We start from the raw sequence: 288,358 nt of genomic DNA, 5'->3' as shown, positions 1-288,358 counted from the left end.
TCTGCTGACTTTAGGTTTTGTTTGTTCTTCTTTTTCTAATTCATTTAGGTTTTGGGTTAAGTTTTCGATTTGAGATTTTTCTTTTTTGAGGAAAGCCTGTATTGCTATGAATTTCCCTCTGAGCACTGCTTTTGCAGCATCCCATAGATTTTGAGTGGTTGTCTTCATCATTATTTGTCTCAAGGTATTTTTAATTTCCTTCTTGATTTCCTCATTGACTCATTGGATTTTTAGTAGCATGTTGTTTAGTCTCCACGTAGTCAGTTTTTTCTCATTTCTTTTCCTGTGGTTGATTTCTCATTTCATGCCATTGTGGTTGATTTCTCATTTCATGCCATTGTGGTCAGAGAAGATATTTGAAATAATTTCTGTACTCTTTAATTTGTTGAGGTTAACTTTGTGCCCCAGTATGTGATCAATTCTTGAGAATGTTCCATGTGCACTTGAGAAAAAAGTATATTCTGATTTTTTTGGATGTAATGTCCTGAAAATGTTAAGTCTAACTTTTCTATTGTGTCCTTTAGGATTTCTGTTGCCTTATTGATTTTCTGTCTTGAGGATCTGTCCATTGATGTGAGTGGGGTGTTAAAGTCTCCTGCTATGATTGTCTTCCCATCAAATTCTCCATTTATATCTGTTAGTATTTGTTGGAGGTATCTGGGTGCTCCTATATTAGGGGCATATATATTGATGATTGTAATATCCTCTTCTTGAATGGATCCTTTAACCATTAAACAGTGACCTTCTTTGTCTTTCTTTATGGACTTCATTTTAAAGTCTATTTTGTCTGATATAAGCATTGCAACTACTGCTTTCCTGTCTTGTCCATTGGCGTGAAATATGTTTTCCTATCCCCTCATTTTCAATCTATATGTGTCCTTTGCTCTAAAGTGAGTTTCTTGTAGACAGCAGATTGTAGGGTTTTGCTTTTTTATCCAGTCTTCCACTCTCTCTTTTGATTGGAGCATTCAGCCCATTGACATTTGAGGTGATTACTGATAGATATGTATGTATTGCCATTTTAAACCTTGTTTTCCAGTTGATTCTATGTTTCTCTTCTTTTCTTTTCTGGGTTGGATGGTTTCCATTTATTTTAGGCTTGAGTATATTTCTTTTCAGTTTTTGTGAATGAAATGTTAGTTTTGATTTGTGGTTGCCCTGTCTTTTTAAGCATGTTAAGCCCTTGCTATTTCTGCTTGCTTTTGCCTGATAGTCATATAGGCTCAAATACATCATTAAGATAAAAAAATAATCTATATTTTCTTACTTTCCTTCCACACATTTATGATTTTGATATCTTTTTTGTTAACATCTTCATGTTTAGATCTGTATGCTGGCTTCTTCAAGTGATTGCTTTCCAATTGTGGTTTCTTCCATCCCATTCTTCTTTTCTCTTTTTTCTCTCTCTCTCTTTTTTTAATTTAGAGAAATCCTTTAAGTATTTATTTTAGAATGAGTTTAGTATTGCTGTACTCTTTTAGCTTTTGTTTGTTGGAAAAATTCTTTATTTCCCCTTGTATTTTAAATGAAATTCTTGCTGGATAGAGTATTCTAGTTTGCAATTTTTTTTTTCTTTCAGCACTTTACATATATCTTGTCATTCCCTCTGTCCTGTAGTGTTTCTGTAGAGAGATCAGCTGATAGCCTTATGGGGGTTCCCTTATAATTAATGCTTTGCTTTTCTCTTGCTGCCTTTAGAATCCTCTCTTTAACTTTTGCCATGTTTATTATAATATGTCTTGGTGTGGGCCTGTTTGGATTCAAATTGTTTGGGGCCCTCTGTGCTTCCTGTATCTTGATATCAGTATCCTTTATATTTGGAAAATTTTCAGTCATAATTTCTTCAAATATATTTTCAATCTCCTTTTTCTTTTCCTTCTGGAATTCATATTATGCATAGACTGGCCCACTTTATATTATCCCATAGGTCTCATATTGCTTTCATGTTTTTTTCATTTGGTTTTCTGTCTGCTATCCTAATTGGATTATTTCCATTATTTTATCTTCCATGTCACTAATTCATTCGTCTCCATTATTCATTCTGCTCTTTATTGCCTTTAGCTCAGTTTGTATCTCTGCAAATGAATTTTATAGTTTTTCTTGGCTGATCCTTATATTCTAGTTCCTTTCTAGGGGAATCTGCATTACTGTTCAGATCCTCTCTTAATTCCTTCAGGATTTTCAATACCTCCCGTTTGAACCCAATGTCTGCCAGACTACAGAGGTCTGTTTCATTGTTGATTGCTTTAGGAGAATTTTCCCGTTCCTTTAACTGGGAATGGTTTCTGTGCTTCTTAATCTTGCTTGTGTTTTTCTTTTTCTGTGAGTTCAGGGAAATCAAACTGTAGTCTTGTAAGGCTACTTCTATGCAAGAATGACACTTTGTATTTTCGGGGGTGTTACTATTTATTTTCAGGTGAGAGTTTGAATATTTGCTGTCTCTTTCTTCAGTGTGAGCAGGCTGTTATTCCCAGGATGCTCAGTGTATTTTCGGGGAGAAGGAGGCAATGGGTAGTCAGTTGGTGCCTGGTAATTGGGCTCACAACAGCAGCAAAGACCTGCAGGGAAGGTGGCATAGGCTACTCCAAGTTGCAGGGCCCTGGGAAGTGGTAATAAACTCTAGGCAGATCTTCAAGGTGAACAGAGCATTTGGCAGTAGCAATAGCAGGTGTGTGAGTTTCCAAGGGAGTGAGAGCAACAACAGCTCATTTTTTATTGCAGTGCCCTCCTCTGAGGTTATTGGAACCACAGGTGGTGCCTGTTCAGGGACCCCTATTGGGAGCAGACCATGACCATCTCTAGAGTCAGTGAAAAGTGCATTGGTTTGCTCCCACCACCTGTAGACCATGCATGAAGCAACCTGTCTCACTTAGCCCACATATGAGGTATTGTACAGGGTGCTCCTAGTTGCAGGATCCTGAGAAGTAACAGAGATCAGATGTGTGGGTACTGCGTGGAATGTTTGGCAGTGACAGCACCAGGGCAGGTGTGTTTCCAGGGGTGTGAGGGCACCGACAGATGGTGTTTGGTCACAATGCCCTCCTCTGTGTTGCCCTTTAGGTGAATGGGGCTGCAAGTGATTTTTGTTCAGGTATCTCCAATGGCAGTGGGCCATGCCCACCTTTAGAATCAGGGATAACTACAGCAGTTTGCCACTGCCACCTGCAAACCACACAAGAGGCACCCTGTCCCACTTAGCCCACACAGGAGGTGCTGCACCAGCTGCTCCTAGTTGTAGGATCTTGGGAAGGGACAGTGACCAAGTGTCTGGCCACTGCCCAGAGAATTTGGCAGTGGCAGCTGTAGGGTGGGTGTGTTCCCAAGGGAGTGAGAGCAACAGCATATGGTGTTTGGTTGCAGTGCCCTCTTTTTTTCTTTTTTGCCAACCCCTGAGGTGACTGAGGTTGCAGGTGGAGCCCACTCACAGGCCCCCAGTGATGGCAAGCCATGCCTCACTCTGGCCTCTGAGATGACTGCCACAGTCTGTCCCTGCCACCTGAAGATAATTCAAGAGTCATCATGTCACACTTAGCCCCTTTATGCCCTTAGCCCACACAATAAGTGCCTGACCACAAGAAGCCTGCACAAGAGGTGCCTAATCTCTCCTGAATGAGAGCAAGGGGCTTCTCACTTCCCCTAGCCTCTGTAGAACTGCCCCGCCCTCTAAGCCTGTGGGCATGTGCATGCTCCAGAGCAGGGAGTTGGTGGAAACTTCCCATGATGCCTTGCCTCTCCTGTGGGTCTGGACCTTCTCCCAGTTTCCCTCTGCTGTGGTGTTCCCCTCCTTAGCCCATGGTTCACTGCTCCTTAGCCCCTCATGCCATCCCCAGTTATCTCCCTGGGACTAACCTCCCTAGTCTGAGTCTCAGTGCCCAGCCCCTGCCCAAGCATCTCAGGCTGTGGTGTCTTGGCCTGTGGTTCCGATGATCTGTGCTGCTCTCATTCTGTTTTGCTGTTCTCAGTCCAGCTGCTGCACTTTTCTCAGTGACTTTGAGGTCCTGCCAACTCGGCTGATCTTTCGTTAGTTAGGTAGCTTCCCTGGAGGTGGGTTCCTTTTCTCCTTCACAGCTCCTTCTCAGGAATGCTAGTCCTGTCCTGTTTCCTTCTCTCTCTCTCTTTTTCTTTTGTTCTACCCAGTTATATCAAGAGTTTCTTGCCTTTTTTGGAGGTTTAAATTCTTTTGCCAGCATTCAGTTGATGTTCTGTGTGAGTAGTTTTACATGTAGATGTGTTTTTTTGATGTGTTTATGGGAGAAGTTGTGTGTGACCTCCTCTGCCATCTTGCTCCACCCCCAATTGGGTAATTTTAAATTCAGTGTAGCAAAAGATAGAATACAGTAATTTTACATTCTTTTTTCCCCCAAAGTTATCTGCCATTACAATGGAAACTGAGAGAATATGGTCTGCATATATTCACTAATACTCTTACATTACATATGTTCCTTAGTATATAGTATAATAACCTATATATCGAAACTCGGCTTACCAAAAATAGTTTCTTCATTTTCGACTCAAATAATTGAACACAGCTGAAAACAGACTTTAAAGATCTAATTCAATTTCTATGATAATTAATGTGTGTGTGTGTGTGTGTGTGTGTATGTGTGTGTGTGTGTGTTCCATTCTAATGAAATAATTTTCCTTCATACATACAATGAATTTCTGGATACAAAATCCCATAATATTTTAAAGTCTCATTCATCCTAATTTTTAAAAAAATTATTTGATACTTTGAAAATTGTCAAATTCTAAAAGCTTATATCCTCCCTAGTTTCTAGGAAGATGTGCTTTCTTGAATCTCCTCTTTTTTGTCTTCCTCATATTCATACTCTGCCATTTCCATGGAGATATTGTCAGTGTTTGTGGTCCCTGGATTCTATTGCTTCTCTGACTTCAACTATCACCTCTGTATAAGTGGTGTACAAATACATATTTATTGTTTTTGACCACTGACTAACATTCAGCCCTTACTTTCTCTCTGCTTTAGCTACACAAATATTTGTATATCCAGGGAATCATTTCAAACACATATTGAATAAACATATATTCTAATCTAAAGATCTGCTTTTACAACATTATTTGGATTTTTTATTACTTGAAAAATATTATTTAAAGTCAACAATTCCAATTTTTTTTTTCTTTTGCTTTTTTTTAGGGTCACACCTGCAGCATATGGAATTCTTCAGGCTTGGGGTCGAATGGGAGTTACAGCTGCCAGGCATGACACATGCACAGCAAAATAGGATCCAAGCCACATCTGAGACCTATACCACAGCTCATGGCAACACTGGATCCTTATCCCAATGACCAAGGCCAGAGATCAAACCTGCAAAGTCATGGTTACTAGTTGGATTTGTTTCCACTGTGCCACAATAGGAACTCCAATTACTCTTAACTTTTTAGAATCAAATTTAACTCTCTACACTTAGAATCTGATCTGAGCATCACATTCTATGAAAATGCTACCCTAAGAACATTTCATGCTAAACAAATAAGACCAAATATTAATTTCCATACAATCCATTCATTTTCTTGTGCTTGCATTTGATTATATCATCCCCATTAAAAAGCGCCTTTCTCTCCTCTGTAACATCTAAAGTTCACTTTTGCTTAAAGATCTACCTCTTTTGGAAGCCTCTTCAAAGGTCTGTAGCTCTCAAGATGAGTGTAACATATACTCTTGATTTTTTTCTCTTCATACCTTATTTCTTCAACTATATTAAAATTTCTTTGATATTCACTATGAGGTGCTAGAACTGTACACTCCCAGCACAAAGCAAAACACTCTATACACATATATTAGATACTCAATAACTATACATTATCAGTGCTGATTAAATCAAAGTAGTAATCTTTGGGGTAGGAAACAATTACCAAGTAGACAAGACAAATTACTTAAACATTTACATGTAACTCCAAAATTTAAAACCTGGGCAAAAGTTTCTATCATCATTGCATTCATCATCCTTTTCATCACCATTGATTCTAGGATACCATATAGTGCTCCACATACACTGTGTCCTTTCAATCAACTAATATTTATTCAGTTCCTTCTGTCTTTTAGGTAATGGACATAAAGAAGATAAATAGAGAGAGAGAGATGTTTCCTTCTCTTATGACACAGCTTAGCAGGAGAGATGTATGTTAAACAAATGATCACATAAGTAACAATAGTTAATATTTCCTAGATATTCAGTATATGTTAGACACACTTTTAAGAGTTTAGAGAAATTAACACTTTCAACATCTATAGTAATCCTATAATGTTAGTATTATTTTCCTAATGTATAAATAAAAAAAAAATTGAGGAACTGAGAGATTAAAGAACTTGCCCAAAGTCATCCAGTTGGTAATTGACTGTGTCAAGATTTCAACTTAGGCATTTTAACTACAGAGGCTGCACTTTTAAGTCAGGGGCCTAAGCTCAATTTTTCATTTTTAAAAGTAAACCTGTATTGATTAACAATTGTTGTGTTAAAATAACAGTAATTATTTGTTCATAATTCTGTAATTTTGGGATGACTCAAAGAGGACAGTTTAGTCATGTTCTTATGGCATCAGCTACAGGAACTGGACTGGGACTGGAAAAGCTACCAGCTTAATTATATGACTGATAAATTGACATTATCTGGGGATTTGGAGCTCAGATGAGGCTACAGGATGGATTCCTCTATTTTTTTTTTTCCTCAGCTGGATCTCTTGGTTTTCTCTACATGACCTCTCCATAAGTTTAGCTAATGCTTATTCACAGTACAGTGTTGTCAGAGCAGCAAAACTTCTTATATGGTAAATGCCTTCTAAGAATATAAAAGTCACAATTCCCAGGGCCCAGGACTTTATGCAAAAAACTTGAAGTTGGTATAACATCACTTGTGACACTTCCTGTTTGTTAAAGCAAATATTAGCACCAGCCCATATTCAGTGGTGAGTTCCACTGAATCCATAGTTTTGATTCATTGAGGGCTACCAAGAGTCTGTAACAACAAGTGAAACTGGGGTGGCAAAGACCATATAAAATATAAATGACATTGGGAACTTTAAACTCTGAATTCATTGATATCAGCTAATAATGAATATTTATCGAGCACCTATGTGGCACCCTACTATGTTCATTAATGTGGGGAATATATAGGAAACATGAATGTGAGACATTTATAAGTATTCCTACTAGCCTCCAAACACAATTTTGTAACTTTTGAAAAACACCTGCCCTCATGAAGGAGTTGGAGAATAACACATGATGGTTTATATTCTCTTATTAACAGATATAGAACAGGCTCTCCTCTAGATGCTCCTAAATGAGCTAATAATAAAATCAGAGGGGCAGAATTGATGCACATTAACTTGAAAGTTAGATTATTAGTCAAAAATGGGAACCAAATTATTGACATACAAGTTTCCATGATCTAGTCATGGAGGGAGCAATAAATACCACAGATGACAGAGAAGGTAGAGGAAATCACAATCCAGATTTATTGGTGATGAACTTTGCGGACCTAAGATATCTGGGTGTAAGACAGTAGGCATGAATGAAACCATTATTGACCCTTAGCTAAGAGAATGTTCACAAATCCAGGCACTCTGTACCTGACCATTCAGTAAGAACTGATCCACTTATGAGACAGGTAAAATTATCCCCATTTTGCAGATAAGGAAAATGAAATGCATATTAAATGATTAATTAAATGAAGTTCTGAGATTCCTAACCTTATCCAAGTTTTCAAATCTAGGAAGGGGCAGGGATGAGAGTCAAAACCAAATTTACCAACTCTAAGTCCAGGTTCATTCTGGCTATAACACTATTGCCATTTGAGTAAGAAAAGAGAAAACTTAAGCATGTTTGAATTTCATAGAAGGATCTCTTTTTATCTATTCTTTCAGTAAATATTTATTAAATAATTTCATATTTAATCATGGTTCCAAACACTTTGATGTATAAGATCTGGGCTCTGTTTTTTACCAATTTATAATATGGTTTTGATTTAAGCCATGTATATCAATACCTAAAAAATAAGGCAGTATATGACAAATCTCATGTGACTATTACAGAATTTTGAAGCAGTACCTTTTATAAGGCAATATGATAGAAAATTCTTTTTTTCTACTATTTAAAAATTTTATTATAGTCAATTTACAGCTTTGTCAATTTCTTCTATACAGCAAACTGACCCAGTCTTTTTCTTATATTATCCCCCATCATGTTCTATAACAAGTGATTGGATATAGTCCCATGAGGTAACTATCCCTATTTTGCAGGTAAAGAAGGACCTCACTGCTTAACCATACTAAATGTAATAGTTTGATCTATTAACCCCAAACTCCAAGCCCATCCACTCCCTCCCCCTTCCCCTCAACAACTACAAGTCTATTCTCTATGTCTGTGAGACTGTTTCTGTTGCATAGATAGTTTCATCAGTGCCATATTTTAGATTCCACATATAAATTATATCATATGGTATTTGTCTTTATCTTTCTGATTTACTTCACTTAGTATGATAATCTCTAGTTTCATCCATGTTGTTGCAAATGGCATTATTTTGTTCTTTTTATGAGTAGTATTCCATCATGTACATCTTCTTAATCCATTAATCTGTTGATGGACATTTATGTTGTTTCCATGTCTTGCCTATTGTGAATAATGCTGCAATAAACACAGGGGTGCATGTAAATTTTTGAATGAAAATCGTGTCCAGATATATGCCCAGGAGTGAAATTGCTGGATCATATTGTAGTTCTATATTTAGTTTTCTGAGGTACCTCCATGCTGTTTTCCATAATGGTTGTACCAATTTACATTTCAACCAATAGTGTAGGAGGGTTCCCTTTTCTCTACACCCTCTATGACATTTATTTGTAGACTTATTAATGATAGCCATTCTGAGGTGTGAGGTAGTACCTCACTGTAGTTTTGATTTGTCTTTCTCTAATAATTAGTGATGTTGAGCATTTTTTCATGTGCCTGTTGGTCATCCATATGTTTTCTTTGGAGAAATGTCTATTCAGGTCTTTTGACCATTTTTCAATTGGGTTGTTGGCTTTTCTGCTGTTAAGCTATATGAGTAATTTGTATATTTTGGAGATTAATCCCTTGTCAGTTGCATCATTTGCAACTATTTTCTCTGGTTCCATAGGTTGTCTTTTTGTTTTTTTATGGTTTCCTTTGTTGTGCAAAAGCTTGTTAGTTTGATTAGGTCCCATTTATTTATTCTGGATTTTATTTCTGCTGCTTTGGGAGACTGACCTAAGAAAACATTTGTATGGTTGATGTCAGTGAATGTTTTGCCTATGTTCTCTTCTAAGAATTTTGTGGTGTCTTGTCTTATAAGTCTTTAAGCCATTTTGAGTTTATTTTTGTGCATTGTGTGAAGTTGTTTTCTAGTTTCATCAATTTATAAGCAGATCACCAGTTTTCCCAGCACCACTTCCTGAAGAGACTGTCTTTTCTCCTTCTTTATAAACTTGCTCTTTTTTGTCAAAGATTAATTGACAGTAGGAGTCTGGATTTATTTCTGGGCTCTCTATTCTATACCATTGGTCCACACTGTCTTGATTACTGTAGCTTTGTAATATTGTCTGAAGTATGGTAGAGTTATGGGTCCTGGATGATTTTTCTTCCTCAGGATTGTGCTGGCAATTTTTGGTCTTTTATGGTTCCATATAAAATTTTGGATTGTTTGTTCTAGCTCTGTGAAAAATGTCATGGGTAATTTGCTAGGGATTGCTATGTGTAGATTCTAAATCTGTAGATTGCTTTGGGTAGAATGGCCATTTTAATGATGTTAATTCTTCCAATCCAGGAGAATGGGATATCTTTTTATTTCTTTGAATCCTTTTAATTTCCATGACTAATGGCCAGAATTTTTTTTTTTTTTGGATCTTTGCGTTTTAGGGCTGAACCTGTAGCACATTCAGGTTCCCAGGCTAGAGGTCCAATCAGAGCTGTAGCTGCTAGCATATGCCAGAGCTACAGCAACACAGGACCTGAGCCATGTCTGTGGCCTACACCACAGCTCAAAGCAATGCCAGATCCTTAACCCACTGAGTGAGGCCAGGGATCAAACTGGCTTCCTCATGGATGCTGGTTGGGTTCGTTAACCACTGAGCCACAATGGGAACCCCTAGCCAGAAAATTCTTGAATGATCTTCTGATCCAGCTCACCCAAGGGATTTCTTGACCATTTCCTATGGCAAGTCCAAAAGTTAACAAGTGAACATTGTCTTCAGTTGTTAACTTTTGGACCTGCCATATGTGTCACTAGAAGAGCATCAAATAGGATGGTGTAGACTGTTTGAATCCTGTAAGGTCTAATATGGAGGTAGGACAAAAGCACAAGATGTTCCATAGTATTTATGCCTTTCACTATGTTTTCAGAGTGCTATTTGGCAAATTCAGCAATACTAACAAGAATTAAATCTTCTACTCTGAGCCCCAAGTGAGGAAGGAGAATGTCAGTTGTCAAACATCTTGGCTATAAGAAAAAAGTCACTTCAAATGGAAGACATAAAGACCACAGTGGTCAATCAGTTCTGCTCAGATTTCTGAACATGTTCAAAGGGAAATAGCTACCACAGGGATGAAAAGATAGTATATCTGATTATAGCTTAAGGTTATCTTAAGTTAATTTGTTTTTCCAATCATGCTGAATGATGTCTATTCCTTTTTTTTAACATTCAAAGTACTTATTATTTTTTATGAGTATCTCTACTTTATTTTTTAATTACTTCATTAATTTTATTTAAAGGTGTGCAACAATCATCACAATCAAATTTTAAAGCATTTCAATCCCAAACCCTCAGTGCATCCCCCTACCCCAACTTGTCTCCTTTGGAAACCCTAAGTTTTTCAAAGTCTGTGAATCAATATCTGTTCTTAAAAGAAGTTCATCATGTCCTTTTCTTATTTATTTTTTAATTTTTTTAAAGTGGCATTTTATTTATTTATTGTCTTTTCTAAGGCTGCCTGCACCTGAAGCATGTGGAGGTTCCCAGGCTAAGGGATCTAATTGGAGCCCCACTGAGCAAGGCCAGGGATCAAACCCACAACCTCATTGTTCCCAGTCAGATTTGTTAACCACCGAGCTATGACAGGAACTCCCGAATTTTAAGTTTTTGTTTTTTGATTTTTTTTTGTCTTTTCTAGGGCCACACTCGTGGCATATGGAGGCTCCAGGCTAGGGGTCTAATCAGAGCTACAGCTGCCAGCCTACACCACAGCCACAGCAATACAGGATCTGAGCCATGTCTGTAACCTACACCACAGCTCACAGCAACGCCAGATCCTCAACCCACTGAGCAAGGGCAGGGAACCAACCCGCAACCTCATGGTTCCTAGTTGGATTCGCTAACCACTGCACCACGACGGGAACTCCTGTTGTGCAGAAACTTTTAAGTTTAATTAAGTCTCATTTGTTTATTTTTGTTTTTAATGTCGTTACTCTAAGAGGTGGATCTGAGATGTTGCTGGATAATGTCTATTTCTTAACACTATTTTATTAGTCTCCTATAAAGAGCTAATTAAACAATGTAGGGCCTAAAAATGAGAAAGGTTGCTCATTCCGTCCCTTTCCTCAATCCCTTAAAATACTCAATTAAGAAAGAACTCAAAAAAGGTAACTGTTAATAAATCATAAAGAAAGAATAAGATTTTGTTAGCCTAGAGGATATAAGGAGGTGTTAAAGATAGAATGTTTATATACCCCCCAAATTCATGTGTCAAAACCTATCCCCCACAGAACAGTTTATCGAGATGAAGCCTGTAGGAGGGTGGAGTCCTCATGAATTAGTTTCTTGACAAAAGAGACCTCAGAGAGATCCTTCACCTTTTCCACCATGTGAATACACAGCAAAAAGAAAACTGTCTGTGAACCAGGAAGTGAGCCCTAATTAGACAGTGAATCTGGTTGCACCACGATCTTGCACTTCCAGCATCCATAAATGTAAGAAATAAATTTCAGTTATTTATATATCACCCAGTATATGGAAGTTTGGTATAGCAGCCCAAATGGACTAATACAGAAATTGAGGACATGAACAAAGATGGAAAGTTTGTAAAGCTCATTGTTTTGGGAAATGACCATCATATGATATCAAGTCCTTGTTTGTTTACAGAAAAGATGTGAGTAATATGGAAGAAAATACAGGTTATAGTCAGGATGTGGAATATAAGGAACTAAAATGATTTTGAATAATGATTTTTAAAATATATCTATAGATAATGGTCAGTCACTCAGTATAATTATGACATGATCCATGATATTTCTAGAAAATTTGGATAAAACTGAGTTGGTATGGAGTGAATGATGAAGGAAAGATAATCAAAAGAGGAGAAAACTGTTAGCATCAATTGTCTAAGTACAACAAACCTGGTATAAGCAGGTCATAACTGAGAATGGGGGAAATCTTTGGGAATGAAAATAATGCATATGAAATTTACTGAAAAAATAAGAAATCAGCAGGACTGACACTTTTTCTGAAAGTGAGGAGAAAAGGGGATGGAAGAGCAAAATGGGTAAAGCTAAAGATGAAGGGCAAAAAGGAAAATTATCGAAAACTGAAGTGTCAGGAGTAAAAGCAAGTGAAGAAAAAGGGGATAGAGACAGAATAGTATTTCTTGATCTTGATATGCTATGTGGACATCTATTTGGAAATGTCCTATAGAAATTTGGAATTTAAGAACTGGTATACAAGAGAAAGATGATGGATTACAGTGTGTGACAACTTTAAGGAAAAAGAGAAGGACTTAGATAAAGAACAAGAGGAGTCATCAAAGAAACAGCTTAGAAAGTTCAGAGAAGTTGGAGGAAGATCAAAATATTACGTGTAGGGAAGAGCCCTTTTTAAAAATATGAATCAAAATTCATTTCAGCAATATGTAATTAAATCTTCATGCTCAGAATTTAAATTTCTCTCTAAAACTCTCAATTATTTTTCATTAAAAATTATAAGCAATTGGGTCAATTTAATTGCAAAGGACATTGAAAGAAAATGTAGTTTTATTCTAGTAATGATTCTTGCCAAAATTATTTTTCCTTGGGATTCCTCAAACTGGAAGAAACTTGCACATTACAATAAAAAATTGTATATCAGCAGATTGATGCACTAAGATGTGGTCTGCGTGTGTGTGTGTGTGTTTGTGTGTGTGTGTGTACGTACATATACACACAATGGAATACTAAGCCATAAAAAGAAACAAAATAATGCCATTTGCAGCAGCATGGACACAACTAGAGATTCTCATACTAAGTGTAGTAAATCAGAAAGAGAAAGACAAATACCATATTATATCACTTATATCTGGAATCTAAAATATGGCACAAAAAAACATATCTATAAAACAGAAATGGACTCAGGGACATGAGGAACTGACTTGTGTTTGCCAAGGGAAATTGGGAGGGAGTGGGACGGATGAGGAATTTAGAGTTTATAGATCCAATCTTTACAGGAAACTATATCCAGTCTTCTGATATAGATTATAATGGAAGGTTATATGAAAAAAAAGGAATGTATATATGTATGACTGGGTCACTAATTGTATACACAGTGATTGGCTCAATACTGTAAAAACTGTATCCTAATAAAAATAAATTTAATTAAAAATTTCACTCAATAAAAGAAAGTTTTTTAAAGACATTGATTCTAAACTATAATTCTAATTTTAGAAAAATATATGGCTTTTAAGTACTTTTAATTTATACTGTATCTAAACTGAGATTTCCAAAGCAAAATCACCTTTTGAATTCTAGAAGAGTAAACATAACTTAAAGGCCATGACCTCTCATACTAAAATATTCCACCAGTGATGACATAATATTCTCTAAATACTGTGGCCACTGTGCCAGACACATTACACATATTATTTTATAGCTTAAAATATCATGTAAATATAATATTTTAAATGAATGCTTGCCTAGGCATCATATGCTTGTCCATACACTCATTGAAAAGTATTTATTGAGCACTTAGGAAGTGAACAAACAGAGAAAACTTTTTTCGCTCTCATTAAACATGGCTGCAGTTCAGACAATGAGATTGAACTCAAACAATAACTTGACCCTATGATTTGTGGACAATTGGCTATAAAATTTATCAATGCATTTATTCTCTATATGTGTAAAAGTTATTTTTCCCCTCAGAAAAATCTATGCCTTTCAAGTGTGAGGGAAACAAAATGACCTTTACTCCTGTCTACTTTAATAATACTTGGATGGTTTATTCTCACTAAAGAGTGCCTCATATCCCACTCTTCAAAAGCAAACATATTTATATTTTAACTTAGATTTTGACAAAAGATAAAATACAGATCAAATTCCAAACAAGTGACCACTGAGCTTCCACATCTGAACTTTGTCCTTCCTTGAGGGACCATAGGTTTTGCATTTAATTAAGTAGTGACTGAGCAATGGATTAGTGTTCTCAATGATTTTCTGATTTAGTTGACTAACTGAAAATTTCCACAGGGCAGAATGCAATTTACTAGTGTGCCCCAATTAGCACTGCTAACTGGGGCACAAAATTGGCGTAAAATTAGACCCTGATTTTGTATTAGCCACCATTCAGAGAATGGCAAATAGCCAAAAGATGCAAAAGGAAGTCCTTAGTATCTTTTCTTTTCTTATTTGTTAAACCAAACAGTAGTCCAATGTTATTCTTATAGGAAAGTTTACCATTTGTAGACCACTGTGGATTATCAAAAGGGATGTGGTTCATTAGGAAAAGTATGAAGATTGAAAGCCTTATACTGATTGAGAGATATAAGGGTATCATGGCAATAGAAATTCATTTCTACAAGTTCTTGAGTGGCAAGTTGAATTACAAAAGCATCCTTTTTTTTTTTTTTTTGTAGATAGAAATACATGGAGTTCCCATCATGGCTCAGTGGTTATTGAATCTGACTAGGAACCATGAGGTTGAGGGTTTGATCCTTGGCCTCATTCAGTGGGTTAAGGATCTGGCATTGCCATGAGCCATAGTGTAGTTTGCAGACATGGCTCAGATCCCACATTACTGTGGCTCTGGCGTAGGCCGGTGGCTACAACTCTGATTAGACCCCTAGCCTGGGAACCTCCATATGCCATGGGTGCAGCCCTAAAAAAGACAAAAAGACAAAAAAAAAGAGAGAAATACATTAAAATGTTGCAAGTAATTTTGTATCTGACAAAGTAAATGTGTGTCAGATTTTCATAGTTTGTGAGGTCTATATAGCCATAATGACATTTTCTATCTAGTGTCACAGGCTTTTTCTGCCATTTTGATAGACTTTAAGAGACTCATAGAGCCACACATAAAGAACAAGACCTTTTAACACATTTGTTTGTCATGTGAAAGCCCAACATTTTCTTTAATCTAATATTGCATTCCCCTGCTATTTATTCATTTAATAATAGGCTTCAATACAAACACATAGTAATGTTATCAAAAGGGCAAACTCAGTAAATAGCCTTATGAAAGAAAGTGTGCCAGCTTTTCATAATGAAAGTTGGGAATCTTGTTAAAACATGACTGTGCATAGGACCTTTACCAAATGAAAACAACTCTTCTTCAGCAACACATCTTGGCTTTGCTTAAATTATATTAGAGCACATGACCAATGTTGTCTCTTTCATTAGCCTCTACCCTGTTCTACCGCTCTTCTGTGGATTGCTGCAGCACCAAGCCAGTGCTAATACTGGTGAATGGTACTGGTGAATGCAGGCAGAGCAAAAATGAAGCAACAGACTTCAGTTTACGAAAGCATGCAGGTATGACTCAGCCATGGCCTCTAAAACTTAACTAACCATCTTACACAACTGTGACACTAACACATTATCTCTACACTAGCAGACTCAGAGTTGTAGCTCTTGACCAGTCTTGATATTCTACCATACACATTCTTTTCCATGTGATGGATAATGTTTGCAATCCTTTACATTTTTTGTGTTATAATTACCTTAGTAACTGCCAACCCTAAGTTGACTTTCCATTGGCAACATCATATAAAAACATGTTTAGGACACTTTGAAAATTTGTTAGAAAAAATATAATTCAGTCGAAAGAGACCTCAGATGAATTCAAGGCAAAATGAAGATGATTCATTATGTTCAGTGTACTACTCCTACAATTCTGGACAGGTAGTTAACACTTTGCTCCTGACAAGAAAATAACCCATAGAATAATAAAGAGAAACATAGGTAAATAGTGAAATTTAGGATACCATAATACTATAATATGCTAATGAGTTAACCACAAAACTATAGTATAAAGGTTAAAGAACAGAAGAATTAAAAAATAGCTATAGTGGAGTTTCTGTTGTGCCACAGTGGAAGCAAATCTGATTAGTATCCATGAGGATGTGGGCTGATCCCTGGCCTCGCTCAGTGGGTCAGGGATCTGATGTTGCCATGAGCTGTAGTATAGGTCACAGCCTTGGCTTGGATCCTGCTTTGCTGTGGCTGTGATGCAGACCGTCATCTGTGGCTCCTATTAGACCCCAAGCCTGGGAATTTCTATATGCTGTGGGTGCTGTCCTAAAAAGAATAAATAAATAAATAAATAAATAAATAAATAGCCCTAGCTACAATTTTGGATAATGGATACAGAAATATAAAAATATATAAATTGTGACATTAAAAATATAAACTGGGGGAAGCAAAGGGGTGGAGCTTTGTATGCGACTGAACTTAAGTTATTATAAGCTTAAAATAGATTTTTATAACTATGTAATATTTCATGTAAGCCTTAGGGTAACCGCAAAGCAAAAATACAAGATAAAAAGAAGAAAATAAAAGTATATGACTACAAAAATCATCAATTTACAATGAGAAGAAGCAAAGGAACTACAAAACATCCAGAAAACAATGAGATGTCATTAGTAAATCCTTACCTAACAATAATTACTCTAAATGTAAAACGACTAAATTCTCCATTCAAAAGGTACAGAGTGACTGAATGAATTAAAAAAAAATGAAGACGCAACAATATGTTGCCTACAGGAGACAAAGTTCAGCCTTAGGACACACATAGACACAAAGTAAAGATATAGCCAAGGATATTTATATGATGAAAAACAAAAGAGAGCAGGGGTAGCCATACTTAATATCAGACAGAATAGTCTAAGTCGAAAAGTGTAATAAGAGATGAAAAGATCATTTTATAATAACAAAGAATGTCAATTCATCAAGAGAATATAACAAACGCAAATATATATGCACTGAACATCAGAGCATAAATATACTAAACAAATACTAACGAGTCTGAAGAGAGAAACAGACAACAGCCCAATAATAGGAAAGGACTTCAATACTCCACACTCAACAATGGACACGTTTCTACTATGTTGTCTATTAAATGTGCAACAGCATTATGCCTAAATAATGTACATATCTTAATTAAAAATACTTTATTGCTAAAAAATGCTAACCATAATATGAAACTGCAGTAAGTCAAGTAATAACATTAAAGATCACTTATCATAGATCACCATAGCAAATATAATAATGAAATAAGCTTGAAATATTGTGAGAATTAATTACCAAAACATGACAAAGAGACACAAAATATGAACATGGTTTTGGAAAAATGGTGCCAATAGACTTGCTCAATACAGGATTGCCACAAAACTTCAATTTGTTAAAAAAAAAGAGCAGTATTTGTGAAGCACAGTAAGATGAAGCACAGAAAATAAGTATGCCTGTACACATTCTTCTCAGAATATCCAGAATATATTGTAAGACAATCATATATTATTTCCCAAAACAAGGCTTAGAAAATGTAAAAATATTGAAATCATACCAAATATCTTTTCTGACCACAATGGCATAAACTAGAAAGCAGTAAGAGGAGGAAAATTGGAAAATTAACAATACATCCCTTAAAAAAAGTGTTAAAGAAAAAAAATTTTAAATATCTAGAAACAAATGAAAATGGAACTCTACCATAACAAAATGTATGGGGAGCAGCAGAGGCAATTATAAAGGGAAATTCTAAAGGGATATTTATGATAAATGCCTACATTTAACAAAGAAAAAAAGAAATAAAAAGAAAAATATCAAATAACCAAATTTTACACATCAAGGAACTACAAAAAGAACAACGTCCAGAGATGGTAGAAGGTGATAACAAAGATCAGAGCAAATATAAATGAAATCGAGTATAGTAAAACAGAGAATACTGAGGAAACTAAGAGTTGATTTTATGAAAAATAAAAACATTTGACAAACCTGTAGCTGAACTTAACAAGAAAAAAAAAAGGAATAAGGACTAAAATAAAGTTATAAATTAAATAGGATGTATTACCTCTGATACCATAGAATACAAAATATTAAGAGAAAATTATGCACAAGTATATGCCAACGATGGGCAACCTTGAAGAAATGGATAATTTCTAGAAACGTACAACCTACCAAGACTGAATCATAAATAAATGATAAGTAAGATGATTGAATTAATAATCAAGATCTCCAAACAACAACCAAAACAAGTCAGGACCAGATGGATTTATTGGTGAATTCTACCAAACATTTAAGAAGAATTAATGTGAATCTTTCTCAATCTTTTCCAAAATCTTGAAAAAGGGACACTCTCAAGTTTAATAAGGCCAGCATTACCCTGACATCAAAGTCAGATAAGTATACTACAATAAATATATAGGCCAATATAGACACAAAAATTTTCCTCAGAATACCTGTAAACCAAATTCAAAGGCTCATTAAAAGGATTATATACCATGGTAAAGTGGAGTTTATCTTTGGGGATGCAAAAGCAGTTCAATATATGAACATCAATAAATGGGATACACTACATGGAAATAAAGATAAAAATTATATGATTGTCTTGACAGATGCATAAAAAGCATTTGACAAAATCCAGCCTCTTTTATGATAGAAAGTATCAACAAAGTGGGTATAGGGGTAATACACCTAAACATAATAAATGGCATCTATGACAGTCTCAGAGCTAACAGCATGCTCAATGCTGGAAAACTGATAACTTTTCCTCTAAGATTAGAAACAGGACAGGATGCTTACCCTGCCTACACTTTTATTTAACTAGAAATCATAACCAGAATAGTTATGCAAGAAAAATAAATAAGAAGCATCTAATTCATAATGGAAGAAGTAAAATTATCTCTATTTACAATGACAGGATATTATATTTAGAAAACCCTAAAAAGTCAACCAAAAAACAGAACTAAAAATAAAATCAGTAGCTTCAAGATATAAAATCAACATAAATGAATTGGTTGCATTTCTCTATACTAAAATGAACTATCTGAAAGAAATAAAGAAACGTACAGGGAGTTAGTTCCCATTGTGACACACTGCAAAGGAATCTGACTAGTATCCATGAGGATTCAGGTTAGATCCCTGGCCTCTCTGAGTGGGTGGGGTATCCAGAGTTGATATGAGTTGCGTTGTAGTTTGCAGACATGGCTCAGATCCCGTGTTGCTGTGGCTATGGTATAGGCTGGAAGCTGTAGCTCCAATTTGACCCCTAGCCTGGGAACTCCCATCTGCTGTGGGTGCAGCCTTAAAAAAAGGCAAAAAAAAGACCTCTCTTTACAATAGCACCAAAAACAATGAAAAACTTGGTAATATATATAACCAAGAAAGTGAAAATTTTATGTACCAAAAACTATGACATTGATGAAAGAAATTGAAGAAGATACAAATAGATGGAAAGATATCCCATGTTCATGGATAAGAGTCAATATTGTTAAAAAGTCTCTACTACAAAGTCATCTACAGAATCAGTGCAATTCCTATCAAGATTTTGTTTCACAAAAATAATAAAAAAATCCTAAAATGCATATGGAAGTACAAAAGATCCAAATATCTATAGCAATCTTAAGAAGAACAAAGCTGGAAGTATCACATTTACTGATTTCAAACTATATTACAAAGCTATAGTGATCAAAACACTATGGTACTGACATAAGAACACACACATAGAGTAATAGGGCAGATTAGAAAACCCAGAATAAACCCACACATATAGGCCAGTTAATATTTGACAAGAGAGCCAAGAATACTCAATGAGGAAAGAATAATCTGTTTCATAAATACTGCTGAGAAAAATTAGAGAGTAATATGCAAAAGAATGAAGTTGGACTCCTGTTTTACACCACTCACAAAAATTAACTCAAAATAGATAAAGAGTTAACATAATAACTGAGACATAAATCTCCTTGAATAAAACACAAGAAAAATGTCCTTGACTTTAGGCTTGGCAAGGATTTTTTGGATATGACACAAAAACACAAGCATCAAAACCAAAAAAAAAAAAATGGGACTACATCAAGCTAAAAGTCTTCCACAAAGCAAAACAATAAAATGAAAAAGGAAACCTACAGAATGGTAAAAAGAAATTTAGAAATTATATATATATATAAAGAGGTTAACCTCCATATGTTCAAGGGACTCATACAACAACAACAAAACCTGATAATCCAATTTAAAAAAAGGGAAAGGATCTGAACAGACATTCTCTTAGGAAGGCTTACAAATGGTCAATATGTACTTGAAAATGTGTTCAACATCACTAATCATCAGGAAAATGAAAATCAGTTCCAGCCTTAGACCTGTTTAGAATGCCCATTATCAAAGACAGGAGACAGTAAATGCTGGTGAGGATACAGAGAAAAGGGAACTCTTATGCAGTTGAGTTTACGAGTACACAAGAGTTTCCTTGTAACCCTTATGCATTGTAAATTGGTAAGCCTCTATGGAAAACAGTATGAAATTTCCTTTAAAAAATTAAAAATAGAATTATTATTTGAACCAGCAAGCCCACTTCTGAATATACATCTGAAGGAAATGAAATCAATATCTTAAAGAGTTATCTATAATCTGCAGTCAATGAAATCTTATTCACAATAGCCAAGACATAGAGGAAAAAAAACTAACTATTTATTGAAAGACTAATGGTTAAATAAAATATAATGATATATTATTCAGCCATAAGAAAGAAATCCTGAGATTTGTGACCTCATGGATAGACTGTAAAGGCTTTTTGATAAGTGAAATAAGTCAGACAGATATGAGAATCTCTAGTTGCATCCATGTTGCTGCAAATGACAATATTTCATTCTTGTTATGGCTGTTGTATTCCATTATGTATAAGTACCACATCTTCTTAATCCATCCATCTGTCAATGGACATTAAGGTTGTTTCCATGTCTTCACTATTGTGAATAGTGCTGCTATGAACATACGATTTTATATGTGGGATGTATAAAAATTAAATTCATAGAAGCAGAAAAGAAAAGTATTTTCCAGAAGCTGGAGTTTGGGGGAAATGAGGAGATATTTGTCAAGGCATACAAACTTGCAGTTATATGAGGAATACGTTCTGGGGATCTAATATACAGCATGGTGACTATAGTTAACAATACTGTATTATACACTTGAAAGTTGCTATGAGATTAGATTTCAAATGTTTTCATCCTAACAACAACAAAATGGTAATTATTTGTAATGAAGAATGTGTTGACTAAAATTACTATGGTAAATACTTCATAACATATACATGTATCAAATCATTCCACTGTAAACCTTAAACTTATACATTTGTATGTCAATTATACCTCAATAACTCTGATCCAAAAATCTGCAAAACAATTGCAAGCAAAATGTGAAGAAAGTGGATCTTATATATATTCTGGGCGAGCATGCAAAATAGTACAGCCACTCTGGTGTGTCTGGAAATATTCTTAAAAAGTTAAAAATTTGCTTACTGTATGATCCACAAATCTCAACCCTCGTTATTTTTCCCATAGAAATAAAAACTTATGTTCACAGAAAAACCTGCATATAAATGTTCATAGCAGCTTTATTTGTAATAGCCACAAACAAGAAACAACCTAAGTGTTCTTCAACAGGTTTAGGTTAAACAAACTGTGGTACATACATATGATGGATGTCTACATAGCAATAAACATGAATGAATTATTCACATACGCAGAAACAAAAACAATTGACTGTTGGGCCATGTGGTTGTATTTACATTTGTGTTTTTGTCATCAGGACCATATTTTAACTTATAAAATTATTCAGTCCCAGGTTCATACATTTGATTGTGTTTGAGAGAGACAGAGAGAGACAGAGGAGAGGAAATGGGTTACCAACAGATAAAGAAGAGAAAGATGAAAAAGGATAAAGAGAAAGGGAAAAGGAAGCATGAAATCTTTGCTTTACTTCCACCATGAAGTCACATATATATAAAATCACCTCAGTTTAACATTAAAAAGCTGAAAATTCCCTTTTTCAACTATTGATTGGCAACTAGAATTTTCACTTCTGTTAATGCTTCTGAATAGTAGTGCAAATATCACTGGGACCCACACCAAATGCATGAATCTGTCATATAAAAGAGAAGAAAATTTCTGAATTCAAAAAGAAAATTGAAAGTTTCTATTTCTCTCACAAGCTATTGTATAAAAATCATTTGGATTTCTAAATTTCATCAATTATATCATTCTACTCTAGTTATTAAATCTGTATAAAATTTTCATTCAATAGAAATCAGACATGACCGTAACTTAAAGATGATGATGAAGTTATAATTCCTTCATTACAATATACTAATATATCTTTGTCTCAATAATTGCTATAGATTTTGGGCCTTTGTGATATTAACTTTAGTTATCAATATTTTTTATTTGTGAAACTCAGATCTGATAAATTCCTTAAATCCAAAATATATGAAGAACTCTTAAAACTCAATAACAAAACAACATAATTAAACAGTGGGCAATAGTCCTAAGTAGACATCTCCTAAAAGAAGTTATACAGGTAGAAAATAGCACCTAAAAAGATGCTTGCAGAGTTCCCACTGTGGTGCTATGGGAGCAGTGGTGTCTTGGGAGTGTTGGGATGTAGGTTCAATCCCTGGCCTGGCAGAGTGTGTTAAGTTTCTGGGATTGCTGCAGGTGAAACTTAGGTCTCAACTATGGCTCAGATCTGATCCCTGGCCTGGGAAATCCATGTGCCTTGGCCAAAAAAAGATGCTTGAAATCTTTTGTAATTTAGGAACTGCCCCTTGAAATAATGAGATACCACTATACATTTATGAGAATGTCTAAAATTCAAAATACTAAAAACAAAAAAAAATGTGAGTAAGGACATGAGGCAACAGGAAATTTCATTTATTGCTGGTAAGGATATAAACTGGTATAAGCCACTTTGGAGTCAGCTTGGCAGTTTCTTATAAAACTAAACATACACTTATAACCCAGCAGTCATGATCCATGATATTTACCCAAATGAGTTAGTAACTTATATCCACATAAAAACCTACAGAAAAATGTTGATAACAGCTTTATTCATAATTATCACAACTTTGTAAAAATCAAGATGTCTTTCAATAGGTGAATGATAAGTTGTGGAACCTTCATGCAAATGGAATATTAATTATAAATAAAAAGGAATGACCTATCAAGCCACAAAAAGACGTGGAGGATTCATAAAAAATAGAATTCCAAGTGAAAGAAGTCAAACTGTAAAGACTGTGTATATGATTCCACTATACAACATTCTGGAAAAGGAAAAACTATGGAATAGTGAAAAAAATTAAAAAGAAAAAAAAGATGAGAAGTTGTTAAGTTTTGATGGAGAGGAAGGAATGAGTAAATGGCACACAGGGGAATTTCGGAGCAATGAAATTTGTCCTGCATGATACTTTGATGGTGGTTACAAGTCATAATACATTTGTCCTATACCTATAGGATATACAAGTAGTGAACCCCAATGTAAACTGAGGACTGGAGTTAATAATAATGTATCAATAATGGCTCATTCATTATAAGAAATGTACCATGCTAACGCAAAATATTAATTATAGGGGAAACTGGCATGTGGGGTGGAGGTGAGGGGACATGTGAGAATTCTGTATTTTCTGCTCAAATTTTTAAACCTAAAACTGCTCAAAAATCATCTACTAATTTTAAAAATACCATTATGTCATAATATATATAGCATAAGTCCTTTCAATTTTTTTTTATTAGTCAAATGAATTTATCACATCTGTAGTTGTATAATGATCATAACAATCTGATTTCACAGGATTTCCATCCCACAGCCCAAGCACATCCCCCCACCCCCCAAACTGTCTCCTCCAGAGACCATCAGTTTTTCAATGTCTGTGAGTCAGCATCTATTCTGCAAGGAAGTTCAGTCTGTCCTTTATTCAGATTCCACATGTCAGTGAAAGCATTTGATGTTGGTGTCTCATTGTATGGCTGACTTCACTTAGCATGATAGTTTCTAGGTCCATCCATGTTGCTAAAAATGCCGGTATTTCGTTCATTTTAATGATTGAGTAATATTCAATTGTGTATATGTACCACAGCTTCTTGATCCACTCCTCTGTAAATGGACATTTTGGTTGTTTCCAAGTCTTGGCTATTGCAAAGAGTGATGCAATGAACATCAGAGTACATGTGTCTTTGCGAGTCATGGTTTTCTCTGGATAGATACCCAGGAGTGGGATTGCTGGATCAAATGGTAGTTCTATTTTGAGTTTTCTGAGGAATCTCCATATTGCTTTCCACAGTGGTTGCACCAATGTAAAATCCCACCAACAGTGTACTAGGGTTCCTTTTCTCCACACCCTCTCCAGCACTAATTGTTTGTAGACTTTTGGATGATGGCCAGTCTGGCTGGTGTAAGGTGGTACCTCAGAGTGGTTTTGATTTTCATTTCTCTAATAATGAGTGATGTTGAACATCTTTTCATGTGTTTCTCAGTCATCTGTATGTCTTCTTTGGAGAACTGTCTGTTTAGATCTTCTGCCCATTTTTTGATGGGGTTGTTAGTTTTTTTGGCATGGAGCTGGAGAAGGTGTTTGTAAATGTTGGAGATCAATCCCTTATCAGCTGATTAACTTGCAAAGATTTTCTCCCATTCTGTGGGTTGTCTTTTCCTTTTGTTTAGAGATTCCTTTGCTGTGCAGAAACTTTGAAGTTTGATTAGGTCCCATATGTTTATTTTTGTTTTTATGGTCGTACTCTAAGAGGTAGATCTGAGAAGATGTTGCTGTCATTTATGTCAGAGAGTGTTTGGCCTATGTTTTCCTCTAAGAGTTTTACAGTGTCTGGTCTTATAACTGGACAGCCACATGGAAAAGAATGAAATTAGAACATTCCCTAACACCATACTCAATTTTCTTTAAAACTTGTTTATACAGAATTATTAAGGGGAACCTCTGATTCAACAAGCCCATAACCTAACTGCCCAGAATGAAAGATCAAGACATTAGTTAGTGACTTTTCTTCACTAAAGAATTCCAAATCCTTTACTCTTAAGCTGTTCCATCTATAATGGTTAAAAACAAAAACTGAAATCTTAGGCGCAATGAGCACTAAATGCAGCTAGTCATCACCTGTATGATAAGAAAATGTTTATAAGTGATATCCATGTGTATTTAGTACTGCATGCTGCATAGGATTTTGATGTGGAACTTCCACTTAATACAAGTATAACCACACAAGAATAATGGGTAGATGTATCCATATGCAAAAATACATATATATATATATATTCAAACACATATCCAAGCTTATGAAGGCAAAAATGCATGCTATCAATGCATTTCAGCATAATTTTCCACAGGCAATTTTATCTGAATTATAATTATATACATGAAAATGATAGAACTAAAGCTTTTCAGCCCTTTCTGAGGTGAGATTAATATCTATGCCTATTTAACTTTGATCATGAAGCCCTAGGAAAGGGATCATGTCATCTTTCCCATTGAGAATAATGGTAGGAATTTTATCAGCACCCCCCCATAACAATTAACAATAATAATAAGTAATGTGAGAGCCAGTTTAAGCTGTAATGATACCCTAGATGAAATAAAAATCTGCCATCCTCTCTATCACTGCATTCAGCCAGCTTGCTAATCAAATACTGGCAGGATGAACTGGAGTTTAAATAGCATCATTATTATGATTTAAATGTAAGTTCTTGTGAAAGACTGACAACCTTGGAAAGTAAAGTCATCCATTTATCCACAAAATAGGCAGAGCCCTTGCAGTGACAATACTTGCTTCCCTGTCACTGACCTGCCAAGCAGTTTGAACTCTTTTCCAAAAGACCACATCTGGTGAGAAGAGATTCTTAACCATTAGGGATCAAATGCCCACATCGTCATAACTGAAATAATAATGCTGGCAAACTAGAGGCATAAAAGAGCCCTATGTGCTGTTCTCAGAAGACCCACAAATGTTCAGGCTACTGCAAGTCTCAAGATATTGGTATATTATACTTCCTGTTTCAGGAAATTTGCATATAATTCAATGTAATTAAACTAAAGATGGATGATGTATCTCAGCCTGTATTCCATCTCCAAATGTTACTGTGTGGGAGATTCTGAGGATATAGTGTACTATAGGGGCGTGGTAGGAAAGATCAATATAATCTAGCCTTTATTTACTTCCTGTGTACCATCTTATCCATCTTCACTTTTACATCCTAAAAATCATGAAGTACAATATAAACCAATTAAGCATCAATAACTAAATTTTCATTACACTTTTTCTTACTGATCTAACCAACATCATCCCACATTATCATCATGATAGATTTCCTTTGAGCTTCCATGATATTCTCTAATCATTCTGCAGCCTTTACTTTTTTTCTTTTTTTTCTTTTTTTCCCTGAATCAGCAACCTCAGGAAAAAGATTATCTTTTATTGGAACAAAAGACAACTACACATACAAGAATACTACAGATAGATTCTGTGTTTCCCTTGTGATAAATTATTCTATGTGCCCTATTTGTATTAATTCAGCTCTCAAAATCTCCATGTTACAGATGATGTAAATGAAGTCACTGTATAAAGCTAGTAACTGGTAGAGCCAATATGCAGAGATTGATAATCATGTTCTTCTTCTTCCCTTAACAACAATTTAAGCAGTATAACAGCAAGTCCTCAAGGTGACCAATACATTAATGGTCATGAAATTCCACTTGATTCAAAATTAGGTTCAAGGGAGACAGATTTTTACCCATCAGGGTAAATATTTCCATTGTCAGAATCTCCCCCCTTGCACTATTTGGCTTCTCTCAATCCATTGCAGGTATGTATTTGATTAATGAATAAAATGGAGGGGAAATTCCTCAAAAATCACTATTTCAAAGTATTTTCATGTCTAGAAATACAATTTACATGTACAATAGTAAAATTATGGATCACGTCATAGAGAACATGCCGCAAAAATATGATAAATGCCATGTATAATTAATAGCTAGGTCCAAGTTCTTCATGTTCTACCTTCAGCTTCTTCAACCAAACCAAATCAAGTATCACCAATGTCATCATCAAATCATACACATACACACACATAAATTATGAACAGATATTTCAGATGAGCTTTTTATAATTAGATAAGCTATAAGTGGTTCTAAACAATAAATTTTCTCATAGAGGGAGGTGACATAAATGTCATCACTTACCCCTTAAATATCCATGGAAAATACTGATAAACAATTATTAATCTTTCCTATCAAACTGTTATAGGGTGTTAGAATCATTCTTAGAAACTCTACATGTAGCAATATCTGGAATTAAATTATAAAATGAATTACATTTCCTCTACTTCCTGAGAAAGAATACTGCACCAATTGAAATATTAATGGCAAAGGAATTATTATTATAACCCTAAATATAAAAGAAAATGATGTATTTTATTCTGCTATGTCTCTTTTCAAAATCACCTGATACAGCTGGTGTTGGCATATTGAGCTGGGTAGAGGGCTTAGCAGTCATCCTCATAGAACCCTGCTTCCAATTCACATGGTTTTAAAATGATTTATTTAAAGCTTGCTACCATATTCAGTGTTAATCAATATTTTATTTTTTTGCTTGTCTTCTTTACCATATTTTCCTTCTTCAGGAGAAAAAAAAATGTTCCTTTTCCTCAATAAAATCTTCCAGCCTTATTTTTCAAGGGACAAGCTACTTTCTGAAGATTCATTTTAAAGGGAAGCATAGAAAAAAAAATCTAGGGGGTTCCTGTCATGGCTCAGTGGTTAGAGAACCTGACTAGCATTCATGGGGTCAAGGGTTCACTCCCTGGCCTCACTCGGTGGGTTAAGGATCTGGCATTGCCATGAGCTGTGGCTTAGGTCACAGACTCGGCTGGGATCCCGTCTTGCTGTGGCTGTGGTGCAGGCTGGCGGCTACAGCTCTGATTAGACCCCTAGCCTGGCAACCTCCATAAACCACAGCAGGGGTCATACAAAAGACAAAAACACCCCCCCCCAAAAAAAAAAAAAACGAGAAGCTGAAATCTATAAGTCGTCAGCATATAACTGCAGTAAAGCAAGGAGTTTGCTTATACTGCAAAGATTCTATGTGGGATATAAATGCTTAAGAATTTTCAATATCACTCTTCTATAGAACAGGTAAATATGTAAACATGAAAACACAACTATTCTCTGTAGACATCAAAAAAGAAACAACTTGAAGTTAAATTCATATTTGTTGGAAATTCTATATATTTTGAATGGTAAAACAAGGCAAGAATTGCACATATATTAAACCTTAAATCTAACCTAATGTCATTAGACTCACTATCATCTTTCCAAGAATTATACTGCTTTCATTTTGTGCTGGGTTAGTTTTTTAAAATGTAATTACATAGAAATGATCATTGTTTTGGGATGCTTTTTATTTAAAAACCCTGTAAGAATGGAATATCCATTTTATACATTAAAAGTCTTGATTTTTCTTCTGCCTCGTGTGAAACTAGACATATTTTCCTCTCCTAACTGAAAATACAACAGGGGAAAACTGGCTAATCAGGAGAGGAACTTTTAGGACAGTTAAATGATTTAAGTAGTTGTGGTCACACTAATAATGAGTCTCAACATTTATTGTATCACCTTTCCCTTTAAACTTTAATCACATTGCATTGGAGGGAAATCAGGATGGATAGCACTTTTTTTGTTCTCAAAAAAACTAACAATTTTTTTGTTGTTGTTGTCTTCTTAGGGCTGCATCTGTGGCATATGGAGATTCCCAGGCTAGGGGTCTAATCAGAGCTACAGCTGCTGGCCTATGCCACAGCAACACCAGATCTGAGCATTGCCTGTGACCTACATCACAGCTCACAGCAATGCCGGATCCTTAACCCACTGAGCGAGGCCAGAGATCAAACCCGCAACCCCATGGTTCCTAGTCAGATTCATTTTCACTGCACCATGATGGGAACTCCAACAATTTTGGATCACTGATAGGAAGCTCAATCCTGTCGATTTTTTCCTTAAAGAAATTTAGAGATGGAAAAAGACTTACAGGGTATCTCATAAAGCCTCTTATTTCACAACATAAGGAAATGAGAAATAAAGGAGATAAAGGCTTCAAACAGTGTCATGTAATTAAATAGATGGTTGACTCCAGATTGCCATTCTAGTATAATTTTTATTCACTCCTATTGTCAACTGAAATATTTTGTCTTTTTTTTTTTTCTAGTGCTTTCATTGACATCATCTTTTATTTTTTATTTTTATTTTTATTTTTTGGTTTTTAGAGCCACACCTACATCATATGCAGGTTCCCAGGCTAGGGGTTGAATTGGAGCTACAGTTGCCGGCCTACACCACAGACATAGCAACGCAGGATCCAAGCCACATCTGTGGAGATCAGGCAAGCTTGCAGCAATGCCTGATCTCCAACCCACTGAGCAAGGCCAGGGATCAAACCCGCATCCCCATGGACCCCAGTCGTGTTTGTTAACTGCTGAGCCATGAAGGGAACTCCCTTGTTGACTTCTTCTATTCATTTCTTCTTTCCTTTTTTCTCCCTACTTGTATGAAAGAGGCATATATGTAGTCATTTACTTATCAAATGGAATATTTGTGAAATATGTCATTCTGGATTGTAAGGACTGAGAGAAAAAACATAGTCATGAGACCAACATCATCTTTAGAGATATTATACCATTTTTAAGTCAATGTAACATTAAAGCTATTGATTCTCAAGAGAAAATGACCATTCATTTGGATCTAAAAATATTAATCAATCTTCACAGTAGAGCAGACTTAAGAAAAAATGTGAGTACCTTGTCAATATAGTCAACCCAGATACTGTTGGTTTTGAGAAAACCATGGCAGGGGGCTGATTTGATCTTATTAATTAACCAAAGACCCATAAGGATAAGAGGGATTCTCCACTCTGTCTTCAATGCACAGAGCACTTGGCTTTACCTTGGAGATCTCCACTTCAGAGCCCAACTAAGCCCAGCAAGAAAACTAACTGATGATCTTCACTCAGCCTATTTATCAAACTTTAGTTAATTCTGATCAAAGCCACTAATACTCCTTTACTGCCTTATTTCTTAGAACCAGTTTCATATTTCCTCTCAGACATCAGTTCTCTTTTTATCACATCTTAATATACCAGCATTTGATGGTCTTCAAAGTCTTGGGGAACATTCTCTGCTTATGGATATTTACTTATCTGTCAAATAATAATTTATAAATTATTCTAATAATGGCTTCTTTATAATTAGAATATATATAAGACAAGATATCTTTAAAGGGTGAGATGATGATAAAGTAAATAATATTTTATATACTTTCTATTTTAACTTTCTATTAATTTTCTATTACATAGTACTGATAGCTCTATGTCCACACAAAAATATTATCCACCTATTTTAGTGAGAGCAATGTAGCTGATTTCATTATATTATCTGTGAAAATACTTTTAATACTTTAATGAGAGCAGTTATTGGTTCAGTTTATTCTCATCATTGGTTCTATTGGTTCTCATAACTTAAAAGCATATCATACAAGAATATGTAGAAATACACAAAAGGAATGTGCCAGGATTTGCACTTTATATATATTTTCTATCTCACATTTATGCAAAGGTTATTTGTTTGAATTTATCTAGCAAATATCCACTCTCTCTGATGTCACTCATTTTTTCTTCATAAACTAATGGGAAATTATAGTATTTTTTTATAATAATGCACTCAATATTTGTTAAACTTCTTCACTTGGTGGATTTTAAAATGTAGTAAGTGTCCAAGTATCTAATAGTCATCATTATCATAAACAACAGTAATTGAAAACCTCTCAGGGTCAGGAAGTCTCAAATTTTTTTATCATGCAACTTTGTAAAATATGTACTATTTCATATATGTATATTAATCAGATCTGATAGGTGACAACCCAGCGTCTTCTAATAACTTCCATTGTTATCATGTTTTTTTTTTATAAACCTGTTCTTTCTCAGTCGTGTACTGTATTTTGAAGGAAGAACAAATTGTGAAAGAGTGAATGTGTATGTGTGCACTATGAGCGTGTTTTAACAATATTTGCTACACACTATAGTATTGAAAGCCATCTATCTTCTGAGAAAATCACAGCAAATTCAGTGTATCTTTTCCCTATAAAACTGAACATTAGCTTTAAAACACTTTTATGCACTTGGTCACAAAATAATGAAGAATTTATGTATATAATAAATATTTCCATGGTCACTCTCCATCTCTTCACATAAAATACAGATATAAATACAGATATCATAAAATACAGATATTTTCATCAAAAATATACCCCAAAATCCATCACGCCTGGCCCATGAGAACTGCAACTGGCTTTAATACAGTGAGATAAAGCATGGAGGACAGGGGCCACCATGAGGAGTTCCTCCTGCTCTTCCCTCTCCAGCTCCAAGGACAGACTTCTAACACTAGTGTCAGGCCATATAGAAATGCAGAACTTTTCTCTGATTTTTAGCTTAAAATGAATAAAACAGATGTTTTAGTTGTTTATTTTTATACTTTATCCTATATTTCCCACCACCACCACCAGCATTTTGAGCTCCACATGGTGGGTGTGTCCTACACTTGTCCTATCGTTGGAGGCAAGACTATGTACAGAAATTTCTAATGTCTATTGTGGATGACATGAAGACCTCCAGAAACCAATGATCTTTTCTGGAGACACTAGAGGTTTTTTGAGGTCCAAGGTCAATTTTCATCCTCCCAATTGCCATGTAAATGAAATTAAAAATCTCACATAGACCTCACAGAAATCCAGCTTTCTCCTTTCAACGATAAAATGAGAGGGGATGGCTGGTGAAGGAGTAGCCTGATACTCCTCATCTAATCTCATATTAGACTCCATAATATTTTGAAAGAAGATTAGGCTGAAAATATATGGCACCCTTTTCTCTGGGAATAAAAGTGAATACTGAAAAGATCCATATTTTAAGAGATGTGGGTTTTCTCCTCCTTTTATTGTGACATAGAATAGATGCAGGTAGAATTCTTGCTGTGGCAAAGTGGGTTAAAAATCTGACTGTAGCAGCTCAGGGTGCTGGAGGCATGGGTTCAATCCCTAGCCTGGTATAATGTGTTAAAGGGTCCAGAATTACTGCAACTGCAGTGTACTTTGCAGCTGTGGCTGGGACCCAGAACTTCCATATGTCACAAGTGCAGCCATTAAAAACAAACAAAAGAATAGCTGCAGGATCTTGACAAGGTCATCTTACTTATGATACCTCAGTTTCTTTAAGTGTAAAATGAGAGTGTTACTTGTAGCTCAGTGGTTTTCAGACTTTATTGTACCAGCAAAGGCTTTTATTACATGACATCTTAGGGGGCACAATAAACATGGAGAGGGATGAGGGCCCCACTTGCCTCTTTCCTCTCCTATAGCAGCTTGCAGGGTCACTCTGAAAAACCTGAAAATGCCAAAGAATACAATTGAAAAACACCAAACTAGGTCTCAAGGGCCCTCTGTAGCTCTAAGACACTATGATCGATGAGTCAGGAAACCTAATTCAGTTTTATACCTTTTCCTTGCCTCAACAGACGATGACTCAATATTATAAAATGGGAAAATTTATGTAACTCTGTCACTTAAAGGCAGAAAAACTGTAGTCCAGACAATTCTTCTGAAATATTTTCATTCACATGGAGTTAATCCTCAATAAGGTCACTGAGGTTATTAACTAGACCCCTTGTACTCAACTATCCCCAAATAAGTTAAGTCACTATTCATTAACCTTTCCCTTTCTTGTTAAATAGCAGCATTAGAAATCATCAATAGATGAGTGCTCAGACTATACTTCTCTTGATGTGTATTCTTATTTTTGCCTTGCGTTTTGAGGTCAGCAAACAAGCCAAAAGCCCAGGAAGGCACAGAGGCAATGGGGACATAGCTATATAAAGAAAGCTTTCATTAACCTTACTGACCCACTATAATTTCAAATGTCAGCAGCTAATCAGAGACTCAGCTGACATCATCAATGGATGGAGAAGAGAGATATCCTGTGGGATCAATCTTTTAGTCTGAAATATATATTTATAACACCATGGGGGTTACTTTTGCTCTGAAGTGATGGTGGGAAAATTTCCCTCTACTATTGAAATACATGCTTCTAATGCTGAAGTTAATCATTAATTTTGATGGAATGGCAAAAACATTTATTTAAATGTCAGAATCTGACTACATTATTGGCTTCTCTTCTACTAAATTCTTTCATAGCATTTTGACAACATGGGCAGCTGTAATGTTTGGCTCACTAATCCAGAAAAGAAAAGGTAAGGTAAAGCTATAGTTTTTCTTATAAAGGATTTCTCTCCATGAATTTTGTCTCAAAAGGAAAATGAAGAATAAAATGTTCTTAATCACCTCAACTGCTAAAATTTCTAATATACTGACCAAATAATTTGTCAATTCCCCCAGAAGCATCACTGTAGGCACATGAGTTCAACCAAATCCAAGAAAGCAGTTGAATGCTTAAGACAAGAATTTAAAACCTAAATTCTATTAATTTCCTACCTTATATAAAACTTATCTTTAAAATGGGTTTCCCTTAGTAAAATCCATGCTTGGACCACTACTGACCCAATAGTCATAGCCAAATATACAAACAAATATGAAATAGTACCCAAGGTTTTCAACACATAAAATGTAAAACTCCTGCTTCCTACAAATGATTTTAGATCTCAAAAATATTCATAAAAAATATTCCCTCTGATTTGAGACTCATTTCATTTTTTCAGCATCTAATTTTCAAAGTTAAAAAAAATATTTTTATGATGAAGCATAAAAATATTCATCTAAAAAATATCTTCAGTTTGGAGAGAATTCTGGTACAGTCACAATCCACTAACAGTTTAATCCTAATAGAATAATCAGTATGCTTTATTTTTTTTATCAATTCCCTTACAATAAGGCTGGAATGAGTAGGCTGCTAAATTATGACAAAATTGCTAATGGGTTAACTACTTAAATTAGATTCCACATTTTCAACAGGTATAACTAGGCAGTGATTCCTTCTGTATAGTTTTAGACAGTGAAAGAATTGATCTAAACTCATTTCAGCTTCAACTCATTTGAAAAATCCAAGTTGTTGATTTCATCATGGAAATTTTTCATTACAAAATAATAGCATAACAATGTTCTTGCAGCCTGAGTTCAGAGTTTGCCTCTCACAAATTTTGTAACCTCATGTGAATCACCTAATACCCTTGGTATTTTTATGAAGGGAAAAAACATCATTCATAATCATTCCATAATTTCATATGAAATTGAAATTATTCCATAATAATTTCATATGAAATAAAATCATTCCATAATTTCATATGAATAACTTAATATCTATGGAATTATTTTAAAGATTAGTTAAAATAAAACAAAAGGCTCTAGAGCACTTGCACACTTCTGCTCCCACCTTTGAATCATGTGCTTACACAAACCAGCTTCTACCAGATGCATAGTTTTTACCATGGATAGTTTAATTAAATATGAAAAAACCCTGATAAATTATTGGTATAAATAATATCTAATTGGGTATAGGAGAGACAAGTATGGGGACACTTTTCAAGATAATATTCATTCATATCATACCACAAAAATTTATATATAATGATTTTTATTTTTTCCATTATAGCTGGTTTACAGTGTTCTGTCAGTTTTCTACTATATACCATGGTAACCCAGTTATACATACATGTACACATTCTGTTTTCTCACATTATCATGCTCCATCATAAGTGACTAGACAACATAGTTCCCAGTGCTACACAGTAGGATATCATTGCTAATCCATTCCAAAGGTGATAGTCTGCTTATATTAACCCCAAGCTCTCTATCCATCCCACTCCTTGCCCTCAGCAACCACAAGTCTATTTCCAAGTCCATGATTTTCTTTTCTGTGGAATACTACTCGGCCATAAAAAAGAACAAAATGATGCCGTTTGCAGCGACATGGATGGAACTACAGACTCTCATACTGCGTGAAGTCAATCAGAAAAAGAAATACAAATACCATATGATATATCTGGTTTCTAATATACAACACAAATTGACCTTTTCACAATGATATTTAAATGAGTGACTCTTTTAAAGAAAAAGCAGACTAGAACCCATAAAACATTTAACATTGCACATTTTTATGTAAGAAAATTAACTTCAAATCCTAATCAGCACACTCATACTTTAAGAAAGGACTTAGGCCCTATATTAAAAAGACTGCTGAATAGATGTGCCCAATTTGAATTAATATTAAATATTTAAGGTATTGGGTATTATATTTTATACCTCCTCACTTTTCAACTAACCACTTTCAGATTCCAATATCTATATAGAGGTATTCTATGTACATATATGGATAAATACTGATATAGAAGATGAATATAGATTTTTCTCTCACTGTACACATATGCACACACAACTATAAAGTGTTAAAGCTAGTGTCATTTTCAATGCATTCACTATAAAATCTATTTATTTGCTCAAATAATGTAGAGGGGCAGTATACTATCTGTCTCAGTCTATTATTTTTTCATAGATTAGTTCTAAATATTTAAATATGTGAAATAATGTGATAGAATTCTGGGGATTTAGTGCATAAAATTTCAGGTTGTCTAAGCCAAGGCAATTATTTTGTATAGGAGAAAATGAACAAACTCCAAGCCCAAGATGAATTGCCTTATGTAAAGCATAGAGAAAAATATAAGGGCATGTAAAAGTTTTTTCTTATGGATTATTCAGATGTTGTGATACCCAGTTCATTCTATGACTCTTTATTTATTTATTTATTTATTCATTCATTCATTCATTTATTTATCGCTTTTTAAGGCCACATATGTGGCAAATGGAAATTCCCAGGCTAGGAGTCAAATAGGAGCTACAGCTGCTGGCCACAGACACTGCCACATGGGATGTGAGCTATGTCTACAACTTAAACACCATAGTTCACAGCAATGCTGGATCATTAACCTGCTGAGCAAGGCCAGGGATCAAATCTGCATCTTTATGGATACTAGTCACTAGTTGGGTTGTAATTCACTGAGCCACAACAGGAATTCCTTATAGCACAGTTTTGCTCTTACAGATTGGAAGGTCTTGGAGTTCCTGTTGTGGAACTAACAAAACCAACTAATATCCATGAGGATGTGGGTTTGATCCCTGGCCTCACTCAGTGGGTTAAGAATCTGACATTACTGTGAGCTTTGATGTAAGTTGCAGATGTGGTTTGGATCCTGTGTTGCTGTGGCCAGCAGCTGCAACTCTGATTCAACTCCTAGCCTGAGAACTTCCATATGCCGCATGTGCAGTCCTTAAAAGCAAAAAAGAAAAAAAAATTGAATGTCTTGGCTCAATTCCCTCATATATATGAGACTATAGAATATTTGGCATGCTATTAATTTACACACAGAATGAAAAAAACTATTTTTGAAATTGATATCATTTATAATATATTATTGGTATACTTGGAAAAGATAGCTTTTATTTCTTCTAGACGACTGATACAAACTTAGGGATTTGGAAAAACATTTTGGGATAGAACTTGAATGCCCTGAGCATTAAAAGTATATCTTCAGGACAAACTCATGAACAGTGTCTATCTTCCAAGATCTGATTTAATTTCATTTTAACTTAAATGAGTGATAAGTGTTTTATTCATAGTGTTTCCAAGCATCTGAACTTAGGTATCATTTTAAGTAAAGGAATGAATGCATTCATTTATAAAAATAAGATATGTGGAAACAAAATCTGGCCTTTGTTCATGTCCTGTTTCCCAAAGATGACTTTCTACAGCATATATGTATTAACTAATCTCTTTTCTGTTTAATGTTTCTGTGATCTTAATATTCAATTAATAATGTTCGGTTTTATGTATTCTAAGCTAGCAGTTGTTATTTTCTTTTCTGACAAATGTTGGCATTAATTTCTCTGCGTAATTTCATTCTGCCTTCAAAAGATCCGTAGAAAAAGATTCTTACATCCATTCATTACCCACAACTTATTTGGGCATTAAAATTTCTTAAATTATCATTAGTGTTGTTGTGCTGGTGACTCTTACAAGTTTGTAAACAAATATATTTGTTCTCTATATGTTATGCTTTGCCTTATAAACAGAGTGAATATGGACATAGAATCTTTATCATATTTTCAACAGGCTTTGATGATACAATTAAAATACAAAGTAACCAGAAGTTAAATTATCAGTAAGAGTCATTTATTTTGCATTTTTACTTTAAAGAACACTTAAGAGAATTGTGATGAATTAGCAGTGACAAACTACTTCTTACATGCTGATTTTGGTGGAGAGTTTAATTAAACATTGCAGCTGTTTATCTCTATGGTGATTAAATTTTCATATGTAAATTACATGTATTAAGATCAAAATACTTATGTAAATGTCACTTGCCTTAATGTTTTGTATTTCTGTTGTTAACATCTAACCATCAGTTTATAATCTTCCTGTATTGCAATATATTGGCATGGCTATATTGTTAAGACAATTAGATTTAGATTCTAAGAACAAACAAGTTTATTTTGTATTTTTATTCACAGCATAAATTTATCATGCAATATCAATATATTTAGAGAAAAGTAAAGTGTAAAACATTTAGGAAGAATACCTAATTCCAAATTCTATTCCTTAAAGGATGCATTTTGAGTATCACCTAAATGTATATAAATAGATGATGAAAAATACCAACAAAAGTAATAATGCATTTTTAAGAAATATAGAACATGTAGACAGTAGCCCCAAACAGCATGGCATATATTTTGAGTTGCCATGAGAGTATTATCAGTACTTTAAAAAATGTAAGTCACTACACATCACCTCCATGTAAAGCATCTACTCAGCTTATGCTTTTCAGATTAGCTCTTTACTCCCTTGGCAGAGGAAAGGGAATATTTAAAGCAAAGTTACTAAGAAAACCTGCAGATAACAATGATGATCCTCATATTGCTCAATATAGCACCCCAGACACCTAAATCAGCATACTCTTTAACCATAAGTAATTTGATCTGTAAGTGGAATGAGAGTAGCTTACTAAATGGAAGCCACTCAAAATGCCATTGGCAACTGAAAATCATTCCTTGCAGATATTAGAGATGGTTGTGAACTAGAGAATGCGTTGCCTTTGTGAAAATATTTATCCTGTCATATTAACCACATTTAGAGTCTCCCTTCTATATAGCACATTATGTTCTACCATCATATGTGAATTATAACAATGATCTGTTCTGTATGGTTGCAACAAGATCCTTAATAAATCAATATGAAAATGAAAACAAAAGAATAATTTTCCCTTCACTTGATGAGTACAGCAATTTATAGCAATGGACTCCAATGTAAATTTGAGTTTCTTTAAAACATATTTGTGCATATATATATATTTTCATAAATGACAAATGTTGATTGGTATGCTATATAATGATAAAGCCTTATATTCTCTATATAATATGAAATGCAAATAGATAGAAGTTCTAATATTTCCTTTCCACAACAATTGGTGATTACATATTTTAGTGTAGCAACCTCAGGTCTTATTAGGTGTTCATGTTTTTCAGTTAAGCTAAATATTTTTAGCACTTCCATGTTTATTGATTTTACCAACTCTTACATCTATATTTTAGACATATTATGTTTACAGAGTATAAGAGGATAGGGACAATAAGGGAAAGTGATAGATTTGGATAGATCGCTACTACTATATTCCCCTATATATATATAAAAAAGTCAGTATCACAGTATAAGTGATTCTGAACTTCTCCAGTACGACACTAAGTATTTTTCAAAGGATCATATGTCCATTTTATTTATGGGCAGTGTTCTAGGTTACTTGAAGTAATGATAAATATTTGTTATAATACTGCTGAATATTCAGTTTCTATGACTCTTTACACCACCATGTTCAAATGATTTATTCTCTCTTTTTCCACAGATTTGAGAAGCCAAAGTTAAAATGCAAGTGATAGTAACAATTTACTTTCCCACAACAGTGTAGGAGGGTTCCCTTTTCTCCACACCCTCTCCAGCATCTATTATTTGTGAACTTATTAATTATGGCCATTCTGACTGGTGTGAGGTGGTACATCATAGTAGTTTTGATTTGCATTTCTCTAATAATTAGTGATGTTGAGCATTTTTTCATATGCTTATTGACCATCTGTCTAGCTTTGGAGAAATGTCTATTCAGATCTTTTGCCCATTTTTCAATTGCGTTGTTGGCTATTTGCTGTTGAATTGTGTAAGTTGTTTGTATATTTTAGAGATTAGGCCCACATGCACCCACATGTTCATCGCAGCACTATTTACAATAGCCAAGACATGGAAACAACATAAATGCCCGTCTTCAGATGACTAGATTAAGAAGATGTGGTATATATACACAATGGAATACTACTCAGCCATAAAGAGAACAAAATAATGCCATTTGCAGCAACATGGATGAAACTATAGACACTCATACTAAGTGAAGTAAGTCAGAAAGAGAAAGACAAATACCATACTTATATCTGGAATCTTATATACGGCATAAAGAATCTTCCCACAGAAAAGAAACTCATGGACTTGGAGAATAGACATGTGGTTGCCAAGGAGGAGGGAGGGAGAGGGTAAGGGAGCGGGATGAACTGGGAACCTGGGGTTAATAGATACAAACTGTTGCCTTTGGAATGAATAAGCAAAGAGATCCTGATGTATAGTACTGGGAACTACATCTAGTCACTTATAATGGAGCATTATGTGAGGAAAAGAATGACTGGGCACATTGCTGTACAGTACAAAATTTATAGCACTGTAAACCAACTATAATGGAAAAAATAAAAATCATTTAAAAATTTAGAAAAAATAAAATGCAAGTGAATTTAGTTCTTGATGAGGTCCATTTTTCTCAGCTGTCTTCTTGTATCTTTAAATGCTAGAGAGTCTTGGTCTCTCTTCCTCTTTTCATAAGGATGCTAGTCTCATGATGAGACCCCATTCTCAACATGTGCTATGTCTGCACACTTATCACCAAACTCAGGTGAGTTGTACTCACTAAAAATGTTCATTTCTACATGTCAATCACACCTCAATAAAGTGACTTTTTTTTTTCTTTTTGGCACAGCTCACCTTCTCATTACCTAACTATTTTCAAAATGAGCATATTCTACTTACATGAAGGACAATATCAACATGGGCATTTATTCCTTCAGTGTTTTAAAAAAGTGACACACCCAAATTATGCACCACATTTTCCGTAAAACTGAGATGAATCGGTAGCTAGCTTTTCCTAAGAGGAAAAAATATTCTACTCACCATTAAAAATGACTACATATTCATCTAGTTACATTGAATTTAAATTTCTCTAGTGGTTAATCACGGGTGGTATGATGGGAAAAGTATGAATGTGGAGGTCTGTGTAGAATCTCATTTGTACTATGGTCTGGTTTAAGGCAAATTATTTAGCTTCTATGAGGCAGAGATTTTTCATCTGCTTTAAAAAAACTAGAAATAATAGTTTTCTTTCTTTCTTTTTCTTTTATTTTTGTTCTCTTTAGAGCTGCACCTGCAGCATATGGAAGTTCCCAGGCTAGGGGCTGAATCTGAGCTGCAGCTGCAAACCTATGCCATAGCTACAGCCACAGGGAATCCGAGCCACATCTGCAACTCACAGCAACACAGGATCCTTAACCCACTGAGTGAGGCCAGGGATCAAACCTGCATCCTTATGGATACCAGTCAAGTTCATAATCCACTAAGCCACAATAGGAACTCCTAAAGTGACTTTTAAAAACTGTAAAATGACTTAGGGAAAAATATCCATGATACATCTAAAAAAATGCAAGTAAACAAAAACTTTGGAAGTCAGTTTTTGGTTTTATGTCTGTGATATGTATATATGTACATATGGTATAGTTTAATAGTTTAAAAAAAGTGCTTCTCTAAACAAAAAGAACCATCTGAGGCAGAGGGGTAAGGAAAAGGTTACACCTAGTATTACAAAAGCCAAAATATCAAAGTATTTTAAGAAAGAGAAAATGATGAAGTCAAAGGAAGACTGAAGAATGTCTACATAGCAACCCGAAGGACATTGGTGACTTTGACAGTATAGTAGAGATCAACAATGGATTGGACTAAGAGTACATGGAAGGCACATATGTGGGACTGTGAGTCTTTATAAATTTTAAGACATTTAAAAAATAAATGGAAGGAAAAGTTTAGACAATAAATGGAAAGTAACAGGGGAATCTGGGAAAGATTTGTTATTGTTTTTTCAGATGGAAGTGATGATGATGATAGGTAAAGGAAGTGCATCCATTAGGACTGGGTTTGGTTGTGAAGCTGCCGTAAACTGGATCTTTGCTTCCTCTCAAAGCTCATTAATTTTGAAGCCCTAACCATCAATGTAATGATGTTGAGACATAAGGCTTCTGTGACAGTTAACTCATGCCTGAACACAGTCAAACATTCCTTGTATTTTTTCCAGTTTCATAATTTGTTCTTATGTATGCTGTGAAGGTTATTCCTTGACCATTTACTGCATCATGGAGGAATATAACATCTTCATGTTGTATTTATCAATTTCCAACCTCAAGTTTGTTAACATATTTTATGATAGTTTTAGATTTGGCTATGTAATAAAATAATTTGCCTCTTTATCCAAATTATTTTGGTAGGTTTTGCTTTATGCATCTTGAGGATGTATTATTATTCTGCACATAGCTTTAGAAAATTTCTTTCATTAATGAATTTTTAATTTGATTTTCCTCTCACTAAGAGATTGTTTTACCTTGCTTTGATTTGAACTCTAGTCTAGTTTATCTGGGATGCACACAGCTCTTCTAGGTTCCTTGTGATTAACTTTCATAGGTACAAATCTCCCAATTCTTAATTTTCAGTTTTACTGGCAACATTAGTAGTTGGTCTTTGAGACAACAGAGTGATTTCTGAGAAAGAGGAGGTAGTTGTAGAAGGAATTGGAGATGGGGACAGTATGTTTAAAAGAAATGAAGAGGCACCAGAATATGGTGAGAAAGCAGATTCTGGAGCCAAAAATCCACAGTTCAAACTATGTCTTGATCAGGTTCCAAATAATGGCCTTGGTAAATTCATTTAACCTTTTTGCATCTCATTTTCCAAGAGAGGCACATGGGTGATACTAGAAGTACAAGGTATTTTGGTTATAAGAATTAATTTATATTTGTAAAGCACTCTAAATGGAGCCAGAAAAATAATAACTAATCTTTTCTTGTTATATAAAAATAAGGGTTAGAAACCATACAGAAGGAATAAGGGGGTTTTAGGTTTTTGTTTTTCAAAAAAAATGCAGCTAGATTTTATTTCACCACTTTGAGAATATTTCACTTTCTCAAGTAAAGTTAATTTGACCACACTTTTCGTGATTAGTTATGCATTTGAATTGAATAGAAGCAATTTAATTTTGCCTTCATTTTTTATCCACTTGTTCATAAATTACGCATTCTATTTTTAGTTTTTTACTGGATATTTTAGATGATTCTTCATAAATCCCTTGCTTTTCTACATGTTCTGTAAGCAGAGCCTTTGCACCAGACTATCTCCCCAACAATGTTTGTGTAGAAAATAGCCTTTGAAGATAGACATAGGATCTCCCTTTGGAAAAAGTTGCAGGTTTACTGTCTGTCCACTATAATAAGGATCCTGTCTTCCTCTAGAGCAAAAGTTAGACTGGCTTCCTGTCCAATATAAAATACTCATGTTCTCTAAGTTTAGGACTCCTTAGCTATGCACAAGACCCCTCTACATCATCTTCATGGGCCTAAGGGTAAATGTGAGCCAATGAAAACATAAAGCTTAAGCTATTGGTTGAACCTTGAGTAAACAAGTTCTTGGCTTCTCACTCATGAGGCTCATATCTTCTACTAGCATCCATAAAAAAGAACTTGACAGGCCAGTGTTAGAGTAGAACAAGAGAGTATATCATCCAAGTGCAGGATAAGATGGTGCTTCAAATGTTTACATTTTGTTAAATTTTGATATTGATATCAATATTGCTATTTTGATATGGAATTTTTGCATTGTTTTTATATCTTTTAAAATATTTCCTTAAAATATTATTTATCTTGATTTCTCATTTTTTGGCACCTCTTTAAACATTTTGCCCAAAGTGAGTGCCATGCTCCCTCACTCTTGTTCCAGAACCGCTTCTGAGTCAAGAAACCCCTAGAACAGAAGTGCTATCAGCAATGATGATACCAGGAATTTGGTGAATACAAAACATTAGAAATTGGAGTTCCCATCATGGCTCAGTGGAAATGAATCTGACTAGCATCCATGAGGACTCAAGTTTGATCACTGGCCTCACTCAGTGGGTTAAGGGTCTGGCACTGCTGTGAGCTGTGGGGTAAGGTGCAGATGTGGCTCAGATCTGGCATTGCTGTGGCTGTGGTATAGGCCAGCAGCTACAGCTCTGATTCAGCCCCTAGCCTGGGAATCTCCATATGCTACAAGTGTGGCCCTAATAAGACAAAAAATAAAAGTAAAAAATAATAAAACATTAGAAATTAATGTGATTTTAGCTGTGAGCTGCTGCCCCCACCACTGAAAACGGAAAGTAAATGTCTCTCTCTGGTATAGAGTTGCACTCTCCCTTGCCACCTCCTGATACCTTCCGACTCTTCTAGTCTTAATTTGGATGCTTTAAGATGAAAGATTTAGTGGTAACACTTAGATCTCCTTGTTCTCAGAGAAGAGCAAGTCATCCTCATGTATCATGGTATATGAGGTATATAGTCAGGTCACTCAAGGTAGCTGTTCTCTTGCTCTCTGTACATCCCCTGCTCCACCTGCACACCATGCACATGACTGACCTTCCTACATACTTTCCTCAGGCCCCAGCTAATGACTGCTCAAGGTTTAGATGAGAACCTCTCCATTACGATAGCTCAGCAAAGAGACATGCCACTTTGCTGGTTTCCCTGGTAACTGATGAGACAATCTGCCATCAATTTCCCCTATAACTAGTAACTTTATCTCCCTTCCCCAGCAAAGACTGATGCCACCCTCTATGTCCTGTCCACATTTTGCCACTCATGGTCAGGTATTGAGCTAGGACATTGCTTCAGACATTTACGAAACTGCTACCCATTAAACCACTGATGTTTCTGTCACTGACTATGGGCTCTTTCTTCTCAAGGCTGCGCAAGTACAGGGCTTGTAGTCCTCCAGGTTGTAGCCCAACACTGGGGAGCTGTGAGGAAGAAATGGAACACAAACTTGTAAAGCTCTATTTGACACAGGCTATCAAAATAATGTCTTATCCAGGCTCACAGGGCAGTGAATGTCCAAAACCAGCTAATGGGGTTTGGGCAGAGTTCATAGTAGGAAAGGAAAGATAATATAAGCCTATGTATGAGACTCTCTGGGTTGATTCAATATATTATTGTTGTGGCTTCAAATGTCCAATATAAAACTACTGTTAATAGTTACATGTCTTTACTGTACATGCTTATATATGGTGGAGGAGATTGTATTGACAGGGAAGACCAACATGCATATTTATGCTACTGCCTTTAGGAACACACAACCCTAATACCTCTTTGAGTCATAAATCTCCATGATGTCTTGGCTGTTGTAAATAGACTGAGTGCAGTAAGTCAGAAAGAGAAAGAAAAATACCATATGATATCACTTATATCTGGAATCTAATATATGGCACAAATGAACCTTTCCACAGAAAAGAAAATCATGGAAATGGAGAACAGACTTGTGGTTGTGAAGGGGAAGGGGGAAGCAGGATGGACTTACACTTTGGGATTAATAGATGCAAACTATTGCCTTTGGAATGGATTAGCAATGAGATCCTGCTGTGTAGTACTGGGAAATACGTCTAGTTACTTATGACGGAAAGTGATAATGTGAGAAAAAATAATGTATACATGTATGTGTAACTGGGGCACCATGCTGTACAGTAGAAAACTGACAGAATACTGTAAACCAGCCATAATGAAAAAAATAAAAGTCATTATATAAATTAAAAATAAATACATAAATAAATAGAGTCAATGAATAAATGTCAACAATTAAACTTTAAAAAAAAAAAAACTTCCATGATGATTTCACTAATTGAAAACGCTGACAAATGAAAGTAGCCTCTGCCAGGAGGCAACACTTTGATGTTGGACTCATTGTCTTCTTGATGTGGCTCGGCTATTAGCTTCCCACTAGGCTCATGTGTGACATATGGAAACATGTGATTCTCCAGTCTGATGTCATATTTTGGAGTAGATCAACTCAGACTCAACAACTAACAAGGTAGAAAAGGCCTAATTAGCCATATTTGACAAAGGGAAATGATGTATTCAGGAGCACAGTCAGCCTTGCCCCAACAAGGCAGGAAATTTTACCTTCTGCTCTGCTATGTAAAGCAAAGCCACTGGTTAAAGAGAGTTCTTGATTCACAGATGTCCTCTTAAATACCTGTGACATAATCTATATTGATGATTTCGCTAAGCTGAAAGCCGATATTGTGGACTAAACTGCTGCGGATATTCAATCTCATTGCCAGATATGCAGAATAGAAGCAGATGTGGTCACTCCCAGTTGCCAGAACTCAAGGTTGCTCCCATAGCTCTTTTCTTCACTTTAAAAATTTTACAGCTTTAATGACTCTTGGATTATTGCCAATAGCCTGGCTTTTTGATTAGCCACTTGGAAAGCTACAGACTGTCAAAGTAAAGATATCCCTATTTGAGTCCATAAACTATAGAGAAACAAGTTTCAGCTGCTATCAGACTATGTGAGTCTGTGTGGATATCATAGACAGGATCCATTTCCTAATAATACCAACCAAAATCAAGCTGCAAATTGAGTCTACATTCCCTAGATTATTATCATTGCTACACAGACCCACTGTACCAGAATGGTAACGTAGCTAATATCACAGACAGGGCATAAATTAAAGGACTATGATTTTTGAAACAGAAGCTACCACTGCATGTCAGATCTGTGATTCCTACCAAAAGTTGACACTTGGCACTGTGGTGAGGGAAGTCACATTGAATTTTTTCACATAGTACAGGGATTTGCCCCTGCCCACTCCTGGGGGATTGACTATATCTGATTTTTAATCCCTTCTAAAAGTGAGTGCTGCTTCAACATGGCTGACAATATCTCAAGTTATAATGTTGCTGTTTTAGTCTAATCGGTTAACTCTGGCTATACTACTATGACCCTTGAAACTAAGTTTTGCTATATTTTCATTTATCATTTGCATTTTAATCAGATCATTTGCATTCATTCAGTACAAATTTAATAGCAAAACAACATGTAGATAGTGAAGAGATTTGATGGATATGCTACTCTCCCTACCATACATGTGAATCTGTTATCTTGAGCATTATAATGACCCCTCAAAAATGAACTCAGAAAGATCTCTGACTCCACCTTCCTCACCTCCTCTTCCACCACAAACTTTCATAATGTACTTTGGTAAAGCAAAGGATCATGTCCTCTCAGCCACTTCCTGGTCAAAAATCAAGACAAAGGAGTGGGGGTCATTTAGATCTATGTTGAAAATTTGGGATTTCAAACTGACCATTCTGGGGCATGATATTTCTTTCCCTTTTCAGAAACCCCAATTTAGATTACTTGATACTGTCTATTGGTGGTAACACAGCTGAAAGGGAACCAAGGAAATTGAAACTTAATTATGATTTAGCATTTGGATTTTCTTGTTCAATTTAAATGGAATTTGATCATAAGAATAATGACCACTGCTCTGAGTACACTGCTTACCAGGTACCCCATAACTAGCCCATGTGGGACAAAATAGAGTAAAACTGTATCTCAGTAAGTTTTATATAAAAAAGTCCCTTTTCCAGATTTCCTGTCATGGCTCAGCAGTAATGAGCCAAACTAGTATCCACGAGGATGTTGGTTTGATCACTGGCCTTGATCAGTGGGTTAAGGATCTGGCATTGCTGTGAGCTGTGGTGTAGGTCCTGGATGTGGTGCAGATCCTGCATTGCTATGGCTGTAGTGTAGGCCAGCACTTGTAGTTCTGATTTGACCCCTAGTCTAGGAACCTCCATATGGCATAACTTCAGCCCTAAAAATAATGCCCCTATTCCTTTAGCACCAAATATTTTGGGATTAAATGTTTGAAGGTGGGTAGGAGATGATTGGACAAAAGGTAAAGTTCATGCCCCTATGAGCCTGGGACATTCAAATTTTGTGGCACTGTAAGAAAAACACTCCTGGTACAAGAAAACTGAAAAGCTTCAGGAGATAGGAGGTGTAGAAGAGATAGAGACTTTAATGATCTGTGCTTCAAGGGACAAATTCTGGAGATTTTTTTACACAATGGAGAAAGCTCCCTATATCAAATGGTGTCATCTAGGTCTGTTGTCTTCCCCTGGATGTTTATGACCATGACATGACTATCATTCTTTTAGAAGTCTACCAGAAATAGCAGAGGACAGTCCAAACTCTGTACAGATTTATGAATGTATTCCCCACTGTATTTCCACAGCCATCAGTCATTCTATGGGAAAAGTGAATGTCTTCCAGCTGGTGGCATGGACAAAGAACACAAATTAGATTATTAATACCTCCCAACAACAATTGCCACCAAGCAGCTAGGCTCAATCATTTAAAATCAATTGGAATCCCATAAGCTATGCCTGCCAACAAGTTGAGAAAGCATATTTTCAGCCTATACCCCTAATGTACCTCTAACTTGTATAGTTTTCATATTATGTAGTTCCAAACAATTATCAACAACACCTCATTTCCATGTTTACCCCAGAACTATACTGCTTCTGTGGAAACCAGATATTAAGTTGACTCCCTCCTGAAATCACAGTCATTTGCATTTTAGCAGTGGTCATAATATATTATCAAGTGGTTAAGAAAACACCATAGGATACTGTGTAGCCCCAAATGACTGCAGAGATGTCTTCAAAATAAGACTATTCTTCTGGAAGCACTTTGCAGAAAGATGAATGACTCATTACTTCTATACATTCAGATGGCAATTATCCCTGTTAGAAGAATAACTAAATTATAAAAAGCAATATATAATTTGTCCTTCACTTTAGTTTAAGTAATCAAGGACACTACCCTGGTCTTAGAATTCTTTCAGATCACTTTCAATTCATTGGTCAGAGTTGTAAGGGGTGCTAGAATAGCCTTAGATCTCTACTTTATCAGCTAAGGTAGAATCTGTGCAGTCAGTAATACATGTTGCAGATTTAATGCTTCCAGCTAAGTGGAAAAGTCAACAAAGAAATATAAGAAAGCCATCTGGCTTTCTAGTGTAGACTGAGATCTCTGATGATATAAGAGATTTACCCAGCTGTTGGTGATAGTTAAGGTTAATACTGCCATGAAACTCACCCTGCTGCTTGATAGTAAATGTAAAAAAAAAAAAAAGTTTTGTGAGACAAATTGATTAAATTTTGTCCCAATGTCCATCAGATTAATTAGAGTAATAAACAGTGTAGCATATTCAAGGAAAAATGTTCTCTCCTGTAGATATGAAGAGTGTATACTGTTGGAAGACAGCTCTTTCTGGGTCTTCCCCATTCTTCACATTTTGTGGGAATAGAAGACATCTATCTTTGTTCCAGATTATCTTTTCAAGATTATTTGTAAAGCAAGTAGTCTCAGAATATATAGTATCTCCTTTTGGAGCCCTGGGCATGTATACCAACTATGGTCCAATAAAAATAATGTATCCTCCAAAGCAAAGGGTAGGCAGCTTTTCAGCCTATTATAAAATATTAAGGTTCCTTGAGCTTAGGCTCCATCTTCTGCTATGTGATTCACTATGTATACAGGTCTCGCCTGGTTCTCATTACGTTGCCCTGTGAGAAATGGGCCTCTGGAAGCCATAAAAATATTCCTGATATATTGTCTATCACCATTATTACAAATTAAAAAAAATCCCTTATCTCTGACCCAGAAATCTCATGTCTTCTTCCAGAATTCATAAAATTTCAGCAAGCTAATTTGTTAGCTTACAAATCAGGTAAAATCTTGGATCCTTCAAAGCATTTGAAAGCAATCCTGAGAGTAACCATTAAAACCTAAGGAGGCACACTCGAAATTAAGAGACCAACAATTCAAAACATACTTGTATATATATATATATAGAGAGAGATCCTATATCAAATCATCATGGTAACTGCAAACCAAAAATCTATAATACACACACAAATAAGAAAGAACAACTCAAATACAACACTAAAGATAGTCATCAAACCAAAAGAAAACAAGAGAAGGGAAGAAAAAAGACCAACAAAAACAAATCCAAAAAAGTTAATAAAATGGTAATGAGAACATACATATCAAATAATTACCTTATATGTAAATGGACTAAATGCCCCAACCAAAAGAAAGAGACTGTTTGAATGGATACAAAAACATTGTATATGCTGTTTTCAAGAGACCTACTTCCCTTATAGGGACACATACAAATTGAAAGTGAGAGGATGGAAGAAAATATTCTATGCAAATGTGAATCAAAAGAAAGCTAGAGCAGTAATACTCATTTCAGACAAAATAGACCTTAAAGAATATTATGAGATGGAGGAGGAGACAAGATGGTGGAAGAGTAGGGGGACACGCTCACCCTCTCCCACAAACACACACACAAAAAAAACATCTACAGGATAAATGACTCGCACAGAACAGCAACCAATTGCTGGCAAAAGAACCTAAACTCCAATAACCACAAGAAGTTCGTGACATTACTAGGTAAAACAAGAGAAAAGAGGAGAGTGAGAGAAGGTGAATCCGAGCTGGGCGGGCACGCCTGAAAGGGAACTGTGGAGGAGAAAGGGATCCTGCACCCTGGAAAGTCACCTACTCGGAGGAAAGATCAAACGAACCGGAGGAATCTCCAGTTGCAGAGAAGAGTGTAGCAGTAAGTTGGAGTTCTGAAAAGCAGATTGAGAACCGAATGGACCATCTGAACTATGGGCACAGTCACCAAAACTTGAGATACCTGGGTGGGGGCTGGGCACCAAGACCTCGGCTCCAGAGGTTAGTCCCAGGGAAAGGGCTGGCGGGGGGTACAAGGTGGAGCGGAGACTGCTTGGGAGGTCTAGAAACTGGTCTGTCAAGTTTGGTTTGGTCTCCCAGAGACTGCCTGGGAGACTAGAAAACAAAGCTGTCGCAGAGGAAGGGAGCAATACTCTAGGGGCAGGGAAGTGGTAAGCCACATCAGAGGGAACCTGGGAGAAGAGCCTGGTCTGTGCCAGTGCTGGGGAAAGGAGAGAAGAAGGAATGAGTGCCCATAGAATACTCCCTACGCCACAGCAAGATCACCAGCCCACTAGCTAGCAGAAAGTTGTGCTTCCCAGTGCACCCCTCCCCTGACCCCCACCAACCCTTACCCACTCTCCAGACCTGGGGCTGCCTGCCATCCAGGCAGGCTGGCCTCAAAAATTGCCTGAAGCCTACCACTGCAGGGGCTGTCCCTGCTCAGGCCTGCTTGCCCTTTGGAGGGGCTACACCCCCACAGAGCAGCACCAAACACCGCCAGACCCCATAAAATGCCTGCAGCCCAGAAAAGCTAGAACAAGCCTAGCCAGGCCATGAAAAGATCTGGCTAATTCTCGGACAGTCTTTTTGAGTCTGCCAGCCCTGGGGAGGAGCCTCTTGGGTTTTCAGTGGCCCAGCTAGCCACCCAAGCCCTAGGGGGGTGCCGAGTTCTCTCGGATCAGCTGCATAGGACTGCCAGCCACAGGCAGGACCCCCTGCAGCCCAGAAAAGCTACAACAAGCCTGGCTGGGCCATGACAATATCTGCCTAAATCTCAGATGGTCTTTCTGAGTCAGGCTGCCCTGGGGAGGAGACTCTTGGGTTTTCAGCAGCCCAGCTAGCTGCTCCAGCCCTTGGGGGGAGCCGCACTCTTGCAGAACAGCTGCAAAGGACTGCCAACTCTCTGCAGGACACCCTGCAGCCCAGAAAAGCTACAACAAGCTTGGCCAGACTGTGAAAAGATCTGCCTACATTCTCAGGTCGTCCTTCTGAGTTGGGCTGCCCTAGGGAAGAGCCTCTTGGGTTCTCAGTGACCCAGATAGCTGATCCAGCCCTCAGGGGGTGCTGCACTCCTGAGGAACAGCTGCCCAACACCGCCAACCCTCTGCAAGAAGCCCACAGCCTAAAAACACCAGAGCAAGCTCTGCATGACCAAGTGAAATCTGCTACCATCGTGGTGTGGACCTCCCAGTCCTGTCTGCCCTCAGGAAGTCCTCCTTTGCTTCAAAGAAACCCTGTTAGCCCCATCAACACTCCAGAAAAGCCACACTTCCCCAAAAAAGAGTGACCAAAACTCCAGCCCTCAGGAAACATTCTACAGCAGTGACAAGGCAAACACTGCCCGATAACAGAGAGTACAAATCCCTCAGGAGAAAGAAAACAACAAGCAAGATGAAGCAGCTGAGAAACCACCCCCAGTCAAACCAACAGGAGAACTCACCTAAAACAGTCAACAATGAAACAGATCTCTGCAGTCTGACAGACCCAGAGTTCAAAAGAGAAAGAGTGAAAATACTGAAGGAATTAAGAGAAGATATGAACAGTAATGCAGATACCCTCAGAAAGGAATGAGAACATATAAGGAGGAGCCAAGAAAAACTAGAACATTCATTTGCAGAGATACAAACTGAACTAAGGGCAGTAAAAACCAGAATGAATAATGCAGAAGAAAGAATCAGTGATATGGAAGATAGAATAATGGAAATCACTCAATCCGGTCAACAGACAGAAAACTGAATCAAAAAACAGGAAAGCAATATAAGAGACCTATGGGATAATATAAAGCGGGCCAATCTACACATAATAGGAATTCCAGAAGGAGTAGAAAAAGATAAGGGGATGGAAAATATATTTGAAGAAATTATCGCTGGAAACTTCCCAAATCTAAAGGATACTGAGTTCAAGATACAGGAAGCACAGAGGGCCCCAAACAAACTGAACCCAAATAGACCCACAGCAAGACACATCATAATAAAAATGGCAAAAGTTAGTGATAAAGAGAGGATCCTAAAGGCAGCAAGAGAAAAACAGAATGTTACCTACAAGGGAACCCCCATAAGATTATCAGCTGATTTCTCTACAGAAACACTACAGGCCAGGAGGGAATGGCAAGAGATATTTAAAGTGCTAAAAGGAAAAAATATGCAACCTAGACTACTCTATCCAGCAAGAATATCATTTAAAAGAGAGGGAGAAATAAAAATTTTTTCCAACAAACAAAAACTTAAAGAATACAGCAACACAAAACCCAGGTTGAAGGAAATATTGAAAAGGCTTCTCTAAACCAAAAAGAAAGGAAGGAAAGGGAAGAAAAAAGAAAAGAAAAAAAAAAAGAAGAAGAAGAGGAAGAACTAGGACTGAGGAGACCGCAATCAGAGAGCAGTCACTCAAATAAGCCAGCATACAGATTTAATCATGAACAGGCCTCAAACAAAATAAAATTAAAAAGAAAAAAATAAAATGTGGGCAAGGGATGTTTGGAAGTAAATAACCCTTTTTGTTTGTTTGTATGTTTCTCTTCTTAATTTTAATATAGTAATGAAGTGTTTGAACTTACAGGACCATCAGGCTAAAACACACAATGATGGGAAGGGGTTAGCATACTTAAAAAACAGGGCAACCACAAGCCAAAACCAAATATTGCAATTGCAATAAATGAAAAAAAAATACACTCAAGCAGATAATAACAGGAGACCATCCAACAGAAAAAAAAGGAAGAATGGAGAACCATAGAATCAACTGGGACACGAGGTTCAAATGGCAATAAATAATCATCTATCAATTATCACCTTAAATGTCAATGGACTGAACGCCCCAATCAAAAGACACAGAGTGGCTGAGTGGATAAAAAGGCAAAAACCTTCAATATGCTGCCTACAAGAAACTCACCTTAGGACAAAGGATACATACAGATTAAAAGTGAAAGGGTGGAGAAAAATATTTCACACAAACAGACATGACAGAAAAGCAGGAGTCGCAACGCTCATATCAGACAAAATAGACTTTAAAACAAAAGACATAAAGAAAGACAAAGAAGGACACTACTTAATGATTAAGGGATCCATCCAAGGACAGGATGTTACTATCGTCAACATATATGCCCCAAATATAGGAGCACCCAGATACATACAACAAATATTAACAGACATAAAGGGAGATATTGATGAGAATACAATCATAGTAGGAGACCTTAATAACCCCCTCACATCAATGGACAGACCCTCTAGACAGAAAACCAATAAAGCAACAGAGATCCTAAAGGAAACAATAGAAACGTTAGACTTCATTGATATCTTCAGGACACTACATCCAAAAAAAAGCAGAATACACATTCTTCTCAAATGCTCATGGAACAGTCTCAAGAATCGACCACATACTGGGACACAAAGCTAATCTCAATAAATTTAGGAGCATAGAAATTATCTCAAGTATCTTCTCTGACCACAATGCCATGAAATTAGAAATCAACCATGGGAAAAGGAAAGAGAAAAAACCTACTACATGGAGACTAAACAACATGCTATGAAAAATCCACTGGGACAATGAGGAAATCAAGAAGGAAATTAAAAATTTCCTTGAAACAAATGATAATGAAGACACAACCTCTCAAAATCTATGGGATGCTGCGAAAGCAGGCCTCAGAGGTAAATTTATAGCAATACAGGCCTTTCTCAAAAAAGAAGAAAGATCCCAAATTGACAAATTAACCCTCCACCTAAACGAAGAAGAAAAAGAAGAACAAAAAAGACCTAAAGCCTGCAGAAGGAAGGAAATTATAAAGATCAAAGAAGAAATCAATAAAATAGAGACTCAAAAAACAATAGAGAAAATTAATAAAACCAAGAGCTGGTTCTTTGAAAAGGTAAACAAAATTGACAAATCCCTGGCCAGACTCACTAAAAAGAGGAGAGAAAGAACCCAAATAACCAAAATTATAAATGAAAAAGGAGAAATCACAACGGATACTGCAGAAATACTAAAAAACATAAGAGACTACTATGAACAACTATATGACAACAAGTTTGACAATCTGGAAGAAATGGACAATTTTCTAGAATCTTACAGCCTGCCAAAACTGAATCAAGAAGAAGCAGACCAACTGAACAGACTGATTACTAGAAATGAAATTGAAGATGTCATAAAAACACTCAATGAAGTAAAACTCCAGGACCAGAGGGCTTCACAGGTGAATTCTACCAAACATATAAAGAGGAATTGGTGCCCATCCTCCTTAAACAATTTCAAAAGGTTAAAGAAGAAGGAATACTCCCAAAGACATTCTATGATGCCACCATCACCCTCATTCCAAAACCAGACAGAGATACCACCAAAAAAGAAAACCATCACCCAATATCATTGATGAATATAGATGCAAAAATTCTCAACAAAATCTTAGCCAACCGAATACAACAACATAACAAAAAAATTATACACCATGACCAGGTAGGGCTCATCCCAGGTTCACAAGGATGTTTCAACATATGCAAATCAATCAACATCACACATCACATTAACAAAAGGAAAGTCAAAAATCATATGATCATCTCAATAGATGCAGAAAAAGCATTTGACAAAGTCCAACATCCATTCATGATCAAGACCCTCACCAAAGTGGGTATAGAGGGAACGTTCCTGAACATAATCAAAGCCATTTATGATAAACCCACAGCAAATATAATACTCAATGGGGAAAAACTGAAAGCCTTCTCACTCAAATCTGGAACAAGACAGGGATGCCCACTCTCACCACTGCTCTTCAACATAGTTTTGGAAGTCCTAGCCACAGCAATTAGACAATCAAAAGAGATAAAAGGCATCCATATAGGAAGAGAAGAGATCAAACTGTCACTGTATGCAGGTGACATGATGCTATACAGAGAAAACCCTAAGGACTCAACCCAAAAACTACTTGAACTGATTAATAAATTCAGCAAAGTAGCAGGCTATAAGATGAACATTCAGAAGTCAGTCGCATTTCTGTATACCAGCAATGAAATATTAGAAAAGGAATACAAAGATACAATACCTTTTATAATTGCACCTCACAAAATCAAATACCTCAGAATACACCTGACCAAGGAGGTAAAGGACCTATGTGCCGAGAACTATAAAACTTTAATCAAAGAAATCAAAGAAGATATAAAGAAATGGAAACATATTCCATGCTCCTGGATTGGGAAAATCCATATTGTAAACATGGCCATACTACCCAAAGCAATCTACAGAGTCATTGAAATCCCTATCAAATTAATCATAACATTTTTCACAGAACTAGAACAAAAAATCCAAACATTTATATGGAACAACAAAAGACCCAGAATCGCCAAAGCAATCCTGAGAAACCAAAACCAAGCAGGAGGTATAACTCTCCCAGACTTCAAGAAATACTACAAAGCCACAGTCATCAAAACAGTGTGGTGCTGGTATCAAAACAGACAGACAGACCAAGGGAACAAAATAGAGAACCCAGAAATAAACCCAGACACCTATGGTCAATTCATCTTTGACAAGGGAGGCAAGAACATCAAATGGGAAAAAGAAAGTCTATTCAGCAAGCATTGCTGGGAAACCTGGACAGCTGCATGCAAAGCAATGAAACTAGAACACACCCTCACACCGTACACAAAAATACACTCCAAATGGCTGAAAGACTTAAATATACAAACTCCATCAAACTCCTAGAAGAAAACATAGGCAAACTCTCTCTGACATTAACATCATGAATATTGTCTCAGGTCCGTCTCCCAAAGCAATCGAAATTAGAGCAAAAATAAACCCATGGGACCTCATCAAACTGAGAAGCTTTTGCACAGCAAAGGAAACCCAAAAGAAACCAAAAAGACAAATTTCAGTATGGGAGAAAATAGTTTCAAATGATGCAACTGACAAGGGATTAATCTCTAGAATATATAACCAACTTATACAACCCAACAGCAAAAAAGCCAATCAATCAATGGATAAATGGGAAAAAGGCCTGAATAGACATTTCTCCAAAGAAGATGTACAGATGGCCAGCAAACACACGAAAAAATGCTCAACATCGCTGGTTATAAGAGAAATGCAAATCAAAACTACCATGAGATATCACCTCACACCAGTCAGAATGGCCATCATTAATAAATCCACAAATAACAAGTGCTAGAGGGGGTGTGGAGAAAAGGCAACCCTCTTACACTGTTGGGAATGTCAACTGGTACAGCCACTATGGAGAACAGTTTGGAGATACCTTAGAAAGCTATACATAGAACTTCCATATGACCCCGCAATCCCACTCTTGGGCATCTATCCGGACAAAACTCTACTTAAAAGAGACACGTGCACCCGCATGTTCATTGCAGCACTATTCACAATAGCCAGGACATGGAAACAACCCAAATGTCCATCGACAGATGATTGGATTCGGAAGAGGTGGATATACACACAATGGAATACTACTCAGCCATAAAAAAGAATGACATGATGCCATTTGCAGCAACATGATGGAACTAGAGACTCTCATCCTGAGTGAAATGAGCCAGAAAGACAAAGACAAATACCATATGATATCACTTATACCTGGAAGCTAATATCCAGCACAAATGAACATCTCCTCAGAAAAGAAAGCCATGGACTTGGAGAAAAGACTTGTGTCTGCCTGATGGGAGGGGGAGGGAGGAGCAGGCAGTGGGAGGGATCGGGAGCTTGGGCTTATCAGACACAATGTAGAATAGATTTACAAGGAGATCCTCATGAGTAGTATTGAGAACCATGTCCATATACTCATGTTGCAACGGAACAAAGGGTGGGGGAAAAAATGTAATTGTAATGTATACATGTAAGGATAACTTGATCCCCTTGCTGTACAGTGGAAAAATAAATAAATAAATAAATATATAAATAAATAAATATATACGAAAAGCAAAAAAAAGTCCCAAACTTAAAAAAAAAGAATATTATGAGACAAAGATGCACATTATCTGGTGATGAAAGGATGAAATATATTCCTATATATTCAAAGAAGAATATATAAGAATTATAAATATATACAAATCCAACTTAGGATTACCTCAATATATAAAGCAACTTCTAACAAATTTAGAAGGAGAAATTGACAATAACATAATTATAGCAGGGGACTGTAAGAGCCCAATTACAGTAATGGACAGATAATCCAGACAGAAAATCAACAGGGAAACACAGACCACAAATTATATATTAGATCAGATGGATTTAATAAATATTTATAGAATATTCCATCCAAAAGCAGCACAATACACATTCTTCTTAAGTAAACATGGAACATACTCTAGGATTGATCACATTCTGGGCCACAAGTCAAGCCTTAGTAACTTTAAGAAAATTGAAATCAGATTAAGAATCTTTTCCAACCACAATGGTATACAAATCGACAGGGGAAAAAAAAAAAAAAACCTGCAAATAACACAAATACATGGAAACTAAACAACACAGTATAAAACCACCAATGGATCACTGATTAAATCAAAGAAGAAATTAAAAAATACCTAGAGTCAAATTACAAAAAAAGACACAATGATCCAAATCTATGGGATGCAGCAAAAGCAGTTCTAAGAGGAAAGTTTATAGCAATACAAGCCTACCTCAGGAAACAAGAAAAAACTCAAATAAACAACCTAACTTTACATAGAAAGAAACTAGAGAGAAGAGAACACACATTACCTAAAGTTTCAGGAGGAAAGAAATCATAAAGATCAGAGCAGAAATCAATGCGGTAGAAATGAGGAAAACCATAGAAAAGATCAATAAAATGAAAAGCTGGTTCTTTGAAAAGATCAACACAATTGATGAACCCTTAGCCAGACTTACCAAGAAAAAAGGAGAGAGGACTCAAATCAATAAAATTACAAATGAAAAAGGAGAAGTAACAATGAACATCACAGAAATACAAAGGATCATAAGAGACTGCTATATGCAACTATACGCCAATAAAATGGAAAACATAGAAGAAATGGACAAATTATTAGCAAAGTACAATCTTCCAAGAATAATCCAAAATGAATCAGAAAAGATGAATGAAACAATCAGAAGAACTGAAATAGAAACTGTGATTTAAAAAATTCCAACAAACAAAAGTCCAGGACCAGATGGCTTCACAGGCAAATTCTATGAAGCATTTAAAGAAGAGCTAACACCTATCTTTCTGAAACTATTCCATAATATCACAGAGGAAGAAACACACCCAAACTCATTCTATGATGCCACCATCACCCTGATACCAAAACCAGACAAAGACACCACAAAAAAACGAAAACTACAGGCTAATTTCACTCATGAACATAGATGCAAAAATCCTCAACAAAATGCTAGCAAACCGAATCCAACAATACATTAAAAGGATTTTACATCATGATCAAGTGGGATTTATCCCAGGGATGCCAGCATTCTTCAATATCCACAAATCAATCAGTTTGAGACACCACATTAACCAACTGAAGAATAAAAACCATATGATCCTCTCAATAGATGCAGAAAAAGCCTTTGACAAAAATCTAACACCCACTTCTGATAAAAACCCTTCAGAATGTGGACTTAGAGGGAACCTACCTCAACATAATAAAGACCATATATGACAAACCCACAGCAAACATCATTCTCAATGGTGAAAAGCTGAAAAAATTCCTGCTGAGATCAGGAACAAGACAAGGATGTCTGCTCTCACAACGATTATTCAACATAGTTTTTGAAGCCCTAGCCACAGCAATCAGAGAAGTTAAAGACATAAAAGGAATCCATATTGGAAAAGAAGAATAAAACTATCACTATTTGCAGCTGATGACACTATACCTAGAAAATCCTAAAGATGCTACCGGAAAACTGTTAGAGCTCATCAGTAAATTTGGCAAAGTCACAGGATACAAAATTAATACACAAAAATTGACTGCATTTGTATATACTGACAACAAAAGATCAGAAAGAGAAATTAAGGAAACAATCTCATTTACCATCACATCAAAAATAATAAAATACTTAAGGAATAAACCTCCCTAAAGAGATAAAAGACCTGTACTCTAAAAACTATAAGACACAGATGAAAGAAATTAAAGATAACATGAGCAATTGGAGACATACCATGCTCTTGGATTGGAAGAATCAATATTATCAAAATGACTCTACTACCCAAGGCAATCTACAGATTCAATGCAATCCCTATCAAAATACCAAGGAAATTTTCTACAGAACTTGAACAAAATATTTCCAAGTTTGTTTGGAAGCACAAAAGACCCATAAAGCCAAAGCCATCCTGTGAAAGAAAAATGGATTTGGAGGAATCAGGCTCCCTGACATCAGACTACAGTACAAAGCTACAGTCATCAAAATCATATGATACTGGAACAAAAACAGAAATGTAAATCAGTGAAACAGGATAGAGCCCCAGAATTAAACATACAAATCTACAGTCAAATAATCTATGACAAAGAAGGCAAGAATATACAATGGAGAAAAGATAGTCCCTTCAACAAGTGGTGCTGGGAAAACTGGACGCCTACATATAAAAAGAATGAAATAAGAATACTTCCTAATGTCATACACAAAAAATAAACTGAAAATGGATTAAAGACCTAAATATAAGACCGGATACTATAAAACTCTTAGAGGAAAACATAGTTCAAACTGTCTCCAACATAAACCACAGCAATATCTTCTCAGATAAACATCCTAGAGTGATGACAGTAAAGACAAAAATAAACCAATGGGACCTAATTAAACTCAAAAGTTTCTGCACAGCAAAGGAAACCCTAAAGGACCATCCACAGAATGAGATAAAATATTTGTGAATGAAGCAACTGAAAAGGTATTAATCTCCAAAATTCATAAGACCCTCCTATGGCCAGCTCAATACCAAAAAAACAAACAACCCCATCCAAAAAGTGGGCAGAAAATCTAAAAGGACAGTTATCCAAAGAACTCATACAGATGGCCAAAAAAAACATGAAAAGATTAACATTGCTAATTATTAGAGAAAAGCAAATGAAAATTACTATGAGGTACTAACTTACACCAGCCAGAATATCTGTCATCAAAAAGTCTACAAACAATAAATGCTGGAGAGGGTGAGGAGAAAAGGGAACCCTATTAGACTGTTGGTGGGAATATAAATTGGTGCAACCACTGTGGGAAACAGTATAGAGATTCCTCAGAAAACTAAAAATGAAATTACCATTTAATCTAGCATTCCCACTCCTGGGAATCTATCCAGAGAAAACTATGACTCGAAAAGATACATGTACTCCAATGTTCATTGCAGCATTATATGCAATCGCCAAGACATGGAAACCACTAAATGTCTTCCACTGACAGAAGAGTGAAAAAAGAATATTTGGTACATATACACAGTGGAATATTACTTGGCCATTAAGGAAAGAAATAATGGCATTTTTAGCAACATGGATGGACCTATAAATTATCATGATAAGTGAAGTTAGACAACGAGATACCAATGTCATATGCTATCACTTACATGTGGAATCTTAAAAAAAAAAGACAAAATGAACTTCTTTGCAAAACAGATACTGATTCACAGACTTTGAAAATCTTAAGATTTCCAAAGAAGACAGGTTGGTGGCTGGGGGATGGGCTGGGGGCTCTAAATTGGGTTTTGATGATTGTTGTACAACTATAAATGTAGTAAAATTGGATTAAAAAGTCAACCTAGGCAGGGAGGTCCTGTTGTGGTACAGCAGAAACAAATCTGACTAGTATCCAGGAAGATGCAGGTTCAATCCCTGGACTTGTTCACTGAGTCAGGGATCCAGCATTGCAGCAGCTGTGGTATAGGACAGCAGATATAACTCCAATTTGACCCCTAGCCTGGGAACTTCCCTATGCCATGAGTGTGGTCTAAAAAAAGAGAAAAACCTATGCAAACTGATAGAGCTAAGAAGCCTTAAATGGACTAAAATTAAAATTTTGTCTTTTTTTTTTTTTTTTTTTTTTTAGGGCTGCATCCACAGCATATGAAAATTCCTAGGCTAGGAGTCACAATGAAGCTGTAGCTGCTGGCCTACACCACAGCCACAGCAATGTGGGATCTGAGACATGTCTATGAGCTAGATCATAGCTCACAGCAATGCTGGATCCTTAACCCACTGAGCAAGGCCAGGAATCAAACCTCATGAATGTTAGATTTGTTTCTGCTAAGCCATGATGGGAACTCCTAAAATAAAATCTCTTAAAGATAAAATATTATAAAACGAAGTCAGAAAAGAGGAACAAAAATAAGGAAATAAAGCTGAGGGAATAAGTAAAAAACATACAAAAATGGTAGAATTAAATCCAACATTATCTAACATCGCGTTAAATGCTAATGTACAAAACACTCCACTTAAAAGACAGAAAAATGTCACGATCAATAACTTGCAAGATCCAGTGACACAGTGCATATAACAATGCATCTTGGCTTTTCATCCCATGTTCACTTTCATATCAATTTTAAGATTATTTCCAAATTCCATGAACAGATCTGTTAGGATTTTATAATGTCATTGCTTTGTAATTGATGCTATTTTTATGGTATTGAATCTTTGTTGATTGGTAAGCTCTCCATTTGTGTTTTATGTTTTGAAATAAAACAGTGACTTCCATCCAAAAAGTATAGAATGGAAAAGGAGAAAAAATAGAAACTTAGTAAGAAACTTGACAAACACTATCTTAGCCAGGTGATCAATATTAACATCATCAATAATGTCATGTTTATCCTGTATTTCCTTAATATGATATGAGAATGTTACCCTAATCTAATGAAAAAAAAAATATGACAAGCAAAAAATAGGGAAAATTCTGTAAAATTCCTGTACTGTATTCCTTAAAACTGCCAACATCATCAAAACCAAGGAAAAGCCGAGAAACTGGCATAGTATAAAGGAGTCTAAGACATGATGGCTAAGTGCAATATGGTATCCTGAATCCAATTCTAAAACAGAAAAATGACTTTAGGGAAAATTAAAGATGTATAAATAAATTACAGACTTTAGTTAATATTAATTTATCCAAGTTGTTTCCGAAATTAACGTATCAAAATATACTATAATGATATATTAACAATACAGGAAATACACTCCCTCATTTTCTCTGCTCTTTCCGAATAGAGAACTATTAGACCTATGCTGGACCTTTGCGTTATATATCCCAGGAATTTAAAAATTTCTCCTTAGTTTTAATGTCTATAAATTTCATTGTTAGAATCCAAGATTATTTTTAAATCTACCTGTTTCTTTTCTTACTTTCATCTCTAGATTCTAGATATTTTTTTAAATATGTCTTTTTAATATTTTCTTAGGATTTATAGATTTTTCTTATATCTCTCTCTCACATGACACATGCCAATTTTATAATTTCATACATGTTGAATCAGTATGGATAATCTGCTCTTTATCTTGCTGGGAAAAAAACCTAATTTACATGATTGTTTCTCTCTTGGAACACTACAGGTGTTTGCAAGTTTATGTCTCCATATTTGTTTGTTTTAATTATGTCAAACGACCCAATAATATCACCAGTAGGAGACCATTTTTTAAAAATTATTTTTGGTGATTCATGGACCAGTGAATACAGGCATACCTCAGGGAGATTTCAGGTTCAGTTCCAGACCACCACAATAAAGCAAGTATAAAACAAAATTAGTCACACAAATTTTCTGATTTCCCAATGCATGTGAAAGTTTTGTTTACATAGTACTACCATCTATTAAGCATGCAATAACATTATGTTTTGAAATGTATACACATTAATTAAAAACTAATTAATTTCTAAAAATGCTATCCATCATCTGAGCCTTAAGGGAGCTGTAATCATTTTGCAATTGCAACATCAAATATCATTGATCAAAAATCACCATAACAAATATAACAACTATGAAAACATCTGAAATGTTGCAAGGATTACCAAAATATAACTTGGAAACAAAAAGTGAGTAAATGAATGTTGGAAAAGTAGCAGTGATAGACTTGCTTGCAGTAGGGTTGCTGCAAACCTTCAATTTGTAAAAAATTCAGTATCTGTGAAGTGCAATAAAAAGAGGTATGCTTGTATTCTGTATTTGAAGCCTATATGTTTTGCAAGACAATGACTACATAATTTCATTTTTGAGTGTAAAGTTTATTTTTTTCTACCTAGAAACCAGAATATTTATCATTTGATCACTTCCTTTGAACACCCCATATTTATGCAAGAGTTTATATTCCACCTCCTTATTTTTAATAGGCCCAGGATTTTGTTTTCTCTCCTTTACACATTAAAAACATATCTTAGTAGCTGTGAACTTTTAAAAAAATAAAAATAGTGGCAAACCAACCAATTCCAATGAAGAGGAAAATAACTACATCCAAGCAACACGACCATGATTTATTAGACACTCCCTGTCTCATATTCTTTCCATAGTGCATTCTGCTTAATCAAGACAAAGGCTTATGTGGTAAAATTCATTAAAAACAATCATAAGATATGAAAATTGTTTCAGATGTATTAATAAAGTTGACAAAATAATGACAGACTTAAAATTTGTATTTTTATCTAATTATAAAATTGGTTATTTTAAATTGCTTCTCTACATTGAAGAATAAGGCAGAGGAGTAGTTCTTCAATATATACTGTTTTATTTTAACAAATTGATAATGTATTAATATTATAAAAATAATATAATATGTAAAATATTTAGTATTTTTAATTTTAAGTTAATAATTTACTACATGTCATGGTTCTAGGGTAATCTTATGACAACCAATTTTTTTCTTAGTTGATTCACACAGTCTCTTGCTGCTTTTTTTCTTTACTATTACACATTCTATTTCATTAAATGTGATAAAGGGTCCATATATGTAATCTCTATAAAATATCTCTTTCCAAAACTTGTCAGTCTGAGTAGTACTAGAAAATAATTTTAATCTTGGCTTTGTTACATGAACAATTGGTGAATAACCAATACCATGTTGTTCTGTGAGATTTGACTACAGTCAGAATTAATCTGAATCATTTGTGTAGCTCAGTTTTGTATATGAATCTTCACAATCCACATGCATTATAGTGAGACTGACTGACATAAAGTAAACAATTAAAAGAGGAGACATTATCATGGAAATGCTACTGTTTAAGTCACACATCTCAGTAAGCAATAATGAAAAGAAAAGTTCTTAAAAATTCCACTCGCATATGTGTGCATTTGCATATTTGTGTGTGAATGTAATATTTTAAGGAATTCCCTTATTTTTATATTGCTTTTATGGAGCTTTAGGTTCTTTTCAAATATTTATATATAGAAAATTCGTTGGTAATTTTTATATTCTCCAATGAGAAAGAAAACTTAGTTGACCCGCATTGCTTTATTTCTTATAGGCTTATTAAATTCTCTGCTAGTTGTTGGGAACTATAACAATGAAAAATAGTGTTACTCACTTGCAGATGCTCAGCAATTACCAAAAGTTAATTAGAATTATTAAGATAACAAACATGCACCCATAACGTTTTTGTTGATAAATTTTAACTACATTTAATAAGGAAATGCAAGACTGAGCCAATCTCATAATGCTTTCTCCGGATGGTCAAGTTAAATATTGACAGATTATCCTCTCATAAAGGGTTATACAAAGACATTTTATTAATCTCAAAGCCTAAATATTAAAATAGAGTCTTTTAGAAACAGTGGCTTTAATCAGCTAAGTTGTAAAAATGAACATGTTTATTTGTTCTCAGTTCTATTCTCATCTGATGAAGAAAAGAAGTAATATGTGACTGAGACCACACTGGGTTGTCAGTCATTTCTCATGTTATGTTTTAAGTGTCAGTAAATATTTAAATAAGATTTTTAGTTTTCTTTCCAAGCAAACAAGTTAAACGAGATTTGAATGGTAATTAAAAATAACTGAAAAAAAATATTACTTTTCTTGAGCATACATTTTACTCTCAACATGGTGGTGTGTCATAGATTTTCAAGGATATAAATGATAATGCACTTTCTAGCTGCTAGGAAGATTGATGCACAGAAGATAATTTATATTATATACTGTGAACATATATTGATACTTCTGTTTCATCTTAACTACTATCATAAGAGGCTCTTAAATAAGATGCTATAATAGTGTAAGAAACTGTCACAGTTAATAAGAATGATATATAAACATGTATTATAGATTATGTTCATTTTTTATGAATAATCCAATCTATTTTTTTATACTTCTAAGTGCAATTAATTTGCGTGTTAAAGAGCACAGTATTGCTTCGACCACCACCAAGCAAATAAACACAGGCACATTAAGTAAGAAGGTTTCTACACATTTGAATTCCTTTGTCCTCATTATCTATATTTGAATAAAGTAAAGAAAGTTCAAATAAGGTCCATGTTATTTGTCTATTTCTCCAGTTTCTTATTGTTCTTATAATATGATTCTACTTTCTTCTAATTCCAAAGCTTAATGAGCATCTTAAGTGTCACCCAGTTTCTGGAACTTTGTTATGACAGACCTGGGAAACTAATAAGTTACTAATTTTTATATCATAGATCTTTAATTTTTAGCAAGCTAGTTCAAGACTACGTGAAAAGAGGTATGATAACACTATCTCTACCTGAGATGGCACATAGAACTATGGCAAAATTAAATTTAAAAACAGCTTGATTGGGAGATCCCTTCATGGCTCAGTGATTAATGAACCTGACTAGAATCCATGAGGATGCAGGCTTGATCCCAGGCCTTGCTCAATGGATTAAGCATCCAGCATTGCTCTGAGCTGTGGTGTAGGTCGCAGATGAAGCTTGGATCTGATGTTGCTGTGGTGGAGGCCAGCAGCTGTGGCTCCGATTAGACCCCTAGCCTGGGAACCTCCATATGCCATGGGTGTGGCCCTAAAAAGCAAACAAACAAGCAAAAAAACAGCCTTATTAATTAATGACTACCATCACCACTTCCACCGTCCTTACCATTTTATCTGGCAATATTTAGCTGGAAGAAATGCTGTGATGATTTATTAAGCTTTGTAAATCTCCAACATAAAATTTTAAGTAGGTTTGATACTGAATAATTTCCCCTAGTATCTGTGAACCAGATTGTATTGTGCTTTATTTTACATCCTTAAATGTTTACTATTTATTTTATAATCGGAGAGGTTTTACATTTGCATATTCAGTTTAGTAAAAGGTAATAGATTTCCAGAGAGTTGAAGACTGGAATGTGTAATGTTTATGTGGTCATGTTTTCTCCCTCATTTTCCCCATATCTACTATAATGTAAGTTAGGAATTTCTAAGAGTAGCAATAGGGAAATGATATAAATCAGGATCACCTACTCTAATTCTCCTTAGTCAAAGTTAGCTTTACTCCACACTTGCAACATTTTGGGTATTTCATCAGCTTTGTCTCCCATTCTTCTGTGGGTATATGTGGCTAAACCGATGAATATAAGAGGAAGGTAGTTTCGTAGGCAAGGAGAAGGGTTTAAAAGAGAGTCTCAGAATAGAAATGTAGGTATGAGGTCAGAAACAAAGATGGAAGCACAATACTCTAAGAGCCTGATACTCTCTTAACTCTTCACCTTCTGCCTCTCACTCCCAGCCTTTATCTTTATTCTAGGATTAAAGGCACAAACGTCATATAGTTTAAGAAGGCTTCAGACTTTCTCTTGAGCCAAGCTTTAATATTAAGAGAATTAGGTAGCTATTAAAGTCTAATAGTCTATGTTTTCACTAAGCTTGTTGGTGGTTTAAATTTTTTTTAATTTTAAAATTGTCTCATTTATCTTTAGATGAGTAAACTATATTGAATATATTTTATATGACTTGATAAAGTCCAACAAAATGATTTATTTTGTACATGTTATGGATTCTCCAAAAGAGCTCTGAAATAGTGGGATCACAACAAAGAACAAGATACAATCTATATCTTTCAAGGGCTTTAAATCTAGAAAAGATTTACACCTCCTGCCAAAGATGATATATATTAATAAGTAGAAAATTGAAAAAAATATAAAGGGAATAGATAGTTGCTTTATTTGTGGAGTCCTACATTTGACAGAAATGTATATTGGAATTGACATTGGTGGATGGCAAGGTAAGAGGAAGCATTCTAGGAAAAAGCAGAGCAGAGCATCTTGATGGGGAAAAAAGCATACAAAGATAGACTGGGTTAAAAGGAGACACTCTCTAGTGAAGAACAAAGATCATTCTCAATGTAGTTCAGAATTAAAGACTCAGGAAAGATGAGTTTTAATAGTTAATATAGGATCAAAATAGCCCTTCTCCTTTCCTATTTGCCCATTTCTGTTACCCTCTAACCTTAAAAGAACCTAATTACATGAATGAGATCACTAGGCAATTTATCCTAACTCCTACTTTGTGCTTCCCTGATTGCACACCAAGCCTTGTCTAACCTGTCGATTCTTTTTCAAAATAAAAAGAATGAAGAATTAAGCAGTTAAAAAATGACATAGTTCTCTATACTCAACAACCTCCTTAGCAATCCTGAAGGCAGATTACACAGGCAAGATAGCATCTGAAGAGAGAGTCAGCCAGTCTGCACTAAATGTAGAATGATGCAGAACCATATCTCCTCAAAGGTTCACAGAGATTCTTCCCCACTTCCTCCCCCTTTTTTCCCCTATAAAAACTGCCATGGCTGAGCAGAATCTTCTGAGTTGGTCACTGGACACAAATCCATCTTCTCCCCAGATTTTCAGCTTTTCCGATTAAAGCAACTTTCCTTTCTACTGACACCTGCCCCTCTCAAATTATTGTTTTTTGAGCAGCAAGAAACTGAACCTGAGTTTGGTAACAAGACAGAGAGATTGAGGAATTTAGCCTGATAAAAAAACAGAAAATATTTAGAAAAGCACTGTTTCTCAGAAAAGTGTCTCCTTTTTGGATGAAATAAACTAGAGAGAACAAAGACTATATATTGCTGTAGGGACAAAGAGGATATTAAACTGGAAATGGAAGAACAAAAAAGTTTGTGTACCTGATTAGATGGTGAGCCATATAGATAAAGTCCACTAGTGTAGAAAATGACATCTGAATAGATTAGAATATTATGGTCTACAAAATATCACCCATCTGAGATGGCAAGTGGAGTATCTAAAGTCTATTTGATAAGCCTTGCACCGTGGGTTATGGGAGAACTCTATTTTTTGGTAATTCACTAGCTAAGGTTGGGGAGTACCTTTATTATTTATCCTCTTCCAGGCAGTACCAACCTTTAATTTGCTGGTGGTGATCAAAGAGAGTGCTTATCTTTTATTCAATACTGTATTTTCAGGAGCAGAGGAAAGTATAATATACAATAGATGCTCCATTAATATTGTATGACTGACTACTTATATAAAAAACAGCCAAAAATTAACAATGATAATAATAAAACTGAAAATACCTAGAGAAAGATTTGGTTGGTAATAGGAATTGGCTAAAAAAATAATATTGAGTTTGATATAGAGGAGAAAGATTCAAATTCTGTTGACTTTTCTCATGATCAACAGAAAATTAATAATAGAGGTATGGGCCATGGAAGGCAGATAATATTTGAGGGTAACAGGTAAAACATCAGTAGTGAAGTCAGAAGAGTTTTCTTTGGGAACAAGCTTAGAGGAAGAATAGAAGAGAAGGAGAAATCAGCCTTGAAATCTCTCCAAAGGTAAAGTCTGGGGCATTTAAAAGGAGACATAAATGATGAAAGTAAAGATACCATTGAAGAATAAGCAAAAGAAAAGGGAATAGGGAATGTTCAAAATATTAGAAACCTAGAAATTGCAGAGTAAAGAATATCAAAGAAGATAGTATGAATGGGAATGCAAATAGCAAAGAAAGATTTAAAGTGATAAAATCTAAATAGAAATTTGTTTTTCTTTTTATGCCTGCACGTTTACCATATGGAAGTTTCCAGGCTAGGGGGTCAAATCAGAGCTGTTGCAGCTGAGGTCTATGCCACACCATGGCAACATCACTGGATCATAGCCACATCTGTGAGCTTCTCTGCAGATTGAAGCAACAATAGATCCTAACCCACTGAGCAAGGCCAGGGATCAAACTTGCATTCCTCATGGAGACTACGTCAGGTTCTTAACCTGTTGAGCCACAATGGGAACTCCTAATTGGAAAAATTTTTAATTGGCTAGAAAAAAAATATGCTGGTTACCTAAAAATGTATTATAAAGGATTATTTTTAGATCCTAGATTAAAAATAAAATAAGAGGTAATTCTAAAGAATTTGAAATACCAGAAGACAAAGAGAGGAAGGAGCAGAAGTAATATTTGAATAAATAAGCATTTTGAATTTTGGAAAATTAATGGCAGACTACAAACAAATCTAGGAATGTCAGAGAATATCAAGAAGTCATTCAGAGAGAAGGAAAATGAAAACTTGGATCTAAAAAAATCTTAGAAAATTAATACATGAAAGCAAAATTTAGCTTTTTAGTTTCCTTAAATTTAACTGCTTGAATCAACAGCTATTATCTATTATAATAATTTAGTAATTATTTAAAATATTTTTAATGTTTTTAAAACAATAATAAAATAATAATAAAATTTATTGAGATCGTTTTAGCTTATGGATAAATGAAATAAGTATTCCAATGTTATAAGGAATAGAAAGAAGTAAAGGGAATTTCTAAGTTATGACCACTACTTGTGAAGAGATAAAGTGTTACTTGAAAGATAACATGTTTATTTTAAAAGCATTCTAATATCACTTATATCTGGAATGTAATGTATGGCACAAATGAACCTTTCCACAGAAAAGAAAATCATTGACTTGGAGAACAGAATTGTGGTTGCCAAGGGGGAGGAGGAGGGAATGGGATGGATTAGGAATTTGGGGTTAATAGATGCAAAATATTGCCTTGGGAATGGATAAGCAATGAGATCCTGCTGTATAGCACTGAGAACTATATCTAGTCACTTATGATGGAACATGAAGGAGGATAACATCGGAAAAATAATGTATGTATGTATGTGTGACTGGGTCATCTTTCTGTAACAGCAGAAAATTGTCAGAACACTGTAAAACAGCTATAATAGAAAAATAAAAACATTTAAAATAAAATATAAACTTTTAGCTCAAAAAAATAAAAGCATTCTACACACAGAGCCAGTAGTTTATAATAACTTTAAATGGAATATAATCTATAAAATTTTTGATTCACTATGCTGTATATCTGAAAGTAATACAATATTGTAAATCCATCATACCTCCAAAAGAATAAGTGAAACGAACTAGTTAAACTAAAAAATGCAATCTATAAGAGCTATGGCAATTATTAAAAAGAAAAATTAAAGTGTAAGTAATGTTAAAAGAGGACAGAAAATGGTATGATATAACATTGCTCAATTAAAACCACTAAAGAGAGAACAGACTTGTGTTCACAAAGGGAGAGAGGGGAGGGAGTGGGAGGGACTAGGAGCTTGGGGTTAGTAGATGTAAACTATTACTTTCAGAATGGGTAAACAATAAGGTCCTGCTGTACAGCACAGGGAATTATATCCAATATCCAATCTCCTGAGATAGAACTTAATGGATTATAATACATAAGAAGAAGAACGTGTGTGTGTGTGCTGTGTGTGTGCGTGTGTGTGTGTGTGTAACACTGGGTCAATTTGCTGTGCAGCAGAAATTATCACAACATTTTAAATTAATTATAATTTTAAAAAAGGAGAAAAAATAAAAAAGTACAATGAATAGAAAACAGTTATACTAATCTAACTACACAAAAATCATACTAAATGTAAATAGTCTAAATACACTAATTAAAATACATAGACTGATGGAATGCATAAAAAGTATGCTCCAACTACATGTTATTTACAAAAAAACCCACTATAAATATAAAGACACAAATAGAACACAAATAAAGGGATGGATATATCATGCTAACACTAATCAAAGACATGTATTTATCTCAGTCAAAGCAGAATTTGGAGGAAAAATAATTATCAAGGACAAAGAGGAACATTAACTAATGAAAATGGGGGGGGTTATTTCTCCAAACAGATATATCCTTAAAGAGTGTGAATTTACCGAACCCTAAGTTCCCATCATGGCTCAGTGGAAATGAATCCCACTAGAAACCATGTGCTTGTAGGTTTGATCCCTGGCCTCACTAAGTGGATTAAGGATCCAGCATTTCTGTGAGCTGTGGTGTAGGTCATAGACGTGACTTGGATCTGGCGTTGCTGTGGCTGAGGCATAGGCCGCCAGCTATAGCTTTGATTAGACCCCTAGCCTGGGAACTTCCATATGCCATAGGTGTGGCCCTAAAAGCAAAATAAAAGTAAAAATAAATGAATTTACTGAACCCCAACATATGCAAATCAATCAATATTATATGCCGTATAAACAAAAGTCAAAACCCACATGATTATCTCAATAGATCCAAAACGCATTGGACAAAATCCAACATCCGCTCATGATCAAAACTCTTACAAAAGTGGATATAGAGGGAACATAACTTAACATAATAAAAGCTATTTATGACAAACCCACAGCCAATATAATACTCAACAGAGAGAAGCTGAAAGCCTTTCCCCTATATCTGGAAAAAGACAAGAATAACCATTCACACCACTTCTATTCAACATAGTATTAGAAGTCCTAGCCTCAGCAATCAAACAAACAAACAAAAAACAAACAAAATAAAAAGTATCCAAATTGAAAGAGAAGAGGTAAAATTGTCATTCTATGCAGATGACATGATACCGTATATAGAAAACCCTAAAGGACTCCACACAAAAACTACTTGAACAGATCAATGAATTCAGCAAAATAGCAGGATACAAGAGTAACATTCAGATATCAGTTGTATTTCCATTTATTAACAATGAAATATTGGAAAAGGAATATAAACATGCAATACATTTTAAAATTGCACCCTAAAAAATTAAATACCTAGGAATAAACTTGACTAAGGATGTGAAAGACTTATATTCTAAGAACTATAAAATATTAATCAAAGAAATTAAAGAGGATTCAAAGAAATGGAAAGATATTTCATGTTCCTGTATTGGAAGAATAAATATCATTAAAATGGCCATACTACCCAAAGAAAGTTACAGATTCAATGTGACCCTTATCAAATTACCCATGATAGTTTTCACAGAACTAGAACAAACAACCCAAAAATTTATATGGAATCATAAAAGACTCAGAACAAAACCAAAGCAGTAGGCATAACTCCTCCAGACTTCAAGCACTATTACAAAGCTGCAGTAATCAAGACTGTGTGGTACTGGTACAAAAACAGATATACAGACCAATTGAACAGAATACAGAACTCAGAAATAAACCCAGACTCCTATGGTCAATTAATCTTCGACAATGGGGGCAAGAATATAAAATGGGGAAAAGACGATCTCTTCAGCAAGTGGTGCTGATAAAATTGGACAGCTGAATGTAAACCAGTGAAACTAGAACACATACTCACAAAATGCACAAAAATAAATTCAAAGTGGCTTAAATAGGACAAGATACCATTAAGCTCCTAAAATAGAACATAGGCAAAAATATTCTCTGACATCAACCTTACAAATGTTTTCTTATGTCTGTCTCACAAAGCAATAGAAATAAAAACAAAAATAAACCAATGGGACCTAATCAAACTTACAAGGTTTTGCACATCAATCAAAACCATAAAAAAAAGACAACCTATGGAATGGGAGAAAATAGTTACAAATCATGCAACCAACCAGGGCTTAATCTCTGAAGTATACAAACAAACCATACAACTCAACAGAAAAAAAAAAAAGCATTTGAAAAGTGGGCAGAAAAATTAAATAGACATTTCTCCAAGAAGACATATGGATGGCCAATAGGCACATGAAAAAAATGCTCAACATCACTAATTATCAGAGAAATGTAAGGTAAAACTTCAGTGAGGTACCACCTGACACTGGTCAGTATAGCCATCATTAGTAAATCTATAAATAACAAATGCTGGAGAGGGTATGGAGAAATGGGAACCCTCCTTCACTATTGCTGGGAATGTAAATTGGTACAGCCACTTTGGAAAACAGTATGGAGGTTTTTCAGAAAACTAAATATAGTACCACCATATGATGCAGCAATTGCACTCCTGGGCATATATTCAGACAAGACTGATACATGCTCTCATACATTCATTGCAGCACTATTCACAAAAGCCAACACAGGGAAACAACCTAAATGTCCATTGACAGATGAATGGATTAAGATGATATGGTACATATTCACAATGGAATACTACTCAGCCATAAAAAAGAAAATAATGACATTTGAAGCAACATGGATGGAACAAGAGACTCTCGTACTAAGTGAAGTAAGTCAGAAAGAGAAAGACAAATACCATATGGTATCACTTATTTCTGGAATCTAACATACGGCACAAATGAACCTATCTACATAAAAGAAACAAACTCATGGACATGAAGAAGATACTTGTGGTTACAAATGGGGAGGGGGTTTGAGTGAGATGGACTAAGGGTTAGGAGATGCAAACTATTGCATTTGGAGTAGATAAGCAATGAGATCCTGTTGTATACTACAGGGAATTACAGCCAATGACTCATGATGGAACATGATGGAGAATAATGTGAGAAAAACAATGTAAGAATATATATATACACACACACACATATATATATATGTCTTTTTCTGAATGGCAGAAATTGACAGACATAATATAAATCAGTGTTTTTTTAATTCAGAAGACATATAGTAGTTTCAAACACATTATAAACATGCTATGATTAAATTTTCTAAAACACTATATCCAACAACTGAAAAGTGCATATTTTTCAATACCACATGTATTATTTAACCAAACAGAATACATTCTGAGCTTTAGGAGTTCCCCTCATGGCTCAGTGGAAATGAACTGACTAGTATCCATGAAGACACAAGTTCAATCCCTGGTCTCTCTCACTGGGTTAAGGATCCAGCATTACTGTGAGCTGTGGTATAGGTTGCAGATGTGGCTTGGATCTAGCATTGCTGTGGCTGTGGTGTAGGCCAGTGGCTACAGCTCCGAGGCGACCCCTAGCCTGGGAACCTCCATGTGCCACAGGTGCAGCTCTAAAAATATTTTTTAAAAAAGAATATATCCTGGGCTTTAAAAGCCTATATCAATAAATTTCAAGGAATAAAATTCATATAATACATGTTCTTATAATTAGAACTCAATGACAGAAAAATAGTTCCAAATATTTGTAAATTAAAAATATACTTCCAACAAACTCTTAGGTAAGAGAAAAAAATCACAAACTCAGAAATTATTTATGCTAAATGACAATGAAAATATAATACATTAAAACTTGTAAAATACAGGTAAAGCAGAACTTAGTGTAAAATTCATAGTTTTAATTAACATACTAGAAAGTATAAAGGCAGAAAATTAATAATTTAAACTCAAGTAGCTAGATAATTAAAACTAAATTAAACTCAATCAAAAAAGAAAAATTTGTAAGAATTAAAGGTGAAAAAAAGACATCTACTGCAATAGAGAAAATCATGAATGCCAAAGTTTAGTTATATGAAAATATGAATAAAAAGATAAACATCATGCCTGATTTAAAGAGATTAATACTACAAATTATAATTAGAATGAAAAGTCATATATTACTATAAATCACAAAGTTATAAAAGGAAAATAACAAGCAATGATAAGCTACTGTGTCTTTTTATCCTCTAGCTTCTTTAAATTTTCTTTTTTTTAATTTTTATATAATGGTTTTTATTTTTTTTTTCATTAGAGCTGGTTTACAGCGTTCTGTCAGTTTTTTACTCTAAAGCATGGTGACCCAGTTACACATATGTGTATAGATTCTTTTTTCTTTATTTCTCTTTGGCTCTCAACAGTTTTACTATAATGCGTCTTGAGAAATTTTGTTTATTTTTGTTGTCCATATTTTAACTTTGTGTTGATGCTTGAATTTGTTACTTCAAGTCTTTAGCCTAGTTTTGGAAAATCCATAGTTATAAGTTACTGAGTTTAGTGTTTTTAGGGTTTCTAGAATTTTTATTTTTTACTTATTTTTTGTTTGTTTGTTTGTCTTTTCAGGGCCACACCTGCAGCATATGGAGGTTCCCAGGCTAGGGGTCTAATCAAAGCTACAGCTGCTGGCCTATACCACAGCCACAGCAATGCTAGATCCAAGCCGTGTCTGTGACCTACACCACAGCTCATGGCAACTCTGGATCCTTATCCCACTGAGTGAGGCCAGGGATCGAGCCCACAACCTCGTGGTTCCTAGTTGGATTTGTTTCTGCTGCACCATGATGGGAACTCCTAGAATTTTGAGTGTAGAATACCAGAGAGTTGTGAGCTGCAGAGGAAAGTCCCCAGAAATCTTCATTGTATGTCCACATAGGTCCTTGGCTGAGAGCTAGACTGTGCAGGTACAGTATAATCTCTGAGTTCTAGTGGAGAGTGGTCCTTGGGAACAGAGTAACTAACTATTCAGGTTTTCCTGGCACTGAGGGAGTTCCCAAGACATGGGGATTTCAGTTTTAAAACTGGAAAAGTCCTGGACAAATCAGGATGAATTTGGTCATCCTAACTGGGATGAAGAAAGATCTAGAGAGATATATGAGCATGTACAATGCTGGAAGACACTAGAACTCTGGTGCCTACAGAGTAGAGATGTCTGACAAAAATAATTCAATTAATATCCAGAAAAAGTTATAACTCAGAAGCAAAGATTACAAATTAGATCAAGGGACATTTAATAGAACAAAATATATATATACATAGAGAGATAAATTCTAACAGTCTAACCCAAACTTTACAGAATCAATGAAGTCAGGTGATAATTTATGCAACTGCCAAAAGAAAACTGAACACCTATTAAATGTGTTCTTCATCCTAACTGGGATGAAAAAAACTGCAGAGAGAAACATTAATTAATAAAAGGAGATTTAAAAGTGACACAAATGTTGTTAATTAGCAGATAAGGACATTTGTAGAAGCAGATCACTATACCCTATAATTTCTCATTCTTACCACTATTGATAATTTTGAACAAAATAATTATTTTCTGTGGTGGCTTTCCAGTGCATTATATAATGTTGAGCATCATCTCTGGCCTGTGTCCACCAGGTGACAATAATACCTCCCCAAGCTGTAACACCCCTAAAAGTCTCAGATATTGCCAAACATCCCCTAGAAAACGGGGGTTCCTCCCCCCATTAAGAACCATTGCTACACATTGCTAATAGAGTAATTATCAGGTTATACAGTTAAGCAAAAAAAAGCAAACTGTAGAATAACATGAATGGAATGTTCATATCTTTGTAAAAAGAAAGAGTTCTCCAAAGAAGACATACAGATGGCCAAAAAACACATGAAAAGATGTTCAACATCACTCATTATTAGAGAAATGCAAATCAAAACCACTCTGAGGTACCACCTTACACCAGCCAGAATGGCCATCATCCAAAAGTCTACAAACAATAAGTGCTGGAGAGGGTGTGGAGAAAATGGAACCCTAGTACACTGTTGGTGGGAATGCAACTGTGGAAAACAGTATGGAGATTCCTCAGCAAACTAAAAATAGAACTACCATTTGATCCAGCAATCCCACTCCTGGGCATCTATCCAGAGAAAACCATGACTCGCAAAGACACACGTGCTCCGATGTTCATTGCAGCACTCTTTGCAATAGCCAAGTCATGGAAACAACCTAAATGTCCATAGACAGAGGAGTGGGTCAAGAATCTGTGGTACATATCCACAATGGAATATTACTCAGCCATTAAAAGGAACGAAATACCAGCATTTTTAGCAACATGGATGGACATAATATAATGAGACACCAACATCAAATGCTTTCACTGACATGTGGAATCTGAAAAAAGGACAGAATGAACTTCCTTGCAGAACAGATGCTGACTCACAGACATTGAAAAACTTATGGTCTCCAGAGGAGACAGTTTGGAGGATGGGGAGATGTGCTTGGGTTGAGGAATAGAAACCCTGTGAAATTGGAATGTTATGATCATTATACAACTACAGATGTGATCATTTCATTTGAGTAATAAAAAAATTAAAAATTAAAATAAAATAAAAATAACATGGGAATAAGGGAATCTTTTCAACAAGTGGTGCTGGGAAACTTGGACAGCTGCATGTAAATCAATGAAAGTAGAACACCCCCTCACACCATGCACAAAAATAAACTCAAAATGACTTAAAGGATTAAGTGTAAGACAAGATACCATCAACCTCCTAGAGGAAAACATAGGCAAAACTGCCTCTGATACCAATGTAAAAAATGTTTTCTCAGGTCAGTCTCTCAAAGAAACAGAAATAAAAGCAAAAATAAACCTATGGGACCTAATCAAACTGACAAGTTTTTGCACAGCAAAGGAAACAATAAAAAAAGAAAAAAAATAAACTTACAGAATGGGAGAAAATAGTTTCAAACAATGCAACTGACAAGGGGTTAGTCTCTAAAATATACGAATAGCTTATACAACTCAACAGCAAAAAAGCCAAAAACCCAATGAAAAAATGGGCAAAAGGTCTGCATAGATATTTCTCCAAAAAAGATGCACAGATGGTCAACAAGCACATGAAAAATGCTCAACATCACTGATTATTAGAGAAATGCAAATCAAAACTACTCTGAGGTACCATCTCACACCAGTCAGAATGGCCATCATTAATAAGTCCACAAATAATGAGTGCTGGAAAGGGTATGGAGAAAAGGGAACCCTCATGCTCTTTTGGTCTGAATGTAAATTCATACATCCACTATGGAAAACACTATGCAGATACCTTAGAAAACTATATATAGAACTACCATGTGACCCAGAGGTCCCACTCTTTGGCATATATCCAGACAAAACTTTCCTTGAAAAAGACACATGCAACCGCATGTTCATTGCAGCACTATTCGCAATAACCAAGACATGGAAACAACCTAAATGTCCATTGACCAAGTGATTGGATTAGGAAGATGTGGTATATATACACAATGGGATACTACTCGGCTATAAAAAAGAACAAATAAATGCCATTTGCAGCAACATGGATGGAACTAGATACTCTCGTACTAAGAGAAGTAAGTCAGAAAGAGAAAAATACCATATGATGTCACTTATATCTGGAATCTCATATACGGTACCAATGAACCTTTCCACATAAACAAAAATCATGGACATGTAGAATAGATGTGTAGATGCCAAGGGGAGGAGGAGGGAGTGGATGAACAGGGATTTGGGGATTAATAGATGGAAACTATTGCCTTCGGAAAAGAAAAGCAATGAGATTCTGCTCTATAGCACTGGGAACTATATCTAGTCACTTGTGATGGAGCATGATGGAGGACAATGTGAGAAAAAAGAATGTATACGTGTATGTGACTGGGTCACCTTGCTGTACAGTAGAAAACTGACAGAACACTGTAATCTAGCTATAATGGAAAAAATAAAAATCATTCTAAATGAAAAGATAGATATTCTACAGAAAAACTCTCCTCTAACAATGACATGATAAAAAAAGGATGATTTTTTTTCATAGACTAAAGCAGATTTAAGAGACTGAACTTAATTACTTAAAGTAATGCATTGCTCTTATTTGAGTTGTGACTCTGAAAAGCCAGCTACAAAAAAAAATTTTTTTTGAGATAACTAGAGTAGTTCAATTATGTACAGATTATTAGGAGACTTTAAAGATTTATTTTAAATGTTTATTTGTATTATGGCTATATAAAATGTACATATTGCATCTAGAAACACATGCTACCTTATCTACAGAGTAAATTATTTGATTCTAGGATTAGTTTTTAGATATGATACCATGAGGGAGAAAAGGCAAATGAAGAGGCAAAATCTTGATAAATGCTGAATCTGGATGATAAGTATATGTGACTTCACTGTGCTATTCTTACTACTTTCATTTATGTGTGAGAAATGTTAACAGAAAGAGTAAAAATCATATCATCTTAATAGATGCAGAAAAAGCATTTGACAAAATTCAACATCCTTTCATGATAAAACTCTTAACAAATTACATACTGGAAGAACAAATCCTAATTAGAGCCATGTATGACAAGCTCACACTAACATAGTGGAAAACTTGACATTTTCCAAGATCAAGAACAATGTTGCCCACTCATATTGTTTCTATTCAGCATTGTGTTAGAAATTTTAGTGAAAGCAATTAGGCAAAAAAAAATAATAAAAAATAAAAAACATCCTAATAATAGAGAGACAAGTTATATTGACTCCATTTGAAGATGGCATGATCTTGTATATAAAACCCTAAAGATTTCTTACACACACACACAACTATGAGAACTAATAAATTAATTCACTAAAGTTTCAGGATAAGAAAATCAATACAAAAAATCAGTTGTGTTTCTATAAACTAACAATGAATTATCTGAAAAACAAATTAAGAAAATAATTCCATTTATAATAGAAACAAAAAGAATAAAATAATTAGGAATAAATTTATCCAAGGCAGTGAAAGAATGTACCCTGGAAAATACAAGACTGTGATGAAAGAAACTGAAGATCATACAAATAAATTGAAAGAAATCCCATGCTAATGCATTAGAAGATTTAATATTGTTAAAATATCTATACACCCTCAGCAATCTAGAGATTCCATGCAATTATTATCCAACTGCTAATGACATTTTTCACAAAAATAGGAAAAAATACAAAATTTATATGGAACCAAAAAAAATTAGCCAAAACAATTTCGAGAAACCACAAAACTGGAGAAATCACATTTCCTAATTTTAAATTCTATTACTGTAATAATCAAAACAGTATGGTACTGACACAAAAATAGACACCTAGACTAATGGAACATATAGAAAGCTCAGGGATATATCCATGTATATATAGTCAACTAAACTTTGATAAGTACCTGAAAAATATATACAACTGGGAAATAATAATCTCTTCAATAAATGGTGCTGGGAAAACTGGATATCCATCTGTAGACAAATGAAATTGGACCTTTATCTTATATCACTCACAAAAATTAACTTCAGATGGATTAAATAAAGACTTAAACAAAGATGATTACAGATTGGGAGAAAATATTTGCGAACCATATTTCTGATAAGGCCTTAATATCAAAAATAAATAAAAACATATGATAGCAAAATAAAATCCCAAACAACAAACAATCCAATTTAAAAATGGATAAATGATCTGAACAGACTTTTTCTAAAGAAGACATACAAATAATCAATAGGCATTTGAAAAGTTACTCAACACCACTTATCATAAAAATACAAATCAAAACCACAATGAGGTATCAGCTTATATCTGTTAGGATACCTATTATCAAAAAGTCAAGAGATAACAAGTGTTGACAAGGAAATGAAGAAAGGGAACTTTTGTACATTGTTGGTGGGTATGTAAATTGGTGCAGCCATCTTGTAAAACAGTAATGGAAGTTCCTCAATAAATTAAAAATAGAACTGCCCTATCTAGCAAAATCCCATTTCTGGGTATATATCCAAAGGAAATGAAATCAATATTTGAAAAAGTATCTTCATTCTCATGTTCATCACAGCAATAGTCACAATAGACAAGATATGAATAACCTAAGTGTCCATCAGCAGATGACTGGATAAAGAAAATGTTATATATATATAATTTGGCCATAAAAAAGGAAATCTTGTAATTTGTGACAACATAGACAAACCTGAGAACATTATGCTAAGTGAAACAATACAGATAAAAACAAATAATATATGATCTCCCTTATACATGGCATCTAAAATAAACTGAATTCACATAACCAGAGAGTAGAACCACTGTTGTGGGGTTGGGAGGATGGAGAAAAGAAGAGGATGTTAGCCAAAGGATATAAACTTTCATATATAAATAAGTTCTGTACAGTATGGCAATTATAATTAAAACTACTCTATTGTATACCGAAATTTTCTATTGGAGTGAATTTTAAGTGTTCACCATACACACAAACAGGTTATTACGTGAGGTGATGGATGTATTAATTTGATTGTGGTAATCATTTCACACTTTAAATAAAAATCATGCTGCACAGCCTTAAAAAAATTAAAAAACAATGTTTTCAAAGAATATTTCATCACATAGGGAAAATGATCATGGCACAAGAAGCTATTATATACGGCCCCATTTTATTGATATAATTATGATAAAATATCATTATAAATATTTTTTAAACACATTTTATATTTTTACTATATCATAAAATAAATATAATTTAAAGGCAATATTCATAAAGCCATGTGTAAGCCCTTTACTAACCTGACATAGCTTTTACATCTTTGTCTGCTATGCCACACCTTTGATTATTTTAGCTAAAATTAACTTGTCACCTTCCCATTAACAGAGCTGTCAGAAATTTCACCTTTGGTATTATCTACTCTAATATTTCAACATGTCTGATTATCATCATTATTAATAATTACAATTTTGTAGAGTTTGGTAATTTTAAGTCACAACACTATTCACTCAGCAAACATTTCTCCTGTCAAGTACTTGCCAGACACACTATTCTAGGCACTAGGGCATAAAACATTAAAAAACGAAGTCTCTGCTCTAGTTGAGTTCAAAATCTCGAGCTACTGTAAAAACAAAGGAATGACATAATCTCAAAGCTATCCAATAGCAATGCCACAAACAAACGCTAATATGACATCTCTAGTCCTACAAGATATCTAATTACCAAGACAAATAATATGAAATTCCAACATTCAAAAATTTGACCTAGAAAGTGTCATTTTCATATGTTTAAACCTACTGATTCTCTCAACTTGTATTTTTTTTGGGAATGAAACAAAATTTTGAGGTCATTTTTTAAATTCCTTTCTTTCATAGATGATGCAACTTAGACCAGGAAACTATAACCAAGACTTAGAGTCACAAAGCTAGTGAATTAGGAGTAGAAGATAGATATTTTGCATAAAGTAAATTAAAAGCACCCTTTCTTTAGTTATTGGTAGGATGAAGGAAGAACCAGATGCATACCAAAAAAAAAAAAAATCATATACCCTGAAATTGCCATTACTTAGAAAAACCATTAGTCCCCCAATGTTTCCATTCATACTGTAAACAGACTGACTCTTAGATCTAGTGCTCACAACTGTGGTAAGTGAAACTGGGTAACACATACAATATGTGTTTGTTCATTTGTAGGTGTGTCTGTATAGAGGAGTTTGGAAGGAAGGAGTACTTGTGTGTAAGCTTTAACAGGATGCTGTAGGTGGGTAGTCCTAACCTCGGGAAATGTAGCTGGGGACAGTGGGCAGCAGGTCAAGGGAATGATATAGGATTCTGCCACATAGAAAATACTGGCTACCACAGTTGAAGTAATTACTGAGTTAAAGAATTGTAAGAATTAGGGGAGACACATTCAGATAGCATTAAATTGTTTGTTTTTTTGGCTGTTTCTTTCTTTTTTTTTATCAAATCTCTCCAGCAAAGTTCAGAAAGTCATTTCCTACAACTGCCCTCCATATCAACAGGATACTGAAGAATGTATTTTGCAAATGCTATATGACTGTCCTCCATTTTCTCATGGTTTATATAAGCATATAAGAGTAAAAAGCAAGAGCCATAGAAATATAGTTGATTAAGCTGATAATTTAAATGCTGGTTTTTGAGTAGTTGCATGTACAATAACTCAAAACTCTGAAAATTATATATACATTCAGAGGCAGATATAGCCAGTCTCACATGAACCATGCTGCTTAAACTCTTAACCTCTACATGTGGTGAACAGCTAGTCAAACTCTATCACCTTTTCTGAGAAAAGATGGGTACCTAACTACAGCCACTCAGTGTAGCTACATCTGTTTTTTTTCCCCCACTTTTTAAACATGTTTACATCTAATTTAAATGGCTTATAATATTAAAAATTTTAAAAAGTAGGATTAGTTTTCTTAACAAAGACTCTTTCTTTTAGAAAATTCTAAGTAAAGACTTTTTTACTTGGAAGGTTACTTTAAGCCTCCTTATTGAATAACTAACAAGCTAATCAATTAGCTAATTCAACAACAGTTAATTAAATAGCAAGTGTGGAGCAAGCATTAAGTGGGGTGTTGGAGAAACAAAGGTGACTAGGATAGATGCGGATCCCTGCTTCCCACACCTCCACCAACACTGTTGAGCTTCAGTGACCACATTATTTATAATTCACTGGTTCTAATTCTTATTTTATGTAGTAAATGCTAATGCTCAGATTGGAAAGTATTTCTTCATTCTTCTTTAAAATCAATGTGATATGTGTAATTAATAGTATTAAATTGGGGAGTTCCCATCATGGCACAGCATAAACGAATCCGACTAGTATCCATAAGGGTGCGGGTTCAATCCCTAGCCTCAGTGGGTCAGGGATCCAGCGTTGCCATGAATTGTGGTGTAGGTCACACATGTGGCTCGCATCCTGCATTGGTGTGGCTGTGGTGTAGGCTGGTAGCTGTAGCTCTGATTTGACCCCTAGCCTGGGAATTTCCTTATGCCATGTTTGCATCCCTAAAAAGTAAACAAAACAAAACAAAAACAAAAATAGTATTAATTCATTTTACACATAAGAAATCAAGTAATTATTTTAAAGAACTGCAAGCTCTTGGCATCAGGAAAATAGGGGTATCTTAAAATCCAGTTCATGTTATATTGAAGTAATCAGTTTAATATATATTTTTGTTTCATTCATTTTACTTCCACTTAGTCTATATTTTCCTGATGGTCCACAGTCAGCTATCAGATAATTATAAAATAAGAAAAAAATGAAAAAAATCTAACTATAATATACAATAGGAACTTAAAAAATGAAAAATTTGTGATATAAGAGAAAGAACACCAAATTTTAGAAATCAGAAGGTCAGGGTTCCAGCATTAGTTAAGAAAAAATGAATTTATTTAAATCTATAAAATGTACAAATGTTAGTCTTCTTATATATAGCAATAGGGAGAGTAGTACCAACTTCAGTGGGTAGTTTTAATGGCCAAATTTGATTATGCTTGATAAAATTTCAATTTTCATACATTATTATAAACTAAGTATGAATTTTTCTTTATTTTTTATATAATGATTTTTTTTTCCTTTATAGCTGGTTTACAGTGCTCTGTCAATTTTCTACTGTACAGCATGGTGACCCAGTTACATATGCATGTACACATTCTATTTTCACACATTATCATGCTCCATCATAAGTGACCAGACATAGTTCCTAGTGCTACAAGCAGGATCTTATTGCTAATCCATTCAAAAGGCAATAGTCTGCATCTACAAACCCCAAGTACCCCATCCATCCCACTCCCTCCCCCTCCCCCTCCCCTTTGGCAACCATAAGTCTGTTCTCCAAGTCCATGATTTTTTTTCTGTGGAAAGGTTCATGCACTGCATGTTCATTGCACCACTATTCACAATAGCCAAGACATGGAAACAACCCAAATGTCCATCGACAGATGATTGGATTAGGAAGATGTGGTGTGTAGATACACACACACACACACACACACACACAATGGAATATTAATCAGCCATAAAAGAACAAAATAATGCCATTTGTAGCAACATGGATGGAACTAGACTCTCATACTGAGTGAAGTAAGTCAGAAAGAGAAAAACAAATACCATATGATGTCACTTATATCTGGTTTCTAATATACATCACAAATGAACCTTTCCACAGAAATGAAAATCATGGACTAAGTATGAATTTGAGTTTATAGCTTATGGGTGGCATAAAGTTTTATGTTTTAACTCATGTTGAAAATATTTTATCTAAGTTATAAGCTCATATTTTTACATTTTTCTAATAAATATGCATTTTTTTTAATTCATGTTTTCTTTTTAAGTTTTATTTATTTTATTTAGGTATACTGTATTTTATTTTTTAGCCTCACCTGTGGATATGGTAGTTCTCAGGCCAGGGGTTGAGTTGGAGCTGCATCTGATGATATATGCCACAGCCACAGCAATGCCAGATCTGAGCCTCATCTGCCACCTACACTGCAGCTTGTGGCAAGGCTGGATCCTTAACCAACTGAGCGAGACTGGGGATCAAACCTCCGTCCTCATAGGGTTCTTAACCTGCTGAGCCACAATGGGAACTCCTGAAGTTTTCTTTTGTGCCTATATTGCTTTTTAAATTTTTACATGATATTACCTATTATTTTTTATTTGTTCTTAGAAAATTTTATATTAAAAGTAATATAATGGCACCCTCTATGGCCCCCAAAAATGTCTTCATTCACAGCTCCTAATTTCCATTCTCCTCTTGCTTATATTATGTCTTCCAGTAAGTTTTTTAGAAGAACAGATGGACTATATAATTCCTGAGCCTTGTATATTTGAAAATGTCTCTTTCCTTTGCTTTGTTATGTAACTTATATGCTCGGTAGCTAAAAATTTCTCTCCCCCCTGCATTGATTCTGTATATATATTTTTTTGTCTTTTGTCTTTTTGTTGTTGTTGTTGTTGTTGCTATTTCTTGGGCCGTTCCCGTGGCATATGGAGGTTCCCAGGCTAGGGGTTGAATCGGAGCTGTAGCCACCGGCCTACGCCAGAGCCACAGCAACACGGGATCTGAGCCACGTCTGCAACCTACACCACAGCTCACGGCAACGCCGGATCGTTAACCCACTGACCAAGGGCAGGGACCGAACCCGCAACCTCATGGTTCCTAGTCTGATTCGTTAACCACTGCGCCACGATGGGAACTCCTGATTCTGTATATTTTCTTGTTTTGTTCATTATCAAGTTTTTATTCTCATACTTGGTGATATAAATAAGTCTTACAGATCCAAATCGTTAATAAATCTTTCCTCTCATTTAAATCCTTAGGGCATCTTCTCGATTATCTTCACTAATATAATTTTCTTAGGATTTATGATTTTCTTGACTAGTCATCTCTTTCAATAATTATGATTACTCAAGTATTTCTATTCTTTGCTATTGTAGTAAGTTTTAAGTCTGCCAAGTCATTATTTTTCTCCTAAATTTATTCCCTTGCTTCTTATAGTTCTTTCAGTTTTCTAAATTGCTTACATTCTTCAAATGCTATGACTCCAGACTATGTAATTTAAAACTAATATGTTTCCTAGAGTAAATTATTTAAGTCATTCTCTTTCTCTATTTTTATCTCAATATATCCATACTCTTTCTATATTTTCCCTGTAATCTATTGCCATAGTTTCCATGTAGTTCTTCAGTGTCACTGTTTTTACTATTACTCTCACTGCTACCACTACTATTAAAACTAATACTTTAACCCTTGTTAGTAAAAATTTACTGATAAAATTTTTCTAGAATATAATTGGCAACATGCACTATAGTTTTAAAATCCTTCAAAAATTTAACCTAAAAACATTTAAACATACACGCAAAAATTGAATACAAAAATATTAATGGCAATATTGTGAATTACATTAAAACATTGGAAACACACCCAAATAAAAGAATGACTAAATATATGCTAACACATATATTCAACTACCAGAGCACTAGTAGTAGTAGTTATATCTAAAGTCTTTTGCGTAATTAAACACAGAAAATGATTATGGTTTAAAGACAAAAGGTATGAAACTATATAAAAAATGTGGTCACAACTACAAACATGTATATATACATCAATATATATTTTCTCTAAATAAAATTATTTGTGAAGATATTCATATGCATAAAGATATCAGATTCAGACAAACCAATATGGTAAAAACAATTACCATGGAAAGGGGAGATTGTTGGTGACATACTTTTCTTTTTTATGTATTTTATGTGACATGTTTTCTTTTTTATGTATGTACTATTTTATTATAAGCATGTGATTTTTCCTTATATGAAAATAGTATTAATAAAAAACAAATCTACATTGTAAAACTACAAAAGAAAAACCATGGGATGAGTGGTATTTTTCAAACAGGGAAAATATCCAGTAGAAAAAAACAAATTTGAATGCTTACAAAATCCTTGGAAAATAACATTTTACAAGAAAGATGTAATTTTTGAGAAGGTAATGTTAAATTAGACTAACCTCAGGGCATGTTGAGAGAAGGGATATATATGTTAAGCAGATTGCATTCCTTATAAAACAATCATGCCAATTATGGCACTGGAATGGCAATCTTTATATTTTAAATTATTATCAATTTCTTTGTAAGCATTTGAAATTATTCCCTTACATTATGATAAATTTTAACCAAGCCATCATACTTGACTGCAACTTTCTGCTTACTAGAGTTTATGTTATTCTTTTGGCTGGTGATACTGCTTTTGTTTATTAGACCATCCAGCATTCCCCAAACACAGCAGTGGAGTGAGATATCTGTCTTCAAATATATTAAGAAAAAAAGATCTTGTGCCCAAGTTCAGAGGTAGCTTCATCTGAATAAAAAGTCTTTTTTGTTGTTTGTGAACCACTTAGTGTTCATTCAAAATTTTCCCTATAATGTAGAATACTTTGGATATTTCATATCTGACTTTGAAGCACAGCTAACTTTTCCCCGTGGTCCTGGAAGACCCCTAAACTAATAATAGAATGCTGTGTTCATGTGCTGATGAGTCCTATGACTCCAGATGCATAATCTGGTACGACTGTTCATTAGGACTTAACAGAAGCATTGAGACAGGTTTCTTCAATCAATAGAACCCACAGTTGGGGAACCTAAAAATACTCAGTGGGAATTTAACAATTTTGCAAGCTAATACCTTCCTATTGAGGTCTGAAAGAAAAAAGAAGAATAAGCTTCCTCTAAGAATTCTTCAGAAACAAAATGATCTAATGGGTTGGTGACATAGTTACCAGCAATCGTTTTCTTGTGGTTATGGACATAAAATATAATCTCAGAATATTTTTAGCATCCTATTACCACATGAGGGTGCTCTCTCCCCAAATATGTATCTGTAAAGTGAGCAGGCCTCAGCCAGGAAGGAAGGTTTTTTGGTTTCCTTCCATATGCATTTTGGAAATTATGAAAGGATTTTCTAGAATAAACATGTGTGAGAAGGAAAAAAAGTCTAGACCTAAACACAAATAGACATATACTCTGTATAAACCTGTACAATATGAATTAGGCATCCAAAAAATACCTTTTATTTAAAAATATGGATAAACATACAGGTTTACAGTGTTAGGCAAAACATGATGCATGCACCACATATGACATGATAGCCGCAGGAGGCCAAGGGTATGTGCTCATTAAATAAGCATGACACTGGCTATACTTAATGTATAGACTCAGGATATCTGGAGCTCAGGCCCAAGAATTGATATTTATATTTTGCTTCTTGGGTAATTCTCACGTACCTTAAAGATTAAAAAGCACTCAGATAAAGTCATTAAAAATGATAACTAATGTAAACACTGACACATATGTGAATTTTTAAATCTAATAGAGTAAATTATTCTTTTGACAAGTGTCATCAATGCTTGGAAGCAGTTGAATAACAAGGAAATTTTATCTGAAAATCAAGTGAAAATTCTCAGCCAACATTCTCACAAGCTTTATGGATATAATAAATATAACATCTGCTCTCTGAGACAATAGAGATTATAAACTTGACTCATCTTGTGAACTCATTGATTTTTCTCTCTTTTAGATCCAGTTCAGCAAATAAAAGATAACTTCATGTTTCAACATGTGAACTTCAGCCCCATAAGATTGACTGATTCTTGTCATTTTCAGAAAAAAGCCTGAAGTTTAAGAACTAACTTATAAGGTAGAAATTTGTCCTATAAATATACCTTAATTTTATTTGTATTTTCTATGGAAAATTAATTTATACTAGAGAAAATTTAAAATTTAGGTTAAGAAGTAATGGTTGGTAGAAATATTTATCAGCATGGACAGCTCTTTTAAAGACCCAAAGTTATGTTTATCATCCAAAGGCCTTGACTTTGTGCATGGAATTTTATGTTAGAGAAGAAAAACATACTAGAAGAGAACAGGATATAGTAACAGAGATCCAAGCTCAGGCAAAGGTTGATGAATTATATCTCAATGATGTGGTCTCTATGATGAAATAAATGCCCATAGAAATAAAATTGGCATATTGTTCTGATATGTGTACATATATAAATGTATATAAATTTTATATAAACCTAATCATACATGTACCTTCACATATAGCTATTTACATTGACATTTGTGCACAGAACTATGCTCATTGGTAAAAATTATAGAATATTAGAACTCAGATGGGTTCTGCAAAATAAGTTTGGGCTGGTGCAGAAAACAGGATTTTTTTGTCTCTTAATCTGGACTTAATTCCTATAAACCAAGATGTTTTTCTTTTGTCAATGTCTCAGCAACGATGAGCATTTCAGTTGGATGTGTAAATGCTTCATCTTTTTCACAGTAGCTTTATTTAGTCATTCTTTAATTTGCTCCCATATGCAGGCATTCATTTGAAACTAATTTCTGCACACCTAATATATGCCTGCACTACTCTAAAAGTAAGGAATAAAGTGGTGAACAAAATAGGCAGAAGTCCTTGACATTGTGGAGTTTTAATTTTAGGGGAGAAAGGTAGATAATAATAATAAATATATAAGTTATACTGTAATTTAGAAGGTAACACATGTCTTGAAAAATTAAACACACAAGAAAGTTTTGGATTAGGGAAAATTATTTTTTTTTCAAATAGGGGAAAGAATTAGGTCAGTCTGAGAAAATAATATCTAGATAAAAATATAAATGTTATGAGGGAGTAAACAACAAGTTATCCTAGGGGAAATAATAATAGGCAGAGCACAACACCTCTGAAATTAAAGCAGGTTTAAAGTGTTAAAGGAACAGAGAGAGGCCAGTAGGGTAGGGAATCATGTTAGGTCTGAAATGTAATGGGGTGGAGGGTGCTTTCAGACTGCTGTAGACACTTCAGAATTCTGAGTGCTAATAGGTCTGCTTTGAAGATTTTGAGCTAAGAAGTGACAGGCTTATATTTAAATGGATTAATCTATTTGGAATGACAGAGTTCAAAACACATAGAATATAGCAAGGGGGAAATGAAAAGAGAGGAAGCTACTGAAATACTCAAGTGAAAAATTATGATACATTGAATCAGGGTGGCAGAACTGAGATGGTAAAATCCTTGGAATTCTGGAAATCTCTGGACACACTTTTCTGACTGATTATATTTGGAATTTCAGAAAAAGGAAAGAGTCAAAGGAGACTAATTTTTTTTGTCCTGCTCTACAGGTAAAACTGAATTACCATTAACTGAGATGGGAAAAACTAAAGGTGGTATAAGTTTGGAAGAAAAAAATAGGAACCTAGCTTTAAGTATGAGTTATCGCCTAGAAATTCAAGAGAAGAGTGCCTATCCAAAGAGGCTACTTACTGGATATATTAATGATGCCCAGAGACAGGTCTAGACTTGAGATTTAAAACTAGGAAGTCACCACACATAAGGGAATCAATGTTATCTGTCAATGATTGCTCATGAAAGGAAAGAATGGAGGTGGAAATATGAAGAACAGACACTCAAGCTCTCTAATGCTGAGGTATAGGGAGATGAGGATTACCCAGTAAAGACTGAAGAGTGGTTCGAAGAGTAAGAGGAAACTAAAGGGAATTGCTACTTCCTGAAGCTAACTGAAGAAAGCATTTGAAGGAGGAAGTGTATCAGCATAGCTGGTTTTATTTTATGCTGAATATAAGGGCATTGACTGCTATGCACTTATTGAATTCAACCCAGAGTTCTGTGCTGTTAAGTTAGTTTGAATCTTCACAATGTCATAGAGAATGTAAAATTATCCATTAAACATCACCTTTAAAAAAAATCCCTCAACTCTAGTTAGACTAGTTTTGAGTCATCAAATCTGTTCAAATTTTAATTCTGACATTGCATATATTAACTTTTCCTCCAAGCTTTGTGTCATCTGATAATTTAATAAGCTTGCCTTCTATGAGTTCATTCATTCAAGTCATTGATAAAATATAAAGTGTGACACATCTCAACATATAATCTTCTGATTTTATGAAATGTCTCAAGAGAGCCCTTCCAAGTTGCCATCTATTTAGTGATTATATTTTAGGTAAAGATATTGACTGAGCTATAAATCCACCTAATTGCTCTATTTTCTTTTTTTTTTCTTTTTTTTTTTTTTTTTTTTGACTACCCCATGGCATGTGGAAGTTCCCAGGCCAGGGATTGAATCCATATCAGAGAAATGACAACAGTAACTCCTTAATTGCTAAGCCACCATGCAATTCCTAATTGTTCTAAATCTTGATTTCAAAAGTATTCTTATTTCAGCAGTGAAAGCATAATATTTTTGAACTTGAAGAGACCTTGAAGATCAACTACGCAAATCACCATTAGGAAAGACAATAAAATGCCTTCAATTTTTTTGATAAAGTGGTCTAATTTAATATGTATTCTGACATTGGTTCTTCTCACAAGCTGGTTCTCTATGAAACTGTTTTCTTAAGTATTCCTAAACCACTGAAATCCACTGGAGATCCATAATATGATTACATCCACCCAAGAATAATAAGTGCCCTTGTATATAGTTTCCAAGACTTTTACTCTTTTTGGGGGGTGGGAGTCCTCCTGGAAATCCATATGTTCATAACCTCAATTGTTGTCAATGGTATTTTTTTTTCATTCCATATGTAAATACTTCCATTTCTTTAGAATGAAATCTATTTGGATCAATGCGCTTAATCAGAGCCAAGGATATTTAGATTCTCTTTTAAATACTTCCTATTTCATATGATTTAATTCAGTGGGTGCTGGTGTTTACTTGTTTGTTTATACTTTAGCATTTCAGTTTGAAGTCTATTATTCATGGATTTTGCTTTAGTGACTGTCATTTGTAAAGATTTTTCTGTATTAGTATTGTCCAATAAAACTTCCTTTCCACATCATAAAAATATTCTCCATCTATGTGGAAGGACAGCTTCAAATATAATTAGAAATATAGCTAATGCAACTGAGCAAGCAAATTTTAATTTTTATTTAATTTTAATCAATTTCATTTTAAACAGTTGTATATGTCTAGTGGTTACCATATGGAACAGTATGAACCTAAACTATCTTTTCCAGCCTTTAGTCCTAGTAATTCAATAGGTTTAAGACAGGAAGTACCTACAAAACCAAAATCCAAAAGTGTTGGACAGATCATATAAATAAGTAAAGGCAACCAGTGGTGACTGTGGGGACTAAAAAATGTATAATCATTTTATAATCATTCTATAAAGTGACAGTATCTACTCCATCAAAATGGGGCCCATGACTCAGCCAAGTGAGCTAAGAAATTTTGTGTTTAATTTGTTTCATTTGTTCCTTATCTAATAATAAAATTGATGGGATTTTCTTGTAATAATGGGAAGAATCTGGCCACATATGTTCCACCAGAACACACTGTTACCATTACATAGTGGGAATGCTTAAAGTGTAAAACATAAACACTTTGTAGTACAATTTTTGTGCACCCCTAGAACAGTTGGTAAGTTAAAACAAATGAAATACAATTTCAGACAGCTGACTTGCAGAGAACTAGTACGTTCATGGTAATTATTCTCTTACAATATTCAAGGCAGACATACCTGAGGACTTGTTCTAGGTATTCCTAGGGAACATTATCAACAAAAAACAACAGAAAGAGAAAGAGTTAAAACCAAATTAAGGGCATATGACTTCACTTGCTTAATTACTATTTGCTTAATAACCCACTTTATGCATGAGCTCTCTCAAACATAATCCCAGAATTACTTAGCAAACAATCATTTATTAAAACAACATGTCACAGCAATGCATCTGGTACTAAGGAGGATTATTGGGAAATCTAAAATATTGCCCCTGACCTCTAGCTTAAGATGTTTAAAAAGAATCTTGCATGAAAGTATCAAGGAGTGTATAATACAAATGCATAAGAACATCCAACACAAGTTACAAAAAGCTTATGTTCATCTCTCTCTGAAACTATCATATACTTTTTTGCTGAGAAAAGGCAAGTCTCAAATCCAAGACACAGAATAATGATATGATTTGATGCCTGAATCTTTACTTTCAAGATAAAATGTTATGTTTAATTTAAAAAAAATACTACTGGAAAACCTCCTGAAAATCACCAATTCCTTCAACTTCTGAAAATAAAAGTTTACTTCTACTTGAATTTCTTGGATTTCTACCATAAAATGTAAGGGACTTCTCTGCGTAAGTGACCTCAATGTTCATACAAGGTGGCCCTTTCTATGTCTGTAATCTTTGGCTTGATTTATCATTTTAATAAACAAAATTTTTTAAATATCAATTTACAAAGGAAATTGACGGTAAATATTTATTATAGCATTGCACATCAACAGACTGTCCATGCAGAACCTATTAAAATACCAATATTTTTAATACTATCCTAGAATAATTTGGATGTTATTTGTCACAATCGCATTTTCTTGACAAAATAAAAGACAAAAAATAGTACTGCAGGGTACTAAATTATTTTATGATAAAATTATAACTATTTGGGAGCTTCAGTTTTCAAATTTTTATTAATTCTTCAAGATTTTAAAAGAAGGTTGGGAGACACACCACAGAAAATATTCAACAATTCCACAAATTCCTTCTGAAAAGTTTAAATGTACCTCTCTTACCTGTGAACCTCTTCTAAGAGTGTCTTTACATGTAGCTGATCTCAAAAGTCCATCAAGGTGAATTGACTAGTGATTGGATTTTGACACCAAGGCAGTGTTTTGCAACCTAAATTTTTATTCTCAAGACAAACTCTAGAATGGTCAATAACAAAAAAATTACTAGTGGTGATGTTCCTGAAATGACTCCTGAGTTTACCCAACCTAACAGTTACACCAGAAATTTATTGTGTTCTGTAAATCTTTCACCTAATTAGATTCTGTCTTCTTGAACTTGGAATATAGGACACACAAAGTACAAGTTAGGAAATGTGATGATCAAATTTGAATATATACAAAAAGAGAAGGCAATAAGCAGAATCTCTGAAATAATAAAAACCTACACAAGCCACAGGTGAACAGATCTCTTAAACAAAGATATATTACAAAAAAGGAAAATAAAGTAAGAAATTAATGTTTCCAGTGGAAAAAAGTTGAAACTGAGTGTAACTTGAGCCATCAAATAGAGCACTGGAGTAGTGAGGAATGCTCCCTACTGAAGTTCTTCCCAAGATGCTTTACATCTAAACATTTCATTTCTCAATAAGGATGACTATAAAATCTGTTTTAAACTGTAGACAAACATTTCATGGGGTCTGCTAAGAGAGTTTACTTTCATTGTTTAAGTCTGTGTCCATCTTATTAACATTTATAGTCACCTAAGCTAATTTGAGAAGCTCTCTGTTCTTTGCTATCACCTGTCTTTCTTGAATTTCTGCTCCATTTTCATACTTATTAATCCTTCATGGAAACCAAATGCTAACTATTTTTGTGAAGTGACTTTGTAATTTGTACTACGTTATTACCATTATTATTATCTTTCTAAGTATTTAACATTACAGATTTGAGGACTAATTTTAGGTTTAGGGATAACACATTGATAAATCTGTGAAATAATGCATGGCCATCAAAGTAGGTTATTTTGGGTGATTCTTCTCACCATAAGATATTCAAACTAATTACCAATAAATCCATACTAATGGTGTGTCCAATACTCATCTCCCACAAAACACTTGGATTTGCTTTTGACAAATCATTTTGACACCTAAACTGATACATAATACTGGACAATATGAAAATCATTTATTTTCCATATTAATATTTTACTAATTATGTTTCTGATGAATAAAACTTCTAATATTTTTTGTAAAAGGTGGACTAAAAGAAAGAAGCCACTATAGATTTCCTTACTTGGTTATGACTCTGTTTTTCTCTTAGCAATAGTTATATTTCAAGTAAACATTCATTCATTTTTTTAATTTATGCTTTCTACATTTAAAAAAATGCTTACTAAACACAAGATGCTAAATCAAATGAAGAAAAATGGTTTGCCATTAACTGGTTATGTGTGTTTTATTACTAAGGCAACGATACAAAATTTATTTTAAAATTTAGGAATTTTTACTTTTCTAGAAAGAGAATTATCACAATATATTGTATCTCATTCATTACTTAACTTTTGGAGAAGAGAAAGGAGAGGAAATATAGTAGCTGATCCCATGTAATCCTAAGGATCCCCAAACTCTTAGACCCCACTCCATGCCTCTTGCCTTCAGTTCCATCTAAAAATCTGTCATTTGATAAAACTGACAGATGGTTAAATAGGAAGAGAGTTGTAGAACATATAGGTTGATTGTGAAGAAGGGAGTTTAATAATGGAAATTGCAATGTAAACCTCAAAAAAGGATGCTTAATGTATTTCCTTTGCTTCTTTTCTTCTCTCTTTCCTCTCACTTCAAGCTTTGTCTCTATTAGATATACTGTTTAAACATCACTAGTAATCAAACAAATGCAAACAAAAATGACACAGAGATCCCATTTCCAGTCAGTAAAATTGGCAACAATTAATAACATGTGGCATTAGCAAGAGTGGATTGGCATTCTGATACATTGTGATGGGGTGTAAAATGTCACTGCTCCTTTATCAGAAATCTGAAAATATATCTGTTCTTTCTTCCAACAATTCTAGCTCTAGGAATTTTTCCTAATGATTTGCCTTTTCAATAAAACATCTAGATTCTAGTAGCTAAAATGCATAAATAAATGGCTGCAAATTTTGCCTGTGTTTTCAAAGTGTGAATTTTGTGGAGAAAGAGTTTTAACTGGTGAACATGGTTTGGTATAATAAAATGTGTTTTCTGAGGTAGTAATTACATGCAGTAGCTTTCTGTTTTCCAGTCCTGGAGATTCTACTTAACATTCTTCAGGAGCATTCAGCTCTGTAACAATAGTGAATATCTTAATGAAAGAATTCCACTAGTCCTACCACTTGGAGGCAGAAGAAGAGTAGTCAAAGTTCTCTTCATTAGCTAATAACCACCATTCCCATCAGTGGACCAAGAAATACCTGAAAGGTTATACAGCCTCATTTACAAAAGCCCAAAATGAAAAACACCCTGAAGTTTACATTAACTGTAAATTGGACAATTATGGCACATTCATAGGACAGAATACAATACAAAAATAAACTACAGTAACATGAAAAGGATGGATCTCTCAAGAATTTGAAGGAAACAAGTCAGGTATCTATATACAAAGATACATATTGTATTATGTATATAAAAAACTTTTTAAGTAGACAAAACTAATCTGTGATGTTAAAATCAAGATCATGGTTAAGACCGGATTAGTTAACCAACGACACAAAATTCCTAGATTTAAGCCAGAGAATTTCGGCCTCAACATACAGAGGTTTCCAAAGTCAAATTGATATACTAAACATATGAACTGTAGTCAAATATCTGTCTAGGGATTTGTCTGTACCTCTGACGGCACACAAAAACCTTCCAAGTGATACATAAGCTGTTATAGCCAATTTCTAGTTCTTCAATGGAAATACACACTGCTTCCTAAAAATGATCAGAGAAAATAACTGCAATAGGAACATCATGCAGGCTTTCCTTTTATACTTCAACTTTTACACCCGCACTTGTCATACTTTACCTAAGAGAGTAACCCGGCCCAACTACCTTGAATCAGCAGTGTTGCACAATGCCTTGGAATGTAAATATCTACACAGCACCAAACATATGGGAGGAAATTCAAATATTTTTATCAGAGAAGACTCCTTTAATTAAGATATGACATGGATTTTATATATTTTTATTGATGATGAAACATAACATCAAATACAATACCAAAAGAGGAGGAGGAGATATAACAAATTATGTTTGTGAATAAAACCCACAAATAATTCAGATATTCAGTTGGGTCTGTTTCTGTTTGCATACAGATTTCATTTGTAGTATGTTTTAGACTCCACATATAGATGGTATGTAATATTTGTCTTTCTGTCTGACTTACTTCACTAAGTATAATATTCTGTTGCTGCAAATGCATTATTTCATTATTTTCATAGCCCAATAACATTCCATTGTATATCTGTATCTACCACATCTTCTTAAGCCAGTTATCTATTGAGAGGCACTTGGGTTTTTTCCACATTTTGGTTATTTTAAATAGTGCTACATTGGGATGTGTGTATCTTTTCAAGGTAGAGTCTTCATCTTTTCTGGATATATACTTAGGATAGCTGGATCATATGGTAGCTCTATTTTTAGTTTTTTAAGGAACCTCCATTTCATCTTCTATAGTGGATACATCAATTAACATTCCCACTAACAGCATAGGAAAGTTCCTGCTCTTCCACATCCATTCAGCATTTTTTTCTAGACATTTACATGATGGCCATCCTGACTGGCATGAGGTGACACCTCATTGTGGTTTTGATTTCCATTTCTCGAGTAATTAGCAATGTTGAACTTCATTTTTTCATGTGCTTATTGGCCATTCTGTAGGTCCTCTCTGGAGAAATATCTATTTAGGCCTTTTCCCCACTTTTTCTTTAATTGGGTCATTTTTTTGGATATTGAATTGTACAAGCAGTTTGTATATTTTGGATATTAACTCTTGACAGTTTAATTGTTTGCAAATACTTTCTTTTGTTCCATAGATTGTCTTTCCATTTTGTTGGTGGTTTCTTTGCTGCAAAAACTTTTTAGTTTGATTAGGTTTATTTGTTAATTTTTACTTTTATTTCTTTTGCCTGGGGAAACTACAAAAATATTGCTACAATTTTCCTTGAGAATATTTTGTCTGATCTCATCTAGGAATTTTAAGTCTTGCCACCATTTGGCTGTTTTTTTTTTGTTTGTTTGTTTCATTTTTCTTAACTTTTTAAATTAGACATAGATCATGCCTAAACTAAAGAAAAAACTTTTAGTTAGATGTGAAATTGAAATTTTAATTTAAACTAGACTGAGCATTTTAATAACTAGAAATGAAATTATCCTTATAGTTAAAGAAGATAGGAATGACATGGAATCTTTTCGAGATGCCATATAAAGACAGGCAGGGGAGATTTGATAGAATATACTTAATTGTCCACTGAGGAGAAAAATAAAGGAATCTTCTGTTTGCACTTGCTTTGAAATCAGTCTGAGCAACTTACCATTAGACAAGGTTATGCTATTCATGTCCTCAATGCCAATGATAAGACACTGTCCCTAAACAGCTCTTCAGAGTTTATGAAAAGTAATATAAATTATGACTTCAACTTAAACCTTTTATAATATCAAAGCCTTCAAAGGCATTTATTAAGATTTGCCTAGCAATAAAACAAGCTACCCACACAATTTCCCATTAACAATTAAACATTCTGTGAGAATTCTTCCACCCACCCTCTACCCAGATTTGCAAAGTGAAAAAAAAAAATCAGCCTTACATTAAAATGCATGTACATTTCAATTGATTTAAGATCTTCTACAATTAATTCTACCAGTCATATGAAAAAGTGATCTATTTCTGATAAAAATTTTATTCAAATTCTTACATTAACTAAGCTATAAAGTTATTTTAGCTTTAGGCCTTTGTTCATTTTATCTCTTTTCTGATTTTGTGTTCTCCATGTACATAGGTTTTTTTAAAAATTGTTTCTCCCTAAAAATCTTTTGACTTCAACAACCTACCAGCCTATCTGCATTTGCTCATTAGGATTCAACATTTCCCTGTCTCTCAGACTCCAAATGATAAAGATCTCACCTCACTCAGTCATAGTTACTAAATGAGTGTTTAGTTATTATCACAAATTCTAGATATTTTCCATTTTCTTAACTTCAGATTCATCCCATCTTTTATCATTTTCCTTGCCTTTTTTTTTTTAACAAACTCTGGCATCAATATCATAAATATTATTGTGCATTTACCTCTACTGATGGATTTCACCATTTCAATTTTTCCTTGCCAATCCCTGGTCCAATAACCTCTGCAGTCTACATTATCCATTCTATCTCTGGGGCTGCTAATTATTAGTGGAAAAAATCACCTTACTAATGAGATTCACTATAAATCTTAGCTCCCTCATCACAACTTTGTGCTCTTTGCTAAATAGTGTACAAATACATATTTAGCTGTTGTTGGTACTAAAGTACATTTAAAAGGATGACTGTTGCAGACTTTTCTACAAGAGGATCCTGAACACGATCCTCTTATTATCATGTCACATCCTACTTTCTAAGGAATTCTGAATACAATGTGAAATATCTCCATAGCTTTATGGGTTTTTTCCTTCTTTCTTTGAAGGAGTGACTCCCTCAAAGTTGCCTCTGATCAAAGTTTCCTCTCACCACCTGTCACTTTGGTGGCTTCTGTTCTTAAGTAAAAGACTTGCTCTATTAGTTATTTTATTCTCTTATGTGTCAGTTGCTTCTTTGTTAGTATATTGACTCTCCTAAAATTAATTTTAGCTCTATAATCTCCTCAAACTACTTTGTTCTTTATCCTTCTTTTCACAACTTTGACTCCTCCCAGTTTTCTGGTCTATGGCAGCTTTGGGTTGGATGGTCTCCTGCCCCAAAAAGACACGCTAAAGTCCTAACTTCCAGTACTTCAGAATGTGAACTTATTTGGAAATAAAGTTTTCATAGAGGTTATCTAGTTAAAGTGAAGGTGGGCCTTAATCTAAAATGACCAGTGTCCTTATAAAAAGGAGAAATTTGGACATAGAAAAAGATACACACACAGGAAGGATGATACACTGGGAGAAGATGGACACGTGACAAGGAATGTCAAGGATATTGGCAAATGTCACAAGCTGGACGAGGAAGGGAGGAAGAGAAAGGGAGGAAGTTTTCCTTACAGTCATCAGAGACAGTATTGTCCCACCAAAAAACTTGATTTCAGACTTCTAGCTTTCAAGACTGGGAAAAAAAATAATTTCCATTTTGTAAGCCACCCAGTTCTTGGTACTTTGTTACAGCAGCCCTAGAAAACTAATATAATACCTTTCTCTGTCAGTCCATACTGTGGAACATACTGCTTGCTTTAAAGTTCTCTTCTATCTTGGGTTTCAAAGTCATTATAACAACCTGACCCTCTCCTTAATTATCAGTTGTACTCCTTATTCTCTTCACTCTTGAGATGTCTTCTATTTTTTTCCTGCTTTCAATTTTGTCACTCTAAAATCCACTACTTTCTAAAATATTACCCCATTTGATTATCTATGTCAAATTTTTCTGACTCATGCCTCCTGTCCTCAATATTACAGCAAAAAAAGGACACTCTCCTTTGTATTTGTAAAATATTTCATTTTTAAATATCTCTGCCAGCATTCACATTTTATAGTTCTTCTCTGACTATAGTTATATTTATTACTTATTGTAAACCACATATCAAATTTTTTCTTAAATGGATAAACAGTAAATATTTTAGGTTTTGCAAATCATACAATAGCTTAGCTTGTATATACACTGTTAGCCTCAACTTCACTGTTGTGAAAAAGCAGCATAGAAGATAACATAAGTGGAGGCATGATAATGCCAGCAAAACTTTACACAAATTGGCAGCCATCCAGCAGAACATAGTTTCCCAAAGTGTTCTAAATTATAAATTTCTTAGACACAGAAGTTATCTTTTTAATTATTTTATGTATACTTTACCCAATTCTTGGTGCTTTGTTACAGAAGCCCTAGAAAACTAATATAATACCTTTTTCAGTCTGTACTGTGGAACATACATTCTAGCATTGTCCTTCTTACTGCAAATAATCAATAAGTATGTCTTGAATAAAACTGAATTATTCTCATGCATTTCCCACTTCCCTTTCCCTGTATTTTAGCATCTAAAATTTTAAGAACAAGATGTATAAACAAATTCAAAACCAACCAAGATTTTGAAGGACATTAAATTACTTTTAAAACACAAATGGCCCTCTCTTTCTTTAATGTTTTCCAGTCCATAATAAAAGAGCTTACATTTTGCTTGGGATATAGGAGAAGTTTCTTAAAATATGAATAGGACTAGACAGCATTAGTTGATATACAAGTGCCATAATTATTCTAAGAAGGAAGTAAATGACCAGTGATAAAATATCAAAGAAATCATTATAGAGTGGATCATGCATCACTTATTTATTGTTTTAAAAATAATGTTTTGTTGTTGTTGTTTTTGTATAACAAACCATCCCCAAAATTAGTAGCCTAAAGCAATGGTTTATTTATTATCAAGATTCTGCAGATTGACTGGGGAATTTTTCTGCTGGTTTCTTCTGAGCTCACAGATGATGCTACAAGATGGAGGATCTATTGAACAAGAAGGACCAAAATTTGGTGCTGTTTGATTTCTGGAGCACTTGGTTCTTCTTCACATGTCCTAGGAGCTCTAGGAGATAACTCTACATAACTAGCTCTAAGAGAATAGACTGGCTTCTTTATAGCAAGTTATTCCCAGAGTCCCAAGAGGACAGGGTGGAAACTGCAAGGCATCTTGATGCATGGGTTCAGAATTCATACAAGATCACTTGTATTGCATCATACCAGTCAAGGCAATTCAAAAGGACAGTCCTGATTCCAGAGGTGAAAAAACAGATTCTACCCCTTGGAGGAAGGAGAGGCAGGTTTATAGAGAGAGGGCAAGGAGATTCACTGATGCCAGTACTATAATCTCCTCAACATGATCCCCAAGGGAGGCAAATTTGACTGACATTGTAAAGTTGCATAGAGGAGTAATCTAAGAAAAAACAGGAAAATAAGATAAAGATAAAATAATAGTAATTGGCAAATGCCAAGCTAAGGAAATCAAATTTATCCCATTAGAGTGAGAAGTCAGTGGATATTCAAGCAGAGAAATCCTCTCTCAGAAATATTTCACATATAAAAAGGAGGTCATGTATAATTTCAATGTGTTATTTTTATTGTTTTCAAGGGTAAGGGTGACAGGGGCAAAACAATGATGTCCAGCCTTCTAAAAAGGAAATAACCCTAAATCACAGCATATAGTAAAGATTTCTAGTTGAGAGAACTTCTGATGATGAGTATATATGCCTTAAACTTACTGAAAGATGTTGAAAAATTGCTTTTAAAATTAATCAAAAGTTCTTTTCATTTATTTGGAATGCCTTCAATCCATCACATACCTCAAGAGTGTGAGTCTAGCATTTGGGAAAAAGGAGAACTTAAAGGCTTCATAAATTTCAACATCTTCATTCAGGTTGTGAGATTTTCAGATTTTCTTGGCCATACCCTTACTTTCTATTTATTTGACCCTCCATATCAGAGCTGATAGAAATAAATCATCTTTCTTTCCCTTCACTTTCTATTGTGGGCCACAATTTTCAGAATATGTTTAATTCAAAATATCTGGTGTAGTTATTAGAAAACTCATAGGCAATAGCTTTATTGTACGTGACTCATAAATAATAAACTGTCCTGGAGAATGTAGCAGAAAGACAAAGAATTCTTGCTTAAGGTAATATACACAGCATGTTGTGACTCAACCATTTGGTCCACTGTTTTCAGTCTCTAAGCTTACACAAAACCAATCTGCTCAGTTAAAGTGGCTACTTTGGGGATAAATTCAAAGTTGTATAATTTAGTGGCTGCTATTAAAAAAAAAACAAAAAACAAAAAAAGGTTTCCCTGTTTTCACTACATGTAAGTAAGTGTTCTACTGCTTTGAGACAGGAAAAGACCTGATATATTTTAAGGTGATTGAAACTACAATTCAGATATCCTTTTTGAATGCTTATGCCAGATTACATACATAAACTCCTGTAGATAGCCCCAGGCTCTCTAAATACAGTATTTTGAGTAGTAAACAGCACCAATAGTGAAAGGATTTGTTGACATTCCTTGCTGGTTGCCAAAGGGATAAAACCAAATTGAAATCCTGAAAACATAAAGGACCTCAGATATTAACACTCAAGGATTCCATCTGAATTCAAAAATGACCTAATTCTATAACCCTCCAGGTATTCTCAATATGTCTGAATCCTAGTGTACTTTACAAAAAACTATGTGTAAATGTACATAGCAATTGGAAAGTTAGCACTGCAGTCATAAAATAAGGCTATAACTTCCTATTGATTCAGATTATAGACCTATTTTTTTAGTTTATTTTCATGCGATATAAAGTTAAGCTTGTTCACAAAGATTATTAATGCTTTGTGAGTTGCGTGTGTATTTGTGCACATATTATATATATATAATGTAGCAGCACTTACCAGAAAATATATCCTCTTTTTTCTTATTTAAACTTTCAAAAGGGAAGACTAATGGTTAAGCATCCAGCATTGTCACTGCTGTAATGTGGGATTAGACCCTGGATTTCAGGTGAATTCTTGGCCTGGGAACTTCCAAATACTGTGAGTGGAGGAAAAAAAAAAAAAGAGAGAAAGAAAGAGAGGAAAGGGGGGGGGGGTACAAAGGAAAAACACTTGCCTGAGATCATTATGCTGCATGATGCCTTGCAGGCAAAACAATCAAAGCTCATCTCAGGCTTCTCTTTTTTTATAGGGTAACTAAAGGTGTTGGATACTATCTGGTTTTTCTGATAAGTCACAGTCCTGGAAAGTGGAATCATGATATTCAAATAATACTGAAATTCAGAAAAGAATAGTGAAATAAAAATAAAGACCATGCAATTATATGATCTCACATCCACTAAGTATTAAAATCAAAAAATCTTAAATTTACCTTGTAAAATACAATGTAACAAGTTATATATATGTATATATATGACATTAATTAATTTTACTTCAGCTATCAAGCTTAAAGAACAGATGTCATTAATCACACATTTTTAATTCCATTAAACTTGTGTCTAAATCAATCTCTTCTTATAAACTTCACTATCTTGAATGTCATAGAAAGTCAAATGACAGATTGCTCTGTTTCATTCAAAAGAGTCAATCTACAAAGCTACACATGAGGATTTTAGGATTGTGTTGGTTGATGATGTACACATTTTATTTATAAGCACTTTCTGGAGTCACATAACTTTTATGTAGAATACAAAGCCGCAAAGATGAGCTAATTTAAGGACCTTTACCAGGACATACTCTAAGAGAATTTAAAGTCACCATGGTAACAAGTTACCAACCCTTAACAACCTAAAAGATGAATATTTACTCAACCCACCAGATAATCCAATTTGCCTTCGTTGTCACTAGGGCAGGCAGTTCCTATTTGCCCATTACATCATCATGCTGTTATTTCTTCAGTTTCTCACATCTCTATGCTCTCCCCCTATGGTCCAAATTACCCCTTTTCCTTGACAAATGCTTAAGACCTTCTATTTATCTTCTCAGTTCTAGTTCCTTTACTGCATTATTCTATGGATTTATTACTCTTTTCTATCCATCTTTGAGGCATAAATCCCAGTTTATTGAAATAATGCTAATAGTTACACTTGTTGAGTGTTCATATTCTGTCATATAACTATGCTTATTTTTCTCCAAATGTCATCTTGTTTCATTTTCATAATAAACCTATGAACCCAACAGTAGCCTGGATTTCTGGGTCAAAATCCTGACTTTGCCCCTTATTATCTCTACACTTTTGGATAAGCCACTTAACCTCTCTGTGCTTCATATCTGCCATTTGAAAATAAGTTATATACCTACTCAATGGGGTTTTCATGAGAATTAAATGAGCTAATACCTATAAATGATTCAGAAAAGTATCTGGCATATAAAAATAGCTGGCATATACTGACAGCATGATATTATCTCCAATATAATATGAGTAAATGGGATGGGAGGTGGCAGGTAATTTGCCAAGATCCTATCACTAGGAAAGGGTGAATATAAGATTCAAATGCTGATCTCATCACTCCTAAATCTTGGTGTCTTGGTGCCTGCTAAACTGTATTGCATTTTACCATTAGGCAAGTTTTCTTCTACAAACACATTTTTATGGTAATTTATGGTTTACAAAGATCTTTTATATACTTGTCTTATTTGATCTTTGCAAATCCTATAGATAATACCAGAGAGTTTTATTGGTGATGTTTTATTTGTTGTTATTGTTTTTATTTGTTGTTGTTGTTATTGTTATTTTTCTTCTTTTTATTGGTGAAGAAACCTAGACCTAGAGAGACTGTATGACCCTGCTCTCACAGAGAAAAAGGAATTGGTCCAGATTTGGGATTCAGTGTTCCTGATTCTTTGACTCTAATTGTTACAAGAGTTAAGAATTAAATAGAAATAATAGAAAATAGAAAAAACTCAGACCAAGAGCTGGTTCGTTGAAAAGGTAAACAAAATTGACAAACCTCTGGAGAGACTTACCAAGAAGAGGAGAGGAAAAACCCAAATAAAACAAAATCAGAAATGAAAAGGGAGAAGTCACAAAGGATACTATAGAAATACAAAAAACCATGAGAGAATACTATGAACAATTGTATGCCAACAAATTTGACAACCTAGAAGAAATGGATATCTTTCTAGAGATGTACAGCCTGCCAAAACTGAATCAAGAAGAAATAGATCAAGTAAAAAGACCGATCACTAGAAATGAAATTGAATATGTCATAAGAATACTCCCTACAAATAAAAGTCCAGGACCAGATGGCTTCACAGGAGAATTCTACCAAACATACAAAGAGGAATTTATACCCATCCTCCTTAAACGTTTTCAAAAGGTTGAAGAAGAAGGCACACTCCCAAAGACATTCTATGATGCCACCATAACCCTAATTCCAAAACGAAAGATACCACCAAGAAAGAAAACTGTAGGCCATTATCTTTGATGAATATAGATGAAGAAAATCTCAACAAAATTTTATCCAACTGAATCCAACAACATATAAAAATTATAATACATCATGACCAGGTGGGATTTATCCCAGCTTCACAAGGATGGTTCAACTTAGGCAAATCAATCAACATCATACACCATTATTAACCAAAGAACAATCAAAAACCACATGATCATCTCAGTAGATACAGAAAAAGCATTTGACAAAGCCCAACATCCTTTCATGATCAAAACTCTTATCAAAGTGGGTATAGAGGGAACATACCTTAACTGTAAAGCCATTTATGACAAACCCACAGCAAATATAATACTCAATGGAGAAAAGCTGAAAGCCTTCCCACTAAAATCTGGAACAAGAAAAGGATGCCTACTTTCACCACTGTTATTCAACGTAGTACTGGAAGTTCTAGCCACACAAATCAAACAAAAGAAATAAAAGGCATCCAAATAGGAAGAGAAGAGGTAAAACTATCACTGTAAGCACATGACATGATACTATATATAGAAAGCCCTAAGGACTCAACCCCAAAACTACTAAAACTGATCAACAAATTCAGCAAGGTATTAGGATATAAGATTAACATTCAGAAATCAGTCACATTTCTGTATACTAACAATGAAATATTAGAAAAGGAATACAAAAATACATTTAAAACTGCACCCCAAAAAATCAAATACCTGGGAATACACCTGACCAAGGAGATAAAGGACTTATATGCCAAGAACTATAAAACATTAATCAAGGAAATTAAAAAAAGATGTAAAGAAATAGAAAGATATTCCATGTTCCTGGATTGGGAAAATTAATATTGTAAAAATGGCCATACTACCCAAAGCAATCTACAGATTCAATGCAATCTCTATCCAATTACCCATGACATTTTAACAGAACTAGAACAAACAATCCAAAAATTTATATGGAACTACAAAAGACTCACAATTGCCAAAGCAATTCTGAGGAACGAAAATCAAGTAGGAGGCATTATTTTCACAGACTTCAGGCAATATCACAAAGCCACAGTCATCAAGACAGTGTGGTCCTGGTACCAAAACAGACATACAGACCAATGGAGCAGAATAGAGAACCCAGAAATAAATCCAGACACCTATGGCCAATTATCTCTGACAAAGGAGGCAAGAACATAAAATGGGAAAAAGACAGTCTATTCAGCAAGCATTGCTGGGAAACCTGGACAGCTGCATGCAAAGCAATGAAACTAGAACACACCCTCACACCATTCACAAAAATAAACTCAAAGTGGCTTAAAGACTTAAATATAAGACAAGACACCATCAAACTCATGGAAGAGAACATAGGCAAAACATTCTCTGACATCAACCTTATGAATATTTTCTCAGGTCAGTCTCCCAAAGCAACAGAAATAAGAGCAAAAATAAACCAGTGGGACCTAATCCAACTGACAAGTTTTGCACAGCAAAGGAAACCAAAAAGAAAACAAAAAGACAACGTACAGAATGGGAGAAGATAGTGTTAAATGATGCAAATGACAAGGGCTTAGTCTCTAAAATATACAGGCAAGTTATACACCTCAACAGCAAAAAAGCCAACAACCCAATTGAAAAATGAGCAAAAGACCTGAATAGACATTTCTCCAAAGAAGATAAACTGATGGCCAATAAGTACAGGAAAATATGCTCAACATCCCTGATTATTAGAGAAATGCAAATCAAAACAACCACGAGATACCGCCTCACACCAGGCAGAATGGCAATCCACAAATAACAAATGCTGGAGGGTGTGTGAGAAAGGGAACCCTCCTGCACTGTTGGTGGGAATGTAAGCTGGTACAACCACTATGGAGAACAGTATGGAGATACCTTAGGAAACTATACATAGAAGTACCATGTGACCCAGCAATCCCACTCTTGGGCATATATCCAGACAATACTTTCCTTAAAAAAGACATATGCGTCCGTATGTTCATTGTAGCATTATTCACAATTGCCAAGACATGGAAACAACCCAAATGTTCATTGACAGATGACTGGATTAGGAAGATGTGGTATATGTACACAATGGAATACTATTCAGCCATAAAAAAGAACAAAATAATGCCATTTGCTGCAACCTGGATAGAACTAGAGACTCTCATCCTGAGTGAAGTAAGTCAGAAAGAGAAAGACAAATGCCATATGGTATATCACTTATTTCTGGAATATGATATATGGCACAAATGAACCTTTCCACAGAAAAGAAAATCATTGACTTGGGGAATAGACTTGTGTTTGCCTGGGGGTAGGGGAGGGTGTGGGATGTATTGGGAGCTTGGTGTTATTAGATGCAAACTCTTGCTTTTGGAATGGATTAGCAATGATATTCTGCTGTGTAGCACTGAGAACTATGTCTAGTCACTGATGATGGAGCATGATAATGGGAGAAAAATGTATACATGTATGTATAACTGGGTCACCATGCTGTATAATAGAAAAAAAATTGTATTGGGGAAAAAAACAATAAAAAGTAAGAAAAAAAGAAATGAATAACTTCATTAACCTCTCTGTCTCTTTTTCTCAGCTATGTATCAGGAACAATATATATACTTCATAGAATTCTTATGATAAGTTAATCTGCGTAAAACTCACACCACACTACCCTCGCACATAGTAAGCACTAATTAATTGGAGGTATTAGGCAAAGGAATGAAATAAACAGGAGAAGGTTATTTAAAGAAGAAAAAGGCAAGATCTTGTATTATTTTTAATAGTTCTAACATCTTGTGAGGTTAATATAATTTGCACCAGAGCACTAGAATTCCAGTTTTTACTGGGTCCCTGCCCTGCTTCAGCAAAGCATTGAAATGGTGGGTACATTACAAATTTATTAAAATGAAAGTACATTTTCAGATGTAGAGCACACATGCCACTCCCTCCCCCCGAGTATAAAGATGGCCCACCTTTCTTTACAGTTGTTTTTATATTCCCATGTGGAAGACCTGAGTCAGGACCTGATTCTTCCTACTCCAGCCCACTCTGCGTGTGTAAGGCCTGAGTGTTGATTAGTCTTTGTATGGTGGCGTGTTTTGATACTCCAATTGGTTTTGGGCAGGATGCCTCATCTGCATGGGGAACAGGTGATATAGAGGCAGGTTGAGGAGTCCACATACATTTCCTAGTAGGGAGTAGGAAGGAGCAGAGGAGGTATCTCAAGGTGGGGGAAGGAGCATTACAATGAGATAGGTGGGAAGATGATAAGGGTTTGGTAATTCTTGTCTTGGCCAGAAGGTTTGGGTTTAATCATCTCAAAGGGAACTTGAAGTCTATAACAAGGGAATGAACTTCAATACTCTATCACAATTTTTCTGTGATTCATCTAAAATTTATTATTTATACGATATGAGGAAGAGGTAAAAACTTACTTTTTTTTTACATGACCACCCACTGACCTAGCATCATTTATTGAAAACATTATCTCTACCTTACTCTTCTGCAATGAAATCTACATTAATTTAGAACCCTACATATGTAGGTCTATTTCTGGGACTTTAGTATCTGTTCCCATGACATTTGTCTATCCTTTGGGCAATATCCCCGTATGTTATGTTGTTTGGGATAGGTTTATAAAAGGCTCTGATTTTTAGATTTTTTTTTAGATTTTTAAAGTCCTCTAATTTTGTCATCTTCAATATTGTCTTGGATATATTTTTCAATTTTTATTTTCATAATAATTTTATAATCAATCAGTTTATTAATTTTTCATACAATCACCCTGATGTTTTTATTGCTATGTCATTGGATTTGTTGAGACCTCTACAATATTGAACTTCCCAATCCATGAAAAGCACATAACATCAAATGGTACACCAAGTCATTTAAATCCTCAACTTCTCTAAAAATTATTTTGTGATTTTATTTCATTAGATTTATCCATGTTTTGTACATGGTATTACATTTTAAAAATCTGATTATTTGAAAGAAATATAATTAATTTTGTATATGGACTTGTATCCAGAAAAATTACAAAATTTACATTTTAAATTTATTCATTTATATTTCATATATATTCATTTATTTTCATTTTTTCAACACATAATTATGTAATCTGTTAATTATAATTTTTTATTCTTTACCTCATTCTCAATTGCAAAGTATTAATTTGCAGTTTTAACCATTAATATTGATGTTAACTGTTGGGTTTTTTCGTAGTTATATTTATCAGATTGGTTATGTTTCCTTCTGTTCCTAATTTGCTAAATTTCATCATAAATGGGTATTGAATTTTGTTACATAGTTTCTCTGATTATGTTGAGATAATTAAATTCCCCTCATAACATGTACTGAAATACACTCTTTAACTTCTGAAATTTTAACTATCTTTACATACATGAAATAAGCTCTACTTAGTGATGATTAGATATTATATTAATTAAAATTTTATATCTCTGTTTATGAGAAATATTAACCTGAATTTTTCGGTTTCGTTTGGTATAATTTCTATGACAGTTCTTGTAATTAGTTTATGCTGACCTTATAAAGGATTAGAAAGTGTTCCTTATTTTCAAGTAAATATTCTTTCAAGATTTGATTCCTCTACACTAACAATGAAAGATCAGAAAGAGAAATTAAAGAAAAATATAATTTATCATCACATCGAAGAGAATAAAATACCTAGGAAAAAGTCTACCTAAAGAAGCAGAAGACCTGTACTCTGAAAACTGTAAGATGCTAATGAAGGAAATCAAAGATGATATAAAGAGTTGGAAAGAAATGCAGTGCTCTTGGATTAGAATAAATATTGTCAAAATGACTATAATACCCAAGGCAATCTACAGATTCAGTTCAATCCCTATTAAACTACCAATGGCATGTCTCATAAAACCAGAATAAAATTTTTTTTTAAATTTGTATGTGATGAGGTCTGCTCGTCAACCCTGGTCCCGAAGTCAGTGGTGCCACAGAAATAAGAAAGAGACACAGAAATAGAGTGGGGATCAGGGGGTTACCACCCTCAAGAGGCAATAGCAACCATCTGAGCCAACTCATGGCTTTTATTTACTATTTTCTACTTCCTTTTATGTGAAGGTGATATATTGGTATATTACTTCAAACTTACTGGAAGCAAGATATGCTAGGACAGTCATTCCTAAGCACGTAAAGTAATCATAAATGTTTTAGCCCTCCCAGGCCATAATTTGTTGTTTGCTTCAAGCCATCTATGGCCTCTCCCACAAATTCCCCAAGGCTCCAGTCCTGAGAATGTCAGAGCTGATGGTTTTCCATCAGCAACATCAATGCCATTGTTGTTTTCAAGATGCCATTCTTTGATGTTGTTCTCATTCATTTTGCCTTAAGGGTCATGAGAGAGTCACAAGACTTTGTAAAGTGTAGACTGACCTTCTACAGCCACTCTATGGCACCAGTCCTTTCTTTCCATTCTTTGTCACATCACATATTCATTCCTCCAACATGTATGGAACAAAATAGACCCTGAATAGCCAAAGCCATCTTGAGAAAGAAAAACTGAGCTGAACAAATCAGGCTCCTTGACTTCAGTCTATACTACAAAGCTAAAATCATCAAAACTGTATTGTTCTGGGACAGAAATAGACATATAGATCAGTGGAACAGGATAGAAAGCCCAAAAATAAATCCATACACCTATGGTCAATTAATCTATAAGAAATCAAGCAAAAACATGTAATCAAGAAAAGACAGCCTCTTCAATAAGTGGTGCTCAGAAAACTAGACAGCTACATGTAAAATATAAAATAAGAAGATACTCTTACAGCATGCACAAAAATTAACGACTAAACTCATAATAGATTAAAAACCTACATACAAGGCTGGATACTATAAAACTCTTAGAGGAAATAACAGGCAGAATACTGACATAAATCACAACAGTATCTTTTTGGATCCAACTCTCAGAGTAATGAAAATAAAAGATAAATAAATAAACAAAAGGAACTTAATTGAACTTAAAACCTTTTTCACAGCAAAGGAAACTACAAACAAGATGAAAAGACAACCCACAGAATGGGAGAAAATCTTTTCAGATGAAGAAATGACAAGGGATTAATCTCCAAAATATAAAATATGTTTATATCTAAAAAGAAGCTTTATATCTAAAAAATAAACAACACAATCAAAAAGTGTTCAGAAGATTTGAGACGTTTCTCCAAAGAGGAGAGATGGCCAAAAAACAAATGAAAAGATGTTCAACAGCACTAATTATGAGAGAAATGTCAATCAAAACTACAATGAGGTATCACCTCATACCAATCAGAAACAAAAGTCTATGAACAATAAATGATGGGAAGGGTGTAGAGAAAAGGGAAACGTTCTACAATGTTGGTGGGAATGTAGGTTGGTTCCACCACTGTGGAGAGCATTGTGAAGTTTCCTTAGATAACTACAGAACTACCATATGATCCAGCAATCGCATTCCTGGGCATATACCCAGAGAAAACCATAAGTCAAAGACTACCTGAACCCCAATATCCATTGCAGCACTATTTACAATAGCCAAGAGATGGAAACAAGCTAAATATCCATCAATAAAAGATTAGATAAAGAAGAGGTGGTAAATATATTTGATGGGATATTACTCAGCCAATAAAGAATGAGATGATGCCATTTGTAGCAAGATGTATGTTTTTATTTTGAGAGATTATGTCTTTAATTTGGAAAATTTGTATGATATTCTTTTTGTTTCAATATACATTTAAAGCAATTTGTAAGTGTGTAAAATGACTAGCTGGGATTTTTACTGAGGTTTTTTTGAAACTATAGATCAATTGGTGGAGGAACATCATCATAAAACTATTATCTCCAAATGTATGAATATGTTTTCTCTCCCTATCAATTTATATCATATAATTTATCACAACAAATATTTTAGGGTTTATTATACAGGTCTTCCAAATATGTTTTTAACTTATTGATACTTTATATTTTTATATTAGTATAAATGGCATTACTTTTTAAATTTGAATTTTCATTTGTTTATTCCTAGTCTACATCAGTACAATTAATTCTTATATAGAGATCTTAAATTTGCTTATTGTTTTCTGGAACTTTTTATGTAGATTCTATGTAAGTTTAGACAATTGTGTAATCTGCAGGAGACAGTTTTACTTTATTTTTATTCTTTATTTACTTTTTTATTTTTTTTGCACACAGCCTTATAGTTTTCTTGGTAGGACAGTTTTATCTGAATTAGATGTCTTTAGTCAAGTTCTTAAGGAGAATATGCAGATTGCCTCTGTCTCTTCAGATCCTTGAGACTGCTAATTTCTATTTGAGTCCATTCATGCTACCTTCAGTCATAGCTTGTGCAATCTTTATTTTTTTATTATTATTTTTTATGGCCACACCTGCAGCATATGGAAGTTCCCGTGCCAGGGGTTGAATCAGAGCTGCAATTGTGGCCTATGCCACAGCCACAGCAATATCATATTTGAGCTGCATTTGTAGCCTATGCCACAGCTTGAGGCAATGCCGAATCCTTAACCCATTTATTGAGGCCAGGAGTTGAACCCACATTCTCACAAAGACAATGTTGGGTCCTTAAGCTGCTGAGCCACAATGAGTATTCCATAACTTGAGCCATTTTATGTTCCTCTTCTTGAGAATCACAGTATTATCTATGTTCAATATCTGAAACTAATTATAATTTTAATCTTTGTTATCCTATCTTGAGACAATAGGAGAGGTATCAGGTACTCCCATTATATAATATCTTCTATTTTTAAAAAAAGACTTCCTTTATTTGATCTCTCTTCCAAAGACACATCACACTGTTTTAAAAATCTCTTAAACCTCATTTGTTTTCAAACTAAATTTATATAAAGTATCATCTTCCCACCATACTGTAGAATTATTTCATTCTTAACTCTAAAAATGATTCCACGGTAATACTAGTTGGTAGCCTGATACAGAACTTTGCTATATAATTTTGAGGGGTTTGTATGTTTAAATTTGGCATTCACATTCAGTTTCCAAGCCTTATTATTTTCTTTACATTTCAGGTAATAGTGTAGGTAAAAATGATCTCTAAAAATATAAGCCTTCTCATTGTTTGGGAGTAATGGAATGAAACCTGGTAATAGTTATTATTCTGTCAATACAATGATATGTCACTAAATGAAAAATATTTTCTCTTTAGTCTTCTATTACTCTCTGACATAAGTGAAGGCAGATATCAAATCACTATCAAAAAATTAATTTTTTAAATCAATAATTAGCAAGAGATACAAATCTTCCTGGTCTCCAATCTCAAAGTTTAGCATAATTTAAGAAAAATTATTTTAATCTTGGTATCTTTAAGAAATATAAATATTAACATGGATAATTGTGAAAAATTTACATAGGCTGATGTGCGTGAATCAGGTATGTGTTAAATTTGGGGGAGCAGAAGCTGTTTTAGAAGTCATAACATCTCAGTTTCTGAAGTAACACTGTCTTGAACAGGTTGTTTGACATTCCTCACACCACAAACTTGGTGATTCTGTCTATAAGAGGAAACTTTTGTTTTGTAATGGTTAAATAAGAAAATCTTAAAAGACACTACAAAAATTATAAAGAAAAATATAAAGTCAACATAGACTCACTATTGCTAGCTATAATTTGCAATCCAAATCATAATTATAATTTTCATTCAATATATATCATGGATATAAGAATACCATAAATATTATCTAGTCATTATAAGCAGAGAAATTAAAATATGTTGCAATTCAGTGGGGGGAAAGGGCTTGACTGTTATCTATGTACTTTAAAAAATAGTCTTAAGGCAGCACCCTCATTAATGGCTTTGAGTGATGAAAACATGAGAAAAATTCAGGTATGTCTTTAGCTCCTGCCCAAATATATCTGATGCTTCCTGAGTAAGTATAAAATTAGAAGTGTTTTGAAGTAAATGGTATATGTAACAATTGTCAATTCATTCTCAGTCAACATTAACTAAAATAAATATCAAGTCAGAAAGCTTGGAATAGTGCATAATGAAATCAATATATAAGTAAGTGAAGCTTCTAGATAAACTTAAAACTCATTTTTCATACTGAACTTTACAGCTTTTGAAACCACACTCTTCCATTTCATCAATGCTTTCTTGAATAAAAGAATTCCATTTTCAGGGAACATGTCAACAGAAAAGAGAAAGCACCAAAATGAGGTCAAAAAATAAAGTGCAGATCCTGAACCAGGTACATATCCTTTCATTTAAGATCTATGAGATTCTTCCTCAGTAAAGATAAGTCAAATCAAATCACAGTGTCTGTTTCTTCAATACAAAACATTATAGAAAAATCAAGTCAGATTCAGACAAAATTTACTGACTGCACTGTCTAAAGAAGGAAGAACTACTTCTCACAATATATTCTTTGAACACAGGCAGCTAAAAGGAAAAAATAGAGATGATAATATATTTAAGCAGAGTTAATTATGATCACCACTACTCACAGGAATAATGACAGAAAAAAGGAGGCGAATGGATAAAATCCCATCAAAACCCAGTTTTGAGAGGAAATAAAATAGAAATTCAAGAGAATCCTAAGAAAAGTTCTTCAATCTGAGGAATAATCACAAAAGTAAAATCTCTTCCTATGCACACAACATTTCACTGCATGTGGGAGTTTCCAAAGGGTTTATCACTTATATCTTTATAGGCTGAAAGAAAAACAAGTTAGTGTAGAAAAAATAATCATAAACATCAAAAGTTAACTATTTTCAGAACTGTGGTAGTTTTTAAATATGCCCATAAATTCCTGGATATTCCTTCTTCACTGGAGTTTAATTCCTTTTCGTTGAGTTATCCTACCCCTGTCTCCACCAATAACTATTTGTGCATATACTGGAGGCAGATCCTTGTTCTTGTGAATTCATAGATCTTCAAATCAAAAGAAGATATACACGGGAGGCTCTGCCGAAGCACATACAGGAAGACTTACCTGTACCTGGACCTAATTAAGATAACATCAATTTTTATCTTTAAACTGAGAGTGCAAAGGGATAAAAATATGGGGGTCTTGTAGGAGGTTAGTGCATTTTTTCAGGTGGGAATAATGTAAATAATTGGAGGTCAGAAGCCTGACTATGGTGGTTCTAAATTATGGAAACAAATTTCTTTTATTTACTTTGGTGACAATCCTTGTTTCTTGTGGGCTATCTAAAATGATTTGCTTTTAATGAATAGATTCTGGAAGAAATGTTGGAGTATGACTTCTCAGTGTAGATCAGAGAGGCATCACAGCTTCCATATTGCTCATTTTCAGATTTTCACTTGGAGAAAGCTATCTGCTATGAAGGGATGATACTCTGTCAGCCCTGAGCAGTGCCCATATATTGAGAAACTGAGGTTTCTTATAAACAGCAAGCAAGGACCTGGAGCCTCCTGCCAACAACCACAGAAGTAAGTTTAGAAACTGATTCTATAGCCCCAGTCAAGCCTTTGCCTGCTCACCAGCCTAAGTAGGGAACCTCCTAATTTTCTGAGCATTGGCAAAGTACTTAGAAGACTTTTGCCTTAGTAGGAAAAAATTAGCCCTAAACATTATTCTGCTACCCCTTAACTGTGTTTAAAAGTAACACATAAAGACTCAAGTTGATTCCAATTAATTTCACTGTGCTCCAGAATAAAGCTCAAGAATAGTTATGAGTGCAAAAATAGAACCCAACAATGTAAAACTGATGATGACTAGAATCTAATAAAATTATTATACAACCAAAGAACCAGTTCATAATCTACAAGGGAAAAACCTTACTCAAAATAATGGAAAAACATAGATGACAGAATTAGTATACAAAGACACTGAAGCAGCAATTGTAACTATAATATGTTTAAGAAATTAGAGAACAGATCAATATGCTAAAAATAGACATAAAGGATTAAAAAAGACCCACATCAAACTTTTAGAAGTAATAACTACGACTATTTTTTCATGATGTGCCTATCTTAATATAGGCATTAATTTGGGTGTTTTTTTGCTATATGTAGGATGTCATTTATGTGTTTCAAAAATACCCACAAAATGATACCATATACAGTTGGTTCTGGTATGATACTTGTTTTTGAAATAATTTGTTATGACACAACTGATACATTAGAAACAATTTAAGCATTAATAAATGTTTAATGATTAATTCATGCAATTTCATCCATGAGAGACTAGGTTAAAAACAAGAACTACATTAGCCACATGGTAATCCATAAATCGCCAACACAGACATGTACCTCAAAATCCACCAGCCACCTATGATTTCTCAGATGAAAATATAGTAGACAGGATTGAAAGCCAATAAGATGTTGCAGAAGAAAAATTTGAAAAATTGAAAATAAATTAAAAAATACATAAAATAAAACTCAGAAAGAAAAAGACTGAAAAAAAATGAAAAGATCAGTTTTGTGGGACAACATTAAGTGATCTATATGTGAAAGGACACCTTAAGGAGAGAAGAGAGGCATAAAACATATTTAAAGAAAAATAATTCAAATATGTTCCAACTTTGATGAAAATAATAAACCCACAGATCCAAAAAACTCAACAAAACTCAAGTAGAAGAAATATGAAAAAAAAACCTACACCAAGACACATCATAAAAACCAATGATATGAAACAAATTTACACAGACAAAAAAAGATGCATATGTACAGAGGAACAAAGATAAGAATGAAAGATTACTTCCCGCCAGAAACAATCTAATCTGGAAAAGAGTAGAGAAATATTTTTAAAGTACAGAAATAAATGTTAACCTAGAATAATTTATTCAGAAAAAAAAATCTTTCACACTCAAAGTGAAAAAAAGGCATTCTCAGAAATGCAAAAGCTAAAAGAATTAATCACAGGCATACCTACACTATAAGAAAAATTAATAAATTAGACAATCAGGTAATATCACATCTAAACAAAGGAACGAAGAGAATTAAAAATAGATATTATGTAATTATAATTTTTCACATTGTTTAAATCTCTTTAAATGGTAATTGACAATCTAACAAGAACAACAACAAAATATCCTAGACAGAAAAATGTACTCTCCCCATCAAAAAATGCACACATTCTAATCCCCAGAACCTGTGACTATGTTAGGTAACATTGAAAAGAAGAATTAGGGTTGCAAATGGAATTAAGGTTGATAATCAGCTGATTATGAGATGGAGAGATATCTAGGTGGGCCCATTGTGATCACAAAGTTCCTTGTAAGTAAAAGAGGAAAGCGAAAGAGTAAGTGTCAGACTGATGCAGTCTGAGAAAGAGATGATCAGCTATGGCTGAATTGGAAGGCCACCACAATCCCCAGAATATGCTAGCTTCTAGAATACGGAAAATGCAAGGAAACAGATTCTGCCGAGTCTCAAGAAGAAACACAGCCTTCCTGAGAGCAGGGCTTTAGTTTATTGAGGCCTATTTTGGACTCCTGATCTCCAGAACTGTAAAGTAATAAATGTGTGCTGTTTAAAGCCATTAAGTGTGTGATAACTTTTACAGCATATAAGAAACTAATACAATAAGCAAGTGAAATGTACTGTGGAGTTTTAAACACATATAAAAGTAAAAAATATAAAAAATGGCATAAATGTTGGAGGGAAGAAATGGAAAGTACATTATACTTGAAGTAAACCGATTATTTTAATTTTATTTGTATTTTTGCCTTTTCTAGGGCTGCTTCCTACGGCACATGGAGGTTCCCAGGCTAGGGGTCTAATTGGAGCTGTAGCCATCGGCCTACACCACAGCCACAGCAATGCGGGATCCGAGCCGCGTCTGCAACCTACACCACATCTCATGGCAATACCAGATCCTTAACCCACTGAGCAAGGCCAGGGATCGAACCCGCAGTCTCACGGTTCCTAGTCAGATTCGTTAACCACCGCACCATGACAGGAACTCCTAAACTGATACTTTAAATACGTATAATACAAATCCCAAAATAACACAATAAAGAATTAGCTAAAAAAACTACAGTGACGATATATGGAATGACAAATATATTCAATATAAATGGAGATGAAGGAAATAGGGACAAAGACAAATAAAACAGACAGAAAACACACTGTCACTGTAGCAAAATAGCCTATATTAACACATCAGTTAAATTACCATTTAAAAATAAACCAACCAACAATATCACCTAGACAAAAAACCTTTATCTTTGTTTATTAATCATTTAAAAAAGTTCTTTGAAATAAAATCGAACAATTTAGAGGTAAACATACATAAATGAAAATAGCATTTAAATTGGAGAAGGTAATGCAAAAACCCTAGGCTTGCAAATTAGGACATGCTTTAGAATATTAATATTATAAATCTCAAGTTAAGAATCAGAAAAAAATGAATACAGGTGTGGAAATAAAAATATGTGTAACTGAAAATGTCTTCATTTTATCAGTCGCAGGAGTTAAACTATACCATATTTAAGGTAAGTAGTGTTTGACCTTAAAAATTAATTGTGGTATTTATAATCTTTTTAACATAGAGGAAAATTTAGGTGTTTATTACATTTACTACTTCTTACATTTACTTATATAATTATGTTCATGTGTTAAATTCACTGTAATGTTTATTCTGCTAAAATAACATGCAAAGTAAAATGTCTTAATCTCAGAGTTTTAACTATCAATTTATCTCTCTTGTTATCCATGTGTGAAGTTTGAGGGGGATGGTCTATGAGTCTACGAATGAAGCTTGAAACAACATCTATAATTTATAAGATTTACTTCTAGAGTTGAAGGAGTGATTTTCTTTACGTCTTCTTTTACTTCCTATGTTGAGGTGGTTTTCTTATGAAGAACATGCAAAATCACTAATTTTTAAAAAATCATTTAATCTTAAATGCATTAAATTGTTCAGACTCACCCTTTTAATGTTTTCATCAATCTTTTTTCTACAGATTGGAAAAAAGGAATCACAATCTCTTTCCTAATATGAGAATATATGAGGAAATGCAGTGCAAACTAGAATGTTATTAATAAATATACTAATTGAATTGTTAGTCTTGTGTTCTTGTTAACATAATATATTTAGAGACTTCCAGTCAAGGTGTCACACTAAAGAGATGGAGGAATTCATTCCTCTTCCATTTTTTTCTTCTTCAATTTTATGGCCACACTTGTGGCTGGGGCTACTTCTTATATATATTTTTAAGTTCATATAGAGAGCTCTTTTCACTATTTTCTGACATTTTTAGGATAAACTGATGTATCACGGCTTCCTTCCACACTCTGGAGCTCATATCCATTATTAGGAATTTGAGCTATGTCAATTTAGCTTTTCTCAAAGACTCAGATTCCATATTGAGAGAGTAGGCCGTCCCCAGTGGTTGTAGAAAATTGGGAGCTAAAGACACATTAAGGTCATCTTCATATTAAGAGAGAGATCTCTTTTAAATGGGAACAGGACAGAAGAGAATGTTGATCTAGACCCCTTCTCTAAAGATCTCTACTTGTCGAGATTCATATAACGTATTTACATAGATGAAAGTACTGGTACACAGGTCTAGCTAACAGCAGATATTAACAAACATTATTCCACAAATGAAAAATTATTTTCAATATACCTTGTTAACTATGTTTACCTCAAGAATAAATTCAGTAATCTGTGGGGTTTTGGCTTCAGCTACTTCTAGAATGTGGATGTTCATCAAGATAATTCAAATGCTAACAAACTACACTGCCACACAGTCTAGCCTCAAGTATTTTAAAGAATATATAGAGATAAAATTCTTAACCAAACAAATACAATGGTCACAGAGATTCCAGAGGTCTGATTTATGAGTAATCCATGAATGTCCAGTCCTGCCACAGCATCATTTTTTAAGTAACTCAAGCCTCAAGCTCCTGTTCGGACCACAAGTTTGGTGGGTGACTTATTTGTGTCAAAGTTGCCAGGTGCTTTGATGAATTCTCTTGTTGAGCCACTTCTCTGATCTCTGTGCCAGGACTATTCCCAGCAACCCACTCCCCAGAACCACCAGGCCAAAGTAGCCCAAGCATTTCTTCAAAGGGAGAGCTCAAACCTCAGTTTGTCTACAAGTCAGAGCCAGGACACTTTCCTTCACACCCATCCCACAACTTCCTATTTTATTACCTTCTGATCTTTAATACCAAAGATCTCTTTTTGGCAAATTTATTGGACAGTGAAGCTTTATTGCAGATAACAGGCTCTGAAATTTAAAGAACAAAAAAGTTTCATTATTATATATTTTTTTACAAAAAATCTTTTGCTTTTAGTCAGTTTTTAATTATTTAACTCTTAAATGCCACAGGATGTTTATTCCCCCTTTCCTAGATATCAGAGAATGCTGTAACAAGAACGTAAGGACCCACTTCCTGGTTCAAAGATGGCCATCTTCTTACTGTGTCCTCAAATATTATAAAGGTTTCTTTCATAAAGTCACTAATCCCTCAGGGACTAAGCACTTCTCACCTCCTAATAGCATCACATTTGGGATTAGGCTTCAATGTATCAATTTTGGAGGGACACAAACAATCTATAGTTTTGTGAATTTTACATTTTAGGTGATTTTTTAGTTACTGTAAATATGCTAGGTATTTGTTCTCGGATGTAATGTAGTTACTTTGAAACAATTTAATATGTTTGCATCTTGCTCTTCTGCTTACTTTAGGCAGGACCAGAGTAGAATTTAGTTTTAAGTTAATTTTCCCCAAGACTAAGCAATACCATTCTTGGTTCTGTAAATAATTCTTCATGAATTATGAGGCTTTTGGCGCTTTCAGAAATACTTACTCTTCTTGGCCCTGTGAGAACTTCAGTTACTCTATCTTTTCATCCTTTACAATGTTTACTATTCTGGACTCATGCATGCACTGACCAGTGCTCTGCTGCCTATTCTGGGGGGACCATCTGAAAATTAACTCTCTTTGCATCACTCACCTATCTGGTACTCTACTCTTTGAACTCATTAAGTTGGCTTCCCTGGTATCATAGTAAAATCTCCTCATCTTAAGAAAGCCACTGCACTTTATTAATGTCTGCATTCCCTGTGCTTTTTCTTGGAAAATTTCTCCAGGCAGTGAACTGGTTCAGTCAGAGGGAGTAGCTCATTGGTTTCCTATCTCAGGAAATGATGTCCTTTGACTGGCATTCAGTGTCTAAGTGTTGTTGTTTCTTATATATTTTCCAGGTTTTCTTATTGTTTCAGATGGCAGAGTAAGTCCCATTCCATTTTACTTCAATTTGACCAAATCAAAATGTCTAACTTATTTTTCCTGGCCTAAGTAGTAGATTTTTTTTTTAATTTATATTAGAGTTGGTTTGCAATGTTCTATCAATTTCTGCTGTACAGCAAAGTGACCCAGTTATATACAAATTCTTTTCCTCAAATTATCCTTCATCATGTTCCATCACAAGTGATTAGATATAGTTCCCTGTGCTATACAGCAGGGTCTCATTGCTTATTCACTCCAAATGCAATTGTTTGCATTTACTAACCCCAAACCCCCAGACCATCTTGCTCCCTCCCCCTTCCCCCATGGTAAACACAAGTCTGTTCTCTATGTCCATGAGTTTGTTTATGTAGATAGGTTTATTTGTGCCATACATTAAACTCCAGATATAAGCAAAATCATATGGTATTTGTATTTCCTTTTTTTTGTCTTTTTTTGTCTTTTCTAAGGCCACATCTGAGGCACATGGAGGTTCCTAGGCTAGGGGTCTAATCAGATCTGTAGCCTAAGGCCTCTGCCAGAGCCACAGCAACACTGGACCTGAGCTACATCTGCAGCCTACACCATAGCTCACAGCAATGCTGGATCCTTAACCCACTGAGTGAGGCCAGGGATCAAACCCACAACCTCATGGTTCATAGTTGGATTCATAAACCACTGAGCCATGATGGGAACTCCACTATTTCACCTAGGATGAAAATCTCTAGTTCCATCCATTTGCTACAAATGGAATTATTTTCTTCTTTTTTATGGCTGAGTAGTATTCCATTGTGTTTATGTACCATGTCTTCTTAATCCATTCATCTGTTGATGGACATATAGGTTGTTTCCATACTTGGATATCATGAATAGTTTTCAGTGAACATAGGGGTGCATGTATCTTTTTTTATGAAAGTTTTGTCTGGATATATGCCCAGGAGTGGGATTGCTAGATCATACAGTAGGTCTATATTTAGTTTTCTGAGGTACTTCCATACTGTTTTCCATAGTGGTTGTACCAGTTTACATTCCCACCAACAGTGTAGGAGGGTTACCTTTTCTCCACACCCTCTCCAGCATTTTATATTTGTAGAATTACTAATGATGGCCATTTTTTATTTGTTGACTTCTTAAAGATAGCTGTTCTGAATGGTATGAGATGGCACCTCACTGAAGTTTTGATTTGCATTTCTCTAATAATTAGTGATGTTGAGCATGTTTTCATGTGCCTGTTGACCATCTGTATGTCTTCTTTGGAGAAATGTCTTTTTAGGTATTTTTCCCTTTTTCAATAAGGCAATGTTATACACTACATTAGCAAAATAGTAGTCAAATCCCACATGATTATCTCGAGATCCAAAAAAAGCATTTGACAAAAACCAACATCCATTCATGATAAAAACTCTTACCAAAGTGGGTATAGAGGGAACACACCTTAACATAATAAAAGCCATTTATGACAAACCCACAGCAAATATAATACTCAATGGAAAAAACCTTAAAACCTTCCCACTAAAATCTGGAACAAGACCAGGATGACTACTCCAACCACCTTTATTCAACATTGGGAAGTCCTAGCCACAAAAATCAGAAAAATAAAGAAATAAAAGGCATCCAAATTGGAATAGAAGAGGTAAAATTTTCACTCTATGCAGATGGCATGCAAATGACTATATATAGAAAACCCTAAGGACTCCATACAAAAACTATTCAAACTGATTGATGAATTTGGCAAAGTAGCAGGATATAAGATTAACATTCAGAAATCAGTCGCATTTCTGAATACTAACAATGAAGTATGAGAAAAAGAATGAAAAAATACCTTTTAAAAATCACATCCCCAAAAATTAAATACCTAGGAATAAACCTGACCAAGGAGGTGAAAGACTTACATGCCAAGAACTATAAAACATTAATCAAGGAAATTAAAGATGATTCAAAGAAATGGAAAGATATTCCATGCTCCTGGATTGGAAAAATTAATATTGTTAAAATGGCCATACTGCCCAAAGCAACCTACGGATTCAATGCAATCCCTATCAAATTACCCATGACATTTTTCACAGAACTAGAACAAACAATCCAAAAATTTATATGGAACAATAAAAGACCCAGAATTGCCAAAGCAATCCTGAGGAACAAAAACCAAGCAAGAGGCATAACTCTCCCAGATTTCAGAAAAGATTACAAAGATATAGTAATCACTACAGTGCAGTACCAGTACAAAAACAGGCATATAGACCAATGAAACAAAATAGAGAACCCAGAAATAAACCCAGACACCTATGGTCAATTAATCTTTGACAAAGGAGCCAAGAATATAAAATGGGAAAAAGACAGGCTTCAGCAAGTGGTGCTGGGAAAACTGGACAGCTGCATGTAAATCAATGAAACTATAACACACTCTCACACCATGCACAAAAATAAAGTCAAAATGACTTATAGACTTAAACATAAGACAGGACACCATTAAACTCCTAGAAGGTAACACAGGCAAAACATTCTCTGATATCAACTGTACAAATGTTTTCTTAGGTCAGTCTCCGAAGTCAATAGAAATAAAAATAAAAATAAACTAAAGGAACCTAAATCAAACTTACAAGCAGACAACCTACAGAATGGGAGAAAATAGTTTCAAATGATGCAACTGACAGGGGTTTAATCTCCAAAAAATACAAAATGTTTCAATTTTTTATTGCATGTTGGACATTGTAGACAAAAACACGTAGAGCCTCAGGAGCAAGTTTCTTTTCCCAAATATAAATTTTCCTTTGGCAAGAAGAGAAGCAGCACATCACTTTTGATGCTGTCAAGGTTGGAGTTTAAGCTTCATTAGAACTTGTACACTTTATTTTTTCCTCCATTGTCCTAAAGTGTAGCACTTCTGAGGTTTCAAAGAAAAGCTGAACTATTTTACCAAGTACCTCTAACTTGGTAGGATATGAACCCCAAACTCCATCTTCTTATGCCTAGAATCTGCTAAAGTCTTTGTACAGCTCTTCATCCTCTAAGCTATACTTTTCTATGGAGTTTTTTATAGTATAATCCTATATATGCATTTTAAGAGTCAGCTAACAATTTGACAGGAATTTTATGCAGATTTTGGGATTCCCCTCTCTGTGGCTTCCTCTGATATTTTTCTCCTCAATTTTCATCTTCCTTTGCAAACTCTGACATTGCTGTTTTTTTAGTCTGATGAGAATGCTGCTTATTGTAGGGTTCTTCTCTACCCAAAATATCTGGGACATGCCCTCAGGGGAATATATTGTACTTACCTAGTATTTTACCCTTCTTTCAAGGATCAGGTCCTTTCTAGTTTACCCTCCCTACTTTAGTTGTCTCCAGTACCTTCAAACATTTGCCTTTTATATTTTGTCCAGCTTTAGTAATTGTTATTGGCAGGAAGTTTAGTCTGTTACTCTGCCATGACAACAACCACTCAGTATTCTTTCTGATATTTGGAAAGCTTTTAAAAAATAACAATAATTGGGCCTTTCTCCAGACTAATTAAATCAGATTACCTGAGTAGGGTTCAGGAATCCATATTTTTTTAATTCATTCCAAGTGATTCAAATATACACAGAGATCTGAGAACCACTGGTCTAGGTTGACTAGTATTGACACCTGGCTTATATTTCTTTAATCCAAATAAAAATTGCTGTGCTCCAAAATTTAGAAACAAATTTGATTACAAGAGCTTTAGTCAGTGCATAAAGAGCTCTTAGTCTTGAGGGGCAGGAGGAATTTCTTGCAGCCACATTCTTTCTGTCTCTCTCTAACTCCAATGCATTGATGGCAATTCCACAGAAGCTCATTCCCTTTATTAAGTGAGCTGGACACATGGTAATTGCCATAGATATAACTGAGAGGAGAAACTGGCACAGTTTTTTTATATCCCTTAAATTCACTTTCAGATTTTTCCCACTGCTCACCTCAACTTCTAACACATGCTTCCTCTGATATCAGAACTATTCAAGAGTTCTGATTGGAAAATAAAATTTTTGGATTTTTTTAAACTCAATACAATCTCAGGTTTCTTGGAAATAGGAAGGTTGGAATTCCAAGCAATTCTTTGGTTTTATTATTTCCAGAAATATGCTTAATATCAAAGCCTTGTGATAGAATTCTTAGATTTTTATCATATTTATTAATTTACTCAATTTTCTATTTCTTGTGTAATTGTAATAAGTCAAGTTGAGTATAAAAGGTACCAATCATAATGACCTGGTAGCTTTAGGCTACAAAACAGAAATTTTGAATCAGACTAGATGCTAAATTTTTATTTACTTTGAGTTTATGTATTTGCATTGCCTTTTCTCAACTCTTAGAGAAAAAACCATATAGATCAAAGTGGTTAATGATCTTAAGCGAATAGTCATGTCAAATAATTCAATACATTTTGATGGTTAAGTCATAAATGTTCAGGAATAGATCACGCTATTTTGCCAACTTCCTTCTCACAAAGTAATTTACTGGGGATAGCCATCTCTTTCCTTGCTTTGAATGTCCATTAGATTATCTACTTTATGTGACATATTTGAAGACACTGTTAAAATTTTTAGTTTTCCCTTGGGAAAAAGACAAAAAGCTAACTGCCTCACTACTAAGTAAATGGGTACTTACTGATTATTACCTTCTGAATTACAGGTCTTTATTGGCATTAAAGAACCATGTTCTTTAGGAAACACATCAGTTCACTTCCTGTGAACAAACAGTAAGACAGAATGCCTAAATTCACATGTGCACCATTTGATAAATCATAACCCAATGCTGAGATGCTTGTCCTAACAAATACTTTCATTTTCCTTCATCCACATAATTTTTTTTTATCTTTGTTTCCTTAAAATTCACCTTTTTTCTCAACTAATATGATGCCTGCTAATTCATCCAATTCATTCTAACTTTTATTGCAAAAGGCCAGAAACTTACCAAACAACAAGAACTTGGGGGGTGGGGGCAGAAAGAGAGCAGGGAGAAGACAGAATAAATTTAAAAAGATAAATCTGTGGGGAAATTAAAAAGAAATTTAAGATTATTTAGAATAAAATTTGATGAAAGTTTGGTAGCTCTTACAAGTATTTGAAATATAATTTCAATGTCATTGACACACTCTATTTCTTCTTTACTGAAAACTAAACAGGAAAAAAAGATGTTTAAAATTAATCCTTGGGGACTGTTAGACAAAGGATATAATCTCTACTCAATAGGTAATTAGCAAATGAATGATACTCAGAGCTATCCAACAGCTGGAAAGATTTCTAAGAGTTTGCAGAAAATTCCTGCCAGAGCTCCTTTGGCAAAGGGCATCCCAGGTGCCTCTAATGGCTGTTTTAGACACATTCACGAAACTGCCTCTTCAAGACCTTTTCTACTGAATAATACAAGCTTTTCATAGCTTACAGAGGATAACATATGTTTGAAAGAAACTTCACTGACACCTGCTGTGCTCAGACCATATAGCCGAGAGGAAGTAGGGAGAAAGAATAAAAGCAGATAAAGAAGGAAAGAATTTTTTAAAGAAATGAACAAGTGGTAAGAAAGGGAGGGAGAGAATCAAGTCCGAGGCATCGGAATCTATAAATCTTCTATTTCAGGCACTGGTATAGCTCTGAATGAATAGCTATGGCTCTGTCTAATGGATGTATTATAAATTCCTCAGGGATTTTTCCTTTTAAATCAAGACACTCATATAAATACATGTACATTCAGGCAAAAGAACTACTTGATATAAATACTAAGAAAAAGTATGGTAAGCCTCTGGAGACTTTTTAACTGAGAAGACTAGCAAATTAAAATTCCACCATCAATAACAAATTGAATGAAATCAGTTTGTTTTAATCAATGCCAATAGACAGAATCTCTTTGCAGTGATACTCCTAGGCTCCTCACTAGAACACATTTTTGGTCAAAAAATATAGCAGAACTTTTAAGAATATGTGCTTTCATTCTCATGATGATAAGAATGATCTTTTAAAAAGAAACATTTCTACCTCAGGGTAATATGGCTAAACTAAAAAGCGTGGGCATGATATCAAGGCATGAAAGTGTTGTGCCTGCCTCAAAAGTGAAAAATAATGGTTCATGTCAAGAGAAATCATAAGAAAAATAAAGAGTTTATACCAATCTGGAAAGTACCACAGGGCACTTGAAGTAGACAAATCATGTTCTCTGATCAATACAATAAAATGTCATCCATAACATGAGTGAGCACCAGCCCTTGGAAGGCACACATTTTATAACCTGCACCCATAAGTCATCTCAGATCTACTACTTTCAAGAAGCTGAGTATGTGTGTTCACATGCATTTATTGCAGGTATAATCCTGTTTTCTCAAAATTTTGATGAAATACATGCATCCTTGGCCCAAGATAATTTTGTTACTTATTTTAAATATAGAGGATATTTTAATAAAAGTTGCCCTTGACAGAGATCTAAGGAAGCCTATAGGATAAATTAAATATAGAATAATTTTAAAAAACAGAAACCACTTGAAATAGTTCCCAAAGGTGATCATATACATATAGTATTTCACCCAGCAGCAAGAATGAGATTTTATCAGATCAAAAGTCAAGGCTTAGATGTGGAAATGCAGTTTTTATAGATAAACTTATGGAATACGATGTGAAGGGTTTCCATGGCCCCTTAGTAGAGCACTGGCATATGGAATATTCAGTAAATTTTTTAAAAAAATTCCTTTTCATTGATAAAGAAGAAGAGATTGAGTGTTAGGAGGCTGGGGATAAATCAGGTCATGACACCTTTCTGAGCTTTAGCCTTCATATGGAAAATGAGAAGGTTGCATTGCATATCTTCCAATTAAGATTCAAAATCACATTTAAATCTATGCCTTTAATAACCATAATATGCAGTCAACTCACCATAATGTTTCTTGTGTTGTTAGAATCTTAGAAGACTGATAAAAAAAATAGAATCTTAGGTGACTGAGGAGGCAGCATAGCAAAAGTGGTGCTAGTAAAAGAGCTGCAAATTTTAAATATAAGGACATCCTATTACTCCATAAATTCATAATCTTACCATTCCATGTGTATATAAATTCCTCTCTCTATTTTTTATCTCCTGCTACCATCATTGCCACTTAAAGACTTTAATTTTCCTCCATATTTTAATATGGTTGCATCTATGTGTTAAAAGTGAATTAGGATGTATCCTCTATAAACTGTAAGTATCCTCTAAAGCTCTAACCGTTCCTTCTCTAAGATATATGGTTGACCAAGAGGAAACTCACTGAATTTTCTTCCAGTAAAATTCAAGGGAATTTCTCAACCTATATGCAAAACTTGAAAAATAACTTAGAATCCACTAAAAGGTTTTTATATATTTTTAGAGTCAGGTATGGAATCAATCTGATTGTTAATCTTATTGGTCATGTGACCTTGAGCTTGACACTAACTCCCAATTTTATCATGTATAAAATCCAGATAAAATATCTACTTCATAGAATTCCTACATTTAAATTAGTCAACTTTATAATGTATTGTATTTACTCAATACCTGTCAGTATCCTTAACTCAGGATAATACCTAAATTTTATTTTAAGAATAACATTAAAGAACTTAAGTTCCTAAGAGAGAAGTCATAGCCAAATCTTAGGACTGCCAAACGACTTCGCTATCTTCTGAGGAAAATTCTGTCCCTTCTCTTTGAAATCACCTTGGAGGTAGATAAGGAGAGTTGTCCTTTAAATGAAGAACAGTTATATGTACTTCCATTACATTGAGATGCTACCTACAAATCAAAAAATCTAAAGTAATCCAAACTGAGAGGTGTAACTCATCACCAATTCAAAAAGAAAAAAGAATAAAAAAAAAAGAATAAATGGAGTTACGATGCAGTCAGTTCAAATCACCACAAAATGCCTATTCTTCCATTTGACTTAACATCAATTCAATGGCTGGCAGAATGTATTACCTCCAAATTTACAAATTAACTTTGACCAAAGTTATTTGTCTTTCAAATACAAAAAGGGAGTTGGCATCTTCTACTCTAAAATATATGGAAAATATACCAAAATCAATGTACCAACGGTTTTCTCTATCAATTAAAAAATGCAGGTCAAGATTCAGTGACTTAATTTTTAAGTCAGAGGAAGCACTTATAATGCATGTTCCGACAGGCTGAAGTCAATACAATCATTCAAAACTAACTGAAATTCCACCACGCAAATATTCATTCTGATGACTTGCAAAAAAATGAGAAATCATGAAAAATTACTACCACAATTGAAATGATAGTACAGTGAAAATTCATGCATGCACCAGGTAAACATTCAAGTTACACAGGAAACCAAGGGGAAGAATATTTAATGGCCAATGGTTATAACTTAACTATTTTCTAATAAGATCATATCTTGTGCTTCTGTTGTCTAAATACACTGTATATTAGGATGTGCTGTTATCTTTCCTACATATTAAGGATAAAGGTACCTTTTATCTAGCCAACAAATGTCACTCAAGAAATTCTTCAGCCAGGAAGTAACTAATCATAATTGTATTATTGCTCATTTATTTTCCTAAGAGTTATCTGTATTGCTTATGTTGCTCTAAATTACACATTTTTTATATCACACTTTATTCATTTTCAGGTAGAAGAAATACAGTTCATATCCAATACTGCACAGCATTGTTGCACACTACACAGATAGGCCCACTTAAGATAAAATGATACATAAATAGGTAATCAGTGTTTTTCTTATATTCTGCAGAAATTCTTGGCAGATATTGCACACGTGTTTAAATATATCTTGGTGATATTTGGAAAATTGCTTAAGGTTTTAGGATGGACCGAGAATAAACTTTTTCTATTTTAAAAATACAAGATTCAACACTTTTTTCAGGAACAGAATAGATGCAGATGATCTAACTTTTTTAGATCACTCGTGTTAATGTTAAACAAAAGATGTATCTAGATACAATTAACAATCTTCTTAATTATAATAAATTATTTGAGGACTTCTACTTGCTATTTATATCAGATTGATAAGAGCTCAGATATTTAAAACTAACCTGTCTGGGTTCAAATCTTGCCTCTATCACTCACTTATCTATGTGAACTTTAAGTTATGTAATATGTTTGCACTTCATTTTTCCTCGCTTATAAACTGGGGATAATAGCATTACCTCATAGGCTTGCTATGAGGATTAAATAAGCTAATTTTGGAAATTATTTAAATAATGTCTGACACATATTAATCATTAAATGAATATTTATGAAAGAAAGGATAAAAAGAAAGGCCGTCTTAATAATGTGAAAATCTTTAATTAAAAAGTTGTTCAAATTGCTCTAAAGAGATTTACTTTTTCTTAAGTGGAAGATGGTGGATGTATAATGTAAGTTCAACTGGCAAGGGCCTGAGTTTATGAAAACTTGCCTTGAAAGTCTAAAGGAAAATTATAAAATGTAGTTATCCTAAGGAATACAGGAACAGGATGAAATTTGTTGGAAGACAACTGTATTTTGGTTACAAAAGTAACAAAGGTAAATCCAATTGGGTTTACTTCTTCACTGAGTTTAGTTTGAGTGGACTTTGTTTTTAAGGTTGAATGCATGAGACAAAAGTTTCATTGTATCAAGTCGGCACAGAAGAACAGACTCTTACATGGAAAAGAAAGTTATTGAAAAAAGAAATGTGGCTCTGCAGCTAACTACGAAGCAAACCTTGACACTTTTGCTAGTAATCAGAGAAAGTGGTACTTAGTACTCCTTGCATAGAAATTAACCAGAGGAACATAGCTACTAACCTTTAAAGCTAAGCATTTGCTCAGCTGAAATGACCATCATTCCTGTGTGAGTTTAGATTTGTCTTGATTCTTGTTTCAAATGCCATCACTGTATTAATGCATTTTAAGAATGAATTATGTAAAGAATGTAATAATAATAATTGATATTTTCATTAAAATAATTTCAAACAAATATATTCAAATATATTCAATATATACAAATAATTCCTGGAGACTCTTGGTTGGCAATGCTTAACAACAAAATAAAATGTGTTACATCTAAGGCAACAACGCTTTAACAGCACTGAAAAGAAACTAGAGGTCTAAAGGTACACATCTCTAAGCACATATCCAATGAATTGCATAGCCTACTAGAAGAATTTTGGCTATGACAAAATCATAAATTCTATTCATTGTGACTGTTTGTACCAATATCTTAAATAGGCACTTTTCTGATAGTAATTTAATGTAATCACTGCCTCTAATAAACTATATTAGCAATTAAATAGATTGTGATACACTAATACAATAGGATCTATTAATTTGCTAATCCATAACTGCATATCATGTGCATCTCAAATTTGTAACTATTAACTAAGATGATAACTTGTCATTCTTTTCTATCACTTAAGAGGTCTTTGGTTGCATGTAATAGCAGAGCATAATAATAATTACTTCAAATAATAAGGAAATGTCTTTTAAGAGTATGAAAACATTAAACATTTCTCAGAAGCCTTCTCTCATCTCCTTGGACACATAGTTGTAGAGTATCCATAAAAAGTAGTTCTCAAAGTGTAGTCTTCATCAGCATTAGTGGGAACATGTTAGAAATTAAGTTCCAGGAACTCAAACAAGTCTTACTGAATCAAAAGCTCTAGGGGTGGAGACCAAAAACCTGTGCTTTAACAAACTCTTCAGGTTGCCTACACACAAATGTTCAAACCACTCCCCTCAGCCAATCAGAAAATGAAATATTTGTTTAATAATTTGTTTAAACTATCTGAATACACAGCCTAGAGTTTCGGATAAGGGCCTCTCCTAAGGCATAGATAAATGAGGAAAAAACATTATTCTGTTAGAAAAGAGGATATCGGAGGATGGGTGTGTGGATAAATGTTGAGAAGCCAACCTTTTCACATTCCTTTCTCGTGGAACAGTAGAAGCAGTATAAAGACCTTGAGCTTTTGAACCCAAACAGATTCAGTGTGAAAACCAAATTCCACCCTTTAGTGGAAAATGGGAAATTATTTCATTTCTAGGCATCTCTGCTTCCTTAACTTAAATTTAGAGTAACATTATATTTCTCAAAGAGATTTTGTGATTGGGACATAGTAAGCAGTGAATAAGATGTAATTTCCCATCACAATTTCATCAATGCTATTAAAAAACAAGAATAGCACATTTGTGCTTTGTTTTTTATTCCATTTCTGACTACCCAGTTTAGATGGGTTAGCAAGGGTGCCTCAATTTGTGTTTATTTGTTATTTCTGCATAGACTAAAAGTGCTACCTAAAAATTAACTGGCTATTCCTTCTGCAAAAGGACTTTCACTTTTTATTAAAAGCTGGATTGGATACTTGATTTCAGCAGACTTTTACCTGAGCATTTAGAACAGGAATAGTTTATTAAGTATTGTCTATTTTCCAACATTATATCAAGAATACTAGTTATTAGTATCACCAGATTTAGTGAATAAAAATGCAAGATACCTTGTTAATTGTGATTTTCAAATAAGCAAAGAATACTTTTTTCAGTGTAAGTATAGGCTTATCTTGGAAATATTGAGGGTTCAGCTCCAGACCACCACAATAAAGTAAGTATTGGAATGAAGTAAGTCACAATGATTTCCCAGTGGTTATAAAAGTTATGTTTACATTATACTGTAGTCTATTAAGCATACCACAGAATTATTTCTAAAAAACAATATGCATGCCTTAATTACATAATTTATTATTAAAAAATACTAACATCATCTGAGCCTTCAGCAAGTTGTTAACTTTGCTGGTGTAGGATTGTGCCTCAATGTTAATGGCTGCTAACTGATTAGGCTTGTGGTTGCTTAAGGCTGAGGTGGCTATAGCAATGTCTTAAAATAAGACAGCACTGAAGTTTGCCACATTGGGTTGACTCTTCATTTTAGAAGTGATTCTCTACAGCCTGTAATGCTGTCTGGTATCATTTTTCCACAGTAAAACTTCTTTCAAGACTGGAGTCAATCCTCTCAAACTCTGTTGTTGCTTTATTGGCTAAATTTATTCTAAAACTTCTGTTGTCATCTCAACAGTCTTCACAGCATCTTCAGCAGGAGTCAATTCCATCTCAAGAAACCATGTTTTTGGCCCATCTATAAGATGCAGTTTCTCGTTAGTTAAATTTTTCATGAAATTGCAGCAATCCTGTCACATCTTCAGGCTTCACTGCTAATTTTAACTTTCTTGCTATTACTACCACAACTGAAGTTATTTCCACCACTGAAGTATTGAACCCCCTCAAAGTCATCCGTTAGAACCAAGTGCTTCCAAACTGCTGTTAATATTGATAATTTTGACCTTTTCTCATGAGGCACGAATGTTCTCATTGGCATCTAGAATGGTGTACTTTGTCCAGATCCATCAGAAGAATCACTTATTATGGCAATTATTGCCTTATTAAATGTATTTCTTAAATAATATGACTTGAAAGTCAAAATTACTTCTTGATTCATGGACTGCAGAATGGATGTTGTGTTAGCAAATCATAAAAATAATATTACATCTACATTAGAATTCTTGGGTGACCAGGTGCATTATCAATGAGGAATTATCATTATCAGTCCTCATTATCAAGGAGAAACAATTTTGAAAGGAATATTTTATTTTGATCAATAGATCTCAACAGTTGGCTTAAGATACTCAGTAAACTATGTTGTAAACAGATGAGCTGTTATCCAGACTTCCCTGTTCCATTCATAGAGTACAAGCAGAATAGGCTGAACATAATTCTTAAGGGTCTTTTTTTCAGAATAGTAAATAAACACTGTCTTCAACTTCAAGTCATCAGCTGCATTAGCACCCAATAAGAGAGTCAGCCTGTACTTTGAAACTTGGAAGCCAGGCATTGACTTCTCTTCTCTAGTTAAGGAAGTCCTAAATGGCATCATCTTCCAATATAAGGCTGTTTCATCTGCACTGAAAGTCTATTGTTTAGTGTGGTCACCTTCATTATTATTTTAGCTAGATCTTCTGGATACCTTGCTGCAGCTTCTACAGAAGCACTTGCTGCTTTACCTTGCACTTGGGTGATATGGAGTGGGATTCTCTCCTTAAACCTCATAAACAAATCTCTTCTAGTTTCAAACTCTTCTACAGCTCCTTCACTCGCTCAGCCTTCATAGTACTGAAGAGAGTTGGGGCCTTGCTAATTCTCTTCGATATAAGGGTTTAAGGGAATAGTGCAGCTATCCATCCATCCAGACCACTGAAACTTCATCCTTATCAGCAATAAGGTTCTTTGTCTTTCTTGTCATTCATGCATTTGCTGCACTAACATTTAATTTCCTTAAATACCTTTTCCTTTGCATTCAAAACTTGCCTATTTGGCACAAGAGGCCTGGCTTTTAACTATCTTGACTTTCAACATGCCTTCCTCATTAAGCTTAATCATTTCTAGCTTTTGATTTCAAGTGAAAGACCTGCAGCTCTTCCTTTCACTTGAATACTTAGAAGCCACTGTAGGATAATTAATTGGCCTAATTTCAATATTACTGTGTTTCAGGGAATTGAAAACATCAAGGAGAGCAAGAGAAGTGGCAGGATAGCCAGTCAGTGGAGCAGTCAGAACACACACACAAAATTTATGGATTAAGTTCATAGTATTATATGGGCACAGTTTGTGGTATCACTAAATAATAGAATAGTAATATCAAAGATCACTGGTCATAGATCACCATAACAAACACACTAATAATGAAAAGGTCTGAATATTATGAGTTACCAAAATGTGACACAGTGACACAGAGACACAAAGTAAGCAAATGTTGTTGAAAAAAAGCATCAATAGACCTTTTAACATAAGGTTATCATAAACCTTCATTTTGTTAAAAAAAATGCAATAGCTGTGGAGCACAATAAAGCAAAGCACAATAAAAACAAGGTATGCTTGTGTATCCCAAATATTATATGGAATGTATTTATATATTTTTTTTAAATTGTTTTCCTGAAACTCAAATTGAATAAATGCCCTGTCTTTTATCTTGAACTCTGCTGGTATTTCCATTTCTCTATTGCATGGTCCCACTACAGAGATAATCTTCTCAACTGCTTCCCATAGCTTCTTATCAGTAAGTTTAATACTCTTACAGTCATAAACACAAATAGTGTCAATTCTTTGAGGTTCAGTTTACTCAGTTGTGAAATTAGGCTATCGGACTAAAATATATCTGAGGTCCTATTTTTCTAAAATTCTAATGTGTAGAAAGTTTCATAGCATTTCTGGGAGCATGTAAAAATTTAGATGATGCCTTATTTTAAAACTATAAATTACTATACAAATAATGGTAGTCGTGATGATAGAATAGCCTATTATTTTAAAGTATATGTCTAACTATAAGACTATTCAAAGCCTTATATATTTATCTTTTTTTAAAAATTCCCCAAAAAGTATTGCTAAAAGAGAAGTCAATAGAAGTGATATCTCTGAATGTAAGTCTACTTTTATTGCCTATATCTGTGTTTAAGTATAGATATTTATGTTAGACCTTGAGAAAGCTTTCTCCCTTAAAATTCCTTAGTCTGATGGAATAAGCTACATTTATCTTAATCAACATATCTAGTAACAATCCATAACATAAAATAGATGTTGGCCAAATCTGCTTCTTGTAAAATTGTTTTCAAAGAATAAATAAAATATGGTATGTAAATAAATACAAATAACTGAATAATCAATAACTGAATAGTTACTTTTATCAATAGGTACATTCTAACAATAATGTAATTATGTTAATACTATATTTTAGCTATTTCTTAAGTATAAAAGTTAAACTTGGCTTTTTCTTCTATTTACTCACATTAAACCTATTCTGTCATGGCTCAGCAGTTAGCAAACCCGACAAGCATCCATGATGACATGGATTTGATCCCTGGCCTTGCTCAGTGGGCTAAGGATCCAGTGTTGCGATGAGCTGTGGTGTTGGTTGCAGACATGGCTCTGATTCTGCTATGCTGTGGTTGTGGGGTGGGCCGGTGGCTACAACTCTGATTGGACCTCTAGCCTGGGAACCTCCATGTGCAGGACTAAAAAGAAAAAAAAAAAAACCTTATACAATGTAAATTACATATTTTCTATATTTCTACTACATTAGTAATATATATTAAAGCAATGAAATAAAACTATAATTTTACACTAATAAAACAAATATCTCTGTGTATATTTTCTATGCTACAATGACAATTAAGGATAACATTCTTAGTAAACTTTGGGCACAGAAATTATACAGAGTTAAAAAAATGCATTAACATTCTTTCTCTATTTTGGTCATGTAACCTAAAAAAAAAAAAAAAGATCCCATAGCTTAATGTTCAAAAAATAGCCTCATTTTATTAATATTTTAAGGACCAATTCTCTTGAATTTTACAGACTGGTTATGTTTCTAAACATCATTCACTCCTGCCAACTTCTGGCAAAATAATGTAGGTGATATTATGTTTATGTGAAATAACATGATTAACAAAACTTTTGAGTATAATTAAATAAGAAATAAATTGAAATTTATTTCAATTTATAACATACATGTTTTAAAAAATAGATTTAAGAAATAGGATGAATTAAGGCATAAGATTATGAAGTAGATTTTATTTTAGATTTATTGATAGATTTATTTTATTTAAACTATTTAAAATAGCAATTTTTAAGATCAAATGTCACCAAGATATCAGTAACTCCTTGTGATTCAGTCTAATGGAATGACTTTCAAATGTCTCAGGAGGTTAAACTGAGTCTTTAATTTTACTCCAGATTTATAATTTATATTTTCACACATAAAGATGATTATTGCAGAAAAAATATAATTAAACAATTGGAAGCAGTTTTAATGTCCTTTAGTAGGGATGTAGTTTAAAAAAACTACAGTTCTTTATACACTACAGAATATTATTCAGGACTTGAGATAATTCTTATATAATTTTATAATACTTTAAAATTGAAAGTCTATAACAAAGAGAAGCAAAACTACATATGTAATATAATCTCAACTACTATATAAATACACACATCAAAGTATCATCAGTGGACTATTTATGAAAATTTCTTCTATGTCCCAGATTTTCTTCTATATACATCTAATCTTTTTTATGATGGATTTTATTTTAAAAGCTTATGATTCCTCTCCAATGGAACATGGACAGAAATGACCATGTGTTAGTCCCACATGGAAGCTTTGCAAGTTTCTATCTTGCTTGTACTTTTGCCCTCCACCATGAAGACAGATGCTCAAATTAGGAGCTCTCTCTTCAGCTTAGTTCTTGCACTGAGAAAACATGTAAAGTAAACCTATACTTGACTCACAGCCTGGAGCAAAGCCACCACAGCTGACCTGAAGATCCCTGTTTAAAAAATAAATATTAACTGTCGGAACTTACCCATATTTAGGGTTTAATGCTATTGGATCATTATTACACCGAAAATAGATTAATATAGGAGAAAGATCATTACATTTACGTTACATTTGGGGTCTATCAGACCTCCAAGTATGAATACGGGTATATAATTGGATATATGAGTTTCACCTGTCTTTGGGAAATAGGCACTGCCCTCCTTTTAGGTATCTGAGGCCTCAGATATGGCCTCTACTGTGAGGTTTTCCCTACCTTTGCTTTGGCCTCCTCCCAGATCTCTCTGTCCTTCAATTTTCTGTTTTCATTGCGTATTCACTTCTCATCCTTCCCTGGCCACTTGCTCTCTCCATACTACACAAGAGTTGCAGGATCAAATGACTTGCTCTCTAGTGCCATGCTAGGTGAGGCTTCTCTAAGAAGCTTGCAGGTTGCTTGGTCTATACCTAAAAAAGTGAGGCATGGATAAGCCCATTAGAACCCCCTGGGTTTTAATCTCTAGAACTGAGCAAGCCTGATGACGTTTATTCCAAATACTCCTCATTCCATTTGCTTATTGGAATTTTAATTGGGGTAGAAAATCCATACCTATACTACCTTTTATAGTCTAGACGTCAAGAGATAAATTCTAGAAGTTGCCAAGATGCTGAATCCTTACAATCTAACAGCATTATGCATGTAAATACAGATTGTTTTAGATTCATAACCATTGTTTGTTTTAAATTTCAAGGACCTTATTTTTAAATTTAAATTCAATAACTTTTTTTTTTTAATTTTTCTAAGTTGTGTCTTCTCCCTGAGTTGTATGGTCACTTACAAATGGGCCCTCATCCAAAATTTTATTCTGATGTCAAGACTGATAATGTCACACACACACACACACATACACACACACACACACCCCAAGAGGGTTTTGCACTTGGTTTAAAGGTTTAGTGCTTACATAAGTGAGGAGTCTAGGAAGAGTAGGGTAAACCTCACAAGCACATTCAAAACGGCTTGAGAGAGTGATGAAAAGAGACTGGGGACCTAGGCTTTCTTATCAGATTGTCCAAATGTGGGCAATTATCTGATGTTGCAAGGGGAAGGAGAGAGAAGGGAAGAATAAAATCTATTAAGAAACATTTAAAAAGGGCTCCAGCTTTCTCCTTACACTAAGGCATTACATGTAAAAAGGTCTGGAAGTCAAGTGGGAGCAGTGAAAATGGGGACAAAGGAAGACAATTTCTTAATATCACCTTAATACCTCAAATTGTTATTTTGCTTGGTCAATATTAGCATTAGCTAAAATTAGATGTTTTCTTTGTTACTGTATTTATTTATTTATTTTATATATATATAATGTTTTTTTTTCATTATAGCTGGTTAACAGTGTTCTGTCAATTTTCTACTGTACAGCATGGTGACCCAGTTACATATACATGTTTACATTCTTTTTTCTCACATTATGCTCCGTCATAAGTTACTAGATACAGTCCCCAGTGCTACACAGCAGGATCTCATTGCTTATCCATTCCAAAGGCAAGTCTGCATTTATTAATCCCAAGTTCCCAATCCATCCTGCCTCCCTCCCCTTTTTTCTTTAATAAATACATTAGCAAAAAAGAAAATAAAAAGGAAATAGGAAAAGCACATTTCCTGAGCTTGAAATATATTCCAAATGCTGAAACATACATGTCAGGAAATTTATTGAGATGTTTGTGTCGTGTTCTAAAATAATTTGTGAGTTTTTCTGTTCTCTATCAATGAAGTAGTAAGCAAGGCTATCATTTCTTTGCTCAAGGGAAAAATTGGGTGCAAAGACCCCAAAAAGAGTTATAGGGATACAATATTCTTTTCCTGGATTTTGCTTTTCCAGGTCTGAATTATAGCAATCACTCTAAATCATATCCATAGGGAAAGGAAAAGAGATGGGTGCCCTGAGGAGCTGCTCAGAGTGAGAGGAAGAAAGGCAAGTTGTCCGGGAACAGAAGGAAAACAAGAATTGTGGCTCTAACACTCAACCCCTTGAAAGGCTCAAAGAAAGGCAGGGCTGGAGGGAGCATTAATAAGCCTTGCTCTCAGGCCTTGTCAGATATTCCCTTGAGTGCACTTGATGAAAAGCACAATCATTCAACTTCAGAGACTCTACAAGCCCAAATAATGGAAATATTAGTGGTGACCAGTGTGTGTGTGGAATCAGTAAACCCAAAGATCCTGGAAACTGTTTCAGAGTAGGAAGAAAACCAATAACCCTAATCACCGGATTGTCCAGACACCTGGCACAATGGATACACAGAGTAACATTTCCTTTAAGTTAAAAAGAAGGCACTCACTATTTCTTCTACACTTAAATATGAATAGAAAATTTCATCTCCTCTAGGGCATATTATCACATTTGGGCAAGTCACCAAAGAGCTACTCTAAGTTCAAAAGGAGGGGAAAAAGATGATTCAGATTTGGTTTAAACTGCTTCTACCACCAAACTAACAATTGTGTAAAGGACACAACACACAAGATAAAGATAAAGTGACTGGACCCTGTTCTCAACGACTCCTTTTTCTCTTAAGTGTTAAAATTCTGTGGAAGATGCAACTAGTGCAGAGTGAGAAGTTCAGCAACTAAGAAACTCAGCCACATTGACCATTTATACCATGGGTTGGGGGAGGGGCCGCAAAGGCTCAAAATTCTACATACCACCATCAAGGAAAGGCTGGCTATGCCAGAAGCTCAATATTGTGAATCTTCTTACCAGGTCCTAAATTTAACAAATTCAGCAACCTAGCAATCATAACTCTGTTTTACAGATGAGGGAACCAAAGCTTAGAGAGATTGCACAGCTTGCCCAAATTCATGTTAATTAATAAGTAAAAGTTACTATACCATTTAAATTTAAATCTGCCTGACATCAGATATTTTGCCTTTTGTCCTTAATTATGTTACCAACCAGTAATATTTTTTTGGATGACACTGGATAAGATTTCGATGAGCTGCTAAAGAGTTTTAAAATGAAAGCATAATACTATAATACAAGGAAAGATCACCTGAAGGAGAAAGAGCTATTGCTAAGTGGCAAAAGTCAAAGGAAATTCAGGGGAACAGGACAGCTGTTTTTGTTTTTTGGTTTTTTTTCTATTTCTACCCAAGACAGGTGCCCAGACAAGTGGATGGACTTGGCTTGGGGACCAGAATTCTCTGGCAAAGGCTGATAACCTGGAGAATAAAGAGTCAAGGAATGAACAAAATCTGAGTTTGGGGGGCACAACTATGGCTCAGATAGATAACTCAGGGATACAGAAAATGCAAGTATGGAGCCAGTCCCAGAGGAAAAACTATAAATGTACAAAACCATTTGGATGGGCAGTAGCAGTAACTGGAACTAACATGGGGTAAAAAGCCATGGAATAAACATTCTAAACATAAATAAGATCAGTCTCTCAACTGACTAAAATATTTTAATTGCTGTTAACTGCCCTTATGATAGAATCCAAATTTCTTCTTCTAGTATAGAGGGCCCTTTAGGAATCCACCCAGCTTATTTTTATGTATTTATTTCTGTCCAATCTTTCCATACTCTTGAATCTGCTTTTCAGTCCATAGGCCATGCTCCCTTTACTCTGCACGTCCCAGTTGCTATTCCCTTCATGTCTAACATCCTTAGATCCTCAATACACAATAGACTAAACTCCCTAGTTTAAGTTCCACCTGTTCAATTATAATAAAAACTGTTCTCTTAATCAAGTGCTCTATATATTCTGTACATTTTGGAAATAAACTAATGTATTACATCACCCTTTGAAGATAGGAAGTTTTTGCATGTTACAGATTAGTAAACCGAGATTCAAAGAAGTCAAGTATTATATTCACTACTCTCTCACCATAAGTTACAAAGCATAGATTTATACCTATGCCCTCCTGATTTCCAAGCCCTTAAATTCATGATAAATCTGCTTTTAAAGCACAAAATAAACCTCACCTATTCTGGATAAGAAAACATCTGAGAGACCACAATCATTTTCAAGTTCCCACTGGACTGCCTTGTGTTTTAAGAGCAAAAACATCAAGCACACACATGTCAGTTCACCTGTAGAGGTTACCATTCAGACTGGGGAACACATCTTCAAACCTATTAACTAAACCAAAGGATTGCCTAAGAAAAATATTTTCCCCTAGAGGTCTTAGGACAGATTTTGTGTTGTCCATGGCCATAGATAATTGGATAATAAAGGTGAATTTAAGAGAAGGCTTGTCTGCTTTTGGGTGAGGACATATTTCCTATTTCTTAAATAATGAAATAACTTTAAATATAGATATTAGAAGACTATTGAAAATCAGGTGAGACAAGTTACAGTTTTCTGTTAAAAGGATATTAAATTACATATGGAAGTCTAGTGTACTCTTTATTATACTCACTGACTGTTGCTCTAAAGAGTATGCAAGTGCAAATTTTTTTTTTTTTTTTTAGGGCCACTATTGCAGCACATGGAAGTTCCCAGATGAAGGGTCAAATTGGGACAGCAGCTGCTGGCCTATGCCACAGCCATAGCTGCACAGGATCGGAGCCACATCTGTGACCCACACCACAGCTCACAGCAATGCCAGATCCTTAACACACTGAGCGAGGCCAGGGATTGAACCAACATCCTCATGGATCCTAGTTGTGATCATTAACCTCTGAGCCACAAAGGGAACTCCTCAAGCGCAACGTTTGATGAAGGTAACAAGCCTACATCAGAAGACACACTTAAGACAAAGGAAGAGAGCCAGGCTTTCAATGTCATTATAATTATACATAGTTATTCCAAGGTTTCTCATGTTAAGGTAATAATAGTGCACTTCCCCTCAAAAAGAAATTATAAAAGCATAAATTTAACATTAAGTTCCAAAATAATTCATTTATTTGATAAGTGTTTAAATTTTAATTATAAATATATAATGAACTTGAAATTTATATCAAATTAGATCCCTTCTGGCCTGCTCTCCCCTGAACCATGCCCCCAAAATAATCACTATCAATATTTATAGAATCATATAATTTTAACAAACATTTTATACAAGTCCTTTGCTTTAAGTACTGGAAAAATAAGGCAAAGAGAGGTTATGGGAGAAGTTAAAAGTATAACTAGGGGCCAGTACCATACTGTTTTAATAATTATAGTTTTAAAGTACAGTTTTAAATCAGAGAATATGATATCCCCAGCTTTGTTCTACTTCCTCAAAATTGTTTTAGCTATTTGGGGTCTTTTGTGTTTCCATACAAATATTTAAATTATTTATCTCTCTCTATAGAAAAATGCCACTAGTATTTTGGTAACAATTGCACTGCATCTGTAGATTGCCTTAGGTAGTATGATCATTTTAACAATAGTAATTCTTCCAATCCAGGAGCACAGTGTATCTTTCCATTTGTGTTATTTTCCCTTTCTTTAATTGGTGCCTTATAGTTTTCCAAATACAGGTCTTTTACATCTCTAGAGTTACTACTAATAATTTTACTCTTTATGATGTAATTGGAACTACATATCTTAATTTCTCTTTCTGTTATTTCTTCGTTACTATATAGAAATGCAACATATTTATCCCACAATTCCACTCCTGGATATTTATCCTAAGAAAATGAAAACACTAATTTGAAAAGATATATGCACCCTTATGTTCATCATAGCTTTGCAATAACCAAAATATGGAAGCATCCTAAGTGCCCATTAACAGATGAATGGATAAAAAAAGAAAGGGTACATATACAATGTAATATTACTCAGCAACAAAAAAGAATGAAATCCTGCCATTTGCCACAATATGAATAGACCTAGAAGATACTATGTTAAATAACTAAGAGAAAGACAAACGCCATACAATTTCACTTATATGTGGAATCTAAAATACAAAACAGGGAGTTCCCATTGTGGTGCAGTGGGAAATGAATCCAACTAGTAACCATGAGGTTACGGGTTTGATCCCTGGCCTTGCTCAGTGGATTGGGGATCCAACATTGCCACGAGCTGTGGTATAGGTTGCAGACACAGCTCAGATCTGATGTTGCTGTGGCTGTGGCGTAGGCTGGAGGCTATGGCTCCAATTCAACCCCTAGCCTGGGAACCTCCATATGCCACACCCGTGGCCATAAAAAGCAAAACAAAACAAAGCAAAACACAAATGATCAAATAAAACAGAACCAAAGTCATAGATATAGAGAACAGGTGGTTCCCAGAGGGGAGGGGGTATAGGCTAGGGTGACAAGAGAAATATGTGAGGGAGATTATGAGGTAAAAACTTCTAGCAACAAATGTATGTCACCAGTATGAAATGTATATTGTGAGGAATATAGTCAATAATTATGTAATATCTTTGTATAGTGACAGATGGTAATTAGACTTATGGTGATCATGTTGAAATGTACAGAAATACCAAATCACTGCACTGTGTACCCAGAACTAACATAGTGTTGTAGGTCAATTAATTTTGTATCTATATGAGATGGATGTTCACTAAACTTATTGTGGCAATCATTTGATGACACAAGGTGCTGTATACCTTAAACTTGTACAGTGCTTACTGTATGTCAGTTATTTCTCAATAAAACTGGAAGAAAACAATAAAATGCAGATCACCATATTTTAACAAAATAGTATAACTGGGGGCAGAACCAAATTTGCCTTATCTCCATCTACTATGCTAAGCCACTAAATACTAAGAGAGGGTAAGCTAACATTATTTCCTACATTGAGCAAAATTCATTTAAATGGAACTATAAACAGCCTTCAAATTCCTAGGATCCGAATTAGACACAATGGATGATAAATGGCATAAATTTTGCCACTCCCTGCTGAAAATATAAATGGTTATACACAACCATGTATAACTCAGGCAAAGAGGCAATCAATTTCTGTATGGCATATTTTCCTTGTTCACCCAAGGGTGACAAATAGACACATAGTAAATAGGATCAGTGTTAGTAAGCTGTTGAGCACTGCTGTATTTTTTTTTTTTTGATAAAGCATCATCTAGGCATTCAACTGTTACATTAACACAGGAATGGCAAGCAGCAATTAACAAGCTGAAACTGATTCATATATAAACAAGTTTGGGCTTGTATTTTCATGAAAAATACTGATGAAATTAATTTTAAAATATTTAACTCTGCATATTGGTTTAATTGTTTCTCCCTCGTCACTCAGAGCTTCTTTTCCCTCTTATAGATGAAGCACCTTGATTCACCTCTGTCCTAAGATATATGTTTTTTTTCTTTGAGGGAGAAAGAGAGAAGTCCAGGTGGCTCCATTTAAGTGTTACTATCTTGTCCACTATTTTGGCATACTTGTGATAATTAGTACATACATTAATCCGCTTTCACGGATTACCTTTGTTCATTTTTATATTTTGTTTACCAAATACAATCTATAAATTATACAATTTTATTTGGATTTATTCTCTACCAGTTTGAGAAGTTACAATACAATTTTTTATGGGCATGAAATATTATATGACTCATTTTCTGCTTTAAAATGCATCAGTGGGTCATGGTAACTCATAAGAAATGCTGACATAGTTTCCTAAAGAATTTTGAAAGATTTGAAGTCTATTCTGAAGTGGCAATCTAAATTACTTTTTTCCTCAAAGTGTTTCTCAAACTTTGAATATGAGAATCATCTGAGATCTTGTTAAAATGCAGGTTTCTGGGCCCTGATTCTTGTGGTTCTGATTTAGGGATATTTGGCCTGGGACCTGAGGTCCTATGTTTCAAACAAGCTCCCAGATGAAACCAATATAGCTACTACTACCCTGTGCAGTTGCTGCCTTCAGCCTTCTGGAAGAGTCATTCAGATGTCTTTTTAAATACACACAACAAATGGACACTAAAATCCATCCTTGCACATCATATTTGCAATTTAGCTCATATCATTAATGCTGGTAAATAAAATGTGACATTTAGAAAATGGTAGTAGAGTGGTTTCCACCAAACATAGCACATGATGATCCTCTCCTCCTGTAATTATGCCTCCTTGCTTGAAAGTCACATATCTGTACAAGAGAAAACAATGACTTGTGTACAAACCACCATAGCGTTTTGTCTGTATTAAAATATACATTTGTTCATGAATTTTCACTATTAATCATAACTGCCCCCAAAGCTTCAGTGACTCGGCTCCTTGTTTCTAGTATTTTACAGATTGAATTTATAAGTTTATGGGCAGATATGTAGGCTATAGAAAAGAAAGAATAAAAAATAAAAAAAATATTATTCATGTGCCAGTCAAGGGCATGTATGTTTCAGGGAGAAGGGAGAAAGGTCTTAGGACCTGTGACTTAGTGAACACTTCAGATTTCCTATGAATGGTGATAAAGTATCAAATCTGTTCACTTCTCACCTAGAAGGGGACTATAAGAAGCAGCTGGAGCTTTCTGGGTGAGAAGAGAAGACTGACCAATGTCGAGAAAAGAAGCATAGCCTCTGCTTTAGAAAAAAAAAAAAACAAAACTATTTTAAGCATGCCTGTCTATAAGCAAATTTTTGAGCACACACCCCCCAATATATGCATGTTTACCTATTGCAAAGTATTCATATTCACCATTTTAAATACTATAAAACACACCAAAATATATTTTTTGAAAGTTGAGATAAAGATGAAGTAAATATGTTTAAATGTCATACTTAGAGAAAGGTTTATCATTAGCAATATTACATGTCTGTGTTTTAGAGAGGTTTATTGGTAATTTCACCTTTTTGGAAGAAAATATTTCAATACAATTGGATAATTATTTTTTAGCCTCTTAAAGTGACTATGCCCAAACCAGCAAGAGGAGAAATACTAGCTGTGCAAATTTGTCATTCGACTATGTTGCATATTATATTCATTTGCAGTTCCTTTGTTAGAATTTCTTTAAGCTTCCCCTTTAAAACCCTAGATAGAAATTGTCATTTTTTTTTTCTCCAGCTCCCTTCTTTACAACTCTTCGTATGTGCATCATTCTTCACTCAATGATCAGTTATAGTCTGAGTATTCTTGGGCATCTTTCATTCTTTATATTCTCCTCATGACTTACAGTGGTATCTTAGCCATAGCAAGTGCTTAACAAATATTTACTCATGAATACTAGAGGGAGAAAACACATATTTCATAGGACAACATGCTATGGGACAAAGAAAAAAAGCCTTTTATTTTCAGTTAGGAATCCAATCTACTCTATTTCTTCTTTTATAAATAAAGCCTTTAATTACAATTATTTTTCAGTAATAATCACAAAAGCATGTTTTTCTATGAATCTCCTTGCCATGCCAACGGGATGATTACTCATATTCCACTAGAAATCTGGCACATTACTTTCACTTATTTTTATAGCGTGTAAATTGTCTCACATCTGATAAGTCGGCAACAGAACTCCTCCCTGGAGATGGACTAAAATAATTCAGGAGGAAGAAAGCATAAATCTAGAAAACTTTCAAAAAATATCTGTTTGAATGTTAGAGAGGATAATAAATGTACATTAGCTGGTCTTTTTCATGAGTGTTTCAATACTTATCTGTATCCATTATTCTTGTGTTTCACAAAAGCATTGACTTTTTTACATAAATTTATTGATAATATTAACTTTACCAATAGAAAATGTCAACAATTTCTCAAAATATCACAAACATCACAAGATAGGAAACTTTAATATAAATGAAATATAGAATATATTGGAAAAAAATCTAAAATCACATACTGTGAGTCTCTTGGAAAATAGCAATAGAACCAATGAGTGCATAGAACCAATATGGCTAAAGCAAGGAAAAATATTCGTTTTATTCGTATAAAATCTTGGACTATGAATGATTTGGTTTATAGGTTCATTACACAATGTTCAGCTATAACAAAGTTACCAAAATTATTTTTCATTTAACAGTTAATTTAGACATGACAAAGCTAAAGTCCTCCAAAAGTGCTTTATGATGGTTTTGTTGAAGATACCTTGGACTCTACATTACCTCTGAACTTCACCTCTGTCACACCTATGGTATGACATCAAATAGCCTCAGGTGTCCCTTAGTTTTATTGAAGCCCATTAGCTTTATTTCTATTCTGTACTATGTACTTTCCATTTTTAGCAGATCTGTGGGCACAAAAAAATCATTCGGTGCAATGTGCATTTTTAATGCAATTCATAGTTAATTTGGAAAAAAATTATACTTTTCATTTTTAATGCCATGCTAATGAAGAATCAACACACCAACTATATGAAAAGCCCAACTGCTGAATGCAAGTTGGGAGTAAAATGTGTCTGTAGTTTATGCTCTTGTGAGCAAACACTGCTAGTAGTTATGAAGATTAAGTAAGGGGTGCATGAGACCAGCAATCTTCCTGACCTCTGCTGATGTGTCGGCAAAGGACCATGACACAAATGAAGAGATGAATAACTGATTTTATCCACAGGAACCCCAAAAGTTCCAGAATACAAGGACTATTAGAATATGACCAAGAATCTCACTCAACAAATATGGTTCTTTGACTCTGAGTTATTTGAGAAAGACAGTCCCTAAAGAGGTAAAACACTATAACTTCTGAACATTCTAGGAGGGAAAATATGGAGATGTTAAATCTAAAGACCTATCTCTGCCCTTTAAGGGTTTTGGTAATCTAGATGTACACACCAACATATCGTATATTCTAAAATGGTGCTGCTATTACATAAGGCGACAGACAAGGGCAGATGACATGTATTTTTAAACCTTCAATCTTAATTGTTTAATTGGTTGACAACAATTATGCCTCTCTTAGAGGGAATCATTAATAAGTATCAGTTATTCAGAGTCAAGTCATTTTTAAATGTTGGAATCAATTTCACATACTCTTATGCACATACATGAGAAGAAAAAATAGTCAAAGGTTTTTTTTTTCTTTTGGAAAGAAGATGTGAAAATGTGAGAAAAGACTTTATAATAGATATTTCTAGCCTATTATCATTCCTAGTTAGTATGGTGTTATCTCTGAAACTCTCACTTAATCCTGGAAAACACTTGACAGAGCTTCAAAACCTATTTGGAATTTAACTCAGAAAAAGCATAAAATACAACATTATCAAAGTAAAAATTGTTGCTAAAGGAAAACATAGATAAAATTAAAAATCATGAAAACCGGCATGATTAATAAGCATTTCAACTGTCATCTAAATTTCTGCCTATATTCAAATGAGACCCTTGAGAGCTTCTGTGGGGCATATATGAATACTAAGGCAGTTGTTTCCAATCTCAGCAAAGACAATCTTAGGAGGAGGAAGAATGAGAGCAGCCATGCCGAATCACAAAAAGAGCAAGCTTAGTTCTTAATTCTACCTATAATCATTGATATCAGTGTGTGCCCTGGGCTAGCAGATCAACATGGTGTAGTAGACAAAAAAATAAAACAGGCCCGAAAACACATCCATATCCCAATCCCTGAAACCTGTGAATATGCTGATTTACGGAGCAAAAGAGACTTCTAAGATGTGATTAAGTTAAGGGTCTTAAAATGAGATGATCCTGGATTATCCAAAGTGGGCCAAATGTAATCACAAGAGTCTTTATAAAGGAGAGAGGCAAGAGAGTGAAAGGTTTCAGAGTCAGAAAAAAATATGAAGGAGCCACAAACTAAACAATGCAGATAGCCTCTAGAAGCTGGAAAAAAAAAAAAACAGGGAAACATATCATTCCCTAGAGATTCCAGAAAGAAAACACCTTGATTTTTAACCCCCCCCAGGCTTCTGACTTTTCTTACTTCCAAAATTGCAAGGTAACACATTTGTCTCAAATCACTAACATTGAGGTAATTTTTCATAGCAGAACTAGCAAACTAAAACATCTGGGAACTTCTTACAAATGTGAATTTTGAAGAACCATCTAAATCAAAAACTTGAAAGAAGAGGGGCAGGTGTTTTAACAAGGCCTCCAGGTGATTCGTGCACACTAAATGTTGAGAATTACTGTTCTACATCAATTCCTCTTACACACTGAGCTTTACCTAAATATATAATACACAATATGCATTTTTTTTTTGCATTTTACGGCCACACCCACAGCATTATGGAGGTTCCCAGGCTAGGGGTCTAATCGGAACTACAGCTGACAGCCTATGCCACAGCAACGCCAGATCTGAGCTGCATCTGTGACCTACACCACAGCTCAATGCAACGCCAGATCCTTAACCCACTGAGCAAGGTCAGAATTGAACCCACAACCTCATGGTTCCTAGTCAGATTCGTTTCCACTGTGCAACAACAGTAACTCCAACACAATATGCATTTTAATGTCAAGCCATGTTATACTGAAGAAATTAATACAAAATCAGCCATAAAACTGTGATTAAGAAATATGCATTGGTTATCTATTGCTGTGTAATAAATTACCACAAATTTGGGAGCTTAAAATAACAAGTTTTATCTTACAGTTTCTATGGGTCAGGAATTTGGGAACAGCTTAACTGAATCCTCTGCTTCAGAGTCTTTCACAAAGCTGCAATCAGAGCATCATGCAAAGCTAGGGGCTCATATGAAGGCTCAGTTTTAAAATTATTTGTTTCTAAACTCAATTACATGTAACTGGCAGACTTTGAGTTACTCAAAGTCTCTGGGACTAAAGGCCTCAGTTCCTAGTAGGCTGTTGGCCAGAGGGCTCATTTTCTTGCTACTTGGGTCTGCCAAAAAGGTGATTTGCTTTATCAAAGCTAGCAAGGGAAAAAAATTCCTTGTGTACTGTAAGGCTACTGACTACAGACTATAGCCATCAAGCTGGAAGTTAGTCTCTTGTAAGTTAATCACCCAAGTGAGAGCCCATCACTTTTGCTTTATCCTATGGGTTAGAAGCAAGTCAATGGATCAGCCCATATTTGAGAGGATGGGATTATACAGCAGTGTGAATGTGAGGGGCTAGATATTACTGGAGGTCTTAAGAGCCTGCCTGCCAAGGCCTCATAATAGTAAGATGTCACAACCAATTTTATTACTGCTCCCTATTATTACCACCTCTTCTTTCTGCCTTTACAGATTCTCTTAGGAAAATTCTCCTCAGAATAAGAGATTCCTACTCTTCTTCCAGCAACGATATTCTTTTTCTTCCTAAGATTTCCCCTTAGACTTCAGACTCAATAATTCTCCAGGACACTCTATCATTCGAGCCTGACCCTTTATCTTTAGTGTATGATCTATCTGGTATTAACATATATTACCGATAAATGAAATGCCTCATGTAAACACATATGAAAATTAAAATAGTATTTATAACTATGATGAAATATTGTTATACAAAGATCTAGGAATATGACATTCAGAATCATATTTAGTAATACAAATTTGACTCAATGCTCCCTTCTTAAAACAAATGACCTAGTCATTGAGATTAAAGTGTTTTTAATCAGCATGTATTTCTATACTGAGAACTCTTTTTTGTTCTCTTGGGTCCATATCCTTAAACATTTCCAAACACTGAGAGAATAATTCACCTTGTGTCTAAACCAGCAGAATTCTTATTTTCCCTTTACTTCTATTTATTTTATATTTTAGTAGTAATTTAAAAATACATATCATTTACTTCATTTTTTTTTTTTAGGGCTGCACCTTTGGCACATAGAAGGTCCCAGGCCATGGGTCAAATCAGAGCTGGAGCTGCAGCTGCCAGCCTATGCTGCAGCCACAGCAACATGGGATCCAAGCCACTGAGCAAGACTAGGGATCAAACCCACATCTTCATGGATGCTAGTGGGTTTATAACCGGTTGAGCTGCAATGGTAACTCCCTAAAAATGCATATAGTTTAGATTGAAATTGAGGTCATGTGTAAAAATTATTTTAAAAAAGAGAAACACCACCCTTACAGGCCTTATAACTCCCTACCACCTTTGGAAAATGATTGAAGCTTCCATAGCTTGTCAAAGTCTTGAAGAGCTACTGCACCTCAAATGGTATATGAAGATTTCCCTTTGTAGCTTTTGGGTGTGAAAGAAGACAGGTTGGATTATCCTTGAACCTCTTGGTTCCCTCAGTACAGGTGATGTATAGTCATTAGAGTACTTTCTAGACCTTGTACAACACAGCATAAATCATAAGGTGTTTTCAGGCATCCCACGTACTCAGGCCACCTTTGGATTTCAGAATACAAGGACTGGTTTCTATATAGATGCTGCAGAAGGGCTTTGATTCTGTATGGAATATGGAAGAAAGGGGTGCAATCCCTTTACCAGGTTGTACAGTGGGAGGGGGACTGCTTAATTGCTGATTGACTGCAATATTAGGACATTTTCTCTAGATATTTTGTTATCCTGGGACAAATCCTAGGACAAATCCACAGTCCTGAAATGGTGATCATGTACAGTCTTATTAGGAACCAGGGCAAATCCACAAACTTCATGTATCTTTCTAATAGCACTCCACTGGGCAGGATAACTAACAGAAATCAACACAAAAATCAGTGTATTCCCCTTTAGCTAATAATTTGATGACATTTGGACTCTTAGAACAGAGATATCAAACAGGTTTTTCTCCTATTTTGATAAGACATACGCCATCAATTTAACTCCATTAAAAGAAAATCAAAACTTTTTGCTTTAAATGAGTAAAAGTAGGATCCTATCTTAACGAGTCTAGGAAAATTATTTTTATATTACTTGGCAATTATGCTTGGTGGGAAAATTTATTTATAGCCTGACTCTTAATAGCAGCACTTAATTTGATCACTATAACAAGACAAAGAGTCAAGACCCAACTACAGAAAGTGAAGTTCTTATTTTAGGCATTTCGTGCCAAATGAAATACAAAGAACATGTAGAGGAAAAATGTTACAGTCCTACCACATGTTTCACTTTATATAATAAAAAAAACCTGAAATTTAAAATGATTCCAACATTCTGCAATTAAGCGAGAAACTAGAGAAATGAGTTGTTGGAAAGGAAATACAACTATATTTGTACTCTCTATAATATTGGCACTTCTTTTTCAAATGACAGGACATGTAACACAAGTCAGTCTTCCTCAAATAGAAATAAAAATCAAATTGAAATTGTGTAATAAGCCTGCCAATATGAAAGCAAGGGTACAGTACACAGGAGAATTAGAGCACTTTGGGGAATGTAGTTCCAAAAGCAAAATACTGCCACACATAGACACACACACACACACACAAATCTTTGCCCCAGAAGATGGCTAGAATTTTCTTCCATTCAGCTTTCTTATTACTTCTCTGAGACCCTATACTAAATTTCACTGTTTTATGCCGTGCTAGCAAATTGTTCAGTCTCAACAGCTTGACATGAGAAAGTTTATTTCTAATTTCCCACTCCTGTAATATGTTCTACAACTGTTTTTTGTGTACTCCTTATAAATAAGCAGCCCCTGTCTACAGATTACCCTCCTCAGTGTAGAGGCAGAGCAAAAGTATAGCCTCAAAATCATCCTTAAGTCCTCTATTGGAAGCAGTAGATACCAATTCCAAAGCCAGTCACTGAGCCAAATCTGATGGCCACAGGACAGAGATGCAGAACCCAGAAAGAAGGGAAACTACTGGACGGTAATTAAACTTACCACAGATCACCACACTCAAATAAATAACTTGATATCAAGAGTGATCAGCTCTTAGAGAACTAAGTAAATTCTTTTGGGTTTGCTTCCTGTTTTTTAGTTAAACTTTAAAAAGTGATCAGCTCAGGCTTTATGACTAAGAGAAGAATTTTGGAGTTGAGGGTTTAGGTCTTAAGTATTCTCCATTCATAGAAACATGTTCACCTTCTTCAGGGTGGAGAGTACATTCTAGAAGGAATGACTCAGCTTCCCTTCCTTCATCATCATGGCATCTCTTTTTACTACCAAAGTTTTACTATAAAAGTAATATGCGATCATGATAAAAATTCTAATAGCAATAGAAAGCTACTAGCACATTATTTATTTATTTATTTATGCTTTTCTAGGGCCACACCCACAGCATGTGGAGGTTCCCAGGCTAGGGGTCTAATTGGAGCTACAGTTGCCAGTCTACGCCACAGTCACAGCAATGCGGGATCCGAGCTGCGTCTGCAAACTACACCACAGCTCACAGCAATGCTGGATCCTTAACCCACTGAGCAAGGCCAGGGATCGAACCCGCATCCTCATGGTTCCTAGTTGGATTCATTTCCGCTGTATCACAAGGGAAACTCCTATTAACACAATTTTTAAAGCCCACTACATCCCTTAGTCTCACTTCCCAAAAATACTCATTGCAGATGTTATCTCAATATCATTTTTGAAATTGTTTATGAATATACTGTTACCTCATTTGAAAACTTAGAATAATACCCTACAAATGACTTTTTGTATCAAATGACTTAAAAGATGTAAAACATTTAGAACAAGTACCTTACACAGTAAAGTGCTATTATTTTTGCCAAGCACTGTTCTAAGAGTTTTGCATGTATTAGACCACACATCCATATACACACTCACACACAAAAACTCCACTGCCAGTATTACCACCCCTACCGTCATACTCATTTACACTTTATTTTCTTATAAATATTATCTTAAAATATTTTCCATTAATAGTGTTAATTCAGATACATTCCATTCACTTTTGAAAGGCTATGAGGTATCTCATTAAATGGTTTAACTTGATTTATTGAACCAGAAACCTTTCTTGAGGATTTTGTTACTTGTTCTATTATAAAAACATAGAAATGAATGTGCTTGTGCCATAGTGTACATTTCTAGAATGGACTCACTAGGTCAAAGCTACACAGTTTTAAATTTGAGGGATTTTGCCAAGCTGTCCCTGAGAAGGTTATTGGGGCATGTAGTGTAATCAAGAAATAAACCTTCCAGTTTTAAGTCCCTAAGAGTTTGGGATTGTCTTCACAAACAAGTTTGTCAAAATACCAGTAACTAATACAATGGACTTGCTCTTATTGAGAAACGACTACTTTTTTTTTAATGCTTGGATTCTTATTCAGGAAGAATCAAATTATAAATAACTGCCTGTTCTAGGAATTATGACTAGGTAATATAAGATATATCAGGCAAAACCATTTTCTAAAAAGAGTAGATTACTGTTATAACTAGTCAAAATCATTTTCTTCCCTGTGATTATATAGATTTAAAAGTAAATAGGTCTCAGTAAGTTACAAAGGGAAGTTTTTAAGGGTGATGTTTTTTATATGATATTCACTGTATAACATAAAACTGAGACAGGTATAGATTTGTCACTTAAATCTATATAAGCACATAAAAATCAACCATAAAGTTTTACCAGAGTGCCATAAACATCAAGAGAACTATAGCCTGGATTCCATTTTTTGAATACATGGGGCAGCATTATATACCAATTCTTCTAGTAATATTTATGGCATCTATATTCTGTATATCTTTCCTAGACAGAACCTTGTAAACCTGAAGATAATGTACCATGGACAAAGCAGGACAGAGAAGTCTCAAAGGGCTTTGCAATTTCCCCATGTGAATTAATCTGCCTCCATTAAAACACTATTCCTGATCTGATTGGAGAAGACCTGAGTGCAAACAGATTAGGTCCAGATGGAATCCAAACAGCAGTTGATTTTTCTTAGAAGCATACTGCTTCATGCTTTAGGGAATCCCACCATTCCTGATAGTTTTTTCCTGATCTTGTTTAGAACTGCCATGAGCAGTGGATAGTCTCCTTCTATCCTCCAGAAGTTGACAGTTTGATGCTGTTCATGATACAATCTCTTCCATATCCCAACCAAAGGACAAGAGCCATGTTAATCTTCATGCAACTTTTGCAACATTTCTTGAACAAGTTCTGTTCTGTACTTCTAGGCATTCTGGCTGAACTCTGAAAAATTCTAATTGTTCAGATAGCCCATTTTTGTTAAAGCTGAGAGATTAAAGGGAATATTTACCTCGTAGATGGATTTCTTGAACAAATAAGGATTTTGTTCAGATATTGCCTTGAGGTCTGCTATAGGAGAATGTAAATCTGCAGGTTGGGCTATGATGGGAAGGGAGGCCTACTTTAAGAGTCTCTGCCCACGCCACCACCTTATTCTGCTCAACTTTCATGATGAAAAAGAAGTCTTTAAATTTTGTTAAAACTCAACTTGGAGATTCAAGGAAAAAGTCTATGTATAAACATGCATGAAATGAAAAAAATATTTCATGGTGTTGAAGGAGTTCATGTTGAAATACCTTTCACTGTAAGGTTGAACTATTCAATTTTTAGTTTCACATTCTTATATAATTTATCAAATGTTAATAAAATGCCATAAAACACATATGAATGAGAATTTATTTGTAAATCATATGTAAGTTTCAGAACTATATTTAGCTTTTTCTAGAAAAAAATTAAAAATATCCCCATATAGCTTTTCTTACAAAAATGTAATCATGTAACATCTTAGACTTGAAAAAAAAAACCTTCTATGGTAATTGTTTCCCTTTTTCTAAGCATTGATTTTTTCTAGTAGATCTGAAATTGAAGTGAGCAATTTCTATAACTTATATACATAACATGTCTGTTTATCAAAAATATGTAATTGATGGTGTTATACTATTTCAAACTAAATACTAGTTTGCTAAATATTGCATCAGAGTTTATAATAAAAATACCTATAATGTATTGGTTTTACATACAATCTAAAAAGTATTGTTCAATTATTTCTTAACTTTATAATGGTATACTTTAATGAAACAATTAGAAATTAGAGCTGTTTTCTATTTAAATTAGGCAAAGGACAATTTGCATATATATGTACATATATTTTTTTAATTTGAATGTTTCAATATAGAATGGCTTCAGCAGGTTGGAGGGCTTAAAAAGGGCCTAATAGCTAAGAACCAGGTAACACTGACACGTCAGGTGAATATATCCGTTTCTTTCTCCACATCATTTTATATGTACAAAAAGTAATAGAGTTCTCACAATCATTAAAATAAGAAATTATCTTACAGTCTTGGAGGGGGATTGTTAATCATTCAAAAAATATTGTGTCCACTACTGTATGTTTCATGTGAAATTTCTCAAAGTTCGTTTTATTCTTACTGTAAGAAGAAACAAAGAGTTCCCAGGTTTTGTTATATAACAAATATTTCTACCCAATATACACTTTTTCTTAGTAATTGAAATTCACAGAGTTGTTACCATTTACCTGTACAGGTGCTCTATCCCCCTTGTTAACATGGCTAGTTTAGAAGAAAGTGTCTCCAACAATTTTTGCCTAGTTTAATAATTGCTGTCACATTGGGGTATATATCCATCCAGCCCTCAGTATTCACAAGGGATTGGTTCTAGGAATACTCTCAGATATGAAAATCTGAGGACACTCAAGTCCCTTATATAAAATTGCATATTTGTATATAGCCTATGTACATACACTCATACATTTTAAATCATCTCTAGTTTACTTCTAATACTTAATACAGTGTAAATGTGATATAAATAGTTGTAAATACACTTGATCCTTGAGTACTGCCAAGTTTTAAAGGGGCCAACCCTGTGCTTTTAAAAATCCTCATCTAATCTTACAGTTAGCCATCCATATCCACTGTTCTACATCTACACATCCAACCAACTACAGATCATTCAGTACAGTAGTACATACTAATTGAAAAATATCTGTGTATAAGTGGCCCTATGTAGTTCAAATACATGTTGTTCAAAGATAAACTGTATAATGTAAATATGGCAAACTCAAGTTTCTGTTTTTGAAAATTTCCACAATTTTTTCCAAATATTTTAAATATATGGTTGGTTGAATCTACAGATGCAGAACACATACAGGTAGGGTCTGACTATGTGGCATAAAACTAGATGCTACCCTAGCCATAGATTAGGCTAGAGACTACTGTCAAAATTATATATAAGCAATTACTACAGAAATTTTTTAAATGTCTATTACATGGTTAAATAAGTGTACATGAAAACAGGTCATCCCTGAGAGAATGTTCATAATAAACTCTACCTAATGTTGGTGGTGTCAAATCAATCTGATTGAATTCTCTTACAGAGAGCTGGAATACAGCACGAATCACTCAATTCAGAGTGCCTCTCCAAAAGACAGCAAGCAACTCTCCCAAAATATGTATAGATGGTTGCACCAGTGGGACTACTATGTTTCTGTGTGATTGGTGGAGCAGATTCTCTTTCTTGCAAAAATTTTCACCACTATAAGAAATCAACCTAATTTTTTGTGGAGTGCTGAGAAATTAACCAGTAGTTATGTCAATTAATTATTACCAAATTATTACTTGAAATGTGGTATATAAATTAAATGGCTTTTAATTTATGTTGCATAAAATAAATAATAAAGGCAATTTTCTTTTTTGTTGCATAAAATGTATAATAAAGGAAATTTCCTTTTGAAACACTATCACATCATATTGACTCAATCCTACTGGTATGCCGTCTAGGCAAAAATGTTAAAGAAGGGTATTTCAGTGTAGGATAATCACCTCAACAGAGAACTTCAATAATTAAAGTTAGACTTGGCCTTCTGCAGATTATAAAAATTAAGAAAATTAATTACATATTTTACACATGGTATTTGTTTAGATAATTTGTACTACATGGGAGAATCCCAGGCACTGAGAAAAGACAAAACTTTACACCATGTTCACCACTGAGACTGGAGTTGCAGATGTTAGGCAGAAGGGTGTCCTTTCCCATTATTATAAGTTGGTGTTCACCCACTTGTAATCATGATTACGAGTGGGTGAAGCATCAGAAGTCACTCCAAAGAGAAATCCAAAGTTCTAGATCCAACCCCTTAAAGCTGTTCAGAGATGGGTAGGCAGGTATGCAACAGTCAGATTGGAAGTTACCAATTTCCAACCCAAGTCCAGTGAAACAAGCAGACTACAGACGAGAATCAGGAGTAGGACAGTAATATATGCAGGGGTGAGATGTGTGATCAAAAAACAGGATAAATTCGTAAGGACATAGAAAAGTTTAAGTGAAGCCACAGGATAAAAGAATCCCTTCCTTATTTGAAGGAATAATTACTTTGTTGTTTCTCAAGAAAACTAACTGTAACAAAATTTACTGATAGTAAAATATAGTATAGTATGGTATATTGCAAAAACAGCAGTAATCCTTCTGCTACTATATCTGTATCTTCTATCTATATGTATATCCTTTATGATGTGACTTTGCAACTTCTCACATCAAGAGCTAGAGTCCATTTTCCCTCCTCCTAAATCTTGACTGGCCTTGTAACTTGTTTTTGGCAGCAGAACACAGCAGAATAGGTGAGTGTGCCAATTCAATCCAAGGCCTCAAAGGCTTTAAGGAAAGGGCCTCTTTTCATTCTCTTGGCACCTTGAGCAGTCACTGTGAGAACAATCCCAGGCTATCCTGCTGGGTGATGAGAGACCACATGGAACCAAGACGAGTAGCCCCAGCAGAGGCCATTCTAGACTAAGCAGCCCCCAGCTGGCCTGACAATTGACAGCAGACACAAACTCAGCTGAGCCCAGCTCATGTTAATGATTAGCAGGATTATAAGCTAAAAAATTTAAATGGTTATTATTTTAAGCCAGTTAAGTTTTTTGACTTATTCTTTCATGGCAGAAGCTAACTGATGCAGAAATAATTCATTCCTAGAATTGAGGTGCTGCCATGACAAAAATCTAAAATAAGCGCCATTGGCAGTGAGCACTGAGCAGAGGCTGAAAAAATGGCAAACAAACTCTTAGCAAATGTTGGGAAAAAATAAAAGCAAATTGTTATTGGAGGTTATAGAAAAATGGTGATTTGCTCTTTAGAATAAAATAATTGGCAAAAATGCTGCCTACAGGAACTTGAAAGATGGTAAATATATATAATTAACTTTTGATTTTGGCTAAAGAGATCTCCACAGAATGTTGAAATGTCAGCTGGTTAGTCCTAGCTGCATATAGGTACAGGAAGAAAGAAGTGGTCTAAATAAAGAACTGGCCAGTTTGCAAGGAAAATGTTGAGGGAATATAGAGGGGGCAAAATTTTCTGAGATGTGAAGTAAAATTGTTTATTTTCAGTCTTCCCAGCCAGTAAAAATTCTCAAAGTAAAATGAGGCCTGAGGAAAAAGATCCATTGAAGAATGAAGCTCCAAAACCCTTTCTTAAGAAATCTGAAAGAATATGTTGTCAAATAGACTCTCTCAAATAAACAAAATTGTTCCTTGGATTCCAAAGAGATGGTTTCACAAAACTCCACCCCAAAGTAACAATAATAAAAGCCTACTTAGAGATTGAAGTCTTAAAAACAATCATGGGTATGGCGTTTTAACAATTGGACTAGGCACAAATCCAACTCATAATAAGTCCACATAATTTGGAAGAAACTGATTATGTATGTAAAAGTGACATCAAGCTGATTTAAAGGAATGATTTTACTCAAATTACAAAAAGGCCTCTTGACTCCCAACTTTCTGTAATCCAGGAAGCTGGCTAAGAAAGGGTATTGGAAAGGAAAGATGTTCTAGAGGGCACAGCTAGGAGCCCAGAGGGTAGAGCCAAGAGCCAGGAAAAATAAATGGGGAAACCACTCCCAAGGAGTATAACCCCCACCTTAATCAAAGAATATTCACTATTCCAACATAAGGGAGCCTGACCACATCCCCACCTAGATTTTAAAATCACTATGGACCAGTTATTCATTTTTTTTTCCTTTAGAATGATAGTATTTATTGAAATTACTCTATCCCTGTAACAACAGTATATGTCATGTTTGTGGGACAGATAACTTTTCATTTCATGATTCTCTGGATCAAGAAAATCCACATGTAATAAGCTTCATCTGGATTTTACATAGATAATTTACATTTTAGACTTTAAATCTGAAGCCATAGTTCCATAAGATGACCTTTAGGGATACTCCAATAAAGAGTACATTTTTTCATGGGAAGGGATGTGAAAATTTTAGGAAGAAGACAAAATGTGTTAGATTCCCAAATTGGTAATATTAACTTTTCCTTATGGTCCATGTTATTTGCAATACAATTATGCAGTTTTTCTCCTTAAGATTTGGTTCTTATTTCCCATTGTCTTGAGTCTGTATTGGCCTTGTGACCAGCATTTGATCAATAGAATAAAGTAAAAGGGATGATGCACCAGTTAGAAGCTTAGGCCTCAAGCAAGTTTCATTTACCATGATCCTGGTACCTTGCCGGCCACCAGGTAAGTAAGCCCAGGTTGGAAGATGAGCAACTGTATGGGTCAACAGTGAACCATCACATCTGAAGCTCTTCTACACTCATGATATCTAACCAACAAGGCAGCTGACTTTAGATGCCTCCCTAAATCTGGGTAAATCTGGAAAAACTATATAGCTGAGCCCACTCCTAATTGCTGACCCATAAAGTTGTGATCTAAATAAACTATTATTTTAAGCTACTTGATTTTGTGGCAATTTGAGATGCAATGAGAGCTAACTTTATGCATATTTTAAAACGTTTTTCAAAGTTTAAATGGTGAAAATGGTGAAAAAAAGAGTACCTACCTGTTATGTTTAGAACTTAAGATAATACCATGTATACAATAAACACTCAAATATCAGCTATTATTAGCTTTATTAGTGTCTCTAAGGAGGAAGCAATGAGTCTTCATCATATTACAATAATAAATCTTAATTGTTATGCATGCACTGATGACCAGGCCCTTGTAATTGGCATTTCACATGTCATCTTCAATCTTCACAACAAAGCTCTCAAAGTACTTATTTTGATTTCTTTTTTACAAATGAGAAAACCAATTAATAAAGATGATTAACTGCATCCAGATCTATGATCAAGACAGTCACTAATCCAGAGCTGGAAAATCATCCTCAATCTTTGTTTCTCTCATACCATGACCTCCGTAGTTGGAATAAATAATGGTTTCAATTCTCCCCCCTGCAGTGTTATTGTTCACCATTCCTTTATGATGGCCTTATGGTATGTAGCATGTACTTTCTCACCACTAAACTTTGGCATTGGCCAGGAGACTTGCTTTGACCAATAAGTAACAGATGTAACATGAGTAGAGGCTTGAAATGTGATTAGGCACTTAGGGTTGTCCTCTTGTGCTTCTGTCATAGCGTTGAGAACAAACCCTAGGTAGCTGCTTACCCTCCTGTAAGGTACTCTAAATTAGACAAATAGAGCAGAGCTGCCCTGACTGACAGATTCAGAACAAATTACAGTCAACTCACAGGCCACAAGCGTGTGCTTTCTTACAAGAGAAGGAAATAAGTGCTGAGCATTGTTTTCTATGGAGGTTTCTTTCGTTGCATGTTGCCTAGGAAAACCTGACTGACACAGCTTTCTAGAGTATTCAAATGTTGAAACAAATAAAAAAACACAACATTGTAAGTCAACTATAATTTAATAAAATTTAAAAATAATAGGAAAACATTAAAAAATAAAATATTTCATAGTATGAAATATTATATAACCTGGTGGAGGTAGACAGAAAGTGAACCTCCACCAAAAAGGGGGAAAACAGCTCTTTTATGTGTGAGATAAAATTTTAGTCTCAAGTTTGAGTTCTCTTGGGAAATCCTATGGATAAAGATTGAAGAAGTTAAAAAATGCTGGAGATCAAATGAGTCAATACTTTGTTGATTACTTTTAAATACATTTGCTCAGTACCTCTTAATCCTGGGCAATAAGAAGAGGATTGAAAAAATAAAAGGGAAGAGGGGAGCTTCTCTCTTTTATGACTAAATTCTCCAGGTAGTACATTTTACCATAATCTTAGTGCAAACCATTTCCAAGCAAATATATTGACAACTGTCCAAAAACTGGATTATATAATGATTTTTATTTTTTTCTATTATAGCTGGTTTACAGTGTTCCGTAATTTTCTACTGTACAGCATGGTGACCCAGTTACACATACATGTATACATTCTTTTTTCTCACTCAACCAATGCTTATGCTTACCAAGCAAGACATTTCAATAGTGTCTTCCATACAAAAAAAAAAAATGGATTAAATAAAAGTTCGTGTGGATATAAATATACATATATGTAGCATGTATATTCTATTAATAATTTAACTTAAAACAATTCATTGTTGTAGTAAGGTAGAAAATAAGATGAATAATCAATTTTCTAAAATAATGGTTTATTTACTTATGTATTTCAAAACTGCTGTCTTCCTTGAACTGAATAATATTTCAGAACAAAATTAGTGTTGGAGAAAATTATAGAGAAAAATCTTACTTTTCATAAAACCAGGAGGAAAAATGAAAATAAAATTTACAATATTGTAAATTCATAGTGTGTGAGATGCCCAATAAAGTATACATTTTAAAAAGTCTGAGGTAAATTTGTTTCCTGCTACCATGATACATTCTACTTGCATAGTAAAAATATACCTGTTTAAAGATTTTTACATAAAGAGATATTATTTCAACATCGTAAATGCTGAATTCCCCAATTTTCATTCAGTTATTCAATAATCTTAAATAAAAACGGCCAATTATCTAACATGGAACTCACTTTCTTCTCAAAGTAATTTTCCATTCTATTAATTTTATATCACAAGTGATCCAGAAAATGCTTCAGACACTATATTTTATTTCTCAGTACAGTTTTATAAATATTCAAACTAATAGAAATGATTCAAATCTTGATTGCTTTGTTACTTATTTGAAAGCTGGAACATATTTTCAAATTTAACTGCAAACTATGTTCTACACAAACTCCTTTTGAATTTTTTAATTTTTTTTTTAATTCGACAAAAACAAAACTAAATTGCAATGTTCTCTTCTGAAATAAAATGTGGATCTGAAGCTAGTGAATTCATCCATAAAAATTTGAAGATCTGTCCACATGGATAGCAGCAAGCACAAAAGACCTTGTTTCAGTTTTCCAACTGTGTTAGTAAATATTGCATGTGACATCATGTAAACAGTAGTCTGATTGATCCCATGTTTTCATATTCTGGAGATGAAGTGAATTTGATATTTAATCCATAACTCATTCTGAGAGTATAACACAATTTGTGTCTGCTCCTTTATTACACTCATACCACATACACACAACAGACAAACACAGAGCTGTATATACCTTTGGCTAATTACATTAAGGAATGTATCTTGAAAAAAGGTCCATTTTATACAAAGCTAGAGATCAAAACCACCCTGACACAGCAAAAGTCTTATCAGCTTATCAAGATTTACCACCACCGGTTGTTATTACAAAACCTTTGCACAGATAACCATTTTCTGAACACAAGTAGAAGATTCATCAACCAAAACATCTTAAGGCCAAAGTACATCTGAATAGACCTTTCAGGAAAATCTCCAGCACAGTCACAGCTTGTGACTGCTGAAGAGCATGGCAACTGATAGTGAAGGTTAGTGAGTAAAAAGCTTACAGTTCCTGAGTTTTCATCAGAAATACACATACCTATCACTCTAATACAAAACAGTTTCAAGAAAACCAGAAAAGAGATCCGCATGAGTTTGCCTTGATGATTTAAGATGCTTTACAAAAGTATTTTTTAGTAAAGTATTGAACACTGTACTATCTGATCTATTCATGTGAATTTGTACATCCTCAACTGAAACTAAATCTAGCATTCATTCAGTGGACCTGCTCTGTACGAAGACTAGGATTTTTTTTTTTTCAATTTCTATCATAATACATTATTTACTGAGACTTCATTACAATCTTATTATAAGGCATTTTGGTCTTTATATATGGTATCATATAGATGATACCTAATTTTCTAATTGCTTCCATGAATATTTGGCCTTAAGTATTCATATGCACAAGAAGGAAGAAAATTTATGTATTAGCCTATCTGATTTAGATCAAGCTGTAAGGAAATTTAAGAGGCATTAATTTCTTATCAGCAACCAAAAGAGTGGTTACATTACGCCTGTTTATATTTTCCTTGTTGTTATTAAAATATATAGATAGTGCTCTGGTTCCTAACACAGTCCCATCCCATTCTCTGGGAAATGAGTGTCCTTATACTTGATCTAACAGAAAAAGAGAGTGCCCATTTGTTTTGTTGTTATATTATAATTTAAGGTGAACTTGACATGTTATCTAAAAATGTTGAACCAGATGTGAAGATGAATAAAAACCTCAGATGAAAGTGTCATTCCTCACCTACATTTGTTATTCTATATGCACTGGTTAGCATAAGTGTAATACCTTCAGATGGGGAGTTATAAATGGATGGAAACTTCATCTCTATTCCCCATCACTAACTAATCAGGGTTTCTCATGCATTCCATTCCATCAGTAAACATAAATTTTTCTGCAACACCTATGAGCAAAAGAGGTGTTAATATTGACCCTTATTTCCCATCTGCTCATCTGTAGTTTTACTATGTCAAATTCAAAAACAAATAATCACTCATCATTTATCTTTTTATCCCAATATATTCTATGCCACATTTACCTTCAGGAAAAAGACATTCATATACTAATGACATTAATATACTTCCTTGAGAATTAAGATTCTTTAAGTTTCCTTCAAAGGTGTCTTGAACTTTTACTTCTTAGCACTTTCTTAATTTTTGTATTTCATTTTGTTAAAATATTATGTATATTATTATTTATACTAAAAGATAGGATATTATGAAGATAAAAATCTACCAAGTATTATCTGATAATCACTTTTGATATAGATGATTTAAAAATTTAGACCACAAAGCAAACCTTCCTAAGGACAATATCTATACATTAAAAACAATAATAAACAGCTTATATCACTAGTCAATTAAAAACGCTTTGAAAAGACTCAGAAGAAATTAGTTTATGACCTTAACAAACATTTCACATCATGGACACATTCCTAAAAGGTAATAAGAGTTGATAGCCATTTTCAAAGAAGACCCTGTGAACACAGGACTAAAACAGTAGCAAATAAATTAAAAACTTGGGATAGATAATCCATGTAACATCCACCCCTGAATTTTTCACCTAACAATTGACATGGTATTTCACTAACAAAGCTTAAACACAGTAATATTCTCCTAATGAAAATCATAGAAGTATTTCATCACTGGAGAAAATCATTAATAAAAAATATTACAGCATCAAATTTTGTTAAGAATTCTGAAAACAGGAGTTCCTATTATGGCTCAGTGGAAAAGAATCTGACTAGTATCCATGAGGGTCCATGTTCAATCCCTGGCCTTGCTCAGTGGATTAAGGATCTGGCATTGCCATGAGCATGGTAGGTCACAGATGCAGCTCGGATCCCAGTTTGCTGTGGCTGTGGTGTAGGTCAGTGTCTACAGCTCCAATTTGACCCCTAGTCTGGGAATATCCATATGCCAGAGGTGTAGTCCCCCCCCAAAAAAAAATAAAAATAAGAATTCTGAAAACATTCTGAAGGTTTAATTCTTTATAAAAATGTAGAATGAAATATAAATTTAGAGTAAAAATAGACTAATGCCAATAAAAGATTTTCTATTAAATCCCCATCAAATAAATTCTTATTTGGAACAGCTACCAAGACACTTTAAGATAGAGGTATCAAATACTCCATATGTGATTTTCAGGAAGCAAAGTCATTCATTACAGTGTGCTAAGTCAACATACTAAGTCGGAGGAGATGTACATAAAATTTGTAAAATGCTAGGCTTCCATAGTATCTAAATCACAAATGAACTCCTAAAATGTATCTAATTTTCAACACATCTTAAACCTGTGCTCATTTTCATTTTCCTTCTCAGGCAGGGAGCTGTCATGTAACCCATGCTTTTTACAACCACAAGTTCCTCTTCATCCCTAAATAACCAAATCCTCAAGAGAGCAGCAGACAGTGGGAGAAAACAATTAATTTAGAGAACTATTATGTGAGGAAGAAAACAAGTTGGCATTTCCAATTTGGAACGTAATTAGGGAGACAATAGACTCCTGACTGATGTTCTTTGTTCCCTTTGGATATTTATGTAGGACAATAATTGGAATGTATTTTCCTGTTTCATGTCACATTATCTAGAAAAAGTTTCTCTTGCTCCATGTCTTGCTAGTGAGATTCCAAAGAAATCCATCTTTCATCTACTGCCTTGTGCCGCAACTACATGTCACTGCATTCTGGACATTGCCAGCTGCTGAAAGTTTTTAATTTTGTGAAACATCTGGTTTAATAGGATTGTTACAAGGTAAAGATAGGGACATGGGGTTTGGGTAATTAAAGACTTTTTATTTATTATTGGGAAACCATTGGGAAAGTCAGTCACTCTTATTTTTATTTTGAAAAATTGACATATATATTCCAAAGTGTAATTGATGTAAGTTATGTATATAAACACACCAAAGCATTTGGTCAATGACAATATCAAATGAAAGATAGTATTGGGGTCCATTACATTTCCACAGAGATCCTTTCAAGGGTAAATGAGAACTGCTATCTTCATATACATGCAGAGAAAATCATTCTTCCTATCCCTTCTCTATAGGCTGTCTAGCTACTCATTTGGGAAAAATCTTCACTAGCTCTTATTACATTGTCCAAGCAATAAGCAGTGGGGCAAGGGGGTAGACCCATATTATTTACTATGAAATAATTACCAAGAACTCTCCGATCCAAAGTACTTCATTTGAATGTTGAAGCTAAACTTGTAAAAGTTACTAAAAACCTAGCATATATATTGAACAATTATGTTGATGCACTGATCAAATCTCATAGCCCATTTATGAAGCTGTTATTATCATCCTCAGTTTTTATGAGCTAAAATTTGAATTTAAACCTTAAGTACTTAAACCAAGAAATACAGCTGTTAAGAACTAGACTGATCCTTTCATCTGTCTCCTCATGTCTTTCACTGCTGTATACTTTCCCCAGGTCAGCGCCTTAAACTTATGTACTCTGATTTTGAAGAATTAAGAATACTTTGAATTCTCCGCAATTGTATCAGTTGTTCAAGACACAGGTTTTGTTTGTTAGTTTTTTCTTCGAGAAGTGAATAAGATAAATCTATAAGCACCTGGAATAGGGCTAGGCCTATGCCTACATTCAATGTGCTGGTTCAGATCATGCTTGCAAGCCTCAGGAGATAAAACTGATTAGCAGAGAATCCAAATATTATGTAGACGAATCACCACCATGGTTATGGGCTAACCCTCCATGCCTCGTAATCTGTAATGTGATAAAATTTTATGAAAAGCTTTATGCTATAATAAACCCTATATAATAAACCCTAATATAATCAGTAATATATAAAACCAGTTCAATCTCCTGTTTTCTAATCTGCATTAAATGTTAAGATCATTTTCTAATAACTTTTGCTTTCCAAATACTTGACAAATTGTAGACTTTAAAACGTTATATGCATTTTTTCCATATTTAATATGGAATGCATTATTCAGAATGGGATATGTTAAGCTAAATAATAAGCCCCAAATCTCAGTTGCTTGACACAAATCTAAACATATTCTATATCATTTTGTTGAAATATTTGACATATAATTGTATAAGTTTAAGGAATACACCATGTTCCATCATAGCAATAGCAAGCACTTCTATCACTTTACATAGTTATTTCTTTTTTGGTGTTGGGAATAATTTAGGTCTAGTCTCCTAGCAAGCCTGATGTTTATAACATAATATTGTTGTCTCTAATCACTATATTGTACACTGTGTTTTTTCTCCCACACATTATATGCCATCAGAGTTTTGGTAGAGGCTCTGTTACTCATCGTCCTCATTCTGAGATCCAGGCTCATGGAGCAGTTGGTGTTTGTAACATTGCCAGTAGCCATGAAGGACAGAGAGCGTGTCAATTTTGCACTGGATTTCAGAGCTTACAAATAGTGTGGAATACAGCATATCTCTGCTCACATTTCATTGTTCAAAACCAGTCAACATAACCATAGCTATTTATAAGCATGGGAGAAATATAGTATCACCACTTCCTCAGAAAAACCAGAAATATTTGATAAAGAACTTAAATGACTGAAAACCCTGCTTTTCGTTAACAAATATATGGTTTACTCCCTTTTCTTGTTTGTGAATACACTCACCCACACCAAAGGAAACAATCCATGAAGTCTTAGTTCCAAGTTTCAAGTCCAGAATGTCCAAATAATATCTAGTCTCTCTTCATCAAGTCCAGTTATAGCTCCTTTTGATCAGCAAAAAAGTAAAAAACAAATCTACTACACCACTTTTTAACATATGATGTGTTCATTCTTTGACCATGTAATCTGGTTTTTAAGTTATAGGATGTTAGAGGGATTTGACTAGGCTAGGAAATGAAAGAAAAACACCTAGAGATAGATATGGTGACACAGGGAAATTTGCATCCCCTCTTAGTGTAGAGAAGGCACTATTAGTATATAAGGATATATTTTTGTTCACATTGTTGTTAATTTTCAAGGTTCAATTATCAATAGTACTATATTATCAAGAAAAATATTTAAGAAATCAACCCCAAATTTCTCATTGAATTTCTAAGTGTAAATTCAGCAAAAAAAAAAAAATGGATAATAAAGATTTGTTAATTTCCTTTAATTTTATTTGAAACTAAGGCAGAAATAATATGTTCTGAATTACTTAAATGCTCACTTTTTTGTTTCAAACACAATAAATAAAATCTACTAAGAATAACATAAAATTCCACCTATAAATATAACAAATCATAGATGAGGAATACGTAATTTCAAATTATCCAGCATCTTTCATAAATGACATGCCTGAAAATCTAACAAGAATCTCCCACCTCTAACAGACTTTCATGTCCCTATTTAGTTTCATATTTGTCTCTGTCAGGCTGATCCATGGGTTTAGTACCCAAGTCATCAAAATGAGACTTGGCATTGATCACTGAAATTTATGATACTTTGAAAGATCATACCTGATTAATGTCACAGCCACACTTTATGTGTTTTCATAGCCAAACTTATTCACAGTCAGCGCTGGTAGCATGTTGAAATTGTGGAGGACTTTTAGATAAGCTGGAGATTGACACAAATCCTGGGATTTCTGTATCTTTAAAATTCAAAAGTTGCCACATTTCCTCAAGGAGTACCGAAGGTTTCAAATATGTTTCATCCAATAGATACTTCATTTTTGCCTAATCCTGCAACCTAAAGGTTAACTTTTGAAATGTTTTTAAATCATTAGTGTCCTGAAAGATCAAAAATTCTGGCACTCTTTTATATACTGTCCCTATTCACCAATACCACACATTTTACATTTTCTCCCTCTTCAAGCTCTACATTAATAGATTTAGCATTTTTAAGCCCCAGTTTCCTCATGTGCAAAATAGGGTACATTTTCAGAAGGTAGGTATAAGAGTAAATGAGATAGTCATGTACATTACACAGCCCAGTGCTAGGCATTTAGTAGCTAATAATTGTTAGTTATTAATTTGCCCAAATTAAGTATCCTATAATATAAACATCAATAAATATGAAATAATTCAACTATAGCCATCAAAAGTTATCAAAATTATTTTTAACTTTCCCTATTCTAACAAGTTTTTTTTTTTTTTTTTGGTCCCAGCTTAAGAAGCTGTGTTATTTATGGTTTTCTTATTGCATCAGTAACTCTAGAGTTAAGTGATCCCATGCACAGCTCTCCTAGGTGGTCTTTTGCCCCCCCCCCCCAACCTCATTCTGGACTAAACTTTGCTCAGTCTAAAACATCTAAAGAGATCACCATCCAGGGTGGTATGGCCCTAGGCAAATGAATGCAAAAATACAACAATTAATGAGGAACAAAGTAAAAATCAATTAAGTGAATGTGAACAAAATTCTTAGAAGTGATATTCACATTCCTTGAAATTCCCTTTTATTTTATCAATATTGGTTCCCTCATTTATGTGTGTCTAGTTAAAAATTTCCTCCTTTAAACCATTGCTTCCCACAGTAGTATTCAGACCTCCCAGGAATCTTACATGTGGGAAATTTGAGGTCTGCCCTCACCTGTCTTCTCTGCCACATTCCATAAAATATGAGCTCACCATTCACAGCTTTCAGAAGCTTTTGAAGTTCTCTTCATGTATCCTGTCATGCTATTAAATTGTTTTTCTATGTTATTTTCCCTAAATAAACTATATTGTTTTGCCTGCAAAACTGTCAAAACACCCAGGAATGTCTTTAACAAATTTCAAAGATACGTATTTTCATCACACAGAAACTAACTTCAAGTCCTTCTCAAGTTTACAAACCTAGAGACTGAGGAGGGAGTGAGCACCTGCTATGGTGTATGAGTTCAACACCTGGAGTATTTATTTTAAGGTTTTCCTTTCTTGTTCACATCAGAGATTTGTAATTTTACCACAAATACTTTTGAGCCTTGTAACCTGACTTATTTTTGATGACAGAAACAGGTTACCAGACCCTGTGGATAAAAGCATTTTATAAAAGGGAAACAGATGATAATTCAAAGTGGCATTTACATGGACACAATGGGAACTTAAAAGCAAAACATTCCTATTCATGGCTATCTTGATCACCTTGAGAAAGGCTAAAAATGCAAATAACTGGAGATAAGAGCCTTTCTAGACCCTAGACCCTGGTGCTAGGATAAGTTAAAACTCTATCCTTCCAAAAAGTGTGCATTTTAAAAGAATGGTATTTTTCTTCAACTTATGGGAACAAACGTCAAGTGTTGCTGATGAAATTTTGTTCTGCCTTGTGTCAGTGACTATAGATCCCATTCCTGAAAACAGAATCTGCCCAATTCAACACTGTTTGGTACATAGTTTACATCTGAAACTTTTCCAAAGGAGTCATTACAGTAGACAGAAAACAAAATGAAACATAAAATATAAATTTAGACTCTGGACAGACCTGGGTTCTGAGTCCATGTATTAACTATTTTGTGCTTAATATCTACAAACCTAATTTTCTTCATCTTTAAAATGAAAATAGTGATCATTATTTTGCAAGTTAGTGTTTATAATATGACATGATAGGGATAGAGTAGGATAGTTCCATGTGTGGTCGTAGAAGTCCCAGAAGGGGACCACAGAAAGGGAAACCTAGGAAATTTTGGGAGACCACTGCAAGTTAATGACAGATCAAAAAGCCATCAGAATTTTATGGAATGAAGTAGGCTTGTTTAACTGTAAAACCATAAATAAAAGCATGAGCTATGGCTCAGATCATTAAGTGAAAAATAAAATGAGGCCTGCTTTCAAGTTCAGCAGGATAATGACACTTAGGACCAAGGATAGAAATTGAAAGGAAAGATGACATTCCAAAGTAGGAGACCATCGTTTACAGAAACCTGAGATAATTCAGCATATTTTGGCATATGTTACCACCCTTCTTCTGATTTGAATAAGCACCAAGACAGTTCTAGCTTGACCTCATAGGGTTAAATACTCTCTTAGCCAATACAAAATAATGTAAACCTGACATCTCCTTAAGAATGAGTAACAAGGTGGTCTTTTTCCCCTCCCCACTTTCCTTGGATTTTAAAAATGTAGCCCACCTAATCCTCAGGGCAGACCCTCCTCAGGGGCCCAATTGTATCACTCACAAGTGCCCTATCTTAATAAATCTATTTCTTGCCTTAGGGCTTTGCCTTTAACTGAATTCCTTCTGTGCTGAGGCAAAAAGAACCTGAGCCTTGGTAAGTCCAGACACCAGGTGAATGATTCTAATTAAAAAACCATTGTTTCAAATTTCAATCTGGGTTTAGGTTGGGCTCAAGTCCCAACACATAGGTTCAAGTTCCAATCTGGGTTTAGGCTGGGCTGGAGTAAGAGGTGTTTCAGTTTCAAAAGAAAGAATTAATGTCATTTTCCTTCTATCAGCCTTTCCTATGTCCTTACCTGTCCTTCTCTGTTGTTTTGTCTGTTATTCTATCCCTGACTTCATCATTTAGATATTTTACAATGGTAATCCTCAAAACAGACCTCTGAAGTAGATAAAGTTATTTCCATTTTCAACAGAGGAAACAGGAGTTCATAGAAATAAATCAGTCAGAGTCTAGCCAGGAAAATAAATAGCACTCTAAGTAGTTCAAACAGAGGGAATTTAAACTTGAGAATTGTTTACAAGGATGATGAAAAAGCAGAAAAATTTCTCAGGCATAGATGAGGGGACCCAGAAGATAGCCAAAAAAAAAAAAAGGAACACTCTTCTTTCTTCTTCCCCACACAGGGATGGAGGTCAAAGGTCAACAGTGTAAGGGAGAAAGGCCCTGTGGGGGTCCTGGACACAAAAGCTTTTCTGTGTTCCCCATTTCTTGTTTTTAGGAAATGGGCCTCATTCAGCCTCCACAGTTTTCCCTGAGTTCCAAAGGATGAGCTCAGATATTTGCTCATCAGGGAAGGAAGGGATGCAAAGACAAGGGAGGAAGAGTTCAATAAAGAACAGTACAACCTTGGGGCAGGATCCTGGATCCCTCTCAAGGGATACACATAATGATGTAGGCATCTTATATACTTAAGAGAAAAGTTATGTTCCTTAGTCTTCATTTAGAAGCTTAAAGTCCTTCCTTGTGCTTCTCCCTGACTTAATTGCACCTTCAACATAATCACCCACAAGCTACAGATTAGGCACCCTGAGGAAAATTGCCTATGGCTCAAAGCACATGATATGTTTTTAAGGACTTTCTTAGATTGCCCGAATTTCTGATCAATGTGCCCTTTTCTCAAGTGTTCTCATTTTAGTAAAACATTTATTAAATATTTTAGATTTCTCTTCAAAAAATAAGAATCCTTGGCTCAACAACTTGATCAACACTGTTTCCTGGAATGATTTCATCTATTCTAATGACTTTGAATCAAAAGCAATCTTTTGATGAAGTTTTTGTTTTTTTTTGTGTGTGTGTGTTAAAGTGAGTCCAATGGGTTTTTGCCAAGTTTTCATTTGGTTATCTTTTATAACTCAATGAATTTATTACATTTACACATGTACAATGATCGTCACAATCCAATTTTATAGGATTTCCATCCCACAATCACAGTGCATCCCCCAACCCCCAAAATGTCTCCTTTGGAAACAATAAGCTTTTCAAAGTCTGCGAGTCAGTATCTGTTCTGCAAAGAAGTTCATTGTGTCTTTTTTACAGATTCCACATGTCAGTGAAAGCATCTGATGTCAGTGTCTCATTATCTGACTGACTTCACTCAGCATAATTTATAGGTCTATCCATGTTGCTAAAAATGCCGGTATTTCATTCCTTTTAATGGCTGAGTAATATTCCATTGTGTATATGTCCAACCTCTTCTTTATCCACTACTCTGTCAATGGACATTTAGGTTGTTTCTATGTCTTGGCTATTGAAAATAGTGCTGCAATGAACATTGGAGTACGTGTGTCTTTTCAAATCATGGTTTCTTCTGGATAGATGCCCAGGAGTGGGATTGCTGGGTCAAATGGTAGTTCTTAGTTTTCTGAGGAATCTCCACACTGTTTTCCACAGTGGTTGCACCAATTTACATTCCCACCAACAGTGTAATAAGGTTCCTTTTTATCCACACCTTCTCTAGCACTTATTGTTTGTAGATTTTCTGATGATGGCCAGTCTGGCTGGTGTAAGGTGGCACCTCAGAGTGGTTTTGATTTGCATTTCTCTAATAATGAGTGATGTTGAACATCTTTTCATGTGTTTTTTGGCCATCCATATGTCTTCTTTGGAGAATCATCTGTTTAGATCTTCTGCCCATTTTTTGATGGGGATGTTTGTTTTTTTTGGTATTGAGTGGTAGGAAATATTTATACATTTTGGAGGTTAATCCCTTGTCAGTCAATTCACTTGCAAAGATTTTCTCCCATTCTGTGGGTTGTCTTTTCATTTTGTTTAGGGTTTCCTTTGCTGCACAGAAACTTTTAAGTTTTATTAGGTCCCATTTGTTTATTTTTGTTTTTACTGTCTTTAAGAATGGGATCTGAGAAGATGTTGTTGTCATTATGTCAGAGAGTGGCTTATGTTTTCCTCTAAGAGTTTTATAGTGTCTGGTCTTATATCTAGGTCTTTAATCCATTTGGAGTTGATTTTTGTGTATGGTGTTAGGGAGTGTTCTAATTTCATTCTTTTCCATGTGGCTGTCCAGTTTTCCCAGCACCACTTATTGAACAAGCTGTCTTTTCTCCATTGTATATTCTTCCCTCCTTTGTAATATATTAGTTGGCTGTAAGTGTGTGGGTTTAATTCTGGGCTTTCTATCCTGTTCCACTGATCTATGTTTCTGTCTTTGTGCAAGTATCATATGGTTTTGATGACTGTTGCTTTGTAGTATAGTCTGAAGTGTCGTATCTTTGTTGACATTTGCTTCTAGGTATTTTAATTTCCTCTTTGATTTCTTCAGTGATCCATTGGTTGTTTAGTCTCCACGTATTTGTGTTTTTTGCAGTTTTTTTCTTGTTGTTGATTTCTGGACTTAGAGTGTTGTGGTTGAAAATGATGCTGGATATGATTTCAATTTTCTTAAAGTTACCGAGGTTTGATTTGTAACCCAGTACGTGATAAATCTTAGAGAATGTTCCATGTGCACATATGAAGAATATGTGTTCTGCTGTGTTTGGATGGAATGTCCTACAAATATCTATTAAGTCCATCTGATCTAATGATTCATTCAGGGCCTGTGTTTCCTTATTGACTTTCTGTCTAGATGATCTGTCCATTGCTGTATAAGTGGGGTGTTAAAGTCAATTTCTCCTTTTAAGGTTGTTAGCCATTGCCTTACATATTGTGGTGAACCTATGTTTAAAATTTAAAATTGTTATATCTTCCTCTTGGATTGATCTTGTCCCTTGAAATATTCATTTTAAAGTCTATTTTGTCTGATATGAGTATTGCTACTCCAGCTTTCTTTTGATTCCCATTTGCATGGAGAATTTTCTTCCATCCTCTCACTTTCAATTTGTATGTGTCCTTAGAAGTGAAGTTGGTCTCTTGAAGACAGCATATATATGGGTCTTGTTTTTGTATCCATTCAGCCAGTCTATGCCTTTTGGTTGGGGCGTCTATTCCATTAATATTTAAGGTAATTATTGATATGTATGTTCTTTTTGCCATTTTATTAATTCCTTTGAATTTGTTTTTGTTGTTTTTTTTTCTTCCCTTCTTCTCTTATTCTCTCCTCTTGTGGTTTGATGACTATCTTCAGTGTTGTATTTGCATTGATTTTGCTATTTTTTACTCAATTGTAGAATTTTGGTTTACAGTTACTCTGAAGTTTTGATATAAGAGTTTATATATATACAAGATTGTTTTAACTTGCTGGTCTCTTAATTGCAAATGAATCTCCAGTGTCCTGCATTTATACCCTCCTCTTCTCATGATTTCTGATTTTTGTGGCATAATTGTGCATGGACGATGTCATATCTTTACTGTATGTATACCTTTACTGGTGACCCTTGTCATTTGTGGTATTTTTGTCTCTGGTTGTGGCCTTTTTCTTTTCTGTCCAGAGACAGTCCTTTACTGTTTGTTGTAAAACTGGTTTAGTGTTGCTGAATTCTCTTAGCTTTTGCTTTTCTGTGAAGCCTTTGATTTTTCCTTCAAATCTGAATGAGAGCCTTGTTGGTAAAGTAATCTTGCTTGGAGGTTTTTTTCCTTTCATCACATTAAGTTGATCATGCTAGTTCCTATTGGCCTGCAGAGTGTCTGCTGAAAAATCTGCCGATAACCTTATCAGAGTTTCCTTGTATATTATTTTTTTTTTCCCTAGCTGCTTTCAATATTTTCTCTTTGTCTTTAATTTTGGTCAGTTTGATTAATATGTGTCTCGGGGTATGCCTCCTTGGGTTTATTTTATACGCTACTCATTGTACTTCCTGGATTTGAGTGAATGGTTCCCTTCCCATTAGGGAAGTTTTTGGCTAATATCTCTTTGAATATTTTTTCTGTCCCTTTCTCTTTTCTCCTTCTAGCACCCCTATAATATGGATGTTGGTGCATTTAATGTCCCAGAGTTCTCTCAGACTCTCTTCATTTGTTTTCAATCTTTTTTCTCTTCTTTCACATGCATAATTTCTACTAATCTGTCCTCTACTTTGCTTATTCATTCTTCTGCATGCTGTATTCTGCTCTTGGCTGCTTCTAATGATTTTATTTCAGTTATTTTATTTTTCATCTCTTATTTTTTATATCTTGTAGCTCTTTGCTCAGTGTCCTATAATTTATCCACTTTTGCCTCCAGTTTATTTCCAATGTCTTACATCATCTTCAGCAGCAACAGTCTAAAGTCTTTTTCCTGGAGGTTGAGAATCTCCTGATTACTTGGGTGTTTTTCTGGGGGGTTTTCTTTCTCCCTCATCTGAGTTATAGATCTGTTTTCATTTTTATAGGTTTTTGCTGTGGTGACCTTTTTACAGATAATATAGTTGTGGCCTCTCTTACTTCTGGTGTCTGTCCCCCTTGTGGCTGAGGTTGGTATGGGGGCTCGCTGTTGGCTTCCTGATGGAAGGGACTGAGGTGTGCCCACTGGTAGGTGGAGCTGATTCCTATCCCTCTGTGGGTAGAGCTTTGTCTCTGGGTGAGATTAGAGGTGGCTGTGTGCCTTGGGTGTCTTTAGGCAGCCTGTTTACTGAGGGGCAGGGCTATGATCCCACCTGGATTTTTGTTTGCCCTGGGGCTTCTCAGTGCTGACGAGTGGGGCCAGATTTTCCCAAAATGACCACCTCCAGAGAAAAGCACACTGCTGAATATTCCCAAGAGCTTTGCTTCCAATGTCCTTCCCCCATGACAAGCCACATTCACCCCTTTTATCCCAGGAGGTCCTCCAAGAACTGCAGTCAGGTTTGACCCAGATTCCTATGGAGACTTTGCTTTGCCCTGGGACCCAGTGCACGTGAAAGTCTGTGTACGCCTTTTAAGAATGGGGTCTCCATTTCCCCCAGCCCCCCTGGCCTTCAATGCCAAATGCTCCAGAGGCTCTTTTTCCCAGTGCCAGATCCCCACACATGGGAGTTTGACATGGGGCTCAGAACTCTCACTCCTGTAGGTGAGTCTCTGAAAGTTACTTTCCAGTCTGTGGGGCTTCCCACCCAGGAGGTATGAGTTTGCTTATATCACATAATCACCCCTCCTACCTCTTGATGTGGCCTCCTCTTTGTCTTCTGGGGTAGGATGTCTTTTTTGAAATTTTCCTTTCCATTTGAAGATTGCTCAGCATTTGGTTGTAAATTTTATTGTTTTTAGGAGAGAAGTTGAGCTCCAGTCCCCATTTTATTATCTTTTCAACAAATGGATTTGACCATGAACTTTCATTTCCAAGAGACAATCAGAAGATTAGAGAAAATATATAGTAAGTTAACATTTTGAGTATATCTTTTCATTTTTCAGTCTTCTATCTGTAGTTGAAATAAATTTGTGAAAAAAATAAAGTTGAAGTGTTTGAAGTGATAAACCATAAGACTAGACTCCTGAAATGTAGTTCACATTCACCTAATTTCCTAAGCCAAAATCCTGAGATAATAAATAAAGGGATTTGCAATGAAAGACAGTCAACCCAATGCGTATCAATTATTCATAATTTCAATTGGCAGTGAATGTAGCAAATGTGTTCAATGAGTAGTCTTTACTTCAACAAAGTAGAATGTGCATAATGGATGGAAAACTAAAAACTGCTTTTCAATACTCTAAACAGCTCAGTACAAAAATGCTTATATGTAGATTAAGTTTTCAAAGTATGGGTTGAAATTGCTGACCAAAATACCCCCAGCTATAGTTGAACTTCTGCCAGCAATAAAGGGCTCTGGCTTCAACTCCATTTCAGTTTTTGGGTTTCATAGCCTTTAGACAAGCACAATTCATACTTGTTACTGAGTTGCATCTGTGACCTACAACACAACCCACAGCAACACTGGATCATTAACCAACCAAGTGAGGCCAAGGATTGAATCTGCATCCTCATGGATACTAGTCAGTTCCATTTCCCTGTGCTGCAACAGGAACTCCAGAAGTAGCCATTTCTTCACATTTATATGACTGTATGTCTATATGGAAATATAAACACCATAGTTAATATATAACCATAATCATTTCATGACTGATCCATCCCAGGAAAATCCTGTAAATGAAATGGCTCACACAACAAGAAATGGTTCACATAACGAGAAGGAAAGATGTAGAAAATAAATAAGGAGGGGTAAATAACCACTGGTTAGATCCAAGGATGAGTAGTTTGAAGATCATGGTTCCAGTCCCAGCCTCACTGGTAATTTGGCTTTTGGTCTTAGTTAAAACACTGAATCTTCTGGATCCATTTCCTCACATATAAAATGAGGATGGAGTTCCCATTGTGGCACAGTAGAAATGAATCCAACAAGAACTATGAGGTTGTGTGTTTGATCCTTGGCCTCACTCAGTGGGTTAAGGATCTGGCATCACCGTGAGCTGTGGTATAGGTCACAGATGCAGCTTAGATCCTATGTTTCTGTGGCTCTGGCATAGGCCAGTGGCAACAGCTCCGATTAGACCCATAGCCTGGGAACCTCCATATGCCAAATGCTGCAGGAGCAGCCCTAGAAAAGGAAAAAAGACCAAAAAAAAGAAAAAAAAAGAAAAAAGAAAACAACCATATGAAGTTGAAATTGTTAAGTTTATTTTCTTTATTTTTTATTTTTTTAGGGCAGCACCCATAGCATATGGAGATTCCCAGGCTAGGGGTCCAATCAGAGCTGTAGCTGCCAGCCTCTGCCACAGCCATGCCAGTACTGAGCTGCATCTGTGACCTACACCACAGTTCATAGCAATACCAGATCCTTAACCCACTGAGTGAGCCAAAGATCAAACCCACATCCTCATGGATACTAGTTGGCTTTGTTAACTGCTGAGCCACAATGGGAACAGCTGTTTTCTAAGTTTAGGTGAGAGAATGCACATAAATAAATAAATACCATGGTGACTAATAGAAATAGCTCAGTAAATCTTACCAGCTCTTATAGCAATACCATAGACAAATACACAGTAGCAGCAATGGTACTCCAAAGTCAGTCACATTAAGAAAAGAGATTGCAGAGTTCCCATTATGGCACAGCAGAAACAAATCCGACTAAGAACCATGAGGTTGTGGGTTTGATCCCTGACCTTGCTCAGAGGGCTAAGCATCCAGTATTGCCGTGAGCTGTGGTGTAGGTCACAGATGCAGCTCAGATCTGGCATCGCTGTGGCTCTGGAGTAGGCTGGTGGCTACAGCTCCGACTAGACCCCTAGCATGGGAACTTTCATACACCGCAGGTTTGGCCCTATAAAGACAAAAGTCAAAAAGAAAAAGAAAAGAGATTGCCTTTAAAGGCAGACTTATCCAGAACATAAGTGAAGATAGGAACATGATTCTAAAAGGGAGGTGTTAACCCAAAGTGAGAAGATTCACCAACAGAAGCATAGATACAGAATAGCCACTGAGAGAACAGGCACTGACAGGTAAGCACTATCAATGCAGAAGAGGTTGTGCCAGGTACATGTGAGTGTAACTCCATCAGACAGGTACATTCCTATTAAAGGAATTGACATATTAAGTTATGAGGTCCTAATGATACTAAAACTCAAAAATTTGTTAAACATTTTTGTTGTGATTCTAAAATGTTCAAATAACTATCTGATAATTTTTCCTTTCCATGTATTTATCTATATAAAGAGAACATAAAATTCAGATTAAAGAGAGAATTTGTTCCTTTTATCTGACACATGACTTATTTTGAATCAGTAATCTAACATTCTGGACTTCAACCACCTTCTGTGTGAGCTATGACAGCAAGAGATGGCACTGGAGTTTAATTAAGACTTCAACATAAAAAGTAGAACTAGTTTATGAGCCATAAAGTCATATTCTGGCCTATAATAAATTCATTTAAATGCTGCTTTGGAAATGTTCTCTAGAATTTGACCACTTTTGGGAGTTCCTATCATGGCTTAGTGGAAACGAATCTGACTAGCATCCATGAGAATGCAGGTTCAGTCCCTGGCCTTTCTCAGTGGGTTAAGGATCTGGGGTTTCCATGAGCTGTGGTGTAAGTTGCAAATATGGTTCATATCTTGTGTTTCTGTGGCTGTGGTGTAGGACAGAACCTATAGCTCTGATTCAACTCCTAGCCTGGGAACTTCCATATGCTGCAAATGCAGCCCTAAAAGAAAGCACAAAAAAAAAAAAAAAAAAAAAGAATTTGACCACTTTTTATTATCTGACACCCAAACATCTTTAAGTGAAATTTATTTTAAATTTTCTAATACAATTCCAACTTTATACAATCTATTAGCCTATTAGCAAATTATCACTGTAATATTTATATGTATAAATACACAAATTTATGTCCTACATTATGACTTAATTTAACAGCAAATATCAATATACTACCCAATATTAAGCACTGGTAATAAAATAACAAACTAATATTGTTCAAAGAATGACAGGGGACCATCTAAAAAACAAATACTTTAGAAAAAAATGTTTTTCACATATGAAAAGAATATTATCAATAGGGAAAGGCAGTATAAATTTACAGTACATGAAAACCTGTCATTATGCAAAAATAAAATAATATGTACATGTAAACTGACTGAATTAAAGTCTCACAAGATATAGATTGAAATATAGACTTCTACATCATACCAAATACTTAAAAATTCTGAGTAAATTATAACAATGAAACAAAAGGAAAAAATTCATAGCAGACCTTGAAAAACATTATTCTTGAAATCAGAAGAGCAATGCACCTAAGGTAACACTTAAATATGAGATCTAAAATACGAGATGAGGGAAATTTGAGACCTAAAATAAGCCCACCATGAAAAGAAAAGGAAATTGTTATATAGGTAAGGGCAGGAGACATGGTCTTGGTTCTAGAAAAGTCACAAAGAATTGAGAACCATAGCCCTGAAACGAGGCTTGGACTCTGGAAATATTTTATGAAAATGAAAAGAGATTTATAGAAATTACATACCTAAACTAAGAAAAGTCCTAACTTTTTGTGTCTGACTAGGATTCTATATATACTTATGCATATATATTTATATGTTTATACTTATATAAATTACAAAAATGGTTATTATAACTAATAGCTTGTTTAAAGAGTCTAACATCAGATTTCCCATTGTGGCTCATCAGGTTAAGAACCTGACTAGTATCCTGGCCTCACTTAGTGGGTTAAGGATCCGGCATTGCCACAAATCACAAGATAGTTCACAGATGAGACTTTAATTCTGCATTGCTGTGGCTGAGGCATAGGCCATCAGCTGCAGCTCCAATTCAACCCCTAGCCTGGGAACTTCCAGATGCTCTAGGTGCAGCCCTACAAAGAAAAAATAAATAAATTATATATATGTATATATATATTTAGGGAGGGAGAAACACCCTCCCCTTCCCACACCACATATAGAGAAAAACATCAAATAAATTTCAATTCAAGAATATATAAACTGGAAAGTAGGTATAACTCTTCTATAGGAAGAAAAAAAATAAAAGAATACAAGAGAAGAATTTTTGAGTTTAAATGAGGCTGGCAAAAACAGAAATGATATTCATAATTTGTTGACCACTATTTCTTTTGAACCTAAAAATGTAACCTCAAAATATTAAAAATAAAGGGATAAAACAACATAAAACTGGTAAATATTAAGCAAAAGAAAGCCAATATACTCATCTAATAACTATGAAATTGACTTTAATTTAGAAGAAATTACTCTTAGAAAAAAGGAGAAATTTACTAGGAAGACATAGTAAATGTTTAATTTGTATACGCTTAACAAGACAGTCTCAAAATTATATAGAAACTTTTACAGAAATCTTAAAAAAAACTCAAGAGACCACTAACAGAGACTAAACACATCTCTCAAATATGCATTAATAATTATATATACAAAAATATACTTGGACATGTGTATTGTATATTTAACAAAAAGGCTTCTAACTATCTGAAAGACAGAAATTATATAAAGCACATATATGTATGACAAAAAAATGTAATCTAATAGATATGGGTTTATACACATGAGACCATGTTGATAGAATGTACACTTTTTCTAAACACAGTAAGTTATAAAAATTAACTATGTACTGCCTGTGAAACAAGCCTAAACAAACACAAAGATGTGATAGGTAAAATTTTCACACTGAAACTCAATGGAAAAAGAATTTAAAAATCTGTGATACACAAATATATTTGCAAATTTAAATAACATTTGTAAATAATTCCTTGGTCAAGTAATGAATCACAATGGAAATCATAAAATATTTAGAAGTGAATAATAAACTACAGTGAATCAAAACCTACAGGGTACAATTAACATAGAATATAAAGTTTTCAAAAGACATTATTTATGACCTAAATACTGGATTAAAAAAAAATAACACAAAATTGTGAAGAGAGCAAGCCCAAAGAAAGTAGAAGGAAGGATGCGATGATAAAAACATAAAATCTAAAGAAACTAAATAATGAGTAGGAAGTATAAGTAAAGCTGAAAGAAGTCTTTGAAAAATAAATAAAAGATTGATTTAGAGAGGAGGCAGTTCAAGATGGCAGTGTAGGAAAATCCTGAATTCACCTCATCCCATAGACACAACAAATCTACAGCTTCATATGGAACAACTCCATCTGAGAAGGACCTGAAGACTAGCTGAACAGTTCCTCCATAACAAAGAATAAATGGAGTCATATCCAGATAAGTAGGAGAAATAGAAATGCAGTCTCTCCAAAATCCAACCTTCAGGGTATCAACCCACAATCAGGAGAGATCTTATAAATATGGAGCTTCTCCCTGAGGAGCAAGGGGTTGTGCCCCACATCAGGCACCCCAACCCCTGAGACTTTCACTAGAGATGAGCCCCCCAAACAGCTGGCTTAGAAAAACAACAAGGCTTAAAAATCATGTCAAAAAATTTTAAATACCTAGGTGTAAACCTAAGTAGGTGAAAGACATATGCTGAGAACTACAAAACATTAATCAAGGAAATTAAAGAAAATTAAAAAAAAATGGAAAGATACTCCATGCACCTGGATTAGGAAGAATTTACATTCTTAAAATGGCCTCACTACCCAAAGCAATCTACAGATTCAATGTGATACCTATCAAATCACCCATGACATTTTTCACAGAACTAGAGCAAAGACATATGGAACCATAAAAGACCCAGAATTGCCAAAGCAATCCTGAGGGGGGGGGGAAGACAAGCGGTCTGGAGGACTAACTCTCCCAGACTTCAAAAAATTATTACAAAGCTACCGTAATCAAGACACATGATCCTGGTACAAAAACAGACATACAAACCAATGGAACAGAATAGAGAACCCAGAAATAAACCCAGACACTTATGGTCAATTAATCTTTGATAGAGGAGGCAAGAATATAAAATGGGAAAAAGACAATCTCTTCAGCAAATGGTGCTGGGAAAAATGGACAGCTGCATGTAAATCAGTGAAACTAGAACAAACCCTCATACCATACGCAAAAACAAACTCAAAATGGCTTAAAGCCTTAAACATAAGACAAGACACCACAAAACTCCTAGAAGAGAACATAGGCAAAATATTCTCTGACATTAACCTTACAAGTGTTTTCTTAGGTCAGATTCCCAAGGCCATAGAAATTAAAATAAAAACTCATACAACAGCAAAAAAACAAAACAACCCAATTGAAAAATGGACAGAAGACCTTAATAGACATTTCTCCGAAGAAGATATACAGATGGCCAACAGGCACATGAAAAAATGCTCAACATCACTAATTATTAGAGAAATGCAAATCAAAACTATTAAGAGGTACCATCTCACACCAACCAGAATAATTATCATTAGTAAGACTACAAATAACAAATGCTGGAGAGGGTGTGGAGAAAAGGGAACCCTCCTATACTGTTGGTGGGAATGTAAATTTGTATAACCAGTATGGAAAACAGTATGGAGGTTCCTCAGCAAAGTAAATTTAGAACTACCATATGATGCAGCAATTCCATTCCTTAGCATATATCCTGACAAAATTTTCATTTACAAAGACAAATGCAGCCCCACGTTCATGGCAGCATTGTTCACAATAGGGAAATCATGGAAACAACCTAAACATCCATTGAGAGATGAATGGATTATGAATATATGGATATATTATGGTACATATACCCAATGTAATACTACTCAGCCACAAAAAAGAACAAAATAATGCCATTTGCAGCAACATAGGTGTAACTAGAAATTTTCACACTAATTGAAGTAAGTCAGAAAGAGAAATATCATATCAATCTGGAATGTTAAATATGGCACAGATAAATTTATCTACAGAACAGAAACAGACTCATAGACATGGAGAAGAGACTTGTGGTTTCCAAGGGGGAGGAGGAGGGAGTGGGAGTTTGGGGTTAGTAGTTGCAAACTATTACATTTAGAATGGATAAGCAATGACACCCTGCTTAATAGCAACTATAGCTAATCACTTGTGATGGAACAGATAGTAGATAATGTGAGAAAAGTGTGTATATATATGTACATATATGTTGGGTCACTTTTCTGTGCAGCAGAAATTGACATAACATTGTAAGTCAACTACAATAAAAAAATTAAAAAGCTATCATATGAAAATTTAATTGTCTCAATGGATAAAGAAAAAGCATTTGATACATCAAATTCAATTTTTATTTAAAACTGATACTAAACTAACAACATTAGGGAATTTCTCTAGGTATTTAAACACCAAAATACAGTATCAAGCTAAATGGTGAAATTATAGATGTATTTCTTTGAAACCGGAAACAAAGCAATGGTCCTCATTACCACCTCTATTGGATATTAATTATATTAAAGAACCAATTTAAAGCAAAAGAATATTAGGAAATTTTAAAAATAGAAACAGTATAGAGAATCTTCCATCATTACCAGATAATATGAAAGTATACTTAGAACGTATTTTTAAATATCCAAAGTTTAAATCTAATGAGAGAATTCAGTAAGTTATTTTAGATACAAGATAAATATGCTTCTCTATTCATCAGAAAATGTATTATTAAAAGGAATTATATTTATTAGTATAATAAAAATTCTATATAAGTACCTGAGTAGATTAAATAATTTGGAAATTTTTTCTATTTTTAAAATGAAAAAATCTGAATATATAGAGAGAAATATGTTCATAAGTGGGAAGATTCAGTGTTATAAAAATGATAATTCTCCCTAAATGAATCTATATTTAATTTGGTACCAATTGCTCCACTATAGAACCTTTGAGAAAAATTTGAGAGGCCAATTCTGAGTTTACCATGAAAAACAAAGGGGAAGTTAGAGCCAAGATAAGGTTAAAGAATAAATGCAGTAGAACATGTTCTGCAAAATATTAAGTATTTTTATACATCTAATCTAAAATATGTATATGTAGGAGTTCCCGTCATGGCACAGTGGAAACGAATCCGACTAGGAATCATGGGGTTGCCAGTTCTATCCCTGGCCTCGCTCAGTGGGTTAAGGAACTGGCGTTGCAGTGAGCTCTGGTGTGTGTTGCAGACACAGCTTGGACCTAGTGTTGCTGTGGCTGTGGTATAGGCCAGCAGCTGTAGCTCTGATTGGACCCCTGGCCTGGGAACCTCGTCCACATGCCACAGGTATAGCCCTAAAAAGCAAAAAAAAAAAAAAAAAAAGAGAGAGAAAGGAAAGTTTCCTGAGTTCCAGGTTCACATCATTAACTATTTCCTGATCCTGCCCTAGAGATAGCACAACAGTCAGGATTCAAACCTAAATAGGATTAGCTCCCAAATGTATCCTTTCTCTTTTTAAAAAAAAAGAACAAAATAAAAAATAGTAATAAAATATGTATAATGTATACACATAAATTTATAGCATATAGTAATTTATATTGTTATATAATATATAATTACATATTATGTATTATATGTATTCATATGCTATTTTTAATATTTTCCATTTTATTAAAATATTTTAAATTCTATAACATACTTTGTATGTATAAACTACAGTGAAAATAATTTTTAGTAACTGAACAGTTTAAAAGTGACTGAGTAATTAAATAACTAAGAATTGTCACATCGAAAAAACACACAAAAGGAAAGTTATTAAAAACAAACCATGAACAGTTAATATATGACAGAGCATTACAAATCAATTAGAAAATGAGTTATATGTGTATTAGTCTGCATCTAACGAGGAACCAGAAAGTACATATAAATGTCAACAGGGGAAGATGATGTACATTTATCCCTTGGTATTAGCAGGGTATTGGTTCCAGGAACCACAGCAAACACTGAAATCCATAGGCCCTAAGTGTCTGCAGTTTCAAATCCTAGGATTCAGCCAACCAAAGACCATGTGATACAGTAGTATTTATTGAAAAAAAAAATCCTAGTGTAAGTAGACCCACACATTTCAAACCTGTGTTGTTCCAAGAGTTAGCTATAATTATTTTCATAATAGAAGAGTAACTGTCAAAGCTACTCTAAAGACTACTTTACAGCAAAAGGAAAGTATCCCAGGAAGGGCAAACTTGGAATGGCATTCCCCCTCCCATAGGTGTAGGGGTAGGTCCAGAAGGTATGGTTGAAGCCTACCTGTCAGAGAGGTCCACTGAATTGCCTGAACCACAGCAGGCCTGAACCATGCATAATGTCTGGTTCTGAGTGGTGTGGGAAGATAGTCATGTGAGCCAGGAAGGGGCTGTTGCCAAGAGATTGAGAACTCTGGGCACATAGCTGGGCACACCAGATTTCCCCTACATCCATGCCACTGACCATGCAGCAGGAGCAAAAAGCAGCAGAAGGAAATATACCTGAACCAGAAAGAGAAGTTCCTTTCCTATTGGAATGTCCTTCAGAAGCCCTCTCCTGACAAAGTTTAGTGCTGTGCCTGCCCATCACGAAGGAGAAATTTACCTATCCCAGACCATTATGAATCTTCACAATTTGAAATAAATATATTTGTAATGATAAATATTTGAATTTTAAATTCAATATTCAGAAATTGACTACCCAAATCAAAATCAATAAATCATTAACTATTTTAAAATCAAGTCCAGATGGATTAAGCACAACATTTAGAGAAAATTTTATGAAACATAAGAAATTATACAATTTTTAATTTAACCGAGGTAAAAAAATAATTTTAAAAGACACGAAAAAAATGAAAATTTTGATAAATTAGACTGCTTAGCTTAAAATGCTCTGCACAACAAAGGACACATTAAGTAAAATGTGAAACAAATCACCAATTGGTAAAAGATATTTACAACTTACAACTGATAAAATTTTCATTTCAAGAAAGAAATCTATAAATTAAGAAAAGGCTTATTGACAGAATGTAATAATAAAGACAATTTAAAGAAGAAAAATAACAAATGAGTCAATAAATACACAAAAACACATTCAATCTTACCACTATTTAGGAACTGCTAACGAAAATACCAAAAGTGGATGTACTGGGAGTCTGGGTTAATATATACAAACTATTGCATTTGGAGTGGATAAGCAATGAGATCCTGCTGTATAGCACAGGGAAAGCAATGAGATCCTGCTGTATAGCACAGGGAACTATATTCAGGCACTTTGATGAAACATGATGGGGGATAATGTGAGAAAAAGAATATATGTGTGTGTGTGTGTATATATATATATATGTATGACTGGGTCACTTCACTATATAGTAGAAATTGGCAGAACACTGTAAATCAACTATAATGGAAAAAATAAAAATCATGAAAATAATAAAATTCATGTTTAAGTGGGGGAAAAAAAAACAAAAGTGGTATCTTATACCCATAAGAAAAAAACTGAAAGGCTAAAAACACAAATTTTGATGAGACATTAAGAGAGGAGATCTTCATGGAATGTGATTGTAAATTGTTTTATTCACTATTAAGAGCTGTTGGAAAAACTAATAGTTAGAATATGTGCATCTCATGTCCCAATATGCCTAGGTACATATTCTAGAAAAAAATTTCCATGCATATGTAAAGAAAATGTATATGATGATTTTCATTTTAACACTATACCAATGAAAAATTAAGCAACCTAAATATATATCAACTAGTAAATTATACATTTATACAATGAGATGGTATGTACCCATTAAAATCATGTACCAAATGGGAAACATCAAGTTCCAAAAAATAGCAAGATGGGAGTTCCCATCATGGCTCTGCAGTAATGAACCCAACTAGTACCATGAGGAAACGGGTTTGACCCTGGCCTCACTTACTGGGTTGAGGATCTGGTGTTGCTGTGAGCTGTGGTTTAGGCTGGCAGCTACAACTCCGATTTGACCCCTAGCCTGGGAACTTCCATATGCCATGGGTGTGGCCCTGAAAAGACCCCCCCCCAAAAAAAAACAGTATAACATTAAAAAGTCTTATTTGTAGGTACATGTATGTATATAAAATAGCTAAAATGAGGTATTTCCTATTTACATTTGTAACTAATGCAGACTCTGGTTTTGTTTATTGTATAAGAAAGACAGAAAGACATCCAATTGTATGTATATAAGTAGGTAGATAGGTCTGTGGGTCAATAGAACAATCGATAAAAAACATGGACAAACAATCATTCCAATAATATAGATTGACTAATTTATTTCTTTTTCTATTTTAAATACTATTTTTTTGTCAAGTGCTGAATTTCAATATAACTGTTAATGTATTTCTTGGCTTTCTGTTTTATCTTCATCTGTTTTTCAGACCCTGCAGCAATATTGCTCAATTTTATATACTAAAGCTTAATAGCAGACCTTAAATTTTAGATGCAATAAATCATTTTTCCCCATTTTACAGTACCTGAAATAATCCTGACACTTCCTTAGTTGTCTTTTTCTTCTCTACAACTCTTTAAAGAATAGAATGAATACGACTCAAATCCATCAAATATTTACAGATTACCTACTGTGTGCCAGAACTCACACAAGGTGCTTTCCAATGAAAAGCAAAATCTCTACTGACATGTGTTAATATATTAAAGATGCACCTTTAAAAGAGAGTAAATGCTGGAGGCAAGGAAAAACACCTTAGAATTCCTTATCTAGGAAAGAGATTTAGCTATAAGACCGATTTCAAAATTCACTCATCTGATTTACAAGCTTCCTTTCATCTTGCTTCACAGTTCTCAAATGTTAGTAACCCAACGAGATGGTACAGCATTACATATGAAGTTTACATATCACTTGAAAGGGTAGTTTTAACTATATATATGTGATTTTTACCCAGTCTGTTGACTTTTGAACTTGAACCTTAAATAAATTACACTGATACATTATAATATTAATACAATTTTGTGGAATATACTGTGAAGGAGAGAATCATTATAGAAAAATGTATAGCTGGAGTTCAATTTCATGACTTAGATTGAAGTAAGAGTTAGGCTTTCTTTCAAATTAAGAAAATGCCCTGAGTAATGATACACCGGCAGGAATATATTGAGATACTTGGAGATCTAACGTACAAATATGGTTGTGCAGGTTGCTTACTAGACAATACAAGGGGGTGCACTGACATTGTATTCCATGTGAATTGTACAGTGTAGAAGGAGTAGAGTGATATCTGATAGACTTAATTACTTGGAAAATAGCAGTGATATTAATCTAATTAGTTATATAAAATGGTGACATCAAAACTTGTAAATCTTAAGACTGGAAGAGAAACAGACAATTAAGATTCTGCCAACATTTTCAATTTATACAGTGTACAAATCACCTAATCACAGCCATAGAAAAAGTAAATGGTAGAAGCATTGATTCCTAATATTATTATATGAACAATGATGGCCTTGTCCATTTTTTCTCTGAAGAAAATGTCCTTTATTAGTGGCCACTACTTAACCACGTTATCTTTCTACCATTTTATCAGTCATTCACTATTAGAGGAAACACAGTTGACGCATGGGCTGATAAGCATCTAATTAGGGGTATAGAGAGATAAGCTAAGACAATCAGACATTCATCAGGGAATTTAGTTAGCAAGAACTATCTACACGTTTCCTCTCCTTTTTTCACTTCCCATTCAGTTTTTAAACACTTTACAAACACACACATAGATATTGTAAAATACAATGTGTACACACATACATAAACAAAATAACTCTGTTTGGTAACCAGAAAGGCCTGCCATCTCAGTGGCTTAATACATAAAAGTTATTTCTGTCTGTGCAAAATCCATTATGTGTCTTGTGGCTCTCAAGGGCAGCTGCTTTCCCAACAATGATTCTGGGATCCAGACTAACTTGATTCTGAAATGCTATTGTCTCAACAGGTAGATTACAGTGTCACTCACCAGAGGAAATGAGAAGTATCAGATTCATACCCATTCTTAAGGGCCTTGATCTGCTCACATGGTTCTGGTCAAAAATAGTAACACTGTCATGTTTAAATTCTAGAAGAGCTGAGAAGCCCTCCCACCCACCAGAAAAGAGAACCAAATATAGTCAGTTCTTGTCATGTATGTCACCTCTGCACTCTACAAACCACAAACAGGTATGTGGAGTTGAACAAGTAATTATAGAGGGAACATCTTTGTACCAACAGAATCAAGAAAAGTAGAACACTGCCCACAGCCCCAAAGAGTTCAGGATGCACTTCCCAATCACAAGACCCTCCCCTCCTCCACAGAGGTGACTCTGCCCTTACCAGTAATCATAACCTATGGCCATAACGACCACATGACATCAAAGTTACAAGACAAAGAAAACAAATTAGTGTTAAATTAAACTTTAGCAGTTATTTTCTATGCTGATATAAAATTTCAGTTTATTTCTTAATTATTGAACAAATGTTCTATTATTTTTTATAATTGGCATTTAATATACTATTGTATTGTTATAAACCACAATTTTAATTTATATTATTTAAAGATTATAATAAGGTTAAAACATAAACATTATCAAAATATACCATAAAATTTTGACACTAACTCAGCTTTTTCACCATTTTGTTTTAATTGGAATAGAAATACGTATAAAATCTAGATAGGAAATGTGTGTATAAAATTGGGTAAAACTTAATGGTGATTATTTGGGGATTTTATATATATATACACACACATATATAAAAGTATACATACTTTTTTCTTTTTTCCAGTTGCTTAAATAATTTGGATTTAGATTTACAGTGTGTTTATTTTATTATTATTTTTTTTATTTTTTGGTCTTTTTGCTATTTCTTTGGGCCGCTCCCTTGGCATATGGAGGTTCCCAGGCTAGGGGTCGAATCCGAGCTGTAGCCACCAGCCTACGCCAGAGCCACAGTAACGCGGAATCCGAGCTGCGTCTGCAACCTACACCACAGCTCACGGCAACGCCGGATCGTTAATCCACTGAGCAAGGGCAGGGACTGAACCTGCAACCTCATGGTTCCTAGTCGGGTTCGTTAACCACTGCGCCACGACGGGAACTCCTACAGTGTGTTTAAATAAACTTCCCGTTAAGATTAAAGATGGTACCTGAAAAAATGAAAAGATAAAGTAGAATCTATTCTCAGAGAAGCATTGATGAGGGCATGAAGTATTTAGATAGAATTGTATTTGATGATAACAAAGAAAAAGTATTGATAAAAATAAAGACATTAATTTTTTCCTTTAATATTTTATTTTTCTGAACAAAGATTAGCCTTACTTATCCTACAGCTGATTAATATTCCTCATCTATTAGCCCTCTCTGAGAATTGCCCTTGCCTAGAGAAAGCTATCTTGCTCAAGTTATGCATTCTTCTTAAGTCAGCTATCATCTAGTGACTTGCCCAACTCAGAGTAAAAGGGCATAGCCCTTTGGCTCCAAGTGAGATAACTCTGAAGGTGCATTCCAGCTTCCTTGTCACCAATGCCATTCTCACTCTTCCAATCCTGTTTCCTCCCCTTCCCTTGCACAGATGTTGATCTCCTGGGCATTCCCTAATAAACGTCCTACGTTCCAATCCTTCTGAGTCTACATTCCAAGGGATTCAACTTGTGGTATCCACTTCAAAATTTGCAGCATTTATACACACAATCTATTTTTATCAACATTAAAGTCTGTTAGAAAAATTTAATGCTTACCTTGAAAAAAAATTTATTCATTAAGAAAAGGGCCTGTTTAGTATACACATGGCAGGAAAAAAGCTAAGCTATGGCTAGAAAATTGTGATTAGCTAGTGATGTACATATTTTTTCTAACCTAATGTTTTGTGTATTTAAATAAATTCATTAATTGAATTTGGCAAGATAAAATGGAGATTAAAAACACAACTGGCCTAGGGAACAGAAGAATAAATGTAAACACATTAAACTAGACTGCTCTGCCGTGTTAATTAAGAAAGAACTCATTAGTAAAATAACCACTTCTTAAGAAATTTTGTCAGTTAATTAATTTATATAGTATAGAATGTATATACCTATCATGTGTATTTTTTGTTTGTTTACCCCCGTTAGCTAAAATGTATAACGTCCTGTGAGAGAGTCTTAATGGAGGATTCTTAGGAAATTATTCTAAAACACATTTGCTCAAATATAACTACTTTTTTTTCAGATGAGAAAAAAGCCTGTAAAGGTTTTCAATGCCATTGGTCTTCATTTGACATCTAATTTCATGTTCATTTCCCAAGATGGACAGTATACAAATTTATATCATCAATGGCTTAGTTTCTCTCTGTGGAAGTCTTCCATGAATTTTGGAAAGTAAATAGAAAGAACCTGATTTACAGTGTGTTTAAAAGAACATCCTATTAATATTTTCTGCTTTAGTCTGGCTGGTTGTATGAACTGGGAAATGGTAGAAGGTGAGCGGCATGGTGGTGAACGACATGGGAGAACTCTATAGCGATTTGGAGCAGTAAAACAGCTTAAATATGGTCTAGTGCAACTCACCAGAAGGCACAGGAGCCTGGAGTGACTCAAATATTCAACTCTCTGACTAGAGACATGAGACCTCAAGAAGAAAAAAGATGAATGAACAAACAAATACCTTCTTGGCTAACTAGAATTAGAATGCTGAATTGTTACGGCTTTTGACTACAGGTCACCTAGAAAAATATGTCTATTTACATATCACTGAAGCCAGCTTGATGGCACAGTGGGTATATGACAAGGGCTATATATAGAAATCTTGATTCTGGAGTGACATTTCTGCAAGAAAAGCAGTAGGTAATAAATGGACAAATACAATGATAAGCATCTCGATATTTTTAAAACAATTATGTTGATGCTTTTCAAAAAAAACCCCTCTATTTCTCCAATTAAAATAATAGTTCAAAAGGGAACAAAAATCTCACTGTTAATCTCCAAATTTCATTTAATTATTTTCAGCTCCTAATCTCTTCAATAGTTATACTTAATAAAACTTTGTTATTAACATCAGTATCTGTAAATTGCTCTAAATCACATTTCCTGTACATTTGGGTAGTTCCTATTTATCAATATGATAGGTTGTCCTTTTGCAAATCAGCTGGTTTCTCCATAGTTGTCATAAGATAATAAAATTAATGTTGTACATCATATTCTAAAGTAACCTGGCTGATTAATTCAAGGTGATTCCAGGCTCCCAAAATAATTACTCAACATGGGTATTTATGTCCATGTCTTTCTACATGAATCGATGTCTGTGCAATGAAGTAGTTATGGGAGTAACCATTTCTAAGAAATCACGTACAATAATAAATATCAAACTCTCATTTTTCCCCATTTTCAATTCTCAAAACCCTTGAATTCATTCATTCTTTTAAAATGCCAGGCTGTTTTAATATAATATTTAGTGAGAATTACTGATAATTTTTAAGACGGTTCTGCTAAACAAAAACAAAAACAAAACAAAACTTCCCTTCCCCCAAAAGAATAGGAATATTGTTATTGGCCCCATAAACAGTGATAGTTGATTATATGTGTCAACTTGTTTAGACTTTATGGTGCCCAGTTGTTTGGTCAAACAGTAGTCTAGATATCTCAGTGAAGGTCATTGTAGATGTGATTAACATTTACAATTAGTTGACTCTAAGTGAAGCAGATTACTCTCCATAATGTGGGTAGGCTTTATTTAATCAGCTGAAGGTCTTAAAAGCAAAGACTGAGGTTTCCCAGACATAAAAAAAAAAAACCTTCAAGACTGCAACATAGCAACCCTAACTGAATTTCCAGTCTGCTAGCCTATGAATTTCAGATATATCAGCCCCCACAAGCACATAATTGCATGAGCCAATACCTAAAAATGTCTCCTATTGGTTCCATTTCTCTGGAGAACCATAAGTGATAGAGGTATATACAAATATAATGTAAATTATAAAATCTAATATCTACCTTTTACATCAGTTTTAAATTTGGAAAATCCATGAAGATTTCACTTGCTTTACTTTTTTTGCCTAATGATTTTGAAACATGCACTTCTTTTTTTAATCTTATAATTGGCATGAGCCTGAAATACAGTAGATGTTTTTTGTCTTTTATTTTCACAAAGAAAACCCTACCCTTGGGCAACCACACTGTTGTTGATTTACTTTATTCTAAAAGAAGAGTGGTTCTAATTTAAAGTTAGCTTAAATTGGTCTTTGGACATACCTGAAGGACAAACACTTGGACTCAAGGTCATTCAGTTAAATAAAAAGCAAGGCCTAAGGGTTAAAGTCCTAATCATAATCTGTGTTACACACAGAATGAAAAAGAGTCTTTAAGTTGCAAACCTGACAGTAATGGGTTTAAAGAGAATTTCCTCAAAACAAAACCTAAAATGTCTTTCCATCTATATCTATTTCAAATGGTTAAATTTTGGATTAATTATTAAATTCAAATATGTATCATTTTCACTGTAATGCTCTAAATTAGGCCACATAATGCCCCCCAAAAAATGGTCATGTCATAATCCCAGAACCTCTGAATAGTTAGTTACCCTACATGGCAGAAAGATATCACCTCACACTGGTCAGAATGACTATTAAAGAGTCTGTGAATAATAAATGCTGGAGAGGGTGAGGAGAAAAGGGAACCCTTCCCACACTGTTGCTGGGAATGTAAGTTGGTGCAGTCACTATGGAGAACAGTATGGAGGTTTCTTAAAAAACTGAAAGAAAGAACTACAGCATGATCCAGTGATCCCACTTTTGGGCATATACCCGGAAAATATAAAAACGCAAATAAAAAAGATACATGCTCCTTAACATTCATAAGCAGTACTATTTACAATAGCCAAGACAAGAAAGCAACTTAATTGTCTATATGCAGACGAATGGATCAGGAAGATGTGGTCAGAGTTCCTGTTGTGGCTCAGCGGTAACAAACTTGACTAGTATCCATGAGGACGCAGGTTCAATTCCTGATCTTGTTCAGTGGGTTAAGTATCCGGCCTTGCCATGAGCTGTGGTACAGGTGGAAGATGCGGCTGAGATCCTAAATTGTTATGGCTGTGGTGTAGGCCAGCAGCTGCAATTCCAATTTGACCCCTAGCCTGGGAACTTGCATATGCCACAAGTGTGGCACTTAAAGAAAAAAGATGTGGTATATTTATATGATGAACTATTATTCATCCATAGAAAATAATGAAATAATGTCATTTGCAGCAACATAGGTGCGTCTAGAGATTATCATACCAAGGGGAGTCAGAGAAGACAAATATCATGTGGTGTCATTTAAATATGGAATCTAAAAAAAAAAGATTATGAACTTATTCACAAAGAGAAATAGACTTACAGACATAAAAAACCAACTTATGGTTACCAGAAGGGAAAGGGGTGGGAAGGAGGGCTAAATGAGGATTTTAGGATTAATAGGATTAATATATATGTATTTTATATATATATATATATATACACACACACACACACACATATATATATATGAAATGAACAAGGATTTACTGTATAGCCAGGGAACTATATTCAGTATCTTGTAGAAATCCATCATGGAAAATATAATACATATGTACATATATATATACGTATGTATATATAACATACATATATATAAATAACTGAATTGTTTTGCTGCTATACACTTGTAACTAACGCAATGTTATAAATCAATGATACTTCAATAATTTTTAAAAAGGTACTTTACAGATGTGATTAAGTTAAGCATTTTGAGGAGAGTATTCTAGATTATCTAGATGGGTTCAATGTAATCACAGAGGTTCTCATAAGTGACAGAGGGAGACAAATTTTTTTTAGAGGCAAAGAAATGTAACAATGGAAGCAGAAGTCAAAGTGATGTGGCCACAAGCCAAGGACTGTGGGACTGTGGAAAGCCTCTAGAAGCTGGAAAAGACAAGGAATGTAATCTCTCCAAGAGTATCCAGAAGGAATGCAGCATACTGATACCTTGATTTTAGAAATCTAAGACCAATTTTGGACTCCTGACCTCCTGATATAGGATAATATGTGGTATTTTAAGCCACTAAGTTTGTGATGATTTGTTAAGCAAAAGAAAACTAATAGAACTTCTCTCTCAAGACAGGTCAGAGATTCTATATCTATCTTAAACTTGTCATAAAGGTATCTATGATTCCAAATTTATATAACTACCTCAAGGATAAACTTATAAAAAGCTGTCTATTAGCAGCTTTGCTCTAAGTTCTCAGAGCAGATATCTGCCTTTGAAGAGCTAGTCCAATATATTAACTGCCAATGTGTATGCTTATCTTTTCACAGGTGCATTTAGGAGTAAAGGGACCATATCTATCTTGTTCACAGCTACATCCTTAGCACAAGCTCAGTGTCCAACATGTAGTACATGCTAAATATATATTTTTTAAATATGCAGGCTTCTTTATCCTTAAAAACATGAAGGGAGCTGGAACACGTGTTTCTTTTTAAATAAAGTAAATAATGGGAGTTCCAGTCAAGGCCCAGCAGTACTGAACTTGACTAATATCCCAGGGGATGCAGGTTTGATCCCTAGCCTCGCTCAGTGGGTTAAGGATCCAGCATTGCCATGAGCTGTGGTGTAGTTCACAGACTCAGCTCGGATCTTACATTGCTGTGGCTGTGGTATAGTCTGGCAGCTGCAGCTCTGATTTGACCCCTAGCCTGGGAATTTCTATATGCCATCGGTGCAGTCCTAAAAAAAAAATAAAAAATAATACATTTAAAATAAAATAATGATTCCAGCAAAGTAAGGCCAAATAACAATCTAGTCAATGTTCCTAAGGGCCTTCTCTTATAGAAGTAATTTTTTCTAACTTAACTCAGAATATATTTACGAGGTTATATTAGTTTTTGGTATATAACAAAGTGATTAAGTTAAATGAATCTACTATACTTCAATTAAAAATTTCTTAATTGAAAAAAGAATAGCTAATGACAAGGCACGCAAAATACTTAAAATAAAAGGTGCAGACAAAACTGAAAAAAATTAAACTTTGATCTAAAAGTCTTTTTTGATTTATTAATCAAATTAGTCTGAAAATTAATTTTTATAATGATTTTTATTTATCTATTATAGGTTTACAGTGTTCTGTCAACTTTCTACTATACAGCAAAGTGATTCAGTCACACACACACACACACACATATATATATGCATTCTTTTTCTCACATCGCATTCCATCACAAGTGACTAGATAAAGTTCCCTATGCTATACAGCAGGATCTCATTGCTTATCCACTCCAACTGAAATAGTTTGCATCTATTAACCCCAGACTCCCAGTCCATTCCACTCCCTTGTCAACCATCAGTCTGTTCTCCAAGTCCATGCATGAAAAATACTTTAAAAAAAAAAGTTTTTCTTCTCACACTACTTAACATTGATTAGAATTCAACCTTTGGAAAATTAGCTAACTTTTGTGAAACAGTTTTCTTACCTGAAAACTGAGGATAAGTGAAATAAGAGCATGATTCTAGACCTCCTGAAATCTGGGTTATTTAAAGAGGGGAAAAATCCTATGAAGGTTTTAATGTAAGCAAACAAAAGAAACATGATAATTGCATTTGGTTGGTGAAGCAACAATCATACTTATTAAACATACAAAGAACTGGAACACTTCAAGCACCACACACAGACGTATACACACACATGCATAAAAACCATTTTCTCCATTAATCATCATTAGTATTTCATTATAATTGTATTACTTTCACAGGACTCTCAACACTACAAGTTCAACTATACCCAGGAAAATGATAGCAATTTTAGGGATCTCTTGGAGATTTTTCTCCTATTCTCTATAGTTACCTAGAAAATGAGAATTTGTCATTGCTACATAATATTCCATTGGTGCTCTGACCATTCTCATCTTCCTCAGCAGCCTGCAAGACAGACACCAGTCATTCCTATCCATGTACAACAATTTTGGCTCAATTAGATGAGTGTCCATCAGCTGCATAGTTCTCTTCATATGCATTATGCAGCCTTACTGGTTTCACATAAAAGCAACAATGGAAACCATGTCCTGGGAATAATCCCCATAGGCCCAGATAGACTTTGAGTAATCAAAGCAATCCTGGCTCACACCAGTGATCCACAGTATCCCTCTCTCAATATGCTGGGGCCATTTGTGGTGTGACACATGGACTCACTGATGTAAATAATCTATATGCATATATTATGTTGAACTCCTAATAATATAAATGATATGACCTCTAGGAAAATGACTTTTTTTTCGGTCTTTTGTCCTTTTAGGGCCATAACCAGGCACATGGAGATTCCCAGGCTAGGGGTCTAATCGAAGCTACAGCTCCAGAGCCACAGCAATTCCAGATCCAAGCCATGTCTGCAACCTACACCACAGCTCATGGCAAAGTTGGATCCTCAAGCCACTGAGCAAGGCCAGGGATAGAACCTGCAGCCTCATGGTTCTGAGTCAGATTTGTTTCCACTGTGCCATGATGGGAACTCTGGAAAATGACATTTTAGAACTTCCAGCTTGTAGGATCTAAACAAAAGCCCAGGGAGTTCCTGTTGTGGCTCGGTGGTTAACAAACCTGACTAGCATCCATGAGGATGTGGGTTCAATCCCTGGACTTGCTCAGTCAGTCAAGGATACGGCATTGCCATGAGCTGTGGTGTAGGTCACAGATGCATCGTGGATCATGAGTTGCTGTAGCTCTGAAGTAGACCAGGGGCTACAGCTCCGATTTGGCCCCTAGCCTGGGAACCTCCATATGCCATAGCCCTAAAGGGACCAAAAAAAAAAAAAAAAAAAAGACAAAAAGAAATAAACAAAAGCCCATTTCCCCTTCTTTGACACATCACTTAATATAGAAAAAGAAGCTAATTTCTTCTCCACTACTCAATTGCTATGATGGACACTGGGAAAGAATGTATTTAGGTATTTTAATAAATATTAGATTTAAAACAAATATCATTGGGCATCACAGGATACTCAGCTTTAATCAAGGGATTGGCTTTTACCAGGACCTTCCCCAAAAACCTAAGAAAATTGCATGAGCTGATGAAAAACAACTCCTTGAGCAGCAGTGTTCCAAATCAAAAACTCATTACCAGAAAAATAATAATCCAATTTTATTATAACCAGAAAAATATCTACCTTCAAATGGCTTCATTCATACTCTGAATGGACGAACAATGAACTGTGTCAGATGTCTAATTTTGCTTCATCTATTAAAGTTTTATTATGATTTTTGAAAGATAATTTTAGTTAATACTAAAATGAATTATACCTAATACATACAGTACTCACTGAAGGCACACTGCATCTCCATAAGGATTTAATTTTTAATTCCTAAATAATTTTTTCTCAGATTTTAAAAATTACATAAAATGAACTATTCAGCATGATGAGGAGTTAGCAACATGTCTTTAAACCTTCCAGTTTTTGAAATAATCAGAAATATTTATATTTACTATACCTCTCTTTCCCTCGACTTAGATTTTATTTTGCAGACAAGAGAGAGAAACTAGCATTTTCTTTAAACTTAATACATGTTTTATGTGTTCATCCATCTTCTCCAATTTTCCTTACAATGACTCTTTCATAGGAACATTTGAGAAATAAAGTAACTTGCCTCCCTACTGAAGTCCTATGCCAAGATTCAAATGATCAAAATAAACTCACCCCAGGCCTCAGAGCAAAGACTAGGCCAAGATAAAACATATAGCAAAGAGAGACTAGTCAAGTCTGAGTTGCCTATTAATCCCCCGTGGAGCTATGAATCGAGGTCCATTCACCAGCACAGACCTTCTGAGAAAGCAGCTGCCCATTCTGAGAAAGGACAGCACACAAGAGATGGGGTCCTCTGTTGCACAGCTCTTCCACAGGGACAGTGTGCAGCCAGCACCCTAGACAGCTCAGATTACTCCGTCTGGGTCATGTTCAAGTGAAGGAGGAATATCCACGGAAGAAAGTATTTGGAAATGGTTACCAAAAGAAGGCAGCTGTGAAACTATGAAACTTGGAGCTCAGACCCCATGAAGACAGATTCTGATTACCAGGAGATAGCTTCAATTTCCTTCCTGAAGAAGGGTGTTACTCAAGATACTTAGCATTTTTTTTTTAATTTTCTCAAGTTTCTTGAGCCTACAGAACAGTTTCAATGTAGCTTTTTGCCACATTTATAGCACAGACCAAGTTGGCTATCCTCTGTTCTTTGATTTCTTTTCCTACTTGGCAGTTCCATTCCCTCCTGACTCAAATGTGCTTCCTCTCTTTGGGAAGTCACAGGGTGCCACCAAATCAACCCCATAAGAATGTGTGCTTTGGGTTGTTCTGTCAGCAGTGGCCATGGCCTGAGTAAAAGAGGGAAGCAAATGAAGAGGTAGGACAATTCTTGATAGCTCAGCTCTACTGAACTTACAAGCTACATGACCTTGGGCAAATCATGCTGGTGTCTCCTACTGCATGTGTAGAAAATGCGGGGGAGGACATAGCATTATACCTGCAAAGAGGAGGTGGCTCATACAATGGGCTCCAGAAGTCTATTCTAAGTTAAAATCCAAAATTTACTGTCTACTGTGTTCTAAGATCTTTGTTGATCACCTTATGTATAGCATCTCTGTTCCTCACAAAATCCTACACAGTGGGTATCACTAGTCATATTCTATAGAGGAAAACTCTCAGAAGAAGATTGAATAAACTGTAGTGGTAGAGCTTAAGTTTTTAGTCATTGGTCTACATGACTCCCAACCTTGTGTTCTTTCCTTTAAGCTCAGTTGCTCTTGGGTCTATGATTTATACTATGTGTGATCAACATTCTTCGTAATTCTTTGAGGCTGAAAGCAGTCAACCGTGTTTCGTGAGCAATAGTCTTTGATGGCTGAGTATGCACAAGAGGAATTCTGTATTGCAATTAAAATTACAACAAAGTTAATCAGACACATATTTAATGATATGTATAACAGCTATTGTGCTACACATCATTAGGCATAAATGGTAAGCTGTTCATATAAGTGAAAATAATTATTTTTACATTGCTGAAGCAAGAGTGACTATACTAGACATGAATTAAGATGGGATGGAAAAAATGTTGGAATAATCATTTCCATGTATTAATTTATTACTAATATCCACACATTGTGCTAGGTGTTTTATATGCATTCTCATTTAATTCTCTTATTAACAATGTGAAAAAGATATTAGTAATAAAATCTTTTTTTTTCAACAGATGGGAAGACTGAGGCTCTACATGTGAAGTGCTGAATTATTTTCAACTAATTTGTCCTTAGGAAAACACTGTCCATTGTGCCTAAACTATTAAAATTGTAATAAATATATTGGCAACTCTTCAATGTCCTTTTTCAAAATCGAAAGTTCATGGGCTGTTTATCATGAGAGAAGACAGTGGAAAATATATCTCTTTTATCAGGCTAGCTTGTGCTGAGGCTCTGATAACAAATCAAACCAAAATTTCAGTGGCTTAAAGTTATAGATTATGTTATGCGTCTATCACCAGATCAAGGCTGAGAGGGTAGTCTCTAAATAAAACAATACTAGCCATCTTGACAGAAGAAAGCGAGGACTACAAAGCCTATGCTCTTTCCTTCTCCATGTTACATGCCATACATAGCAAACAAGCCAGTGTGGGTCAGCCAGAAGCTATTTTGGAGCAGAACACTAAAACTTCATCAGACAAAGAAGAAATTTTCATATAGATTAAAAGAGATAAGCATAAAGGCAAATTTTAAAGAAAATCTTGACTAGCTTTAACGATTTGCTTGAAATCTGCCCTCTCTGACCTGAAAGGTAAATTCAGATATCATTTACTTCTGGTCCATTCTCTTTCCCATCTCTACCCTCTCTTCACTTCCACTGACTAGAATCTCGAGGCTTAAGCAAGCAAATAATGACATATTCTGGTGATCTATATTGTAGTGCTTTGGGTGGCTTCTTATATGTTAATAGAATTTACTTGAAAAGCATATTATTCCATTGGTGGTGGAAAATTATATGCAGATTTGTGAAAACTGTGCTCTAGTATATGCCCAATCAGAACATTGGCCTTGAAGCAAATGTGGGAATACAGAGAAATAAATGGTCCATGATAGGAATAAACATTGACCTTATTAGTTTAATGCATGCATTCAGTACCAAGAGACTATGAATTTATATGGCAACAAGTTATTGGAGTAATAAAATATTTATTAAGCTTAATATAAAGAAGAATAAGCTTCAGTAACCAACTTCCTTTCTGGTCATCCAGCAGTATTAAGAAAATGTGTACTGAATATTACACAGTATAGAGGGAGTGGTTCTGAGTCAGAAACCTATGAAGTCAAGGTTTCTATCCGCATTAGCTGATATGACATTTCTGAACCTCATTTTCTTAATTTCAACAGTAAGCATAAAGACAGACAGCTGAAGTCATTAAGAACCAGAAGCCAGCATCGTCTCCTCTTCAGGCTTAATTTACATGGCAAAACTTTACCTTAATATTGCTCTGTGAAAGCAACCAGAAAGAGGGTAAGGAAAGGGTGAGGGACATAGAATCATTGACAATCCCACTCTGATACTGAATTTCAGGTTTAAGTGAGAAAATGATGAAGATGGTTTTGCATTGTAAAGATCCAGCAGACAAAGAGTTCACACAGTAAGTAGGACTGATGAGTTCAAATGCTCTAAATGTCTGTACAAGAGTTGAGTCAGATGGATGGGTTTGGCCTCAACTCCCTTGAAAGTGTCTTTCTTTGTCTAGGGAGGGTAGTTTAAGATTGTATTTAGAGACAGTCACTGAGACCTACCAGGAACAGCTCACCTGACATTATGGAAGTCTGGCACCTCTAGTTCTGAAATATGGAGTCTTTTTTGCTTGAGCCATGGTCCTTGATACCACTTGGCCTCTCTCCCTTTCGTTTCCCCTCCTTGCTTTATTCCAAGTTAACTTATTTTATCTCTCCCTTCAAAATTCCAGTACAAAGCTCTTTCGGACAATTATGTGTCCACTCTTCTCTACCACCATTATAAACACTGCGGTGAAGTGTGACCACAGCCAACTGAAAATATCAATTCTGCCAAGTCAGCTTTCCCTGCTGGAAAATCTTCTAGGCTCAGAAGACCTGAGATCATGGCAGGATGAGACTAGGAACAGTTGGACAAGCTGTTCAAGCACTAACTGTTCCTTATTCATAGAGGAAAACAGATGGAGGGGGAGAGATTCCTGAAGAGCATATAGTTGAAGGGGCAAGGGAAAAGTCTCCTGAAATGAGCTGCAAATTTAGAGACAGAGACCTGGTCCCACGGTCTACCACAGAAGAAATTTCTTACCTTATGCAGGATGTTTGAGATATGAATTTCAACTTAATCATCAGAAAAATTATGATTTTAAAATATTAAATTCCAGAAGATTAAAAGTTATGTTCAATTTGAAATATTATATGATTATTATTACTAGAATAATTATTATAACTGAATATATAGCCTAGTATCTAAAACATTAAAATTGTCAGAGTAGAATACATGCAGAGTCAGAGGTAATTTTCAAAGTCTGACGAGAAAAAAAGGCAAGAAACCTTCCCAAGAAAAATGCTCATATTTTGAAATGTTGCACATTGTTTCAAGGAGCCCACAAACCCTTTTAAGTCTACCTGTGGATTGACAGAGTGATATAAAACAAAAATGCCCAAAGATATGAGAAGTTTGACTTTAAGTAGAAAACTCCTGAAAATTTATTTTAAATTACTATATATTTATTGTATGATTTGTTCCATTAAGATATCTACTTATTGATTATTTTTGGTTATAAAAACAAATTTCTTGTAAAATAACAGGTAGCAAAGAGAGTGGCTTCAGAAAGAATAAGATTTGTTTTGATTATTTCATTTGTTTCTATGGAACCTGTTTGGAAAGTCATGTTGGCAGAAGCATGGTACTTTTGAAGATACTCCTGTCAACAAAGAATGTACATATGTATGCATGTGTGAAGAGATCATAAAGATTATATATACTATATACATATACATGGATGTATACTGTGTGTGTGTGTGTGTGTGTGTGTGTGTGTGGAGACAGAGAGAGATAAGAAATATCTAAGACTAACGTGCAAACACATTAGGCTGATTCTAGAATTCTTTAGGACTTAGAATCACTGCCTCCTTATTTATTTCCTCTGGATACTAGAGAAGCATCATTATAGAGCCAGAAATCCATTAACCATTTTCCCCCATTTTTTTCTAGGGATAAGGAATTGTTTTATAAGTTTTTCACTCTGCTGTCAACATCATGATACTGGACAGCATTTATTAATTCAATAGATATTCAGCAATCACATACTATGCTAGAAAAAGACTAATAGAGACAGAGTAAAGCATGGGACAGAAACATGTAAAGGAATGAATGGTATTTGGAATGTACAATATAACAAGAGAAGTGCATACCTTTGTTGTAGGCAAGAGGAAGGAACTGACACTGCCCGAGAGGGATCAAGGGATTATTCCCTAGAAGCCAACCTGAAACAGACATCTGCCCTTCAAAACAGATGGAGAAGAAAGGCAAGTGGATAAAATCTTTCGTAAGGGAAGATTATGTGAGATACATCAGTGCTTGGAAAGTATTAGGTGGAAGAGGTAATAACAAGGAAGCTTAGAATTTGTTCACCTCAAAAAAAAAAAAAAAAGGAGAATTAGATTATTAACTTACTACCTGTCTTGATGTATAGCCACAGAAAGAGCAGTTTCTTTTTCTATAGTACTTCACCATGACTCTTTAATTTATTCTAAATGGAGTGAGGACCTCTTTCCTCTAAATGGAGTCTTGCTTTCTCTTCTACCAAGGAGAATGTGCTCAATAACCCAACCAAAAATAATATTCCCTGTCAAATAATCACTGTGATTCTTAGTTACTACTCAAATATTCTCTCACCTTTCTACTAGATCTTAAGTATTGTTAGGATTAGGACCACTTCTTTTATACTCCTTTTTACCCCTTATGGTAGATGATGCAGTGTTTTGCACACTCTACTTAATATTTAATAAATAAATGGTTTCAATTTTGGATTGAATCTCCACATTCAATTCTAGCAGAGTTGTTTTAATGGCATGAATAAACACTGAAATACATTTAGATTAAATTAAATTGATATGGAAGGTCAATGCTTACACCCAAAATGGCTTGACCACTCTTATAATCACTCCTTTCAAAGACAAGAGTTTCAAAATGAGATCCAAGTTTTTAAGCATAAAATTCTGAATTTTATTTCTTCCGCATAATTTTAGCTTTGCCAGAACCCTGATATTTCCCATTTCTAGACTTTAACACATTATTCTAACATCAAGGAGTTTTTATCTCCAGATTACACTGTTCCACCCTGCCCTTGGCAGTGTTTATTTGAGCTATATAAAAATCAGCAAAGAAGTTCTTACTGTTATGTTTTTCTATCTGCTGTGGGAAGAATTGGCACCTAAGGCTATGTCTACATTATTTATACCACTTTGATAGATTAAATCTAAACTGTACCATAGAGCTTTTAAAGACATGTCTGTAAATGTTTAAGGATTCCACAGGTGTTCATCCTGACTACAAACAAAGACTTTTTGTGGTTGAAAAATAAAATTAAAATGTAACAGTGTCCTGAAAGCCATGCTTTCTGCTTAAAACTGGTCCTTGACTGGACATGTCAGATAGATTTGTTACTGTTGACACATTTTTGGAGTTCTACAAAGTAATCTACATCAATGGAAACATTTCTATGATCCTATACTTCTAAGATTAATCTCTCTGATGGTGACATTTCATAAAGGAACTATAATGTTGGTATTCTGCAAATGTGACAATATCCTCAAGGACTTTCATCCTAAAATGTACCCAAGCTCTAAAGTATTCATAAAATTGTTGCATTCTTTTCTCTGCATTGTTACTAATTCTATAGTACAATGTCGATGTATAAAAGACAAGAACTTTATTTTTGAAAACTATTGTTTACAGGGCCCCTGAGGATTTTTTTTCTTCTGTTTATGACTAGAAGACCTAATTATTTTCTCTGAAACTTAGGACCTGCTTGAGTTCCTTTTCAAGTAGGTGGTTAATTTCATGAGTTTTCCCAAAAAAGAATTATGTTCACCTTTGATTCAGTGAAAGACAAAACATTCTCAGCTACCTAAGGCCCATATCAGTGCCTAGCATTGATTTACTCAAAATTACAGGAGCTACAGAAGTCACTGAAATATTTAATAAAGAATAAGGAAAAGTATAATGATAATTATAAAGTATAAAGGCTATAATCATATTTCCTTCAATAAGATAGTTGAACTCTAATTGAATTTTATTTTTTCAGATGTCATAGTTTCTAAGTACAAACTCATTTATTAATTCAACATTTCATTTTTCTTTTACACTTTTGTTTTGTTATTATCTCTTTTTTTTCTAGCATTATTAATATGGCAATTTCCATTCTTGGGCAAAGAGAAACAAAACACCTGTTATAAAAGCTGAATTTGAAAGTTAAGGAGAAAAAATACACATAAATTGAGAGAGGTTTTTAAAATATTTGTCAGTCGTCCATTGTGGGCCATACTAGACTTTCTTCATATTCTTCCATTTCCCTAAGTGCTATACTTAATCTTTATAAATCAGATAATCAGAGCTGGATAACACAATGGATATTATTTCACTATATCATCAGATATCAAAATATCATCAAATCCATAGTCAGGAGAATGGTCAAGCTAACCAGGGATTGACTAATTTCCACCTTGACTGTGAATCTAAGGTTTCCTTCAAGCTCCAGAGGATGCTGTGCATTCTACCCCAGAACTAGAGATCTCAAAACACAAGTAACATCTAATGTTTCACCTATTAATTTATTCTTCAGTATATCAATGTAGAAATTAGATTGTTGAAAGACCTAGCTATGATGTCCAGCAAAGAAAATACTAGCTAGCTACATGTGACTATTTATTTAGATAAATTTTAGGATAAAATTAAATATTCAATTCCTCAATTTCACTAGTCATATATCAGGTGTTCAGTAGCTAAACACGACTAGTAACTACTGTATTGCATAGCTCAGATATGCGACAATTCCATAATTATAGAAAGTGAAATTAAAGCTGGAAATTAAATAATAAACTTTTAAACTTTTATTTGTCTAAAAACAAGTCATAGTGATAGTTAGAAAATATTTTAAAATATATGAATGTTAAACATCACATATGACATATTGAAACCGTGAATACATTTAAACAAAGGGAAACATGTTCTTAAGTGAAAGTACCAAAGAGGAATATAAATTAACGGAATCCAGAAAAATAAAAGCACATTAAACAAAGAAAAACAGAAGAAATATAAAATTAGAAATTCATAGATGGAAAATTCATCATAGAGATAATCAACAAAGCCAAAGATTCTTTGAAAGTATTAATAAAACTGATAACTAGCATGACTAAAAAGAAAAAAAGGAAGACAAAACAACAACAGGAATAAAAAAGACAATATCAGTAGAGATCCTACAGACATTTTTCAAAAAGATATATCTTCCAAAGGATATGCCAAAAATTAACAATTTAAAAGAGCTGTAAAATCCTTATTAAGCATAATTTACCAAAATTGACAGACATTATAAATCTGAATATTTATAGATTTAAAGATTTCTCACAAAGACCCTAGACAAATAGCTTCAACAATAAATTCTTCCAAATTTAAAGAAATAATTCCAGTATTAAACTCTTCTGAAAAAGAAAAAAAGAGAACCTCTCCCCAGCTTTTTATAAGGCCAGCACAATTATGATACAAAATCCTTACCAGGACATTATAGTGAAGAAAAGTTAGAGACTAATTTCACTCAAGGACACAAAAATCCTTAATGAAATATTAAGGAATGTAATCCAGATGTATATAAAAGGATAATTTATCATTTCCAAATAATTTATTTTTGTAATTCTAGGTTAGCTTAACATTTGAAAAAAAATACCATTATTTAACAGATAAATAGAAAGTGAGGTGAAAATCCATTTGATCTTAATAGATGAAGAAAATTTCTCCAAAAAATTTCAAATCTCATTCATGATTAAAATGGTATTCAATATGTCTTGTAGGTCCTAGCAAGTATAAGAAGGTAAGACAAATCATTGCAATGGAAGAACGTCAGATGCTATTATTTCAGATCCCCCTTTACTTCTGGTCAGAGTAAAAGTTGGTACAACCCTTTTGAAAAAACTTTTTGGAAATAGCCACCAGAACTGAGTAAGTAGATACCATGAAACTCAACAACTCTGCTCCTTCTCAGTATGCATGCAATAGATTCTCCAAGTGACTTTTACAAGAATGTCTATAGAACACACTTTTTTTTTTGTCTTTTTGCCATTTCTTGGGCCGCTCCCGCGGCATATGGAAGTTCCCAGGCTAGGGGTTGAATCGGAGCTACAGCCGCCGGCCTATGCCAGAGCCACAGCAACGCGGGACCCAAGCCATGTCCACGACCCACACCACAGCTCACGGCAACACCAGATCATTAACCCATTGAGCAAGGCCAGGGATTGAACCCACAACCTCATGGTTCCCAGTCGGATTTGCTAACCACTGCGCCACGACGGGAACTCCTATAGAACACCCTTTTAATAACACCTGGAAAAGTACTCGGTTGCCCAAGAGTAGATAAATTTTGATATAGTCACATAATGGAATACTACATAGCAGTGAGAATAAAAAATGGCAATTGAACAGCAATACGGATGAATCTGAAAACAATGTAAAATGAAATGCATACAAGGATATATATACTTATGATTCTAGATACATAAACTCAAAAATCTGCAAAATTTTCTATAACGTTAGAAAATAGCATATTAACACTGAGGTGATAGTGAATGGATAATTACAAAGGGTAAAAGAGTTACTCCATAAAAGAGAAACCTCTTAGACACTGTTTTAACCAAATGATCAAAGTTTACACAGCCATAATTGAGACAAAATAACATCATGATGCCTTTTGATGTGATTCATTAGGGAGACATTACTTTTGTGGTTTTTCACCAAAAAATGCATACCCTGCATCTAATCATAAGGAAGCATCAGGCAAACTCTAAGGGACATTCTATAAAATGCTACAAAAAAATGTCAAATTTGCAGCAACATGGATGGAGCTAGAGAATCTCATCCTGAGTGAAATGAGCCAGAAAGACAAAGACAAATACCATATGATATCACTTATAACTGGAATCTAATATCCAGCACAAATGAACATCTCCTTAGAAAAGAAAATCATGGACTTGGAGAAGAGACTTGTGGCTGCCTGATGGGAGGGGGAGGGAGTGGGAGGGATCGGGAGCTTGGGCTTATCAGACACAATTTAGAATAGATTTACAAGGAGATCCTGCTGAATAGCATTGAGAACTTTGTCTAGATACTCATGTTGCAATAGAAGAAAGGCTGGTGGAAAAATGTAATTGTAATGTATACATGTAAGGATAACCTGACCCCCTTGCTGTACAGTGGGGGAAAAAAAAAATGTCAAATTCAAAAGAAGACAAAGACCAGGTAAAGAAATGATAGCTACCACAGAATTAAATAAAGATAACTAAGTGCAATGCATTGTTATGGATGACACTGGACTAAGGAACAGAAGGGACTAAAAAGGACATTTGAGGAACAATTAACAATTTAAACATAGACTATGTACTATATAATTTATCAAATTAAAATGTTAATTTTTCTTATTTTTAGAATATGTTTTTATATGAGAGAATGCCCATTTTCCTAACATATACACACTGAAATATTTAGGGGAAAGGGAACCTGAGGTCTTTAACGCATGATTAGAAAAGAATATTCCTATATGCACACATATGTCCATATATATATATATATAATATATACATACACACACATAAATACACATATACAGAGAAAATGATAAAGAAAATGGGGAAATACAAACAATTCCTAAATCTGGGTTAAGAATATAACAGATTATAATATTATCCTCTCAATTCTTCTGAAATTTGAAGTTACATCAAATTAAAAAAAAAAAGATTGAGGAGTATAGGGTTTTATTCATCTGCAGATTTCTGTGGATAGGGAAATCAGGTTTCAGGGAAGTTTTAAAGGCCCAGAAAATTGATCATTCAGGATCCAATTATGATAATGTTCAAGGAGGCTATCTCAATGTTAACCAAGCTCATAAGAAACTGATAAATCAAGTAGAATCCCAGTTTATTAATTTAACAACAACAAAAATGATACTGCTAAATGGGATGTAAGACTTGCATGAGCATAGCTGCTACATTTTTCTTCTTGGCAGATGCAGATGGAAAAATCAATTATCAGAGAACTGCTTTGTGAGCAGGGTTCAGAGCACACAGACTTGGATGAGCACACAAGGTGCTTAATGTTCGGGTACTAAAAAGTCTAATATATCTATTTTCCCAAACATTCTTCTTACCAAGGAGACATTTTACTTCTAAAATTCTTTTTGGCCTAGAGTTAATAATCTTTTATACTGGATTATACAATTAAATTCAGTGTCAAGAAGGCCTTGCTTAGATCCCCCCCTACACAATTACATATTTTTTAAGCTCTTGTCCAGCCTGAAAAATCAGGAATTATTTTCATGATTGCTAAGAATGTCCTCATATTTATTAACACAAGCAGAAGAAACAAAGTCAAATGTGAAAGCTTGAAATGATAAAATTTTTTGGCAAGATGTTTTCACTAAATATAGATTTCTGGGCTGACATTCTCTTTCCCTACTTTAAAAATGTAGCTTGTCTTCTGATCTTCATTGTTTCTGAAGAGTTGTCAGCCACCATTCACACTGTTTTTATCTGTATGTAAAGTATTGTTCTCTGGCTCCCTTCAAGATAATATCTTTATCAATTTGGTAATATGTTAAGTAAATCATTGTTGCAACTTAAATATGTCATATTTATATCTACAAAAATTCCCTTTATCAAGTATATCTCTAAAAATTCATTAATATGATTTCCATATTTGTATCAGATCCATATTTCAAAACTAATTCTAATATCTCAAGTCATTTATATACCAAAATCACAGAATTTTCTATACATGTTCTTTATTTGAATTGTCAACATGGTAAAAATATATTTTTTGTGAGAATGTGTAATTGTCTAAATCGTTGAGTGTACAAATCTTAGATATGTATCCCATACACTTCTGTTTGAGACACTAATGCCCAGCAGCAGAATATAATCAAATTATAGACTCAATGTCTAGCTGGAGTTGTAGCAATCTCAAATATATTAAGTGACATGGGGAATACCACAAATTCATAAGATACTCTTAATGTACATGATATATATCAACATGCAGGGAAGTTGCCAGACATACATAGTTATGGTATTGCATAAAAATATCTGCTGCTCAGTCATATCTGCTTAGCTTCTGACTATATTTTAAACTCTAAATAGATGTAAGTCTCTATCCAAAAGTTATGTTTTTGGATTTTCTGTCCTATTCCTATTCTACTGTTTCACACCAATACGATAATTTTACGGTAACTCTTGAAACCAGGTAGTTTTTAAGTTCAACTTTCTGGTCTTCCAATCTGTGAATACAGTATATCACTTCATTTAGATTTCATTTCATTTCTAGCATTGTCTTATTACTTTCTAGACTTGTCTAACTACTTTTATTCCACAGGTCTTTTAAATATGCTAAAGGTTCTTACTGTGGTGCAGTGGGTTAAGAATCTGACTACAGCAGCTCAGGTCTCCATGGAGGCATGTGTTCGATCCTGGCCTGGCACAATGAGTTAAATGATCTGGCACCACCACAGCTATGGCAATGTTTCAACCCCTGGGCTGGGATCCAGTCCCTGACCTGGGAACTTCCAAATGTTGCATGTGTGACCATAAAAACATAATAAATAAATAAGCTAACCCAGAATTCTATATATTTAGTGAAAATGTTGTGCCAAAAATTCATTTCCAATTTTCACATTTGACTTTATTAAATAATATATCCTTAAGTCTTTTAAATAACTTACTATGGAAAATGCTATCATTTAAGTTTGTCTTTTCAAGTGTTTGTGGCTAGTAAACTGAAAAGAAATTGAGCTTTACAATTAGATATTTGTGGCTCAGCAATAATGAACCTGACTAGTATCCATTAGGACAGGGGATCAATCCCTGGCCTCGCTCAGTGGGTGGAAAGATCTGGAGTATAGGTCGGCTCAGATATGATGTTGCGGTGGTTTTGGTTTAGGCTGGCAGCTACAGCTCAAATTCAACCCTAGCCTAGGAATTTCCATATGCTGCAGATGCAGCCATAAAAAAGACAAAAAATAAAATAAAATTAGATCTTGTGACCTGTGACATTCACTTTAGTAGTTTTAGTAGCTTTTCTGTAAATTAGGCAGAATTTTCTTTATACCTAAATACACTGTCTGAAAATAATTTACTTTTGTTGTCAATCTCTGGATAATTTCTCTTTCAATCACACACACATGCACACACACACATACGCACACTGCACCACTTAGTTTAGGGATTGGCAGATTTGTTCTTAAAGGGTCACATAATAAATATAAAAATAACAAGTCATATTTTCTCTTCTAGAGATTCTACTTTATAACTGTAGCATTAAAGCAGCCATAAAAATTATATAAATAAACTGGTGTTGTATTGCAATAAAAGTTACAAAAGCAAGTGATTAGACTACAGGCTGGAGTTTACTGACCCCTGACCTAGGACTTACAGAAAATGCTTAATAGAATTGGTGAGTGGACATCACTACCTTTTTTCAATCTAAAGCAAAAACATGTTCAGACTTTCTCCAACTAAACAGACTTTTCCCCCTAAGTATGTTATCTGTAGTTTCATTTTGACTAGATAATTTATCAATTTTTCCAATCCATAAAAATAAAATTATCTCCATTTATTTAGACTCCTTTACTTTAAACAAGATCCTACTTTTATTTATTTATTTATTTTTATTTTTTTGTCTTTTTGCCTTTTCTAGGGCCATTCCTGTGGCATATGGAGGTTCCCAGGCTAGGGGTCTAATCGGAGCTGTAGCTGCTGGCCTACACCAGAGCCACAGCAACGCGGGATCCAAGCCACATCTGCAAACTACACCACAGCTCTCATGGCAACGCCAGATCCTTAACCCACTGAGCAAGGCCAGGGGTCGAACCTGCAACCTCATTCATTGTGGATTCGTTAACCACTAAGCCACGACGGGAACGCCAAGATTCTGTTTTTAAAATGCTGAGATTTTCCCATAATTGTGTTTTCACTTTCGTCAAATACATTTAGCCCTTGAGCACAGGCTTAAACTGCATGGGTCCAATCATACAGATTTTTTTTTCAATAAATACGTCAATACTACCTGATCCTCACTTGGTAGAATCCTCAGATGTGGAAACATGGATACAAAAGACCAAATGTAAAGTTACACATAGACTGTGCTGGCGTTATTGCCCTGAACTCCCATGTTATTCAAGAGTCAAATGTGCTGTGGCTGCATCTATTAGGATAATCATCTGGGTTTTTTTTTCTGCTTTATCCTAATAATATGGTAATTTATATTACTAGATTTTTTAAGGTTAAACTAACTTTGCATTACTAAGGTAAATCCCATTAGATTATGGTTATCTTTTTTATATATTGCTAGTTTTAAATTCCTAATATGTAAAAATTTTTTGTACCTAAGTTCTTAGGAGTATCAGACTATTTTTCTTCTCTTATGTCTTTGCCTAGTTTGGGTATAAGGGTAATACCTCTTTCATAAATTGACCTGGTAAGTATAACATCTATTCTGTTTTTGAACAAAGTATGTAGGATTGGTTAATTTCTCCCTGTAACTTATTTTTATTTTTAAATACAGTATTTTTAGAGTTGATTTTTATTTTTTATATAATGATTTTTATCTTTCCCATTATAGCTGGTTTACAGTGTTCTGTCAATTTTTTACTGTACAACATGTTGACCCAGTTACACATACATGTATACATTGTTTTTTCTCACATTATCATGCTCCATCATAAGTGATTAGGCAGTTCCCAATGCTACACAGCAGGATCTCATTCCTAATCCGTTCCAAAGATAATAGTCTGCTCTATTAACCCCAAGCTCCCCATCCATCCCTCTCCCTCAGCAACTCAAGTCTATTCTCCAAGTCCATGATTCTCTTTTCTGTGGAAAGGTTCATTTGTGCCATATACAAGATTCCAGATATAAGTGATATACCATACGGTATCTGTCTTTCTCTTTCTGACTTACTTCACTCAGGATGAGTTGCTGCAAATGGCATTATTTTGTTCTTTTTTATGGCTAAGTAGTGTTCCGTTGTGTATATATATACACCACATCTTCCTAATCCAATCATCTATCAATGGACATTTGGTTTGTTTCCATGTCTTGGCTATTGCGAATAGTGCTGCAATGAACATGTGGGTGCATGTGTCTTTTTCAAGCAAAGTTTTGTCTGAATATGTGCCCAAGAGTGGGATTGCTGGGTCATATGGTAGTTCTATATGTAGTTTTCTAAGGTACCTCCATAATGTAAAGTAGTTGATTTACAGCGTTCCTTCAATTTCTGCTGTACAGCAGAGCTCTTCTTAAACTTCTGACAGGACTCCCTGGTGATGCTAAGATAGGGATTCTCTTAGTGGAAACATGTTCAATTACAAATTCCATTCCATTATTGGATATAAAGATATTAATTTTAATATTTTTCTTGAGTCAGTTTTGATTATGTGTTTCTTTTTAAAGAATTTTCCCATTTTATTCAAGTGTTTTTCCAACATTGGCATAAAAATGCCATTATCAAAATGTTAATGGCTTTTGGATCTGTATCAATGCCTCTTTTTGATTCCTTCTATCAATAATTGTGTTTTCTATTGTAATCACTCTAGACATTTTTACAACACATTTCAGAGCGTAATTTTTTCACTGATTTTCTATTTTATTTTTAAAATTTCTGGTTTCATCTGTATTATATCCTCCATTCTATTTGAGGTTAATGCATATTTTTCTAACTTCAGGAAGATGCTTATAATACTGATTTTAGATATATTTTTTCCTCTAAATAAATTCTTTAGTGATTTTATTTTAATGAAGTTCAAATCATTTCTAAATTCATGTTGAGATTCCCTTTGAACTATCCTTTGAACTATCCTATGACCTAAGATATTTATAAAGAATGTGTTCTCATTATCCCAAGTTTTTGAATGATCTAAATATTGATTTCTAATTTAATTCAGTTTTGACCAGAGAACATATTTGATGAATATTTTAAACTTCATTAAAATTTGCCTTTTGGTCCAGAATATGGTCCAGAATATGGTCATTTTTTAAAATTAATTTTTCATTTGTACCCAACATATATTCTCCTGCTTTGTGGTAGAATATCCCATAAAATTAGCAATTGGTTTGTAGTGCAGTTTTAGTTTTCTCAATATTTCTGACTTGGTCTATTTGTTCTATCAATTAAAGAGAATATTTAAATCAACTAAAATTTGTGTATTTCTCCTATTCTATCCATTTTTGTTTTAGGTATTTTGAAGCCTTATAATTAGATGAATGCATTTGGGATTGTTGTCTTTTTGATGCATTGACTCCTTATAATTATAAATGTTCCTTTTATTTCTGCTAATATTCTTTGTTTTAAAGTCTGTTATCAAAACAACCAATTCACTTTCCTTATGATTATGTGTTATTCTATTTTGTTTCTTCTTTATCCTTCTTTCAATGATGGATATATATTCGTATTTCATTCTACCTCAGTTATTTGATTAACTATAACTCAATGTCATTTGCAGAGGTTTATGGAGGATTTACAAGCTTCATTAACTTGTCAGAATCTATCTTCAATTATGTTATGTATAAGATCCTTTTATCAGTATATTTCTAATCTTCTATTTTATTCTATATACATGTAAACTACAAATATTTTTGCCTTAAATGGTCAATTACCTTTTAAATTAAATCCCACCCCAAAATTATAATTATCAATATATGTACCAATTCTGTTGCTCTCCATTCCTTTATTTAGCCTCAGATTCAGCCTGAAATAATACGCTTTCAGCCTTAAGAATCGCATCTAGAATTTCTTATTTCTATCCTTACTGTCTGGAAAAATTTTGTCTTGCCCTTTTTTTTGAAGGATTTTTTTTCTGATTTTTCCTTTAGCATTTTGAAGGTATTATTTAATTGCATTAAAAATAATGTAAACAGAAAACAAAATCTGCATTCATTCTTATTTTTGTTCCCTGGAATATAGTGTGTCTTTTTCCCTTTTTAAGATTTTTTTTTTTTTTAAAAAACAGAATAGTCCAACAATTTGATTAGGATTCTTGGTGGCGTTTTTGTTATATTCTTTTTGGAGTCATCATCACCTCTTATTTGTGGACTCATCCTTGTCATTAAATTTGGAACATTTAAGTCATTCTTTTTTGTTGTTGTTGTTGTTGCTATTTCTTGGGCCGCTCCCACGGCATATGGAGGTTCCCAGGCTAGGGGTTGAATCGGAGCTGTAGCCACCAGCCTACGCCAGAGCCACAGCAACGCGGGATCCGAGCCGCGTCTGCAACCTACACCACAGCTCACGGCAATGCCGGATCGTTAACCCACTGAGCAAGGGCAGGGACCGAACCCGCAACCTCATGGTTCCTAGTCGGATTCGTTAACCACTGCGCCACGACGGGAACTCCCGTTAGTCATTCTTTTGCTAAGTATTTTCCTTATTTTCCTTTCCCCTTTCCTTCTGGACTCCCAATTATATGTTCTCAGTTCATTGATCTTTTCTTCTGTAGTGTATAATGTGATAAGGCTATCCAGTGCATTTTTATTTTAGCTATTCTATTTTTCAGCTCTACAGTTTCCATTTAATATAGTTTTAATGTCTCTTCTCATTATAGTCATGTTTTTATTTAAATAAGTGTATTTTTAATTAAAGTTTCTGTTTTCCAACTCTTTTATCTATGGCTATATTTCTATTAACTGATACTTTTCCTCTTTATGAATCATATTTTTATGCTTCTTTATATACCTACTAGCTGTTGAGTGGTGAGAGGCCTTATGAGTATTGTTGATTATCTGGATTTTGTAGTATACTTTTAGAAAGTCTCAAGGTTTGTGGTAAGAAGCAGTTAAATTACTCATGTATCTGTCTAATATATCCAAGACATCTTATTACAGTTTTGGGTGGCTTGCTTAGAGTAGTCTTTACTCAATTGTAGTCTGGACCTACTTTCCAGTGTCATACAGAATCCATCAGGTGTCTAAAGAGATCTCTTTACTCTGCATAATGGAAACTTAACTTTGTGAGCTCTAGAAATTATTTGACTTAAAATTACCTGAGAGTTGTCTCACATGTTTCACTCTGCACAAATATGTATTACTATTCAGCAACAGACTGAAGGCAAGCCTATGCAGATAGATTCTAAATCTTCGATATTCTGTTCTGCAAATTCAAGTTGATACGATCTCTCCAAATTCTTATCTCTAGCTCCTGAAACACCCCCCCATACTATGATTCAGAAAGTAATTCCATATAGAAAGCCAGGAATATCACAGAGCATAGCTCACTTGTTTTCTTCTCTTAGGGATCACAGTTCTGTATTGACTGTTGTCCAATGTCTAGAATCAGTTCTTATATATTTTGTCTAATTTTCTAGTTAGAAATAATGTTTTTTATAACACAGAATAATGTTAATTCTGTGTAAGTTAGGATATTTCCAATTCCAGGGAAATTATACATCTTTTCTTGATTGTTCAACCTTATCAAAGAAATCACAAATACAGTTAAATCATCTAAATATTTAAGACTTTTCCCCCCTCACCATCACTTATAGCTGATATACTCGATTTTCCTGGCTTGTTTTTTTTCTTGACAGTACCTTTCTGTCTGTCTGTCTGTCTCTCTCTTTTTTTTTTTTTAAAGGCCACACCTGCAGCATATGGAGGTTCCCACACTAAGAGCTGAATTGAATTGGAGCTGCAGCTACCGGGCTGCCTACACCACAGCAATGCAGGATCCGATCCACATCTGTGACCTACACCACAGCTCACAGCAATGCCAGATCCTAAACGAGGCCAGAGGTCCAACCTGTGCCCTCAGATATAGTCGGTTACATTTCCGCTGTGCCACAGTGGGAACTCCCTTGATGGTATCTTTCAAACCTACTTATTTCCTTTTCCACTCCCACTTTAAGTGTAATCATCTTGGAAAACTGCCAAAATCTCCTGTTGTTCTTAACACACATCCCTTTTTCACCATATTACCAGTAATTTAAAAATTATAATTCTTCAAATACCACCTCCATCATGATACTAGCATATTCAATCTGATCAACAATCTAGACTGCCTTTGTGACCTACTTCAAATATCATCTGTGTCTCCCTTCATAGAAGGGGTATATGTAGAGTATAAACTACCAAGCAGGACTAGTAGCCATTTATTCAATCATTCATCTAATACTTCCAATATACCAATGACCTTGTTATGCACTGGAAATTAAAAACTAACATTCAGCAGGGGAATGAGATGCATCAATATGATAAATATTTTGATAGTACAAAGATACAAAAAATATTTAGAGTGTTTCATCACCCTACATGCGGCATTCAGTGAAAGCTTCATAGCAAGAATGGCTATGTTTAAAATATGAATATCAGTGGAGAGGGCATTCCTGGCAGACAAAATAGTACAAGAACAGGGACACTTAAGGGAGATACAGTATAAGTGGGAATTACAGACAGTTTATATGTTTCATGAACATTAAATCAAAGGCAGAGGGCAACAGATGTGGCTAGAGTGTAGCCAGGAGAAAGTTCAAGGAACCAATTATTTCCTACATTTCAAAGCTTGGATTTTAAGATGCTATTAAAGGATTTTAGTCAAGGGAGTGACATGATCCTATTTTTATTTTAGTAAAAAATATCTAGATATTTCACTAAAGCTAAATTTTAGTGAGACAGGAATGGAGGCAGGAAAGTTAAGTGAGAGTGTACACAAGTGATGAAAAGTCTGAACTATGCTAGCTGTAATGATAACAAACAGGAATGAATGATGATAAACCTAATGCTACATGGTAATTTATAGGATATGAAGGGTGAAGATATAACTGAAGTATCTAGGGAGATTCCCATTATAGATTTGGTAGCAAATGAGTAGATAATTGCATCATCTACTTGAGATGACACAATTAATATATAAGTAAGAACAGTGGTTTAAAAAAAATAAGTTTATCTGGACATCTCAAGTACCCATTAGAAAGCCAGTTGAAAAGGTCACATATGTGATTAGATATAAATCCAGAGTACATATATAAAACCTTAAAAGCTATCACCACATAGTTGGTAGCTGAAGCTATGAGCTAAGGTAAAATACCTAAGAGACTGTGTGTGAAGCAAAAGAGAAGAGCAGCATTACTGAGAGGTCAAGGTAAGGACATAGAAGCACTATGTTTCAGCTGAAGTAATAAATAACTTGGCTACTAAAACATCACTCATTTTTATTCCATATTCTCCTGAGTTAAGGGCTATAAAATACATACTTAATGAATTAAAGTGGCTGTATGTTGGTTTCATCCCATGGTGTAGTTGACAGCTGATCCACTGACACCCTCTCAAACTCAGGGAGTTGAAGTATACATCTTACTGTTCCAGTTTTCCAGGCAGTATACTCTGTACTCATCAATAAAACACAATTTTTTTGATTTTTTTTTTAATTTTTAGTCTTTTTGTCTTTTCTAGGGCTGCTCCGGAAGCATATGGAGGTTCTCAGGGTAGGGGTCTAATCAGAGCTGTAGCCAGCGGCCTACGCCAGAGCCACAACAATGTGGGATCCAAGCTGCATCTGTGACCTACACCACAGCTCACCACAGTGTCAGATCCTTAACCCACTGAGCAAGGCCAGGGATTGCACCCGCAACCTCATGGTTCCTCATGGTTCCTAGTTGGATTTGTTAACCACTGAGGCATGACGGGAACTCCCAAGATTCTTGTCTCAAATTCTTAGTGGTCTCTTTACATCCCTTCTCTTGATTTGAGGAGGAATGGAAACACCCTGCCCTCCTTCCTCTTGGGGAAGACTGTGATTCAAAACATTTAATTGATTCTTGTCCTCCTTTGGAACTGATTCTAATACCTCCTTTATCTTGTGCTATCTAACTTTTCTTGGTTCCTCTGTCCAAACATCTACTGTTAAGATCAAAGTATGTCTGTCTCTCTTAAAGAAGTGTGAGCTCCTAAGTGAAAAGAGCGACTTTTCAAATATTTTATATCCTCAGTTTTTAGCATGAGGTAAGAACTGAGAAAATACTCATGTTAAAATGAACATCTAGGAGTGAAGGAATGACATAAAATAGAGTATTATATCTGGTACCCTGTTTGGTGGATTCAAAGTTCTCATTAAAGAAATGCATTTTAATTACTTGGGGCAGAGACAGTGTCTCTCAAGTTCAGAAAAATCTAAAATTATATTAATAGAGATATATATAATTTAATTTGATGATTCAAAGTTGACAACCTATCTCTATCAAATCCTTCTGATGGGATACTACTTAGCAATTAAAAGAATGAAACATTGCCATGTGCTGCAGTGTGAATGAATCTCAAAATGGTCATGCTTAGTGGGGAAGCTAAGCAAAAGAGTATATACCATATGAATTCATAGATGTAACAATTCTAGACAATTTGTGTTTGACAATAGTGACAGAAAGTAGCTCAGTGGTTGCCTGGGGAGGGCATAGGGGAGAGCTGCAATGGGTGGGAGAGAAGGATTGCAAAGAAACACAGGGAGACTTTTAGGGAGTGATGGATATGTTTATTATCTTGATTGTGGTGATGGTTTCAAGGGTGTATGCATATAATTTATCAAATTGCACCCTTTTATCTTTTTACAGAGATTTATGAGTAGACATTACAGAAAAGGATATGGGCTAAGAGTTGAAAAGGATGACCGAAATAATAGTACTAATCAATGAAGACAATTCATTGATCTTCAAGGCATCATTCCGGAAGTTGCTCGAGTAGGTACTATAAAAGGAGAATTTTACAGACTCTTTGGAGTAAATTTTTTTTGAACAAAACTTTATCTATGTATCCGGAATCTGTATATCTTTAAATAAATGCTTTGAAATATTGGCCCAGGTCTAGGGAAAAGTATTAGATGTTATAAGCCTTCTTTGATGAACAAGTTAACAAATCCTACTCTTAAACTTAATTCCCTTCCAAATTTCTTTACTAGCATTCAGCCAACTTTTTCACAACTAAAATCTGAAAGATCAATATCATATTCAAGAGACCAACATAGTTCATTTTTCATTCTGATGGATATCTCATTTATTAGGCACAGAATTCATGATGTGCCAGTGCCAAGAATTACTAAGCAACAGAACATATGTAGGCGGATGTGATGTTTGCATATTCACACAATATGACATTTACACCCAGATCAGAAGTGTATTATTGCTGGAAAAAGAGTAACAGTAACAGAAAGAGAGGTAGTAATATTTTTTTCATTTTATAAAGTACCATTCATAAAAGCATCTCCATGATCTTAACAAATAACCCTCGCCTAGACCAAACAAGCAAATTCAGAGGGACATTCACATCTTTCCACATTTAGTTTCTCCTAAATGCCAGAAAGGAAAACATACTGCTTAAAGCAATTTTTATGCCTTCTATAGTATAACACCTAGTACAGCGTGATTACAGGAACTGCCTATCATCCTGAGCAGAATACTAACTGTTTTACAGCTTTAAAATTAGGAAATATTCTGGAGTGTTCTACTCAAGACATTTCTTTAGAGACCCTGAAACCTGGCAACGTTCTCTGATAGCCAGCTACCTCTGTTCCCATGCTCTCTCTGCTAAATACAGGAACCAAAGATGAGGACAAGCTTGAATGTCTGAATAAACGTCACCATTTTCTCATAGGAGAAAAAATTCCCCAAGCCTAACAACATGTGAGCCAGCCTAGTTTAAATCAATATGTGCAGTGACCTCAACACACTGTTCCTTTTAAGTAACTACCTACAAGCCCATTTCAGTTTTACAACTTTTAATACAGTGAAAGTACAGACTAAGCATATGGGGAAACGTTTTTAAAGGAAAATCTCCAGAACACCACACCCAACAAGATGGATCATTCCGTGGGCATTATCAATAACACTTAGTGAAACGTGGAATTTTAGCCTATATAAAATATTAAGTTTAACAATAGATGCATATATTCTTTAAGCACCAGATATTCCTGCATATACTTTTAAAATGTCCTCAGCTGATACCTCTCATGGTTTCTTGATGGAAGTCAATAGCTTTCTAGATAATAGGGTAATCCAGCAGTACTTTGCTACAATGGGTTATTCACTCAACTTGTTTTTTAAAAAAGCTAAAGGTTCTTGAAGAACGATACTTCTCCTTTCTTCCCAGTGAACAGATTTTATAATGACTTTTCTAATTTTCCTAAAGATTTAAATATGCCACCTACATCTCTTACAGCATCATCCCTGTTTATAACTGAGTAACCATCCCTAACTATCCTTGAGGGCACCTGGGAAAAAGCAACCCTTTTTCCTGTGCAGGAAGAGTCAAGGTTCATTTTAAGCATGCTACTATCCTGTATTACCCTGGGTCTTAAACTAGGGTTTACAAAAGGAACAAGACAATAAAACTCTAACAACAACTGCTGATATTTTTTTAGAAGTGCCTGGGTGTTTTCAAACCATAAGAGTTGACAACACCCCAATCTGTAGAGATTTCCATCAGCATGGCAGGAATAAGGTAGCTATTATTATGTGGAAAGCTAACAGTTACTGGAATTCCTTAGAATGAAGCCCCAGGCCCTTTCCCCACATGCTCTTCCTCATCCAAATGCATTTCTACAATTGTGAATAGAGGACCTACAGCAGGGCCCCTCATGTCTCCTGAATTTAGATGAATTTGACAGTTCTGTCATATAAAAATGCCTAATATATAAGCATATGATCTTCAGGTTTTTAAGTAGTTCACTGAATGATTTTCAAACAAGGACACCACAATTTAGAAGTGGTAGAGGTCATTCTGAATGCAAAGCAAAAGTATACCAGAACAACTCAGAATATTTTTTATGATTAAATCTCCAGATATGTTTCATAAAAAAATAGTAATACAGGCCCTCAGTTCTGGTGAATAAAGAGTTCCAAACAAATACATAAAAGACCATTTACAACAAACTTACCCAGGTTGCTTATTCCTGCGCTTTATCCGAGATGTCTTGCAAAGAGATTGCAGAGATGACGCCCAAGTTCTGGGTTTATTAACAAGCTTCTATAACTATTCTGCTGCACATTAAGATTTGGAAAATACTAGCCAAAATCTGTTAAAAAACATAGATAAAACATTCTAACACTGATCTTATGATACCAGATTAACTGTGACTGACTTAGAGCTGCCCTTCTATTTCTTCATGATCTGGGGGTCTCTGTGATGCTCAGGCCTTCCCTTTGGGGAAGAGTAGCACAAACTCTTCTCTCCGCAACATCCTGCAAACCCCATTCCTCAGGAAGCTCCTTCCCTCAAAGCACTGTTTTTTTATAGTCCCAGGGCCTGCACAGCCAGTTCACCTGTAATTTGTTACAAATGCAAATTACTGAGCCCCTCTGCAGACCTTCAGAATGAGAAACTCTAGAGGTGGGTATAGCAACCTTTCCTTGACAAGTCATCCAGATGTGATGTTTGAGAAGCACTGCTAGAGAAGAACTGCTAAGTTAGTAGGAAAAAAAAAAAATCTATCAGTCTATATTAATTCCAAGTGTCATTCCTCATAGGTAACATTTGCATTTTACAGAGGCCTTTCAGACTGAAATAAGCAGTAAAGGATTACAGTGAAGGAGTTCGGGAACCGCAGATGCTAAAAGGGAGCTACTCTGATTCATGGAAGCCTGTTAAAATGAAAACTTTTAAGTGACTTTGCTTTGTGCCTGGAAGCAAGGTCTAGAGAAATAGGTTTCAATACTTGTTTACACTGAAATCAGCTGGGGTGTTTTGGTTTTGTTGCTATTTTTGTTTTTATCTTAAAATACTTGATGGGGCAGGGTGCTCCACAGGTGAATCTAACATGTAATCAGGCTTGAGCTACAATAGGCTGGGAGTCTCATCAGAATCACCTGGAGGGAGTGTTATATCACACATGCTGGGCCCACCCCCAGCAGTTCTGAGTCAATAGGTCTAGAGTGGGACAGATAATTTGCATTCCTAAAAATGTTGTCAGGGCTGATTCTGGGAGAAAAATCTGAGAATCACTGAAGTAACCCCTGCTATCAATTCCATTTGCCTGAAGCAGAGCAGAGACTATGGCCAGAACATGTGCAATGTAGTCAGGGTAATATTTAAATTCATGGGTTTGCAAGCTGTCTTATTCACTCCTGCAACAAATATGGTTACAGTGCGCACTACCTCCACTATCTCTTTTTACTCTTCAGCTAGACTTTCTATTAGCACAGAAAATACTGATAGCAAAAGGAAATTCAATTTAATAGCATAACACCTCACTTTTTCCAAAGGAACTTATCTAACACCTTCACTTTTAAAAGCAAAAGAGGTCTGTGGAAGGCAAAACATCATACCAAGTACAAAATCGATGAAGTCAGAAGATTTGCTTTACACAGAGGGAGAGCACTCCAGGTGCTTGCTGTGAGTACTGTGGGTCAAATTATGCCTAATTTGTTTCAAATTCCAATTGGGTTGATAATCTGATTTTTTGGTTTGCCACGGAAAATTACAGGGTAAGCAACTGATACAGGAAGCGATAAATGAAAGCCAGTAGATTAAAAGTAGCAGCAGAAAAAATAATAAAAAGCAAACAGAATATGTAAAGGAACTGTGGACACATATTTGAATGCTCCCTTAAAGTAACACTGAATTCCTAACAAAAATAGGTACATCCACACAAATGTACGCAGCTGGGTAGAAATGTATTAAGAGGGCTGCTCAAGGGCAAAGAGAATAATCTCTGCTCATTGGATGCACCTACTACTGGTCAGGCACTCTTCTGGTAATTTTCCATAAATGAAATTAATCTAATTCTTATATAACTCCTGTTGAGGAATCACAGTTATTTCTTATGCTTGCTTTCTAGGTGAGGAAAAAAAGCACCAGATCATTTGTCTGAAAGTACAGAGACAATTCTTGAACCTTTGAGAGGGTCATGCCCCAGAGCTCGGTAATTGACCACCCTCTTCCCCCATCCTATCAAAGCAGTTTGTTATTAACTACTCTTATCATCCTGGGTAAGGCTGTAACCATGGGCTGTGTTTGGGGATAGGGTTTACAGGGGGCTGGTTAATGGTTTTCTGATTTTAAAAATATAATAGTTTAAAGAAGACAATGTTTGGTTCAAGGGACCTTAAATGCAACTGGAAGGATACTTAGACTCTGTGAGACACTTTAACCATTGATCAAATTAGTGTTATGATTTTAGCAGTTCTACACTAAAAATGTGTCCCAGAAAAAAAAAAAATTCCAGAAACTGTTAAGAATTTTTAAATATATATTTTGAGAACTATTGCAAACAAATTAAAAGATTGTGTTGTTTTCTTAATTTTTTTTTCCAGTAGGGCCATCTAGAGCCAAATAGATACATATCCATTGTGATTGTCTGCCAACAGCATGCAGACTCCATGGGAAATAAAATAATCATCCAAAGAACACAAGCTTCTGTTTGTTGAATTAACAGAACAGTTCTATTAGCTCTGTGGCAGAAAGAATTAATAAACATTTGGTCCTGCTCTAACATTCAGCCAGTGGAAAGGCACTTTACAGAGCCTGCAGCATTTCTAACAATATATTTTTAAACTTTTTTTGGCAAATTAAATGTGAACATTCCAATCATCAGGAAAAAAAAAATTCTGTTAATTTCAAAAAACAAAGGTATAATTAATTAGTAAGTTAAGAATTCTGCTTACACTCTTTTAATTCTTTAAGGATGGATGATTTTCAATGTATGTGGTAGAGAAATGTCATTTGGAAGAGGAAGCTGCTCTTATCTAGAGAATGTGGGATTCTTAAGGGATTATAAAGAGAAGTAAGAGTTGGATTGGCTTAGTTTAACCTGCAATTCAGATTTCCCTGAAAGTCCCTGTATCTATCCATGTTTGTTTATTCATCTTACTGTCCCAAGTAAATGAAGCTAATCTTTTGATGAACATTTAGTGCCATTTATGTGAAAAATAAACCCTTGATTTTTTTTTTTTTAATTGAGAAAGAGGAGGCAGTGCTTGGAGAATTATTCTGGTCAAGGTTTTCTCTGCCATCCTCCATGGTCAGACATTTTTCAGTGCCATACAAAATCTAATGTCTCTTTTCTGAGGAAAATTCGTCCTGTCCATTCCATTTACACTCTTCAGGAATGACTTCCTTCTGGGTGAGGATACTGCTTCAGCTTCTCATTTTATTATTCTGGTTTTCAAAGAATATGAAGCTATGTTAAGCCAGAATCGTGTAATATTAGCATGCAAGACATTGCAATGGTTTTAGACTGATAACCGCATGAACTTCTAACTAAAGCCTTCAAGGGAAGAGAAAGTCTAAGGGATACACTTATTCTCAATTCTAACCTTTTCACACAGATTCACCAGAAGCCTACACATGTGAACTTCTCCTATAACTCTCCTTCCCTGAATTGTCTCCTTCAATACTCTGACCTTGAATTTACCTAATCTCCTTTTTTAAAAAGTCACATGACAATCACCTCTATATTAATTTAATATGACGACAGAGAGCATTATTCATTACATTACTCTGTATCTCCTCCATAAAATCTTTTTTTGGATGATTTTTTTTACCAAAGTATAGTTGATTTACACTGTTTCTTCTATTTCTGTTGTACAGAAAATGACCCAATTACATACAGTTCCCTGTGCTGTACAGTGCGGCCCACTGCCCATCCATTCCAAATATAACAATTTGTATCCAAAAACCCCAAGCTGCCTGTCCATCCTACTCCCTGCTCCCCTCACCCCATAAAATATAAAATGATAAATTTGTCCTTTAAATCAGATCTTCATTGAGGAATTTGAATCTCCCCATATACTTTTTTTGCCACAGTCACTAGGAAACTCAGAGGCGAAACAAATGCTCAGTGGTGGCAAATATATGAGACTTCATGGTCAGAACATTAATTTGTGTCCTTGATATTGACCTAATTATTTTTACTTACTTTTGGCATATGTGTCTTTAGGTCTTCTCAAAAGTGTTTTTAAAAAGTCAACATCAGCATTTTTTTATCTTTTATGTAAAATTACAGGTAGAATTTTTTAAGTTTTACATGTCAGGTTACTTCTGCTATTACGATGGACCTTCAAAAATACATTTTTCTCTGTTATATTTATTTTCTCTTTTTTTTCCTTAAGAGTATAATCAATAAACAAGCCCTCACTATCAGTCTCCAAAATATATAGTCATATTTCATTTTCAAAACTAAACACCTCCTGTGATGAATTATAGTCATTAGCAAGATGATTGTACAGAAATTTCAGACTGCTTGGAAATGACAGAGCTGCTGACAAAAAAAGGTGGGAGGGGGCAGAAGAGAGTCTCTTCCAGTTACTTTCTGTTTCTCAAATGTAAATATTTCTAAACCTGTGCAGTTCTGCTTGACATTCTATCAAACTAAACTTTTTAAAAGTCTCCAAAGTTTTTGTTGCTGTTTTTTATTTCCAAATGAGGAGAGAGAGGACTTTTCTCTCCATGTCATACTTTTTCCCAGTACCCACAGCAGAACACTCCTCCAACACCACCTTATGACCCAGGGTATGGACAGATCCAACTTTGAGAAGTTAACACCAAGAAGGATGCATTTTATATCAATTAGCATTATTTTATGAAAAGCTCTATCACCCAAATTTAGCTTTTAATTAAATCAGTGGCCAGAGTTTTAGAGGGGAAGTAAGATGAAGTGCTGGTGTATCCCCACACCACCAAGGCCATGAATTAAAATGAACTTAGCCAGACATTCCATATTGGCTCCTACCAGAGACCTCAAGATTTCTGGCCAAAGAAGTAGGGTTAGGCAATATATTATAGCATTGAATTCTGGTTTTGTTCGTCTTTCTTTCTTTCTTTATTTTAGGGCTGCACCCATGGAATATAGAAGTTCCCAGGCTAGGGGTATATTCAGAGCTATAGCTGCCAGCCTACACCACAGCCACAGCAACGGGGGATCCGAGTCTACCACCTACACCGCAGCTCACGGGAATGCCAGATACTTAACCCACTGAGCGAGGCCAAGATACTAGTCATGTTCATTACCACTGACCCACAACAGGAACTTCCAAATTCTGTTTTTTAGTCATCAGAGTATCCAAAAACTTTGTGCGCTTCTAGTTGGAAAAATTCTTTTATTCTAATTCTTTCAAATTCTTTCCCCATGAATCTCTAGCTAACTTCTTATCTCCTTCCCCAACCTCGCCCCAACTATTTTTCTAACTCTCCTTCTATTTCGGGAATTTTCAAACTTTAATGAATGTAAGAATCACCACTGAGGGCTTAGTAAGCACATATTGCTAGGCCCATCCCCAGGGATTTTGATTGGGTAGATCTGGTGTGGTACCTGAAAACTCATCTTTTTTTTTGTCTTTTTGCCATTTCTTAGGCTCCTCCCATGGCATATGGAGGTTCCCAGGATAGGGGTCAAATCGGAGCTGTAGCCACCAGCCTACACCAGAGCCACAGCAACACGGGATCCGAGCCGCGTCTGCGACCAACACCACAGCTCACGGCAACGCCGGATCGTTAATCCACTGAGCAAGGGCAGGGACCGAACCCGCAACCTCATGGTTCCTAGTCGGATTCATTAACCACTGAGCCACGGCGGGAACTCCAAACTCACCTTTCTAAAAGGTCCCAGGGGATGATAAAGTTGTATGTCCCCATACCACATTTTGAGAATTATTACTAAGGGCTATCAAATACACCAGAGAGAAAACAAATTCCCAGTGGACTTTCAGAGAAGCAATTCAAGTAACTTTAATGACCTGCAGTAGAAACTTGCAATCCACTATTTTTAACCCGATCTTAGCCAATTTCATTATTTTCTGTATATTTTACAGGGTTGCTCCTTCCCAGTGTTAGCTTCTCTTGTGATACTTCAAATGAAAATTCTTTATCAGGATCTCTCTCCCACTTGTAACCAAACACTATCTCATGCTCCTTTTTATACCCATCTCCTTTGACTTCTTTGCCAAACTAAAGAAAGCTATGATATTATTAAATAACAGGAGAAATTATTTCAAATAAAATCTTTATGTGTCTGAATGATTCTGCATGTGCTAGTGTGATGTAAGCATATAAAATATGGACAGGAAAGGAACCAAACTACTCAAATATGGGACCAAAAAAGACAAAGGTAAACTTATAAAAAAAGTTTATATATCTCTTTTTCTGTATTGTTAAATAAAATTTTTTCCCTTTTCTTTTTATTCTTTTTAGCATTTTATCCCAATATTCAACACTAGAAGAGTCAAGTATAGCTAGAATTTTCTAACACATATATTTATTGAATACACATGGTATGTATTCATTGTATTAAGTATGTTACTAAGTCTGGGGTGAGAGGAAATAAGGAGAGTTTACAGGTAGATGTATTTGGCAAAAGCAATGAATCATGGCAAAATAACTGCCATAGAAAGGTGTTAATCAAATGTGCTATGGAAGGCCAAAGAGGAGAGAGATGACTTCTGACCAGAAATTTATCAGAGAGTATATAGCAGTTATTAATTGATACGATTTTTCAATGAGAAAAAAAATAGGCCTAAATATGTAAGATGCAAACAAAGTCAGATGGAATGTATTCCTAAACAGTCATTTCCAGTGACCCCCATCAACATTCCCTAGGCCATTCCTACCACTATGGGATTAGTGTTTTTCGAAGACAAGATTTGGGATCAGAGGATTTGAGTTCAAGTCCTTAGGCTAGTACAATGCCATTAATAATAAAAACAAATTTTCATAGGTGTGATATATATCTATGAAAAGAGTTTTGGGAGTTCCTGTCATGGCGCAGTGGTTAACGAATCCGACTAGGAACCATGAGGTTGCGGGTTCGGTCCCTGCCCTTGCTCAGTGGGTCAAGGATCCGGCATTGCTGTGAGTGTGGTGTAGGTTGCAGATGCGGCTTGGATCCCACAATGCTGTGGCTCCGGCGTAGGCCGGCAGCTGCAGCTCTGATTCGACCCCTAGCCTGGGAACCTCCATATGCCGTGGGAGCAGCCCTAGTAAAGGAAAAAAAAAAAGAGTTTTGCAAGCTGCAAAGCTCTATGCAAAAGTCTTTAGGAGTGGCAGTACACTTATTTGGACTGTCCATTTTTGACATGCATTTTCATGACCATTAATCTTGGCCATGCAATTAGAAAGAAGCTCAGTAAGCTCAGTTGTCTCTCACCTGAAGAACTCAAGCAATGAGGATCAAACTAGACTGAAAAGACTATGTCTTATCCTCTGGTTGTGTCTCTTAGGTGTTGACTTTGTGCAATTCATACCAAAGAGGCACCATAAAAGAGTAAATAAAGAAAACCACCCACCCTCAGTTCAAATTTCTAGGTCTTTAGCTTCTGGCAGCTGCCCTAACTTATCCTTTGATCCTCCGAAGTCTTCCTGAACTTTCAACCTTCACAGAATTCATGGACTGGATTTATTGCTTGCCTCAATAGCCACAGCTGCCATTTTCTTTACAGAGCTTCCTAAATCTCCAGATCCAGTCTAACTTGCTCAGCTTCTGCCAGTTTCCTTCCACTGGCTTTGATTTTTAGATTTCACTTCTGGCAACTCTGCTTCAATGATAGCTTCCTTTATTTCCCATCTTCAAAATGGCAGTTTACTATCATTCTCTTGAAAAAGACTGATTCTCTGTTGCACAGGCCCTGGGTTAAATTACATATGGAAATAAGTCACACACACACACACACAATTTTTACAAGAAGAATTATGAAAGCACACTTTCCAAATCTATTATCAATATACAATTTAAATTAAAAGGAATGAATTCAGCCAGTTCACAAATGTTAGGTCACTTAAGTGCAGTGAATATTAAATTATCAAAATGACAACTGCTGGTTTGGCAATGCCAAATTAACAGGAAGTTCAATGCAAGGATTCAGAAGCAAGAGCTGTTTGGTGGTTTGGAAGGAAATCAATTAAAAACTGAAAGGAATGGTTTGGAATTAGAGAAACTGGCTGATACCAAAAAACCAAATAGGAAGTAGGATCAAGATGATTATCAAAGGAGATGACTTTTTGGTGTGGCTCATCTGCAACTAATAAGCTGTGTAAACTCATCTGTCATGTCTTCACTGGATCAATTCAACAACAGGCCTCCTTGCCTATGATCTTGACCCTTCTGAACCCTGGAGCCAAAGACATCTTTCTAAATGCAAATCTGATCATGCTATCTCCTGGCTCAAAGCCCTTTATGGTATTTTATCATTCTCAAGACTGAAGCCAACCCCACAAAACTCTTCATGACATGGTACCTTCCTCTCTCTTATACCTCATCTCTACATCTCCAATCCTCTCTTAGACTCTGTCTTCTAACATATGTTTGTTACACTAAATAATTTGTAGTAAAAATGGTCTAGATACAAGTCCTGGTTTTTCCACATACTTAACTTTAAGGAAGTTACCTAAACCATGCTAAGATGCACTTGTTTACCTTTAAAAATAACTCAAATGTGATGACAGTATCTGCCACAGATGTTTTGGAGGCAGAATTAAATATAAGATGATAAAAGTTCCTGTCATGGCACAGCAGAAATTAATCTGACTAGGAACCATGAGGTTGCGGGTTGGATCCCTGGCCTCGCTCAGTGAGTTAAGGATCTGGCATTGCCATGAGCTGTGGTGTAGGTTGCAGATGCGGCTTGGATCCTGTATTGCTGTGGCTGTGGTTTAGGTCAGCAGCTGTAGCTCCGATTAGACCCCTAGCCTGGGAACCTCCATATGCCACGGATGTGGCCCTAAAAAGCAAATTAAAAAAAAAAGATAAAATAAAATGTAGTTGAATAATTTTCTTTTCTACTTCCTCATTGTCCATACATTCCATACATTCCATAAATATATCTAATGTTAATTTCACCACTACTATTCCACTTTAAGTGCGGCCCTAAAAAGCAAATATATATATATATTTATATATAAATATATATATATGATATATTTATATATATATGATATATATGATATATTTGCATATATCATATATATATATATATGATAATAAAGGGTCTAATACCCAGTATTTAATAGACACCAGTTATTATTACGCCTTGTAGCCAACAGTCCTGCAAGATATATAATCGCTGAGCCATCCACATACTAACACCACGTACATATCTAAATATATATCTAAGCACTTACCTGTTATCTGACTAATATATTCTGACACTTAGTCTAGGATTCAGCTCCTTCAGGAAGCCTTTTTAAAATCTCTTAAGGGAAAGAAGGGGTCCACTTTTGCTCCCACAAATGTGATCTGTAGAGAGCATTCAAAATTTGATCTCTGTGGAGAACAATCAAAAACTGATTTGCATGTATTCCCCTTCCTGGAGTTTGGAGCTCCTTAGGGTGAGCACCTTGTCCTTCCTCCACATAGTCTCAGTGCCTACTGATTGCTAAGTTCTTGGTAAAAGTAAGAAGTTAAAAAATTGATGACTATGTGCTCAGGGAACAGATGCCAACAGTGATTTAACCTTAAAATAGAGAGCAGAAATAGGTATGAATCCAAGTGTCTTTCTCCTCACCCTCTCAGACTTTACTAGTATTTGAATGAAGAATTTCCAAAGGTATCCTTTTTTCATAGTTTAGAAGGTAAATTGTGCATATAGTCCATATATGCTAGCAGAAGTCATGTCTACTCAAGTTTATACTGGTCCAGATAGTAGAAATTACAGGTAGACTTCACAGAAGGTTCTTAATAAGTCTAAGGGAGAAAAGCAAAGTAGAGATAATCTCATGGGTCCACCTCTTATAAGCCAGGGATAATGAACATGACAGAGAAAATGTCTATTTCATACTATTTTTTCCTTTTTTATTAGCAAATTAAAATGCGGATTTAGTAGCTGCAACAATGATTTAATTGTACTGCATTCACCTTTACAGGCTTAGAGTCAAAACCTTTTGACACCAATATTCAAATTTATGGAAATTTAAGTCCCTAAGCACTTCTTTGATTTGCTCAAAGCACCAGCTCCAATTGCAATTCTGGTGATATCTCTGAGGAGAACATAATCTCCTTAGAAGAAGGACTAAGGGTTAAATCAGGAGGACTGTGAAGGCTTACAAAATACACATTGACAAGCATTTCCATGTATTTCCTTATTATTTCTTAGAGTAGGAAAAAAAAAATAAAAGATGAGGGAAGAAGGGAATATAGAGAGATATGTTATATCTGTGTGGTGAGATTAGGGGATCCTGACACAAAAAAGAGGCCAGTAGCAGCATTACCACCATTGGCTCAGGAAACAACATGATGAGAACAGATAGAAATCAGCAGCTGGTGAACAGAATGTGTCTGTACATGGCATGGGACAGGAGATGTCTGACGGACGGCATAAAAACAGCATCTGAAACTCATCTCTCCATCTTTTCCATGCCAACAAATGAACTAGATTAATAAAACCAGGATGAACAGGCCTACCACTGCATTAATAGTTGGGAGAATAAAATCAATTTAGGTTAAATGATTAGACTGTAACAGTTTTCTCCTTTCACTACCCAAAGGCCAATAATATTTAAGATGAGAGACTGAGAGACTAATACATCCATCTATCCTACAAATACTTACTGAACACCTATTACTTGACAGACACTATACTGGCAATGGAGACATAAAGATGAATAAGATACAATCCCTGTCTTCTAGTAAATTAGTATTGGAGAAGATACTAAGACAAAAACACATTAATGGAATATAGGCTCACAGAAATGATATTATACAAAGGCAAGGGAGTGTGGAGCAAAAAGAAAATGATTATTAATAACTGACTAGTGATAATATTTACATAGATTTAGGAGGCAAGTCTGTGAATCTTGACAGGTGAGGATACCAGCCTTTAGATAATACAGAATAAACCATGAAAGCAAAAATAGGGAGATATAAAACAGAATGAGAAACTTTGTTCAAAAAATTATACCACATCTAACTTTTTGTGATTTCTGTTTGCATTCTCAAGCTTTTTCTAAATTACTGTCTCTTTTCTACCTTAAATTCTGAGGCTCCAAATTACAATCCTTACAAGAAATACATAAAAGTAGGCTTTAGACCCCTGAAAAGAATCTGATAGCTTTTTGAATTAACAGATGTAATATTTCACATAAGCTTAGATCCCAGTCTATCCTAGATACTTTATGCTTATCTATGATGCTGGAATATTATATTTTAGGTATTCATGTGATATTATTTTGGCCCTTCAAATACAACATAACCCTTGAATACAAAAGCCATAGTCTCCGTCACTTTCCAGCTTGTCCAAATCTGGTTCAGTTCTATGTTCACTGTAGGGAACTAGTCAACGAATTAATGAATTTTAAATGAATGAATGAACTATGCATAAGGTTAATTAGTGAACAAAGAATTGTATGTATGGGGGAAAAATCAGGTCCAAAATCAAGGAAAAGAGACCCAGGACAGCTCCTTTCTGAACAGTTGTCAGAGTGATGAATCAAAATACTGTAAATACCTTCACTTTGTCACCCATGACCACTGGTCTTAAAACACTGTCTTCTGACATATCACGAATTCTGTCTTAAAGACAGAATAGGCAGAGGAATCAAAGTCTTCCCCACAAGCACTCAAGACTATCCTTGCCTTTAACCACGCTTTCTCTATGATCACTACAATGAAAACTCTGCTTTATACATATCCAAATTATATTATATACATAAACAAAAGTACCCTCGAGAGAGAGAAAAGCAAAACAGTCCAATTACAACAGTATACTATTTACAAGTGATATTCTAGGAAAGATATTCATAACTCACATCACAAAGGGCTAGTTTCCTAATTACATAAAAATCTCCCTAAACTCAATACAAAATAAGACTAACACTCTAATAGAAAAATAGTCAAAGAAGCCTTTCTCTTCCTCCCCTTTTGCTCTATTTTCTAGCTTTGTCTATTGAGGGGGCCTAGAAGCAGTGATCCCAAGCAACAAAGAGGACAAGCACCTTGCAGATCTTGGTTTCTAATCGCCACTCTACACTAAAAGAACCAAAACTCTTTGGAGAAAGGACTGATTCTGGAATTATGACAGAGAAAATATAAGATGATCCTGGAACATTTTTTTGCATCTGAAAGTAAATAAATACTCAAAGAATTGTGGTAAAATGTCAAAGAATATAAGAGTTAACACCAAAGACTTCCACTGGCCAAGGATGAAAACAAATAATAATTGTAATAAAAAGAAATCCTTCAAGTAAAATAAGAATTCAGGAATTAAAACTGTTATAAACACTATGGTGAATTTGTATTATATCAGCAATTATATCTGTGATTACATGTTCCAGAATTCCCTTTTCTCAGAATTGTCTGATTTGGCAAGACACAAAAGTGATATTTTACACAGGATTTGCAAGGCAGAATTGAATGAGCATCAGTATTCCTTTTTGATCAGAAGGTCAGTTGAAGGAACAAGATGCTGTTGCCGCCCACTCACATTGTACTTTTCTTGTCAGCCAGGAACAACCACTAGATCTTTGGCCTCAGCCCCACTGACGGCTGGGCCAGATGCATGTTTTGCTCTACAATGAAGGACACGGGCTTCTCCTGCACAACACTCCATAATCTAAGTTGGAGTCTTGGAGGTGATGAGAGAGGAAAGTGGACTGCATTCTATCTTCACTAACTCCAGTTCAGACTTGCTTCCCTTACTTCATGTCCACTGGCCCTCCCATGACTGCTTGTCCAGTGAGATTCCAAGTACAGCTCTGGACACAGAAACAAAAGGCTCATAAAATTGTGTGATCAGCTCTCATTCCTGCATCAGGTGATACCCCTAATAAATTCCTTGTTCATCTCTGCTCAAATCCTGATTGATACAAACATATGAATGTGAATGAATGGATGAATGAGAAAAAGCTTTGTGACTAGTGAAAGTGTCAAAGTATCTCTCCACAAGATACTTATGTTTATTAATGATCATAATTATTAAATAGCCGTATAGTGAAGAAGCCTAGCATAAAATATGTTAATCGAGAAATGAAATTTAACATCACTAGTAATGAAACAAACTGGCATTGCATACCTCCTAATATGATATTGTAGATTAAATTAGTAACATTTTGAGGTAATTCTGATGAAAATGAGAAAATATCAGACAAATCAAAAATAAGGGACATTTTACCAGTAACTGGTCTGTAACTTTCAAAAAGTCAGGTCAGGAAAGACAGGGAAACTGAGAAACAATCCACTTGAGAGGACTAAAGAGACATGACAATCAAATACAATGCTTGACACCTTGGGGACAACAGGGGAAATTTGAACAGAGCGGGATATTAAATGGTTATAATAAAATCACATTAATTTCCTGATTCTGTATTGTGACTTTGTAGGGGAATGCTTTTATTTTCAGAAAATAAGCACTTGAAGGATATCACGTTCGTATCTCATTCTCAGATAGTTCACATAGTGATATATATGTGTATACTTACACATGTATTAGATTTATCCATTGATAATATTTATATAAACATGGAGAGAGAGGGAGGAAGAAAGAGAATGAAAAAGCAACTATGCTAAAATATTAATAATTTGAAAATATGGATGACAGATAAATAGGAACTCTATTTTTCATACTGTTTTTGCAATTTTTCTATAAATTTGAAGTCATTTCAAAACAAAAAGTAAAAAATCTATATGTGATAGGGAAGGTTAGGAATAGATACAGAAAAAAGAAATAAAGTTATCTCTTATTTCAAAATACAGCCTCACTCATATTAAGAAAAGTGTGGGAGTTCGCACTGTGGCTCAGTGGAAAACAACCTGACTAGCATCCATGAGAATCTGGGCTCCATCCCTGGCCTCTCTCAGTGGATTAAGGGTTTGGCGTGTGAGCTGTGGTATACGTTGGAGACACAGCTCGGATCTGGTATTGCTGTGGCTATGGTGTAGGATAGCTGCTGTAGCTCTGATTTGACCCCTATGCTAGGAACTTCCATTTTTTGTGGTTATGGCCCTAAAAAGAAAACAAAAATGAAAAAAGAAAAATGCAGTATCTTACCTCTCAGGTACATAGGGATAAAAAAATACTGTTGATCAGGATGTTGCTGAAGATATGGGAGGGAAGAATGAGCTGATATATTATGTGTATGCTTCTGACCCATTGCTCTAGTCTATACCCCATAGCTATCTTGTGTGAACAGCATCCGGGGTCTCTTTTGCCCTATGGCCATCTGTCAAGTTTGGGCAATGGGTAACCATAGCAAGACATCAGAGGTAGGGATGAGAATGTGTCTGAGTATTTATCCTGCAGGCTTCCTGTCTGAGGTTTTGCTTCTGGCTGCCTGCTTCATCTAAATATCACAGACATTTAAGGTCACATTCACACATCCTCCTTCCTCTCTCTCTTAGGTACCAGTAGGTGCTGTATACCCTTGCCCTTTCAGGTGTCATAGTAGTAACCTCACCCTCTTACCAGCTGTGGAATATTACAGCATGCCTTGGGAGTTCTCTAGATGCTGCTCATATTTTGTAAACAATTCACTTATTAAATACTCTTCAAATACTCAATTGATCCATCTATTTCCAGCTAGGCTCCTAAGTATACACTGACATCCTCAAGAATTCCAGTTGTAGTAAGACAGTACAACTTCATTTGAGGGAAACTAACATAAAATATCAGAAACTCTCTAAATATCCATCAACAGGAGACACTCCTAAAGTGGAATACTGTGTAGCCACTAAAAGAATGAGACAACTCTTTATATATGACACAGAATGATCTTTGACTTATAATACAAAAGAAAGAAAAGCATAGAAAAGCATGTTCGTATGCTTACATTTGAGTAAAATACATGTGAGCGTGTGTGTGTGTGTATCTATAAATACAACATACACGGTCACCATATTCACATATACTTATATGTACTATACATGCACACATTATCACAAAAAAAACCATGATAAAGTGATGATTAACAGTAGTTATATAAGTAGGAAAAAACTCAATGGCTGGGAGTGGCATAGGAAGAGCCACTGGTGAAGAACAACTAAGCTTTATTTTGGAAGCTTTGAATTTTGTACTATGTACAAGTGTTATCTATTAACAGAATAACTAAAATTGAATTTTGCCTGCAGAGCACCTATGTGGATTTCTCTTAATGTACATAGGGAAAGAAGAAGCCCATCAGGTGAAGCCACTGAGCAACTTTTTAATTCATTTGGTTTTAATAAGAGAAATGCTGAGGCCTCAAAAGTAACAAACCTGTAGATAAGGGGTTGAGGCTGACTAGTTGTGATGGTACTGGGACTGAGGGGATGAATCAGTCACGGGGCTGACGCCTCTGAGTGCAGCTTGGTGGTGCAGTGCCCATTTTCTAACCTGTGCATTGGACAGTTTCAAGTACAGCTCGGCTCAGTGTATCACTGATTCTATGTGGGAGTCACAGGTGAGATAGAAAAGGAGGAACAAAAATCTAACATATAGAACAGTGAACTAGAAGATATTTAAATCTAACAGATGGTGGTCATAACACAGTCCAGGAAAAATCATCCCCTCAAGACAAGATGCCAACCGAGAGCAGGCATGTTTGGGTTGAGGAAGTAGAACAGGTATGAATGTGGAAGAGTAAATAATGAAAAGAGGATTACTTTTCCCGGTAGGAGGAGGTCGGCATGAGGAAGGCAGTGTGGCAGAGTCCCAGAGTTGAGCAGAGTGACATTCAGGGAGGGCATAATCCTAGTAAGGAACTCTAGAATGGGGCTTGAAGAGGGCAATCAGTACCTTGCAGGTACCTAGGTCCAACAAGGCACGCCCTCTAATGGCAGTGAGACCACACTACAGGCCCCCTGCTGTCTTCTGTTTCAGAGAGGAGTGCTGTGTAATAAACAGGACAAACAAGATAAGCTGCAGTGGGCCTGGGTCCAGAGGTGGACTGTATCCATAATACCAGAAAAGGGACTGTAGATAAAAATCCATGAAAGGTGCCTGCAGATGAGAACAGATAGGATGTGCGCTGACCTCGCAGTATGGGCAGGATTCAGATAAGGGAATACAAGCAGGACATTTTCCATGCCCAACAAGAAGTGTGGTTATCACTGATAACTTCCCTGAAAATGTTCATTGTATACAGTAAAGAGCTTATATTCTTATTTTTTGAAATTTCTTCTTTCATTCCCTGAATTTCTTTTATACACTTTTGTTTTTTTATCTCTTCTATACAATCAAGGACCTAATTGGTCAGAAAAGTTAAAAACTTTATTATTATTCTGGCATCTGGAAACAAAGTAGTTGTTACAGTTATGATAAAAACTAAGCATAGTTATGGAAGGATATGCAACAAATAGGTGCTCTATATAAAGAATTTGTTTTTCAAACAGTTCATTTTGTAAACAATTCTAAAGTTCATTTAAGATTGCTTTTTTTGTCACTTTTTCTAAGTCTTGAGAGGATAAACATAAGTATACATGAGAAATACAAAATTTCAAGTCACTAACATTTCATGCGCAACTAAGAAATTACATGATTTTTCCAATAAAAGGAAGAATTTACAAATTAAAATTACAACTTAAATGCCCTAAAAGATAAATTCCATCTGTAAAGACGCAGAGACAGCCAAACCCACATGACCATGATGGCCTGCCGATGTCCTTACCACACGCTTGCTCCAGTCTCACAGTTTACAAAAATATGAATCAAATTCAATATTTGGATTGAACATTTTAAATAAAGAGGTAGGAATCTTTTTATCCATATCCCTGACCTTTTTTTTCCTTACAAATAAAGTCCATTTCCTGATTCCCAGTCTCTGTTGAAAACATTTCTATGATTACCTGGGATTCTGGGACCTATGGACAGAGTAAAAACAAAAGTGAGGTCTCAGAGGAACAGTACTCAAAACAGAGTGCTAAAAATAACCTTGGTGTCTCATCTTAGCCTTTTCCCTTTCCCTTAGAACTATATCCAGAAAACCTGCTGCCTAAAAGGATATAACAGTTCAAAACCTACTGATGCTTCAGCAAAAACTGCATTTTGATCTGTGAGTGCCACTTAAAAAAAAAAAATTTATAGGCTTATTTTCCTCATGACAGTTTCATTGCATTTGTTGGGTTGTAAACCATGTAAAGCTCAGCAATAAAATGACTGCAATCTGTACAAGTAATAGCAAGCATGTCTCATAAACAAGATAAGTTGTGCCTTGCCAATATTGCTACACTTCATAAATATGAACTCAAGTCTGTTTTGTGTTTTCTAGATCAGTAGCATAGTTTTATTTTAATTAAACACAACATATAAAATATTCATTTATGAAACAAACATCATTGTTTTTAAAAGATTGTATTAAATTAAATTATACTGTTCTTGCCATAAAGCCATGCACAAAAGAACCATTCTGAATTTTAAGTGGATTGATACAGTTCAAGTGTCCATCAATAAAAACTATATTAGGAACACAGTAATGCTACCATGAATAAATGAGCTATTTTTATTTCATGATAATGTAAGTGCTTATATGAACTCATTCCAATTTCTAAACACTAGACATTTCAGCTATGGTGGTAATTAAGAAACTATAATATCTACGGAGGAAAGGTGGATGCTGCCAGAGCCATTTCATGCAGCAGATTTTAGTGTTTCACTTTATCAGTGATATAATTTGGTGTCACATTTTATTAGATCAGATCCTGATAACTTTGATAAACCAAATGAAGAGTTTTTGAAGGCAATTCGTATATAAAACCTTGCTGTGTAAAGGAAAGAGCACAAAACTAAAAAATGAATAGAACTGAGTTTTGTTCTTAGCTCTGATTCTAAATAGCTATGAATCAGTTGCCTCTTTGAAAACAACACCAACCATGTACACCAAATTTCTAACTTGTACATTTTTTCATTCTTTCCCAGAGGTGGAGACAAATTTTGTGGGGTCTGAGTTATATAAACTGAAAGGGCTTTTAGGAAAAAGAGTAAAAGCACAAATACAAAAATATGTATGAAAATGAATATTTACTTTGAATAAAAAAATACAGTAAATAAGAAATCACAGCAAAGAGCTCTTTTGAGATCTCTCCAGGTAAAATACCAGAAGTGCTTATGTAAATATGCTTCTTATCCCCAGCCCCACCAACTTTTTACAAATTCCTCCACTCCGAAGGACAAGGCAAGTGGGTGCCCTGAACCTTCAGCTTTGATAACCTATGAGTAAACCATCCACTGCTCCCAAATGATCAGAAATCCTCATTGTGAATTATGAGTTAGTCAGGCAGAATTTACCCAAATTCTACATGTGGGTTGTCCTTTCTGCTCCACAAAGTTTAATCTAACCCAGTATTGTTTATCATTTCTCCTTTTCAAAATCCATAGTACTTACAATAATCACCACTCAACATATCCTTTACAAGCATGTCTTAGAATTTTCACTATTCAATTGTTAAAACATTGTCTTCCCAAGTGAAAAGAAATTAAAGGCATGAATTTTCTTGAGCCTCGCTATAAGAAGGGTGGTTTTTATAACCAAGTAGGTTGTCTTAAAAATTATTTGATGAATTTCTCAACTGAAAGAAAATCCGTTATGTATTATGGTACAGAATATTTTTAACTTAAATCTCATCTTCTCAACTCATACCTTACAGATATATTTCAACTTCTCATTTATATAAAAACTAAAATTGCAAAATGTTGCCCTGGATTCAAGTCATAGAAGATTGAACTTTTGGAAAAGAAATAATAATGTTTTGCCTTATAGTGCTATAATGAACTGAGGTGCTTTTATGTGCTAAAGAAATATTTCTTTTAGAGTAGACCACTTTGAGAATAGCGGTTTCAAATCTCTAGTCTCAGCTCTATTATAAATCTCATTTATGCATAAAACAATTAACTCACATTTCATGTAAAAATGTGAAAATTTGCTGAATCTTGAGTTCACCTTGACTTAACATAGTTTTACAAGGAAATTGGCAACACCCAATGGAAAAAAAAAAGAAAAGAGAAAGAGAAGATCAGGCTTTCCCTTAAAACTATCACAAATTTAACCTCTTTTCTATAAAGATCATTTTTCTATACTAAAAAGAGTATTATCAGTGTGTTTGAAGAAAACTATGTGCTCGTTTATTCAGTAATTTGATAGTTCTGTGGGTTAGGCAAGTTTGTTTTTTAAATTACAAATAAGTGCAACTTCTGCCTTTAAAGGATTCATAAGTGATCTTCAGCTCAAGTGCCAACATATAGTTCCCCCTTGCTTTGGTTGACAAAGGAGGCCCTCAGGGCATAAACTGAAACCTGGTGTTAAAATAATTATATACCTAAATATTTCTGGATATGACACAAGTAGAAAATTGTGCATGCAAAAAAGCAAAAAAAAAAAAAGAGAGAGAGAAAAGGGGTTGTGATAAAATGATGGAAAATCTGTCACATGACAGAAAGTTAACTCCGATTAAGGAAATGTAGATCAGTCAGAAGTTCTTGGTGACAAGGACATTTCAAAAGGTCTTTAAAGTCACAGTTGTTTTGAATTTGAAATTGTTTGCTTCACAGTGGCTATGATGTTATTTCTTCTACCCCTACTATGCTTGTCCTTCATTAAACTACTCACTGAACCTTCAGTAATATCTATGCATGTACTTATAAATGTTCTTTGAGGAAAATAAGGAAAAGGCTCAACATTTCACATTTTATTTGCATGAAGAAAAGAGCAGCTACTAGAAGCGAGAAGCAACTAAGAATAAAATTTTAATAGAAAGAGAATGGAAAAAGGTTTGATTGGGAAAACATACACAACTTAGAGTTTAGAAATCTTGAGGACATTATATCTAAATCTCAAAGTAAGTTTGGCAAGCTGTGTTCTTCAAAGATGATTGTACCCATATATCCCATCTCACAGGTTCACTCTTCTTACCAAGTGACATGACATTCCTCCATTGAGAGGCACAGGTCTTTGTTTCCTCTCTTTGAATATGGACCAAATTTAATGAGCAATTTCTAAAAAGTAGAATATAGCAGAAGTAACACAACATGACTCCTAAGGCTAAGTCATAAAAGGCAATTCAATTTCTGCCTGGCTTCCTTTATTTCAACATACCTGTCATTAATTCTACTGCAACGGTTAGTGGAATCCCAGGCTGCATGGAGTGGTAAGAGAGGTTCCAAACATCAGTTCCAGCTTAGGACTCAACTGACAGCCGAGGTCAACCACCATCTGTGTGTATGAGCCAGTCTTCAGGTTATGACTTAACTGACAGCCAAGATCAATTACCAGCTGTGTGTATGAGCAAATCTTCAGCCTTAGAGTCCAAATGAGACTGTGACATGGCAGAACAAAGAAAAGGGCTTTCCATTGTGCCCTGTCCCTATTCCTGACCAATAGAATCAATAGGCATTTTAATGGTGGGTATACACCATTAAATTTTGAAGTAATGTTTTACAGAGCCATAGTAGTTCCCTTTGGGTACCATTACATTTAATTCTTTATGGTCAGTTAGCCTACTGGCTCCTCTTCTTCATCTCCAAAGACACCATAAATGGAGTTGAATGGAATTGCAAATTGGTGTAATGGTAGACATTAAGAGTTAACACTGCATCTTGAGATGTAACATATTAATAATGTTAACAGAATGATAGCTAGAGGCACAAGTAGTGCAGGGTAGGTGGATAAGTTGGAAGGAATTTACAATTATATCTCTTCATTCAATTAATAAACATTCAACTAAGAGAAACAATAAATAGATTTTGTTGTCTTTGCTTACCTTATTCTCCATGAGGAGTAGTTTTCTAAGTAAAATAATGAGAAGAATCCAAAGGACCATATCAATTAATTTTGTTACCTTAATCATATTAAAGCCTTTAGTGATATGTTTCTATGTATGTATGTATGTGTATACATATGTATCTATTAAGAAAGAGAAAGAAAGGAGAAAAACTAATAATAACCTAATGCAATTGTAAAATATATAGGATAAAAGGCTGGGAACATATTTATTAAAAATATGAAAAGGTTAATAACCTTACTAAATGAGGGACAGTGTAGACATTTTCACAGAATAATTAAAAATACTAGATAAAAGTAGCTAAAGGACATGAACCTATAATTTATTCTGAATAGGAAGAACACACATGTACACACACATACAAGCTGCCCTCACTAATAAAAAAAAGTCAAATCAAAATAATTAGGGGAGAAAAAGTAATATAATGATGGGACAGCTCTCTTCTATAATAATGGCAGGAGCAAAATAGGCTCAAAATTTCTAGAAAGCAAGCAAATTGAAAACACTTCCTAAACATATCTATAACTTTTGGCAAGTAATAACACTTCTGGGAATCAATATGAAGAGAAGATAAAGATGTTGACTGAATAATTTATAAATATGTCTGTACATGCAGAAATCTGGCTGGTTGGAGGACCTTCCCCCTGGGGTGTTGTAGAGGTCATCCTGATCCTTTGGACCACAGCATCAAAGAAACTGTTTATGTGAACTGACTGGAGGTAAGAACAGGATGACTGCACTTGGAAATCTGAATGCTAAGAAAACAGATACCAAAATTAAACAATGAAGGAATAAAATCCCCCTAATAAGCCTTCTTCTATCCTCTAGATCTAAAGTTTCTGGATTTTTTAATAATAACATGAATTTATACTACCAAGCCCTTCAGTTAAACATCTAAAAGGAAGGGTTTTTTTTGCTTGTTTTTTTCTTTAATATCACCCAGGAGATGAGTGAGAAGAACCAAAGAGACTGCGCTCACCCAGATTTGGGGGAATGTTTGGCTTAAATAAATTTCTTGTCTTTCAAGAACAAGTAAACAGAAAAACACCAAGCATAGTAATAGGGATCTCTAAAAAATCAATAAACCATAGAGAAGGGAAACATATTTTCTAATAAAATAAACATTTATATTATAAAAGTACAAGTTCAATAAAAATATAGATAAATGTAAAAGAAGATAAAATTCACCATCTGCACCGCACCAGAAAAATATTTGTTACAACTTTTAGGAATATCAGGATAGACTATTTTTTTAAGTATCTACACTGTATTCTCAATTGCTTTTTTTTAAAAAAAAAGATTTATAATACAAGATGTAAACATAATATAAAACATTTACAAACAGATAATTGAATATCAGAAGATATAAAGAGCAAGGCATAAAATAAAAATAAGTAAAAGAGAAAGACTAGTATTTAAAATGGAATTTCAAGCACTAAAATCAGATGCAAGCATAGATAAAGTTTTCTCACAAATATATAGCATCAAATTGAAAAATTTTATGCAATACAAAGGCAAAAAATAAAAAGAATTAATAGAGATAAGAGAGGCCAAAATGGAGCAAAATGGACCAAATTTACCTTTTCACATGAAGCAACAATAATAACAAAAAAGCCAGACAAAATATAGGCAAGCCCCTTTACATTCAGAATGAAGGTGATGTGATCTCTGAGAAATGGGACTCTCTCAGAGATGAGTGCCAGCATTGCTCAGTTTACTGTCCTGCTAAAATTTTCAGACTGAAGCACAAAAAGGAGGAAACCAGGCTGAGCACAGCAGATTCATTGAACTGAGGAGAAGGTACAAAGTCCAAGGAGACCAAAGCAGGTAGTTTTCATAAGACAGAGTATAGAAGAGAGAAAGCTGAATGTAGACAAAATTCCAGAGACCTGTGAATTTTCCTCTGTAAGTACTCAACAGAGTACAGATCAACATAAGCATGTGAAAAAAAACCAAAACAAACAAACAAACAAAAAACTGCCAAGGCTGGAAAGAGAACCACCCAGAATAATTAGAGGGAAGAGTACCCAGCTAGGAGTTGAGCCTATTACCAGTCAGGCAAAGCTCATGATTCACAGGATGTTTGATGTACTCACAAGGGTCTTATATCAATTGTGATCAGTAGTAGGGCTATAGCTCTTGAGCAACACTGCTCTGATTCTACCTAAATCGTGTTAAAAGCAAGACTGGAAAAGATAAAAATATTTTTAAGTAACTTAATTGTGTCTAAGAAGAGAGCTCAATGATTTTTAAGGAATACAAAAATATAATGCACTCAACAAGGTGAAAGTAACATTATCTACCTCCCAAGCCTCCCCCCCAAAAGGCAGGAAAACAAGCAGAGAAATACAAGTCATAATAAAGAGGAAAATCAACTGCAACAGTATAGACTGACAGATCTTAGGTTTAGCAGACAAGGATAATTTAAGAATTATTACAACTACATTCAATTTGTCCAAAGAGTTAAGAAGAGCCCTAGAACATGCACACACACACCCCAAAAAATAAATTTTTAGAGAGGAAAATCACAATACATTAGATCAAAAGTATACTAGATGGGATCTCACTCTATGAGTCTGACATCATCACCAAAACCAGGCAAATACAGCACGCACACACACACACACACACACACACACACACACGCACACGCACACACACACACACACACACACAAAGTCACAGACCATTATCACTGATGAACAAAAATGCAAAAAGAAACTCAACAAATATTATGAAATTAATTCAACAATATTAAAAGGATCATACACTATGATTAAGTGGAATTTATCCCAGGGATGCAAAAATGGCTAAATATCCACAAATCAATTAATGTGAGAGAGCACATCAACAAGTTGAAGAATAAATATCATATATTCATCTTAATAGATGCCAAAAAAGGTTTTTAAAAAATCCAATATCAATTTATCATAAAAACCCTTCACAAAGTGGATATAGAGGTTGCATATCTCACCATAAAGGCTATATACAACAAGCCCACAGATAACAGCATACTCAACAAAGAAAAGCTGAAAGTTTTTCCTTTAAGATCAGAAACAAGACAAGATGCCCACTCCTGTTACTTTTATTTAGTAATGTATTGGAAGTCTTATCTTCAGCTATCAGGCAGGAAAAAAAAAGCATCAAATTAGAAAGGAAGAAGCAAAACTGTCAGTATTTGTGGATGACATGATTTTATATATAAAAATCCCTAAAGACAGCAGCCAAAAACTGTAAGAATTAATTTTAAAAAGTCAGTAAAGTTGCAGAGTAAAAAATTAATTATAATAACCAGCTGCATTTTTATACACTATAAATGAATTATCAGAAAGAGAAATTAAGAAAATAATCCATTTACAACTGCATCAAAAAGAATATCTCAGAATAACTTTAACCAAGATGGAGAAATCTCTGTATCCTGAAAACTATAAGACGCTGATGAAAGGAATTAAAGGAAAGGGAGTTCCCTTTGTGGCTCAATGGGCTACAAACCTCACTATTATCCATGAGGATGTGGGTTCCATCCCTGGCCTCATTCAGTGAGTTAAGGATCCAGTGCTGCCATGAGCTGTGGTGTAGGTCACAGATGCAGCTTATCCTAGCCTTGGAACTCCCATATGTCACAAGTGTGTCCCTAAAAGGTAAGAAAAAAAAAAACTTGAAGGAGACACAAATAAATGGAAACATATTCCATGTTCATGGATTGGAAGAATTAATACTGTTAAATGGCCATATTACCCAAGAAATCTACAGATTTAATGCAATCCCTAACAAAACTCCAATGGCATGATCTCACTTATATGTGAAATCTAAGCAAAACAAACAAAGAAGTGAAACAAAATGAAGATAGATTCATAAATACAGAGAACAAGTAGATGGTTATGAGAAGGGAGGAAATAGTGGGTTGGGCAAAATAGGTGAAGGGGATTAAGAGGTACAAACCTCCAGCTATAGAATACATAAATTAGAGGGGTGTAATATAAAAAAGTGGGGTAATACCATAAATGTCCTACAGCTGTGGAAAGAATTAAAACTACGTTTATTTGTGCAGTGCTAGCTTCATGTGGATTGACGACTTCCTCTATACATGGTTAGTCATGTGGGCTTGAAGCATGACCACATTGGTTTGAATTTCTAGTTTCTCTACTTCTTTATGTAAATTTGACATTAATTAACTACTTTTAATCTCAGTTTACCTGTAAATTGGGCATAAAAATAGTACTCACAGCATATGATTTTTATAAGGATTAAATTAGTTATGTGTAAGTCACTTAGAACAGTACCTTAGAACTTGATTTCAAAAAGTTTAGTTATAATTAACATTAAAAAATAAAATTATTTTCCTTACCAAAAATAATAATAGTAATAGTAATACTGCATTGGATGAGAATAATAGCAAACTATATATTGTAGATGGAAAGATTAGCAAATTTATAGAAAGAAATAGAGACTATCCAAAATGAAACACAGAAGAGAATTTTTAAAAATTAGCAAAACTTTGATGAGCTGCAACTTTAAATGGCTCAACAGATATACAATCAGAATCTTCAAAGATAAGAGGCAAGAAGAGAGATACAAGAATGTTTCTAAAAACAATGCTCATCTTCCTAAATTTGATAAAAATTATAAGCCCATAGATCCAAGACGCTCAGGATATCCATGAAGGGGGTTCCCACTGCAACTCAGCAGTAACAAAACTGACAATTATCCATGAGAACATGGGTTCAATAACTGGCTTTGCTCAGTAGCTTGAGGATCTGTCATTGCTCTGAGCTTCAGTGTAAATTGCAGATGCAGCTTGGATCCTGTACTCCTGTGGCTGTGGTGTTGGACAGCAGCTATATTTCTGATTTGACCCTTAACCTGGGAACTTCCATATGCTCTGGGTGTGGCCCTAAAAAGGCAAAAAAAAAAAAATCATGGGTTAGAAATATGAAGATAACCATACTTAGCTACCCCACAATTCAATTGCTCACAAACAGTAATAAAAAGAACATCTTAAAAGCAGCAAGAGAAAAGGACATATCACATTGAGGAAAAATATTAAGGGAGGCAGCAGATTTTTTTTTTTTCAGAAACAATGCAAGTAATAAGCCACAGAGCAACATCTTCAAAGAAAACAAGTCTGGGTGAATTTTATACCCAGAGAAAATATCTTTCCAATTAAAGGTTAAATAAGGATATTTCAGGCACACAGAAGCTAAAAGAATTCATTGCCAAGTCCTGCACTGTAAGAGAGGCTAAAGCAAATCTTTTAGGCATAAAGAAAATGACACCAAATGGAAATATGGATCTATGAAGATGAATGAAGAGCAACAGGAATAGTATCTTCCTCAGTAAATAAATTAGATTTTTCTTACTCTTTAAATCTCTTTAAAAATAATAGCTTTTCTTCCAAAAACCCATAACCTCTATCTAATTAAGAGAAATCAGAACAATCTCAGTTGAGTGACATTCTATATAATATCCGATCATATCTTATATGCAAATGTTGTATCTAAAAAAGACTTTCAAATGTATTCCTTAAAAATATAAATGTAACTGCAAATATAAATACATGTTCAGGAGTTCCCATCATGACACAATAGAAATGAATCTGACTGGGAACCATGAGGTTGCAGGCTTGATCCCTTGCCTCTATCAGTGGGTTAAGGATTCAGTGTTGCTGTGAGCTGTGGTGTAGGCTGCAGATGTGGCTTGGATCTGGCATTGCTGTGGCTGTGGTGTAGGCCAGCAGCTACAGCTCCCATTCAACCCCTAGCCTGGGAACCTCCATATGCTGCAGGTGTGGCCCTAAAAAGACAAAAGACAAAAAATAAAAATATAAATAAATAAATAAATACATGTTCATACTTTTTGCATAGAGGAAAAGAAAAAATGAAAGAATTCATGGTCAATATAAAGGAAGAAAATAAGGAAAAATAGGAAATAGGAAGGAAGCATAAGAATCATGACATCTTAAACCAATGCACATCTGATAGGAACAGTAATTAAAAGTGAGTTCATTTCCCTTAGTGAAAGACAGAGATTCACACTCATTTTTTTAAAATGCATTTAGGGAGTTCCTGTTGTGGCTCAGTGATATGAACCCGATTAGAATCTATGAAGATGCAGGTTCAATCTCTGGCCTCGCTTAGTGGGTTAAGGATCCTATGCATGAGCTGTGGTGTAGGTCACAGATGCAACTTGGATCTGGCATTGCTGTGGCTATGGCATAGGTCAGCAGCTACAGCTCCAATTTGACCTCTAGCCTGGGAACTTCTATATACCATGGGTGCAGCTTTAAAATAAATAAGCAAATAAAATGCAATTAGATTCTACCTATATTTGACCTACATAAAATGAAATAGCTCAGATTATTTAAAGAAGTCAAAGACATGTAATTCACATGCAATGAAAAAGAAAATGTTTTATTATATAAAATTCTAACTCAATTAGAAAATAGAAATAGATATATAGTTGGATTAATATTATTAATGAAGTTTATAATCAACATCAAAGAAAATCATCAAATGTTATATATTAGATACCAGAGAAAAGACTGTGAAAGCACAAAAAATAATAATACTACAAGGGAAAAGTAGAATGAGAATGAAAACAAAAAGAAGGACAAGGAAGAAAAAGGGAAGAAAAAGAAAAAGAAAGGGAAAGAGAAGGAAAGAAGGGGAGGAGGAAGGAGGAGGATAGGCGGGAAAGCTCTGGCAGACAGAATGAAAAGTATGTAGTTGGAAAATACACTAACACATGCCTGAGATATTTCCACTTCCCCAAACAAGCAGAAAGAGATAAATAGAAGGAAAGAAAAAAAAGTGAATAATGATAAAATTAATAAATTTGAATGATTAGATAAAAGTTGACACAGAAGATTTTGCCCTTATGCTAGAATCAAGGAATAATCACAATTATTTTCCTAAGTATAAGGTATTAAGTATAAAGAAGACATTATGCTCAAAAACCAAAAAATATATGTTCTTGTTCACTCAATGCAATAAAATGAATCTAAAAGTTAATAATTGTGTGAATATTAACATTTATATTATGCATAATTCTTTCAATCATAAGATATTCCCTGAGCCTCTTTTATGAGTGTCGACTATAAGGTCTCTGCTATTAATTGTATTTAAAACATTATAGCAGGGAAGAAATATAATATACACACACATATGTTTATATTATTTAATTTTCTCTCTTGTTTTTCTGAATATAAGGTCCTTGCCTGATTGTGCCCCAAATAATCAACCTTCAAGCTCTACTGGTTGTCTTGTGTCATTTTGATGTCTCTATTCTTTTATCCATACTGCAGTTTCCATAACCCTTCAGCAACTTGACAACTCAGCCTGTGGAAATCAGTTCAGAGTTCACCTGAAATAATCGAAGTTATTTCTTTCCATCACTAAATTTTTGATGGAATAAAAGGAAGGCACAATGTAGGACAAGAAAAATAAAAGCTATGCACTGTCCAGTCCCAGAAAAGGAAGCTGAGAGCTTGCAAATGAGCTCCAAATGACTGGCTCTTTCTTGTATTGATATTCCCCTTTCTGTGCCTTCGTTTAGAGAAAAGGAGGTTAGTTATCACCGACCCCAGCAAGGGGAGTGGAAGCTCTTAGTCCATCCTGTTCTCCCATTTAACTCTGGAAAGATGCTTGTTTTCAAGCTGTCCTGTTACAATCTGGGCACAGATACATCATCATGGTCAAGAAGATGCTCCTGAAGTTCAGCTGCTCTTCCTGGCTGCCCTCTGTGCCTATGTGGTACAGAGAGAACTCAGATCATGTCTGAAGAATCTTTCCAAAGAGGGTGCTGTACGATGGGAAGGATGACTCTGAGCAAAGACTGTCATTGATGACCCAACCCAAAGCCTGAACTGAAAGGCATAGGCCAACTGGAAAATAGTCAGCATCATTGTGTGCTGCAATGGGTCAGCTCAACCAGGCAGTGTCAGATGGCCCTGGGAAGACTGCTTGAATCAAAATGACATTGCATGATATACAAATTCCTAGTCTTCACTAGGACTTGCTTTAATTACAGCCTATCCCCTCAAATTCATGTTTACAAAAATCCACATGGAATAAAATACTCTTTTAAGTATAGAGGCTCCTAGGAACAAAAGTCCCCTACAGATAAAACCTTCTTCTTGGTCCACACTGTTGTTCTCTACAGGCAGATACTGCATTGGAGAAAGTTTATTTGGTGCTGATTGAATAGACTGAAAAATTCCTAACTGACTAGTACTGTGCTGGTGCAAAGTTAAAACAAGAGAGTCGGAGTTATCATCATGGCTCAGTGGAAATGAATCTGACTAGCATCCATGATGACGCAGGTTCCATCCCTGGCCTCATTCAGCAGGTTAAGGATCCAGCATTGCATGAGCTGTGGTGTGGCTCAGATCCTGCATTGCTATCCCTGTGGTGTAGGCTGGCAGCTACAGCTACAATTCGACCCCTAGCCTGGGAACCTCCATATGCCATGAATGCAGCCCTAAAAAGACAGAAAAAAAATAGGGAGAGATAGTAAATGCTACAGCAAGAGTGAGAGAGAACTTGTGATAATGTTTTTACATATAAAAATGGTGGTACATGGTTAGAGATTGGTTTTCCAATGGGAACCAAGGAATAAATTTATTCTGAAAATCAGGAGTAGAACTATGGCTGTTACATTACCTTTTGATTACAAACTACTACATCAATTCCTCTAACAAGTAACATATTTACACTATCACAAAATTATCCAGTGTACAAGTTAATCATGAAGGCTTGCCAAAGAAGGGTATTTGCCTGAATATCTGTGCAATACCATGGAGGCAAGACATAAATGTAAACTGTAAGTATTCACAATTGATATTAAAGCAACTTATAGTCTACTTACCAATAAAATTTTTATAATCATTTATTTCCATAATTACAGTGGAGCTAGATTAAATAATAACATTGACAATATACTATTGCTAAAGACCGAAGGGAAACTAACTCCTATATTAGAAAATATCAAATGATAAAATATATTGGATTTAAATTGTTTTTCCCTCACTAAATTAATGAATCTCCATCAGTCAGTGAATGAAAACAGCTTCTCCATTTCTAAAATGTACAGTCGTAGTTCAATGGTTAAAATAATAAACCTATAATGTCATTTGGGATTTCGTGCTATCAATGTAAATCATGCTGATTACAAGGTTTATCAGTGCCCAGCACACACTAGGTACTCTAATAAAGAAAATTAATAACTTATAATTAGATAGTTTTTTTTTAATTACAAAGCACTTTCACATGCCACATCTCCTAGGATTTTCCTAACAACCCTATGACATTTTAAAACAGAAATAAATGCTTCACAATGCAACTATGTGAATATTTAAGTTCAAAAGTTAGTCTACAAAAATGAATGCCCTTTACGATAGGAATATAAATGGAATACACAAATTGGTGATTGTTCTCGGTGGTAGATGACCATGATTTACAAATGAACATGCACAAGACTGTCCTGACATGAGTGGATAATTTAAATATGGATAAATAATCTATACTGGACTTCCATACTAAAGTTTTAACAAATCCAAACACAGAGATTCGCTCTTTATAATAAAGCTTGTTGATATTCCACATACTCATTTCATGATCACAAGGTATATAACCAAATTAATGCAAAAATGAATGAGCCAGATCATACTCACCGTGATTATAATTTAACATACTTGGAAGACTACACTTGAAGACTCATATGGAGTTAAAGAGGTCACAAAATAAATGTATATTTTAGCAGAGAAAATGTATATGGTATGATCTGAAAAAGCAATGTTCAATAAAAATCTAGAAATTTTGCTTTAAAATAGTGAGTCCTTTGGTTTAAGAGTTTTCATGTTATTATTGCACTATTTGGCCTCAATGCATGATTGCAATGAGATTCAGAGGACACGTTTTCCTGACTCTAGTCCTTCGACCTTCTGACTGACCCATTCCTGCTTCTCATGAGATGTATTAAATCTCATTATGAACACAGTGTTCTTCCTCAACACTGTTATGTCTTAACTCAGAGAACCACGGTTTGATAATGCTTTGTGTTTTGTTTTCTATAACCTTCTGACAATGCTGAGTATTCCATTAACTTTTTTCTTTTTTGGGCAGCAGTAGACCTTTTAAAATGTCATTTAGAAGCCAAGAATTACATCATATTTACAAAGTTTACCTTATTTAACTCATTTCTTCAAATTATGAAAGAATGAAATTTGGATTTAAAATATTTCTATTATCATCTCACCTCTGCAGAACATTCTATGATTTTAAAGCATTTTAAATTATATTATATAGGTCAATACTCACCAACAAAATGACTTCCACTGTGAAATAAATGTATTTTTAAGGAAAGGTTAAAGAAACTGAAGTCATTTTACTCTGTGTATTAATAAATATCTAATTTCTGTCCTCTGTTCCTAAAACAGTTTTAGGAAGAGTGTCTGTTCCCCTGCACCTTCGCCAAAAGAATGAAAAGAATAAAAGATGTGGAGTGAGGCGATAAGCAGAATAATAGATTTAGCGTATTTAAAAATCACATGATGATAAACTTTATTACCTTTCAACGTCAATTTCTTAAAAATGACTGTGCAAATCACATTTACAAAATATTTACACTTATGCCAGAAACCATGTTGGTTATTGTGGTAAAGACTCAGGGCCTTCCCTTCAAAGACTGCCTTCATAATCTAACACATAAAACAGAAATGTTAACAAACGTGATATTTCCATGGGACAGGAATCTTAATGGAAGTAAGTAATATTTGTACATAATGCTATGGAACACACAGGGCTGTCTGTTAACTTCAAGTGATAATTTTCACTGAGTAGGTAATTTTGAATCTTGAAGAAGGAATCAAGATTCACCAAGTAGAATAAAGTCTGAGAGTATTTGACTATAATTTTAAAGGTTTGAGATTCAAGAAAGTGAGGCATAAAGTTGTGTAACTCAGCAACCATAGGGCTTGATGTATCGTTGTTGCTGTTGCTATTTTTCCCTAAGTATCTAGGGGAAAAAAACAAATTCAGATGCTATGCTTAACCTGAAGCTCCCTCACATATTCTCCTTAGGATATGTGTTTTGGTTTGACTTTTGAATAACAGCTAAGAACTGAAGAAAGCTTCCTGAGTAGTCTCTAAATTCATCATTAATTAATTTGTAGTGACTCCTTATTTCTATCCAAAACATAGGCATATTATTTTTAAAAATTATTAATGTTTATGATAACACACATAGTTTAAATCACAAAAAAAGAAAATAAATCTGTTGGAGTTTCTCTAATGAAAAGGCCAATGTTCTAAAGGTAGGTTAAAAAATAAATTTATCAACTTCAGAAATCTTAAATACCATCTCCCATGGTCATCTCTTGTTGATGTGTTTGTTACAAAACATCAGTTGAGAGTGACTGATAGCAATGTATATTTTCACAATGGAAAAGTTATAAGCTATACTTTTTCAAAGATAATATTTGTTATTGGATCGATTTGCCAATTTTTCATTCAACATAATTAAATTATGCAGTGGGTACAGAGCTACTGTATTAGTAAATTATTGTAATATTTGTCACCTTGTTGATTTGGCTAAGTCTATATTTTCTGACTATTATGAGGCTTCATCATGACCAACCAAGTCATTGTCTACATGACTCCATAATCGAGTGACCAACAGGTTAAATAAGCAGTCTTTTTAGAACACACTAAGCAGTCATCCATTATGTTTAGAAACTAGAAACAAGAACTAGTGAAATTCTTAAAGGTATCTACATATTTTAGACTTAACCCATGCAAAAAAACATGAAATGGATAACTGGCAGAAGTGATGAAGTGGTTCATGGCTGATGATATTAAGACCAAAATAGGCTTTTTAAAGCCAAAGAGCAAATCAAACTATAATTTAACAATAAAAGGTCATACATCAAAATATTATAGGCAGTGAAAGTTTTATGTTCCTCCATAAGTAACATACATTTTTCACTTCTCTGCCAACTTTTGAGGGTTTCTCTTCTTCACTTGATTATCATGTGCCTTGGTGTGGTTGTCTTCATATTTCTTGCCCTTGAAGTTTTGTCAGCTTCTTAGATCTGTGAGTTTATTGTTTTTATCAAATTAGAAAAAAAAAATGGCCATTACATGTTCAGATATTTTCTCCATTTCCCTTCCTCCTTCAGAGACTCTATGTATATAAGGCCACTTTGATAATCTATTCACGTATTCGCTGTCTTTGTTCGAGCTGTACCTTGTTATTTCCTTTCTATGATCCTTTGTTGATCACTTCTATTGCCATGGCTTCAATTGCACCAATTTTTTCTTCCATCATGTCTAATCAACTCTTAGTACCATCCAGTGTATTCTCCATCTTATACATTGTGTTTTTCCAGCTTTAGATGTTTGATTTGGATTTTTTCATATATACCACATCTCTACCTGACTTTTTAAACATATGGAATAAAGTTTTGACAGTATTCAGTGTCCTTTTCTACTAATTCTATCATCTGTGTCAGTTCTGGGTTCATTTTGATGTGTCTGTTCTCTTTATAATCCATCTTATATTTCCATAGCTTTCTGTACCTGGTACACATTTTGCTGGGTGATGAACTATAAATATGATTGCTACAGAGAGGTCACAGAAGATATATGCAGAAAAATGAGGCTTTTGCATTTTGCTCTATGAAGCTTATTGGCTATCTTGATATAAGCAGTCTCAATGGAACACAATGGAAACACATTTCTGTGTAAGAAAATATGAAATTCATGTTTCTGTATAAATTATATATTAAGAAAATAATTTTAATGGTAGTCACTTAGCATGCTATTATGTTCAATCTGTTGTATCATAATTTATCTAATAAATACTTTGTAATATATATTTAATTTATATCCAATTTTTCACTATTACAGATAACATAATTCTGATCCTCCTTGTGCATCTTGGTAGTTTCCATAAATTTATAGTTGAGGTCTTTTTAATTCAAAGGTAATGAACATTAAAGGTGTTTTGAATACATATTGCCAATCTCTTCTCTTCCCATGCAGATTTAGAATATGATTCTTCATTTGGTGATAAGATGTAAATGAAATAAATATTATTTATCTTGAATTTTAAGTTAAGCTGGAGGTATTCATCAAAACAGTCCAATCAATTTATATATATTTATTTTGAAACAATAATTACTATTTAAAACATTTTTATTCTATATACTGGAATAGAGGCAGTTTTTTTCACTTTTTGTAAGAAAAAATATTGGAAGACAAAAATGATGATTCAATCCCCCTGTTTGTCATTTTAATTGAGATCATATTCTATGCATCCCTCACCAAATAAAGGTGAACTCTGAGTAAAACAGACATTCTGAATTGTTTGAGTTACTAGGTAAGCCTGGAATTAAGGCCACTTGATAAGAAAAGCATATAACGTGATCAGGGTAAAAAAGTTCTTTATATTTATTTACATCTCACAGAGCAATAATAATTAAAGAATGTATTCAAATATCCTCAGTGCCTAGCACATTGCCTGTCATTTAATGAGTGTTCAATAAATATTTGTTGAGTTAAAAGCCAGTTCATGAGGAAATAATATAGATAACTCTCACTTTCCCTCTTGTGGATAAAGAGCCTGTTTTGCAAGGTAGTTTAAGAATCAGTAGGACAATAATTACTATAGGCTTTTGATAAATTTGGAAATTAAAAGTCTACATTAAGTTTTGTGTTGGTTTCTCTGTCTCTAAAGTATAATACCTTGCTTTCTAAAATGAACCTAGAAAAACATTTTTTTTTTTCTCCAAAAGAGCCAAGTATATTCTTTAGACACCAAATTAAACCAGGGTTTATCTTTAATGCATAGTTATTGAATAAATGTGTTTCCCAATATTGCCCACAATTTCCTCTCTTCTATTACAAATATTCATCCAACATGAGCATATTTTAGACTGGTCAAAATCAACACCTCTATTAAACAGCATTTTCCTCCAGTCAATATTTTTTCTCATTCAAACATTTACTTTCAGCAATCCTAAAACTCCAGAGATCTAAATATAGGCAACCTCAACTTGAAAAAATTCACAGCTAAAACTAACATATACTCTATGCCAATCTGTGCACCAGCTGTGGATTAAAATGTGCTGAAAATCAGAACATTTTGTCTCTCTTCAATGATCAAATAGTCTCCAGCATATACAACTCTCTGTTTAATGGAAAGAGGGTGGTGTGGCAGAAGAGGGAGAAAAATCTAGGTGATTTTGTTTAGAGGTATCCAGAGGTGCTGAAATCGACTTAATTTATAGATATCACCTTAATCTTTAAACAAAAACCTCTGTGAGTACTAAGTAGGGGCAGGGAGAGCAGTGCTAACTGAGATTCTTGGAAGGGGAGTATCTTTTTTACTTTTCCGAATTCCTTTTAGATTTGCCTCCTGTTTATTTTCTGGCAAACATTTAAAAATATCTGTCCAAATGAGGTCGCATATGCAGACTGTAGAAATTCCTTGTATCTGTACATTTCCAAGGAAAAATGACAGATTTATTACAGGGGCAAACACTAGCCAAAAAATTCATTTAATATTTGAACTTTCTTGAAAAATGTGAATGCATTTTTATATTAATACAGTGTTTACTAATATGAATTCTTCTAATATTTGTAAGATAAAATTGCTGAACTTTTTTTTCTAGAATCTCATAGATTATACATTCTTTGTTTATTCATTCATTTTAAATAACCTCGAAAACTGTACAGGGATTATCTAGCACAGGATGTCTTACTTAAAAAGACTGGTTGCTAACCTGACCTGCTCAATGAAGCACAGCATCAAAAGGAAAAGAAAAAAATTCTGAAAATTCATGCTGAGTATGTTCCCAGTATTTTGCAGAATGGTTATATTTTAGTAAAGACTTTTGTCTAGTGGCAGAACAATTTGTTTTACTTATTTAGCTCCCCAAAGTGAAAGTTCTGTTGTCTTCTAGCCACTTGGCAAAACAGAAAAATAGTTACAATCATAATCAGCTTGTATTATCTCATTTTAATGAGCTATAACTTAAAATTCTTCACCATAATTTTATAAAGACAAAGTATGTGAATGCCAATTAGATTTCTAAATTTGAAATAATTATTCACTGAGAGTCAAAATGAAAATCTTACATTAAAGGAAAAAAAATATTTAAGGAAAAATATTTGTACATCTGTGTATCAAATTAAAACATGTAGATTCCTTATCTTTTAGTGTACAATTTAAAAAGTAGAACTATTGAAAATCAAAGTAATATAAGTAACATCTTTCTTATATTTAAACAGGATTTTATACGTATATATTTTCTTTTTATGGCTATACCTAAGCCATACGAAAGTTCCTAGGCCAGGGGTAGAATCAGAGCTGCAGCTGAGACCTACACCATAGCCATAGCAACACTGGATCTGAGCTGCATCTGTTACCTCCACAGCACTGGCAGCAACACTGAGCGAGGCCAGAGATCAAACCCGCATCCTCATAGACACTATGTCAGGTTCATAACTCACTGAGCCATAGTGGGAACTCCCAGGATTTTGTACTTCTAAAAATACTTTCATTATCTCATTTTGAACTTTAAAACTACACTTTGAGATACAATCCCCCCAAAAAAACAGGTACTATTATTCTTAAATTCTGAATAAGAAGAACATAAATGAAGTGATTTTACAAGCCTTAAAGCTGATCTCAGTCAGCTTTTTTCAGATTTTTTTAAATTTCAAACTAATACACACATGCATACACACATCCACTGAATTACAATGAGATAGCCAAATAAAAATTAGACTCAAACTTGTCATGTACCATAAAAGGATAAAAAAGCAGAAGTTGATATATGCATTAAAATAAAACGATATAAGCAATCAGTTCAACTAAAGTCAAAGCATGGGAAAAAAGAGGAAAGAATGCATAAATTATTGGAATTTTAAAAGCTACTGTCTTTCCTTCCAATACACACATACACCCCTAATTAGAAATCTAAATGTGAATTTCACAAAATAAGGCCATACCAAGGAAGTTAAAAGCAGCACAGCATAGGTTAAGAACCACTTGATTATAAACTATAATCAGCCCACTTCAATTGACCTTTTAGGCATGATCAGAGGTTTTGTCACTGAATTTTACAGTTTAGTTTTTTTTTTTAACCCAGCCAACTTAAATTCTCTATCCTCAACTAGCTTTAAAAGGATACATTATTAAATATACCATATAAGAGCCACCATTTATGTTTCCATTTACACTAGTCTTTTGATGGAGAGAATACATAACACATCTTAATGGAATCATAGCCAAAAAAATATCAGACTTTCTTTTAAATTCAACATCAAAACGCCTAACTATATACATATTTTTAATTTGAAGTTTCAAATATTGGGTACTGTCCCTAGTCAGATATCAGAGGCAAACATTGTTGATTCTAGAGAATTTGCTCTGAAAATAAAATTGGCCAAATGTTGAGCTCAGTTAAATAGCAGTCTATATCACTTAGGGTTATGAAAGTCCCACTTGTCTTCACATTTTTTTAATCCTATAACACCTCATGGTGTCTTAAATGCCCAGCAGATCTAAGATTCTGAAGGTCACTGAAGAAATGCCAATGTTATCAGCATACACATTAACACATCTAACACAACTAGTGCTTATCAGCTATCAACACCTCAACTTGGATTCAACTAATCAGTTAAATCAGTTACCTGGCAGGGGACTTGAGAGAATAAAATATAGGATTTGCACATTTTAATTAAGAGAAAATGTGACAAACAGGCTCTCTTGTGAAGGAGAAAGAGTAGGTATAATTTGGAAAATAGCAGTGAAGGGCAACCAGGGGTTTACAGGGAGGGGATTAAACCCTGGAGGAATAGATTACTCTTTTGCTTTTTCCAGCTTCATGAAAATCTGCAGGTCTAGGCTTATCTTTGGTTCAAAATAGCCATTGTGATTTTTGCAACAGACACATTCCACATTTGACTTCTCAAATGCTCACCAAATTCCAGCATCTACTCTATCACACATACAGGAGCCTATGGAGCTTGGCAGGGGAGCTGTTAAAGTGTTTCCACTCTAAGGTCTCCTACACCTGGTGTATCAGAGATGGGAGGCACTGCCAAAGTGTGATACCTGCCCCAGTTTTCTTGCCAAATTCTCTGTCTTTAAAGTTGAAGCTCAGGCCGCTCATGCCCAAAACCACCAAATGCTGGGTAAAGAGAAAAACAGGGGAGGAACACCTTCATTATCACATACATATCTGAGAAGCAAGAGGTTTGACCTGTGAATAAAAAGATAAGAGTCTTGAGCGAGGGGGGTGGTACTTCCCAGCTAGGGGAGGCACCACAGTCTATACTTCAAGGAAGATCCAGGAAGTCCATACCACTGGACAAGAAAAAGAAACATGAGAAGAGTTACTTGCACAGTCTAATTTACTTAGATTTATTCTGCCTGGAGGAACATTTTTTTTTCAGTATTTATTTTTTTCTTTTTTGCACCTAATTCATGTTAACTAGAAAAGACTTGGAAAACATAGAGATGAAACTATACATCACCTGAAATTCTACCACCTGGACATAATCACTAATAACATCTTCATGTATTTCTTCCCAATCTGTTCTTTTCCTCTGCATACATAGGTGTAGATAAAAATAGACAGACAGATTTTGCCTCATATAGTACATAGGGTTGTTTAACCCTTTTTATCCCTCAATTATTTGTTGTGAAGGTTTTCCTAGTCATCCAGATTCTATAACATGATTTAGAGGTTACAGGGTCAGGAATGTGGTATGGTAGGCCGCCTCTGGGTGCTGATGACCCACAGGGACTCACAGGCAAATTGACATTGCCTAATTCTTACCAGTCTCCTCCCTCCAATGGTGCAACACTCTGAGGCCTGGCTCCTTGCCAGAGGAGCCACCTCTAGGCCAAGTCCCCAGTATGACACCACTTAACTTTGAGTAGTACACAGCCTACACCTCCCTCAAGCCTATGACACTGAACCTAGCTGGAAAAAAAAAAAAATCTGCTCAACTGTCCACAATATTTGAACTACTAGCCTTGGGTTAACTGGCCACCTGTGCCAGAGTCAACAACTTACACAGCCTCATTTCTTCAGCCCCACCTGATTCTATTTTCCTCCCTGCTTGCCCCTGTAGGTGAGAGGCCAGCACATCCTCTTTCCAAGCCCCTTTCTATAATGAGAAGCATACAAAGGCCATGTTGATAAAAGCAAATTGTCATGCATTGTATTATCTTGCCTGATGATCCCCATTTAGGTGCTTGGATTTTAGGCTGTCAGTACCTGATGCAGATCTTCTCAATGAGGGAAGGGATCATCTTTGGCCTTTTCATTCACCTGGTCATATTCATTCACCAGTTACTTATTATTATATTATCATTATTATTATTATTTTGCTGCTCTACCCAGCTCTTGCCCTAGGCATCAAGACTCATTGCAGCCACTCTCCTACTCTAGTCATAGCAGCATTCAGCATCCTGTGTCCCCAGGCAGGTCCTCTATAAATGGTTTTGCATCAGGTTCCACAAATGATGACATTGCTGATGTGGCCTGATTGCTGATGTGGCTTGAAGGTGAGGGGGTGACCACATTCCCTATGAAGAGGGGGTCTCTGAGCACACACTGAGTTAAGGTGTGCCCTGCAGGACTGAAGCAATGGCCTGTGGGTGAGGACTACTGGGTGGATGTCTGGGGACCTGCTAACAGAAGCCCTGTAGCATCACACATTTTTTTTTATTAAAGTATAGCTGATTTACAATGAAGTGTACAGAAAAATGATTCTTTTTCAGGTTCTTTTCCATTGTAGAACATTTATTTATTGAGCACTTACTATGTGACAATTGCTATGTGACATGATCTGGTCTTTAGGGAACCTACATTCCAGAGAAGGAGATTAAAAAGATAAAGACAACTGAAAAACACAATAATTAAAAGTATAAAAAATGTTATCAAGAAACAAAGAGGTTGAGATAGGGAGTACTTAAGGGACTGATTTTAAAGAGTATAATCAGGAGGAATTCCTAATGTGGCACAGCAGAAATGAATCCAACCAGTATCCATGAGTATGTGGGTTTGATCCCTGGCCTCGCTCAGTAGATTAAGGATCTGTCGTTGCCATGAGCTGTAGTGTAGGTCCCAGACATGGCTCAGATACCACACTGCTGTGGCTGTGGTGTAAGCTGGCAGCAGCAGCTCCAATTCAACCCCTAGCCGGGAACTTCCATTTGCTGCAGGTGCAGCCCTAAAAAAGAAGAATACACTCAGGAAACACAATCCTGAGGAGGTTTCTAGCACAGTGGGGATATTTCCTTTCCTGGGATCTCAAATAATTAAATTCTTCCCCTTACCATTTTCTACAGCACCTATACATTACAGACCAGAAGGCTAGAATCCTTAGGACTTTATACCATTTCTGGCCCATGTGTCCTTAGGTCTCACAAGTGCCCAATGTATATTCCTTCTCACTAAAATATATCTATTGCCACCTCACTTGAAGTGCTTAAATTCCCATCAGGAATGAGTTAAAGGATTAAACATTATAAAATGCATTTTTCTTCAGCGGGCAGCAGTTCAATGCATAAATTATGCCTTTGATCCTGGCAACTCTTCAGCAACTAAAAAGATGTTTGAAATAGGAAAACAGGAAATTCCACAGAGAAATGTGTCTCTTTGTTTCGTTGGAGAAAAACCTTTGCATCAGAGGTGGTACAGTAGTGAAAGAAGCTAGAGTTTGAGTAAGCCAAACCTTGGAACTGAATTCCAGCTCTGCCGCTTGCTTAGTATGGTCCCCTAAGGCAAACTACTTAACCACACTGAGCCTCAATTTCTTCATCATAGGATGAGAATACAGTACACCATGCAGTATAGTTCTAAGAAATAGAAACGATATATGTAAAGCCTTTAGCACACTGCTCTCACATGGTGGCACTTTCTACATAGCTATTGTTATCAGTGCTTAACAACTTTGTGATGTACGAATCACCATCCCCATTGTATCTATACACTATACTCATATTACGCTCCTCTTGCTCCGAGGAGTTAAATGATTTACCCAGAATTGGAATCGAGGTGAAGATTTGACTCCAATACTATGTACTTAACTATGTTTTGGAGCCCTGGGAAGGACTCAAATGTAAATAGTATCTTTGCAGAATCCATAAGCGGTATAAGGTCATCAAAAGGAAGAACTGGCAGGTAGAATATTATTTGGTGCCAGGATGTACATTAGAATGAAGAACATGGCAAAGGGAGCAGCAACTTGCCTGCGACTGCAGTAACTCAGGGGTGTGTGTGCGCAAGGATCAGTGAGCAAGTGAGCAGGAAGGATAAGGAAGGTGGGATCCATCAGATTAGGTGCTGGTGAAAAGAATCTGCTACAGGGTCCTAAAAGACAACCCATATGCACCAAACACTAATGAAGGGACCTAATTCAGATGACATTTCAAAAATTTTTTACTCTATTCTGAGAAAGACTTTTTTTTTTTTTGTCTTTTTGCCATTTCTTGGGCCGCTCCCGCGGCATATGGAGGTTCCCAGGCTAGGGGTCGAATCGGAGCTGTAGCCCCTGGCCTACGCCAGAGCCACAGCAACGCAGGATCCGAGCCGCGTCTGCAACCTACACCACAGCTCATGGCAACGCCGGATCGTTAACCCACTGAGCAAGGGCAGGGGTCAAACCTGCAACCTCATGGTTCCTAGTCAGATTCGTTACCCACTGCGCCACGACGGGAATTCCGAGAAAGACATTTTATTTCAAAATATTTATCTGGAGATGGTAGTGCCCTGACTGACGTCCTGGAGTGTACACAGTTCAGGAATCTTTTCGACTGACACACAGAGAAAATTACAGTGCTCCACCCTGAAGATTGAGCTCCAGCCAGAAGTAAAGAGCAGGATCCACAGTAAATCCCAGCTTTTGGACTGAGCCAACACAGGGACAGGAAAGAGAAGGGGGCACCAGGATGCACAGCTTCTCAGGGAAGGCTCCTGTGGCTTTGGGCATAGGTTTCTTGGCAGCAACTAAAATGGGGGAGCTACAGAAAGGCCCAGCAATCATGACTAGATCAATTGTTTGAGACTCTTAATTCCAAACCTCATCAGAGCAGGGAGTGATGAAGCTTTGATCTATTTCCTAACATTGTCAAGACTCCTTCGGGGAACAGGCAGGAGATTGAGTCTGCATTTGGGAGACTTAATCACACATATTCAGAAGTGCTGCAGAAAATAACATGGAAAATGAGGCCTGAATTAGATGCTTACTTTATTCAGCATAGGTGGAGATATTTACCAACTGATCTTCAAACAGGGAACCGGACGGTACAGTCGCTATTTCTAGTACTAAGTAGAGTGGTGATCTCTGAAGAGGTATTTAATCCTGAGATTATCATACCCAAGTACCATTGGCGGAGTTCCCGTCGTGGCGCAGTGGTTAACAAATCTGACTAAAAACTGTGAGGTTGCGGGTTCGATCCCTGGCCTTGCTCAGTGGGTTAAGGATCCGGCATTGCCATGAGCTGTGGTGTAGGTCGCAGACTCGGCTTGGATCCTGCGTTGCTGTGGCTGTGGCTGTGGCTGTGGCATAGGCCAGTGGCTACAGCTCTGATTAGACCCCTAGCCTGGGAACCTCCATGCGCCATGGGAAGTGGCCCTAGAAGAGGCAAAAAGACAAAAAAAAAATACCATTGGCATAAAGTTCCTTCCCTGAAACATAACATACTGAACCCCAGAGGTTCGGAAAGAAATGTGAGACACTGTGTGTTGGAATTTAAAGTCTAGTTAAGAAGTTGTGAGGCATGTACATCTGTTTTGAATAGAGAGAATTTAGATATTTAGTAGAATTGTGATAGGAAATCAATGAGAGCAAGAATATGAAGAATCCTGAGACTTCAAGGTACTCAACTGGCTTCGTGACACACTGGTTTCCAGATACATCTCCTGACAATACAATACTCTGAAGACTGAACAAGCCGCAAAGGATGAGGAGGTGGTTTTGCCTCACAGGGGATGTAAGAATTGCATGCCTTTGTGTGCCTGGGGTAGGAGGGTGGAGGGAGAAGGAGTGTCTATCAAATTTAATAAAAGAATGGGATCACTAGATGAAAATATCCTGGATTCTTTCTAGGTATTAACTCACCTCCGATAATGAGGATGTCTTTCATCCATATGATTGTTCCCCCCCATATTCTCTTACCTGCTACTCCTTTCCATGGTGGATTAGAGTTATTGAAGTTCTTTGACATAGAAGACCACCCAGGTCAGCCATCCTGGAAAGGGACCATGATGATTATGAAAATAATGCCATCTATGACAATAATAGCTACTAGTACTGTGATGGTAAAAGGTCGATTGTTATCGCCACTATTTTCTATTACTATTAATAATGTCATTGATAATACTCCTACTGTCATGGCTACTACTTCAACAATTATTACTTCTACAATTCCTAGTACTACTGTTATCTTCTACTGTGATTAGCTTCAGGTAAGCATCTTCTTAGTGCCAGACAATATACTTGGCCCATTAAATATAATATTTTATATTTATTTAATGGCACCACAATAGACATAATATATATATTTAACATTTAAAGTGGTTAAATGTCTTGGCCCAAACCATCCAGATATTAAATGTTTGAACCAGAGTCCAATTCTGATCTTAGAGATTTCAAAATTCATGCTGTATCCACTCCACCTTGCTGTTTCCCCATGGGAAAGTATCTTAGAATGCTCTTCGTGATTGCATTTACATTTTATTATCTTATATGTGCAAGAAATCTCATTTAAAATTATTTATATTTTAAAATATTTAGACAATTTCAGGAAGCACTAAGACAAGAATTTCTTTTTTATGAGCCATTTGAGAGTAATTTGTCAACATGATGCCCCATCATCCTTTCTGTGTACTTCACACAAACAAGGGTATTATTCTCCTCATAACCAATGCAATGATCAAAACAAGAAAATTAACACTGACACATTACAGCCATTTAATCCTTAGCTAAATTCAAGTTTTTCTAATTGTCCCTATAATGTCTTCTATAGAAAAATAAATTAGCTCAGAATTACATGTTGCATTGAACTATCATATCTCTTTATTCTTCTTCACTCTGGAATTTCTTCCCTGTTATTCCTTGATTTTTCTGACCTTGATGCTTTTGAAAAGTTAGAAAGCAGTTATTTTGTAAAATGTCCCTCAGTTGAGGTTTGTCTGATGTTTCCTTCTAATTAGATTCAGGTTATGTCTTTTGATGAGAATATCACAAAAATGATGCCACATTTTCCTAATTGCATCCTATCAGGTGGTACACAATTTAGATTTATCTCATAACTGATGATTTTTACTTTGATTATTGACAAAGGTGGTGCCTGCCAGGCTTTTCTTCTATAAAGTAAATTTTCCCAGCTCCCCTTGTAATGAATAAGTACTTTGTAGGGAGGTATTTTAAAACCATATACATTCCCTTTTTTAAAACCAAACTTATAATTTATTTGTGATTTCCTAACTTACTGAATAAGTTATATCCTATTACTGTCATTCATTTTGATGCTGAAATTATTCCCAATTTGTCCAGTGGTTTCAAACTGGTTTATGGATCTTTTTGATCTGATCTGATCATTCTATAACTTTTTGTTTGTGTGTGTGTGTTTAGAACAATAAAGATCTTCTAAACTTATAAATTCCCTTCTTACTTCTAGAATCAACCACTTCTCCAAGGAGTCTTGGTTTCCCTCAGTGGGGAGACAGTAAGAAGGCATGATTTGAGCACTAGCTCTGTTCATTGTTGCTAAAGTTTTACTTATTCCAAGCCCCTCAATAGACAGAGCTAAGCAAGCTGTAAATGAGTGGGAGAGAGAGAGAGAGAAAACAATTTACCTTTACAGTTATTTATTCATGTATCTATATGCATTGAAAACTTCAGGGTTTATTCTAGTTTTATTCCTTTCCATGTTTACAACTCTCTTCTGATACCTAGATGGCTTTATCCTTAATGTAGATACTTATTAATCTACTCCTTCAGTATAACCAGTCTCCCATCTCCAGTCTTACACAGATGCCCTCCTCACCTCACTTAGGCTGTGATCCATGCTAGGCTGCTCCCCTGCCCTGTGTAGAAGACAACTTTCCTCTCTCCTCCTCTCATATGGCCAGTAAATCAACTTATTCAAGTAAAAATACAAGGAACATGTCCATAACTTAATATCTGTAGCCTATATTTTGTTTTTCAGTGCTTTAAAAGGAGTTATTTAAGTAGTTTTATATTTAGATTTGATTAAAGAACAATTCTTCACTGTGATACATATTCAGTTACATTAGTCTGGGACAAGGGTTGACCCTGTGGCCTAAATTCTGCTTTTAGCCTCTTAATGTAGAGTCCAGTAAGCTAAGAATGGTGTTTTGTTTGTTTTTGTCTTTTTAGGGCCAGATATGTGGCATATGGAGGTTCCCAGGCTAGGCATCAAATAGGATCTATAGCCGCTGGTCTATGCCAGAGTCACAGCAACGCCAGATCTGAGCCATGTTGTGACCTACACCACAGCTCCTGGCAAGGCTAGATCCTTAACCCACTGAGCGAGGCCAGGAATTGAACCCACAGCCTCATGGATGCTAGTTGGGTTTGTTAACCGCTGAGCCATAATGGGAACTCCTTTGTTGTTGTTGTTTTTACATTTTTCAAGAGTTGGAAAAATATATATGTAATGTATATATGATAGAGACCATTTGTGACCTGGAAATCCTTTATTATTTAATACATGGTTCTTTACAAAAAAAGTTTGCCAACCCTGATCTGGAGTATCTGACTTCTCTGCCAGTTGGAAGACTCATTTATCTGGACATAGTGAAATAAAATGAAATGTTTGTGAGTTGTTTTAAGCCTCAAGGACTCTAAATAAGTGGCAAGGAACCACTGAAATTGCCATTTTACCAAAACAGAGATAATGCACAACTTGAAAAATCATCAGTGAGAAGAAGATGGTTCTAAGGATAAAATCTAAGTCACTCCACTCCTTGTCTTAGATTAAACTTGCCAAGCTCCATTAGCCTCTGATTTGCATGGCCATTAGCGGCAGGCTGGCCTCCAACACTATTTATTTCAATCAACATCCTCTTATGTAAACTCCTAATGCTTGATTATATGAGCTTGTACAAGTGCAGAATTAATTGAGTATAACTCATAATTCAAATTCAGCATTAAGTCCATTTTGAACTAAAATATGACTGATAGCAAGAATAGCAGAACTCTGGAGATAGAATACTTTAACAGAACAGAGTCATTGTTTCCAAGTTACATGCCAAATATTAACAGAGTGGGAGGGTCGAATTACCATCTTGGACTCATATAGTATCCACTTATTAACGAACCCTGTGTATTTGGTTTACTGCTTAGTATTAGAAACCCAAAAGCCTTGTTCTTAGAGGCAAAACTGCATTGTCTAGATGAAAAGAAGAAAATCTCATGTGTGTTAATAGAAGAAAAAGAGGAATGTACAGAAAAAAATAGTTCCAAAGCCCCACTAACAAAGTCACCCCTGACAGAGTGTCCTTTCTTCACTGTCACAAGAGAAAGAAAAGCTGTGCTCAGCATTGTTTATAAATTTAAGCACATCATTTCTGTTTTCTACATATTCTGACTTCCTTGATTCAAAAAAAAAAAAAAAAACCTCTCCACTAGAAGAAAGATTTTAAAAAGCTTCAGTTTGTTTTTCAAATTTTCCTTTCTTACTCAACCAGTACCCCTGACAGAGGTACAAAAAGGAAAGGTAATGTGTGGGAGGGAAACCACAAAATGTAAACAATTTTTGCTCTGCCATGAATCATGAATTCATATTCTACTCTTAGCTTATATTCTCATTTAAAAGCTTGGGCTAAAACGTGAGTTCCAGTGCAATACTCATACAAACTGCATTGAAAAATTCAGGTTTCATCACTCTCTAGAGCCTCTCTGGAGCCATATTAGTATTTGATACTTTGCATTTTTTAAAATATTTTTAGAGCTGTATGAAATTTCCCTTCCCAGGCTAGGGGTTGAATCAGAGCTGCAGCTACAGACCTACGCCACAGCCATTGCAACATGGGATCTGAGATGAATCTGTGATTTACATGGCAGCTCACCCACTGAGTGAGGCCCTCATCCTCATGAATGATGGTTGGGTTCATAACCCAATGAGCCACAACGGGAACTCCCCATATTTGGCACTTTGAAACCCACATTTGATGATTCTCAAGGCTACGTGAACTGCAGTCACTTGATTTGATAAACCGGGAAAACCGGGACAGAAGAGAAACTGGAGAACATCAGCCAGTCCAGGAAACCAACTGGTATTTAATGTGTTCCCTACACATTAAGATTGGAATCTTACCTGAGTGTATGGATCACTGCTATCTGTGCTCTTCTTTAACAAGGTTAGAGAAAGTGCTAATTCACAATTTTTGTTTTCTATGGCTCAGAAGAAAAATTCTGAAGGTGCTGATGATTTGAAAGAGTCCTGAAGAGAATGAAGAAAACATAAATATATATATATATGTATATGTGTATGTATATATATATATATATATACCTCACTCAACCGCCTTGTCTGCGTAATAACATTGAGCATGACTGTCACTCTGAAGACATATTAGCTCATTTAGGTAATTAGTGTGAGCAGCATGTTTCCCTACTTATTCCATTCAATTATAGGGTTCTCACTTTGTCATTACTGGAGTGTCTTAATGTGACTTGTAATTAGTGTAATTACAATCCAATGTTAATTATATCTGCCACTTAGACATAATTTTATATAGTAATGGTCTCTAATCTCAATAACCTTATTATGTTGTTTATTCAAACAGGAATTAAGTCTTCTTTCATGCGTCAAATATGGAGATTACAAAAAAGTACTGCTTGTGTCATTTTGGTAGTTATGACAAGGGAATCTCTGAAATAGCAAAATCATATTTCAGACAATGTCTGCATGTGCAAACAATTACAGCAGTTCCTTCCTGTTTCCAGAAATATGCCTGTGTATCTCCAAATAACTGTGTGCAGAGGCAGTTTGAATCTTGACTTGCTCATGAATTTGGGGAAGAACTAATATGTATACGTCTAAAAGAAACCTATCACAGTAGTTCAGTTTATTAGTATAGCAAATACACTCATCACTGACCATTTAATGGACCATTGCTCTGAGTAACTAACCATTGTATACAATGAAATAATATCACCTCACATTTGAAGAGCACATTATCTTTTAAAGTGCTTTTCAATATATTATTTCAGTTAATCTTGAAAACAACTTTGTGGGAGTAGCAATGGCAGGTATCAGATAATTTGAATAGATTGGGGAAAAAATAAAGACCATTGGCCATGTTCACTTAGCAAGGGTAGAGCTGCTAATCAAAAGGCAATTTAGCAGAGCAGTTAATAGCATGGGCTCTAGAGCTAGATTTCTAGGTTTTGAATCCCAGCAACTCCACTTAGAAAGCAAGATGCTTAACCCCCTCAATTCCTCAGTGTCCTTTTCTGCACAATGCGAATAACAACAGTATCTACTCCGGACAGTGGTTATAAGGATTAAATGCACAATATAGAAAAAGCCTAAAACAGTTCTTGGCATAAACCAAAAACTAAATAAATATAGGCCACTACTATTTTTACTCTGAAGAACACTCTCATGTCTTGATTTGTGACTTGACGTTCTTTTTTTCGCCATAAACCACATTATTCCTTATCGATTGGTTTATGCTAATTACTAAGTAAAGGTTTGATCTCTATGCTGCATGATTTTGTGTACACATGGCATATTTGTTTAGGAATAGATAACCCTGAACCAGTACTATCTAATAAAGCTAAAATAAAGCATCCTTTAGCTAACTCAGCTGTTGTAAGAAGTCAATATCTGAAGTTCCTTGGGAAAAGATTCAGTGGTTTTAATGCTCTATACAAACATCAACACTTCATATTACTGACATACTCAGAGTGCTGCTTCTTGTGACTCAAGAATTTCATGAATCCAGAGTTCCCGTTGTGGCTCAGTGGTTAACAAATCCAACTAGGAACAGTGAGGTTGCGTGTTCGATCCCTGCCCTTGCTCAGTGGGTTAATGATCCTGCGTTGCCGTGAGCTGTGGTGTAGGTTGCAGACGTGGCTCTGATCCCGCGTTGCTGGGGCTGTGGCGGGATTCGACCCCTAGCCTGGGAACCTCCATATGCTGCGGGAGCGGCCCAAAGAAACAGCAAAAAGACAAAAAAAAAAAAAAAAAAAAGAATTTCATGAATCCTCAAAAACTTAACAGGGTCAAACGTAATAGCAAATGCAAAGTATTATTTGCATGAATACTACATAGATGTTCGTTTATTCATTTAATAAATCTTAGTATATGTAATTTTTAAAGAAGTACTTAATTCTGAATATTACAATTTACAAATTTTCCTGTTGAGCTTTTTTTTTTATTTCTTATAAGCTCAAGTTATTTTCCTAATTTTCCAGAAACAAAGAGATTGTGTAACAAGTTTTGAAATGGCTTGGCCTTTTTGGACTTATGACCCCTCCTCTGACAAAGGCTGCAATATGGGCATTCCCATAATCTATTCAGTAATAAACAAGACGATGGTTTTTGCTGCTAACTTTTCTCAGTTAACAACAACATTGAGGCACTGTCATATAGTATCTGGCTATGAATTTTTAGACCACTTTTGAAGTTCTCAGGTAGGGGAAATATTACTTCTTAAAGTGTGCTCTGGGCTCCAAGAAAACTAGGCCTTCTGGAGTTTATAGCAGTACAAACACAACTGGTTGGGAAATCTTTGGAATGTGCACAGCTGCCAGAGAACTGGTCATTAAATATTAACCAGCAATTCTTACGTTTTGTTTTACTTATTTACATGCAGTGTTGGGACATTTTTGGTGAATAGGCAAAAAACACTGAAAGATATCAATTTCTTCATCTTCCAATCCTTCCAATAACTACAAGGACCCAGGTTTAGACATGAAGCTTCAGTTAAATGTGTGGATGAATTCTTGCTTCCAGATCAAGCTTTCACAACGAAGCATCAGTCATCATGTTTTAATGCTCTCAACTGCACAAAGACCATAGCCACCTCAAGCTACACTTGGGTTGAGTACTCACAAGCCCTTTAGCCTACTGGATATGCTCCAGATTAGACCATGATGTCCTTCAGATGGCTTCTCTGAGGGTCCCAGTCCCCCCCACTATTGATGGAAGCATTTCTCCATAGTGCTACTGGTGAGCAGCTAATGATGTGGAGGCAATAACCCCAGCAGGAAACCAAAACTGGGGGCAGGAGGCCATAGTAACAAATGTCCTGGGTCAGAGGTTAGTGACATTCTTCCATTCTTTGTTACCTTTAATTGGTCAATTAACCACCTTACATCTTACTTTTCCCATAAGAAATTATCTCCCCCCTCAATCATTTTCCAAATATTCTATGAGGACATAATACAAAATTAAATCATATTTACCAAATACTGTATGTTTCCAGAAAAAAAAAAGTTACTAAAAACGATGATTTTATAGGCAATGGAGTTACATGAGAAGTCAAAACAATGTTCGTTTAAACTGAGGGCAAGAGCTTAGAAATTTATATAAGTAGACATTTTAAGAATAGGTACAGTAGAGCTTTGGAATCAAATAGTACTTGGTTCAAATTATGCCCCACTATTTCCCAGTTATATGACCTTGGGCTAGTTACTCAACCTCATTAAGATATAGATAGATAGATAGATAGATAGATAGATAGATAGATAGATAGATAGACAGATAGATAGATAGATAGACAGATAGATACATACATACATACATACATACATACATACAGATACATAGATGGATATATATATATATGAATCATTTTGCTGTGCACTTGAAGATAACACAACCTTCAACTAAGTCAACAATCAAATAAATTGTAAATCTTATATATTTAAATACATTTTTAAAAAGATATAATCTCTTTATCTGTAAAGTTGAGATAATAACAGTACTTATCAGGTCTGTTGTGAGGATGGCATGAGGTAATGAATGCAATGTATGCAGCAGGTTCTGGACTCAGAGCATGGCAGCTGTTATGGAGGAGGCCATGATGAAGAGTGTCAGTTTGATGCCACTTGCAGTGGGAAAAAATTGGAAGGTGTGCAAATCTGATATATACTTTATGTTTTCAAAAGATCACTCTTTTGTGAAAAAATAGAATATAGAATGGTAAGAGGATACACAGAGAAACCACGGAAGACTACTGTCCAGATAAAGTAAAATGATATCTAATATGTGGATTTTTGCAGTGGAAATGGTGTCAGGTGAAAAAATTCAGGCTAAGTAGAGGAGATTTCATCAAGCTGACTCTCTGATGGATTTAATGTGGGATATGAAAGAATCCAGGTTTTGAGACTGCAAGTTGGGTGAATAGTGGTGTGGTATAGCTGTGGGCAGATAGATGTTGGTGCTGCCCAGATCCTTCCCTCCTGCATTCAGCCAGGCACTCATTCCTTTAACTTCTGGGAATGTTGGTGGCTGGCTGTTCATAGCCAAGTCCCTCCCCAGAAATTGCTTTCTGGTAAAAGTTGCAGACTTGACCAAAGGTGAACAAACTTTTCAGACACAGCCCCTATCCAAACAATGGTTGATAATGGGCTATAGGCACTTGGCCTCATTAAAATATGGGACAAAATTCAGAACAATTCTAAAACACCAGTCCAGCTAAAGAGCTCTCCATGGACACATGTGAAGCATTTTCTGTGTAATGTGGCTCAGCTTCTCTCACTGCCCAAGTCTTGCTTCTTACCCCTTTACTGGTATTGATCTGGAAAGTCCTACTGATAACCTCCTTTATACAAATCTCTGCTTCAGAGTCTGTTTTAGGGTATCTAACTGAAGACAATTTGCGTTTGCGGTGGCCCTTTTAGGCAAAAATCTAAAGTGGGATTTTGAAACTGGATCTACCTGCTGGCAGGCTGAAGACGCTAACCCTGACATTTATAGACATTGATAGGTAATGTGGCATGCTAAAGTGGTACAACTGTTAAATGTATTATAGATGGTGAACTGGCATGAAATACTGGTGGTAGGAAATGCACTGGGTTTTGCATTAGCTCAAGTAACTGAGAGTTTTGGGACTATGCTTTGGATGACTCTTTCTGGAAATTGTGAATGAAATGAACAAGTTAATGAAATTTTGAGGTTACCTGATTACCAACTTAAAAAAAAAAAGGGACACTTTTGACAGAATGTATAAAGATATTCATCAACAAAAGCTGAAGGGTAGAAGAGGTAAGTATTAAACCCATAACTACAGTGGAAGATTAACAGAGCCCCAGAGAAGATGCAATTCCCAACCACAGCAGATCTGGTCATATCAGTCCAGGTTCTGATTGAGAAGGAGTGGGACCCTATGAGGTAGGAGGGGAGATGTCTGAGTTAAGGTACTCAAAATTCTTGAATTCCCAGATTTCCCTGCAAAAGTCACCTCTCCTCCCTGTTAAAGGTATGTGCTTCCACTTGCTTAATAATCATACAAGGGTATCTACCTTGCAAGAAAGGGTGGGGCGGGGGAAGAAGAAGAAGAAAGTAGTACATCCTGAAGGAGCTCCAGGACACAACTAGCATATCCCAACAAAAACGGAGAAGGAATACATAGGGATAGATTCTGAGAATGCTGGGATGGTCGAGGGTGGGGTGGAGGGTGCAGAATAGAAAGTTGAAAGGGGGAGAATTTATTGATAGAAAAGCACTATCTAGTGATGATAAGGTTTAATGTCAAATCCATATTAGTCAGAGTTCAACGAGAAGCAGAACCCTTAGAAATGTCTATCTGGCACACACAAATATATGCACATGCATATCTATAGATGCACTTATAGATACAGATGTATATACAGATATAGCTATGGATATCTCAAATTTAAAAAAAAATGACTTACACAGTGATGAGGGCTGGTTAGGTATATTTGAAATTCCTAGGGCAGGAAATCGGGAAGGGAAGAGCAAGAACAAAATAAAATTCTACCAGCACATGCCTACACTGTAATCCAGAATTACTTTTCTCTATGGAAGCTCTATCCCTGCTTTAAAGACCTTCCAGATGAACAATTCCCTTACTTAAATTCAACTTCTTGGGAACTTTAATTACATCAGCAAAATTCCCTCATAGTGATGCCTAGATTAGTGTTGTTAGTTAAATACTGCGGACTTTAGTAAAATCTGGTTTTGACACATCAGAAAACTCATAATTAGTGGTTTCTGATATATAACACCAAAAGCACAAACAATAAAGTAAAAATAATTAGATAAATTCGACTTCATTAAAATGAATAACTGTTGTGCTTCAAAGGATATCATCAAAAAATGGAGAACACAACCCACAGAATGGAAGAAAATATTTGTAAATCACATAATTAAAAAGCAACTTGTATCAGGAATAAGCAAAGAATTCTTAAAACTTAATAAAAAGAACGCAATCTAGGGGTTCCTGTTGTGGCTCAGAAGGTTAAGGACCCGACCCAACATTGCCTATGTGAGAATGTTGGCTCAATCCCGGCCTCGCTCAGTGGGTTATGGATCCGGCAGTGCCTGAGGTCTTGACTTCTCAGAAATTTAAGCAAGTCACATAATTGCTACACTTTTCCAACATACTAAAATTAGAGATCATATCTACCCAATCTCAAAGAAGGAAATAAGATAATTTATGTGAAATTGCATTCAAATGTAAAGCACTATAAAGGGTAAGATATTAAGTTAAATAGCAGTACAAGGCACTTTATCACAAAATGACCATCATTGAAAGAGACAAGTGTTTAGGAATTCAGGGTCAGGAAAAGCTTCACAGAGGATGTGGGACTGCTGGAAATAGGTGGCATTGACAATAGTAGGACATTGGACAAGGACAAGAAATAGAGTAAAAACTTAATGTATCAAATGTCCTCTTCCCTCAAATATGCTATTATTTAACAGGGCAGAAGAATTGTGGATAGAATCACACATCAGAAGAAATAAAATTACAAAGGAGGATGGGGATCAAATGTGAATAATAAAGTAATATAAGGGACACACACTCATATACACACACAGAATATATACATTAGAGTGCAAACTTGAGATGAGACAAGAAAAATGAGAAAACCCATCACCCAGAATCATACAACAGATAGTAAACCTCTGGTAATTTTGTCTGACATCCTTCTATAAATATTCTTTGTTTATTTAAAAATATTTGTCCTTAATCTTTGATGTATTGCATGTATTTCAGCATGTTGTGGTATTTGGTAAATGGGCAGTACACAGAGAACAAATATTTAATGAACCTAATTGAAATTTTCTGACTCATTTCTGTATGATGTTTGATAAAATGTTTTGATTTTTCTATCTTTAAATTTTAAGTTTGAAATGATTCGATTGTTCCCATAGGGTTTATTTTGCTAAGCTAAGATCATCAGAAGTAATACCAACTTTGCATTTTTTTCACTTCTCCTTTAGATTATATTGATTTTGTAGTTGAAATTCAGTCACTTATATTGACTTTTAATAACTATATATTGTTTTGTTTGTTTGTTTGTCTTTTTGCTATTTCTTTGGGCCACTCCCGCGGCATATGGAGGTTCCCAGGCTAGGGGTCAAATCGGAGCTGTAGCAAATGGCCTACGCCAGAGCCACAGCAACACGGGATCCCAGCCGCATCTGCAACCTACACCACAGCTCACGGCAACGCCGGATCCCTAACCCACTGAGCAAGGGCAGGGACCGAACCTGCAACCTCATGGTTCCTAGTCGGATTCGTTAACCACTGCTCCACGACGGGAACTCCTATATATTGGTTTTTTTTAATGTAACAGTCTTTTTATTTATTTATTTATTTATTTATTTATTTATTTATTTATTTATTTATTTTATTTTTTGTCTTTTTGACATTTCTTGGGCCGCTCCCGCTGCATATGGAGGTTCCCAGGCTAGGGGTCAAATCAGAGCTGTAGCCAGCAGCCTACGCCACAGCCACAGCAATGTGGGATCCGAGCCGTGTCTGCAAACTTCGCCACAGCTCACGGCAACGCCGAGTCCTTAACCCATTGAGCAAGGCCAGGGATCGAACCTGCAACCTCATGGTTCCTAGTCAGATTCGTTAACCACTGCGCCACAACAGGAACTCCTATATATTGTTCTATTCCAATTTTTCTAAAACACAGTTTGCTTCAGACTGATAAGGGGAAATATCAATTCCTTGTGTGGGTAGAAATCTAATGGGAATTTTCTTATTATTTTTTAACTTACTAAACATACAGTTACCATTTTTAGAAAATTTATAAAGTATAATAAAAAAGCTAAAATCTTTTATATTATATAACTTATCAATAACCATATTAACAGACATAACTATAATAAATGCATTTTAGACATGAAAACATGCTGATTGATACACACTATGAGATGTATTTTTTTTACCAAGGCAGTAGCAGTATAGTCGGTGGATTCAAAATTAAAGCATTTGGTTGAATTAACGTATTCTCATATCTGGTGTGTGTTGTGTGTGTGTGTGTGTGTATGTGTGTGTGTGTTTATAGAGGGGGGTAGGTAGGAATAGGTTGATATTCCCACCTACTGCAGATGAATGATAGGCAGATAAATAGATAGATATGAATATAGAGATCTATCTATACATATTTAATAATAATTTCCTTCATTCCTACAAGAGAAATAAACATGGGCTTCAAGCTTTTGTTTGACAGATACATACAGATTAGCCTTATATCAGAAAATAATCAGGAAACTACTACTTCAAAAAAGATAAGTTAGAATGGCTTTTTCTGATAATGGGAAAAAGAAGTGTGTATACATGTATGTGTAACTGGGTCCCCATGCTGTACAGTGGAAAAAAAAATGTGTTGGGGAAATAACAATAAAAAATAAATATATATATATATATAAAGGAAAAAAAAAGAATGGCGTTTTCTTTCTATAGCATTTGAATTTCCTGAAGTTACCTGTGAAAAATGCAAAGATCTATCCATTCAAAATGGCCCTCTAATTTCAGATGAAGAGATATTGAGAAATGGTACTTCTGGGACCTTCAGAAATCTCACCATTCAGGCAGCTGCCTCTTCCTTCAACCACAAAACTGACCACAAAAAATGCATTCCATTTCAGACAGACTCCAAAATAATCAGGCATCACTAGAACCAATTAGGAATCCTGCTTTCATTTTCACACTTGGGCAGAATCAATCCTACAGTGGCTCAAGGCATAGTTCCATGTGTATTATGTTTCATAAAGCTTTTTATGTAGCTTAAACAAAATTAAAATGAATATCAAGGTCACCTGAGAAGGGAAAGAAATAATAAATTATGAAATACAAATTTTAGGAATATTTAGAGGGGGAAAACAACTATCCTAATTCCCTAATGAGGTTAATAGGATGATTGTGCACATACGTGTATAAGAGGACATGTAGATATGTAAGAGCCTATATATATATATACACACACACACACACACACACATAACCGCTTAACCCCTGGTCCATCACAAACTGATAGACTGGTCTCTTTTTCATACTGTGATTGCCTAATTTACTTTCCATGACAATCAAAGTACATGTCATCTTGTCATCCTTGAAAAGCCATAGGTCCGTGAAAATATTCTCAATTCTCTCTCTCTCTCTCTCTCTCTTTTTTTTTTTTTTTTGTCTTTTGCCATTTCTTGGGCCGCTCCTGCGGCATATGGAGGTTCCCAGGCTAGGGGTCGAATCGGAGCTGTAGCCGCCAGCCTACGCCAGAGACATAGTAACGTGGGATCTGAGACGCGTCTGCGACCAACACCACAGCTCACGGCAATGCCGGATCCTTAACCTACTGAGCAAGGCCAGGGATCGAACATGAAACCTCATGGTTCCTAGTCGGATTCCTTAAGCACTGAGCCATGATGGGAACTCCTCAATTCACCACATTCTAAGGAAGCTCCAACTCGCTAAGAAAGGAAGATGGGGAGTTCCCGTCGTGACGCAGTGGTTAATGAATCCAACTGGGAACCATGAGGTTGCGGGTTTGATCCCTGCCCTTGCTCAGCGGGTTAAGGATCCGGCGTTGCCGTGAGCTGCGGTGTGGGTCGCGGATGCTTCGGATCCCACGTTGCTGTGGCTCTGGTCTAGGCCAGCAGCTACAGCTCCGATTCAACCCCTAGCCTGGGAACCTCCATACGCCGCGGGAGCGGCCCTAAAAAAGACAAAAAAAAAAAAAAGAAAGGAAGATGGTATTAGTAACAACAATATCTAGTGTCTCAATTGCACTGATAAGTGCTTAATAGATATTATCTTTTTTAATTCTCCCTGCAACATTATAAGCAGAAAATAACATCATTCTTACTTTAGAGATGGCAAGACTAGGGATCAGACCATTTAAGTAACAGGGAGAAGGTCACGAAGTTAGAAATGGTGGAAGTAATGGTGAAACACATGAGCACCTGAGTCCAAATTTTTAACTGCTGTGTACAGTTGTCTCTGTTGAGAAGAGAAGGTAAATAAAGCTCTATTACAAACTATCCCTGAGCTACAAAGATGGCTTCTATCTAAAAATAATCAAAATATTTTTTAACATCTGATGAAAATAAATAGAACTATTTGTGTTGTGGTGGAAAATACTACATTTTACTCACAGTCAGTATACTGAATTTTCTGGTTAATAAATTTAAGAACAGGAGTTATACATAAGAAATATGGTAACTAACTATATCTCCAAATACTTTTGAATTGATGGTTTTCAAACTCAAAACCTGAAGGCATATTGCTCAATGTAAATTTTCACTGTTTCCCCATCCTTCCTTCGACCAGTCAAAAAAAAAAAAAAAAAAAAAAGCTTATTGAATTACCTGTAAAGTCAGACTGTGTTAATTACTGGGGCTTCTTTGATAAATAAATCAAGGCTTCTGCTCTTAATACTATAATCTAGTGGGAAAGACAAGTCAATAAAAACGGTTTCAATTATCTATAAAGATATATAAGTTTTAAATATGAATAAATAAGCCTGGCCTTTCAGAGGGGGTTCTAATCTCAGTTTTTTGTAGAGAAAATTATAGAAGAATTCATGTTGAAGTTCATTTCTAATCTAAGATCCAAAGGTAATGACAAGTTAACTAGTTGATATGAAACTATAATGACAACTAAAAAAGTCAGAAATGATAATTATGACATAAAACTCAATTAGAATAAACAAACTCTCAACAGAAAACCAGCTCAATACATAAACAGACAGTCTTCATAAAAAGAAATCTAAATAGACAATAAACATATAACAGAAATGTATACTCTGACTCACAATTAAAGAAATACAAATCAAAGCAAATATTCAACCATATTTCACAATCAGATCAGCAAAATGTAGAGTTCAATGATAATGCTAGTAAACTCATATATTTTGATCAAGGGCGTGAAATTTAGGGAGTGCAACAAGCAATAGTTATGAAAACTACAAATTAAAAATGAAGGAAACTTGTCATCTTACTCCTAAGAAATTAAAGCCACAGCTACTCCCAAAAGAATTTATTCAGATATATATTCAAAAATGTTCATTGAAACATGTTTGCAATGGCTAAATTTGAAAACAACAAAAGTACCTATCAATATGTTTCTGGTTAAGTAAGTGTTGGCAAGTCCATTTGTTTGGGGTGGAATTATGTCCCCCCCTAAAATTCACCCATTGAAGCCCTAACCCTTAGTACTTCAGAATATGACCATAGGACATTTAAAGAGGCAATTAGTTAAAATGGGGTCATTAGGGTGGGCCCTAATCCAATATGACTGCTGTCCTTATAAAAAGGGATTAGGACACAGACAGCACAGAGAAATCACCATTTGAAGATATGGAAAAGAAGTTGGTTATCTGCAAGCAGAGGAGAGAGACCTTTGACAACACAGTTCAGAATTATCAAAATGAAGTGGAGGAAGAGCATCCATGGAGCTGAGACCTACAGCTCTGAAGAGGAAACCTCTCTGGGATGATATTGGTCCTTCTAAGCTAGGAGGAGGGAACCTGTGGATCATAGGGCCACACAGGACCAGCCAAATTATCCATTAGGCAATGTAGGCACAGTGCCTAGGCCCAAAATACTTTTAGGAGTCCATGAGAATGTTTCAGTTTGTTTTAAACTCAGAAGAATGAACTTTTAGGTCAGTGATTTTTTTTTTATAAGTAAAAGATTCATATATATTGTCTTTATACCAATGTCATCATAAAATATAATCATAAAAATTTCTTATGGTAGAAGAATATGTCAAAGGCCTAAGTGCCCAGCACCCACAAAATTTATTTTGAGGCCCTTCCCAGATTTCTAAGTGGTTGCCTGAACTGGTACTTGTGTCTCTGAGGGGGTGCAAAGGAATGGATACTGGGTGTGTTAGAAAACTGAAAATTGTAATCAACTACTGCTATTGAAATTAACTGCCATTATCAAAAGAAAGAAGTGATGCTAGAGTGAGAGATGAGACAGGAAGCAAAGAGAAATAGGAATATAAGGAAATAGGGATAGAAAGAAAACAGGGAAGACACTTTATCCTCCAGCCTCCCATTCTCCTTCTACTGCTATCAGCAAAGATTAATGGGCAGCACATGGAAAGGAAAAACATGGTTCACAGAGTTCCACTTCCAGCATCATTAAGGAGTATAGAAGGGTTGAGCTGAAACTGAGACAATAAATTGCTGGCACATCCACACACTGGAGTAATATACAAATATTATTAATAATGAGATTATTTTGTATGTGTTAATATAAATAATATCCAAAAATGTACTATGATGTATTAAATTTAGATGCAGACTAGTAGTGAGTAGAACAGGATAATACATAATGATAAATAAATATAGATAACTAAGTAGATAGATAAATATTTCTACTCCTTACCCAGGAAGAAACCCAGCAAACTTTAAGTGGTGGTTAAATTTAAGGAATTTGAGGCTGAGGATGGAGGCTTTCATTTTCAGTTATTTTCTATAGCATGTGAAATTTTCTTAATTTGCCCTTGTAGCTTTATTAGTTTGCTTTAATATCAACAGAGGTTATTTGGATAGCTGGATGATATCCCTTTTTATTTCCCTTTTAAACTGTATGCATTAAAAATTAAATACTGCTATTTAATGAGGGCAAAGTTCTAAAAAGTTGTTTTTTTAGGAATGTTTCAAAGAGATACCTCTATTTAGTGTTCTCTTTGATTTCATTCCCCATCATTCTCATGTTCTACTCCAATGAAACAGAACTCTTAAGGAGTTTTTAAGTTTTTAAACCATGTCTCTAACTCATCCTACCAGTCCTATCTTTAGCTAACTCCAGCTGGTCCTCTATTCAAACTGTTCAGGATAATACCACTTCCTCAGGGAACCTTCTAAGATTTCCTGTTTATGCCATTTACCTATTACATGTTTCCAAAGTCCCTGAATTGTTTTTTTGTAACACTCACTACACTTCTATTTTGCTGTTTGTTTAATTACATTTTTCTTTAGTAAACTATAAGAAGCACTGTGATAGCAGGAGATGTACTTCCCTGATACAACTAGAAAATTGACTGGCTCTCAGTAAATAATGGGATAGATTATGGACAGAGGAACGGATGCATGGACTAATGAATATACAACCATAAGTTGTTTATCACTTAGCTAAGAACTTATGTAGTCATTTAAGGAATAGAAGAAAATATCTGCAGAACTATGAAATAATGTTTGCTTAAGGGCTAAACTAATTATATAATAGATTAAATACAAATGGATATAGTGATTAACTGTCTTGACATCAACTTAGGGAAAGGGAAAACCTACATAAAAAGCTGAGTTTTATTAAAATTCAAAAAAAACTACTAGTGTACGAACACGGAAAGATTTACAAACAGAGTGCAGATTTTCTTTTTTCTTTTTTCTTTTTATGGCCACACCTGTGGCTTATGGAAGTTCCCAGGCCAAGGGTCGAATCAGAGTTGCAGCTACAGGCCTATGCTACAGCCACAGCAATACTGGATCTGAGCCACAGCTGTGACCTATGCCACAGATTGCAGCAATGCCCGATCCCTAACCCACTGCGTGAGGCCAGGGATCTAACATGCATCCTCACAGAGACTATGTGCATTTCTTAACTTGCTGAGCAGTTAAGAACTCCAAGTGCAGATGTTTTAAACCTATAGCCTATCCAAGGAAAGGATGAATCTAAGTTTAAAAGATGGTCTCCAAGGCTTTTATAAAGAAAAAAAAATGAGTGAGTTTAAAAGTAAGGATATCTGCATTCACCCAGAACTGTTCAAGAAAGAATGTGCAGAGAATAGACTTGAGCTCAGATCACAAGTTCAAGGCATAGGGGTGGTCTCCTAAGGCTTTTCACCTTAAAGGAGTTGTATTTAATATGTATCTAAATTCATTTCACTATAGTAAACAATATTTTTATTACATTTATTTATCATACTCAAAACATAAGACATATTATATTACAAAGTTCTCATTGTGGCTCAGTGGGTTAAGAACCTGACCAGTATCCACAAGGATGGAGGTTCTTTCCCTGGCGTTGCTCAGTGGGTTAAGGATCTGGCATTGCTGCAAGCTGCAGCATAGGTTGCAGATGCAGCTCAGATCTTGTGTTGCTCTGGCTATGGAGTAGGCTGGCAGATGCAGCCCCAATTCAACTCCTAGCCTGGGAGCTTCCATGTCCTGCAGGTGTAGCCCCAAAAAGCACACAAAAAAAAGATATATTACATTCTGAAAAGAAGAAATACATTATATACATTAATCACTAGAAAGGCATATTTATTATTGTACTTTAACCAATAGTAACTTTAATTATGCATCAACTTATAATGGTTTGGGATAGCAAGAATTAGTTCCCCAAACTTTGCCAGTGTTAAAGATATGAACTGAATTTAGCTTCTGGTCTAAAAACCTGAGGCCCAAACCCCAGTTCCAGTATGTTCTACCTGAATAATGAACCACACTGTCTCCCTGAACTACATTTAATTAAGCAAATAACAATTGAATACATATTATTTTTCAAATGATATACTGGAAATTAAGATGGACATAGGTAAGAAAGGCATGGTTATTGTCTTTGAATAGCTTACAATCTAGTTGAGAGTATAGACTCAAAAATACATTATTTTAAGTTAATATAAGCAATAATAAGAAAGAGTTACATTCTGAAATCTTAGAGAGCGGAGAGGTACCTAACTCAACCCATTTAGGCTTAGGGAAGGCTTCCTGAAGAAGTGAACAGTTAAATTGACCCTAAATGCCCCAGGTGTTGAAATTATTCAACAAATACTTTAAAGTGGCTATTATAATAAAGCTCAATTAACTAAATGAAAATATGGTCATAATGAGTAAAAAGATAGTAAATATTTAAGAAAAAGGAAATATCAAAAAGGACCAAATGGAAAACTTAGAGCCAAAAAATATAATACCTGAAATAAAAAATTCAGTTAATGGACTTAATAACAGATTAACAGCAACAGAGGAACCAGGTAATGAACTTGAATACTGATGAATGGATATATAATATGAATGACAGATAAATTTTTTTTTCTGAGTAAACAGAGCCAAATTATCTATGGAACAAAAATCAAGTAATCTGACATATAAATAATTGGAGTTTTCCAAAAAGAACAGAAAGAAAATGACAGAAAAATGCTCAGAGAAATAAAGGCCCAAACTCCCCAAAGCTGGTAAAAAAGAAAAGCTATAGATTTCAAACCCAAACATAATAAATTTGAAGAATGTCTCCCTAGGCACATAATAATCTAATTTCTGAATTTCAACAATAAATGAATGAATACCTAAATATTAATATTGTGTGTGTTTGTGTGTGTGTTTGTATTTAAGAGGCTACATAGAAATGACTTATGTAAGAGGAACAGTGATTAAATTAACTGTCAACTTCTCAAAAGAGGTAGAGTATAATTAAGGTAAGGGCTAAAAAAGTCCCCTTTGAAACTGGCAGTATGAGATTTAAGAAAGGTCCTATTGAAAGAAATTTTCACAGCACAGCAGGAGTAAGAAGTCAGAGTACAGTGAATTAAACATTGCCTTGTTTCTTAAAAGATGTACATATAATAATTGAAAGCAGAATTATGTTAAGTAACATAATTTAAAACTTTTTAAAGAGACTATAGAAGGGTTCCTATTTAAAGCATTCACTTGTAACACTATTCTATGTATCTCTTACAAATAAACAGTTATGGTACTGAAATGCAACAGCCACAACTGCCACATAAATGTAACTTTCGCTACCTAGACACTTAACAAAGAAACAAATGCAAATCTTACTTGTCAGCTGCTAAAAAGCAACTGTTTGGACTATGTAATTCAATGTTAGATGTTATCCAAAAACTATATTTTAAAAGGTAGTTAAAATTCTTATAGAACAGTGAGTGCCATTATGAAAAAATTATCAGTGAAGAGGAAACTCTCATTGTCCCTTATTGCTATTTAAATGGCTCAGGGTATTTCCTATCCAACAACTGTGGAGGAATTTGCATTTATCAACTTCACCTTTATGTTAATGAAAAATGTTTTGTAGGAGTGTGGTAAGTGGAGATAAGATGGCTAGTGATCTAAGATTTACATCTCTTTAGCTGACATTTTCATTTGTGCTGTAATGGAAATCTTATTTGGAGCTGAAAGCAAAAATACAGATCTACCATTCCCTTTTTATTGTTTTACACCAAAAGATACTTGAAAGACCAAAAATTTATTTTTAAAAAATCTTATTTATTATTCAAGATTAAGTTAGTTGTTTATTTTTACAATGTAATGCTGTGAAAGATAATAATAGGGATAGAATAGTTAATATTCAATAAATGTCTAGCATATACTATAAATACTATGTTTGATCATATTTAATGATAAAAAATAAATGTAAATACCAAAGCTATATTGAAAATAGTCAAACTGTCAAAACTTTGTTGTGTACATCACTCATGGAATTAGAAGTTATAGAAAAGCCAATTGTTTCACTACTATTTATAGCATCTCAGATCAAATAATATTTATTCCTTTCCTTGGTCATTTTTCATTCCAATAGTCACTCTCAAATTTTCTTCATATGATCACCATATGTTTTTACTTTAACAAACTCTTATGAATATTTCAAAGACAGAAAAAGTGAAATATAAAAAAGTCAATGCCAGAGTTCCCGTCGT

This window comes from Phacochoerus africanus, chromosome 3, assembly GCF_016906955.1.
Source record: "Phacochoerus africanus isolate WHEZ1 chromosome 3, ROS_Pafr_v1, whole genome shotgun sequence".
Lineage (NCBI taxonomy): Eukaryota > Metazoa > Chordata > Mammalia > Artiodactyla > Suidae > Phacochoerus > Phacochoerus africanus.
This window is presented reverse-complemented; position numbering follows the sequence as displayed.